We start from the raw sequence: 288,358 nt of genomic DNA, 5'->3' as shown, positions 1-288,358 counted from the left end.
CTAACTCCATATTCCCTGCATATGAATGCACCTTCAGAGATGGAACCATAGTCATGCTTGCCACCCACTGAAATAGCTGGCACTCAGATCATCCAATGAAGCTGAATGTTGGACCAGCAAAAGGAAGTACTTTTTCACATAGTTGCAGAACTAAACTATGGAACTGACTACCACAAGATGTGGTGATTGTTGCTAATGTGAAGGGCTTTTAGACGTATTCAAAAAATTCATGGTGGATAAGATTATCAATAGCTAGTAGCTGTGATCACTATGTTCTACCTCCACTATGTGAGGCTGTATGTTTGTGAATACTACTTGCTAGGGATTGCAGGTGGGGAGAGGTCTGTGGCTTTCAGTTCCTGCTCGTGGGCTTTTCAGAAGCATCTAGTTACCTACTGTGAGAACAGAATGCTGGGCTAAATAGGCCCTTTGTCTAAGATGGCTGGGCTCCAGCCCTCATCAGCTGTAGCCAGCATGACCAAAACCAAGAAGGATGGGAGTTATAGTCCAACAGCCCCTGGAAGCTCACAGGTTCTTCACCTCAGTTATAATATGAAAGGTGCTCAAGCAGACTTTCCTTCTCCCTCCCACCTTTCCTCTTCCAGTTGATGCTCAACATTAAGAACATGGGAAGAGCCGGGTGGATGAGGCCAAGTTCCCATCAATTCCAGCATCCTGTTATTACAGGTGCCACCCAGGTGGCTGTGGGAAATCTGCAGCCAGAACCTGAGCACAAGAGCACCTGGTATTCTGAAGCATTAGTGCCTCCAACCATGGAGGCAGAGAACAGCCATCATGGATAGAAGCCATTGATAGGCCTTCTCCTCCACAAATTTGTCCATTTCTCCTCTAAAGCCATCCAAGCTGGTTGCCATCATTCCCTCCTGTAACTCAGTGACTACTGAGCATGCTCAGTTCTCATGCGGCTTTTGTTTTGCCTCATTAGGCATTTTTATTGTCGTCATATTTCTGCAAATCTTGAAGTTCTCCCAAGCACATCACTTCTTCTTGTTCCCCAGTGATCCCATTCTAATTTAAATCCTCTTGGCACTCACCACCTGAGTTTGCTGTTATGGGAGTGATTATGGCTGTTGGCAAAGAATTATCAAGTAGCATGAGCAGAAAAGTCCTCATCTAGGAAGGTATTCTAATAGTGTTACATGTCTGGATGATGTGTATGGGGGGGTTGTTTTTGTTTTTAAGAAGCAAAGGTGTAAACACAGGTGAACAAATTAAAACATGTTGTATAACTGAAATGTACTTATTTGATGGTGTGTTTTTTGGCACTGTGTTTTGTTACTGATTTTTATTTTTCCCCTTTGCCTATGTCTTTCATCCAAAAGCTCCTTTATCTTTATATCATCTAGAAATTAGCATGTTAAAAGTTTTTCTTACTCTGTCTACAAGCTGAGGTGCATCACTCAGGCATGACAATGACATCTAGACGACTCAGGCTGCAATCCTAACACTACTTATGTGGGAGTAAACCTTGCTGAACTCAGTAGGCCTCCTTCTGAGTAGACATGGTCAGGATTGCGATGTAAAAAAAATCGTACTGTCTGCTGAATCTAGGCTCTCAAGGTCAGAATCTGGGGGCATCCATGAGTGTCTTACTGCACACTCTTACAATGACTACTCTGAAGTAACTTTCACTGAGTTCAATGGGGCTTACTCCCAAGTAAGTGGGCATTGAACTGCAGACAGGCAGAGCAATTTTACTGATGGATCAAGGGAACATGATCTGAATCTTACAAAGTCTGGTCAGGCATGTTACAGCTGGGTGCACTCACCATACCATTTTCTGCAGATTTTCCCCATATCAGGGTGGGGTGAATGTTGGGGTTTGGTTTCCTTTGGAAACAGTCTGTGGAGGCTTGTTAGCTTTTTGAAATACTTGCGTTTATTTACAAACATACATGGGCAGAGGCCCTGCTTCAACACCCCAACAGCCAAAAACCCACCGACCTGAAACCAGATCTGCAGAGAGAATGGCAGCTCCCCAAATTGCTGCATACCCTCCAACATTTATCTGATGAAAATAAGGACATCCCATTCCATAATGATAATTTTACTATTTATACCCCACACGTCTTATTGGGTTGCCCCAGCACTCTGGGAAGCTTCTAACATATACAAAAGCATAATAAAACAATACACATTTTAAAAACTTCTCTATACAGGATTGCCTTCAACTGGCTTGGGGATTGGATAACTCCATACCCTCCAACATTTCTCCAATGAAAATAGGGACATTCTGGGATCAAATTAGAAACTGAAACAGCTTCTCTAAATTAGGGCCATCCCTGGAAAATAGGGACACTTGGAGGGTCTGCTGCTGTCAGCTTATAGAGATCAAATTATTCTCTCTTCACATCTCTCCCTAGAATGGCAGCTTTGTCCTTTCTTTCACACGCGTCTAGTTTGCTCCTTCCTGATAATGGGGATGGCAGCGGCTGTGAGATCTCTTCCACATCTCCTCCAACCATCAGTGAGCGCTCTGGCCATCTTTGCTTCAAGAGAGAGACAAGTCACCAGAATATTATGGGCTAGCAACACCCTTTCATCAGCTCTGAGAAGAGGCTGGCCAACTGGTGCCGTAGGACAACTTACACTGATAGAAAATGGAAATCAAAAAGGAAACCACCAGCAATGTTTTTGAAGAAATAATGCTGTGCTTTTTCCTCAATAAAAAATGACAGATTTGATTTACAGTAAGCTGGTGGCTGCCTGCTGAACATTTAGAACACACCCTTTTTTATCTGCCTACCTGGCATGCATATCTTGGAGCTTGCCCAGACATAACACAAATTATTGTTTGTAGTGTTAATGACACACTTGTGGTCCTTTTAAATAATCTTCCACTTTAGTCTCAGTGTTCCATGGAGTTGCAGAAGTGGATGGGGTTGCCTTGAGGTACACCTTGTGCAACCCATGTCAAGGTAACCCAGGTTAGGTGGCACCATTAATAATTATTTTGAGTGCTGGAGTCAGTAAACAACTGTAGCTTCTCAGGATGCCATTCTCAGTCAGGATGGGTTGATGAAAACCTATTGCGAGTTTTATAGAAACCAGCATGACCTGACCACACTGTTGCCAGGATGACCTGGGTCAGCCCAACCTAGGGTGAACAAGGTTTTTATATGTTATAATGCCTTTGGTGCTTTCTAGTGGGTGTGGCAGAATTCCAAGCATTCTAGCCAATGACAAAGCTGCTTTTAATTGTACAAGCTTTCCATTAAATTGTCATTTGCCAGTTTCTGCTTTTCCACACATTCCAGTGTGGCAATCAATTTGAGGGCTAGTGATTTCAGGCTTGTGACTATTTTTGCTCAAAATACGTAGACCAAAAAATCCTCACCGAGGCTGCTGCTTCTGCCTCTTGCTTGGATTGGTTTATGGGTGATCTCACCCGATCAGAAACCATCTACAGTGGTGCCTCGCAAGACGAAATTAATTCGTTCCGTGAGTTTTTTCGTCTAGCGAATTTTTCGTCTTGCGAAGCACGGTGTCGGAAAAGTTTTGGAAAAGCTTCAAAAATCACCAAAAACCTCAAAAAAGGCTACCACACTCCTCGAAGTCAAGTCGCAACTGTATTAACGGTGTTAAGAAAAAGGAAACAAACTTGCAAGACGTTTTCGTCTTGCAAAGCAAGCCCACAGGGAAATTCGTCTTGCGAAGCAGCTCAAAAACCACAAAACCCTTTCGTCTAGCGAGTTTTTTGTCTTGTGAGGCATTCGTCTTGCGGGGCACCACTGTATTACGTACTGCTCAAATGACACAGCTGCATTCACTGAATGAGTGGAGGGGAACTGGTATAGTGTTTGCTGGCCTCCCTCTGCATACTCATACGTATAGAGAGTTGTTAATTGAATCAGAAGGCCAATTAAAACTGAAAGAATTTAATGAAGTTAGAGAGAATGTAACAAACTGGTTGCAATATTTTCAGTTAAATGAAGTATTTAAGAAGGATAAAAAGATAGGATTACCATATGAAATTTCAACTTTTCCGAGAGAAATAATAGAAAATGATACGGAATTAATATAAAAAATGTACAATCTGTTGTTAGAATAGGAAACGAAAGATGAAGAGGTTAAATCAGTTATGATTAAATGGGCACAAGATGTGGGACACAATATCCAGATGGAGGAATGGGGAAAACTATGGAAAAAATGAGATAAAATTTGCAGCATGTGTGGCGATTAAAGAAAACTATATGAAAATGATGTATAGATAGTATCTAAAAGTAAAGGTAAAGGTAAAGGGACCACTGAACATTAGGTCCATTCGTGACTGACTCTGGGGTTGCGGCACTCATCTCGCTTTATTGGCCGAGGGAGCCGGGGTACAGCTTCCGGGTCATGTGGCCAGCATGACTAAGCCGCTTCTGGCGAACCAGAGCAGTGCATGGAAACGCCGTTTATCTACTTGCACTTTGACGTGCTTTTGAACTGCTAGGTTGGCAGGAGCAGGGACCGAGCAACGGTCAGGGGGATTCGAACCCCCAACCTTCTGATCAGCACGTCCTAGGCTCTGTGGTTTAACCCACAGCGCCACCCACGTCCCTAGATGGTATCTAACGCCAGTTAAATTAGCAAAAGCATAAAAATAAAATAAATAGCAAAAATGTACAAAACTAAGGAAAGCAAGTGTTGGAAATGTAAAACAATAGAAGGGACATTTTTCCATGTGTGGTGGGATTGCAAAATCATAAAGAAATATTGGAAAATGATTTATAATGAATTGAAGAAGATGTTTAAAATAACCTTTGTTAAAGAACCAGAAGCTTACCTACAGGAGTGGACTTACCAAAATCACAAAAGAACTTATTTATGTATGCAACTACAGCTGCAAGGACATTATTAGCACAATACTGGAAAGAAGAAGGTGTCCCAACTAAAGAAGATTGGCAAGTTAAATTAATGGAACATGCTGAAATGGCAAAATTGACAATGAAGCTAAGAGGAAGAGACGACAACAAATTTAAGGAAGAATGGAAGATGTTTATTGCATATATACAGAAGCATTGTACACAGGTTAATACATTAGCAGGGTTTTAGGATTACTTGTAATTTTGTATGAATGGATAATAAGTAATTTAAATGGTTCTCAAATTTTACAATGGACATGTGGTACGTTGATTAACAATGGAACCAAGGAAGGGACTAGGGGGAAGTCAATTTATTTTGTTTTTATTTTGTATTGTTTCTTAATTTTATTTTTGTTATATTTGGAAAATTAATAAAATGTTTTTAAAAAGGAGTTTCAGTTCAGCCTAACTCAAGAGAAAAAGGTATCAAAAATAGTAAATAAGGGGTGCAATGTACAGAATAGAGAGGGTTTCTGACTTAAATCTAAACATTCCCCTCTTTTATCCATCCAATGTGTTTTTAACACATGAAATGCAAGATTCCCAAAATTCACAAGGCAGCTAAATAGCCTGACACACAAATGACTAAGTCAGGCAGTATCTGCCTACAAGTTCTTGTTTGCTTTCTCTGCTGCTCTGAGAGCGCTGGGCATGTCTGAGGTACTGAACATTTTCCTTATGCAAAAGTCATAAAACCAGAGAGGAGAATAGCAAAAGATGAGAAGGTATTTGTAGGCATTCTTGCCTGGAGTGTATAAACCACATGGGCGCTCTGCTAATAATGCGTGTAAAACATCACAAAGCACGGGAGAGAGATCTGACACGGAAAGAAATTCCATGGCATTGAGAGCCATCTTCAGCTTAAGGATGTATTCTTCGCCATAATCTTGCTTCACATCAGGCATGAGATTCTCAAGAAGGGTGCGTTCTTCCTTATTCCAGATCTCCGGAGTTCCCTGGATACCTGGAAGACAGAACAAAACACTGCTGAACATCTAGGCTTCATAATAGGACATCAGGTGTTCTGATGAAAATAAAATAACTAGAAAAAGAAGAATATGGGGGTTCCTAAAGGAACTACCCCAGGTGACAGATTGGAACATATGCATGCTAGATTAGGGATGTAATCTGAATCCTGGTACCAGTTTGTTCCATGGACTCAGTGCCCATACCATTTTGCTTCAGTTCTCATTTTGCTATTTTTAATCATTCCCAAGCTGGTCCTTTAGCCTTTTGAAAATAATATTATTGCTTACATTTTTTTATGATGACAACTCAATGAGCTGGCAGTTGCCCACTGAAGTATATATCTTGCCTCAGGGTTACTGTCTGTTCAAGTGACAATGAGGAGGTGACGGACACACACATAAAAAATGGAGTTACCGCCCTTTTGTCATTTTTGAATGCATATTATATTTTTGCATGTATTAATAAGCATAAACTGGATGGTAGGAAAAATGACCATTTATTATAATGTCATAATGATCAATGTTCTTATAAAAAATATCTGCATACATCTCACATTTTGATGCACACAAAATACAAATAAAGCTCATTTTTTGGTTACAGTAATAAATTCCACATTAAGATGTAGGACAATGACAGCCCTTTTTGTGTGTGTTTGGCAAAGTCATGGTGGACAGAAAGGTGAGAGGAATGTTAACAATAAAACAATGGATGTTAATGGCTAAGCTAATTGCCTCAACAGTAAATCAATGAGGCCCAAACTGAAGCAAATACACATTTCAGCAGTGCCCAGTTAGCAGACAGTGAAGATGATGAGAGTAGCTGACTAAATCATATAGGAACAAATGTCCTATTCTAAAAATTCTTAAGAAACACAAACACCAGTATTGGTGAAATCTGCAGAAAGTCACTGCGATTAAGGTTCTTCATGGAATGCCCTTTTAAATGTGTTGTGGGAGGGGAAGGAGTATTGGTTTTCTTTTGTACTTATTTTTATTATGTATAAATGAGTATATCTATATAATGATTTCTATATATTGTACTTGTATGTTGTGAACCACCCCATCTGTGGATAAAGGGCAGTATACTACTACTGCTGCTGCTGCTGCTGCTGCTGCTACTGCTTTGCAAAGAGAGAAGACAAGTGTGCTATGGGCCAGTTTGATGCTCTGTCTGCCTAGAGTGAATTCCACCACTTTTCCTATTCTAGTTCTAATCTCTGAGCGAAACAGATACTGTCCAATCTCCCCCTTGAGATTAGGAAAGCCAGCTCATACAGAGCAAGACTTATTTGTGATATGGACAGATATTCAGCCATTCACAAGCCACCAAGGAACAAATGAACCAACTGAAAAAGGCCACAATGACACAAAAATCCATGGGGACTGTCCTTCAGAAATGAATGAACATCTTTTCAATCCATATTATTCTGCGTGTGTGTGTGGTCTCAGGAGTTCCCTGGATAGTTGAAGACTAGTTCACTTATTTATAAATGCTATTATAAAAAATTTGTCTGGGAAAGTGATGGCATTATTGGACTTGATGTGTGCTGGTTTAATTATCCTCTGAGTCATGCACACAGGTTCCAATTAGCCACCTCAAGACAAATGCTTCAAAAACATAATGTGGAATGAAAAGATCTATTTCAGGCAGGACGCCATGATAGATCATCTGGCTAACCACATTTCCTTTTGCACATTTTAGTTCACAAGCTATTCAAAGACATCATACCTTGGCAATAAACCTTCTCAAACAAATTACTGTATTTTTCACTCTATAAGACGCACTTTCCCCCCTCTTAAAAAGTAAGGGGAAATGTGTGTGCGTCTTATGGAGCGAATGCAGACTGCACGGCTATCCCAGAAGCCAGAACAGCTAGAGGGAGCGCTCCCTCTAGCTGTTCTAGCTTCTGGCTTAGCCGCGCGAAGCCTCCACAGGGCACGGGGCCCTTCATGTATGCATCCCAGGCTCTGGTCAGCTCTCCTTTTAAAGAGCTGCATGGAGCGTGTGTGCGGCTCTTGGGGGCTTTTCCACAAGGGAGAAAGGCAGCCCATCAGTGACGGGCTGCCCTTCTCCCTCCTTGGGGAAAAGCCTGCAAGCACCGCACACACGCTCCTCGCGGTTCATGAATGGGACAGCTGACCAGAGCGTGGGATGCATACAGGCTCTGCTCAGCGCTCCCTTTAAAGATTTTTTTTCCCTTGCATTCCCCCTCTAAAAACTAGGTGTGTCTTATGGAGCGAAAAATACGATAGTTGCCTGGTTAGAATCTAATAAGCCCAATTTGTTTTGGGGTGTTTTCCCTTGACCTCTAGGAAACTGGCATTTATACAAGAAGACAACCCTTTGAGGCCAGCCACCTCTGTGGAAGGGGAAATAAAAGTCTGCCCTTTTTGAGGATGATTGATGAACTCCTAGAAGTGTTGCCCTATGCAACCTATCACTAAGACTCCACCTGGGACCCTAAATAGCGAAGTACAGGCTTTGCACATTCCTGTGGGTGACACTGGTGTTTCTGTGCCATTCATGGTTTTGGCTGACTCCAAGGAGGTCCCCCCCCCATCGTGAGCTAGATAACCAGGTGAAGTACCAGCAACTTACATGTCTTGAAGGCTGATGGATGAAGCACAGATACTTTAATGCCCCATTTGGAGAGCTCTTGCCTCATGACTCCAGAAAACATGGATAGGGCTGCTTTGGATGCACCGTAGGCAGCAAAGCCTGGCATGGGGATACCTCCTATGGGAGCAATAAAAACAGTCTCCTGAGACTGAAGGATTATCGCATAGCTCAACGTTAGTTATAGCCTGCATGGAAATTCATATTCATTTTCGTGTACATTGCTCCTAATATACACATTTCTGTACCCAATTTTGCCCAACATATGCATAATTTACAAGCAATTTCACACTAAAATAATATGTTGCTAACATTTTTAAATACACATCCTTTGGTTGGACTGCTGCAGGGCAAAATTTAGGGGTTGTAAAGGCTAGATGGTCTTCACTTTGTCTCTTGGTTTGGGAGATGTGAAAAGAGGGTGGTGAACTTGATAAGCCTTTGGTCGGCTCCAGCAGTTATTTCTTTGGAATGGAGAATGTCTCCAAATTTTAATTCAGAAAGCTGTACCTTTGATTGTTGAAGCTCTGAATGTACTTGTTTGAATGCACACCAGGAGGAAGGCAATAACTCTTCTCTAATTACCTGATTGAAAATTTTCCAAAGAAGCAAGATAGATGGAACAATAAGCGTTTCTGCTTTATTAGCAGCCTATCTCGGTTTTTGTTCTCAGGAGATACGTGCTAAATCCAAGTTATCTCCCTTTAACTTGCTTAGCTACGGTAATTCCAATACTGAGGTCAGATTGACTTCATTAAACCTCATTGCTATGTACTCTGGTGAGCAGGGACTGCGTGTAATAGAACAAAAGGGTAGTGACAAGAATGCACAGAAGGGTAAAGTAAAGCCCTGTTTCTCCTGCAACAGTGACTGTTGTTGCAATTGACACAGATGGAATTGGTGTTGTACAATGGCTATGACCCAATCTATGGTATGGGGAGATGCATGGTCACTGCCAATCCAACCCACGTGTCCCCAGCAATACGTAGTTGACGTGAAACCATTGCATTAAGATTTTCCCTAGGGATGGGTTTGCTCTGTTCCCTTCAATTTATTGTTCTAGTGTTCACTCTGTTCTGCATCACACTCCACCCAAATTCTGGTTTAACTGGGAGAAAGTCTTCACACTAATTCCTAGACCAGAACAGGCAATCTGTCACACATCTGAAGATGCTCATATTAATGAAAATAAGATTAAGATGCATTATGTTATGGGAAATCACAAAAATGTGTACATTTTGCAAAATTGCATACAAACGTATGTGTATTATGAGAAATTTGCCCTAACTGTAATGAGTGTGGGATTGCTCGTGCGTAAGTTACCGCCACTCCTGGCTGTGTTGCCTTGTTAAACCTTTCTGTCTGGACAGCCCTTCACTTCGTGGCTGCCTCAGTCGCTAGCAGAATCCGTCAGTGGGCGTTTCTTAAACCTTTTCCAACATAAAGTTGTTTGACGCCAAGTCTCCTCCTACTCTCCCTGCGCGGAAGTCTTCTGCGCAGGGAGGGCATGGGTAGCGGAGGACCTGTGCTCTCCCCGCTGGTGTCCGGTGAAGAGTCCTGGAGCCCTCTCTCCGATTCCCCCATCTGCCCCTCTTTATCCCTGGTGTTGCGCTGATTTGCTTCCCCATCTGCTGAGCTGCTTCTCTCCCTGCTGGGCCCTTCTCCAGCATCATTTGAGAGCTTTCCCTCCGCCTCTAGCTCCGATGTCAGTTCCCTGACACTAACATATTGATGAATTTTCATGGGGGCTTTTTAAAATGATGTGATCTGTTATGGAAATGTGGAGAACTGATTTTAAGGCTGGAAAAATCAGAAGCTGAAAGAGACCTACAGTGGCATATTCATTCATGTCTAATGAAAACTTACACTAATAAAACACTGCAAAAAGGCCAATCTCAGTGTGACTCAATCAACATTCTTTTTTCTTTGTGTTTTAAGGTTATAGCCCTTGTGCACTGATAGATCACCAATCTTGATAAGGGCTTTTTTTTTTTCCAGCCGGCACTCACCAGAACTCTGTTCCAGCTCCTCTCAGGTGGGCGCCATTGCCATTATAAGAGAGCAAGGGAGGCGTGCATGGTAAGTTCCGGCACCAATTTTTCTAGAAATATAACACTGATCTGGATGCATCAGTACAAACAGTTTGCTTGTTGCTGCAGCAATAACAATTAATACACATAACTTTTGTATTCAATTTTGCCTGATATTCACATTTTTTTGCAAGCCGTTTCTCCACATATAAACACATCTTTGTATGTTATTTCCACTAAATTATGCATTCCCCCCGATTTTCTCTAATATGCCTTTGATGGCAAAATTTGGAGAAGCACAATTTTCAAGGATAGCTGTATTTCTGTTGATGTATTCTTCTGGAAATACATCTTCTGGAAAAATGAGGCAGGTTCCCATTATAATGCAAACCCAACTACATTTTTCATGATTTCTACAAGTACACACATACAACAGGAAGTTAGTCAGTGAGTTTGTGGATATTTTGGTTGCATATTTATCAGCTTGTTGTTCCAAATGCTCTTCAGTTGGCTGTTTTCTCATTTTGCAAAACCGAAAGTGATGCTGACACTTTTGACAAACCAGATTTTTTCACCTGCTGAAATTGATGAATACATACGCCATTTGGCTCAGCAATTGGACTCCTGCCATTGCTGGAGATGGAGCCTAAAGCAACAGACAGGAGGCGAAGGAACATTTTTAACAAGTTTCCAATTGCCTCGCTTTACCCTGTCTTCATCAATCCCGACTGTCAGGAAGGAAACCTTGTAGTCTGAAGAGATTCCAACACAAATTTCCTTGGCTCGTGGACAACAGTGCCTCGAGCAAGTCATGTTTCCATTATTTCAAATGTTTAACAGGCCCCCAAAGAGAAGTGAGATTTCTAAAAGATGCATAATGCGCTGTTCCCTATTCTGTAGGAACACATCTCATAATGTTATCTTCTTATGGCTCTGAAACAGGGTCCACTTTTAAGTAATATGTTTGGAAAAATTGCTACATTATCTTTATTGGAACTGTCAAAAAATTAAAGCTAAGGACAATTAATGTCTTTAACAGTATGTATCAGGGGTACGGAAGCTCTGACCTGTGCAAAGGTAGATCTAGGGGACAGTGGCGTAGCGTGGGGGGTGCCAGGGGTGCCAGCCGCACCGGGCGCAACATTGGGGGGGGCGCGTTTGGCCGGCCCTTCGCAAGACGAAAGTCTATAGGGAAATCTCCGGGACAGCGGGGAAGCGCACCGCCAGCCTTCGGAAGGCTGCTCCGAAGCCTGGCGGCGGGAGGAGGTCTCTCCGCCCCACCGCCAGCCTTCGGAAGGCTCCTCTGAAGCCTGGCGGTGGGGCGGAGAGACCTCCTCCCGCCGCCAGGCTTCGGAAGGCTGCTCCGAAGCCTGGCGGTGGGGTGGAGAGACCTTCTCCCCACGCCAGCCTTCGGATGGCTGTCCTGAAGACTTGTGGTGGGAGCAGTGGCGTAGCATGGGGGTGCAGGGGGGGCCTGCCGCACCTGGCACAACATCTGGGGGGGGGGCGCGGAAGAGACTCGAGTGCTAAAATCCACGGGTTAGGGGGCGCAAATTACTTGCCTTGCCCCGGGTGCTGAGAACCCATGCTACGCCACTGCTAGGGGAGCACGAATGGTGCAATTGTACCAGGTGCAGAGCTTATGGGGCACCGCAGGGGATGCAGGAACTATGACATCCAACAGAAGGCGAGAGGCTTACATATAAAAATAGGAACTGCCGAAAACATAGAAAAAACTATCATTTTTTAAAAAAATGTTGTTAGACCTAAACCTATATACAGTGGTACCTCAGGTTAAGTACTTAATTCGTTCTGGAGGTCCGTACTTAACCTGAAACAGTTCCTAACCTGAAGCACCACTTTAGCTAATGGGGCCTCCTGCTGCCACCACGCCGCCGGAGCACAATTTCTGTTCTCATCCTGAAGCAAAGTTCTTAACCTGAAGCACTATTTCTGGGTTAGCGGAGTCTTTAACCTGAAGCGTATGCAACCTGAAGCATATGTAACCTGAGGTACCACTGTACATATACAAACTCTATTAAAACCACACAAATAATTCCAATAAAAATAGCCTGGCACCAGCCCTTTCATGATAGGCAGTCAGTTCCCCAAAGCCTGTTGGAACAAAAAAAAATTAGCTGGAACAAGAAGAGAGCCAGTCGAGCTTCTCTCAGGAGGGAGTGCCAAAATCTGCGAGCAGTAAAACAATCACACTATTAATATTAATCATCATCATCACACTAGTCATATGAAAGAAGATGTAAGTTAGATGAATTGGCCTTTGCTGCTGCCTTTGTGTGGTAGAACATTATGTTGCCCGATCACAGCTATGCTAGAACCTCAGATTTCTCAGTTGTTTTTCTATGGGGAGTGGGGAACCCATCTTTCTCCTCTTGGGGAAAGAAAGGAAGTTGAGCCCTGTGATTGAGTCTAACCATGAAGGCTGTGGTCTCCATCCCAGCAACCACCACTTCCAGACTAGACAGTTATATGGAAGCCTGCTCTAGTGTGCTCTGTCCTAACTCCCATCCATTCAATCTTGACTTGCACATTGTTACTGTTTTTGCAGGAGTAGAGTTTTCAACTGGGAATCCTCCCACACTGGGCATCTGCAACAGGAATAAAGACACCAGGATGGTGAGCAGAGAACAGCCAGCCTAGAATAGCAAGTCTGTAACTATATGAATGGCATGAACATATTTTGTTTGACTCACCTGCCATGCTTGAAATGTTAATAAGCCTTCCTTTGGACTTGCGGAGCAATGGCAAGAAAGCTTTTGACAGTTCAACGGGACCGAAGAAATTGACATCCATGCACTGCTTGTAAGATTGCATAGGGAGCAGTTCCCCATCTCCCGGGAGACCCAGGACCCCAGCATTGTTGATGACACCCCAGAGATCTGGCAAGGAAGAAGGAAACAAGGCTATACAAATCTGACAATTTCAGCTGCTCTCACTTTCTCATTTTTTCCATTCTCCGGTTCAGCACCTTTGTTCGAGATTTTTCTAAAAAAAAAGTCACCATGAGAATTCATCAGGATTTTAATTCAAATTTCTCATAATATACAAATTTTTGCACACATTTCTGCCTAATATATACATTTTTTTGAAACACAATTTCCAGTAATGCAATGCATTTTTTTGCAAGGAGGTTTAACTAATACATGACTTTTATGCCTAGTGTACCCTACTGTATGCATTATTATATACATTAGTTGGCTTACATGGCTGGAGACCTACATTGAAAAATAGAAAAATGCAAATTTCAAAATATGGCTGTGGTAACATTTGCATGTTGGTTTGGAAAGTGCCAAGCAACTAATGTCTATAAAATACATTAGTGGAAAGTCTCCATAAAACACAAAAATTAATGAGAATACCATACAAGAATCCAGGGATATTTTTTTTTCAGCCTGAGCTCACTGGAGCTCAGCTCTGGCAACTCTTAGGTGGGTGCCATTGCCATTCTAAGAGAACAAGGGAAAAGTTCATGGTGAGCTCTGGTAACTCTTTTTTCTAGAAAAACAGCACTGATTACAGGGATATGGCTTTGCAAACATGTGTATATCAGGCAGAATTGCATACAAGGATGTGTATATAGTGAACAATTTGCAATATAATGCTTGTAAATTTTCATGAAGACTTAAAAAAAAAACCCTCAGAGAAACCAAAATGGACTGATCAATCCATCCCTCACGCTGAATTGTCTCCAAATATGCAGCAGATATATGTGCTAATTAACAGCAGCCTTTGACCCAAAGATGTTGAAGTGTCAATATCTGAGAACATCTTGACATATCTATTTGATAGTTGATTTGACAACATCTGACTGCAGATGGGAGGAAGCAACAGGCAGCTGGTATCATTATTTAATTTCTATGCCGCTCAATGCTAAAATAGGTTTTTGCATGGTTTATGCTGAAATAGACTTCTGTGCAGTTTACAACGTATAACAACCCCTTGCACAGACTTTAAAATACAAGCATCCATTATTAAAGTACAGTGGTACCTCGGGTTAAGAGCTTAATTCATTCTGGAGGTCCATTCTTAACGTGAAACTGTTCTTAACCTGAGATACCGCTTTAGCTAATGGGGCCTCCCGCTGCCGCCGCACAATTTCTGTTCTCATCCTGAAGCAAAGTTCTTAACCCGAGGTACTATTTCTGGGTTAGCGGAGTCTGTAACCTGAAGCGTCTGTAACCCGAGGCACCACTGTATTACTAATTACTGTGTTGCTTTTATAGGATTCTTTTATTGTTAATTTTAATTGAGGACACTTTTTATGTTTTAGTGGGACTGTTTCATGGTGCATTCTAATAATGGATGCTTGTATCTTAAAGTCTGTGCAAGGGGCTTTTATGTATTTCATATAATACGCAATGCATTTGTGTGTGTAATTTTCATGAATCTATGTATTTTTATGGACACTTTAGCCCAGCACGTGCTTTTTTGTGTGTGTATTACATGGCTGCAGAAATACAGTACACTGCAAAGTGCAGAAGAAAGGTAAATTTCAAAGGCTAGCTGTGCTTTGGTTACATATTGTGAATTATGTTGGCTCAGCTTTCAGATAATAAGAAGAGCCTACTGGACCAAGTCAATGGCCTACATAGTCCAGCATCCGTTTCTCACAGTGGCCAACCAGATATGCCTCTGGGAAAGGAGAAAGCAGGACATGAGCACAAGAGCAGCCCCCTCCCCTCCTGCCGTTTCCAGCAATTGGTATTCAGAACCATTGCAGAAAACAGCCATCGCTGATAGCCATCAAGAGCGCTCTTCTCCATGAATTTGTTGAATTCTCTCTTAAAGCCATCTAGGTTGGTGGCCCTCACTGCCTCCTGTGCTGAAAAAGTACCGTATTTTTCGCTCTATAACATGCACCTGACCATAACACGCACATAGTTTTTAGAGGAGGAAAACAAGAAAAAAAAATCTGAATAAAACAGTGGATGTATCATTTTTGGGCTTCATGCTGTGGCCACAGACATGTGATTTGACAGTGAGTTTGGGGTAGCCCAATGCAAAAATCCTGAGAATCCATGTGGATCTGTGCTTTATAACCACGTTTTTGCACCATTGTGGCCCCAGGCAACAGTGGGAGCGTGATTTTTTTGGTGCAGGCTGTAGCCATGGACATGCTGTGTGATCTGTTAGTGAATTTGGGGTGACCCAATGCAAAGATCCTGAGGATCCATGTTGATCGTTGCCAGTCTGGCTGCCAGTCGGCTCCAGGGACCACACATTCACTCAATAACACGCACAGACATTTCCCCTTACTTTTTAGGAGGAAAAAAGTGAGTGTTATGGTGCAAAAAATACGGTACTTTCGTTTATCTGCCATCAATCTTCCAACATTCAGCTTCATTGTATGCTCACGTATTCCAAATGCAAGCAGGATCTAATTTCTGCACCAAGTGGCACGTCAGGTTTTGATACTGAAATAGGAGTGTTGGGATCCTGAGGCCTAGATCAACCAAGACAACATTTGAAACTTTGCAAAACATCATTTCAGATCACAAGCAACACCCACGAGGATTGTGTACACTCCCTTCACAGCACATACCTGCACCTTGCAACTTCCTTCTTACTTCAAGGTACGCTTCTTTAATCTGCACCGAATTAGTGATGTCTAGTTGCAGAACGGAAAGTCTATCTGAGCAGGACTGCCTCAGTTTTTCTGCACCAGGCCCTCTCTCATTCAAAACGGTGGCAAACACGGTGAATCCTAAACTGTCAAGGTACTTCGCCAATGCATGTCCAATGCCACTATCGCTTCCTGTAAAAGATTACTTCTTCTATTTATTTATGCTACTCATGGCCTTGACTTATAACCATCACAATTCTCAAAGCAGGATGCAATTATTAAAATAAACACAATCAATAAAGGAACAAAACTGCAAACTAAGCCACAAGCTAAATATTTGAGCTGGCAATAGTACAGCACTCATTTATGTTTCCAACACAGCAGACAGCGAGGCTGTATTTGTGTGTGAGAGTGAGTAAGAGAGCAAGCAAGCAAGCAAGCAAGCAAGCAAGCAAGCAAGCAAGCGCAGTGGAGGTATAAGAAACCTTTTTCATGCCAAGACCTGCTTTCTGTCATGGGGAATGCCCTAGGAGATGCATGCCAAAGGTAGGTGGGGCTAGGGGGAAAATAAGATTGCATTCCAGCCATGCAAAAGCCAATGGTTTCTACACACACAACTCCACACTCATTTCTCCATCCTTCATCCATTCAACACACAGAAAAGAAAGTACCTTCATGCAGTGCATGATTAAACAATGGAACTCACTCCTGCAGGAGGCAGTGAAAGCTGCCAACTGGGATGTCACTAGAAGGCTATTAGACAAACTCAGGGAGGATAAGGCTATCAAAAACTCATAGCCACAATGGCTACATTCTACCTCCACTATGAGGAGATCACAGATGGGCAGAGTGCTCTTACACTCATGTCCTGCTTGAGGGCATCATTACACTTCAAATACAGACTTTTTCCCATTCAGGGCTATGCTATGCTAACATTACTATTGCTTAGCATTTTTTTAACACAGCACTTTCTGCATTTCTTCACCATTGCTTATGCATCCCCGTGTGACTTGTTTTCAGATTGCTCTGGCCACCAAAGAAGGTACACTGTGCTCAGATGGTATCTAGGAGTCATTCTTTGCATACAGAAAAGGAACAATAAGGTGTAGCTGAGAGCTGATATCTCTAAAATTATGGGAATGTTGATTTGAGCGGTACAGGGAGTTGTGTGCTGGTGAACACCCATATTGTTCTGACTTATAGTAATACTGTTGTTCTGCACTTAAGTGAATGTTCAGTCAGGAAACTGGTTAGTCTCTTCTGATTCCTGGATCCAGCAAGGGTTAAAATCTAATTGAGGAACCCATTCTTGAATTAGCCAGGCAAGGGCCACAAACTCTAAGGGGTTCTAGGTGCTTATCGCATATTTGGTTGCCCTGGAATGAGGAACATTGGAGACTAGAATTGCCATCTTTGGCTGGGCAAAATATGGGACAGGTTGGTCAAAATAATAGGGGTGGGGGTGGGGGGCACATATACTTTCAAGGACACCAAATCTTCCCACCTTTTGTGGAGGGGGGTTCCCTGCATTCGGCCTCTGGCGCTGCTATTCCCCTTGACTCATGTAGACGGGCAGGGGGCAGGGGTAGATGGCTGGCTTCCATGGGTGATGAGCCACAGCTCCAGCTCCTTGCCCAGAGGAAAAGGGGGAAGGAGTAGTTGTCAGGTCAGGGCGGTGGAAGGGGCCAAGCGGCGGTGGACCTGCACAATGCTAGACCGGCGGGAGGCAGCTGAGGAGTAGCACCAGTGAAAGGGAACGAAGGAGGGGACATGGGAGGGACAGGAAGTCATTCCCTCCCCCTGATGCAGTCTTGAATAAAATCCTTCCACTGAGCTTGGAATTAGCTTTAGGGGGGGAAATTCCCTGCTGGTCTCAGTGAGAGATTTCCTCCCAAATGCAAACTACAGCTTCAGAAAGAGATGTTCCTGAAGGCTGCAACAGGGGAAGAAAATGGTTAAATCTACCCTCTATGCTCAGGTGGGAGATTTTAAATTCGCAAAGTGGTGTTGGTGGGGGGAGGATGTGGGCCTGAAGTTATTTTGGGGGTGGGGTGGGGGTCAGGAACTCAATGTAAATGACAAATGAATGAGGCACTTTAATAATGATGGGGGGGGGAGGTTAAGACGAATAAAAATGTGCAGATATCATCTTGTAAAGCATGAGTAATCTAGAGGGTGGCTTAGATCAGTTTTTAAGCCTATGTCTTCTGAATAAACCACTTGTTCTCATTCTCGCTGCTTGTCCCTTCTTGTATTGCATCTGCTTCAACACAGAACAGAACTTGGCTGGGACAATTACGATGGGAACACAGACTGCAGATGTGATTCTATCACTTGTTTGCCTAATTTGGTACACTTAGACTGAGGAGCGTCTCTGTGGACCTCTCCAACAATCTGGTTTACAGTTGTTAGTGACTCAGTGCCAACCTTTTAAATGAAGAAACAGAAAGATTTTTTTCCTGCACCTAACACTCCAAGATGAGCCAGGTGTTGCTGAAACACAGTGTGCCTCAACCTTCCAGCATAATGCAGAAAACAGGCACGCAAGAGCTCATAAGTGAACATTGTGTTCTGTCTGCTGGTGTTCCTTGTGAATGACCCTTATTTATTTATTTTAGAAACCATTGATGGATTTTCCTTCTCTTTCCTCTCCCTCCCACCTCACTGGGACCAATGAATAGCAGTGTCCTTTCCTTAACAAGACACCCCACCGGCAAATAAATAATCTGCATCTGGGTGCATAGTGTTTTGTCATTGGAGGCAGTTTTGCCACAATCCATCAAGTCTGATGCACCATTTAAAGATCTGTGTCAAAAATGAAATTGTGCTTTCCCCCACTCTAAGGCTTTGCTTTATCCAAATTTGCAAAAAGTAAACCTAGGTTCTCTGTTAGCTACAGAACCACCAGCTCATTTTGAATAAAAAGCCCAAGTAGAAATTCCCCAACTCCGCCATCGTAACACAATTCATAGTTCAGACCTCCAGTAATTCTCATGCTGTCTTGATGAATGCTTACTTAAGGAGTGAGAACATACACAGTTCTGTGCTGCTAAGAAGGTAGAAATTTCATATGGCTCCTGATTGGAGCAAACGGCCTGATATTTCTGCACCTGAAAGGCCCCCTGCCTGGAAAAGGATGGAGCAGAGAAATGGATGCTAATAAATAAAAGGGTGCAAGCCTTGGGGATGAAAGAGAGTCAGAACTGTGCTAATTCAGAGACAACTGAGTAATGTAAAAGATTCTCTCAAGAGCTAATGAAAACCAAAGTTCTTCCTTCTCCTTACCTGTGATGAGTACTGCTTTGTGGTCCACAGGGAGCAGGGCTTGATCAGATGTGTAAATGCAGAAGAGGAAGCACATCAGTGAGAACAAACTCAAGCCCAGGTAACTTCTCAGCGTGGCGAAACACAGGACTCCTGAAGCAAGGAGCAAGAGGAGACCCCAGGAAAAGGGGGTTGCCTTCTCCACACAGTTCTTTTTGGCTCGGTAAAGGATCGTCCCTCCATAGAGCACCACTGCACCCATGTAGATCAACAGGGAGCTGTCAGCTTCAGAGTGGTGCATGGCAGCGGTCGCAGGCAGAAGACAGACAGGACTGCAACATCCAGGCACAGCAGAATAGGACAAAAAGAAAACGACCCCCTAGCAGTCTTCAGAATGCATGCATTGCTATAAGGGGCTGTATCTTCTGTGCGAAGAGGATGAAGGGAGGAGGGGTCAGCTGCAGATGGGGTTGCGAAAGATCTTTAGGGACTTCAAGCAAGGAAGTTGCAAGAGCAACTGTCTCCTGAATGAATGTATGTATGTATGTACATACATACATACAGATAAGCGTGGGGTGGCTTATCTGAGCTGCTTGCCAAATAGGGCAAAACCCTATGACATTTCCTCTCACCTTTCTTTTTTCTTTGTAATCTTATTCCAAGAAGACTCCACCTTCTAAGGGACACACAGCTTGGGTAATGATTGACAGAGGCAGGAGGATAAGAGTGAACATGAAGCAGCACACCCCAAGGCATTTGACAGCTCTTACATCATTTGCAGGCTTACAGGTGTCACTCTTAAGAGGAAAAGTGGGGGTGGGGAGTGATGGGTGGATGTGCATCATTAGTTTGGAGAGTTTCTGTGCTGTCCTTAGATGCTCACCTCTCAACTCTCCTTATTTCACAAATGCAAGAAAGGATGGATTTCACAAATGCAAGAAAGGATGGATCTGTCCATATCAGTTTCTCATTTTTCCAGTCTCCACATTTTTTTGCAGCAATTTTGAATTATTTTTGTTAACCCTCATGAAAAAAATGTCATTGGTTTGGTGTGCCTTTCTCCCCAACATGCACATTTCTGAATGCATGTTATCCACACTTTTGCAAGAATTTTCTCTAACGTAATACACTTCTGTAAGTTGTTTTTTCCTTTAATGTATGCAATCTTATGTACATTTCCCCCTAATGTTGGCATTCTGGTACACACTGGCTGGCTGGAGAACTGTACTGCAAAATTTGGTGTAGGGTGAATTTTGAAGGAGAAAGATTTTGCATATTGCATATTTCAAAGCAAGAGTGTTGTTCCTGCAGTCTTCCAGTTGTTGGCCAATGGTCAGGGGATGGTGGGAATTGTAGTAATACAACAGGTAAGTGGTCTCAGGTTCCTGATACCAGGCTATACTTACTGGCAGTGGCTCTCTGGGGAAGGAATTGTGAAACTTTGACATTCCGGGTGCTGCTGAACTATAACTCCCATCAGCCGTAGTAAGCATGGCCAACAATCAGGAGTGATGGGAGTTCTTGTTCAGGAACATCTGATGGGCCAACATTTTCCCATACCTGCTCTCAGGTTTTACACAAGATTACCGTATTTTTCGCCCTATAGGACGCACTTTTTCCCCTCCAAAAATGAAGCGGAAACGTGTGTGCGTCCTATGGGGCGAATGCAGGCTTTCGCTGAAGCCTGGAGAGCGAGAGGCGTTGGTGCGCACCGACCCCTCTTGTTCTCCAGGCTTCAAGAAGCTATCCGCAAGCCTCACGCGTCCGGCGGGAGGCCCCGCCGATCGCGCAAGGCTTGCAGGCGGCAGCCTGCAGCCCGAAGCATGGAGTGAGCTGCGGAGCCCACCCCCTGCTTGGGGGAGATGCCGGCAAGCCTTGTGCGCAAGGCTTGGGGTGGCAGTCTGCATCCCGAAGCAGGGGGTGAGCTGCGGAGCCCGCCCCCTGCTTTGGGGAGATGTCGGCAAGCCTCGCATGCCTGGTGGGAGGTCCCGCTTAGCGCGCAAGGCTTGGGGTGGCAGCCTGTTCTGGGAGCTGGGGTCGGGGGAAGCTTGGGCTTCCCCCGCGCCTGCCCCGCGCCTGGGGGGGAGGGGGAAATAATGTTTTTCTCTTTATTTCCCCCTCAAAAAACTAGGTGCGTCCTATGGGGCGGTGCGTCCTATGGGGCAAAAAATACGGTATTTCCCAGTCCTACCTGGAGATGTTGGGACCATGGCGGCTGGAGCTCATACAAGTTGCAGTCCAAAACATCTGGAGAGCACCACGTTGGCTATCCCTGCATTAATATAGGATATATGAATATTACATTGTAGCAGTCAAAAATTAGTGTGCAAGCTAAACCTGCCCTTGCTCCCCGCCTGTGGATTTAAATTTTAATTATTAGATTTGTATCCCACCTTTTCCATTAAGGAGCTCAAAGTGGCATACGCTGTTCTCTCCCACTCCCAACATCTCTTCTTGGTTAAGGCCAAGAAACAGTGACTAGCCCAGTGTCAGCCAGTGAATTTCATGGCTGAGTGAGGATTTGAACCTGGGTCTCCCAGGTCCTAGTCTAGTACTCTGGCCATTACACCACACTGGATCTCAGTGATCCCAAGACTATCAGGATCACTGATGGTCTGACTTCCCCTAAGCCTGCCCTATGGAATAAATTCAAACCTGTGGGTGTTTGCTGATAATTGGGAGTGAGATCTGGAGGTCTGGCTCTACTCCCAAACATCCACACACTGATCATGGGCTTATAAGAAACGCCTGCAATGGAGCAGTAGTGGAGAAAAAAGACAGAGAGACACCTTCTCCTGTTCTATCATATTACTGGAATCCAATGGAGCCATTCAATAAAGCTGAATGGGGGGAAATTCAAGACAGACAAAATGAAGTATCTCTTCACAGAGGCCATACTTACACCATACATTTAAACAGTCTTGGCTCCCCACAAACAATTCTGGGAACTGCAGTTTTTAAGGGTTCTGAGTTATTAGGAGGCCTCTATTCCCCTCCCAGAACTACAGTTCCCAGAGTTCACTGGGAAGGGGGATTGGTTGTTGAAACCACTCTGAGAACCAGTTGTCTGTCTTCTTATTTACAACCAGTCAGGTGGTGGGTCTGCCTGGCATTGGTTCTGGCGCCATCTGCCTGCCTTGTGCCCTACCAGTCTCAGTGTTCACCAGCCAACACTGAATACACGATTTTGTTCACTTGCAGCTGCAGTACTCTGGGGTTTCTTATAGATATATTTCCCAGTCTTACCTGAAGATGCCAAGGATGAAACCTGGGATGGTCTGCATCCTCCAGCCCTAAAGATCCAGAGGCTTCTCTCCTTCTGGAAAGCAGATCCCCAGGTAAGCACAGTTACAGAGACTTCAGATGACACAAATAAAGCTCTCACAGCTTTGTTCTGGTGGCAGAGAAGAGGAGACAAAGGGCACTTTCCTATGTCTTTGGTCTTTGACTGTGAACATCTTTGTTCTGTTTCTGTGCGTCAGCATTCGGTTTACCTATTTAAATGACACAGGCGAATTTACAAGAAAGCAACAGTCCGTTCAGGGAACAATGAAGACAAAAGCTCTTGACGTCTCCATTTCTCAAGCTTTTGAAATGGGAAGTAACTGTAGCAGAGAAATAGCTGGAATAATACCTCCAGAGCACAGTTCCTGCTTTTCTGGGGCTATAAAAAGAGAACAAACTTTGGGACTGTGGTAGAAACTCCTCCAAAAGCTCAGGCAGAAACTAGCAGCCTTGGAATCAGTCCAAAGGCGTCACCAATAGCTCTAATTATCAACTATAACCTGAAAATATGGCATAGGGGTGGAAATGCAGAGCCATATTGATACACAAGGTTGAGTATTAGTGAGCTCAGGAACAGAATGGATGCGTCTTGGCCAATTTCGATATCTCTCAATTTCTTCCATTCCTCGGCATTTTAGTGGACATTTCACCATATCTATCTATCATCTATCTAGCTATCTATGCAAGCAGTTTACCCTAATATAATATTTTTGTTTACTATTTTCACAAATGTATGCCTCTTTTGAAGACAGAAGTGCCTGGCGTGTTCTGGTCCATGGGGTCACGAAGAGTCGGACATGACTAAACGACTAAACAACAACAACAATGACTCTTTTATATACACTTTCCACAAGATACAAATTTTTGTTTTGGTTTTTTTGCTTGTAGACAACCATTATGGAATTTAGAGAAATGTCTATTTTGAAGGATAACTGTAGGTTGGTTGTTTCAGTAAATTCAGTTTCGGTTTCAGTTCATAAGTTTATTGTTCTATCTGAAGGCTGTGACATACTTGTAGCAATAGTATTAATAAAACAATACAGAACATGCATCCATTATTTAAGCCACCACCCATGATGTAACAGTGAGGAGATGCCTGAGACACCAACAAGCTTAAACCTAACTTGATTTCAAATTAAACCTCCAAATAACCACAACTTACTGCGGATTTACCTATGTCCTTTTTCCTGACTCCCCCCATCCCGTGCTTTTTGCAGCCAGTGCATAGAGGACCACTCTCTGTGTTACAATGCTATTATTGTCAAAGAAACCAAACCACCTCTGTGTACCTGTTTGCTTGTGAGAACATAGGTTTCAGAAAGCCATCTCTTGGGTCTCTATATAAGGGGCAGGGTAACAGATATGAGTGATGCCTTCCACCTGAGGTTGACCACAAATACAAAGTCAGTCTGTGTATGGGCACTTGATCCAGCAGGCATCTGACACTGCTCAGAAAGTATGGAGTGGCATTCTTTAATTATCTTGTCCACAAGGCTAGAAGTGGACTGGCATAACAGGATCATAATATCTGATCTCCGGCCCCACCCCACCCCAATGAAGAGAAAAGGATGGAAATTAGGCAAATGTTAACACAAATGATTTAAGACATGCAAACTGACAAAACGTAAAGTTGGAAAGATCCCCATATAATATAAATGAAAAAATCCACTTGGCAATCAGAAGTGTTTTGGGTCCAAAAAGTTCCTTGTAACTTTTGTACCACCAGTGCATATAAAGCTTCTTTTTCCACTCTAACAAACTTGACTAACTTTGAGATTGTTGAACTGGCTCTCCAGCAAATCCACTAGACAGAATGTCTCTTGTAAGATTATTGCTTGTCATTTGCAGTTTAATTATACTGTCTATAAAATAATACGCTGCCTAAAACATGCTTTTAACTGATGAGCTTTGTAGCTTAGTGGTTATGGGGAACCCTAAAAGTGCTCTGTAACCATGATAAGTCTGTATTATAGGTACAATAGGCCATACTGGAGCTCCTGAAGGCCCCCGTACGTTCTGAAGCAAAATTTTGGCAGAGGCCTTTCCTTGGGACACAATGTATAGCAGAACTGGCTCTTGGCTCAGTTTTCTTCCTGCCGTACTGTGAGAAATGACATCTTTTTCCTAGTTTGCACCAAGTGCATCTAATTCCACCTGCCAACTATTGGGAGGTATGATCTTATTCTCTGCCAAAATTAGGGCAGAAGCAGCCTTGGGGCCTACAATACCGAGTTATTTGACAGTGAAACATTTTCTACTCCATTCTAGCGCTGCATGAAGGGTTGTTTAGCAATTCCTCCTGGGCTTGCGTCAGGCTGGCTCAGAAAATAGCACAAGCTGTTTCTGAGCTTTGGAAATGGCTCGGCTAATTTCACGCACTTATTTGACTTCAGAAGTAACCTACTGTCACCCTTTGGCAAACCGCTCCCCCCCCCCCGGTCTCTCCCTGTCCCCCACCTCTTTGAATTAGCTTTCCAGGCTAATTTTTCCATCCATGGATGGTGGGGGCCGCAGTGAAACTCTAGAGGTCTTCCAGGTTATTTTATATATATATATAATATATATAATATATATATATTAAAAAAAAAAGATTGGTGGTCACCCATTGAGGTTCTCTGGCATGTTACATCAGCCTCGTATTTTGAAGGTCGTGAGTTTGAGATTCACACAGGGCAAGCAAGGTTTTTGGGAAGAGCCATAGCTCATGGTCTAGAGCATCTGCTTTGTATTCAGGAGATCCCAGGTCCAATCCCTGGCATCTCCAGGTAGATCTAGAAGAGAGCGCTGACTGAAATCCTGGAGAGTCCCTGCCAGCCAGTATTGACAAAACTGAGTAAGATGGACCAGTGCTCCAACTTAGGATAAGACATTCAATCTGTTCATCATTCAAGGAGCTCAGAGTGGCAGAAAAGGCTCTCCATCCCATCAGGTTATCCTCACAACCACTTTGTGAGGTGGGTTAAGCTGAGAGGAGGAGAGAGGGAGCAGCTGAAGGTCCAACCTAGTGATACAGGAAATTTGAACTTGGGTCTGTCCCCACTCCTGCTCTGACATTCTAACCATGGGGCTCCCTTTCTATCCTCCTCATCATAATCCTCCTCCTCCTCCTCCTCATTAAAAGATTATATACAGCCCTTCATACAAAGATCACAGGGCAGTTTACAGTGGAAAGTTGTTGGATGCCCAGCTCCCATCAGGCTTTTATCCTTTCCCTGGGGAGCTTTCTCTTGCATTTGTTAGCCAGGTGATTTCTTTCCTTTTTTGATCTCTCACAAAATCCTCTTTGAGAGAGGCCTCCAAAGAAATGAAGAAAACTCTTTCATGTTTCAAAGGGAGGATCTTTACTCCACAGATTAATAGATTGCATTTCCTTCATATGACCGTGGGCAGGTGTTCTGGATTCATTTAGCAAGATTCATTTAGCAACAATCGCTATCTGCCTGAAATATGGACGAAGGGAGGAGAAGGGGAAGTAAGGATGAGAGCGATATTGATAATTGGAGCTGAGGCTGGCCAGAACATCTTCCGTTTTGTTCCCGTTTTCCAGTCAATGCAAAAATAAGTGTAGGGACCTTCATACGTGTTACTAGTGAAACCAAACTCCTTAATTTGCCTCTATAGGAAAGTGGGTTGTGACCAGATATGGCTGGAGGCTGAAAACTGTTTGGAAAATACACCGGCAGAAAGCCAGTGAATGAATCTTATTTGGATGAAGTATAGGTTAATTTCACAACAGATCATGTATCCTGTATGTACTTACTTTGATTCTTATTTTTGCTTTGTTGCACGTGTGTGTCCATGTGCTAGGTCTGATTGCCCAAAGAGCAATAAACTATTTTAGATGGTAGTCTGAAAGATGATGCATGGATCATGCAATCCTGAAAACATTAGGAAGAACTTTCTGGTGGTAAGAGCTGTTTGACAGCAGAATGGACTGTCTTGGAAGATGGAGGACTCTTCTTCGCTTGATTTTTTAAACAGAGGTTGGATGGCCATCTGTCATGTATGATCTAGTTGAGATTCCTGCATTTCAGGGGGTGGAGTAGATGATCCTTCGGGTACCTTCCAACTTTACAGTTCTCTGACTAGCCATCTTTTGGCAAACCTCTGCAGCAACACTCCAGGCAGCAGGGTGAAGCTTCACAACCCTCCTGCGCTACCAGCCACCTATAGGTGTTGTGTTTAATAGGTGCTGGCCCCCTATTAGACACAACAATGATCTTTAATAACTATATTGTTGTTGTTGTTATTAAATATCCTTGCAAAGCATGTGTGAAAGTCTCATGTGACTGAAAGTTCTTGAATAAATTAATTTAATGAATACATTTGTAGACTGGAACCAATGCCTTCCTTGCTGTACATCTCCATTGAACTGGAAGCTGCAGTTAGCGCAGAACAAGGCCGTCTTTACCCGGGGGTGCAAGGGGTGTGGTGCCAAATTCTGGGGGGCACCAAGCGCCCACCGCTGAAGCCACCTAAGCTCTTAACTACCTAACTGTTTTGAAATAATAAATAATTTTGATCAAGGTTGAAAAACAAAATACATATATACCTAGGTATTACTGAAATGTATACCTACTGTTTCACTAAAGGACTTTCGACTTTGTGCGCTCATTTACCAAAGATGCACCGCGCCAGTGGAGGCGCTTGTCATTCACAATGGCAGAGCTTGTCAGACTCAGTGACGGCGCTTGTCATTCACAACGGCGCCTTGCACGAGAAATTAACTCTTACAGCAAAATATTGTGTTACATATTGTATTGAGCTGCTATGCGGCAGCAGGGTCAGCGGCACTTTTGACATGACTAATGCTTCTCCTACGTAGGTGCCTAAACAATACTTATAAGTTTAAGTGTGGTGGTGGTGTATACTTAAGTATAAGTGTATTATAAATAAATGAGCAAATAAAAAAGTTAGTTTCTTTTTCCTCCCTTCTTTTGTAAACAAGAGATAAGGCGTAAGCGTGGTGTTTGACATAAGCATAATAAAAGTTAATTTGGGAGCTAAACTAAATTTGGGGGAGCTGGGCGGATCTTTGCACCCCGGCAGCGCATATGCTAAAGACTGTGCTGGCACAGAATGTCTGCGCTGGTTGCCAATCTGTTACCAGGCCAAGCTCAAGGTGTTACTATTAGTATTTAAAGTCCTTAACAACTTGGGACCCCTTTACCTTGGTCTTACCCCATCCATATGCGCACTCAACTGCTTTGACTGGCAGAATTGCCACTATTACAGGTGCCACATAATACTTGCGCTGCATCTGTAAGAAATTGATCGTTCAATGTGGCAGCACCAACACTTTTGCAACTCCCTGCCTATTGATATGAGGCAGGTGCCTTCACTATATTTCTTTTGGTGCCTGCTGAAGATGTTTAGAAAGTTTGTAGGAGTTTTAATATGTTTTAGTCTATTTTATTGCTGTTTTAACCTTCTATGTGTTTTCAATTATGGTTGTAACATTTTTAATGACGTTGTTTGTTTGTTTGTTTGTTGGATCTTTTTTGTAAACTGCTTTGTTGGTTTATTCTACAATCCAGTGGTATATAAATTTTATTGAATAAACAAACAAACAAACATGGGCAAAGTGTCTCTAATTGCTGCTCTCTTTGTTCCACTGTCCATCAGTTCCTCTTTCCAAATTCCCACTCCAGCCTTACTGCAAGCCTAACCACAATTTTCTGTTCTGGCACAGTCAGCATCTCACTGTTAAGTGTATAATACTGCTGCCCCAATCTCCGAGTGGTGAGAGATCCAGGATTTCTAGGCTCTTACCCAGGTTTACTTTCCTTGGAATGATCAGTGGAGACTATATTGTCTTTAGGATATATGGTTTTATGTACATTTATACAACCTAAGCATAGGATGTAGGGCCTCACAGCATTAACACCCCGACAGATCTTGCTTCTCCTTTAGTCACAACTTTAGATCCAGCATAGAACAAACATGTCTATGTGTCTCCAGCTTCCAGCTGCTTCCAGCTCAGTTCTCACACACTCTGGTTATTGTTTACCTAACTAGCAATCAGTTAAGGGGAAGACCCACCCATTTGTTCTGTGGTACAGAGAAACTTCTTTGGTTATGCTGATGGTGGTGCTTAACTAAACAGCCAAAACTGATGCTTAGATAAAGGGACTGGTTTGGCAAGCTTGCTCTTATACATTCTACCCCTGCAGATACAGGATCCCAAGAATTGGAAGGGACTCAGGGCATCATCCAGATTAACACCACCACCCCATCCCACAATACAAATTTGACAGAAGCCCCAGTGTCATGCAAGAGAAAAGAAAAGGACATAATTTGTGAGTCTAAAGTTCTCCGACACTGGATATCTCTCTGGTCCAGTCTAGCCAGGCTCTTCTTGTGTTCTGACCCACAAAGAGTTAAACATTGCTCAATGTATAGATCAAAGACATTTATCAGCCTTAACAAATTCTTTCCATATGGAGTGGAGACTATGCATACAGGAACCTGGCAGGGTAACAATCAAGATAAATGATAATAATAATCCATCCTTAAGCGATCAAAGAAGTTTATCTTTGACCAAAGGATTCCTGCCAGGATGACATGATGCATTTCCCAAAAGCTGAGCAGAGAGGAAAGTGGGAATATCTATCAGATAGGAGACCTATTAGCTGCTTTTCATGCAAGCTTATGCATGTCCACTCAGAGGAAACAGCCATTGAACTGAATGGGACTTACTCCTAGGTAAAAGTGATTATATGATTGTAGCCTTAGTGGCTTTATTAATTTTTACTTGCACATGGGAAGAGAGGAAGAAGGAATTACTGTACTTCATGGCCTTCTGTTCTGTAGCTCATCGCAGCTGGATATACATCAACCACAACATTAATCCAACATTAATCCTGTCTTTGCCTGCCTGGTCCTGGCTAAATCACAAGACTGCCTTACCCCACACATATCTCCTTGACCACTCAGCTCTGCAAAACTGGCACTGTTACATGTGCCACATAATACTTGTGCCATTGTAAGAAATAGAATTTTAGTGTGGCAGCACCCACACTTTGGAACTATTGATATCAGGCAGGCACCTTCACAGTACCTTTTTCAGCACCTGATAAAAAATATTTTTGTTTAGGCAAGCCTATCCAGAAATGTGGAATGTTGCCATGTGCTTTGATTAGGTTTTAAATCTTACATTTGATTTAATTATTATTTTTGAAAGTTTTAAATAGGTTTTTAAAGACGCTTTTTGGCAGATAATTTTGTTGTTTTGTTCTTTTTTTGGTGAAAAGCTTTGAGGTTGTTTTTTTTAAAAGCTAGGCTTAGTTTGGTCAGAATCGAGTATACACTTGCAGAGTTAACACTAAATCCATTACTTCTGGTAAATGAGCCACCATAGCCATTTGGGTCCTGGGCTTTTTAAACCCATCTTACCCATGTACTATCAGAAGCCAAAGGGGCACATTGGCTGCCAGATGTGAAATATATTGGCATTATTTTCAGCTCTCCTTCCCTACTAAAATTCATGGAGGGCAAGACTATCAAAGGCTACTAGTCATAATGGCTATGCTCTACTTCCACTGTCCAAAGCATTATGTCTCTGAGTACAAATTGGTGGGAATCAATAATACAAGTGTTATTGCTCTCATGTCCAGTGTTATGTACTGAGTTGAATAGGATCCAAAATGCAGCAGTCTGACTGGTCCTAGAACAATAGGATTCAGAATGCAGCAGTCTAATTGGTCCTAGAACAATAGGATCCAGGAATGCAGCAGTCTGATTGGTCCACAAGAGTGCCCAATCCAGCTCCAGGTGGAAGTGAATCCGCAACCTGATTGGCCTACAGGAGAATTCCGGAATTAGCCAATCACGTGGGGCCCATTGTTTAAATAATGTATATAAAGCAGACATTCGGGGGGAACTTCCATTCCTTCTCACCACTATGAGCTGAATAAAGAGCATGAAATCCACTCTCGACTCCGAGTATATTTCACTCGACTCTGAGTATATTTCATCCAGCTTGCAGGCTTCCCACAGGCATCTGGTTGGCCACAGTGAGAACAGGATGCAAGACTAGATGGGCCACTGGTCTGATTCAACAGGCTCATCTTCAGTTCTTAAGTCAATTTATTTAAACCAGACTACTCTAAGTATGACTTTAAGTCCATTGGGGTGGGTGGGGACCCATGTTCCTCCAGACATTGTTGGACTACAACTCTCATCAGACCCAGCCAGAATGGTCAATGGTCAGGGATGATGGGAGCTGGAGTCGAACAACACCCATTATTTAGCCATGTGGATTTAGAACTATGTATGTGGAAGCTGCCCCTTCATGGATCACTGTCTTGTCGTGGCAAAGGGGCTTGAATAACTCAGAGAAGCTATGAACTATGCTGAGCAGGGCACCCAAGATGGACAGGTCATAGTGGAGAGTTTTGACTAAACGTGATCCACCTGGAGCAGGAACCGGCAAGCCACTCCGGTATCCCTGCCAATAAAACTCCATGGACAAAGACAACAGGCATATAAAAGTTATGACGCTGGAAGATGAGCCCCTCAGGTCGGAAGGCGTCCAACATGCTACTGAGGAAGAGTGGAGGACAAGTACAAGTAGATTCAGAGCTGATGAAGCGGCTGGGCAAAAGCCGAAAGGTTGCTCAGTTGCAGATATGCCTGGAAGCAAAAGGAAACTCCGATGCTGTAAAGAAAAATATTGCATAGGAACCTGAAATGTAAGAACCATGAACCTGGGTAAGTTGGATGTGGTCAAAAATGAGATGGCAAGAATATTGACATCCTGGGCATCAGTGAACTAAAATGGACGGAAATGGGCGAATTCAGTTCGAATGACCAACATATCTACTACTGTGGGCAAGAATCCCGTAAAAGAAATGGAGTGGCCCTCATAGTCAACAAAAGAGTGGCGAAAGCTGTACTGGGATGCAATCTCAAAAATGATAGAATGATCTTGATACAAATCCAAGGCAGACCTTTTAACATCACAGTAATCCAAGTTTATGCCCTGAGTGCGCACTGGAAGGACAGATCCTGAAGCTGAGGCTCCAATACTTTGGCCACCTCATGAGAAGAAAAGACTCCCTGGAAAATACCCTGATGTTGGGAAAGATGGAGGGCACAAGGAGAAGGGGACAACAGAGGACAAGATGGTTGGATAATGTTCTCGAAGCTACCAGCATGAGTTTGACCAAACTGCGGGAGGCAGTGGAAGACAGAAGTGCCTGGCGTGCTCTGGTCCATGGGGTCACGAAGAGTCGGACACGACTAAATGACTAAACAACAACAACAACAACAAAGGCTAGATAGTCTTCACTTTGTCTCTTGGTTTGGGAGGTGTGAAAAGAGGATGCTGAACTTGATAAGCCTTTGGTCGGCTCCAGCAGTTATTTTTTTGGAATGGAGAATGTCTCCAAATTTTAATTCAGAAAGCTGTACCTTTACCGTATTTTTCACTCTATAACACGCACCCGACCATAGCACGCACGTAGTTTTTAGAGGAGGAAAATCCGTAGGCATGCCACCCGTAGGCATCCCCTCCATAACACGCACAGACATTTCCCCTTACTTTCTAGGAGGAAAAAAGTGTTATGGTGCAAAAAATACGGTAATTGTTGAAGCTCTGAATGTACTTGTTTGAATGCACATCAGCAGGAAAGCAATAACTCTTCTCTTATTACCTGATTGAAAGTTTTCCAAAGAAGCAAGATAGATGGAACGATAAGCGTTTCTGCTTTATTAACAGCCTATCTTGGTTTTTGTTCTCAGGAGATACGTGCTAAATCCAAGTTATCTCCCTTGGAGAAGGGGAAGACAGAGGACGAGATGGTTGGATAGTGTTCTCGAAGCTACCAGCATGAGTTTGACCAAACTGCGGGAGGCAGTGGAAGACAGGAGTGCCTGGTGTGCTCTGGTCCATGGAGTCATGAAGAGTCGGACACGACTAAACAACAGCAACATGTGGAAGCTGTACGCCTGCTCCCTCGGCCAGTAAAGCGAGATGAGCGCCGCAACCCCAGAGTCGGTCACAACTAGACCTAATGGTCAGGGGTCTCATTACCTTTACCTATGTGGATTTTTCTTTTTCGTATTCATTTCTTTTCAGATATTCTTTCCAACCTTTCCAACTTTGGGAGCACCTTCATTCCACAGTCTCACCTCCCAAGTGCCCTCATTGTCCACACACCTGAGCCAAGTAGGTCTGTTTGGTGATTCCAACATTATTCCAGACCCGAACTCGAATCTATTCCATTTCTTTCATTTATTGGGCTGTTTGTTCCCCCCCCCCATGTAGTTTTGGATCTGAGAAGCGTAAAGGCAGCAGCTGCAGAGAATAATCATTATTTCAGCTTACTGGTGCAATAGCACCACCTGTTGCGTTCCAGAGTAAAGGCTGTTTGGCACCCATTCAAGGTTTTTCCATGGCTTAAAAAAGCAAAAAATGTCAACTGGGGTTGTTTCCACAGTGTGGAAACAGAGCAAGGAAAAAACCTGCCGCAGTTGGATATCTGTCTATGAAGCAGATGCTGAAAGCACAGGAACTCTGCTGGGGATGGGGGAGCAGGAAGATGGCAATCCCGGTGAATACTGTTTGCCATGGGCAGAATCCAAAACTATCTTCATCATCATCATTAGTATTTATATCCCACCTCTTCCTCCAAGATGATCAAGATGGTACACATTTCATTCTTCCTCAGTAACCAGGATAAAGGTAAAGGGACCCCTGACCATTAGGACCAGTTGTGGCCGACTCTGGGGTTGCGGCGCTCATCTCGCTTTATTGGCCGAGGGAGCCGGCGTACAGCTTCCGGGTCATGTGGCCACATGACTAAGCCGCTTCTGGCAAACCAGATCAGCAAACTGAAACGCCGTTTACCTTCCCGCCGGAGCGCTACCTATTTATCTACTTACACTTTGACGTGCTTTCAAACTGCTAGGTTGGCAGGAGCAGGGATCGAGCAATGGGAGCTCACCCCATCGCGGGGATTCGAACTGCCGACCTTCTGATTGGCAAGTCCTAGGCTCTGTGGTTTAACCCACAGTGCCACCCACGTCCCATAGTACCCAGAATAAATGTAGTAAATTAGAGAATGGTCCATTGGTGCCTGCAACTTTTCTGTGTGACAAGATTCCAGATATTGAGGATCCCTCTGTCACATCCTCTGCCCAACCTTGGGGAAGAAGCCAAAGAAACCTAATCTTTGGCCCTGTGAACCAAATCTTGGTTCGGCCACTGTTGATGAGCTGCTTCTTTTTCTCAGACTCAGTTATGCTCCTTTACAACCTGTTGATAATAATACTGATTTACAGCATATAGGCTTGCTGTAAGGATTAGTGAGCACCCTAAAAGCACCGTTAAAAATGTGTAGTAAATTCTAAGAAATGTGGGCTGCAATACAGCTGTGATTCGTGCATTGCAGGGGGTCGGACTAGATGACCCTTGGGTCCCTTCCAACTCTATAATTCTAAGGCATGTCTACTCAGAAGTAACCCCCAAATAATTCAATAGTGATTGCTGTCCTTTCATGATTGCAACCTTAGCTGATTAATCCGTTAGATCACAGATGTGGAACCCTGTGGCCACATGTTGGTAGACTCCAGCTCCCATCATTCCTGAACATTGGATATTCTCGCTGGGGCTGATGGTAAAATGCCTTAAAGGTCTGCATGTTATTTTTGTTATTTACATTATTGTTATTTTGCAGGACCCTCAAAGCAGTTTTCATAACAATAAACAAACTAGAATATTATTATTATTTAATTTGTTGGTCTTAAGCACTTGGCAGTCTTTAGCTGACTTATAATCCAGATTCCTCCCCCTTTTTATTGTTTTATCTTTTTCCATGCTTATTACATACCACAAAAACCCCCAACAACCTGAAAAGGGGTACAACTTAAGAGGGGAGGGAAAAGGAAAGAAAATTAAATTTACACAATCTGTTAATAAGATAAAAATTATGACAAATTGCAATTTCATGTTACAATAAAAATAACAATCTCGTTATCTTTTATACCTGACCTCCCATTTATTCCTTAACTCTTTTTACATAAATTTACTGCCATGTTTATATTTATATAAGTAATTAATAAAAACTGCTGGGATCACTCAAAAGCTGCCACAGATTTTAATATGGTATAATTTTGTTTAAAGATATGTTCTGAAGGCCTCCCATTTTGATACAAATTCAATTCTCAGTTTATTTTTTATTTTTTCAGATAGGCTATCTAATTCAACATATTCAGTAAATTTTTGTATCCACTCTTGTCTAGAAGGAATTATTTTATTATTTTAACCTATTTTAAACTTTCAAAAATAATAATTAAATCTGACTTATAATCAGATGTTAAAACATACTAAATTGGTTTAATAAAAGAGTATTGGGAAATGATCCATAATGAATTGAAAAAAATGTTTAAAAGTACTTTCCTCCAAAAACCAGATAATTCAGATTGAAATTCCCAGGTGTCAAAAAACGTTATTTATGTACGATACTACTGGGGCCCATGTTTTGTTAGCCCAAAAATGGAAAATGAGAGAGGTCCCAGCCAAAGAACGGCAACTTAAATTGACAGAATATGCGTAGCTTGCAGACTTAACATATAGAATAAGAGAACAATAACATATGTTACATATGTTTAGAGAAGATTGGAAAATGTTTATTGAATATATGGGAAATAACTGTGCACAGCTGAAAACGCTGGCAGCATTAAGATAAATTCAACAGTGTAAATAAGTTTTGATGGATGTAATAATGGAATACTGAATGGTATAGTTTTTGTAAAATATAAAGGGATTTATGATATGTAAAAAGAACCATGGAAAGATAAGGGAAGTCATTGATATCATAAGGATGTAAAAATGAGTACATTAAATTGTAAACAGAAAATTGAATAATATATAAACTGATTTAAAAATGACAATAAAAACTAAAGAAGCTACAGCAAGTAATAACAGTAGCAGAAGAAATAACTAATAAAATAATACAATAGCATCAGAAACAAAGAGCAACAACAATAAAAAGAGAAGCAACAGCAAATAATAATAGGAGGAGGCATAATAATAATAATAGCATGAACAAAAGCAGCTATCATCTTATTGTACGACATTATCCCGAGTAAAGAGCACCGTTTTGCTGTACGAAAGCCCGGTCCTCGGGTTCAGACATCTTGCTGTACGGAAAATAGCCGCTATGGAGGGCGCCATGTTGGCGCTACTGAAACCAGCGAGGTGCCGGCTGGTTTCAGACTGCAGAGATAAAAGCGTGAGAAGTTTTGGTGTCGTGCTTTGGCGCGGCTGCTTTGTTTTAAAGGGTCCGGCCGGCACGGAGTGGGGATAGGCAGATCTTCCTTTCCCTGCGTGCCTCGATGCGAGGGGAAGGTGCATAATTCTGCAGGGGGTGGTTTCGTAACGCGCCCTCCCTATAGGGAGGAGCCGGCATATAGGGTGATGGGGCGGGAAAGACGGCTCATCGCACACTGCGAAGAGGAGAAAGTCAGAAACTTTGTTTGGTAAGGGAGTAGGGGAGATCAGACCCTGTGTGGGGCGGAGGGGGAATAACCCTGCTGCTTTAGAGCGGGGCGAGGGGAGGAATCCAGTGAACTGGCTCTTTTAATTGCCCCAGTCTTCAGCGCGGTCCGTTTCGTTCATAGCTCCTCCCCACAAATCCAAGCTCGTATTGCACAGATTGTAACGAGGGCTAAATTACTGAGAAGGGGTTATGCAGGCTCCTCGGAATTGGGGAGTGGGCTTGCATTGGGAAGTTCCTCGTTCAGGCTTGCCTGTGGCTGCTTTGCAGAAGGTGGCGTTATGGTGCTCCCTCTTGCCTATTTGGAGCAAGCCTGTAGAGAAGTACTGTACAGAACTGTAGTTTCCGAAGTGGGCGGCTCCGCCTTCTGCGAGGCTTTGGGCATGGGGGGCGCCAAGAGGCAAGGGAGATGCAGGGAAAGCTGCCATCACTAGATCAAGTCCATCCATTCCGTGGAATTAATAAAATAGTTTTACTTGGGTAGTGACTAAATGTGCAATTAACTGTTACTGTTTTGAATTCTATTGTGTTAATCATCTTCAATAGTGGGCTGTGCAAACCAGTACAGTGGTACCTCCGATTAAGAACTTAATTTGTTCCGGAGGTCCATTCTTAACCTGAAACTGTTCTTAACCTGAAACACCACTTTAACTAATGGGGCTTCCCGCTGCCGCCTCACAATTTCTGTTCTCATCCTGAAGCAACGTTCTTCTTTTTTAAAAAAAATTATTTTTATTCATTTTGCAATACAAAAATATAAAAACACATAACACAATTTTTCACAGATACATTTTTTTGGACTTCCCTCAGCTCTTCTGCAAATCCTCCGTTTTAATCCTTCTTCCGCATTTCTTAATCTAATATTGCCTTTTATTAAAAACCTCCTCCCTCTTATTCCCCCTTTTACAATATTTCTAATATTATTTTCACAGAGCCTCTTGCAAACCTACAAACGTTAATTGTTCATCGCAAATACTTTTCAAATAGTCTACAAATTTATTCCAGTCTTCAGTGAATCTGTGGTCTCCTGAAGCAACGTTCTTAACCCGAGGCACTATTTCTGGGTTAGCGGAGTCTGTAACCTGAAGTGTCTGTAACCTGAAGCGTCCGTAACCCGAGGTACCACTGTATCCTAAACAAATACTTTCCATAGGATGGGGACCACTGGAGATGTGTTCATGGAACCAAGGGGGTGGTGTTACAAAAGGTTAGGATTCCACTGCAGGGGGTGGGGTGAAGAGACGATTGGGAATTACTACGGAGCTTGAATTTGGCACCAGTGCTAAAAAAATTTTTTCATGGCATGGCTCTACAAAGCCATGAACTATAATAATTGTGAAGGGAGCTTGGATTTGGCCCTAGGATTTGTTTTCGATGCCAGGGCTCAGCTCTCCCTTGAATTGATACTGTGCAGAGTACCTCAATTATGGCCTTAAGTGCAACTGTCCTCTTAATAAACACCTGATACTAAACGGTCAGTGAGTGGGTAGAAAAAGTGTGGTTTTAGAAATGTATCTCCATCAGTCCTGTTCAGATGATGCAGTTAAGTGTAATCCTATTGTATTAATTGGACTGATCCACTACAATTCCCACCCAGAGGTCTTACACGCTACAGAAGAAGAAGTTCTGCTTCCCTCCTCTTTCAGAGTGTTATGATACTGCTTTAAAGGGTCGTTGTGAGGCTAAATAGAGATGAAGAGAACTTTGTATGGCACATTGAGTTCCTTGGAGGGCAGGTGGGATATAAATGTAAAAATAAATAAAGAAAGAAAAAGAAAGAAAACAACCTGAACTTGCTGGTGTTTGACCGTAGTCCACCCTAAGATAGCAACAGTCTAGCAGTGACCGTAGACTCCAATCATCAACCTTGCTTCATGTTCAAGGACCTCATGATATGCCTGATAAACCACCAGTTCTCATCTATATCTAAAGTTTTCCATTTATGGCTGGAGTGCTATTGCAATTCATGGCTTATCCTGGATTCTTCAAATATCAGATTGATAATGATGGACAAAGGTCCTTTGGTATGATAGTGATGGGTGAAATGTTAGGGCTTTGAGATTTAGCACTTTAGTGCTAAGCAGAGAAGTGGTAGACCCAATTTGACCAATATTGCATTCCCTCCCCCACCTACGGTAATTTTATCTTGTGAGGTCCACTAGGCTGAGTGATAGCAACTGATCTGTTTTTTGCAAGATGTCTTTTTAAAACATTGGGAGAGATAGCACAATACGTACTCTTTACTGCTGATTTCTGGGCAAAACTTTTGTGTCCAGATTTTCACTTTTTGAAATATGGCAACCCTATATTATTAAATTGTTGTTATTTTTTATTGTGAACTCCCCTGGAAATAGTATAAAGGGACACCTAACTAATAAACACAATTTTAGCTATTTATGAGATGTGGTATCTAATGGTGGATATCTGATAAGTACTATTGTTCCCATTTTACAGATGTTGAGGGGGGGGGAACTGAAGCCAAGAGAATAGTATTTTGTCTAAGGCTGCCCACAACCCAATTCTATTCATGTTCACTTGACTGCATTTTTTATGGATAGTAATGGGAGCCACTGCCAAATAAGCATGCAGAGGATTGCAGACCTAGTGCAGACCTGAATCTCAAATGACCTATTTGACAATCCGCTCAAATCATTTAGCCTTTGTGCAGGGGTGGCAACTTCTGTGTGGCTAAGCAGTATACTCCTGAGCACTGGTTGCTGGGAAAAGATAGCTGTGCTGGTTATGCAACATAATCTTTCAGTGTGGAAGGCTCCTGTTTGAGGCACCAGAGAGCAACACCCTTTTCCAGAACATGCCATTTCATTTCCTCCTCCCCCATTTTTCACCCCAGTAGATGCTCAGCACCCTGTGCCCACAGAGCATGCTAAGTCCTCATTTCCTCCCTATATTTTAAGAATGCTTCTTCCAACCTCTTCTGCAAGGCTGGTTCCATTTTGGCAACCTATAGAGTGCCACTCAGCTCCAGAACGTTCGAGGAAATTTCGATTGCCTCACAGGTGCTGGCAATCTCCCTTCATACTCTGTTTGCACCTGGCTAGCTGCCTCTGGTTATAAAATGGGCTAAGTGCACTTTGCACCAAAGCAGCAAGTCAGTTGTGATATACCGTATTTTTCCGTGTATAAGACGATGCTTTTTGCTAAAAAGAATTAGGCAAAAATTGGGTGTCATCTTATACATGGATAGTGAATGTAGAGGGGGGACGTGCGATTAATGGCAGCAGCAAGCAGGAGATGGCAGCAGCGATTGGGCGAGTGATTGGTGGCTGCGGCAATTAGGCAGGCGATTGGCGGCTGCGGCAAGGCCTGCTGGTGATTGGCTGTGGCTGTGGCAAGTGGGGGGTGGGCTGTTGGTGGCGGCGAGCTGGCAGACAATTGGCGGCTGCGGCGAGGTGTGCTATCGGCAGTGGCTGTGGCAAGTGATTGGCAGCGGCAGGCAGGAGGGTGAGTGATTGGCAGAAGTGACCTCCCCCACCCCCCAAAAAAGCTAAACAACTTAATTTCTTAATTTTGGGTTCAAAAAAATAGGGGTCGTCTTATACATGGGGGCATCTTATACATGGAAAAATATGGTCGGGGGGGCACAAATATATATATGCACACATCTAAAATGGCATTGGGGAAATCTGGAGGGAGCAATCGCTCGGAACAAAATCCTGTAATGTGCAGGTTTTGCAATTCACGAGCTATTAAGAGCCACGGCATCTTTTTATTTTTTGTATTATTAGAATAACAGCTATGATGTGTTATCTTTATCTATTTATAGAGAATGACTGGAAGTAGCAGCAAAAAGCACAGCATGGATGCAGAAAACACCGTCAAGGAAACAGTCCTTATTACAGGAGGAGGTGGTTATTTTGGTTTCCGGTTAGTATACTTTTATTTTAGGACACATGGAGCAATCATATTTAGCAATGAAGCAATATGTTTGTTTTAAATAATTTATTGTTTTAATTTCTTTCTCCCCTCACCAACACACACACACACACACACACACACACACACACTTCTTTGTACACACATACACTATACAGCTATGGGGAAAGGCCGTAGCTCAGTGCTAAATGCATGCAGAAGGTCCCACTTCAATCTTCAAAATCTAGCTCTGTATTGTCTGCCCTGACTGACAGCAACTCTCCAGGGCTTCAGGCAGGAGCCTCTCCCAGCCCTACCTGTAGGGTTTGAACTCTGGGACCTTCTGCATGTAAAGCAGATGTGCTACCTAGTAACTGCATAATTTTGATTCCCACCAGTTCAATCAATGGAGGCTTAGGTTGGGTTGGTCTACTGATGAAAGTCTGCAGACCACGTAGTTATTATCAGTAAAACCGAGAAAAGCCCCTTTGAGTGAAAACGGGGGGGGGGGGGTGTTAGGTAGATTTCTGTTTCATTATTATTATTTGCTGATGTTTTGAGAGTTCCTTTGATTGCGCAATAATATATTCTAACTGGTATTGAATATTACCTTATTTGATGTAAGGTGTTTGTTTCGAAGTCACATATTTTATTATTTGGATTGGATTGCCTGTCACATTCCAGCCTAGGTGGTGCCCTTTCCAAGAAGGGAGTAGATGTCATCCTCTTTGATGTCACCGAGCCCATCCAACCAATGCCACAAGGAGTGAAATTTGTGCAGGGTGATATCCGTGGGGTCTCTGAAGTGGAAAGGGCACTCCGAGGTGCAACCTGCGTCTTCCATATTGCTTCCTATGGGATGTCTGGCCGGGAGCAGCTGAACCGAAAACTGATAGAAGACGTCAACCTCAAGGGGACAGAAAACATAATTGAAGCTTGCAAGAAAGTGGGCGTCTCAAGGCTGGTTTACACGAGCACCTACAATGTGGTGTTTGGGGGCCAAGCGATCGAAAACGGGGATGAGTCTCTGCCTTATTTCCCTCTTCATCTCCACCCTGACCATTACTCGAGGACCAAAGCCTTAGCTGAGATGAAGGTTCTGGAAGCAAATGGAAGCTCCCTTGAGGGAGGGCGAGGGTTGCTGAGGACCTGTGCCTTGAGACCTGCCGCCATCTATGGGCCTGGAGAGCAGAGACATCTGCCGAGGATCCTTGGCTACCTCGAACAGGGCTTGTTTCAGTTCCTGTTTGGAGATCCCAGAGACCTAATGGACTTTGTACATGTGGACAACTTGGTGGAAGCTCACATCTTAGCTTCCGAAGCTCTGGGAGATAGTAAGGGTCACAGGTCAGCTGGTCAAGCTTACTTCATTTCAGATGGCAGACCAATCAACAACTTTGATTTTTTCCGGCCTTTTGTAGAAGGCTTAGGCTACCCCTTTCCGACTTACCGCCTCCCTCTGTCAGTTGTTTACTACTTCGCATTTCTCACTGAGATGGTACATTCTGTGGTTGGGCGCTTATATAACTTCCAGCCCTTCCTCACTCGCACAGAAGTTTACAAAAGTGGTGTCTCTAATTATTTCAGCCTGGAAAAGGCCAAGAGGGAGCTGGGGTACGCACCATGTCCACACAGCATTAAAGAATCAGTCGAGTGGTTTAAATCTCATGGCTATGTCCATAAGTCCAGGAGGTACACTGCAAAACATTTATTTAGGGACATGGCACTTGTCCTCCTGTTTGCAGTGGTGATCCTTTCCTGGTTCCCCAGAGTCTTCTGATGGGAGATACTAGCAAGGAGACAAGCTTCTTTGTACAGTGGTACCTCAGGTTAAGTACTTAATTCGTTCCGGAGGTCCGTACTTAACCTGAAACTGTTCTTAACCTGAAGCACCACTTTAGCTAATGGGACCTCCTGCTGCTGCCGTGCCGCCAGAGCACAATTTCTGTTCTCATCCTGAAGCAAAGTTCTTAACCTGAAGCACTATTTCTGGGTTAGCGGAGTCTGTAACCTGAAGCGTATGTAACCTGAGGTACCACTGTACTTCTTTTAACACTGGTAAAATAACGTGTTGGGAATAAACCCTTCTTTGCTAACCCGGATGTAGGAACATCTTAAGGCAGATCCACACATACATTTAAAGCACATGACCCCCCCCCACAAGAATCCTGGGAACCGTAGTTTGTAGTTCTGTGGAAGGGAGACTTCAGTTCCCAGGATTCTTTGGGATTGTTGCCCTCTACCCAGGCAAGCGGGATGTGGGAGGCGCTGTGGTTAAAACCTCAGCGCGTAGGACTTGCCGATCGCATGGTCGGCAGTTCGAATCCCCGCGGCAGGGTGCGCTCCCATCGTTCGGTCCCAGCGCCTGCCAACCTAGCAGTTCGAAAGCACCCCCGGGTGCAAGTAGATAAATAGGGACCGCTTACCAGCGGGAAGGTAAACGGCGTTTCCGTGTGCTGCGCTGGCTCGCCAGATGCAGCTTGTCACGCTGGCCACGTGACCCGGAAGTGTCTCCGGACAGCGCTGGCCCCCGGCCTCTTGAGTGAGATGAGCGCACAACCCTAGAGTCTGTCAAGACTGGCCCGTACGGGCAGGGGTACCTTTACCTTTACCTTTACCCAGGCAAGCAAATATGCGTTCCAGCCAAGCAAAACCACTTGAGGTGGAGGCAGAGCAGGCACAGAAGTACGGCCCCAGGAAAGTCCTGAGGGTCGAATAGAGAGGTTTTGGAAGGCCACGTTCAGACCCTGGGCCTGAGATTCCCCACGCCTGGTGCAGACAGTGCTGAGCTAGATGGCCCAATGATCTGATCCCTGTTCCTACATCATGTTTTATTATAGAATTGTAGAGTTGGAAGGGACCTTAAGCCATCCCTGGGTGGCTCGAACCACATTTAAACACATTGCACCACCCTTTCTCCTCCATGGACCACCTGAAAACTGCTGTGGGTTTTAGAGCAGCACTTAGAGTAGCAATTGTATTGGGCTGTGCAGGACACTGTATGATATTTTAATTTCTTTTTTTACCCATCACATTTAATTGAATTAAGGTTTGAATTCCAAACAATGCAACTTGTCTCAAAATAAAATGATGTATCAGAAATAGACGATAAAGTACAATTAAACATCAGTACGAATGCGGTGATTGTTTCCTCTCCCATCCTTGATTGTAAATTCACAGACAACCTGAAGCTCGCTGTCCATCATTTGGGAACCCCTTTTTCTGTTATGTCTGTAATATTTTGCCTCTTGGAGTACTTGTAAAAGGTGTTATATCTAATAACTGCCGGAGCCTCACACTTGGCAAAACTTGAGGTTTACGGGTTTGTTGCTGATGTTTAATTATAAACACACCTGTTTGCTGGCTGATGCCTACAGGGGGTATTCTAATCGCTCTTCCAGCAAACTCACAGCTTCAAAGTTTCTTCCTAGCGCCCTTGTTGTAAATACTTCTCCTTTTATGCTTGTTTCATGTTCCCTTGCTTGCAATGTTCTTTCTGGAAACAGAAAAAATAAATAAATAAAAGCCTTAACTTAAACCGTGTAAGCCAAAAGGGACTTCGGTCGAACACGGAGATGAATGATGTTGGAACGGCAGTTACAAGGCTGCTGGTTTCCGTCTTCTGCCTGTTATAGCACCAAGTGGAAATATCAAGCAGACTTTAAATTTATAATCTAGGGAGCTGCCATTTTTACATTTGGAGTGAGCCTCCGTATTGATAACGTTAAATCCCAGGCTTGCAGCCTCTTAAATTACTTCTGCGTTTCGGAATCTGGAGCCGGCTGAAAACTCTGCTTGTTTCTCGCTAAGCCCCAAAAGTTTTTAATGGGGGATTATATTTCAGATGGGAGGTAAATGGGTATTTCTATTTTTGATTTTTTAAAGCAAATTGGTTGGCAAAGGCATTCATCCCCTTCGGCTTTTCATAGGATCAGTGTGTGGTGCAGTTTTTGGCAACAGCTCTGTTGAGGCATTTGGTAATGTGTGACTGTAATGTGAGACATTGGGGGGGGGGGAGTCATGTGACCTACCCCACTGTTGGACCGCACACCAGTACGTAAATATGGGTGACCCCACTTTCTTGCCTTACCCAGTTACAGTCAACGTGTTCCTAAATGCCCAATCAGGGCTCATGTCGGGCAAAAGATGGTTACCCACCTGAGGGCTGCATTTAGATGCTTATCGTAGTACAGTGGTTCCCCAGCTGGGCGGTATTGCCCCCTGGGTGCAATGGGATAACTAGGCAGGTGCAGAGAGGCAATGGGACAGCAGGTGGACTATGAAAGTGTAACTGACTACCACACTTTGAAAAGCTGATATCACTGGATCAAGTTTGTCACCTTTATTGAATTAATTAAACTTAAATCGTTTTAACTCAACCTTGAATAAATGTGCAAATCACTGTTATTGTTTTGAGTTTTATTCCATGGTTATCTTCAGCGGGTTGCGCAAACCATAGTGGGTTTTATAGGGTGGGAAGCACTGGGGATGAGTTTATGGAACCAAGGGTGCAGTAGCTCAAAATGGTTTGGGAATCATCGTTGTAGCACTTTCCTTTTAGCAGAGGAGGGGGGAATCACAGATACCGGGCAGGTTTAAGCTGATGCTCTTTTAGCCTTTGTTGTCTTTTTCTGTCTGATCAGGCATAGATAATGCCAGCAATTATTTGAACCAAAGCACTATGTCATAATGTTTCTAAAATTTAGCGTGCCATTTAGTGCTAAATATAGATTATCTGAAGCATGGCTTAAAAGATTGGGGGGGTTATTTTTTAAAAAAGGTGGGAGGGGTAGAGTGTGTGTGTGCTGTTGAAATCAGTGCACAGCTGCAAGTAGAAATGGATAAAACTGGAAATGTTGGCATTTGAAGTGTATTCTTTCTTTCCCCAAACACCTTGAAAGCCACAGAGAGTAGGCTTTGATATTTTTAAACCTTAAACAAGGAAAGTGATTTATCTAGAATTGTAGGCAGCTGTTTAATCAGGCACAGAATCAGGAACTCCAATGAAATCAGAGTTTCTTGGCTCCCCTCTTACACACACACTTGTTTTTCATGTGCATGTGCATAATCATTTAAAAAACAGTGGAAATAATACTCGGTTTGCTGCATCACAAAAAATGAAGGCCCTTGATGGCAGCCCTACAAGCTTCAAAATGCTTTCCCGTGGTTTTCACTAGAGTTACTCAATCAGATCACATGAGAGTCCACAGTTGGATGCATTTACAGAATATAGCCTGAAGCAAACAGAAGCAGAAATCACAAATCACACTAAAGTTGGAGAATAAAAAGAACTTGCCCAGTCATCTGAACAGCACATATCATAAGTCTGTGCATAGTCAATGGGACTTGTTCCCAGGCACAGGAGTACAGGCTAACAGTTCAGTCCTACATGTGTTGACTCGAAAGCAAGCCCAGTGTAGGTCAATGAGACTAACAGCCACATAAGGAAGTATAGCATTTCAGCCTAAGTTTAGGCACCTTCCAAACCTGCCAATGACCTGATATGCCATAGGTGGAACAAAATCATTGCCATTTCCCCTTCTATGGCTGCCCCCTACGTAGCCTCGAGGCTGCCACACACTTTACTTGACAGAAAGAAAAATTACGTTTGTTTCTTTGGAGCAGGATGAGAACCTTTGACCCTCTGGTGTGGTTGGACTACAACTCTCATCATCCCTCAATGTTGACTGGGTCAACTGGGGCTGATAGAACTTGGAGCCCAACAACAACAGTTGGAGAAACACGGGTTCCTCATCTGTGACCTAGGGATAAGGGGCATGCTCCCTTTTTTTCTTTCCCAACAACAAAAAATGACCCACCACCTTGGCATTGGGTGGTGTCTAGATGGTCATTGGCCAAGTTGGCAGGAGCTGATGAGAGTTGGAGCCCTTGAGGGCCACCTGCTCTCCGCCGCTGGTATAAAGGGCCTCCCATCGCATGTACACACACTTCCCACCACAGCATTTAGTTGAAAATAAACACTTCTTGAAGTCTTGTCTCTTCCCCTTGGTCATTTCACCCTAATAGTAGCAAATAGTGAGGGGGGCGGGGAATCACATTGTTTCCCACTTGACAGTAGACGTTGTGCACCAAAGAGAACCGTTTCTTTACTGAGAGAAAGAGAGAAACTATGAGGTAGCGCTGTATCTTGTTTGTTTGTTTTTGCTTTAAGAGCTATTTACACACAACATACCTGTGTGCACCCCTTCTTTCCTTCAAATGGATACGGAACACTTTGAATGTATGCTACGCCTTTATATCTTCCAATCCCTTGAAGTTCAAAGCTGGGTGTTTGTGTTTTTTTTTTTTTTTTTAAAAAAAATCAAGAGTATTATCAATGTATGCATGAAACACAACGACAATTTGTTATTTGCACCTGTAAAGGCTCGATTTGCATCAAAGCCATATTCACAGATCTGTTTTTACTGTTCTTTAAATTGTCTTAAAAAAAGAAAAGAGCCCCAAACTTTATTCATGAAATAGGGCCTTTTAGAAAAGTTTGGGAGCTATTGCTGTCCCTCCAGCACCCTGCTTCTTCTTGGCAGCCATCTTGGAGAGAGAGAAAAAAATGGTTTCCAAGGGTAGCATCCTTCTGAACCCATGAAGCTGCCTTATTCGGAGTCAGATCCTTGGTCTACCCAGCTCAGGTTTGTCTGCACTGACTGGTAGCAACTCCCCAGATATGGCAGCCCTACCTGGAGATGCCAGGGACTGAACCATCTGCAGGCAGAGCATATGCTCTCCCACTGAGCCCTCTTCGCCCCTTATCCAGCAGGACTTTTCTTACTGCCCAAAGCTTCTTCTCATCTGCTTTGGCTCTCATTACACATCCACTTCTGAATTTGTTGTTTGCTTCTATGTTTTTATATTGTTGTAAACGACTGTGATAGATAGATGATAGATAGATAGATAGATAGATAGATAGATAGATAGACAGACAGACAGACAGACAGACACATTGGTATAGAAATTCTTTTATAAATAAACAGAATAAATGTCAGCCCTGTCCCCTCCCTCTTCGTCCTCTGTATACATACTGCTATGGTGAAACCCTGGCTCCCTTTCAATTTGTCAGATCCTGTATCAGTGAGGCTGCAATAGAATAGATAAGAGGAAGACAGTGAACAGGTCACGCTAGTTCCTTGGCCAGGGTAATGACCTTGGCTGATTGCCTCATCACCTGCCATCTGCATCAAGAGAGAGAGAGAGAGAGAGCAAATGAGTGAACCTTTCACCCATGCTCCTCACCCGGCTGGTAGGTAGATAAGAAATGGTCATTGTTGTTGTGTATGTGTGAGCAAAAATGCTGAAAGCTGGAGAGAGAGATGGCTTGCTCTGTGCCGATCCTAAACTGGACTTTGGGGATTCTCTGGAAATCGAATGGAGAAGCAATATCTATGGGTGGGCTAATGTGGCAAGCCCCTCTGTCCTATGCCCAGGATGTATATATGTGTAGAGGTGCAACTTTCTGACTGTAGGAGCTGTTTGATAGCAGAATGGACTACCTCAGATTTTGAATTTTCCTTCATTGGAGGTTTTTAAACAGGTTGCTTGACCATCTGTCAGGGATTCTTTAGCTGTGATTTCTGCATTGCAGGAGATTGGACTAGATGACTCTTGGTACCTTCTGTGAATCTATTAAATAAAGCCGTCTATCCTAAAGATACCACTGACCTTCATGGCAAAGAAACCAAACTCTGGGTAAAGCACAGGCACCCCTGGAGTCTCACTGCTTGGTGATTGGGGTAGCACCTAACAGAAATACTTTTTACATTCCAGCTTTTGCACACACGGCTCATGTCAGCCTCTTCCCTGCAAGCCCCAGTAATTCCTCAGGAAACTTATGCTATTTTTAATGACGTCTCCCTTGATGAACAGCAGCTGAGAACAATAACATCTCACATGTACATTTGATGCCAAAAGCCCCCATTGTACAATTTGCAAAGGATAAAATGATTCCTTGGAGGAGCGAGGGATTTCCATAAAAGATGGACGGCAAAAACAGCTTATATTTTTCCTTCTCATTCAGTTTCAGCTCCCTTTTGCCGCCTTGTCGCTGTTTCCCTTTTCACAACTATGAATGTTTATAGAAGTTCTTAATAAAACCTTTCACGTTCAAAGTGAGGCTGTACATTTTTGAGGGGTGAGGAAGAAGAATAAATAAAGCATTTTGTATGATATCTCCAGCTCGGGATCCCTCGTGCTGAGTTTGGCAATGATATCTCGAGGGGCGGCTGAAAGCATGTCAAAGAAGTGCGAACCCATGCCAAAGTTTTGAGCCTACCCATGCCTACCGGTTTGAGCAAAAATGGCACGAGTGCCACCCCACCGCCAGTTCAGAGACCCTCGTGCAACACTATCTCAAGACGTGTCTGAACTGCTAGAGAACAAACAAACAGGCAGAGAAAGACAATATATATGGTGGATAGCTCAACCATAAGAGAGCACACAGGCATCTAGGTTTGACTCACCTTCCTTTGCCCTGAACTGAGTTGCTTTGGATTTATTATTTTGCATGCCTCCAGTGGCAGCTGGTAGTCATTTCGGCTGGTAGGGCTGAAGACAGGGAGCCCAACAGTAGGTGGAGCAAAAGAGCCAATGACAGACAGAGACAAGTCACTCTCGCTTTGTCTCCATCCTCCTGCCTGCTGAGTTCTACAAGAGGGCAGACTGAGACAAAGGAAGAGGAAGCTGGGAGAAGAAACCTGGCAGACTGAGACAAAGGAAGAGGAAGCTGGGAGAAGAAACAATGGAGGAGGACTGGAAAAAAATTTAAGGACTATTTACAAAAATATTATAAGCTATATGAATTTGCATGATTTGGAAAATCTAGCTTCAGCAATAAGATCTGGTGATATGGGAAACTAAGTTATAACTATGAAAGGACTAAAGTTTAAAGCAACACTATATCTAATTCAGGGTAAAAGTAAACTGATAATAAGTACCTTAAACTTAATATATATTGTTCTGAAAGTACAAAAGAATGCACGAAACAAGGTAACAATTTGCTGATATTTTTATTGTAAAGAATGCAGGGTGTGGGAGATGTGGGGAAGTCCGGTTGGTGATGAAAAAATGTTTTTTGAAAGATGGATTTCTTTTTCTTTTTCTCTTTCTCTTTCTTTTTCTGTTGTTTCCTTTTTTATATCTGACTTTATATCTGTACCTGGAAAACAATAAAAATATTTTTTTAAAAAAGGAAGAGGAAGCTGACAGGCGGTGCCACCCCCCTCGACTAGCTGTGAGTAAGTAGGTAAGCAGGTGGGAACTGACTGGGAGCAGACTGAGGCTGGTGCCCTAATGCACAAGTCTCCACTGGTTGGCTGGCGTTTTACTCTTTGGGTTAATTGTAATTTTTATTTTTTTAATTTTTTTTTAGAAGAGTAGTTTTAAAGCAGCTGGCCTGAGGAGCCTAAACAGTTATCCACCCCTGTCTTAATGCTGGGGGTGCAGCCAGCCGCACCCCATAAGCTGAAGGGCTGGGCCAGAGGCACAGTCCCATTGGAGGCAGGATTTTTGTGTGAAGGCGGCTGCTGTGAATTGCAGCTTCTCTGGAAAAGGTCACCTCTCGGCTTGGTAGTCGTACAATACATTTTACACTCCTCTGGGGCTTGGCAAGAGGCAAGCAAAGAGGGGTCAGGAGCAGTACAGCAGGTCACAGGCACAATCAATAAATCCAACTTTTAAAAGCAGATAAAAGTTGAGCAAGGATGTGCCAGCCTCTCAGGAAGTAGCATCGAAGAGGCTCAGCGTTGAAAGGTCTTAGGGTGCCACCTTCTGGCTCAAGGCTGGCATTAAGTCTTTGGATGTTTTCATCATCTTTCATTACAAATTGCCCTTTCCAGAGCAGAATTTCCCTCTGGATTTATGTTAAAGGTTGTTGAGTTTTATCTATTAGAAATGTAAAATAGGCTTGCACACATGCACACACTGAAAAATCACTCTCATCTAATGTCAACAATTTTGATTATTTTGATTCTTTAATTGCTACACTGCTTGCTATCTTAAAAATATCTCTAAGCAGTGTATGTGGAAACTGAAGCAACAACAGATAACTTAAAGTATTGCACATCAAAGTTACTAATATATTTATAAATAAGTATCAATTTCTTTTTCTTCTGCCACAGGCTTTCTCTCAGCCTCCGGGGTTTCACCCAGGGTCCAACAAACTCTCAGAGGTGGCAGACTTTGGGCTCTCTAATTTCAGCGGCTCCTCGTTTGATTCTAAAATTTGGCTCCCCCCACCGCTCACACTCCATTCAACAGCATAGTTTGGGCACTCCCAGCAGCATAGTGCCCAGAGCGACTGCACTGGTTGTGCTACTCTAATACTGCCTCTGCTCTCAGCTCACTCACAAAAGGCCCACAACCAAAAGAGTTCACAGGAACAGTGGACTCCAGTCCTTCACTGTAGACTTGATTTTCATGGGCAGGCCCAAGGTGGATGGTACTTCCTCAGGCTTCCTACTGCTATGTCCCTTTCAGCTGCACTCTCCAGATCCAGTTCCAGGCACAGCAGGTTAGTTGAGTTTCCTGGGGAGGGGAGGGTCCGAAGGTGGGATGAGGTCCCCTCTCCACTCACAGCTCTTTCTTCACCCTCTGTCCTCTCCAACCCTCCAACTGCAAGTGGAGCAAGTTCACTGAGAGATCTGCCACCATTTTCCTATACCTAGCTCAGTAGCAGAACCCACACATTTCACGAAGAAGGTCCTTCCTATCTCTGGTTAAATGAACTCACCTTCTGCAGCTTTGCTGTCTGTTGACTGTCCATCAGAGTAGTCAATAGTGAGCAAGATGGACCAGTGGTGGGACTCAAAGCAGTTTCATATGTGCACATTTTACATCTGCGCTGAGGAAATTGCAGCTGGTATAATAGTAATAGGAGTAGGAGTAGTATACCCCACACACTCTGTGTGTGGGGGGTATATATTAATATATATATATATATATATATATATATATATATATATATATATATGCAGGTTTTGGTGTCTTCGGGTGTCTTCCCGTGTAAGAGTCGGGGTGTCTGTGCGACGTTTCGACGAGGTCTCACTCGTCATCTTCAGGCTGGTGCTTTCGGCTTCTTGTTACTGGAACAGAGCAGAGTCTGGTGTTTGAGTTCCTATAAATACTGTTGAGGGGTGTGGTGTATAGCCTCCAACGTTCTGGGCAGAGAGGAAGTTCCTAGATTAGTGTGCCTTTTCTTCTTTTGTTCCTTAATTACTTGAGGGATATCTTGGGTGATTTCATGAGTGATATTCTGAATACCACTGGGTGGGTCATTAAGTGTAGATTAGTTGCTAAAGCTTTCGTGTCTTGACCTCTTGAGCTTGTGAAGAGTTTTTCTGAGAAGATGGCTGTGCTGCATTTAGTTGTGCTCTGGCTTGGCTTCGTGTATAGGGGCGAGCTATGGTTTTGTGCCTTGTGCCAGCCAGATCTGTGTAGGGATTGCAGGGGGGTGCAGCATCCGGAGGTGCCACTATAGTTTGGCTACTGGATGGAGTCTGTAATATGTCTGTGGAGAGGGTCTGGGTTTGGGTCTGGTGTGGTTGATTGGTGACGGCGTTCTGTGTGCCTCTGGTTCTGGTGTCGGTTTTTGTGGGGAGGGCTAATTTCCAGATGTCTGGCAGGCGGGACGTGTCGTCACGCTTGTTCATGTTGTGAGGGTGTTTCTCTATCTCGATGGCTTCCATGATTATTCTCTTGTGGTGATGTTCCATGTTAAAGAGCAATTTGGAATCTGCAAAATTAATTTCGTGTCCTGTTTCTTTCATGTGTTGGAAAAGAGAGGAAGTTTTTTCTTCTTTTTTGACGGCATTCTTGTGTTCTGCGATACGTGCATTTATTCGTCTGTTTGTTTGTCCAATGTACGTGGCTGGGCAGACTTTGCAGGGTATTTCATAGACCCCTTGGTTTTCCAGCTGGATTTTGTCTTTTGGGTTTCTGAGGATATTGGCTATTTTTTGGTTGGTGCAGAAGGCTGTTTTGATATTGTGTTTATGGAGGATTTTGCTGATTTTGTCTGTAGTGCCCTTGATATAAGGAAGGAGGGCCATGCCATTGTTTTCTTCTGTGTCTTGGTTTTTGGGGGGTGTTTCTTTTTGGATTAGCTTCGTAACCCTGTTTTTCTGGTATCCATTGGCGATTAACACATTTGAGAGATTCTGTAACTCAGTTGTCAAGTGGTCTTTGTCAGCCAGGCGTTTGGTTCTGGAGATGAGAGTCTTGGCTACGGAGTTTATTTGTGCAGGGTGGTGGTGTGATTGTGCATGTAAGTAGCGGTTGGTGTGTGTTTTTTTCCGGTAGATAGTGTGTCCTAGGGAGCCATCAGGTTTTTTGTAGATTAGGACGTCAAGAAAGGGGAGTTGGTTGTTGTCTTCTATTTCCATAGTGAATTGTATTTTGGGGTGTAGGCTGTTGAGATGTGTGAGGAAGCTATCTAGTTTTTCTTTCCCGTGTGGCCAAATTACAAAGGTGTCGTCAACATATCTGAGCCAAAGTTTGGGTTTGTGTTCTGACTTGTCTAAAGCATTGGTTTCAAAGTGTTCCATGTACAAATTTGCGATGACCGGTGAGAGGGGTGATCCCATAGGTGCTCCTTCTATCTGTTTGTATCTTTGTCCATTGTGGATGAAGTACGTGTTGGTTAGGCAGTGGTTGGTCAGGTCCAGGATGTATTTGGGGGGGTTGTATTTGTTTTGAATGGCTGTCAAGGCTTCATTAATGGGCAGTAGCCAAACTATAGTGGCCAAACTATAGTGGCACCTCCGGATGCTGCACCCCCCTGCAATCCCTACACAGATCTGGCTGGCACAAGGCACAAAACCATAGCTCGCCCCTATACACGAAGCCAAGCCAGAGCACAACTAAATGCAGCACAGCCATCTTCTCAGAAAAACTCTTCACAAGCTCAAGAGGTCAAGACACGAAAGCTTTAGCAACTAATCTACACTTAATGACCCACCCAGTGGTATTCAGAATATCACTCATGAAATCACCCAAGATATCCCTCAAGTAATTAAGGAACAAAAGAAGAAAAGGCACACTAATCTAGGAACTTCCTCTCTGCCCAGAACGTTGGAGGCTATACACCACACCCCTCAACAGTATTTATAGGAACTCAAACACCAGACTCTGCTCTGTTCCAGTAACAAGAAGCCGAAAGCACCAGCCTGAAGATGACGAGTGAGACCTCGTCGAAACGTCGCACAGACACCCCGACTCTTACACGGGAAGACACCCGAAGACACCAAAACCTGCATTCCTGTACCCGTGAAAATCTACGAAAGCATATATATATATATATATATAATATATATATTAATATATATTAATGATGATGATGATGATAAAGCAATAAAACATCAAATATTAAAAACATTCCCTAAACAGGGCTGCCTTCAGATGTCTTCTAAAAGTCAGATAGTTGCTTATTTCCTGGACATCTGGTGGGAGGGTGTTCCACAGGGTGAACGCCACTACCGAGAAGGCCCTCTGCCTGGTATTCAGAGGCATAATGCCTCAAACTCTGGAGCAGAACATAGCCATCATGGCTACCAGCCTTGCCCTGCACAAACTTGTCCAGTCCTTTTTTAAAGCCATTGCTGCCTCCAGCGGGGGTGAGTTCCATAGTTCAACTATCTTCCATCAGTCAGCCTCATGTGATGTCCACAAATTCTAGTGTTTTGAGATGGGGAGAATTAACTTTTCTCTATCAGCTTTCTCTGCGCCATACAGAATTTTAACAAGCCCCCTTTTTTCTAAACTCAAAAGTCCCAAACCCTACAATCTTTCCTTATAACGGAGTTGTTCCATCTCCCTGATCACCTAGGTTGCCATTTTCTTTCCTGGGTCTTCCATAAATGGGTCTTCAGGCGTTGGGTGTAGGTGAGAGCTATGGTGTGCGTCAAAAATAATGTGCATCCTCACAGCCTCACTTTGTCACTCCACCCAGGAAACCAATTTGGAATCTGATGGAGAGAACACACAACATACATCAATTCTCCGAGGGGAGAGCTGTATTTGACTCCTGTGCAATTCTTACCGTGATATATGGAAGGGAGCGGGGTTCAAACTCATAGCAAGGGAGGAACGGCAGTAGCAGCAGCAACAGCAACAAATTGCAAGGAAGATTTACAAAGTCCCAGGATAGCCTGGAGAAATTTATGCTTGGACACGAGGAAAGGAAGGACTTGAAGGAAAAGCAAGTGAGAAACAGCTTCAAATTATCAAAGCAGCAGGGAAGAGGAGACAGAAGAGAGGAAAACAAATGAAGGATTAGCTTTTGGAGGACACTGGCTACATTCACACAACTGTTTATTCCATTTCTCTGACGTTTCCCTAACTGTTCATTTCCACATTGTGTTTGAGCTTTCACACAGTGTAAAAGCTGCTTCCAGAAAAGTCATGTTTAGTGCTCATTTCCTTTTTATTTTTAATAAATACATCTTTATTGGTTTAAAATACAATCTTATAATAAAGGTATGGAATGGAAGGTCAACTCCTCTGGGCTGATTTGACTTCCAACGACACTGAAGAGACCTCCCCAATTGACCATTATAACACATTAATCCGAAAACTCCAACCGTTATTGTCAAGACCCAGAAGATCTAACCAAAATGACTTCCCTACCAACAAAAAATGGTTTGACCACGAATGCACTCAGGCAAAACTTATACTCAGGGAATGCTTTAAGGTCTTCCAGCAAAATCCTAACCCTATCACTAAATTAGAGTTACAACTTAAAAAAAAGAACTACAAAGAGCTATTAAAAACCAAAAAAAGAACTGCAGACTCTCTCATTTGGCAGGCCCTCATAAAAGCGTCAATAGAAAAAGATAATTCCAACTTCTGGAAAATTATCTCCAGTCAAACCAAAGCTCCTAATGAGGGCACAATAATTCCTGCAAATTCATGGGAAGAGCACTATAAAGGGCTGTTTAGGGAACATCGTCCTTCTGCGCCGCTTAACATCCCCTTAGATAATGCTACACCATGGCCCCCAACATCAGAAACTGAAATCACTTCGCTAATCCTACAAATGAAATCTGGCAAAGCTCCAGGAAGTGATTTCATTGTCGCTGAACTTTTGAAAGCGCAAATAAACTGGTGGGCCCCGGTCCTTGCAAATCTATTTTCATATATAGATAAGACGACTGAAATCCCTAAAGATTGGGGACTAGCTATAATTGTTCCCATATTTAAAAAGGGCAACCCCTCTGATCCATCCAATTATAGACCAATTAGTCTCCTGAATGTGATCTGTAAACTTTATACAAAACACCTATGCCTAAAACTATGTGAATGGTTAGATCATAACAACTTGCTAGAAATTGAACAAGCAGGGTTTACATCCGGACGTTCCACCATTGATCACTGCTTAGTGCTTGATTACTTTGTCTATAAGTATGCGAAACATTGGAAAAAGTCATCATATGCGGCCTTTGTGGACCTAAAGGCAGCATTTGATTCTGTATCCAGGAGTAGGCTCTGGGCCAAATTGGCCAATATGGGTATCAACAGAAGGTTATTACTTCTGATGATTAAGCTTCATGAGAACAATACCCTCCAGATAAGACTTGCACAGGACGGCAGACTCTCCAGAGAAATCCCAGTCCAAAGAGGAGTTAGACAAGGATGCCTATTAGCCCCACTCCTATTTAACATCTATGTTAACTCCCTGGCCACATGCTGCCGTGAAATTGAAACCCACCCCCCTGTGCTCTCTAACGGCAGAAAAGTACCAGTCTTAATGTATGCGGATGATGCTGTTCTTCTCTCTCAAACCAAAGTGGGTCTGAAACGTGCCCTAGGAAAGTTTAGCGACCAATGTAACACTGAACTGTTAACAATCAACTTTGCCAAAACCAAAATTGTACATTTTAACCGCTCCTTCCAATACTTAGGCATTACTTTCTCTTATAATGCCAAATTGTCAACACACCTGACCACATCAGCTATATCAGCAGAAAGAAGTGCAAATGCTATCCTTAGATTATTCAGAAGGAAAGGTGCGGGCTTCCTCCCGATGGCCCTAACAGTCTTCCAAGCAAAATCTTTAGCCCAACTTCTATATGGCTCTCAAATTAACCCTTCTGCCAACCTTAAGACCCTTGAAACAGTACAATCTAAATTCTTAAGATCATTATTTGCTACTCCTAAGTGTACACCTAATGCAGTCTTGAGGCAAGAGGCAGGACTGCCCAGAGTGGAATTAAAAGTCTGGGTACAAGCAATATCCCTCTGGCTGAAAATCCACTACAATCCTAAGGGTCTATTACCTTGTTTCCTGGCTGCAGTTCCCTATCCTCCTTGGCTTATGCAAATAACTAACAAGATCAAACAAATTGGTCTAAACCCTGAAAATCTTTTTATTGGAACTCTGAACAAGGCAAAAGCTATTGTCACTCGGAGACTTTATGATATCGAATTACAACAAGAAGGCGCCCTACTCCCGGAGACGTATAGATGTTTAAAAGCTTGGCCTAATTTTGCAGCTGCCCCTTACTTAACCAACATCACTAACGAAGCCTATAGATGGGCTTTCTCTAGAGCCCGCTTTGAGACAATGCCCTCAGCAGTGCTGTACGGCAAATTCACGCGGGTTCCAATGCATGCGCGTCTCTGCCCTTGTATGTCTAATAAGGTAGAATCTGTCACACACACTCTTCTATTCTGCGAATTTTATAGTGAAGAACGAGTTCAACTTATTTTACCGCTTCTATCAAAATTTATACCCCTTCAATATTATTTGGAATCCTGCCCTGAAATTCTCCGAAAATACCTCCTGGAAGATTCCTCAAGTTCAATATCATATGAGGTGGCTAAATTTTGCACTTTAGTAATTAGGAAGCGTAAATCTCTTCTGTTGAATGGCACACTGCGAAGTTCCCTTGCGTAACCATTTTCCTTTTCTGAGGTTGTTGTTGATTTCTTCTTGTCTGATCTTGTGGGGTTTAGTGTCACTGGCTTTGGCCGCAATAAAACTTGAAACTTGAAAAGGACAGCATGGTTTTCATGAAGCAGAACTCTGTCCTGATACCAGTACCAAATTATTTTAGTTTCTTTTCGATTTTTATAGTTCTTTAGATATACCCTCTGTTTTAATACTGTTTAACTTTCCAAAATGTTTTATAGATTCTAAATGATTGTGCTCCACCCTACTTATGCTGGTCTATGACCGTAATAAAGATTTGATTTGATAAAGGTAAGTACAACAAAGTTAAGCACAGAAAAGAAAAAGAAAAAAGAACAGAGGGGGGAAAAATAATTCTCCACATCATAAAGTACAAAAAGTTTAAAAGTAACAAGAAAAAAACAACAATTAAAAGTACCAGATATTTATACAACATCATGTCTTATCCAATAAAGTCTTCTGTGAAAAGCTTCCAATCATTCTCATTATAGAAGTAGATAGGTAGCCGTGTTGGTCTGCCATAGTCAAAATAAAAAAATTCCTTCCAGTAGCACCTTAAAGACCAACTAAGTTAGTTCTTGGTATGAGCTTTCGTGTGCATGCACACTTCTTCAGATACACTTCTGAAGAAGTGTGCATGCACACGAAAGCTCATACCAAGAACTAACTTAGTTGGTCTTTAAGGTGCTACTGGAAGGAATTTTTTTATTTATTCTCATTATACTTTTTCTATTGTCTTGATTTTATCACACAGTTTGTTTTATATCTTTTTCCATATATTCCTCTAAGATGTTTATTCCATTTATTTATTATACACTAATATCATTCAATTCTGCTAGGATGGTATCATTTTTACAATATAGTCTTATATATTCTCCCTTCATGTTTTTCCTTTTAACTGCTATTGCTTCCACTGGAGATATCCACAAAGGTATCTTTGGTTCCAAAATTCCTCTATATTTACTCCATATCTTATAAAGTGATCTCCTTATTACATGGCTTAAGAAACCTTTGTGGACCTTCACCTTTTCATATGTTAGATAGGTGTGCCACCCAAACCGGTTGTCGTGCCCCTCAAGATCCAACATGTCTGTGTCTTTTAATGTAATCCATTTTTTTAGTGCTCATTTCCATGTGATTTGATTCACAGCCCCTTTAACCTGGAAAATCCCAAGAGTTAAGTGGAGATATTTGGTGCAAAATACTGGCATGCACCTACCGTATTTTTCGCCCTATAGGATGCACTTTTCCCCCTCCAAAAATGAAGAGGAAATGTGTGTGCGTCCTATGGGGCGAATGCAGGCTTTCGCTGAAGCCTGGAGAGCGAGAGGGGTCGGTGCGCACCGACCCCTCTCGCTCTCCAGGCTTCAGGAAGCTATCCGCAAGTCTTGCAAGCCCAGCGGGATGTCCCGCGGGCTCGTAAGGCTTGCCGGCAGCAGCCGGCAGCCCAAAAGCTGGGGGACAGCGGGGAGGCGCAGCGCCACCACCCCGCTATTCCCCGACCTGATCTGGAGGCTGGGGGGGGGGAGAAGCAAGTTTGCTTCTCCCCCCGCCAGCCCCACAAACTCGGGGGACAGCGGGGCAAGCTGTCCCTGAAGGCAGAAGAGGGAGACAGAGCTCTCCGTCTCCCTCTTCTAGCTTGGGGATGGCTGCGCAAACCTGGGGGGGGGAAATTTCCCCTTGATTCCCCCCCCAAAAAAAACTAGGTGCGTCCTATGGGCCGGTGCGTCCTATAGGGCAAAAAATACGGTATTTCGTGCTGTTTAGGGGAACAGAAGCTGGCGTGTGTGGAAAGGGTGACTGGGTTAGTAACAATGTTCAATGATGTTCGTCGTCGTGTCACATCATGCCTACTTATGTGAATGAAATTTAGCTCACCATTCTGGTATAACAGATTCAGGAGAAGGATCCATTAGGAAGTGAGTGGGAGCCCAACATTTTTCTGGTGCAGGGTTATTTCAGGGGTCATCAATCTTTCAGGGTCCATGAAGTTTGGAGAGAATGTAATGGGCACCTTGAACCTTGCAGCCAAGTGTACCCCCATACATAGCCCTTTCTGTTTGGTGCACTAGTATACTTCTTTCAAGCGTAGTTTCAGTGGGCATGGGAGATGAGAAGGCCAATGTGGGTGTGTGGGTGCCGTGGTGGTGAACCCTGGATCATAATATACAAGCAGCACTTTAAGAATAATAGATTTGACTGACCTCTAGGCTGCATGTAGGAAACCTTTGGCCCTCCAGATATTGCTGACCTACAACTTCCAGCATCTCTGAACGTTGGCGTGGTTTGCAAGAGTAGGGTTCTCTCCCAGTCCCACGGATAGCTGCTAGGGATCATTCCTGGGATCTGCTGCATGCAAGACAGATGCAATCCCCCCCCCCCAGTCCCTCTCCTGCAAAAAATCCTGACAATCTGGAGCTATCAGGTGTAACTTCTAAGGTAGATTTATGTCCATCTTGCACCAGAATGATGTTGCGTTTGAGGACACAGGCTGCTCATTGCCCAATGGAGTGAGGAACTCCTGCACTCTGTTTTTCTGATAAGTGGGAGAAATGCAAGTCGGAGAAAGAAGAAAAATATGCCCCTGAAAAATTGAGGAACAGCTTGCATACGTCTGCTGATATTTAGCCGCTAGATGGCAGCAGAGACAGAGGATTGAGAAATTGTGTGTTACACCTCCAAGGCAGCCACAGAGGGGCAGCAGAGACACAGGAAGCTGCCTTATTAAACTATTGGTCCGTTTAGCTCAGTTCTGTTTACACTGACAGGCAGCAACTCTCCAGGGTTTTTCTTTTAGGCAGGAAACATTTCTAGCCCTACCTCAACAGCTCTAGGCAGGCTTGGGGGAGCACCTTGTTTGAAATCCCAGTAAGTGTTTCCCTGTCAGTGTAGTCAATGCTGACCATGAGAGGTGTATGATGTGACTTGTATAAAACAGCTTCTTCTCTTTTATTTTTTTAAAATAATATATTTATTAACTTTTCAAAGGTTATACAAAAAACAAAAATACAAAAATAAAAACACATAAAATTTCATTCACTTATTTTCTTTTAACTTACTTCTCAGACCTCCTCAGACCTCCCCTTTTTGTATTCCAATTCAAATTATTCATTCAGCAAATCCTTGCCATTGATTTTCACTTAATTTTCCACCTTTCTTTCTCCCCCCCCCAATTATCTATCATTACAGCTGATAACCACTTAAATTCTAACCAACATCATTCTAACATTCACTAATTTTGTAATATTTCCCAAGATAGTCCTTGAATTTCTTCCAATCTTCGCAGCTTCTTCTCTTTTAAAGGCTTGTTGCTACCCACCCTACAAAACTGGCGAGAGCAGCGTTGTGACTTCTCTCTAGAATTATAGAAAAGAATCACATCTCAAATCCCAAGCAATTTTCTTCTTAATTAGTTTTTTTCTTGCTGGGGTTGGGTACATTGTCTGCTGGAACAAGAAGCAAATTGACCTGAAGAATTTGAAAAATGCATCGTTTGGGTTCTCAGCATTGAAGTGCAGCCCTGGAGCTTGCCTGGTGTGCCCTGGGTCCTGGCTTGGGCACCTGGAGACAATTGTTTAAATCATTCTTCCACGTTTGACGCGGTAAGATCTAAGTGCACCTGTGCCCACCAAGAGCCAAATCTAATCTATTCATCAGATATTCCAAGAAGCGTTTTCTGTGGGTGTCGGTATGAATGAACCATATCAAGCAACAATTACCCATGACATTTTTGTTCATTTTACCATTTCCCCTGACGGATTTTGCAAGCCGCCCTGCCAATATCGCCAGCCACCTTGAAGAAACAATCTGCCAGCTCTTGCAACTAGATAAAAATGATGGCCAAATACAAAGGAATTTAACTTTTTGCTAGGAACTAATGCTTGCCCTGAAGAAACATGGTTGTATCCAAGAAAGTTGTCCTCACAGCAGACCCATTTAAATCAATGGACCTAAGTATGCCCAGTCCATGAATTTATGTTGGCTGCATCCTTCTCCTACTGCAAGAGAACTAAATACGCAATTAGTATTAGGTGCACAACCAGAGGTTTCAGTATAAGACAGGAACTGCACTGATGCAGGATGGCACTACCAGCTTTTATGCCTCGTTAGCTGTCAGGGCACATTTGCAGCCAATGCCCTCTCAGCCTGCGAGGCACAACCCCAGGAGAGGCCAACTGATTGGCCAATTTGGGATGCAGCAGCCGTTGGGCACTTGAGCCAGCTACCCAGGCAGCCAGGAGGAATTCCCCTAAGGGATGCCTTGCCATGTGTGCTCCATTCTCACTGCCCAGGAGAACGGCTCCCCTTTTTGGGACAGGGGGACCGCATTGTGGGCAGCGACCTGGGACCTCCCAGTGACCTGGCTGTGGGTGGAGTGATGCTGCCTACGTCATTAGGACTCCCATCCGCCGTGTCACTCCCCCCGGCTGACCAATCGGGTTAGCCAGGGGCGTGGCCACGTGGTGTTTAAACTGCAATGCGGCTGGGGATAGCAGCCTCCATTCATCTCCTCTGTCGGATCACCCAGCTCACCCATCCTCTTTTCTTGCATTGCATGACTATGACCTTGCTATGACTAATGTCGGTCGCCTGGTTGTCGGGGCCGGGTAGGAATTTTTCCACTTGGCAAATTGACACTAGCCATTTGGTTTTCGCCTGCCTACTAGCAATCGTCACAACTTTGTAAGGTAAGCCTTGTCATGTGAGGGGCAGTTGTTGCCTCTGGCCTGCCCCTCCACATTAAGGCTGTCCTGTTAAAGGGATCCGGGTGTGTGGTTCCTGTCCGAAACCTGGGTGTGGGCTAGGGCCATGCCATGGCCCCATCGGTGACCCTGGGAGTGCTCTTAATTGATGTATATCATAGGGCTCCTCCTATCAGTGGTTGACCCTTACGGGACCCCTGCAGATGGGCAGGAGTCAGGATATAGTCTTGCTTCACCCAATTGCCTAAGCCAAACCACTCATATCTGTACCAATAAAGTTGTGGCCTAATTTATCCCATTAACCCAACATATTCATGTCTATGTGTTTATTTCTAAGGGAACTACGGGGCCTGGGGCCTCGCCACGCAATGGCGGCTTAAGCATGAGGGGCCACAACAGGCATCCATTTTCTCCCACAGATATAGGGAGTACAGTAGTGCCTCGGGTTACATACGCTTCAGGTTACATACGCTTCAGGTTACAGACTCCGCTAACCTAGAAATAGTGCTTCAGGTTTACAAGCAGGACAGGAAAATTGGCTTTCAGGTGGAGAAAACAAAATTAGAAACAGAACTGTTAGAACCCGATACTAAGAATTTGTCAAGAATGTACAACTTGTTGCTGAAATGGAACACGCAAGATGAAACAGTTAAATCAGCTATGATTAAGTAGGCACAAGACATTGGTCACAACATCATGTTTGCTGACTGGGAACAGTTGTGGACCACCGGTATAAAAGTTACGGCATGTAATGCCTTAAGAGAGAATACTATGAAAATGATTTACAGGTGGTACATGACTCCAGTCAAGCTTGCAAAGATCTACCATTTGCCCGATAATAAATGTTGGAAATGTAAAGAAACTGAAGGTACTTTCTCTTGGGCATTGTCGGCCAATTGGTGTCAAAGAGGGATAGAACATTTTTTATGTATGCTACAACAGCAGCAAGAATACTCATAGCAAAGTATTGGAAGACACAAGATCTACCCACCTTGGAAGAGTGGCAGAGGAAGGTGATTGACTACATGGGACTGGCTGAAATGACTGACAGAATCCGAGACCAGGGGAAAGAGACGGCGGAAGAAGATTGGGAGAAATTTAAAATTTATCTTAAGAAATATTGTAAAATTAATGAATGTTAAAATGTTGTGGTTATATAAAGTAAGGGAGTACAGCTGTTAAAGATTAAGTAAAAGAAAAGAAAAGGGAAAAATCGGATAAAATTAAGGGAAAGGATTTGCTGAAATAATTTTGGGAATTGGAATGCAGAAAGGGGAGGTATGGGGAAGTCAAAGTAAGTTTAAGGAAAAAAGGAGTTGAAATTATATGTCTTTGTTTGTTATTGTATGTGTATCTTTGTATTGTGTGTATTGTATGTGTTTTTAAATTTTGAAAACTTAATAAATATTTAACAAAAAAAATAGAAATAGTGCTTCAGGTTAAGAACTTTGCTTCAGGATGAGAACAGAAATCGTGCTCCGGCGGCATGGCAGCAGTAGGAGGCCCCATTAGCTAAAGTGGTGCTTCAGGTTAAGAACAGTTTCAGGTTAAGAACGGACCTGAGGGAATACAGCTAAATTAGCACCTGGGGCCACCCTGTGACCAACAATCTTGGTGATACAGTGGTGCCCCGCAAGACGAATGCCTCGCAAGTCGGAAAACCCGCTAGACGAAAGGGTTTTCCGTTTTGGAGGTGCTTCGCAAAATGAATTTCCTATGGTCTTGCTTCGCAAGACAAAAATGTCTTGCGAGTTCCTGCGGGTTTTTTTCCTTCCCCCCCCTTTCCCCAAGCCGCTAAGCCGCTTATCAGCTGATCCTAAGCCGCTAAGCCGCTTAACAGCTGATCCGCTAAGCCGCTTAACAGCTGATCCACTAAGCCCGCTAAGCCGCTAATAGCGCTAAGCCGCTAAGCCGCTAATGGGCTTGCTTCGCAAGACGAAAAAACCGCAAGACGAAGAGACTCGCGGAACGGATTCTTTTCATCTTGCGAGGCACCACTGTAACAATAACAAATATGTATATTATGAGTTGCCTTGGATGAATGGCCGAAGAGTTGTTGCCTTGATTATCTCACAAAGACTGATAGCTAAGCTCCTTTTCTTTTGGCGTGGGGGTGGGGGCTGCTATTGTCCTTCCATTTCCAGGAACAGAAAGGGAACAACAGGGTTCTGTTCTAGCCATAATCAAGGCATTTACAAACAATGCTAGCAGACATCAGCTTGCTATGATATGAACTCTTTCTCCCCGACACAGTCTGACATTTGCCGGCCTTTTTGGTATCTTAAAATGTAACCCTTTCCCTGTTGACTTTTGTGTTGTTTTCTTAAAATACCAAGCACTTGGTTTTCATTATTATTATGGTACGAGGTTATGGAAAGGCCTGCACCTCCAGGCAGTCTAAGGGTTCATTAATCGGATTGCATTTGTCTGATCAATATTATTTTGTCTAAATCTGCAGAGGCTGCTGTTGTAAGAAGTGAGTTGTGGTCACGGAAGCTGAAGGCCGGTGGGTAATTATTATCTGACTTTTCCTCAACCATACATTGTTGTAGACTGTTTTCACCACCAGTTATATTCATAATTTTTGTTTGGTCTAAATTGTAAGACTGAATGGGCAATATGTTGGGGGATGGGGATGGAGCACTTAAGAAAGGGATTTACAAAAATGTTTCTATATCATAATACATTTCCTTTTTCAACAATACCTTCTAAGTGGGTATTTTTTTTTTTATCCCAGTTGGTCCCTGGACTTCTTTCAAATTCTTTTAAGTATGCAACTGCTTGTTTTTAAATAAATGCCACTGTTTACCATTTCTATATATGTAATTGATTTAGTTGTTTTTATACGTGCAATTGTTTAAACCCCTTTGAGACATAGAATTGTTTTGGAGATATTTTTCATTGCATTGTGAAATCACTATGAGGTGGTCCATGGGAGACAATTCATAAATAAAATAAATCAATAATAATAACGAGGCTTGCAAAGGTATCATTTCTTCATTTGAAAAGGGTCAACCATGAAGTATTCTGCTGCATGGTTTTCTGTGCTTTTAGCTTTCTGAATTACTGCCCTTGGTCACATGGAAGGGATGGAGGATCAATAAGGGATGCATGATCTATCCGATATCTAGGAATTCTAATAGGAGCTCACTAGGGTTGTGCATTTCAGTGTATCTGAGATTTGTCCAGGCCAAGCTGAGACAGCCATAGTAATAGTAACAACAAAAACAATTTATTTACACCCCCACCCATCTGGCTGGGTTTCCCCAGCCACTCTGGGCAGCTTCCAACAAAAGATTAAAATACAATAATTCATCAAATATTAAAAACTTCCCTAAACAGGGCTGCCTTCAGATGTCTTCTAAAAATCAAATAGTTGTTTATTTCTATGACATCTGATGAGAGGGTGCTCCACAGGGTGGGTGCCACTACCAAGAAGACCCTCTGCCTGGTTCCCCGTAACTTCACTTCTTGCAATGAGGAAACCACCAGAAGGCCCTCGGAGCTGGACCTCAGTATCTAGGCTGAACGATGGGAGTGGAGATGCTCCTTCAGGTATACTTGGCCGAAGCTGTTTAGGGCTTTAAAGGTCAGCACCAACACTTTGAATTGTGCTCGGAAACATACTGGGATCTCCCCAAATCTCCCCAAATCGGGTTGACCAACCTCCTGGTTCAGCCTCTGACAAGACTGTCAAAAGTCAGGGTGGTTGGGGCTAGGGACTGAGGATACACACAGCCCTAGAACTCATTCTGCATCTCTCAGATAAATGTAAGGACTGGAACGTAGCCATCTGCACTCCTCTAAATGGGCACATTGGTGTTGAATCCACATGGGCTCGACGTCCAGGGCAACTGGGGCTTTATTAGATCCTTAGCTGTGACAGGGGGAAAAACACACAAAGGGAATTAGCCTTTTGAGGAGTTCTGCTTTGGAGGGAGTGCAATGGCAAGAGCCACCCCTTTAACAACTGGAGACTAAGGTTGTGTTTGCTTGTTTTGTTGCTGCTGCTTTTCCTTTCTTCTTATACGGATGCTGTTTGCCCAAGTATAAGTTTGGGCCAGACAGTTAGCAGGGCCCACTCATCAGACAAGGTGAGGCGACTGCCTCGGGTGGCAAGATCCATAGAGACAGCATATCCAGGCTCCATAGAATGCACCACCCACTGCTGCTTGGATCTGTTGCCTCATCATCAGCCTAATGCCACCTCCCCAGTAGTCTCTCATCCAATAGGAGAAGCTGCTGGTCTCCTCCCAGGAGGAAATGGTGGGGCTGCTCTCTGGGGAATCCTGGGGTCTGCTCCTGCCTAGTATGATTCAGAGTGGGGCCCTTTCCCTCCTGCAACAGCTTTTGAATCTCACTTCAGCCATCAGGTGAAGTGGATTTGATTTCCCCTCTTGCTCCTGATGTAGATCTTCACTTACCTCCTCTTCCCTGGCAGAGGGTGCCATTTTGTGGTTTGCCTCAGGTGTCAAAATGTATTGGGCCAGCTCTGACAATTAGTGACCATGCCATGTGCCAGAACCCTCTCCAGCCTGAGGAATAGTAGTTGCCCTTTCTGCAATCCATCTCTTGGTGTTTGTTTCAGCTTTGCATTAAATCACTCCAATCACTGTGTGAACAAACACTTTAGATCTGGCTTCTTCCATGCCTTTCTTTTTTTTGGGGGGGGGGGTCCAATCAAGCTGATGGTTTCTCAAAGAAGAGGGAAATTGCTGATCTTAAAGTAATCAGCAGTTCCCGTTTAATAGCACAAAGGTTTTTCAGGCGGCCTGTGTTGAAATATTGCCAGTGTTGGCTAACAAGTGGCCGACATTTAAGAAAAGTCGATAGTTGTCAACAGTTACTACAGAGTTTTGACATTTTAATGATCACTGCTGGAGCGTTTGTTTTAAATGTGCCATTTAAAAGCCCCTCTAGCAAATTATAGGCAGTTCAGAGGGTTTCTTTTTCTTTTCAAAAAAGTGTTAGTCTTCTCAGTTAGAAAAAGGGCTACTTTTCAGGCGTGATGCTTGCTGAACTCTTTAAAAAAGGTTCCAGTGGCACACTGTCAACACACATTATATTAAGTGCTTTTTTCTGAGGGTACGCAGGGGTACGCGTACCCCTAAACATTTTGTGAATCTAAGTTTGTCCTCATTGAGGGGCAGTATTTCAATATGTGTAGGAAAATGAGAGTACCCCTAAAATTTTTTTTAAAGAAACCCCCCCCACACTGATTAGATTTATTAAACATAACAGTCTAGAGGATCTGCAAACCAAATAAGAATTAGCCAAATATACTCTGGGCAGGAAGTTCCCTAGCCAGCATGGTATAGTGGTTAAGAGCGGTAGATTCGTAATCTGGGGAACCGGGTTCGCGTCTCCGCTCCTCCACATGCAGCTGCTTGGTGACCTTGGGCTAGTTACACTTCTCTAAAGTCTCTCAGCCTCACTCACCTCACAGAGTGTTTGCTGTGGGGGAGGAAGGGAAAGGAGAATGTTAGCCGCTTTGAGACTCCTTAAGGGGAGTGATAGGCAGGATATCAAGCCCAAACTCTTCTTCTTCTAGGACAGGGGGAACCAGGGTGCTCCTCTCTCCTGGGCATGTTTACAGGGACATCTGTGGTCTTGGAACAAAGGACTGCAAGGAATACTTCCTCCTTGAACCAAAAAACCTTGGGCATGTTACTTGACAAGAGTGCAATAGCCCCACTGGCTTGGCCCTTTAGGTGAACACCAGCTCCCATCAGTCTCAACCAGCATAGTGCATGATGAGAGATTATGGCAATTGTCCCTGATCTTGCTTAGAAACTCCCCCAGTTCATGCTTATACCTGGCTCTTGTGCATGGATTAGTGCTATTCTGAAAATGTATACCACTTCCCCCAAACCACCCTCCATCAATTAACAAGAAAACGAAATTGCAGTTGAAAACTCTTAAATGGGGGAGAAAATTTCAGAGAAATTCTAACTGGTGGGTGCAGGGTATTTGCCACTCTTGCTTCACTTTTGAGGTGGCCAAAGGGTGTTTGTGAGTGTCCTTTTTATCATTCTGCAAATCATCTCACCAGTGTTCTGCAAAGTGCAAAGTTATTGGGTACCAACATTTCAATTGCAGCCCAGGAGAAGACCTCATGACGTCATTCCTATCCTAGAGCTTTCTCAGATTAGGAAGCATGGGCAGAAGAAGAGGTTGAAAAGGGCTGGAGGAAAGTTCTGTGTGGGTGGGGGGGATACACACACCAGCCTCAGTCACCTTGTGTCAAGAAGGTAAGCACAAAACCTCAAACCTACCCAAATTCTCAAGTGGCTTGAGAATAAGGCAGAAAAAAACCCCATGAAGCTTCTTTTGCAGAAGAAGAAAAGTACTGAGGAAATGGAGGACATATTTTGAAACGGCACTAATGCACATGAAATAAGTTAAGAACATAAGAAAAGCTAGCAGGATTGATCAGGTGAATGACTCATCTAGCATCCTGTTCACATAGTGGCTAACAACCCACCTGCCCCCCAAATCTCTGCACCTCTATTGATGAAATCTTTTCTTTGATCATTTATTTCCTCATAAATTGATGGAGTACAGCTGGGGGGGGGAAATGCAGAAGTATACACACACACACACACACACACACACACACACACACACACACACACACACTGGTAGAGCTTCCTTCACTTGGAAACTCATTTGTGTCTGAACTCAAAGGTGGCATTTGGTTGGTGCCAGTCGAGAAAGCAAAGGACAAGCAGATTTTGGACTGTGTCTCCTGCCTCTGAACAGAAGCTTAACAGTCTAATTAGAAAATAAAAGCAATTTCCTCTTGTGCCCTTGAGGTAGGAGTAGTAAGCACATTGATAATGTGATTAGGTTGAGGTTTCTTACCCCCACAACCCCCCCCCCCATGTTCCTTTTCACCTTAAGGGTAAAACACCAACAGACTGTGACAGAAAAGGAAAGAAGATGTAGTTGAGTGGTCATGGATGCACTCCAAGGCAATGCTCACATGGAGCCCTCCACCCACTGAAATAGAGTGCCTGGGGTTGGCTAGGCAGCTGCAGAAGCCACAGTTCCCCACCTTTGCTGTGTCCCATCATTGCACTCTTCAGGTGCTTGCACATTCAGTGGGCACCGGAAAGTGTTCTCTTTGTGTACACAGGTAGGGTTCTTCCATGTGAGGAGAACTTTACTCAATCAGGATACTGCTCCCTCTCTTAAGCTGCATTCACATGGCAGTTTATTGCATTTCCCCAACGTTTCTTAACCAGAGGCTTCACAATAAATTTTGAAATTGGAAGGCAGAAAGGGGAGGTATGAGGAGGTCGGTGAAGTAAGTTGTAAGAAAAAAAGGATTCGACATTATACATGTATGTTTTTGTGTGTGTATGTTTGTATTGTGTATTGTGTGTGTTTATATAATTTGTGAAAAACCAATAAATATTTTATAAAAAAGAAAACAAAACCACTTTTCCGTAACACAACAGGTGCTTAAGTGTGACAGGGACATTAGAAAACAGGACAGAAACACTAGCATTATAATCAGGAAAACTAATATATCATTTCCCACCTCAAATTCACCCTTAGACTCTAAGACCAGGAGTATACAATATGGGGTCCCTTTGATGCTGTAGACTGCAACTCCCATTACTCGTGACTGGTGATCATGACTGGGGCTGATGGGAGTTGGAGTCCAACATCACAGTGGTGCGAGTAGGAGTCTCCTAACTATTCTCAACACCCTTAACAAAATACACGTCCCAGGATTCTTGGGTGGAAGCCATGACTGCTAAAATGGAATAACAGTGCTTTGAATGTATGGTGCAGATGTTGCTGAAGTCTTAGCCAAACTTATCTCTCTCTCTTTCCATTTTATTGCATTAGTGATGAAGTTGTATCAGTAAATTGAAGCTAATCCAATTCCCCGTCTATGCAGTGTTTCAGGGATGTGGTGTGTTTCCAAATGGAGAGAATCGAGCTATAAACACAGAACAAACTGGCCACCAGTAAGCCTTATTTGCACACAATTTGATTAGCTTCTTTTCAGCAATGCTCCCTGACGGAGAATCTGAGACCTGCAGGCTTCTTCAGTAGTTTTTGGTTTTTCCGTGAAAAAGTTTAGGGGAATTGGAATTAGGAGTGAGACATGACCTGAGATGACCTGCGGTTGGCAAATCGAGATTTCTGAGCTTTGAACGTCAGTTATTCCTGCTTCCTAGAAGACCATGCCTGCCAAGTCCATAAATTTACAGACAGCTGTAGTGAGAAGTTTTTAGGCACATCACAAGAGGTCATAAGGCTGACTCAGGCTTTGTGGGCCATAAAATACCGTACACAGATGGTTTGGCAAAGCACTGATATGAAACAGGAAGGGAAGAGTATCCTGGTTTAAGCTTTAATTCAGGACTGAAACATGGAATAGTCATCCATCCATCCATGGCCCCATCTGCATTATACATTTCCTTTTAAACACTCATGGCTTTCCCAAAAGAATCCTGGGAACTGGAGTTTGTTAAGGATGCTGAAAGCTGTTAGGAGACCCCTACCCATTCCCCTCAGAGATCTACAACTTCCAGAATTTCCTAGGAAGAGGGATTGATTGTTAAACCACTCTGGGAATTTCAGTCTCCTTTGGGTTAGGTCCAGGCTAAGTTAGTTGAATTTAGTTCCCAATGAAATCCACAGGACTTCACTTAATTGTAACTCACAGTCAAAATAAATTAAAAAATTAAAAAAATTGTCCAGTAGCACCTTAAAGGTAAAGGTAAAGGTCCAGTCATGACCAGCTCTGGGGTTGCGGCACTCATCTCGCTTTATTGGCCAAGGGAGCCGGCGTACAGCTTCCAGGTCATGTGGCCAGCATGACTAAGCCACTTCTGGCGAACCAGAGCAGCACACGGAAATGCTGTTTACCTTCCCGCCGGAGTGGTACCAATTTATCTACTTGCACTTTGATGTGCTTTTGAACTGCTAGGTTGGCAGGAGCAGGGACTGAGCAACGGGCGCTCACCCCGTCGTGGGGATTCGAACCGCCAACCTTCTGATCGGCAAGTCCTAGGCTCTGTGGTTTAACCCACAGTGCCACCCGTGTCCCTAGTAGCACCTTAGAGACCAACTAAGTTTGATACCCAGAACAAACTTAGTTGGTTTCTAAGGTGCTACTGGACAATTTTTTATTTATTTTTATTTGTTTTGACTGTGTCAGACCAACACGGCTACCTACCTGAATCATAACTCATAGATTTCAATGAGACCTAAATTCACCCAACTTATCCCATGTTCCTAATTGCTTCAGAGAGAGTATAATCAAGTGTAACAGGCCAGGGCCCAACCACCCATGAGGCAAGGTGAGGCAGTTGCCTCAGGGCATCATGCTCAAGAGAGCTTCCACCTCCTTAATCTTGTCTCATGGATTAGCAGTGGGCCCTCAGCAGGGATGTGGGCCATGCCAAGTTCCCACAAGGCACCATCTTTGTTCAGCTTTGGAGCTGAGCAGTGATTTGAACCCTGGCTTCCTTATCCAAACCTCTCCATGTTCCTCACAACACCACACAGAGATCAATAAATAGAGATAGAGAGACAGAGATATATAAATTGGGTGTTGATCAGCTCTGTCAGTCTTGTTGCAATTGCTCATAAATTAAGAGCTGACCGGTCTAATTGCGTTAAGAGGAACTGTTTCACTGAAAAGCCAAACCAAGCATTAGTTATGCTCTTTCCCAGCTATCTGGCATTGTACAACTTCATGGGCTCTTTGTAAATCTTATAACATCCTTTTATTACATCTGCGGATATCGTATTATGATCCTGGCTTTTAAAATTAGGCTCACAATTAGATTTGGGTGGGGTTGTGGCATATCTCCCTTTCTTCTGCCTGAGACTAAAAAGTTTATAAAGGACACCTTGTGGATATACTGACCAAGAAGAATGATGTGGGTTACTGGAGAGCTGGAAAGGTTTTTAGCTGAACTCTTCAAGAGACTGGGATGTGGGCTGGAAGTTGGTGCCAGCTTGGTCAAGACCAAGTGCTGGAGCCAAGACTGCTTTCTGGCAGGTTCCTGATCTAGGCATTCATTGGTCCTGGGCTGTTTGGCTATTGAAGTTGGACAGAAAGAAGCTCCAGAAAGGCCAAAGGTGGCTGAGCCACTTCCTTCTCAACCATGGGCCCCCAGGTGTTCTTAAACTACAACACCCATCATCCCTGACCACTGGCCATGCTGGCTAGGAATGATGGGAGTTACAGTCCAATAACAGCTAGGAACCCAAGGTTGACAAAGGCTGAGGTAAAGCACCCAAGACCCCATATACACCCCAACCTGGTAAGTGACCAAAACTAATCAACCTATTTATCCAGGTCTCACCATTAGCTGCTCCTGACTACAGGATGAAGTAGCTGAGACAATCCTGCCCCCATCAGGCAATCACAAAGGACCAAACAATTCCAACTTGGCTCCAACTATGGCAACCAAATAATCTCACACTGCCTAACAGGAGAGCAGGCTGTAATTTTGCAGAAGAAGGGGATTATGGCTGGCTGGCTGGCTGCAAGGAGTACCCACTGGTGGAAGAAGGTGGGGGCAGGGGGAGTGGCTCAATCCGGGTACCATCCCAGGTGGGGTGCCATTGTTCCCACCCCCCTGGGCATGCCATGCACCCCCCAGCGCCGGGCACCACACCCCTGCAGGCGGTGCACCATGCCCCCAGGATGCGCGCCACGCCCCTGGGACAAGCACCAGCCCCGCCCCACCTGTTCTCCATTCCTGGTGCCAGAGCATGCAGCTCCGCCACTGGGAGTACCATGAGTATTTGCAGGAGCAGTGAGGAGCTGCAGAACCAGGCCCTAGCTGTGTTTGTCTTGGGAGAGTTGGGTGCAGCCTGGCAGGTGTGGACAGATCAGGAGATGTACAGCACCTGGAGACAAGCCCCAAAGGGGTTTCGTCAGCATTTTGCCTTGCTTCTTTGTCACAGCGAAATGGTTTATACCCTACTGTTGCCAGTGCCTGTTTTTGCTCCTGATCCAATTCCTGGTCCTGTTTCAGCACTCCTGTCCTTGCTCCAGTTCCTGATCCTGTTCCAGTTTCTGTTCCTGCATTCCAGCCTCCTCGAGTTTCCGTCCTCCATTGAACTGCTACCATTGTTACCATCCATACCCTGGTCCTGGCGTGTCAGGTCTGGACTGCTGCTACCTACGACCCAGACCATGACAATGGCTAGCTTTCTGTATCCTTTGCCCCTATGGTGGCACATGCCCAGGAGAGTGCCGGAAATGGCTTCATGCCCTTCTTCCTGTTCCCCTTGCAAATGCCCGGACCCCTTTAGAAGCTGGGCAAGGGAGTGATATTAGCTAGATGGGTCTTGCTCCGTATAAGGCAGCTTTCTATAGTCCTAAATATTGGCATACGGATGATGCCATTATGTCTACATAAGGATTCACATGGAAAATGAGTTCACTATTACTTTATATCAGGAGTGACTCTCCAGATGTTATCTGACTACAACTCCCATCTTCCCTGATTATTGGCCCTGTTGACTGGGACAGATAGGAATTGGGGTCCTGTTGATCTGGGGTGGGGGGCACTGGTTCCCCAGCCCTGGTACTGGTGATTAAAATCCCAAACATTTACAGGAGTGTTCTGGACCTAAGAATTTACAGGAACCTGGGTAGTAAGTCACCATTAATCATTGTGATCTCTGAGATTTCTGGGTGGTGCCGATGGACAAATATCTGCTGGTGGGTTAGTACTATTATGGAGTTGGTACATGTTAGTACATCTGCATAATGGATTCACCAGCAGGAAGGCACCGATAAGACGAAAGAATACTCTTCATGTGTAAACAGCCAGCTTAGTGATCCATAGTGCTGGCAAAAACACACACACCACTGAGAGTGGAAAAGTTGGAAAGGTTTTGGGTTAGTAAAACAGTCTGCATTTAAAAACGTATCTGCTGGTCTGCATGAGCCTTTCACAAGCAAGTGAGCGTCATTGTGCCAACCCTTTGAATGCTGACAGATTTATTCATTGTATGCTACCCAGCAATGAGGATGCACAGAAACAATTTGTACTCAGAACCACCTGAGTTGGTCCTACTACTTAGTCTGAAGACAGCTGGTTATTGACTGAAACCCTGCTGTTCAGCTCAGTTGTGGAAGATAAGCTTATCGGACCCACAAGGGCTCAGCTAAAACTCAACAAAGCAAATTTGCCACTGTTAAGTTGTGTGGAGTTTACAATAGGCCTGGAGAATGCCCCATGGCAAATTTGTTCCCGGCGTTAAGTAACAAGGCTTCTCAAAGAGACAGATTAATGGGGACTTGGATTTTCACCATCTCACACCCTCTTATGTGCTTGTCTCCTTGGCTGCCTTTGCTTCAATGACAGCTGCCATTCTCTTTGTGTGTAAGTGACTGGGTCTCGATGGCGAATGGGAGTGATCCGTTTGTATGCAAACACATCATGCATGTCATTTGCAAGTTAAGGATTCTGCCCAAACTTGGCATTATTATTATTTTTAAAATCAATTTCATCTTGTTTCCATATAGCTAAGTCACGCAACCTTTCCCTCTGCCTCCCTTCAAATCACTCCTCCCGCTCTTACCAGTTGAATTAGGTCTGTAGTTCTGTGTTGTTTGCAGAAGGTCCCAGGTTCAATCCATAGCATCTCTGGATAAAGCTTGGAAAGAATCCTATCTGAGACCTTGGAGGACTGTCGCCAGGCAGTGTGGACCAGGGATGAGAAACCACTAGCTTTCTGGTTGTTGTTGCCTTCCAACTCCCATTGGTCCCAACCAGCATGGCAAATAATCTGGGATTACCATAATCCAGCAGCAGGGGGAGCACATCAGGTTCTTCATCTATGGTGGATCAGATCAAGCCTCTGTATGGGGGACCTTTTGTGGCCAGTGGGCTAGATCCTAATCTCTCGGACTTCTCACCCACCTATACATCAACTGGCATTTTAGTTCTGAATTTAGGGGCAAGGAAGCAAGGATTAAAATATGGTTAAAAACAGTGGAGTCTTGCAAGGTTCAGTCTGCCACCTTGATTTGAAATGGTTTCTGGTTGCATCCAAACACAGATGGAAATCTGTTCCTTGGTGTTAGGAACCATTGTGTGAAATTTGGTTACAATAGTGTCCAAAAGCATAGAGAGAAGACAGGTGAACCACTTTCCAAAGTATATAGTAGATTATCATTAACGAGCAAATGGCTATCATTATGATTGGAGAAACTGTTATCAGAAAGGAACCTGTGTGCAGTGTTGCAAGTTTCTCAAGTGTTCTTGTCCAAGTTTAGTTGGAACATTAGACATTTTATTGCAGTCCCATAGTCTTATTTTAGACTATGCTATCACACATAATTAATGGAGTAAGATAGGAAAATGCTAAATATAGTGACCTCTGTGCCTTAAGTCCACATGAAGCATAATGTGTAAATAAATATGAATTTGGTTTTATTTTTAAGAGAGAAGAATTCCTGAGAAACCACTCTTTTTTCTTTTCTGTTTTACTAATCTTGGATACAATCCATGGCAAAACTCTCCTAGCATGTTAAAAATAAATTGGTACAAGTCTGAATCAAACAACCTATCTATTATTCATTTTGGGTTAAGGATATATGAACCCCCTTTGATGCAGTTTATTAGTGTCATCAACATTCTCTTAGCTTCCCTTGAAATACTTACCAGTACTTTGAAATACCTTTGGTTGAAACATCTCCAGGTAGGGCTTCCTGCCTGAAATTCTGGAGAGCTGCTGCCAGCCAGTGTGGCCAATACTGAGCTAGATGGATCCATGCTCTTTCCGAGTTTAAGGCTGATTCTCATGTTCCAAAAACTCTCTGTGTGAGCTCCTGTCAGTAGAGTACTGAACCCCCTTATTCAAAGAGCTGTGCTTCTCACAATATTGACCATTGTTTTCATTCTAACTGCCAAGGTACATTGGAAAACGTTCAAGTCAATGGCTATTCTCAGCAAAGGTGCCCTTTGAGGATTCATTTTTATAGAGCCTTAAAATATTCAAATTTGATTAGATTGCAGGGTTTTCTTTGACAATGGTAGCTTTTAGCTCGGGAACCAAGCGGATTAACATCTTGCCAATTAGATTAGTGCCAGTATTGTCCGAATGAGTTTGTGATACAAGCTGGCTCTCTGAACACTCCTTTTCTCCCCCTGAATTGGATTAAGTTCTCCCAAAGCCACAACAATTATGCTGAGGTTTGCGGTCGCTTTGCAGACTTTTATTGTTTAACCAAATTTGAAAGAATTTTCTGAGCTTGACCTTTTTTCACATCCGATAACGACAATTGGCGGTGAGGGGTGGGGCGGGGAGCCTAGAGGAAAGCGAGTGGATGGGGGAAATATCAAAATGCCAGGTCTTCTCATGTCACCTGTAAAGACAAATTATATTCAAATTCCAGAAGGCCTTAACACGAGGTTGTATTATGTTTGGGGAAGGCCAGTAGCTTAGTAGTAGAACATCTGATTTTCAGGCAGAAGGTCCCAAATTCAATCCTCAGCATCTCCAGGTAGGACTGAGAATGCCCCCTATTGGAAGCCCTAGAGAATAAAAAGAGTTTGGATTTATATCCCGCTTTATCACCACCCTAAGGAGTTTCAAAGCGGCTAACAATCTCCTTTCCCTTCCTCCCCCACAACAAACACTCTGCGAGGTGAGTGAGGCTGAAAGACTTCAGACAAGTGTGACTAGCCCAAGGTCACCCAGCAGCTGCATGTGGAGGAGCAGGGATGCGAACCCAGTTCACCAGATTACGAGACTACTGCTCTTAACCATTACACCACACTGGCTGTCTGAGCTTCTGCCAGGCAGCATAGAAAATACTGAGCTGGTAGGACCACTGTTTGACTCTGTATAAGGCTGTTTCCTTTATTCTATGTTTTTGTGATCATAGAATCATAGAATCATAGAGTTGGAATAGACCACAAGGGCCATTGAGTCCAACCCCCTGCCAAGCAGGAAACACCATCAGAGCACTCCTGACATGGTTGTCAAGCCTCTGCTTAAAGACCTCCAAAGAAGGAGACTCCACCACACTCCTTGGCCGCAAATTCCACTGTCGAACAGCTCTTACTGTCAGGAAGTTCTTCCTAATGTTTAGATGGAATCTTCTTTCTTGTAGTTTGGATCCATTGCTCCGTGTCTGCTTCTCTGGAGCAGCAGAAAACAACCTTTCTCCCTCCTCTATATGACATCCTTTAATATATTTGAACATGGCTATCATATCACTCCTTAACCTCCTCTTTGTCCAGGCTAAACATGCCCAGCTCCCTTAGCCGTTCCTCATAAGGCATCGTTTCCAGGCCTTTGACCATTTTGGTTGCCCTCCTCTGGACACGTTCCAGTTTGTCAGTGTCCTTCTTGAACTGTGGTGATAACACTAAGCAGTGAAGAAGACCTCCTTTTACTTTAAAGTGCAGAAGAACACTATTCCCATACAAAAGAATCTTCTCAATAATGCAGCCCGGCCCAATCTATTTGGACAAAGATGACATGTCCCCCAGTGGTGGCTGACCCATTAGGGCAAACAGGGCACTGCTCCACGAACAAAATTAGCTGGCTCTGCCATTCATTGCCTCTGGCGCTACCTACTGATAGCCTCCCCAACTTTTGCTCTGATGGGCACCAGCCACCTCTGAAGGCATATGAAATCAATACAAAGCAACTCAGTCCTGAACAAAGGAAGGCAGGTCAAATCAAGATGCCTGGACTGGTTTACAGTTTAGCTGTTGTTCAATAAATAGATCGAAGCAGCCATTTAATAAAGGATAGGACAATGAAACAATTCAAGGAATTAGCAGTCATTTCAAGAAGTACATTTAATTATTTGTTCTAGACTTCCATTTATTCCACAGCAGAAAATAGGAGGGTATATCAAACCTCTATTCATTTAGCCAAGGGAAGTGGGATTCTGAGTAGAATAACATTGTGTAATGCCACATAATATTAGCAGTCATAGGGAGTCCTAAGGAATAAGGTTGCCAGCTGACCAGAACAACTAGCTTAGCTCACTCCTAGCAGCATGATCCATTGAAAAAGCAAGTGAAGCTTTTTGTGGCAAGATAAGAAGGATTTATCACTTGCCAGTCAAGCTGGTGAAATGTTGGTCTCCCTAGCAAATAACTATGGAGGCTGCTGAAATCTTGATACCTTAACATCTTATTCAGCTGCTAGTCTTCTCAGATTTCACTAGGCATTACCCACACATCCTAGCCCCTGTCTTCACAGCCATATGGTATATACATTTGGGCATTTGCTTTATAATGTGAGCTGAGGTTTTCAGGAAGTTGAATCCTCTACTCCAGAGATGGGGAACATGTGGCCCTCCAGATGTTGTTGGACTCCAGCTCCTATCAGTTCTAATCAATTCTCATGAATGATGGGAGTTGTAGTCCAGCAACGTCTGGAGGGCCATACTAAACACAATATTCAGTGGCTTTTCCTCTGTGCTTGCGCAGAATTAGGGGATAAACACCTCCATGAACAATGCTTCATTGTTCCTACCTAGGTTGTGTTTCTGACGAATGAAGGACTGAGATGGGGTATGGACTTCGGATCCCAAAATGTAACCACAATGACAAGGCCCATCCTTTTTCTCACAGTGGCCAATGAAATGCCTGTCAGAAGTCTATAAGCATGTTGTCAAAGCAGTCAAACACATTATCCTTCCATCTTGGAAACTCTCACTCCCACTGCTAGCTGAAACCTGGACAGAAGATCTGTTCACCATGGGGGAGGGGGAATGCACGTGAGAACAGAATGCTTGAGCAGATGGGCCACTGGGCTGACCCAGCAGGCTCTTATGCTCATTTCTATTCATCTGTGTGTGGCTGGAGTGTGTGCTTTGGGAGGGATGGTATATATTGGAAGTGGTGGGAACAGGAGGTTAGCCATTCCTAGTTGCTTCAAACTCAAAAAACTTTTAACATCGTGGTGAGATTAAGAGACCTGTAAGCAATGTTGGGATTTCTTTTTAAAAGCCAGGTTTTTGGTAAGTGGATGTGAAGAGTGATGGAGAGGGAGAGATCAGTCTTGGCAAATGTGAAGCTTCAGCTGTGTGAGAAGAGATGTTTTTTAAAGAGTGATAAGCAGTGAGCAATGGGCACTTTATCTTACAAGGGCAGTCAGTGGCGCTCTGTTGTTTTCCCCCACCTCCCCCTGGTGCTCAGCTGCTGTAGGCCTCTCTAAAGGTAATGCCAACGTGTGTTTTCTTTGCATTCGTTGTTATTATTAAAGCTTGTCTGACATTCACCCCAACCCCTTTTTGAATAGGCCAAATAATAAAATCAACATTTACATTGTATCCATAAAGCCTGTTTAAATAAGAGAAAATACACTGGGGGCAGAAAAGGTTGTACATTTTGTAGGAACTGCCGGGTGAAATTTACTGGCCTTTTCAAGGGTATAAGGTTGCAATGCAATAGACCCCTAATTCCACACATTCATTATTTTTAAACACACACACACACACACAGAGAGAGAGAGAGAGAGAGAGAGAGAGAGGCTCATGACTAGTGATAAGAAGCACCACACAGCACACTGAGAGCACCAGATTTGTAGAAGGCTGTCTATTATGACCCCAGAATCCAGCAGTGATCAAGACACAGAGTCAGAGGTTGCAGAGTCACCATTTAAATAGCCAGACCAGGTTCACACCTGTGAATCTGCTACTGGAGTCTACTGAGCCTAAGGTTGACAGACAGGAGCCCTTGGAGCCATCTCCCATAGCAACAGGGCCTGTACAGCCAGAGCCAATACCCTCATGGTCATCCTTCCATGAGCCTAAGGAATCAAATGCTTCCCACAATATGTTATTGGTCCAGTGCCACAGGGAGCCCACCAGACGGAAGACCATGGAATGTAGGAGTGCCCAGAGCCTAGGAAATGTGGCTTGGGGGCAGAGGCTTTGAAAAAGCTCAAGTGGCTTACTCAGAGTTCTCCGTGGTGCTGAAACTCCTGGCCTATCTTGCCACATTGTCTTCTAGCCTTTTTCACCAGACTAGAACAGAACACACTGGCCTTGGGACAGGGAGCAATGTTTTGGGATTGCATGACAACTGCTTGGGTCCTGATTGAATCTATTGTGTTCCAACTGACTGTCTCTATAAAAGTGCATGTAGCGTCCCAATTCATTACAAGAATTACTGTCCCATATTTGCTGAAGGTCCTCCTCTGCACTCTGCATTCATTCAAACTTAAACAAGCTGTCCTCCATTGCCAGTAACAAACAAAAGCCAAGAGGTAGAGCCGCCTTTCTAAACTGGTGCCCAACTGATGTTTTGAAGTACAGCACCCATCATCTCTAACCACTGGCCATTTATACTGGAGCTGCTGGAAGTTGGACTGAAAAACATTTTTGAGATCACCAGCTTAGAGACAACCGATCAATATCTTCTGGGGAGTGGTGGGCAACCCTCTGCTAGAAATTGGTTTTTGACAAATTTTGGACTGCATTTGCATTGCTTTTCTGTCTTGCTGTTTTAATATCCCATTGTGTGTTTTGAGTAGTGAGTCATTTAATCGTTCAATCATCTTCTGTGCAGCCCTAAAAAACAATTGTATTATTTGTAGCCAAAAAAATAAAAAAATAAAAAATCCGCAGCAAAATTTCCAAGGGCCACATTGTATCTTCTCTAAGTGCATGTTGCCAGCAGTGACAGAACATTCTGGACATCAATGAGATCCATCTGGCACTTCGATGAGAAAAGGATGGACAGATGTTCTGAATGGAGAGTTTATGTTGCAGCTTGTAGAGCATCTTACCATTGACTTGCAGCCAGCTATCATCTCCGCAACCCAAAGTTGAGGTCGCTTTTGCACATCTGCTTGCAATTACTGGCTGTAGTGTGCAAGGATTTTACAAGCTGCAATTTTCCACATAAAACCTACAACTTGAAAGGAAGTTGCAACTTAGCACATGAAATGGGGAATGCCTAGGGGACACTTCATTAATCTGAAGAGGTGGTGATAAGAAACGCTTCGTGCAACTCTTTCCTCACTACAAAGGGTCACTTGTGCCTTTTGAGGATTTAAAATTTTTATTTGGATAGGGCGGGTTTAGTTGACAAGAGCCATGTGGCCTCTATCTACCCACCCGGCACTTGGTTTTCTCACTAGACATAATGATAGCAAAACCAGGTTCAAAGCCTGGTACCAACAATATAGGAACAGTCTCCGGTAAAAAAGGACAGCAGAACTAGCAAAGCCCCCCCCCCATTTTTAAATGATTTTTGTGTGCTTTTGGGGGTGCTTGGTGGGTTGTTGCCTGCTTTAAAACAAATCTGCATTGTTTGTTTTGGTGGATTTAAGAGTTTTGCCTGTTTGGAGTCAGGTTCTAAGCACCACAAGTTCACTTCTGTGAAATAAGTATCATATGGTTTTCAGATGTTCCCCTGGGCTCAGAAGTATGGGGATCTCTACATTAAAGGACGCGGGTGGCACTGTGGGTTAAACCACAGAGCCTAGGGCTTGCTATTCAGAAGGTTGGCGGTTTGAATCCCCGCAACGGGGTGAGCCCCCATTGCTCGGTCCTTGCTCCTGCCAACCTAGCAGTTCGAAAGCACGTCAAAGTGCAAGTAGATAAATAGGTACCGCTCTGGCGGGAAGGTAAACAGCGTTTCTGTGGGCTGTTTTGGTTCACCCAGAAGCTGTACACCAGCTCCCTCAGCCAGTAAAGCAAGATGAGCGCCGCAACCCCAGTTGTCCACGACTGGACTTAACTGTCAGGGGTCCTTTACCTTTACATTAAAGTTATGGAATCAGTGCAATCCAATGGCATGCCAGTGGAATCTAGTGCCAGAGGCAATCTGGGAATCACAAGTGGGGAGCATTGGCATTGCAGCCAGGCTCTGCTTGTGGGCATCTGGTTGGCCAGATGAGAACAGGATGCTGGATTAGAAGGGTACTTGCTCTGATCCTGTGAAACTCTTCTTACGTTGCCAACCTCCCTGGCTCCAGGCCAAACCTGGCTATCTACAGAACACTACCCAAACATGCTATCTGAATTTGGGTGTGTGGATGGGTCATAGGTCCTCTCACTAGATTTATGTTCAGCTAGGATCGTATGAGCCAGTACAGCAGGGGGGAGGAAAGGTTTTCCACCTGGGAGCCATACTTTCTCATAGGCTATCTGCTGACCACATGCCAGTCGTGGGAAGGGACCAATAAGAAACTGGGCACAGCCATGTGTAACAGCACTCAGAGCAATGGATGGGACTCTTACCCTTTGCATAGAATGCTACATTCCAGTGTGGTGCAGCGGTTCAAATATTGAGCCTATGAGGCCAGGGTTCAAGTTTCCATTCCACCAGGAAGTTCATTGGGTGGCCTTGGGCTACTTACTGCCTCTCAGCCTAACCTACTTCACAGGGCTGTTGTGGGGATTAAATGGGGAGTGGCATGACCATTTAGGCCACATGTCTGCCCTCCATACAGGCAAGCAAGAGGCCTTATCACAGTTCCAGGGCACATTCTAGCCTAGTAAAATTCTAGCCTAGTAAAGGCACCTAAGGAGGACCTGCATCAGGAATGGTAAGGGGAGAAGAGCCTGCTGGTTCATGCCAATGGCCCATCTATTCCAGCCAACCAGATGCCTGTAGGAATATGGTACCTCAAGTATTTTTGGCTTAAGAACAAAACCCCAGCTTCTGTGCACAATTAAAAGGCATTTCAAATCCAAGGCTATGTTTCAAGCTGAATTGGTTAGAAGCCAATGCATCTATCTGCAGAGCAGCTTCCCAGCTTCCTTTGGTTCAACCTAAAGTCTGTAAGATTGTTCACCTTGCAGCTAGCTCACTCCAAACCTGGGGGGAAATTGGCTTGAGGTTAGAGAAACTGGCTGTCTTTTCACTCTTTCAGTAGCAATCTTCAAATGGGCTGGAGCCACATTGTTCTGGGGCTGTGAAACTACAATAGGCCAGGGAAGATGGAATGGTGTGGAGATTTCAGTATCTGAAGTTACCCACCCCTGCAGTACAGTTAAGTTCCGAAGTCTTTTCTTTGAGCTTCTTCCTGAAGTCTTCCTTCTGCAATGCAGAGCACAGCTGGCCTTATTGCAAGGTATTAATGGCTTCACACAAATCTCTCTCTCCTACCCAAACTTCATTTTCCTTGTGTGCTTTGACATTCACCTCATACTCTAATTTAGTGCCCAGATGCCCAAGAATGGCTTGGCATTAGCTCAGCTACACACAAACATGCCTTATTCTTAGTGCTCCAGCCAAGTGAAAACCAACCCCATTTTCCCTGTGAGTTAGAAAAATAATTAGGTGAGACTGAGCACAGGGCTGGAGAGCAGCAAAGTGTGTGTGTGTGTGTGTGTGCGCGCGCACACGCACGCGCGCTGCTCTGAAATGTCTTCATGCTTGTGTTTGAGCTCAAAACTTCATCTGTTGCCCTGTGTAGTGCTGTGTGCAAATCTGTCTTCCGATTTCTCAAAGGGTTTCTTCCTCTGTGAAAGAGGCTTCATTTTTATGCTTCATTCTCAGGCCCTTTGAGAATTTCTTAAGTATTATTATATACTTTGGGGAGGTGTTGGGGTTTGAGCTAACTTTATCATGGCATAAGAACATAAGAAGAGCCAACTGGACCAGGCAAATGGCTCATTTAGTCCAGCATCCTGTTCTCACAGTGTCCACCTAGATGCTTGTGGGAATCCCGCAAGCAGGATCTGAACACAAGAACACTCTCCCCTCCTGTGGTTTCCAGCAACTGGTATTCAGAAGGATACTGCCTCCAAATATGGAGGCAGAACATAGCCATAATGACTAGTACCCATTGATACTTCTGCTCCATGAGTGGCCAAGAGTGGCATGTGTGTTTCCTTCCCAGTAAGCACCCTGGCACCCTGCAGCCTCCCTAGCTGCCCACATTTACTGATCTGAAAAAGCCCCAGGATATCTTTCACTGAGCTTTAATTGAAATGTGGGCACCCAAGAATCCTGCAGAGCACAGGCTACTGGTGAGGTGATTTGTTGATTGAAAGGCAGGACACCCACAAGTACCCTAGCCCACCTTGAAAGTAAGCTAAGTACGACAAAAGCCCTGTACCAGACCCTTGATAATTTCACTGAGATTTTATCTTCCATAATAATGATTATGTTCAAATGCAATTCCCTTTCCTCATTAATTGATGGAGAATGGTGGGGAAAAGAAGGAAGTGCTGGAGAAAATTTTGACAATAGTCCTGTGTTCTTTATTGGACCATGGTTCTATACAGCCATAGAAAACTGTAGGCAGGGGAAGGCATTGCCATGTGATAGCCCTCTTCACTCACAGGAAGGACGGTCAATGGAATGAATGGGAAGCAGAGTTCTGTGGCTGCCCCCTGGACATCCATGCATTGGCACAAACATCTCCAGGTAAGAAGGCTATGAGCGAGCAACTCCTACCACCACTCTTTGCTCAGACTCTTCTTTTGCAAAACCTTTAGCAATTTTTTTAAATGAAGAGCTTTCCCTTGCATTCATGAGGATCAGTAGCTTGCTAAGCATAACCAATGGCCATCACTTAAACTCAAGCTTTCATGATGGGTTGTGCAAAATCACAGCTGTGCAACTGATTGTGCTTTTTCTTTCCATTGTGATTTGCTAGCATAGCTGGACCATTTAAAGCCATTTCTTGTTCCTTTTGGTTAATTTCCTCCCTTCAATATAATTCACTGTCATCGGATCAGATGTTTGGAATTAATCCATAGTTATTGTGGCGACAGTGGTACTCGCCATATTTTCGTCGTCATCCTCCATGAACCAGAACATTTATTTCATTCTGCTCTCATTCTCTCCAGTTCTTAAGGAGAGCAATTAAAGACATTAAAAGCTATACTTGAAGTGTAATGAGTCTTAAGCATCTTTGCCCAGAAATAAATCCTTCTGACCCCAGTGGAATTTACTGCCAAATAAATGTGCTTTGGATTGTGCTGCCTTAGTCTCTCTAAAGTGAAGACTAATGGTGTGTGCACATAAGATCCAAAGACTCATGCAAGTTTGTTTCCTTTGGTCACACTACACCAGTTATAGCCCTCCAGCTGTTTGGGGACTACAACACCCATCATCCCTAGCTAACAGGACCAGTGGTCAAGGATGATGGAAATTGTAGTCCCAAAACAGCTGGAGGGCCAAGTTTGGCCATCACTGCACTACACAATACACTTGCAGCACCCTTATACCCCTTTAACAGTTGAGGTTTCCTTCAAAGAATCCTGGGAACTGTAGTTGGTCAAGGGTGCTGGGAATTGTAGGTCTGTGAGGGGGTCTGCTAACAACTCTAAGTACCCTTAAAAAACTACAGTTCCCAGGATTATTGGGGGGGGGAAGGCATGACTGTTGCACTGCTATAAAAGTGCTTTAAATGTATGGCGTGGGTGTAAGCATTATCCGATGTAAAACTATGTAGATGATCAGGCAGTAGCTTGGCTTATTCTAAAATACTGTGTGTTAAACTGGTTGGACCCCAGAGCAAGGGTCTATAATACAGTCTGGTTCCACTGACTCCATGAACCTCCAAAACCTGTTTGCTCACTTCTGAGCTGGCCACACTCATGTTCACTTACTCCAAAGGTGCTAATTCTGTTGAAGCTCCAGTGGAAGAAAGCCTGGCACTGGCAATGCAGTGGACTTCACACCAGGATGCCTGGGAAATTTAGCTTTCCCAGCAACCCAGACACATTTTGGGAGCACTGCGGAAATTGCACTCACCCAGTTCTCCTGTGCCTGGAGTGCTGCTGTAGTAGCGTTGGAGATGGGAGTGGGCAGAGAGGCATACCCACTTGCTTTTTAACCCCACCCCAGTCAGAATCACTTTAAGCAGGTTGTTGGGAAGGGGAGTGTGTGCTGGTGATTCAGAAGCAGAGGGTGGGAAGTTGGAGTACAGGTAAGCAATTGTGCAAGGAATTCCTCTCTGGTTTGGATTAAAGCCCAAGTCGGAGATGAACTTGCAGGGAGTTACAATGCTCACCCTGTATTCCGACCTGGGACTTCTGATTAACATGGCAACTGGTCAGGCAGCTGGCTCTGGAGCTCTACAGATAGTGCAATTTTAATTGAGTTTTAATGGGTTTTAATTTCTTTTAAACCACCCTGTATTCCAAGTGAGCTTTCTGGGTAACTGAGGTTCATATTCCCAGCCAATGAATTATGAAGCTTGAGTCTGATTTGTGCCCAAATACTGCTTTTGGATACGGAATTCTGGGTATGTCCAGGAAATTCCAGGTGCATAGCAACCCTATCAGGCAAAGCTAAATTAAATGATCCTGAGTATGTCCTCTTAAGAGCACAGGAATTGCCTTTGAAAGAGCATTAGAAGAACTCTGCTGGTTCTGACTAAAGACCTACCTCAGGGGTAGCCAACTTGGCGCCCTCAGGATGTTCTGGATGACAGTTACCATCAACCCACAATATAAAAACACAAAATACATAATCAAGATTTTAAAAAAACCCAAATCCTCCCCCAGCACATTTTGAAAGGGCATTGGATGTCAAACAACCAAAGGCCTGGTTAAAAAAGGAATGTTTTTGCCTGGCGCCTGAAGGTGTTTAATGAAGGCACCCAGCAAACCTCCCTGGGGTCAGCATTCCACAAATGGGGAGTCACTGCAGAAAAGGCTTGTTCTTGTGTTGCCACCCTCTGGACCTCTCATGGAGGAGGCACACGAAGAAGGGCCCCAGAAGATGATCTCAGGTTCTGGGTAGGTTCATATGGAAAGAAGTGGTCCTTGAGGTATTGTGGTCCTGAGCCATTTAAGGCTTTATAGGTCAAAACCAGCACTTTGAATTGGGCCCAGAAACTAATTGATAGCCAGGACAGTTTGACCAGGATAGGTGTAATATGTTCAAACCGTCTTGCCCCGGTGAGCAACCTGGCTGTTGAATTCTGCACTAGCTGAAGTTTCTGAACCATCTTCAGAGGCAATCCTACGTATAACGCATTGCAGTAATCTAACCTCACTGATGCCTTCAAGAACATCACAACCACTATTTTGTAAAATACAACACCTTGCAAAACAGTTTTATTGGTACAGAAGATACTCTTTATTGTATATACTTCATTTTAGTGCATATTTCTATGTCAACTTAAATAAGACTTTGTAACACAATATTTGAAGAATCCCCTAACATTTACAGTGCACAGCTTTTTTTAAAAAAAAACAAAAAAACAAAAACACTGACTCTTATTTACAGTGACCCATAGGAGGACATTAAAAAGAGGACAAATATTTCACACTCAACAACTTGACCCACATCTTGAATATAGTCAACCAGTGCATACATCACACTTAAGTCCATAATTATAGGGGACGTGGCTATTCCAGGTTCCATACCAAGGGATGCAGCTTTGTCCCTACTCTCATGGGGGACGGGTAGTGGGAAGGGAATAGAATAAGATGAGCTTTTCAGTTGCCTAAAGTAATAACAGGGCTGTGTTAAAAGGAAACTGTTGCTGACTGCACCTACAGAGGGCTGAAGCCAATGGAAAGAGCTGTACATCTTCCAGGACTTGCCTGGGCAGTTGTACACACCTTCTTGTGATATCAAGTACTCTGTCGAGATTGACGCCTTTGGGGATGAGTGAGCTCTCATTCACCTTTAATTAATGTATCAGAAGAATCCAAAGATGTCCCTGGAGATTTTTCAGGTTCCACAGAGTCTCAATAACAAACTGGCCCCAATCCAGTGATGGATGAATCTGTTACTCAGATTTGTCTTCCACCACTTCTCCAAAGGGTTTGTGGGACGCTTTAGATGTCGGTGTGTGTGTGTGGGGGGGGGTCACCTTTTATTTTCACAACAACCCTGTGGCCTGAGAGACAAGAGTCATGCCCAAGGCCACCAAGTTTGCTTTGAGAAGAGATCTGGACCTTAGTCATTGCAGCTCCAAGCCCTGTGCTCTGTCCATTATAGTAGTGAAGCGGGTGCTTTTTAATGAATACATAAGATTACCTAGAATGGCTCCCCCCCCTCATTTCCATTAAAGGAGATGATCTATAAGGATGCACATGCATTTTGGGGCACTGGCGGCTCAGTTAATGGGAACCTGAGCCTAAGTGTTTTGTGGGTGCAGATTATACATGGAAAGCTAGATCAAAGCGATGGGTTGGGTTTTCCATCCTCACTTCCAATTTTGGTTACATATAGGTTTTTTCCCAATAAACACACACAAAAATACTCTCTGGTTTCTGGAGAATATAGACTACAAATACACATGACTTCCTCTATCAGATTAAGGCATCTTTGGAGAATATTGCACTGCAGATCACAACACTGTGGATGCCAATGCTTTATTCTCCTTCTATCACGTTACACTGTGAATCAAAAAAGGCGAACCCATCCTGCTAGCCCAGATCTAACTAGATTGGCTAATCAGATTGGGTTTGATGGGAGCTTCCCACATAAAAAGCATAAAACATTTCATTTTACAATATACATTTGTTTTCATTTTATGAAAAAATAATAAAAAACTGATAAAAATATTGATATACACAGAGGTACCCTTATTGAACCTTTTGCTATAAAAAGGCATTACAAATTAAGCAAAAGGAGAGGGGGAAAGCAACCAAGTAAATGCTAACTATAAAGCTCTTCTCAGTAAGGCAAACTTGAAAAGACTATATGGTGTAAGATACTTGCGCAATATTTGGGAAAAGGTTCCTGCTTTAATAGAATGAAGTGCATGATTGAGAAAAGATCATAGGAGCCAGGATCCAAAGGGTGACACAATTAGGTATGCACATTCAAGGGGCTTTTTTTTTTTTTTACTTCTCTTCACCTCTGTTAATCCATGTCCATTTCTGATCTATGTATCTATGTATCTATGTATCTAATGTTCGTTCTACTCAGTTTAGACACATTGAAATTAACATACAGGACTAACATAGGTCTATCAGTCTCAATGGATTTACTCTGAGCAGAATTTAGTTGGATATAATTCATGAGTATGGATGTTTGCTAGTGCTGAGCTAAAACAAGTTGGGAACTCTTTTCGTGAATGTATGTGTGTGTGTATTGCTATGTGTGTGCTGCTACACCTCTTTGCAAGTCAACCAGCTGCCAACCAGCATGAAGAAGAAAAAAAATACAGAATACTGCAAGTTGCAGAAGGTGACCCTCTCCATCTCACCCTGAGATGACAACTTTCACAGTGAAAAATTACCCTTATGAAAATTTGATGTGAAACTCATTCCTGCTATTCAAAGTAAAGTGAGTCAAAAATCCCACCGGGCCTGACTAAAACAACCCTTTGGATCCCGGCTATCAGGTACATTGTGCCCATATATGGAAGCAGATCATTTATAATTTTGAAAGGCTGATCCACAGGTACATAAAAAACTGGCAGCAGGTGAGTCTCAACAACAGCCAGGCTCCCCTCACCAGCATTGCACACTCTTCCAGAGATTCATTTGGGTATGACACCAAGATCTGTGAAGATGATTTGAGGTAACACAAAGGCATAATCCTCTGCTACGGTTTTCAAATGCTATTTCAGATACTCCTTCAATGAATTAAATATTGAGTCCAAAAGGGGAAGTTGTTGACTTTGTGTAGACTCGTGTTGACTTCAATTTGTGATCACAGAGTCATAAAGTTATTGGTCTTCTGCCTGCTGAAACACTCAGAATTAAATTATTGCCAAGAATCCATCTTAAAGATGGAAAACAAAACAGAACAGGTGGGTCTTGGAAGGTGTTCCCTGTCAAAAGTGCCTCTACTTCTTCCATTCAAATGACTATCGGTCCAACACTGGGATTTGCACATGGCTTTGGAAAGACCCAAACTGAGCATATTTGGGTTTTCTCTACCATAAGCTTCTGTTCCATGTCCTCAACAGTGTAGCTGGTCTCCCACCCTCCCCAGTGTTGCTAGAGGGAGACACAACGTTGGCACTTGGGCATGTGGACGAGGTTTGTTTAATACTAAGCTGGGTGACTTGGTATTCTTAGGTTCAGTCCAGTTCCAAATTGCCCTTCATGCATAGCACTAATATAACAACTGTGTATTGAAACAATCATTTAGAAGGTTTGATGGTTCCTCAGATCTAAAGCACTTACTCTCAAGGGGATGTTAGATGAAAAGAGAGGACAATGAAAACAATGTATAGAAAAGTGAAGAATTGAGATTTGTATTGTCTGGGTTACATAATAAATCATCTACACTCAAAGTGTTTGAGGTGCATTAATTGCACAACAGTCTGATTTGGTGTGGATGTCATGCTAATGCTAAACAGCACATCATGATGTTAAGGCACACTGGGGTCAGATGGACTTCTTGCTATTGGACTTCTTGAAATGAAATCAATGTGCTGGGCAGATGTGTAGAAGAGTATGCAGTGGAGCAAAAACTGCTCCCAGAGCCCCACATAAGGGCAACATTTTCCCCTCCTCTGTGGCAAATAACTTCTGAAAGCCTGGCTTCACTTATTATGGGTGGTGGAGGAGAAAATGAGTGTGTACACACCCTACTTGAAATGAGGCTGGAGAGGTGGAGGAGAAGGAACTTTCTGAGGTAGAATGCTGATAGTTAAGATCTGTTGTTGGTAGCAAGGAGGGGAAAGAGGGAGAAAGTGGGGGTCAGGAAGTGGTCATAGGCAGGAAGGCTTGAGAGAGGCTCTGTTGGTTGGAACTTCAAAGCTACTGGACTTTCCCCGGGCACTGTCCTTCTATACTCTCTTCTCCCCAAGCTACATTTACCCTGCTCCATATCTCCCTTGGCTGGAATGTGTCCCTGACGCCTTTTGCCTTCCTGGATGGAGAAATGTGTGTTGTGAGGGGCTGCCTGCCTTTCTGAAAATAATATATACGTAGCTTGACTGTAGCCTACTGTGTTAAAGGTAAGAGCCAGTTGCATTGCTCCACTCATTCTATCCTCGGGTTGCTGCCTGCCCGTGGGATGTGGTTCCTGGAAGGCTGTCCATGGGAGAATATAGTTCTTGGGCTGAAAAAGGTTGATAAGCACCTTGTTTAGAAATTTGGCTGGGGGTGGTATGGTGGAACATTACATCATGTCAACCCCCAAACAAAAGCCTAAATTGGTAGAGCCCATGCACAGCTTTACCAACTCAGCCAATGATTTGTCCAAATTACCTTGGGATTACCTTGTTCATCAAACCCAACATTCTAGCCACCAGGTTTTGGGGGGCTCCCTATGCGACATGCACTAAAACCCCTAAAAGCTATTGAATTTATCAATTTTTAAAAACTGGTGTTTTAGATTATCACCCCTCCCCAAAAAATTACTAACCAAATTTTGTCTTTCTAGCTTCTGCAGAAGATCATTAGAATTTAGATAGATCATGGTATATCAGCAAGGAGCGCCTATATGTTTCAGTTATAAAGGACTGCCAAGATGGTTTGTGGAATAGGAATAGGTCAACCCATTCAGAGGAGCCACCATATCCACATCTGATATGCAGCCAGCTGGTGGTGCCTTTTATTTTATGTGTGTGAGAGCATAATGAATTTGGGGTGTGTGTGTGTGTGTGTGTGTGTGTTTAAAGCACAAAGTATAAACAAATCATAGCAAGAGTATTTGACTACTTCTCTCTCTCTCTCTCTCTCTCTCTCTCTCTCTCTCTGGTCCTCCACTTCCACTTGTGTAGAAAACACAGGAACTACTAGGGAATGATTTTGCCCAGTGAGAGACACACACACACACACACACACACACACACACACACACACACACACAAAGATTCTCTGCAATTTGGCCTCAAGAGCTTGGAACCTAATTCCAACTCTGGCCACTTTCCAGGAAAGGCAGATATGTGCAACTAAGACAACCACCTTTGTTTAGAAAAGTATCGCACCATAAATGACAAGGGAGTGTTCCAAAGTACTACCTAAGCAAGTCACCCACTTGACTGAACATGGGAGGGGGAGACATCTTGATGCTAAGAGCAATTTGACAGTGGGACTGGGGTCTATGATTTCACAATCAAATGTTGATTTGCAGATGGACATACCTGTTTCAGAGACTAGAATTTTGTCTAGTCAGACCAATGCCAGACATACTTTAGAGGGAGAAGGCTGTGTCTCAGGGGCAGAGCCCCTGTTTTGCATGCAAAGGTCCCAGGTTCAATCCATGGAGTCTCCAGGTAGGGTTGGGAATATCTCCTAACTGAAACCCTATTGAGTTAGATGGATCAATGATCTGACTTGGTATAAGGCACCTCCCTATTTTTCTCCCTTTGAAACAAGCATTTGAAATATGTTGTTGACATTTCTGCCCCCAGATAAGACAACCTTTAGCTGAACACTGATTTTTATCTCCCTCCCCCTCCCCAATTTTTGCTTCAGTCATTAGCAAAGATGACTCCTTTGGTCAGGATCAAGATCAGCACACTGAGAACTTATATGTTAATCCCCACCCACCCTGTAAACCTTAAACAAAAACCAATGAATGGTCTGGGAAGTTCATTTGACAAACTGAATGACTGTGTGACAGGGTGTGAATGATGAATCTTTGCCCAAAGAAAGCTGGAGATACTCTTCGGAGTGTGCCAGCCTGCCAGGACCAAGCATGATTGAGAGCTTTGTCACTGACTTCACAGGTATTCCCAATTTCTCTTTATAAGGTACTGGCTTTCCTTTTCTTAATCATCATATAGATAGCCAATGCTGGAACTGCAAGGGGAAAAAGAAGAAGAAAAGATTTGTCTGAATACTATGGTGATGTTGTTAATTGTATTGCTAAATTCTAGCAAAAACAATAAGGAAGACCTCCCTCCCCTGCCCACTTCACGGGGCTAAAACCTGAAGAGAAGGCTAATGAGCAATAAATATAAAATCAGTAAGTACAGCCTCTGAACTACAAATTTCTTGGGGTTTGGAAAGCTTCTCAGCAAAAAGGTCCAAACTGCCCTTTGCAAGAATGACACAGATCCCACTATATCAGGATGTCCAAATGTTGTGGGACACCTACTCCCACCAGTCCCAGGAAGCATGGCCTATGATAGGGATGATGGGAGTTGTAGTCCTCCAACAGCTGGAAGCGACCACATTGGCTACCCTGCTCTACATAAATCCAAGGGGCTTTCTTTCTAATAAAACTTTTATACAATGGCTCAGAATCAAAATATCAGTTTGGCGTGTGTATATATATTCTTAAACCCATCTGTCTACCTGTACACATATACACGTTTGTGATTCATATATTCCTGTTTGATGTACATTATTACCCTGTACAGTGATACCTCAGGTTAAGTACTTAATTCGTTCTGGAGGTCCGTTCTTAGCCTGAAACTGTTCTTAACCTGAAGCACCACTTTAGCTAACGGGGCCTCCTTCTGCTGCCGCACCGCTGGAGCCCGATTTCTGTTCTTATCCTGAAGCACTATTTCTGGGTTAGTGGAGTGTGTAACCTGAAGCGTATGTAACCTGAAGAGTATGTAACCCAAGGTACCACTCTACATCTTTTCAAGGAATGGACATTTATAAATAAATAAATGAATAAAGTTCAGAGAAGAATACAAACCTTATACTGCCGCACATTCCCTTCTGCTACAAGATGGTGTTCATTCTCAGGTGTGATGCAATATGCTAGTCTCTACAAAGGAGCACAGGCAGAGGAGAAGAATCACTTTAAGGAAAATGATACTTGCATATTGATGACGGAATAAAGCTCTTCTATTTTTTATTTTTAGCAATAAAAACACACTTTAGTTAGTGCGGGAATAAACACATCACAAGTTACACAGACATCTTTGGCTGCATGTGAGGATTCTGTGACACCACAGCACCTTAAACAAAAGGCAGGAGTGGGACACAGAAAGCTTAGTGGCAAATAACATAACCTGCTTTGAACCAGCTTTGCAATAGAAGATGCTGGGAAGTGAAAAGCAAGAGAGGGAAAATTGTGTCTTCATGCTTTCTTACTGAAAGGCTGAAGCGCATCTAAAGTGAACATGACAGCACTGAGAAGGCTTTCCCATGGCAGTGACAGGAAAATTAATATGATCACAAAACTTAATTCTGCACAGTTTAGGGATTGTAATTGGGAAGCGAGCACAGTGCAATTGCAATGCAGAATAATGGGAGACATTTTTTCACCATAGAAACCAAGGCTCTCTTTTTGAAAGTATAGTTAAACCAAATATGATAAATTTTGGGTTCTGTATCCTTATACCAGTGCTGGTTAACCTGTGCCGCCCCCCAATGTTGTTGGACTGCAACTCTCATCAGACTTTGCCAGCATGGTCAGGTCAGGGCGATGGGAGTTGTAGTCCAACAATGTCAGGAGAGCCACAGGTTAGGAACATAGAAAGCTGCTTTATACTGAGTCAGACAGTTGGTCCATCTAGCTCAGAATTGTCAACACTGACTGCCAGTGGCCCTGCAGAGTTTCAGATAGGGCTTCCCTCCATCCTTACCTGAAGATGATGGGGATTGAACCTGGAGGGGCCTGCATGCAGGGCAGATGCTCTACCACTCAACTAGAACCCTTTGTCATCACTGGTCTACAGAGAGAGTTTTGAAATAGCAGTTGGGATTTAAATTTGGAAAAGGAGTGTCACTGTCACCGCGTCTGTCCCAGCCTTGACCTCTGTCTTGACCTCTTTTGCTCAAGCCACATTCCCATTACTTTGCAAGTGATTCGCCTCCATTAACAACTTAAGTGTGAAAAAACTGCAGAGAAGGGTTTCCCCCATTTATTTTCACATCTGGTTTGTGGAAGAATTTCCTCTAACTCATTTCCTGTAATAGAATTTATTTTCACATCCAAGGCAAGGAAGTGTATCTTAAAAGCTTTCCCATTATATTTTGCTTCTATACATTATTATCATGTTTTATTCACTGATATACCACTTAATGCCAAAACAGATACTCAGGGATGCACTTGGGGGTGGGTGGGGTGGGTGTTAATGGTTCTCCCCAACACTTTTTTTTCTGATGGAAATCACATCCCTCCCAGTCTGAAGCTTCTATTAGTCCCGGCACATTCAAGGAGCAAATTTCAAATCATAGAAATAGCATAAAAGAAATGTTCAACCAATTCCACTCCTTAATCTAATCTCTGCAGATGTTTTGAAGTTAAGAACAAGTTGCTAGCAGAGCCAACAGGGTGCCCTCTAGACTACAACTCACATCATCCTTGACTATTGGCTACATTGACTGGGGCTGATGGGAAATGGAGTCCAACAGCACCTGCAGGGCACCAATTGGCTATCATCGTGCTAGAAAACGAGATGATGGCTCTCATGCCTAGTTTGTCCTTTAATAGGTCAGGTCCTGGGGTGCTTTAGCTTCCAAACTTCCAGAACAGGAAGTAGAAAAAGAGTCTTAAATCCCTTCTTGAAATGGCAAATTACTTAAAAGCTGCTTCCGAAAGGTCACCTATCTGCAAAAGTGTTTGTGGAATTAAAGAAAGCAAACTCTTAGCTTAATACTGGCGATTTTCATTTCACAAAGAACATTTCCATGACATTTCACTGCTTGGCCACTCACTTGTTTAAAGGTCCCTCGCGCCTTCAATAATTTATAGAGGGCATACGCAGGCACAAGGATCATTGATGACAATGCTATTCCCCATCCGACAGAGTTGGCCCAGGGTGGGAAGACATATTCATCGTAGGTCAGAGGTTTAAAAGTGACAATGCTGGCTATTACCACAAACTGTGGGAAATAAGAGGAGAAAGTTATAATCAATTTCCTTTGAACCATATGTTTATTCCAAGATGAAACAAAGGAGACTCTTCAGGTGTCTCCTCAGAATAACAACAACAACAACAACAACAACAACAACAACAACAACAACAAGCCACTCTTGATCCTAAGGTCCCAGGGCAGCTTACAACAATTAAATCACAACATTAAAAACATTTTAGAACAATTTGCAATCACAGAAATAAAGTGGGTCCTAAGATATTTATCTCTCAAGTATCAAAAGCCAGGCTAAAGTGGTGTATCTTCAGTATACGATGAAAGCTGTGTAATTAAGGTGTCAGACACACCTCTGTGGGGAGGAAGTCCAACAACCTAAGGGCTTCCACAGAGAATGCCCTCTTCCAGGCCGCTGCCACCCATGCTTCTGAGGGCAATGGAACAACCAAGAGGGCCTTCTCTGCCATTCTCAACACCCAGGAGCGTCTGCAGGGAAAGAGGTGGTCTTTATGGTTACCTCCATCCTCCGGATCTTTCCCCAACCTTGGATTCCCAGATCTTATTGGATGACAACTCCTGTCCTCACTTGTCCATTGGCCTTGCTGGGTGAAGAGGATGAGAGTTGTCATCCAAGAAGATCTGTGGACACAAAGTTAGCAAAACTCTGAAGCTTATTTTGTAATTTGAAGATGACTGGTTTAGCGTAAAATAAACATACAATATTTATCTGCAATCATATTAGTGACCACACAATAATTCTCGGCACTTACGTTAGTCACCAAACGGCTTATCAAACTTCCTATAAATGCTTCCACTTGAAAAGTAATATGATAGAATCACCTTAGAGAATTGGCTTTACAATTGACTCACAGCTGGGCTTTACCTCGTCTACAGAGGAACAGCATATACACATGCTCAATTTTAAGGACGGGAAAGTGAAATATGTAAGAAAAGACCAGTGTCAAACCCAGTGAAGGGGAGGAGTGGAACAAAGTTGCTGGAAAGGGAGGGTGGACAAAGGGGTGTACAGATCTTTATTTTATAAATTTAATACATCCATATACCTCCCCCCACCAGCACTCAAGGTGGTGTACTGTAAATGGTTCTCTTCCCCATTTTATCCTCACAACCACTCTGTGTGGTAGATTAGGCTGAGAGGAGGCAGTGACTGGCCCAAGGGGACCCAGTGAACTTCATGGCTGAGCAGAGATTTGAACCCTGGTCCCCAAGCTGTTGGTCTGACACTCTAACCACTACACCATATTGATGTGCGAAGGTGCCTACCCATTGACTTGTCCCAAACAGTCTTCTACCTGAGAAGGAAGAGCTTTGAATGTCCCCTGGCCTAGGCACACCAATTTTGTAGTGGGAGACTATTTGTCTGTATCACAATCCAAAAACTCAGTGTCTTCTCTCATCCCAAAATTCCAATTGCTTCTGCTGTCTAGCCTCACCATGCGCTTGTCGATTGTGGCATTCTCAGCTATCAAACTTAACAGCATGAGTGCAAATGGCAACCTCAGAAAGGGGACAAGACCCGATGCACCTCATTGTTTAATATTGAGTGTCAAGTTAAATCTTGTCACAGAAGAAAAGCCCGAAAGGGTTTTGATTTGCCTATAATGTTCGCTATTAGGTTTGTCACTCAAACATCAAGTTAAAGGCATTAGATGTCAGAGAAGAGGCTTCAGCGTGAGTTTATAGTCTTTGCTGGTAGCATGCCATCTTTGGAACGGAAAACAAGCAAGCAAACAAAAACACCACTGCCACAACCCAGTAAAAGCTGGATGCTGAACAATAGAATCATAAAGTTGGAAGGTATCCTCACCTAGTCCAACACACTGCAAAGCAGAAGTCACAGCTAAAGAGTCCCTGACAGATGGCCATCCAACCTCTGTTTAAAAACCTCCAGTGACACCACTTTCGGAGGTGGTCCATTCCACTGTTGAACAGCTTTTACCACCAGATAGTTCTTCCTAATGTTTAGCTGGAATCTTCTTTCTTTGAACCCATTGGTTCAGGTTCTTGTCATGATTCTGCTCCATATTGATCCAGAGCAGACTCCAACGTATAGTTAGCAGAGTAAAAAATTAAGCACGGTGCAGGGTTCCCAAAAAATAAACCATAGGCAATCAACTTCATCCAGCAGAGTTTTTACTACTGAAGGCAAATGAGCATAACGGTCACAAATCCAAGTCTTCAAGATTATCACAGTCCATAAGAAATCAGGTTGCAGCAGACTTAAAATAAGACTAAAACCTTAACACTATATACAGACCACCACACCAGAAGGAGAGACAGAAAGTGAAACCTAGGCTCCTTCTGGCCTATTATTATAGTCAGCATGACCTGGACAGAAATAGATAACAAAACCAGCTTGAACCAGCTGTTCAGCTTCTCTGAAGGAATTACCCAAACATCAGGAACCTTCTGCTTGTTTCCATACAGGATAGAAGCTTGATTATTAGCTAGAAACTTCCAGCTTGCACCAGCTTGTCTCATACAGAGAAGCTTCTAGAACCTTCTTGAATTCATTAGAATAGGAAAGATCTCTACACTTTAAACCAATACTTCCTGTACCAATAAATGCAAACCTGACAGTCCTACCCTCTGGAGCAGCAGAAAACAAGCTTGTTCCATCTTTCATGTGACAGCCCTTCAGATATTTGAAGATGGTTTTCATATTACCTCTCAGGCTTCTCTTCTCCAGCCTAAACTTACCCAACTCCATCTTTACACTAAAGCAAGAGATTTGCTTCCAGGAAGCTACTATGGACTAGAAATAGACAAATTTCTCAATTTCAGTTTCCCTCATTTTTCCAGTCTCCCTCCCCCACCCCTTTTTCACATCAGGTTGCTATTCTCCCACCACTAGCATTTGAAAGCACATTTATCCTTAATATATATATTTACTACATTCACACTCACTTCACTTGACATCTGGAATAAAAAAATTAAAGAAGTTTTGGGTTGATCTGCTCTTTTTTTTGTTTCCAATTAAAAAGAAAAAAGAAACCATCTGCTGCTCATCACTGCAATTAGATAGTATGTGTGTTTTCATCTTCTTCAAATCTTCTGAGAGCAAAGAGCCCAAAAAGGTAGGACACATCTGTTATTTATTTATATTTCATTTGAAAAAGATGCACTTAATGGTCTTACAGAGTCCCATGATTAGAAGTAGTGGAGTGGGGGATCTTCAGATTTTGAGTGGGAAATTAAAAAGGGAAATGTTAACAAAAGTGGGTTGTGAGTGTTCCAAGCAGAAACATCTTCCATGTGTTAAAAATTTTAAATGACGCCAAACGGCTTACTGTTTTTCCCCCTTTTAAAAGTAATAAACAAATATCTCATTTTCAGATTCTATTTCCCACCACCAGCACCTTTGCAGCAGCTGAAGATTGAAAATAAAACAACAAAACCAGACCCACAAACAAAACTGTGAAACTTCCATTCAATAACAGTCCAGTTACTGATCACTCTTTCCCATTAATCTTCATGTTCCTGCACCTATGGAACAATCTATTTCTTGTACAAAATCCATTAACACGTGCTGTTCTGAAGCCCCACTCCTTTCAGTAGAACTGTGCAGAGCAATTTCAAGTTGAAGGTGTCCAAGGTCAAGGGAGATTCAAACGCAGAAGAAGTTTTTGGCTGTTGCAGATGGCTGGCGGGTGCAGGCAACCGACAGCATGTGACCCCCCTCTCTGCTAAAACATCTGCACTGTCTGTTTGATGCTACCAAGGAAGGATCAGAGCTCTTTTATTACTATACAAAGCCCTAAACAGCTTGGGTCCAGGATGCCTGAGCTCTTACATCCCAGCCTGATCACTGAGATCATCCAGAGGAGCACAGTTAGCTGTCTCCAATATTACAGAGCCCATACTAGCTTCAATGAGAAGTTGGGCTTTTAGTATCGCTGGTCCCTTGCTTTGAAATAATATTGCAGCAGAGATGCAGCAGGCATCTTGCTTTTGACTTTCAGGCATCTTTTGAACACTATTTTTTATGCTGTCTGGCCTTTGCAGCTGCTTAAACTTTCTTAATTAGCCAGTTATTAGCTGTGATTCCTGTATCACAGAGGGTTGCTCTAGATGACTCTTGGTGTGCCTTCCAACTTTACAATTCTATGATTAATATTAATGCTTATTTTATATTTTTTCTATGGTGCTTTACGCTTATACATGGAAAATATGGTATTTTCTAGGGTACTACACCACACAGGAAGTCTGTATGAACAGAAAAGGCTCCCCATTTTATATGGTCACCCTTCAGTTCATGGAAGGCACTGAGGCTGAGCTAGCATGCTCATCCCCACTCTACCTGATTGTAGGTTTCTTATACATGAACATGTCTGGGCCAAGACCCACATCTTTGATCTATACCAGAAGAGGCAAGGGAGCAAACCATGTCACAGGAGTAGTCAATGTGGTTCCCTTCATATGTTGCTATTGGACTATAGCTTCTGTCACCACTGGTCATGTCAGATAAGGCTGATGGGAGTTGAAGCCCAACATCATGTGGAAAGGCACCGCTTTGGCTATGCCTGCCATAGATTCACATGCTCTATAATTCCTATTAAAACATCTGAAAGGCTTACCAATAAAAAAGCAGGGCTCACGAATTTCCAACAAAGTCTCCAGTAGAGGCCTGGTTTGAAGCCCATCATTTGCTGGATGTCTTCACTGAATCTGTCCACACCTGAAGATCAACCACAAATATAAGACAGAAGCAGACAGTGCATGGATACATTTGACAACAACAGCCGCTGCAATGCTTGATGTTCACACTACTTGCTTGCTATCCCACTTAAAGCTGATAAGCTGTTCAAATATGACTCATGTTCTGTGGGATCATCAAAAGGATGGTGCTCTATGAAATGATGGCCAAATGACTGCCATCTTGAAGTCACTGAATCCAATGAGATTTAAGCAATTTGCTGCAGTTCCTGTCTGTGCTTTTTTGGGAGTAAGTCCCAGGAACTGGGGGGGGGGGGGACTAAGCTCTGGTAAGGTTTCATACATTTGGAATGCTGTCAAGTAGCAAATCACAGCGAAGGTTTGTCCTCTCTAAAACCCTAATTCAGCTCAATTGTTGTAAGCAAAGTCCCTTAATTCTACAAAACCTTTCCCAACATCTGTTAGTATGAGGGTTTTTAAAAACAAAGTACCATTATTTACAATGTTAATTAGAAAATCTAGTTAGGGTTCTGCTGAAATGGGCACATTTTTCCATTTTGCAATGACAAAAAAGTCACTTCCTTTTATGATTTTCGAGGAGTTCTCCAAAAAGAGAAAGGCATCATGCAGCAACATCTGCAATGCGGCACCATAACAGCACCAAGTTCCTAATGTTAGAATCATAGAATTGGAGAGTTGGAAGGGACCCCCAGGGTCATCTAGTCTAACCACTAAAGTTGTCCATGGTATCTGGGTTCTCCCATGTGCCTCTTTTTCAGGAGGAAGCCAGCCCAGGAAAATGGAACTAAAGCAGGGAAGAGGGAAAATAATGCCAGAGAACTAGAAGGAAACTAGAAGGAAACATGTGCACATTTTGCCCCTCCTTAAAATCCCTTTGTTGCCCAAAATGACAGTCAAACATATAAAAATATCCACTCAATTTGTAAACACCACAGTTTATCCATGTAATAACAAATTCTTATTTGGAATCATTCTTTGTAAAAACTCTTACATGCAGTCATTCCTTCCCCACATAAACTGACACAGATATAGCTTAAGCTGCCATCAAAACATTTCAGAAAAACCTCCTTTGGCTGGTGCTAAAATGTCAAGTGCGCCTTTCAGCTAAACAGAGTTTTCTGCTGGTCAATAAGGCAACTGGGCATTGAAAGAAGGGGATGGCTGGTGTGTGTGTGTGTGTGTGTGTGTGTGTGTGTGTGAGAGAGAGAGAGAGAGAGAGAGATCAACTCTGAAGATAGTAGGTTGGCAGAGCCATGCCAGATTTAACCAATGATCAATTTTAACATTCCCTACAGCCATAATAAATTATGTTTTACAGAGCAATGTGTCAACAACAAAAATCATCTCTTAGCTTCCTGAAACAGTTGACTTGAATGTCTCCCCTCATACTGATCCACAGGGGGGAATCAGCCTTCTACCTTCTATAGCTGATCATATATCTGTCTACATTGACTGGTAGTAACTCTGCAGAGTTTTAGGCAGCAGACCTACCTGGAAATTGAACTCTGCAGGCATAGAAGATGCTCCACCACTGAGTCATGACCCTGGTCTAATGTAAGGAGCTGCCTTCTACCCAGCCAGACCACTGGTCTATTCTACTAGACATCTTTTAAACTCTATTGAACACAGGAACATAGGAAGATGTCTTATTCACTGAGTCATACAGCTGGTCCATTTAGATCAGTGTATTGTCTATATGATAGGGATGTGGGTGGTGCTGTGGGTTAAACCACAGAGCCTAGGACTTGCCAATCAGAAGGCTGGTAGTTCGAATCTCCGCAACGGGGTGAGCTCCCGTTGCTTAGTCCCTGCTCCTGTCAACCTAGCAGTTCGAAAGCACATCAAAGTGCAAGTAGATAAATAGGTACCGCTCCGGTGGGAAGGTAAATAGTGTTTCTGAGCGCTGTTCTGGTTTGCCAGAAGTGGCTTAGTCAGAAGCTTGGCAGGGGGTTGGACTCGATGGCCCTTGTGGTCTATTCCAACTCTATGATTCTATGATTCTATGATGGCCACATGACCCAGAAGCTGTACTTATTGGCTCCCTTGGCCAATAAAGCGAGATGAGTTCCGCAACCCCAGAGTCGGCCATGGCTGGACCTAATGGTCAGGGGTCCCTTTACCTTTATTGTCTATATGATAAGGAGTGGCCTTTCAGGATTTTAGGCAGGGGTCTCTCCCAGCGCTATCTGGCGATACCGGGGCTTGAACCTGAGACCTTTAGAATACAAAATGTGTGCTCTACCACTGAGCTATGTGCAGCAGTAAATTTGAATAGGAGCATAGGAAGCTGCCTATACTGAGTCAAACCATTGGTCCATCAATCTCAGCACTGGAGAACTGGCAGGCAGCAGTTCTCCAAGGTTTCAGGCATGAGGTTTTCCTAGTCTGACCTGGATACAACAGGAATTGAACCTGGGGCCCTTTGTGTGTAGAACTTCCAAAGGGAAGGGGATATGAGCAAGAGAAGGAAGAATGGTAGTAATTAGGAAAGAAATAGTTCTAAGAAATAAACATAGTCTGGCTAATTGCAGAGAGTCAATGACATGAACCGCAACCAAAAGGAAGCTATTCCAAAAGGCCAGTAAATCCGAGTTCAGGAGGAGTAAATAACTTCTGAGTCCAAAGAAGATAGGGATGTTGTTAATGTCATATTCTTTGATCAGCAAACTCCAACAGATATGCCGTAACCTCAGTCACATCACAGCCTTTAAACTTATGCAGGGAGAGTAGAGGCCCGTTTATAAGCAGCAAAGCAGAAGGCATAGGATGAATTTCACACAACAAATGTTGACCTTGTTTCAACTTTGAGAGGACTGAAGCTATGTTGTCTATTATACTGAAGAGGAGACAGCTGAATCAAAGAGGAAAGAATCTGGAGGGTTAACAAGTGAGTCAAAGAGATGAAGAAGAAATGCAATCTCTATGGAAGGTGTTGATTAACGTCGAGCTTTTTATAGGGACAGTTTGAAATGATATGGTGCATGAAGAATTACTTCCATGAACCTGGTTACAGGCCTTTTAATGCAGATGGGGAAAGGGGTGAGGGAGCATGCAACAACCCGCATCATCTTGTTTGGATGATTGTGTCCTCATTGCGCTTTTGGAGTTGCCAAAGCACTTAGGAGGTCTTTGGCAGAAGAACTGAAAGATGAGAATGTGTGTGACAAAGGAGAGGCGTTTGATGAGGGAAAGGAATGGTAAGAACAAAGGGAGGAAAGTTCATAAGAAAACCATTTAAGAAGACACCTGGCTATGACCAGAGAAAAAAGGAAGGGTGGTGGTGTGGGGGTGGACTTCATTCCGTGACGGCAATAATGTGGAGCGTTCTCAGTTCCGGACCTCCTGTTTCAACAGAATGGGAGATAATTTTGAGGAGAGCAATGAAGAGAAGAAATTTAGCAAAAAGGCGTGGAAGGGTCTTGTGGCTCAGACTAGGCTACGGAGCACCTTCACTGATGCAAACCTTTTAAAACAGGGATAGGGAGAGGCAATCCTCCAGGTGTTGTTGGATCTTTGCTCCCATGAATTGCAGGAGGTGGGACAAGATGATCCTCAGGCTCCCTTCAGACTCTCTGATTCTATAACTTTCTATCTCTGACCATTGGGACTGAAGGGAATTGTCATGCAACAACTTGTCGATGGTACTAGGTTCCCTACTCGAAAGAAAGAAAGAAAGAAAGAAAGAAAGAAAGAAAGAAAGAGGGAGCCAGTCTTAGGCACATTACATTCAAAACACTATGATTCCACTTTAACAGCCATGGCTTCCTCCAAATATGCCTAGGGGCCATAGTTTGTTAAGGGTGCTGAGAGTTGTCAGGAGAGCCCTACTCTGCTTGCAGCTTGCTACAATCCCCAGAGATTCTTGGGAAGAGGGACTGACTGTGGTTTAACTATCCAACCCTCTCCCCAAGGAACACTGTCCTAGCAGAGCTTGAGCTGCCCTGCAATCACATGCATTTATACAACATGATGGGAACAGTGTAATTGAGGGCATAATTAACGCTGTGCTCCCAGCCTTCAAGGTAGTAGTCAGTCAGAAGCTTCCTCGCTCTTACCTCTTGGCAGGCGCATGTGTGATTAAAAAGCCATTTCCCCCCAGGTTGCCCTGCTGTGTTTAGTAAACTCTCTAAAGAGCTGTTATAATAAATACAGCTTCAGCAAGCTTTTCAAGCCCAGGTTATCTAAACGCATTCATTTTCATTTGCAGGAGAAGGAGGAGAGACATCTGGCTGGCTGGCAGTGTTATGATCGTCTACACAGTGGGAAAGAGGGGGGAAATTAATCTCTCTGTGTCTCCTTTACTCCACTGGTCTGTGTTTATGTCCTTTGGCTATTTGACATACAGAAAGCATCAGAGGGCAAAGCTCTGTTCTCTGATGTTGAATTGCAACTAATCTCAAAAAGCTGAGCTGAGTGTGTAAATAAAGGGAGTCTTTGACCTGATGTTTTGGTCTCTGTCTGATAGACAGCAGATGAAGATGTCAAAGAAAAAAGAAACACCTCCGTTTGGACTGGACTTTTGCATAAGGCTGATGGGAGGCTCACAATATTATATTGATTTGTATATAACATAAAATGCATATGAAAGAACAGCCTATTGAAAACTAGATGTCAAGGAGAAAGGCCATAACATGCCTTTCATGTGCATATTCTAGTATATGGGAATGGAGACTTTTGCTCAATAGGCAATCACACTGATCCCATGAGCTGCAGCCTGATGTCATACATTCCAGAGCTAGGGATGGAGGAGAAATTCAATTCAGCTTGCATTTAATAGTGAACCTCCTTAATATGCACTTTTCAAAACTGTATGAGAACTGAAACACAGCTGTCTCTCGAAATTTGCACTTCTTAGAATTTCTCAGTTTAGTTTTCCAATCAAACAGCGTTTACCAAAATGCATATGTCAGAGGTGAAATGTGCATAAAAATCAGCAACTGAAAACAACATACAGAAATGCATTATGTTAGGGAAAACAGCTGGCAAAATATGCACATTAGTCAAAACTGCACACAAAAAGTATGATGATCAGGAGAAATCTTCACTAAATTTCTGGCGAATTTTCATGAGATGTGTTTTGAATTAGGATGTAGATTCCCCCCCCCCCCGTTATACTGGAACCTGAGCCATTCAATGAAGCTGAATGGTGGGATATTCAGGACAGGCAAAAGGAAGGACTTCTTCACACAGCACATACCTGCTGAGGTTCATCTGCAGGAGACGGCTACAGCATTCATGCCCTGATTTGGGCTTCTCATAGGAATTTGGTTGGCCCCAGTGGAAAAAGAATGCTGGTCTAGATAGCCCCTTTGTCTCTTCTTCTTTGATTCTTGTTCATCCACATTCCCTTTCTCTAAACTACTATGATGTTACTGTAGCAATTACTTTGGGGGGAAACACTGCAGTTTACTCTGACTGGTTGCAGTCATAAACAATTGGAACAATCCTCCCCCACCGCTGGCTCACCATAAAACCAGGAGACACCAATGGCTTCTATTAAAACAGCAAACAAGATGGACGTCCCAGCAGCAAATGTGTCCAACAGAGTCAGTATGTAGATTCCACCCTAAGTAACAAGAAGAAAGCATCCAATAAAACAAGCAGCCCAGAAATAATCGAACACACAAAGCTCTGATTGGATGGGATCTAATTTGCTTGACAACCCATGTAACCAATCTATTTCAGTCGTAGGAGAGTCTGACTCAATACATACCAGTTTTTTCCCCCTAACCTGGTGTCTGTGATAGACAGACCATTGGGTTATCATCCTGGAGGCTGTTGGCCAATCATGCAGAGTAAAAGTAGGAAGAGACAGATTTAAAAGAAACAGTTCTGGCATGGGGAATGATAAGTAAAGAACATCAACTTGAACTCCAGGAGTGGGGGAGAGGGGATATAAATGCAATAAATACATTACTAATTTTTAATTCTGTAATTTGAATCTATCACTGGAGCATAAGACAACAGGATTTTCTCTATCATCTATGTATTGGGTCGACAGCAGTTTCTGGCCATTGTGCCAAATTGTTATCTCTCTGACACAAAATTTGACGGAAGGATTGGCAGCTATCCGCTTGGTAGTCACTTGAGTTGTTGCCCAAGAATAGGCACAGACTTCCCAAAGGAACACTTACATTTGTTATGCAAAAGAGAGCAACAAGGAAGGTGCCAAAGGAGACCCCAAATGTGAAAAGCTTTCTATGTCTTTTTAGGATGTGGAAATCATCTGCTAAGCCAGTGATGACAGCTTCCATGCCACCCATCTGAAAAGAAAAAGAAAATTAAAAAAGAAAATTGCAGGTTAGCAAAAATGCTTTATCATTTAACCTTCTCCCATTTTTTTTTAAAAAACTGGTATAAATTAATTACTCCAAGGGTGGCATCCAATGCAGAGTAGACCTAGAAGTAAATGGACATGGCTAACTTAGGATCATTTATTTCAGTGGCTCTACTCTGAGTAAGATTCCCAGAGTTCTCTGTCAAAAGGAATTGATAAACCATTCTGAAATTGTAGCTCTGGCAGGGGAATGGGGTCACCTAACAACTATTGGCACCCTTAAGAAACTACAGCTCCAAGAATCCTGGAGAGTCACTGTGAATCAGTATAGACAATACTGAAGTAGATAGATTAATGACCTGACTCAGTATAAGGCAGCTTTCCATGACCCAAGATCCACCAAATCTGGCTTCTGGAGCCACCTTGAGAGTCGAATTGGCCAAGGGAAACTCATCAGATGAGGAAAATGGGAGATGGCTATTTTCTGCTGTTTGCCACAAACATCTGGTAACCAAAGATATCTTGTATCCAGACATGAGAGGTTCCATATGACATCTAATGACAATGGACAGACCAATCCTTCATGAATTTAACTAATTCTCGCTAAGAAAACCTATTAAGTATATGACCAAATGCCACATCCTGTGTGATTGAATTTCGCAAGTCAATTATCTGTTGTGCAAGTTTTTCCTTTTTTCCTTTTTTTGGGGGGGAGGGGGCCTGTCTTGAACCTATTACCAATTAGTTTCATCATGATCCAAGAGCTAGTAAAATGAGAGGGAACAACAGCAACCACTCTCTATAGCCAACATCTCCTCATAGGAATGATTTCGGACATGTAAACGAAACTACTTCTCCATGCAGCACTAATAATAATAATAATAATAATAATAATAATAATAATAATAATAATTTATACATACAGTAATTAAACTATGGCACTCCCTCCCATGGGGAGGGGCACTGTGATAGCAACCAACTTGAATGCCTTTAAAATAGGTTGGACAAATTCATGAAGGAGAAGGCTAGCCACAATGGCTATGCTCTACTTCAGGCACAGGCAAGCTTGGCCCTCCAGATGTTTTGGGACTACAACTCCCATGATCCCTAGCTAACAGGACCAGTGGTCAGGGATGATGGGAACTGTAGGTCCCAAAACATCTGGAGAGCCAAGTTTGCCTATGCCTGCTCTACTTCTACAGTCAGATGCGGTAATGCTTCTGATTACTAGTTGCTGGAAACCTCATGAGGGGAGCACAGGTGCCAACTATAGGGGGCCTTGGGGGCCCAGACATCCACAATTTTTTTTTGGGGGGTGCACAGCACCCACAGCACAGACTCCAACACAACTTCCAGTTTCTACCTTATGCTGACATACATTGGGTCTCTTGCTTCCTCCTGATAAATGACTGGTGTCTTTCAAGCTTTTATTCCTCTTGAAGGTGATGGAACGGCAACAGCCCCCCTGAGCATCACAGTCTGTCAGTTAGTCACCCTCCTGTAGTTTGAAGGCTCTGTTTGTTTTTCCCAGAAGTGAACTCACTCTTGATTTAAATATAGAAATCTTGATGCCACTCCAGCATCAAGAACAAGAAGAACTGAGTGCAGTTAGAGTGCTCTGAATGTATGGGGCAAGTCTGAAGTTTCAGCAAACCACTTTATCCCAGTTAAAGAAAGTAAAGACAGACACTTATGAAAGTTCCCCCATGCCACTGATTCCCCTTCTCTAAAGCTCTCTTAATACGTTAACAGAGGTTGAGGAACCTGATTGTGAAATTACATTTAGGTCACTGAAATCCATGATGAAATGACTGAGATTCATTTAACTATTATTGTTCAAGCACCAGCCATAAACACAGGCTGAATCCAGACAGAAATGAAATCCTAGTAAAACTTTACTGAGGCAGCTAAACAAAAACAGTGTGTGATTTGAGAAAAAAACATAGGGCTTTTGTCTTTCTTATTTCAGGCCTTGTACATAGCAGAGAGAGATTCAACTAACCACAAGAGTAAAGCTCCCCCAGAACTACATAATCAACCAGAGAGTGTGCTAACTCAGCAACTTCATGCTGCTCTGCTTGCTGGCTAAGCAACCGCCTCCACCACCACCATCTTGGTTGGCCTGGCTTACTGATAACAGAAATAACCCTTAAATTAAAAACTGAATGATCTCTGCTGTGCGACCTCTTACATAAATGGAGCAGCAGCGTGGGAGTGACATTCATATATGTGTGTGAATAAAGAATGTTGCAAATGAAAAATAACATATACTTACAGAACTGTCAATACCCAGTGAAAGCAGCATTATGAAAAACACTATTGCCCAAAAAGTTGATCCTTTAAGGGTTGAAATAGCTTCTGGATAAATGATGAAAACTAATCCAGCTCCTGAGGAAGAAAGAAAGAAAAATAGTTTCCTAATTGCACAACTTTAAGGCAAGATTTTATATTTATATTTAATATTGGTTGGTTATGCCTTGGTTAGAGAGCCTTCTTTAATATCGCCTCTAATTCAGTTGCTTCCCTTCTCTCCCCCCCCCTCCAACCCTTGGCTGAAAAGTTATATATGCTGCATTGTAATGCTTGTAATATGTCAGCAGGTGTCACTATAGTGCTGCTTGCACAGCTTGCAACATAATGTATGTGGCCTAATCCTGCATGGAAAGGCTTCTGCTTTGGGCCCAAAATGTGTTAAGAAAAGATTGGCTGTTTACATGTTTGTTATAGGTAGCAACACTGTCACCTGGCATAAGAACATCAAGTGATACAGTAAAATATTATTCCCTATAAAATGAATTAGGAAACAAGCCTTGAAAATAACCAGTCTTTTCTTAAAACATTTCTGAGACAGAGAAACCTTTCCAGTTCTGCAGGATTAGACCAAACTCATTTTGCAGCATGCAACTCAGAAGACTGAGAGAGGCACATAGGCCAGAAGTGAAAATCTAGAGGAGAAAAAGGAGAAAAGTACTGCTTCAAGGTGGTGCAGAAGTGGTTTTGTCAACAGCACAGATAGACATTGCATATAGACCAGGGAAATAAATCCCACACAAACATTAGCCAGAAATTGTACTTTGGAGCCTAGATATGTGCTTCTTGTTGGGAGCGAAGCATCATTGTTACCGGAACCAGTTTTTTGGGGTAGAATAAACAGAAAGGCAAGATGGAATTGATGAGGGAAGAATAAGTTGCCTACAAGTAACTATCTGTAGATCAGGCTTTGCTTCCTTCTTCCTCCTCCTCCACTTATTTGGTGTTAGGCCTTCTTTTCTGCGAACCACATGCCTCCATGATGGCCACATGCAATCTTGTACTCAGAATGGCTTTCTTTGCCTGCAGTAATAAACCTTACAATACTTTATTCTTTCAACCAGCAGGCTTACCAGACTATACATACTGTATAACAGCATACCATTGCTATATTTTCCGGGTAGGTGGGTCACTGTCACTTACCAAGAGAGAGAGGAGGAGGAGTGAGGTGGCAGTGTGGTCAATGTGGTGTAAACACAGTAATGGACCCAATATGATATTGCTGGTAGCGCATTTAAAAACACAGGAAGAGCCTGCTATTTGAAGCCAATGGCCCATCTAGTCCAGCTTCTGGTTCTCAATGTGGCCACCCAAATTCCTGTGGGAAACTCGCAAGCAAAACCAAAGCACAAGTAGCACTATCCCATCCTGTGGTCTCCAGAAACTATTATTCAGTAACACTGCTGCCTCCAGCCATGGAGGTAGAGCATATCCGTGATGGCTAGCAGCCATTGATAGCCTTCTTTTCCATGTATAATCCTAATTCTAAAGCCATTCAAGTTGGTGGCCATCACTGCCTTCTGTGGGAGTGAGTTCCATAGATTAACCATGCACTGTGTAAAGAAGGGCTTTCTTTGGTAGAATCTACACACATATTAAAAATGCTTTTTTTTAAAAAAACCTTTTGAATAATACATTGAATTTTGCATAGCCCACTGTTGCCATCTAGTGTCACGCTTGTATATTGCACTTTACAACACATTTCAAACTGTGTAGATGAGTCATTTATCTGTCCTGAATTCTGCAACATTCAGATTCATTGGCTGTATCCTATCATGTGGCATTTTCAACTAAAAAGGAGAGGTGCATAGGTTTATGTAGTTTGAAACGAGGAAAGTGTGCAGATGCATTCTTACCTTCGGTGGCCACATCTTGAATTTTGACTTTGTATACATGTGCCATGTAGCCCAGTATAGAAAAAATGGCAAATCCAGAGATGAAGCTAGTGACACAATTGATCGTACTGGTCATCAGCGCATCCCTAGGAGAAATCAGGAGATGATGAAAAGGCAGCAAGCAGATCCCAGTGCCAAACCCAGTTAAGAACCTCATGCAATGTCATTTAGTAGAGCTAAACACAAATTTGAAGTACTGTATACAATTTGACTACTGTTTTTTAATGCCACCACCCAGCATCAATTTACACCAAGATCATCAAATTCTGCTGACCAAAGCATCTGTTTTGAGGTGACAACTTGTGGTAGACTGCAATTTTGAGTGAAGTGGTGTCAGTGTGTTAATACTCCGAGTGTCAGGAACAGAAGGCTCAGGTAGAGTCAATGGGCCTTGTCCGAGTGAAAAGAAATCTCAAGAGATCTCCACACCACTTTGGCATAGTGGTTAAAGTGTTAAGACGATGAGCCAGGTGACATGTGTTCAAATTCCTACTCAGCCTCAAAAATCACTCAGTAGTGCTGTACTGAAAATGTACGGATACTTTAGTGAAAAGCTCATGGGTAGAGTGCTTTCCTCACTTTCAAGGAGGCCACTGGAGATGATAGATAGATAGATAGAGAGAGAGAGAGAGAGAGAGAGAGCGAGAGAGAGAGAGAGAGAGAGAGATAGATAGAGATATATATCCCAGACTTGTAGAGTTTAATGATTCTAAAGGAATTTTGAAATGCCCTGCAGATGAAGCAGAAAGAAACAGAAGGCGCTTTCATGAGGGAAGAAAATTTTTGGGAAATCGCAGGGCAGGTTTTCACCTCCATTGGGTGACTGTGGGACAACCAGTCCCCATCAGTTTATTCTACCACACAAGGTTGTTGTGAGGGGGATAAATGAAGTGGAAAGAGCAGGGACATCTCAATACATTTGGTTAGCTGAGGCAAAGGGCAAAATGGTTCCACCTTCCAATTCCAGAAGCAGAAGGTGGTGAGAATGGCAATAGGCCAAGATCCTACAGCAGCACCCGAGGAGAGGGCAGAGGGCAGGCCATACAGCCAACACAACTGTCTCCTCAGGCTCCTTGTCATTACTGCCTTACCCCCAGAGTAATATAAATTGAAATGGTCTCAGGACCAAACATTGTTTGAGAGCAGAGGTGGCAAACCTGTGGCCCACCAGATGTTGTTGGACCACAACTCCCATCACCCTTGACCATTGCCTATTGTGGCTGGGGCTGATGGAAGTTGGAGTCCATCTGGGGACCACTTTCCCTGCATCAATTCTAAAGGCTATATATATGGAAGAGAGTGAATGACACGAGCCATAGAGAGGAAGACAGGATTATTAATCTTTGAAGAATTTAATGCAATACTGAATATCGCCTCAAGCAGTTTTTATCCAGGGTGGGGTGGCATCCCCACTCTGTTTTAGATGTTTCATGGCAAATTTACTCAGATTACAGGATAAAAGCAATTATGCAGGAAACGGTTCTCTCTCTCTCTCATTTTAAAGGCATGCTTCCTAGTGATTGGTTAATGGTAATCTAATTGCAAAAAAAAAAGGCAGATGGTTGTCATTTGGATAACTGCATGTGATTGCAGGTGTTGCTTCTGCTGCAAGATGATGCCCATTCATTGTCACAGTGGAATATCTTACTTGGAAATCTAAAGCCCAGTTCAAATCTGAAACCAACAAAATAGCAGACTGCCAAAGCCACTATTTGCTTCATTGTGGCATTGTGAATTTTGCGGAACATGAAGAGTCTGGTGGATCAGGCCAGGGATGCGGACTTATAAAAAATATTGGGGGGGCCCGGGAAAGCTCATAAATAATAAATAAGCTCACGAATATGCAAATAAAGTGGCGCCGCCTCCTCGTGAGTGAATAGGGGAGAGCGTGCTGCGCCTATTAATCAGCTCCGAAGGAAATTGGGTGGAACTTTTGCTCGGGAGGGAGGGCAGGAGGCATGCAGCCCGACCCTGTGCATTTTGGGCTGGGGGAGGGGCGGCGATGGCGCTCTGCTGGAGGGCTGCCGGAGATTATTGGGGGGGCGGAGTCCCCCCAAACGAATTTTTGAGGGGGCTCGGGCCCCCTCAAGCCCCATGGAGTCGGTGCCTATGGATCAGGCCAATGGCCCATCTAGTCCAGCATCCTGTTCTCAGTCACCAACCAGATGCCTGTGGGAAATGCACAAGCAGGACCCGGGCACAAGAGCCCTCTCCTGTCCTGCGGTTTCCAGCAACTGCTATTCAGAAGCGTAACTGCCTCCAATTGTGTGTAGCCATTGTGGCTTACCAGAGGCAGGTACCATGACTTCAGTGGAACAGACACACTGGTCCAAATCTCTTGCACTGACACCAGTTTGGAGGATGCATGAAAATATGAATGGTTCTGTGGAGGGAGGGAACTACACATAGCCACTCTGGGGCAGTTATCCATCCTAAATGACCATCAACCATAGGTTTGGGAAACCAATGGCTCTCCAGATGTTTTTTGCCTCAGCCAATATAGCAATGGTCAGGGGTGATGGGAGTTGTGGTCCAGCAACTGCCATGTATTCATGTGCAGTTTCTAGGAGCATCATCTGAATCCTTCACCAGGTACCACTGCCATAAGAGTTTAGGCTAGTGGTGAATGGGGAGAAAGCCCCAGAGGTGGAATGTTTTTCCACCAGAGGCTCATCTGCTGCCAAATTTAATTACTTTTGCCCAGGCAGCTGCGTTATGTGACCCATGAGAGCGACAAAATAACCAGACTGTACAACGGTGATGGGATAAAATCAGGCCAAATCTTTATTGGCAGCAGCAGGCTGGGCAAGGGTTGGCATGGCATTGGGTCCCAGGATCAGTTCATCATTCCACAAGCCCCATGTTGATGGAATGGATCCACAGGTTTTGGATCGCTCCAAACCTGTACAACAGGAGTCAGCCAGTGTTGAACCTTGCCATGGTGCAAGCAAGCAAGGTCTCACTGGGGGACCAGGGTACATATTCCAACCAGGCAGATACCAAACTCTTGTTTGGGTTTGCCGTGGTCAATCCTCCCCTCAGGCCCCTTATGGGGGAGCCCTATACTATGTTGATCCTGACCAATGCCATTTCTGCCCTCATACAAACAATGTTCTTCTGCTTAACAAAAGAAAGCCGTAATTTCACTGAGGGAAAGGTGAAAAACCCCCGAAACAAGTGCCAATCAGGTTGAGAGAAAAGAAAATAATTTCTGGCCCTGTCAACCAATGACCCAAATTTGCTCAGTGAAGGCTCTAACCCGAGGGTGGGCGAGATGCTGTCAAAGCAAAATGGCTATGACATCCAGGGGAAGCAGCCTAATATAGGCTTTCCCCTCCCCTCTGCAGCAAAGGCTCATGGGCCAGCTTTTTCCCATGAGCCCCTCACACAGATAAGAAACCTTGCCCAGTATTTTGCTGCAAATCTAGGGGCCACAGTGACGCTGGGCAAAGGCAACATGTGCTTATTGGTAATGGAACGGGGGCTTAGATGCCGCACAAAGATCTTGATATTTACTCAACCCTGCTAATCTTTTAACAGGTTTCCTGTCTCTAAGTGATGTGATACCTTCCAGAATGAGAAACTGCATGCCCCTGCAAAGCCAGTCACTAGGGAAGAACATTAGGAGAAAGTGGTTGCTCTTTTGGACTTTGCATAGGCTTTTTATTGGCTGGTGTGGGAAACGAGATATTGGACTCGCTGGGTCCAGTAAGGTTCTTAAGTTCAGTAACCTCAGGAATGAATACCTTCTTTCCAGAACAATGACAGCACTGTACAGACATGCATGCAAACATAGGAAGCTGACTAATACTGAGTCAGACCATTGGTCCATCTAGCTTAGCATTGTCATCACTGACTGGTGTGGCTCACCAGGGTTTCGAGCAGAGGTCTCTCCCAGCCCTACCTGGAGATGCCAGGCTTGACCCTTAGAGCTTCTGCGGGCAAAGCAGGCATTCTACCACTGAGCCACATAACTCTAGGAAGCTCACAAGCCAAGGCCTTGTTTTGACCTTTCCCTGCTGATTTCCCCAGTTTGTGGAATGTAAAGGTAGACTGGCTCTGTACATTATTATTAAGAACATAAACACTTAAATGAAAATAAAATTGTCAAACAGTCAAAAATATGTTTTCCTCATCTATTTAAACAAATAAAATTGATTACAGGGACATGAGTAGGTTTACAGCATTGTGGCTTACCTGTAGCAGTTGTTGTCAAATCTATTGTAGCTGGCAAAGGCAATTAAGACCCCAAACCCAGCCCCTAAGGAGTAAAATATTTGTGTGGCTGCATCAATCCATACCTGCATAAGGAGAACAGAGGAAGGTAGTTTGTGGATTATAGCAAAATTGAACAACAACAACAACAACAACAACAACAACAACAACAACTGTATTTTCAATTATATAATTTGTTTGGGGAGGGGGGCGGAATCCATTTCATGGATTTAAAACTAAGAAATAGGGGAAAGCTCTGCTGAAATCCAGAAAGCATAGGTGAGCAAGAATTTGAGCCCAGGTGCCCTACTTTAGTATTTTAAGGACAGGTAACATGCACATCTGTGGCATGAAGCAGAGGAAGAAAACTGGGCTCCTGAGGGCAGACTGATAGGCAAATCTGTCACTCTCAGTTCTTCTCCATTTCTCATTTTTCCAGTGTTCACTTCCGAATCACTTTGCTAATGATTATGATTTTTTTAAAAAAAGAAGTCCTCATGAAAATTCATTGGCATTTTGGTGCAAATTTCTTCTAATATGCATATGCTTGTATGCATTTTCCTAAATTACAAACGAGGTGATTTTTGCCACTAACAGATGCATTTTTGTGAACACTTTGCCCCCAACATATGCATTTTGTATGCATTACTTGACTGGACAACTGCATTACAAAATTCGGAGAAGCATGTTATTTAAAATAGCAGCTGTGTTCAGGTTTGTGTATTGCATTGGAAAGTGCACCCTTAAGGTTTAGACATGTTTGAGTGGGGGAGAAGATGGTCCTTAATGCATCTTTGTACTAGGAGAGACTGTGCCCTCCAGACAATTTGGATGAAAACTCCCCCGTGCTGGCTGGGGCTGATGGGAGCTGGCATAGAAAACATCTGGAGGGCACCATGTCAGTGAAGGCTACTCTAGGCCATTAATGGATAGGAAAGTTGGCACCAGCACTCAAAAACTGAACCTGGAAACAAACAGGTAACCAATAAAAATGCTATAGGACTGGGGATATGTGACACAGAATTCAAGCAGAGGATCGCTGGACTCAGGCAATGAGTAATACAAAACAATCACAACACGAGAAGTCATGGACATCCAATGAAGCTGAATGTTGATCGATAGATGAAATAACTTCTTCACACAGCACACAGTTATGGGACAATGGAACTCCCTCCCACAGGAGGCAGTGAGGGCCAGTGAGGATTAGACAATTCATTGAGGAAAGGGCTATCAATGGCTACTAGCTTTGCCTCCAGGCAGCAAATACCTTTCAATATCAAATACTAGAAACCGTAAGAGGGGAGAATGCTCTTGTGCCCAGGTCCTGCTTGTGGGCGAGAATAGGATGCTGGTATGATTATATGGTTAGATGGACCTTTGGCCTGATCCAGCAGGCTCTTCTTATGCTCTTATTTTTACTGGTTGACACCAAGTGTGATGTACCTAGCAATTACTGTGCCCTAGGTGAGGGGTAAGGAAACTGTATCTCTCCAGAGGTTGCTTGACTACAGCTCCCATCTTCCCTTATCATTAGCCATGGTGGCTGGAGCTGATGTGAGCTGGAGTCCAACAACATTCAGAGGCCCACAGGCATGCCAACCTAGGGCCCATGTTATATGTACATGTCAGTCTGTACTTTTTAAAAAAGTCATTCCAATGGGCAGATATTACATCTGATTCAACCTTAAAGGTAAAGGTAAAGGCACCCCTGACCATTAGGTCCAGTCGTGACCGACTCTGGGGTTGCGGCGCTCATCTCGCTTTATTGGCTGAGGGAGCCGGCGTACAGCTTCCGAGTCATGTGGCCAGCATGACTAAGCCGCTTCTGGCGAACCAGAGCAGCGCACGGAAATGCCGTTTACCTTCCTGCTGGAGTGGCACCTATTTATCTACTTGCACTTTGACGTGCTTTCGAACTGCTAGGTTGGCAGGAGCAGGGACAGAACAATGGGAGCTCACCCCATCACGGAGATTCGAACCGCCAACCTTCTGATCAGCAAGTCCTAGGCTCTGTGGTTTAACCCACAGTGCCACCCACATCCCGATTCAACCTTAAACCACATCTAATTCAGATAATTTGTTCCACCATAACCGTTCCCTGACCTTCCATTCCCCCCACACCAATAAATTTACTTCCTGCATGGTTTAAGCTTAAAACTCTTTTATTTCTCACCTCTGACACATGCCATATGCATTTAAAAATAAATCCATCTGTTGTTTTTGCTTTAATTCCAAGTACACCACAGCTGCAGGCTGCAATCTACATTTGTGCTATATGTTGACTTCAACAGCACTAGTACTACACAGAGCTGTTTACCCAAAACTACTTCAAGTTTCCTAAATATTTTCCCAAGAGGTGCCAGCCAGTCTCTTCTTCTAAGCTTCAGCATTGCGTCATTGCAAGCATTACTACGCCATTGTGGTAATGCATGATTCTTGCTGGCAAACAATCATAGGCAGATTTATAGCCTGAGGAAGAGAAAAACAACCAGGGCACCCACAAACACTAAAGTATTTGCAGGAAGCTCTTCGCAGAGAACAATGAGGAAGGGAGACACACTCTTCCTGGCATCTCAGATTTCACTGGGTAGCTACTGCTGCTCCTTTTGTGAAAGAGACACTAGATGTCTGCAGGACAGCAATTCATTCATTGCTGGGGAGCCAATGAGGTTACTACTTCCTGCCATAGGCATTCCAGACGCAGGGATTCATTGTTCAGTATCAGGTACCTTTGAGAAGATATGGGATAACCCCAGAGAATAGCAAATATGAAGCAGCTTGAATTGGGCCTGGAAATGAACAGCAATCAGACAAAGCTGTGACTTAGGTCCACCAAGCCACCCAGTTCTAAAAGGCAGAGGTTCATCTTGAATTACCTAAATAACACATCTGCTAAGTACATGCATCTCTAAGCATGAGTGCACATGGAAAGCTCTTAATACAACATGGTTTACTATATTTTGTTGTTGTTAATTAAGAAGATAAGAAGAGCCTGCTGGGTCAGGCTGATGACTCATCTAGTTCAGCATCCTCTTCTCACACTGGCCACCTGGATGCCTCTGAGAAACTGACCAGCAGATCCCAAGCACAAGAGAACTCTCCCCACCTGTGATTTCCAGCAACTGGTGTACAGAAGCATTACTATCTTGGACCATCACCATAATGGCTGCTAGCCACTGATATCTTTATCCATGAACTTGTCCAATCCTCTTTTAAATCCACCCAAGATGGTGGTCATCACTGCCTCCTGTGTGTGTGTGTGGGGGGTGAGTTCCATTGCTTAACCATGCAATATATGAAGAGGTGCTTTATTTAACCAGACCTCCATCTGTCAACATTCAGCCTCGTTGGATGTCCAAGTGTTCTATTATTATGAAAGAGGCATAAAACATCTCTCTAGCCAATGATAAATCAACTGCATGTGAATGAACAAACTTGATTTGTTACTGTAATCTCCTTTTCAATGTTAAATGCAAAGGTTGAAACCAAGCACTCACTGTGGCTTCTTTTAATCTTCTAAAGTCAATGTTGAGGTATGCTTTGATTCCATCATACGCACCAGGCAATGTCAGTCCATGGATTAACAGTACGGATAAAACAACGTAAGGCAATGTGGCTGTTATCCATACAACCTATTAAGTTAAGACAAGCAACAAAAACAATTGATCTATCTCTTGAGTGGCAAAGACAGCATTACTACTGCAATAATAATAATAATAATAATAATAATAATAATAATAATAATAATTTATTACTTATACACCACCCATCTGGCCAGGCCTCCCCAGCCACTCTGGGTGGCTCCCAACAGAATACTAAAAGCACAATAAAACATCAAACATTAAAAACTTCCCTAAACATGGCTGCCTTCAGATGTTTTCTAAAAGTTAGATAGTTGTTTATTTCCTTGACATCTAATGGGAGGGCGTTCCAAGGGATGGATGCCACTACCGAGAAGGCCCTCTGTCTGGTTCCCTGTAACCTCACTTCTCGCAGTGAGGGAACAGCCAGAAGGCCCTTGGGAGCTGGACCTCATTGTCCGGGCTGAATGATGGGGGTGGAGACGCTCCTCTCTCTTTGACTACCTTTTTCTTTGTTAAAAAAGAAATGCAACCAACCATTTGAACAGCATCTTTCCATTCAGTATAGTGGGGTAGGAGAGCTGGGAGGAAAATTCACATCTGGCAACCAATGTGCCCCTTTGGTTTCAGATAATACATGGGTAGATGAGTCTTAAAAGCTCGAGGCACAAATTTTCATGGCCCTCTAGTGGCTATGGTGGCTCACGTAGCAGTATTTAGCACCAACTCTGGGAGTGTATATTTGATCTGGTCAAACTAAACCTCCTAGAGCAAAATAAACATCAGGACAAGGTTGTCTTGCTCCCCATTTTTTTCTCCCTTCTGCTTTTCATGTATAAAGAAAGACTGAACTAAGCAGAATTTGCCTTTAAGTCTAAATGCAGGAAATTGTGGCTTGATCTAACTGTGGTTACATAAAACAAACCTCAATCAAACCATGTTCAGTCTCTGGCACCTAATCAAGGGAGGCTATGGAAGTCTGAACAGGTATCTGGATATAGCCTGGGTAATTTGGAATGGATGATGGGGACAAAGAAGCTGAAACTTAATTGTGACAATACAAAAGTGTGGTGAGTGGGGTAAGGTCAGTCTTAGATGGGTTGAGGCTGTCAGGAGCTAGAGTCAAATGTAGGTCAGCAATCAACCTAGAGTCAGTGAAGTTAACTCTTTATTCCAGAAGCCATAACAGCAACTCTTTCCAGTAGGTTTTGTTCTAACAAGGCAAATGCAGGGACTGATTGATGGTCCCTGCCTTCCCTAAGGCTCCTCCTCCCAAGCAGTTGCAAACTGTGCTCCACTCTCTTCATTTTTCTCTGTGTTCTAGGAGACCCAAGGGGAAGGGAAGCTGGCCACAGCAGGAGGGGGAGACTCCCTGGCTTCTTCAACAGTCTGCCTCTCTGTCTTCTGGCTCCACTCTCCTCCAGCCTCCGCTTCTGCCTCAGAGTCTGAGCTGCCCTCTGCCATAACCTCTTCCTGCTCACCAACCCTGTTACCTTTTTGGCTTCTGACCTTGGGGGTTCCCCAGCTGGTGCCTCCCACCACAACGCTGCATCCAGCCAGTTCATGACAGGCTCACAGTTTAGGGGGTACTCCACTGCTTGGCATAGCATCAGAGAAGGTAAAGAGAAGGTGGAAGCTGCATGAACCACTGTGTGCCTATATGTCTGGAATACAAAGCATGGCTTGAAAGTAGACAGTGTTCTGTGCAAACCATGGTTTGATGTTACATCTGAACCACCAAAACCCTAATAGAAAAGCCCTTTTTAAAGAAAAAATGTATGTATTAGGAAAATATTTGCCAACCTTTCCTGAAGTCTTCACACCTTTCCACAGGCTGAAGAAAACAGTGATCACCACAACCACGAGACACAGTGTGAGCTGCCATTGGGGCAAGCCGATATCATGAATCCCCCGACTTAGGTGAAGCTGTAGAACTCTCCGCCTAAGCAAAAAGAGACAGAAGAGGGATTGAATTAGATCCTTTTGTATGGAAAAACAATCACTAACTGGCTCCACACTTATTTGAAGTGGTGTGACTTGGTTTCAGCAAAGCGCATCCTCCCTAAAAGAGGGCACAAGTTGCAGTGAGACCTGGACACTGTGGGTGGGTTAATTGGACAGCCACAACACCTGACTGGTAGGTCCCTCGTTGCTGGGCTTAATCTGGCCAATGGGGTGCAGTCTAAACAGATCAAGGGACCTATATATACCTATGCATGTGACCCAGAGCTTCCTCTTTCGGCTCATGCATTGGAACACCCACCCACCTCTCCCTATATTTAGGGTATTTTGTGATTGACCTTGCTATGCCATCGTGCGTCGTCTGTCGTTGGGACAGGGGCACGGCAGGAATTTTCCCCACTTGGCTGATTGGCTGTTGCCATTTGGGTTTCGTTTGCCACATAGCAAATCGTCACAACTTGTAAGGTTGCAGATAGGCACTGGTTCAGGTGATAGGGATGGGAGAACAGTCTTCGCCATCCCTATGTGAAGGGTATTCTGTTAAAGGAATCCAGGGACTCAACTTGGTTTGGTCAACCCCCGAGAGGAGGTTGTGCCCATGCCTGAGTCCAGGGGAGCATCTGGGGAGTGGACATAGTCTGTTCCTAGGCTTTCCACCTACCTCAGGTGTCCACCCTTGGCTGACCTATGATAGAGCTCTGGGTCAGCGCTACCTGCAAGGGTGCAGGGAACTAGTCAAACCAGAGATTATGCAACCACTCACTTTTTGTAATCAATAAAGTTGTGGCCAACTTTCAGCCAAAAACCAAAACTAAAATTTGAGTCAAATGTGTGTTTATTTAGGGGGGAGGTCTCTAGGTCTGAACACACAAACAGTGAACTGTTTGTCAAGATCAGGTCTCATCAAGGGGTCTGAAAAACATAGAAGTAAAAACAAAGAGAAAGTAATACACAGCTTGATGTCAGGACTGGACATCTAGGTTTCCTAGATTGGAGGGGGAGCTCTCCTGCACCCCTCAGGCATATTTTGTCATTCCTCTTAAGCAACGATGTAGGCCATGTTCAGCGGTGAGCTAGTAATCAATTTCTGGCAGTTTACTCAGGGATTGTTGCAAAGGACGCTGGACTAGGTGGATTTCTTTTTGCCCCATCAAGACATTTCTTGTGTCCTTAAGCAAAAATACATACTCAAGTGGGTCACTTTACACAGGTTTTGCCTTAGCTGTGAAAATACCCCGGATATACACTCTTGCTTTAGAGTTGGGGTGTGGAACCTCTGGCCCAGAAGGGTAAATTCATCCCTCCAAGCCCAAGACCCTAAAATGAGCCTCTTGGATCAGGCCCATGACCCATCTAGTCCAGCATCCTTTTCTCGTAGTGGAGAGAACTTTTAAAAAAATGAAAGCTAAGAGTTCATCCCCCCCCCCGCCGTGGTGTTGCAAATGCTCCCATGAATTTGTTGCCCTGGGCAAAGTGCATCGTTTGTTCTCCCATAAATACATCTCGTGGGTCGCGAGTGGCGCTGTGGGTTAAACCAAAGAGCCTAGGACTTGCCGATCAGAAGGTCGGCGGTTCGAATCCCCGCGACGGGGTGAGCTTCCGTTGCTTGGTCCCTGCTCCTGCCAACCTAGCAGTTCAAAAGCACCTCAAAGTGCAAGTAGATAAATAGGTACTGCTCCAGCGGGAAGGTAAACGGTGTTTCTGTGCACTGCTCTGGTTTGCCAGAAGCGGCTTAGTCATGCTGGCCACATGACCCGGAAGCTGTACGCCAGCTCCCTTGGCCAATAAAGCGAGATGAGTGCCGCAACCCTAGAGTCGGTCACGACTGGACCTAATGGTCAGGGGTCCCTTTACCTTTAAATACATCTCATTTCCCCTCCTAGAGCTACAATACTAGAGTGATTTAAACAGTCAATCCCTCTTGCCAGGGGACTCTGGAAATGGTAGCTTGGTGAGGCAAACAGAGGGTTAGGATTGTAGTTTGTAGTGCTCTGGGGGGAAATAGGGGTCTCATTACAACTCTCAGCAGCCTTAGCAAATTACATTTCCCAGGACTCGGGGGGTGGGCATGGCTGTTTAATGGAGTATGATACAGCTTTATATACATGGTATAGATGAAGCCTTAGAGACCTCTGACAAAAAAAAAAAAAAAGATTATGGTCATTAGGGATACAAACTAAACCCAAGACCCTTAGATTGCCCTCTATTGTGGATTCAATTTTTCCTTTGTGAGTTGTATTGAAAGTCCACGCTTTATGTCGTCGTTAAAAGGACATGAAGCCTAAACAGGAAACAGAATTTAAAAGAATGTGAAATGCCTTGATGAGATGTGCCCACTTTGTTTTTCAATCTTGGTCTTTAAGATGGAGCCAGAAAAAACAAACACCCTACTCTTAAACACATGACGTAGAAACTATATCTCTATAGATATTGTTCAGAGATTTTCTCCTCTCCTGGGGGAAAACTCAGTAAAATAATTTCCCAGTTTTCACCACCCACAAATTTGCATGTGGAAAATAATAGGTTCAAACCCTCTTTTGCAGCTGTTTCAAGCTTAAGATATGGCTGAAGGGAATTGCTTTCAGAGTAATGAAGCTGAGGCATGCTGGGACAGAGAGGCAATGGGGACACATTTTTCAAAAATAGATCCCAGAAGTTATCTCAAAACTGTCTCTATAGAACAGTGATTAGGGACATAGCTCAGTGGAAGAACATCTGATTGGATGCAGAAGGTGCATCTCCAGGTAGAGATGGGAGAGACACCTGGAGAAACCCTGGAGAGCCGCTGCCAATGGACTGACCAGGTATAATGATGCCTCCTATGTTTTCATGGACCAATTGCATGTGAGCTTTGGTATGCACAGCTGTATGAAGGCTTCCACTTCAAAGTCATTTCTGTCAGCACATGGATTCAGGGGCACAGCCTAACAGCTGTGAATCAGACTATAAAAGTGTCCCTCCAAACTTCTGATTTAATTTTTTTTTATTTTTATTAAATTTTATCCATATAACCCAAATAACAAAACAGAACTTCATGAGACAAACACATAAAAACCAAACCAAACCAAACCAAACCAAACCAAGGTTAATGTGGGATGTTACATTTGCAAGAAGAAAATGATAAAGCTGTTCTTGGTTGTTTTTATCTACAGCACAGCCTTCCCCATTTCCCCCATGCCCTAGATCCTGCCTTCATTCCTTTTCATATCTTTAGGCACAAGGCAAAAACATTCCACTTCCCCAAGGCATTCAGCTAATTAAACAATCTATGGCCTTTTAAACTGTGTGAAGGCTATTGTGTGTTACTATAGTATGTATGGGAGAAAGGCGATGGCAAACCAAGACAGCATCTTAAAAAACAGAGACATCACCTTGCCAACAAAGGTCTGTATAGTTAAAACCATGGTTTTCCCAGTAGTGATGTATGGAAGTGAGAGCTGGACCATAAAGAAGGTGGATCGCCGAAGAATTGATGCTTTTGAATTATGGTGCTGGAGGTATCTGAAGAAGTGTGCATGCACACGAAAGCTCATACCAAGAACTAACTTAGTTGGTCTTTAAGGTGCTACTGGAAGGAATTTTTTTATTATGGTGCTGGAGGAGACTCTTGAGAGTCCCATGGACTGCATGAAGATCAAACGTATCCATTCTTAAGGAAATCAGCCCTGAGTGCTCACTGGAAGGACAGATCGTGAAGCTGAGGCTCCAATACTTTGGCCACCTCATGAGAAGACACCCTGGAAAAGACCCTGATGTTGGGAAAGATGGAGGGCACAAGGAGAAGGGGACGACAGAGGTTGAGATGGTTGGACAGTGTCTGACCAAACTGCGGGAGGCAGTGGAAGACAGGAGTGCCTGGCGTGCTCTGGTCCATGTGGTCACGAAGAGTCAGACACAACTAAACGACTAAACAACATAGTATGTATTGTTGTGTTGTTATATTGTAAACCTCCCTGTGATCCTCAGATGAAGGGCAGTATATAAATTTAATTAATAACAATAATAACTAATGGCAAAACCATTATGAACATTCATTAGACCTCTGACCCTCCAGATGTCGTCAGACACCAACTCCCATCAGCTCCAGCCAGCATGGCCAACGGTCAGGGAAGATGGAAGTTGTAGTCCAGTAACATCTGAAAGGTGCTAGATTAGAGACGGTAGGAGAAAATAGCTGCTTTTATTTTTATTATTTGTTTTTAGTATTATGTGGCATTTGATTATGCCTGTTGAAGCTTATCAAAATAATGAGGGGAAATGGTTAAAGATTTAAAGGTAATAAATGACCCCATGGTTCTAAAACTGGTCAATGTATTTGTTTGTCTTCTAAAAAGAAAACACATTAATACTACAATGTGAAACAGATTGTTAAACAAATAAACTTTGCTGAGAGGAAAATTGCTCCATCCCTGTGTTGTGAGGCCAACTTGAGTAAGGAGCACCACTTTCCGGACTCCTCTCTTGCATTATCTTTTTGATACAACTATAGAGGAAATAATAGAAAACACTACACGTCTATTTCCACTTCCACTGCCATAATTACTGCCTAGATCAAATAATAGAGACCTATGGGTGTGTGTGTGTGTTGCAATAGACAGCCACTTAGTATTTTACATTGTGCCTTGGGTAGTAACAATCATGAATTCTGTGCCATTTAATAACACAGACCGAAAGGGGCTCAAAGATAATGAAACTGAAGCATCCACTAGGTACCACAGATGTGTCAGCAGCAATCCACAAACAGTGGTATCAATGGCTACAAGAGGATCTGAATCGTCAATTGCTCCATCCTGAATACAGCATTCAGACTCAGGAAACTTATTTCCATTGTTGAGTGGGTTCAGGGGAACAAAGGGACACAGGAAGCTGACTCATACTCAGTCAAACTATTGGTTCTTCTAGCTCAGTATTGACTGGCAGCAGGTCTCAAAGTCTGCAGATAAGGTTCTCTTCCAGCCCTTCCAGGAGATATCAGGGGTTTAACTTGCCCCCTGGTTACTTTTTTCTCCCCTGAAAAGTAGATCGAGGAGACGGAGGATGGAAGAAGGTTACTCTTTCCCACTTCTACTTTCATCTCCATGTGCTTTTCAAGGTTCAGGTTAATTCTATTAGATAGAACTTTTATCCAGATCTCTTGAAAGCAAAGTTTGTGTACAGGTGCAATCATGCTTCTTGTCCCCAGGAAAAGCGGCTGATCTGGGGCAGAGGAAAAATAAGTGGATAGAGGCAGTGGTGTCCACAATACTCACTCAAAAATACGCAAGTGCCCCCATGCCAAAAAATGATTGGTGGGGCATGACTTAGGCTCCCTTCAGATTAGTGGAGAGGTTGGCAACAAGTCATTGATGCAATAAGAGTACATTTAGTGGTAGAGTAATGCTGGACGTGGGTGGCACTATGGTGTAAACCACTGAGCCTAGGGCTTGCCGATCGGAAGGTCGGCAGTTTGAATCCCCGCAACAGGGTGAGCTCCCGTTGTTCGGTCCCAGCTCCTGCCAACCTAGCAGTTCGAAAGCACGTCAAAATGCAAGTAGATAAATAGGCGGGAAGGTAAACAGTGTTTCTGTGCACTGCTCTGATTTCACCAGAAGCGGCTTAGTCATGCTGGCCACATGACCCAGAAAAACTGTCTGTGGACAAACACTGGTTTCTCAGCCAGTAAAGCGAGATGAGCGCTACAACCCCAGAGTTGTTCGCGACTGGACTTAACTGTCAGGGGTCCTTTACTTTTTTAAAAAATGCTGGATTGCCCACATATCAATCAGCTTTATTAGTCTTCCTGTGATGTTTCCCGAATGTTACAACGTTATTGTTGCCTTGAGCTACAAAAGTGGGGAAAATGCACAAACCCAGGACAACTGTGGTATAAAAAGTTGCAGGGTTTGAGCAGGAAGCTACAGGGCATGCACCAATTGTAAAAGAAGCAGCTTGGCCATCCCAAATTTTAGCAGGTTCAAATGATAATGAAAGTGAGATTGTGTAAAAAAAGGGAGATTGTGTATAACTATTGTGATGACCAGTGCTCCCCCCCTCCAGGGTACTCAAGGGTACGCAGTACCGGCATCTTTTTTTTTTTTTTGGGGGGGGGTTGTCGTTAAAAAGTCTGACACTTACTGTAACAACTTCATGCTGAATACTGGCACCTATTTCTCTAGAAAAAAGCACTGGTGACAACCATCATGAGCACAAATCATCATGAATGCATATTTAAAGGGATGTCAGAAGAGGCCCTTAAATACATCCCAGAGAAACTGCAAACTGTTTTCCAAAAGTGAAAGCCACAAGGAGCCCCAAACTTACTCATAAAATTCAGCTGCAGGAGTTATCTTGTACTTGGAATAAGTGGTTCCAGCGGCAAATGTTGAGGCATTGATGAGTTTGGGGTCTATGCAGTTGGGGCTGTTCCAGGGGTTGCCACACTTCGTCCAGGGAAGCTCCTCCAGTGTGAAGGATGCAAACAGATAATACAGAGACCAAGCTATGATAACGTTGTAGTAGAAACCCACGTATAGAGCTATGAGTATCACAGCATAGCCTACACCTGAAGACAAAGGAAAACCAGATTACACATGAAGCTGTAAATCACATTAGGTTCATCTTCCTAGTGAGGGCTAGAGGAGAGTGGTATTGCTCATCATCCCAACCAACTATTTGCCAAATATTATTAACAATAATAATTTCACACCAAGGCGTTTGCTTGGTGCTGGGAAGCAAGATCGGCTTTCATTCAGGGTGGGGTACATAGGCTGGTCAATCAAGGCACAGCCTTTGTGTTTCCCTGCTTTGTTGTATTTCTGACCATATGGATGCCAAATTTAATTTAAAAATTGAGTTGGAAGGGATCTTGAAAGTAATCAACTCCAGCCCTCTGCTCAAAGCAGGATCTGCAATGCAGGGTGCAACTGTAGAATCCCTGAGAGATTACTTGTCCAGTCTCTGCTTAAATACCTACAGCAGAAAACCGAGAGCCTTTTACTTGAAAGGTAGGGGAGAAATCACCATAATTAAAACAAGCAACCCAAATACTTATGCTAATTACCAAAAAAGCTAACATATTGTGAAAACATGTAAATTAACTTTTTAAGGAAAGTGCAGTGAATTATTGTAAACTGTAAATGCAAATAATTCATAGCATAGTTCTTCTCTTGGGTTTTTACAGCAGGGTCATGTTTTGCACTTATTATTATTATTATTATTATTATTATTATTATTATTATTATTCCTGCATTTCCTCCCAAAGGTGCCCAGCTACTGAAATATACAAAAATTCCAATAGTAGAAAGTAATAGCAACATTTGAATGGCTCTTGCAAAGGTAACCTGTGACTTGTATGTTGGAATATTTGACAGCATTTAACAGTAGTGAAACAAACAGGCGTAAACTGATGATCTGACCGGTTAATTGATTGGCTTGTTAATCCTAGCAAAAATGTGTACAAAAGTAGTGTAAACCCAAACTGAAAATCCAGAATAGCACCCGTGGGGTATATTATTCTAGCATGTCATTAGAGTAAATTTGAGAAGCAAATCTGGACACAGCCTGCTATTTACAACAGCTGGGTGACACCCAAGTGGTTGAAGGCAGCCTTCTTATCCCAACATTTGAATGAATACTTCCACAGTGATTGCAGGGTACGCTCCTGGTGCCAAACACGGCGGGCTCACATCATTACCACCAAGTCCCAGATTTTACAGCACTGCCATTTATAGCTAATATTAGCCTGTTCTGTTTAATGTCTGTTTGCTTTCTGGTCTAAAGGGTCTTTCCAGGTGCAGCAAACTAAAATTAGCCAACTTCTCTCTCTCCCTCCCCCTCCCCATTAGAAGTGTTTTTAACTAATTAGGAAGAAACTGTTGGCTTATCATCACTACTAAAGATTCAAATTCATGAAAAACCATGAAAATGAGAGCTCTGGAGCAGTTTGCAGTCCATGACACCCAAAGCTAGAGCTTTGAACTGGGCTCTGTCCAAGGCTTTCCCGCTACCAGCATTTCATCAACAGCTACATTTTTACTCTGGGTCCAAATGTACTAGAGTTTAAATGGCAACACACAGAGATCCACCATGGCTGTTCCTATTGTTCAGGTGAGGCAGGCAACACCAGACTGCTAACTTGGGCGTGTTGTGAAAGAAAACCAGAAAACTGAGAGTGAGTCAGTGAGACAAAATTCTCATGGGGGAAGTTCTAGATTAAAAATGAGGCAGGCGGGAAAAGATGGCAGAAAGAGGAGTGACCCTGATTCCCTACCCTTTCAGGTAGATAAACAACTACCTGACATTTAGAAGACATCTGAAGGCAGTCCTGTTCAGGGAAGTTTTTAATGTGTGACATTTTAATGTATTTTTAATCTTTGTTGGAAGCCACCCAGAGTGGCTAAGGAAACCCAGCCAGATGGGCGGGGTACAAATAAATAAATATAATCATCATTATCATCATCATCATCATCATCATCAGAGGCAGTTTTAGGGCAGCCCGGCCAATTCCCCTGCACTGGGTACTGAGTAGATAGAAGCACTTGCCCGGCTATGGGAAAGAAGCTTGAGGTCTCTGGCAGGGGCCTAGAGTCCTCTCACCTCCTTCACCAAGCTTAGTTACCACTTTCCCAGCTTTGGGAAGGAGGAGGGAAGCCTCTAGGATTCTGCCAGAACCTCCCACCTCCTTCCCAAAGCCTGGCACTGCATGAGGGCTGCAGGGGTGGTGCACCAAATTTTGGCCTAGCTCAGGGTGAGGTTGCACCAGACTCCACCCCTGTTGTTTTCACTTTTGCTAGCAGTTTTGCAACGGTGGCAGCAAAAGAACAGAGGAGCCTCCTGGGTGAAACCAATGTGCCGTCTAATCCAGCATCCTTATAATAATTCACTACAGTTTTATTAAAGACTGTTTTGGGGATTCGTGCAGACCTGTTGATGAGCACGGCATCTTTTTGTTGTTAATAAGGTGAATGCTTTTGGGCAGGGATAGTTCATCAGCATTTGCCCAGATATTTTTAGACTTGTCAAATAGCTAACACTTTCCCTGGAGGAACCTTTTCTATAAATCTCCTCTACATTTTCATGCAAAATGGTGTCTGTCTTCCTGCTATATCTGCTTTCACCAACGTGGTGCCCTCCAGATGTTTGGGAATACATCTGCTGGCAGCCTCAGCCAGTGCACCATTGCTGGCTGAGGCTGATGGAAGTTGTAGTGCAAAAACATCTGGAAGGCACCAAGTTACTGAAGGCTGCCCTAAAGTCTATTTTTTTGCTGATGAGCAATAAAGGCATTAGTGACAAGTGACTCTCAAAATACAGATGTTAGCTGTTCTGGCCTTGCCAAAAACTTTCAATGCAAGCCTCAGAGATGCGTTCAATATCAAGAAACTCCAGAAGATATTGCAAATATATTAAGCAGAAAGCCTGGGATTTACCTTTAAAAAGTGGACAGATTTTCCATACAGTGGCAGCCCCTTCTCTGTTATACTGGCCCAAAGCTAGTTCCATGTAGAACAAGGGCATTCCAGCAATAACGAGGAAGAGTATGTAAGGTATAAGGAAGGCACCTGGAAACAGAAGCACCAAGACAGAGATCAACCAAGCTCCAACTCTACAATTCTATGCTTCTAATTATGCAACCCATTTTAACCCAGTCAGGCAATGCTTCCTGGGCTGAATCTAGACATATATAAAAAAGCACTGTGAAAATGCTCTTTTAAAACAAAGTTTTGAAATATATGTTGAATTTCCCATTAGCTCACCATCGCCATCTAGTGACTCATTTGTATAATAATGCACTTAAAACACACTTAAAATGTTGTTTGCAGCTGTATAGCTGAGTCCCTGGATTCCCTTCCTGCATCCCACACCATTTTCCACTGCAGACACAGAACCTCGCATTATCTCTCTCCCCCCCCCCAACTTTTCAACTGCCCATTTGCTAAGCTTTGTGTGGCTGGACAGTGTTCAATGCACTGAGCAACATTCCAGATGTGTGATATAATTTAATGTTTTAATGTGTGTGTGTGTGTGTGTGTGTGTGTGTGTGTGTACAGCAATAGCTACAACACTTGGCTGAGTAAATCCATCTCCCCAATACAGTCTCTCTGGGAAAGCAAATGCATTCTCTCATCAGGACACGGCTAATTTAAATATCAAAGTGTAACAAGCGTTAATGGGGGATGTTCAAGATCAAATAAAATAAGAATCAGGCAGATTGCATGCATCCATTTGGGGAGTTGACAGACACTGCGGTACAAAACAAAGAAGCCCAACAACAACAACCCCCACCCCAAGGCCCCTCTGAGATACTGGTAACCAGAGGATTGGTATTTCAAAAGAGCATCTTCCAAAAATCTTTTCTGTCACACTATAAGCTCAAAACAATACCATGCCTGGCAACCCTGAAATCACTGGTTAAGAGTTTTGCTTTTAACTGCTTTTATAATGTTTAATATATATTGCTATTATTGCTATTATTATTATTGATAGGTTTGGTGGCCTGGTAACCTTCTGGAGCAAGGGTGGGGCATAGCTGTTTTAAATTGCTTTTATGTAGTGTTTTAATGCTGTAAACCCACCCTGAGACTTTAGGGCGAAGAAAGGTAATCAGTAAATTAATGATAGACTGAATAAATAAATCAGTGTAAAGAATACACCCACTTAAGAGATTTTTAACATATTAAAGCTGTCAAGCAATGCTTTTAAACAAATAAATTAAAATATGCAAGACATGATCTGATGTGAACAAAGATCAGTCATTTTGGATTCAACCAAATTTCGCATATAAATCCCTTTAAGACTGGATTGCTACTTTAAAGTGTCCAACACTTCAGCTGTAGCAACTGCCGGAGAGAGGCAGCATCAAGTGTTGGATTTGCAAAGGCCTTTCTTTCTTTCTTTCTTTCTTTCTTTCTTTCTTGAAGTCAGATCTTCAAAATGCTTTAATACTTTCTTTTTTTAGCTCACTCCTCCTTGATTGTCAGAGTGAAAAAAACCCAAATAAGCAAACAAGCTTCCAGACAACCATTCTGAAAGGAGCACATTCTGGAGAGGAAAGAGAAAATAGCTTCTTAGAAAAGGGTCAAGAGGGGCAGAGAGGAGAAGGATCACTGAGAGCCACTGCACACTAAGGTGAAGAAAAGTGCTTTAAAACATCTGAAATAAGCTACGTGTGTCTTTCAAGAGGATTAATGCAGAAGCCAATAGGAGGTAGATGATTGAAAATTCTGCCCAGAGCAGGATCAAACAAAAAACACGAGCGTCTCAAGATTACACTTAAGGCTCTTATCACTGTGCCACAATCAACTGTGTTTTAATTCACAAGTGGTGTTTCTGCAGTTAAGCAACTGAAGCAGAAAGTGCCTCTACATTCCAAGGTTGTAGCAGGAGAAGGGTTGTCACACAGCTCAATGGTAGAGAATCTGCTTTTCATGCAGAAGCTCTCAAGATCGATCACGGGCATCTTCAGGTTGGACTGGGGGGGTGGGGGGAGACTTGGCCTGAAACCCTGGACAGCCCCTGCTCTAGTTAGCATTGACATCATAGAAGCAGAAGACTCAATAGTGTGGCTCAGTACAGGATGACTTCCTATGTTCCCTGTGGCTAAGGCAAGGTTACCAGATGTCCCCGTTTCCTGGGGACAGTCTCCGGATTTACAAATCACTCCCCATACAAAATCCATTGAAGTTGAAAAGTGTCCCTGGATTCATTGAAAAAAATCTGGTAACCTTAGGCTAAGGGCAGTACCTTTTTTCAGCCGGAACACACTGGAGCGCAGTCCCGGCACCTTTTCTCTCTCCCCCCCACCCCCACAAAAAAGAAGTGCACTATATATACATATGTAAAAAAATCTATCTCTGCCTGTCCCTTCAGCAGCCGCTGGGTCAGCCTTTCCAAGAGATTTAAGCGCCGCTGCCACTGCTGTCTGAGTTTTCCACCCACCGCCTCATTCTGCTTTACTGCCACCTCCCTCCCTCCTTATTTACAGTGGTGCCTCGCAAGACGAAATTAATTCGTTCCGCAAGTTTTTTCTTCTTGCGAGTTTTTCGTCTTGCAATGCATGGTTTCCCATAGGAATGCATTGAAAATCAATTCATGCGTTCCTATGGAAATCGCCTTCAGACCAGGTCCGGGGACAGTCTGTCTCCCGACCTCTTCTGAAGGCTGGGGGGGGACAAGGGCTTTTCTTCCCACCCCCAGCATTTTAAAAAACCCCGGGACAGCGGAGGACTTCTCCGCTGTCCGGGGCGATGTAAAAGCCCCTGGGAAGGCAGGCAGGGGGGACAAAGACTTTTGCCCCCCGCCCGCCTTCAGAAGAGGTCCCTCTTCTGAAGGCGGGCGGGGGGCGAAAGTCTTTGCTCCCCCCCGCCTGCCTTCAAAAGCCGTCCGCGATAGCGGGAAGCGCTTCCCTGCTATCCCGGACTGCTTTTAAAATGCTGGCGGTGGGGAGCAAAGCCTTTCGGCCCCCGCCGGCCTTCCTGGACCTCTTCTGAAGGCCGGAGGGGGGGGGGAAAGGCTTTGCTCCCCACCACCAGCATTTAAAAGAGGTCCCCGGAGATTTCCCTATGGGCTTTCTTCTTGCGAAGCAAGCCCATAGGGAAATTCGTCTTGCGAAGCACCTCCAAAAGAGAAAACCCTTTCGTCTTGCGGGTTTTACGTCTTGCGAGGCATTCGTCTTGCGGGGTACCACTGTATTATGGTTTGGTTTTCTACCCAAGAGGTACTTGTGAGATTTTTCTGCTCTAGGTTAAATCATCCCCTTAAATCATCCTCTCCACCCCCCCCCACTTCCCCTGCTTTCTCTATCTCCCCCTCACTCCCAACTCCCCTTCTCTCCCCCCCCCCGGAGGCTGGTTGGGTCTGACTTGGCGGCCCCTGCCCACTCCCTCTGCCTGCTTCTCCTCCCATCAAGAAACCTGCTGCCACCACCACGATCAGATATTGATCACTGTGACCACAGCAGCAGCCAGCCATGGTAGGGGCTAAGAGCAGGGAGCAAGGCAGGGGAGAGCCTTTTTTCCTATAAAAGAGCACTGGCACTTCACCAAGCAATATGTGAAGTACTACCTTAGTCCATTGTCAGTCTGCGAATTCCCCAATCGGTTTCTAACTAGAGAAAAATAAAAACTTCCATGTCATGCGCAATTTCATACACCTCTATCACGCCCCACCCTTTCCCCCTCAGTTATAAATGCCCCAAATGCTGCAGCCCTTTCTCAGAGGACCATTTTCCCACTCCTGTCAATGACAAAGTGAGTGCTTGCATCATAGCACAGATAAAGAGCCTGTGGCCCTCCAGAATCATGTTGATGTTGCTTCAGCAAGCACCAGCCTTAGACTAAGCCTTACGCAGAGGCAGCAGGTCTTAGAGGACTCTGAGCAAGAAAAGCATTTGCATGGAATGCAGGCCCTAGAATACATTGGCAAGATGAGCCCATGGTACCAGTGCCCCTCTGGAACAAGGATGCCACGTTGCTGCCCCTCAAATGCATCTCCTAGTGGTACAACAATAAAACTGCTAGTGCATTTGCAGCGTCTGGAATGGTTTCAAACTGGACGGGAGCCATTGCAGAAGCCTCGGTTCAAGTCTCCCTGACACTGTCTAAGTAAGTGATAGCTGAAACAGGATGCATCCCTTAAACTGAAGAGTCACAACATACACATTTTTGTAAAGCCATCCCCCCTAATAGAATGCATTTTTGTATGTTCACTTACATATGCATTTGTATGCAGACTTTACCCTACTTTATCCGTTTTCTGAACACATGACTTGACTAGAGAAATGCATTGCCATATTCCGAAAACTGAATTTCAAAAGATAACTGTCTTTCATTACTGTATGCGTATTGTCATGGAAAGTGCAAAATAGGGAGGTCCACCTTTAAAGGCAAACTAAATCAAATTTCTCCCATATTCTTGACCTGAGAAATCACTTTACCCTATATATCTCCACTCAGCCACTTCCACATTTCTAAAAACACCATATGGCAGCATCCACACCCCGAAACTCATTGTACTCTTTTCTGCACCTGCTAAACCATTTTTGTTTAGGCAAGTCTCTCCAGACATGTGAAACTCTAGCAGACACGCACTTTAGTCTGGTTTTTAGCTTATCGTTGATTTCAATCTTTTTGGAATGGTTAAAGTCATTTTTAACTCTCTCTTTTTTTAGTGATGTTTGTTTTGTTTTATTATTTCTGTAAAACACTTTTAGGTTGTTGTTTTCTTTCATTCAAGCAGTATACAGATTTTGTGAAATAAGCAACCCATGAAGCTGTAGCAGATACACAACCAGAGATCATAATGGATCTCAAGTACAGATAAAGTTCAAAGGTGGGGGCTTCAAGGTGTCCCTCAGCTTTGATCTGTGGCAACAGTAAACCTCTTTGGACACCCACCTTAAGGTGCTCATAGGAAGGTTTACACAGCCGTGCAACTAATGATCTCAGTGTAATATTTCAGTTCCTTCAGCCACGGCTGACCTCTCCACCCCCAGGAAGAGCTGTGATTCCCAATGTTGGCAAAAAAAGTCCTGCAGAGATGCAAATCACATCCAGCTGCTCCCTTTTGATCCTGCAATCTCTTCCGAATGCTTTGACAGAGCACTTCCTACCCTTGTTATTCCAAACCACGTGACTGTTATTTGACATCAAAGTGTTCATTTACAAGTCTTATCCTGAAAAGCTCAAGTGTGCAAGATGAGACACTGTAAGGGAGAAATTATACCCCACCACCGCCACCCTGCACACACACTTTCACATCTTGTAACAGTGCTCATAAACCTCAGGTTTTTGTTTTTGTTTAAATAGTCTGTTTCTCTTCCAAATTAAACATACATAGTGCCCTGTAAAGGTGGAAATTCTGCTTTCCAGATTTCACAGCCTTTTAAGAAATAGTTCTCGCTCTGCAATTTCATCCAGAGGGGAGCGGGTGCTTGTTACAACAATATGTAAAGTATAAAATGATACAACAGAAAATGAACTTTAACTGAATCTGTTCTTCTCTGCATACAAAGCAGGTATCCATTCTCTGAATGATACAAAAATTGTTCACTGGATAAAAGAAGCATCCATGTTGCTTATGAAAACAAAGCATTCTGCATAGCTCCAAACTTCGCAAGTATTTACTTCAGCAGAAGCTACTCCAAATAAAACAACAACAAAAACAAACACCAGGTCAGATCTGCTGTCCTTTACGTCTGGAGGAGCAGCCACAGGTCTAGTGACTCAGTTTAGCTCTGTGTTGGTTGAAGAAGAGCTTTCTTTTATCCGTCCTGAATCTTCCAACATTCAGCTTCATTGCATGGTCATAGCTCTAGTGCTATGAGAGAGGAACTTTTCTCTATCCAGTTTTACCACAATACATCTACCGTATCATCTCTTCTTGTCTTTTCTCTAAACTAAAAAGTCTCAAATGTTGCAACCTTTTTAAACCTGGGTCTCTCTGGGCCCCTCTCTGAAAGGGCTAGAGTCACACTTGTTGCTCTGCCTACGTATTACTTCTGGTCCTGCCCACCTTTGGGCTCCAGCCCCACCTATCATTGGCATTCAGTCCTCAGAAAGTTACGGTACTTCTGAGGGAAAGGGAAAAGGCTCCACATCCCTGTTTTTACTCTGAAAGTAATACAGAACCAAAAGCTGAAGAGAACTCCAATCTCAAGTTTGCTAATTGGATCGTGTTTATTCACAAATCCACATTTCTTCTATCATGGCTTTCCCAAGTAGCCTCAGACACAGAGCAAGACCTGCTTAGCTTCAGCACAGGACCTGCATCATTTGCCTTGAACCGAAGGCTGAAATTCAGCTGTACGGGATCAGGGAGATTTCATTCTGTGGTACACGTGAAGATCTGACCAGCTAAATATGATGTACAGATGATTTAATCTAGATGGCTGGTGTTTAAAACTGGTGCTCAGCAGATTTGTCCTTTTCCCAGCTGTAAAGTACATGCTTACGATTCCAGAGAGGACTTTCTCAGACTGGTGCCTTCCAGATGATTGGGGCTTCAACCCTTCAGCTAGCACCACTGAGTAGTCCAAATATTTAGAAGGTGCCAGGTTGGGAAAACGTGTACCAAAGATTTCGTACTACGAAAAATAAAAATAAAGAAATACTCCTGAAAATATCTACTTGACTTCTTCAGGAGCTGGTAATATGTAGCATATACATTTATATACGTTGTAGTTAATTATTATTTTAAAGTTACATGGCTCCACCTTGTGGCCTGAAGAAAATAATATATATATTTGAGGCTCCCCCAAATGAAAGGGATTTAACACATAACAGAAGAGTGAATCCTCCCACACTGCTAATGATTGCCTCCTCCCCTCCCCCCTTCTTAAGCAGCATTTTCTTCATTCTATAGAAAACCATCAGGGAAGCTTTGATCAAAGCTCTGTGAGCAAGAGGAGAGCCCCACTCGAAGAAGCATCTCAGGCCCTAATCCACAAGCCAAGGAAACACGTGAGTTGGGCAGCTGTGTGAGTTCAGTGCACCAGTGAGATAAGGCCAGGACAGACTATCCTCACCTCACCATTTCATGACCCAGGCACCAAATAAAATTATCTCAATAAACAGCAATAACTGGTATGCTGGTAAATTGCCGGATGTATTGTGCAGAATGTCCCTGATGGATAGAGTTTGTGGGCATGTGCTTAGTGAAACAAAGGAAGCTGCCTTATACTGAGTCATACCATTGGCCACCTAGCTCAGTATTGTCTACAACGACAGGCTGTGGCTCTCCAAGCTTTCATTCAGGTAAGCTTTGTCCTAGCCCCACCTGGATATAAGAACATAAGACGAGTCCTGCTGGATTGGGCCAATGGCCCATCTAGTCCATTATCCTGTTCTCTCAGTGGTCAACCAGGTGCTTGAGGAGAAATATGCAAGCAGGACCTGAACACAAGAGTACTCTCCCCTGTGGTTTTCAATAACTGGTATTCAGAAGCACATGGAGATACAGCAAGCTGGTCCAATGTGCGGCCCCCAAGGCCTTTTTGGTGGCCCTTGGCAACATTTGACAACCCCAGCCGAGTCCTCAAGCAGAGCCGTCTTTCCCATTGGTCTTAGTGGTTCGTTGCGCCAAGGCGCCGGCCTCTCAGTGGGGGAGCTGTGCAGCTTTGCCAGCAGCCTCCCTGTTCCCTTCACACCCGCCAGCTGCGCCCCACCAACTGGTGGGCTGGTGGGCATGCAGCTTCCTCCCCAAGCCTCTGCAGGAGGACAGCGATCCCCACAGAGGCTTAGGATCCCAAGCCTCTGAATCTGCTAAAGACAGCCCTGCTCCCGGTCATTGTCCTCCTTCTGCTTTCTGGCAAAAGGCGGTGTGCAGCCTTCCTGGGCTGCCTTCTCGCGTGCCCTGACGCCAGAGAGCATGTCCTCCAGCACGTTTTCCTGCTTGATCACAGCCACCACGATCGGGGCGGTGGGGGAGGCAGAGGACATTTTCCACCGCCCCCTCTCTTGTTTTGGAGGGGCGCTGGAGGGATCTTCGCACCATGGCACCGGCTATGCTTAAGATGGCCCTGCCCTCAAGCATGTTGCTGGGCTTTGGGAAAGAGACACGAGGCTGTAGCAGGGTTCAAGAGTCCTCCTGCCTCCTTCCCAAAGCCTAGTTAGTGCTTTCCCAGCTTTGGGAAGGCAGTGCAAGGGCTGGGGAAAGTGTTCGTTAACACACACACCCCGGTCCAATAAGGCAGTGTGCACCTGTGAGTTTTGTGTCAAAGTATTCTTGTGGCCCAATTGGTATGAAAAGTTGGGCCATCCTGAGACAGAGCTTAGCCATCATGGCTGGTAGCCATGACACTGGTGTCAGGAAAAGATGCCTGGATCTGGTAGGTGCTGGAGAGCATTTTGGGACAAGCCAGGACTATACAAAGAAGAAGGGCTCTGTGTGAACCAGAATGGAAACAGATTGTTGGACATGACAGCCGAAATTCTGGCAGAGCAACTTTCAGAAAGCTGACAGTAGATGAGGAGTCTCCAGTTCAGGGTAAATCATCCTCAAGGGATGAGGGTTAAATTGTTTAGGATGGTGCAAATGGGAGTGGTGTAGAACTAGGGAATCAGTGTGCACAAGGGGGACATGACAGCAATTCGAGTACAAAGCACCATAGAACAAGTGAACATGCCAAAGACTTTTGGAGAAAGACACTGTAAATACTGAAAGCATTTATATGCTAATGCTAGAAGCCTCCAAACCAAGATGGGTAAGATGGAGTTCTTGGTTTCAAATGAGAGCATATATATTATAGGCAGAAAGCAAGAATGGAGAACCTACAACTTGCAGGTCAAATTTGTCCCATGAGGCTGCAGTTTTTCCCAATCCTTGCACTTCCCAAGCACTAGGAATATGGTTTGCAAAACACCTTGCACTGCACTTTCCAAGTGCCCAGCAACCAGCTGGCAGTTGAGCACTTATCAAATACTGAGCAAAGGACTTCAACAGGTGGGCAGGATAATGCACCAGTCATCTGATGTCATAACTATGTCAAATGATTGACAGGCGAGCTGTCGGACCTCCCTTCCAAAGTTCCAAGGAAGCAGAAAGTCAGAATAAATATACAGAGTTGTTGTTACTTTTGTTTTACAATGAAGGGATGTAAAAACCCCCCAAGAATCACTTCTGGAACCTGTGTTTTGTAACTTTTTCATAAATGCCCTGGAGTTAGGGGCAAGTAGCAAAACAGCCAAGTTTCCTGGTGGCACCAAATTGGTCAGGGTGGTCTGAGGAAAAATGAGATTATGAGGAGCTCCAAAAGGAGCTCTCCAAACTGCTCTTTCCCCCAGTAGTTTGCCGTTCGACTAGCGTGCAACATGCGGTTTCTACAGGAAGCGGTTCAAGACACAGCAGGCATAGATTGGGCTCTTATTTCCATCAGCTAAGAATAGCTCTCCAGTAGCAAAAAAGATTCCCCGTATTACACACATGCCAGCAGAGCAGAGTACCAACCAACGAACAATAGAATGATCGTGGAACAATAGGAAGGCTTTTGACACATGTCAGGTGAATGGCTTTGTGATTTGCCAGAGTGCTTTGCACACACACACACACACACACACACACACACACACACACATCCAAAAGTGTGTGCCTGGGTGAGCAATTCATGTCACCCCCATCCCAAGAATGGGGAACCCTTTTCATCCCAAAGGCCATATTCATTTCTGGGCAAACTTCGAGCTCCATATCTCAGAGATCGGCAGAGCCAGAGGCAAGTGGACAGAGCAACAAATGTAAATTCTAACCTTTGTACAGGAGGCTAGTTTCTACACACACTCACTGCTATAACCTCCATCCAAGGAAGCAGGAGGTGTTATCAGAGTCCAAGGACACGCTGACATGTGGCCCCTGGAAGGTTGCCCAGGAGGGAATGTGACCCTCAGGTTGACCTTTTACCCCACCCCTAATTGGCGATACTGTAATCTTCTATATCACATTATTACATGGAGTGCATTGAAACATGTAGTTCCCCATTTGCAATTCAACCTGGGACAGTCTAGCAAGAGCTGCACCATCCAGCGCCACTGACCATGTGTCTCAGCTTAAAATCTTGTGGAGCAGGAGCATCCTTATTAAGATTTGCATGCATTTTGGAACATGAAAGATTCACAGTTGCTCAAAGACCATCTAGTGCACCATTAGCATTAAATTATTCCCAGTCTAGGCAGAGAGGCAACTCAGTATTTGCTCCATATTTTGGGGTTCCTTGAGCAAATAATAATAATAATAATAAATTGCTTGCACTCTCCACACTACAACCCAAGAGAGAGCAAAATTAAGTGGAGCCTCCTCCTCCTCCTCGAACTTCTTACAACTCACAAACTTGCAAAGAGCAAGGATAAAGATGAGAAAGTGAGGCTGTAGGGATCTCAGAGAATTCAGATGAAAATAGAAAAGGGAGTGAAAACTGCTGATGCTCACGATATGCTATTCTATAGGTAGTATGCAACACTAGTCCTACTCAGAGTAGACCTTATGAAATCCCCATATTTACACGAATCTTATGTGCCATTGAATCTAATGCACACCTCTCTTTTTAAAACCTTGAAACCACAAAAGTACCATATTTGCCAAGTCAGAGGGTGTTTTTCAAGCTTGCAATCAAATCTAATGCACCATCAAATCTAATGCACACCCTAATCTCCGTGACATAATTTGGCCAAAAGAGGTGCGCATTACATTTGAGCAGTACTTTTTTCTGGGGGGGACGTAGGGGTATGCATACCCCTAAACATTTCATGAATCTAAACATTGGCCTAATTGAGGGGCAGTATTTCAATATGAGTAGGAAAATGAGAGTACCCCTAAACATATTTTTTTTTTTAAAAAAAAAGCACTGCATTTGAGTAAATACGGCAATCATAATGTTCATTAACTTCAGTGGGTATGCTCTGTGCCACCCTAACATTGAATGCTACCCCATGCCCGGAACTAATATCAAACACGTGAATGCAATTTACATTTGCCATTGTTGTTGCTTTCAGTTTGCAAAATCATATGTAATTGATTACATTCCTCCCTTTGCGTTGTGTTTCCTTTTGCCCTGAAATGAACAGGGTGGAACAATGTCACGAATTACATAAAGTACATAAGTTGCACAATTTTTCTGCAGCAGACACTGATATGAAAAAGGTTGGCTTTGGTGGAAGATGAACTGCAGCAGAATGGAAACCACGCTGCATGCAATGAATACAGGGCAGAGCAGAAAAAAATGTGTTTTGATATCCTTAGTCAGCAGCACGACTGCTTCTGGTGCGAAGGCCCTGACAGGTTCCCAGCAGTGCCAGCTCCCAACACTGGCCCTGCATAGCCCAGACAACCCATAATGTCTTCCCTTTACAAAGAAAATGGACTTTTACATTCACCTTTGTCATGCTTTGGGGAGAATTACTGCAAGAGCTAGTAGAGATAAGCCGTCTGCACAAAGGACGCACTGTGCCAGAACTCTCATCCATGACCTTCCCAAGGCAAATGATAAATAAATAAATCACCAGAGAACAAAGCCCCAGAATGCAGGAAATGATTTGTGTGTGTGTGCGTTTAAATATCCTTATGCTACTACTTGGGGAATCGGGCCAAATCTTTTAAGCCCAGGTGATTGAAGTTAAAGCATCCGGCGTTTGTGCATGAAAATGAAAGACCCAAATTCATGGGCTGGCTGGTAGAGAGCTTTAATCTGATATATCTCCAACTTCAAAATGACAATGGGCCCAGGGCTTGCTTAGGTGTGGGGTTGTCAGAGCAAGTCACCAGAGGACTTGTAGGGATATCCACAGCTATCTAGATGAGGGAATAATCATTCTAATGCCTACGACTGGTTTGGATGTCCATGCATATTACTTAACTTGGGAAAGATATTTATTTATTGGCTTGTTGACACATGTCACACTGAATACAGGTACATGCTGACCCTACACACACATTTGTGTGGAAGAGTGTACACTTGCTGATTTGTACAGCTCAACTACTGTGTATAAAGGTATAGAAATTGTACACCAGTTGCACATTGCATGTGAATAACTGTACGAGTATACAGATCAACTATTTTGTGCAGAGGTACACAGACTGCTCATGCATTGAGTGTAATATGTGGACAAGATTATAGCCTGAGGGTTCTGGTGACCCACATATAACTGGTTCAGATATGGGTGTCCATCACCTGTCAATGGTTACATAAAGTTACGTGGTACATGTGTGTGAGAAAGAAAGAAAGAAAGAAAGAAAGAAAGAAAGAAAGAAAGAAAGAAATTGAAAGTTCCTATCACCCCATGATCTCAAACACAAAGCTTTTCAGCCAAGTCAGTTCACAAGTTCAGCCATCAGATATCAAATGCACAGGAATCATACGCAGGGCAAGCAAGTGATGTCCTCCTTGTGTGAATGGCACATGACAAATTTGCCAAACACTCTTCAGTTTCAGAATGTGAACATTATGTTGCATTTGTAACCAGAAACATAAGCAAGTGTAAGTAAACTTGAACAAAGCAAGTTTTCTGACTGGAAACTGTTTTCTGGGCCCTAAAACATAAGCTCTAGGAGGCTAGTTCCATCCCTTGCAATTCTAATTTATACCTATCAAAACTCACTGTAAAAAACATTATTGTAAAGGTTTGCAGAAGCAGGCCCATTTAGTTCATTGACTCATCTAGCTCAATTAGGTCCATCTAGCATTTCCAAGCCCTACTCAGAGATACTGGGGATTGAACCTGGGACCTTCTGCATATTGATGCCATTACTGAATACTGACCACAATCCAGAGAAGAGCTATATGACAAAGCCAGAGGTATTCATTATCCCAACAGGCCGGAGCTCCTAAATGTCTATTGGGTGAGTATTCTTCTCCTGTTCTTCCATCCAAAGCTTGTGGTTTCTGCAGCCATCAACTATGCAAAGCAGATGCTCTCCCACCAAGCTATGGGGAATGCACATTCACCTATCCCCTTTGAGTTCTATTTTCCACTGCAACTTTCAATGAGTCAGCTTACATTGTGGAGGGCATATCTATAACGTCTACCTTCTGCTTGAGAACTTCCGCTTATATTGGTCCACTCTGAATCACCGCACACGGCTACAGATATTCTGTGCTATGAAGTTTTGCAATACCACTCCAAATCCTGTTGCAGACATTCCTATAACGTACTTTGCCTATATTAAAGGTAAAGGGACTACTGACCAATAGGTCCAGTCGTGACTGACTCTGGGGTTTCGGCACTCATCTCGCTTTATTGGCCGAGGGAGCCGGTGTACAGCTTCCGGGTCATGTGGCCAGCATGACTGAGCTGCTTCTGGTGAACCAGAGCAGTGCACAGAAACGCCGTTTACCTTCCCGCCAGAGCGGTACCTATTTATCTACTTGCACTTTGACGTGCTTTTGAACGGAGCAACGGGAGCTCACCCCGTCACGGGGATTTGAACCACCGACCTTCTGATCAGCAAGTCCTAGGCTCTGTGGTTTAACCCACAGCGCCACCTGTGTCCCTATATTGCCTATATTGCTCTGTGTTTATTGCATGTTGACTAAAACTCAATGAAAATCATTTATTGAAAAGCAAGAAGTATGTTTAGCTACTGTTGTATAATCTGGCAACCAAGTGGTCCAGGCTTTATAGCATAGCTGTGTCTTCTGTTGCTGGTTCCCTTGTAGCCAAACGTCTACCCCAGTCTTGCCAAGAGTTCTCCATCTGTTTGCCATGCTCTCTGTTCCTCCAGCATGGAACTGGCAGATTCCCAAAGATGGAGTTACTCCAGCAAGCATGCAGAAGGCATCTTGCTGTCAAAAGCAAGTCCAATTAGACAGACTCTAGAAGGACTGGGCCTCCTGTGTGTACACAGCCTTATATAAACCAGTCCCTTGAACTATCTTGCTGAGCATCACCTACTCTGACTGGCAGCAGTTCTCTGGGGCTTCAGACAAGGCACATACCCAGCCCTACCTGGAAATGTTGTGGACTGAACCTGGGACCTTTGGAATACAAGGCAGAAGCTGTACCACTCAGCAACACCTCCTCTCCTTAAGGAGAAGCACCTTTATCCAGTGCCAGATTTACGTATAAGCTAAACAAGCTATAGCTTAGGGCCCCACTCTCTTGGGGGCCCCAAAAAATTTTTAAGGAAAAAACACCTGGATCTACATTTCCAAAATATAAGACAAAAAAGAAATAAAATAAAACCTACAAACCGCAACAGTGTTTTGTGTTGTGTAGGCTCCTATGATGTAAGTAATGGGCCCCGCCTGCTAGCCTGCTCCCTAAAATATCCCTGGTTTGCTCATTATGAGTCTTTGTAAACTGTGTTTCTAAAGGAACTTTTGTTATTGCCAAATGCCAATGTGTTTGCATTATTAAGTTTGTTATGAATAAAAAAATCATTTTACGTTAGAGCTTAATAATTATTTCACTATTGATATACTTCTTCTTAATTGTATTTCGGTTCAACAATTACTTTGATAAAATACATATTTTGTTATGTGCAAATGGCTTCAGATACCTATTAGGTCCATAAATTACCATATAGCATATATTCAACACACACACAAAAAAACAGCGACAATTTGTTGTTGACAAAGGACAGCTGGACATATAAAGGGCCCCATTACCTTCAGTAGCTTAGGGCCTCATGAAACCTAAATCCGGCCCTGCCTTTATCCCTTTTATCTGTTGACCAGATGAAATCTGAACTGTCCTAGTTCATTGCTCTGCACCTGGTTGCACTGTGACAAATTTACACAGCTGTCAAATCATGCAACTCTGCACAACTGCCTAGTCCTCATGGTTCCCTGCAGTTTCTGCAATGAAGGGGAGTTCTTGTTCAAGTGGAATGGCAGCAAGGGAGCGCATGTCCCTGACATAGACTGCACACACACAACACATTTAAAGCGCCCCACAAGAAAAAGTCACCAAAAAACCCCACGAGAACTATGGATTCTTAAGGGTGCTGTGAAGTGTAGCTCTGTGAGGGACAAACTACAGTTTCCAGGATTATTAGCCAGGAGGCTGGCAGATGTGTTTTCCATGTATGGTGTGTATACAGCCACAGATACAAAGCCATGGAAATGGAATCTTAAATTAATCTTAAATCCAGCAGTGGGTGCATGAGCTGTTGGGTGAGCCACAACTATTAACCCTGATGGCTAATTGGAATTAAGAGGCAGCATCTACTGAACACCAGTTGCTGAGAGGGCCCAGCAGGGGACTGACGTGGGAAGGAGGAGGGTGGGCTAGATGGGTCCTTGATGTGATCTAGCAAACCCCTTTGCATGTCAGAGAAGCTTGGAAATCACAAGAACTTCATCCAACTTTAAATACAGCAAGGCAGAAAAGTTTGGATAGGCCAAACTTCCCAAATCTGCACATACACACATCAGACCACCTGCAAATTGTCGAGGGTCTTGGCAGACCACTTGGAATATATATATATGTATGTGTGTGTGTGTGTGTGTGTGTGTGTGTGTATATATATATATATATATGCTTTCGTAGATTTTCACGGGTACAGGAATGCAGGTTTTGGTGTCTTCGGGTGTCTTCCCGTGTAAGAGTCGGGGTGTCTGTGCGACGTTTCGACGAGGTCTCACTCGTCATCTTCAGGCTGGTGCTTTCGGCTTCTTGTTACTGGAACAGAGAGTTCCAGTAACAAGAAGCCGAAAGCACCAGCCTGAAGATGACGAGTGAGACCTCATCGAAACGTCGCACAGACACCCCGACTCTTACACGGGAAGACACCCGAAGACACCAAAACCTGCATATATATATATATATATATATATATATATATATATATATATATATATATATATATATTCTACCTGTTGTAGCAATTGCAATGCCCTGCATTAGATTTTAATTTGCATTTTTATTCCCTGTTTATCTTCTATGTAGTATTGGATTGCATTGCAATCCAAATCCAATAGAATTCTATAGAATTCAAATAGCGATTGTTTTTTAGAGACACACCACAGGCCACATGCATGAAGCTTGTGCACCACTGGTGATTGGAAGACCACAGTTTAGAAGTCCCTGAGGTAGTAATTTCATAGGGACGGGGGGTTCTGTACACAGCCCTACACTGATCACTGGGCGACTGGATTTGATCCACTCTCAAAATAAGTCAAGCTTCTCTGGGACAGCCACGGTGGGTGGATTGCTGCACATCTATTTCACAAAAAACAAAGTTCTGATTTAGCAGCCTTTCTGTACAGTATTTTCTTTAGGACAGATCTACCACATCAATCACTAGAGGATTGTTGCACCCCAAGTGATGGCTATGCAAAAGTAGTGGATCTGGGTTCAAATCCTACTTAAGATACTGAAAAATAGGATTCCAGGTGGAAAAATCGAAACTTGAGACAGAGTTGTTAGAACCAAAGACCAAGGTAATATCGAGAATGTACAACTTGCTGCTTAAATGGAACACTCAGGATGAGACAGTTAAATCAGCCATGATAAAATGGGCTCAAGACATTGGTTACAATATTATGTCTGAGGACTGGGAAAGGTTATGGACCACCGGTATGAAGTTTACGGCATGTAATGCCTTGAAAGAAAACATTATGAAAATGGTATACAGGTGGTACATGACCCCAGTCAAGCTCGCTAAGATATACCATTTGTCTGATAATAAATGTTGGAAATGCAAGGAGGCTGAAGGGACATTCTTTCACCTCTGGTGGACTTGTCCAAGATTGAAGGCCTTTTGGGAAATGATCTATAACGAGTTAAAAAAGGTGTTTAAGTACACCTTTCCCAAGAAACCAGAGGCCTTCCTTCTGGGCATTGTCGGCCAGAAGGTGTTAAAAAAGGATAGAACTTTTTTTATGTATGCTACAACTGCAGCAAGAATTCTTATCGCCAAGCATTGGAAGACCCAAGATTTGCCCACACTGGAGGAGTGGCAGACGCAATTGATGAACTACATGGAACTGGCCGAGATGACTGCAAGAATCCGAGACCTGGGAGAAGAGGCAATGGAGGAGGACTGGAAAAAATTTAAAGACTATTTGCAAAAGTATTATAAGCTGTATGAAACATAAGACGTCGTATGATTTGGAACGTTAGCCCCAGCAATGAAATTTAATTATCTATGAAATTGCTAACATTTGTGAAAGAATCAAAGTTTAAATGGGTAAAAATGATATTTTTAGAGTAAATGGAGAATAAGAGATCTAAACTTAAATTGCAACTGAAAATATAAAGAAACACACGAAATAAGGGTATAATTTGCTGATGACTTTATTATCAAGAATGCATTATGCGGGAGATGTGGGGAAGTCCAATGGAAATTTGAAATAAGCTATTGAAATGGATGTGATTTTCTGTTCTTTTTTCTTTTTTTTCTTCTATTCTGCTTTTTCTTTCTGTTCTTTCTGTAATTTGGAAAAATGTAATAAAAACTATTATAAAAAAAAACAAATCCTACTTAAGATACTGGTTGAGCTTGGGCTGATCACTCACTCAGCCTAACCCGCCTCACAGGGTGGTTGTGTGAACAAAAGAAGGGGTGGAGAAGAGACCTCTCTACACTGTATTGAGTTCCTTGGAGGAAGAAAGGGATAAAAATGTAATCATTAATATAACAATAATCAAAACAATCTGAGTATTTGTTTCATGGCCCAAAAGACACAATTCACAGCAGATCACCCATTCAGAGTCACCAGGAAATGAGACACTGACTAGAGTGCAGGGAATGAATCAGCCCCAAGATGCTGGGAAATTTTGAAGTCCTGGATCTGTATAGAAATGTTCATCATAGTCAGTTTGTAACTCAGCTCTCTCCCTCTTTCATAGTCGAGGAAAACAGAAGTGCTTAAAACAGCTTGCCCTTTCCACCAACTGCTCCCACTACACTCCCCTTTAGTCTGCAAAGAGTTTCATACTGCAATCCTAAACACAAGCTGTAGTCCTTAACACACTTATCAGTGGGGTAAGACTCAGTGGGAATCACTACTATGTTGCTCAGCTTCATCAAACTTAGCGGGTCTCACTTCTGAGTAAACATGCATAGGATGACACTTTCAAGCCGTAACCCCTTGCACCTTTCAAGTAAAACGTGCATCAGCTGGGACTGTCAAGGTTAGATCCTATAATAAATAATAATAATTTTTTATTTATACCCCACCCTCCCCGGCCAAGACCGGGCTCAAGGCAGCTAACACTGACTATAAATACAGTAAAAACATTAAAACACACACACAAAAACAGTTGATTAAAGTATAAGTTAGAATACAGTTTAAAATGCACAGTTAGCAGTAGTACAAGGAGCATGATGTGCTGGATTCAAATTTCTACTCATCCAGTGAAGTTCTAGGAGATCCCAAGCCAACCCTGTCACTCAATATAATTTTTTTAAAAAAAGAGAAGGTGGTGGTGTTTACTTCCTTGACACTGTTTGGAAGAAGGGAAAGGAAGAGGTGTGAAGGATAAGCAAATAAATGAACTCTAAGTAAGCAACCGTGTTTCAGATCAGGGTGCCCCCGTGTTCTTTACTACGGCCACCCTCATAACAACCCTAGGAGGTAGATCCCTGCTATTTCCCTTCTCCTGGTAGGAACTGAGGGTGGGAGCATGCGATTTGCTAAGGGCCTTCGTGTGCATCGAGGGATGGCACAGTGGGACAAGAACCTGCCTTCCACTCCCTGGCTTCCAAACCTTCTCCTAACCATTCGCGTAAAACTTCCACAGGCTAGTCTGATCGGTTATGCTATGGATAAACACAAAGATGCAGAAGAGAAGATCGTATGTGTACAAGAGAGAGATTGAGAGAGAGAGAGGAGAGACTTCTCTTACCTCCTCCGTTTTTATAGCAGAGATAGGGAAATCTCCACACGTTGGCCAGATCCACCGAGAACCCGATGACCGAGAGGAGGAAGTCGATCTTCTTGCCCCACGTCTCCCGCTCTGGCTCCGCGGCGGTGGGACTGTAGCGCGGGCTGCGGGTCTCCAGAAGGTTGCTGCTGGTGTACTGTACGCCGTTCTGCTCTTTCACCAGGAGAAGCTCCACGTCCTTCTTTTGGAGCGGCGGGTCAGAGCAGTCCCGCAAGGGCGCCACCGCCGAGTCCCTCTGCTCGGGCTGGCTCAGGGACTTGGTCATTGTCGCCTTGAGACGTCCAAGAGGAGAGAGAAAGAGGGAGGGGGAAAGACACACACACCGAGAGAGAAAGAGAAGCTCAGCGTGGGAGAGCGGAGGGGCGAAGCGCGAGTGGGAGGCGAGGCAGACTGGCGAGAAGTGGGAGCGAACGGAAGCGCCCCCTTCGTCTTCTCCCCCGGAGCGCGCAAGGGCGCTCTTGGCGAGGGCTCTCCAAGAGCGCAGCGCAAAAACGCGCCTCGGAGAAAGGAGGCGGTGAGGGAGGAGGGCATGCAAATGAGGCGGGTGTGTGAGGAGAAATGGAAAAAGGAGCGATTCTCTTTCCTGACACCCTTCCCCAGTTTTTTATTATTATTAATAATAATAAAAAGCAAAACCCTAGCTCGCCTCCTCCACCTCGGGGGCCAAACTAAACCGGCCCCTGATTCCAGGCTCCGCCGCCGTGCACCGTCTGCGCCTTCTTCTTCTCGCCAGCGGAGCGGACCCTCCTCGTCGCCCATCCCTGCTCCGCACCAAGCAGGTGGCCACGGAAGGGCACAAGGCAACGGTACTCCTGGGATTCAGAGTAACTCTCCCGCCTCTGTTAGCTTCCCACCCTCAATTGGGGACTCACCGCTTTACCCAAGGCGCACAGTCGCACGTCGAGGCGGAGGGGGGAGGGAAGGAATGTTGCTCATATCGCTCACCTAAGCTAAGTGCCAGAGAGAGAGAGAGATTCTTTAGGCACACAGATAGAATGTTCAGCTTGGATTCTAGAATCGTGGACATCGATTAATAGACAAAATTCGGACTGCCTACTCTTGCCTTCAGACGAGATCCCCCCCGTTGCTCAGGGATATCTCGTTGCCTCCCAGTCCCAGCCCACACACTTCTGCACACTTCTTCAAGATCAGGGATGGGGCACCTGCAGGCCTCCAGCTGTGGTTGGACTCCAACTCCCATCAGCCCCAGCCAGCATGGTCAATGGTCAGGATAGTAGTTGACATTCAGCAACACTTGGAAGCAGGAGTGCCAACTTTGCCCTGTGACCATGGGTGCCCAGGGCTGTGGGTGCCATGGTCCTGGCCCCCAAATTTGTGGGTGCTTGGCCCCTTCATGGGGAATTTTGTAGGTGCTTGGGCACCCAGGGCCCCAGGGAGTTGGCACCTATGCCTGAAAGGCCACAGGTTTCCACCACTGTTGCAGAAGAACTAGGGATGGATTATTCTCCCCAAGGAAACCCACCTGTCACCTTCATTACCTGTCCTTGGGTGCTTCTTTTTTGCCAGGTCTTTGGTTTTAAATTACCTGTGGCCTCCTTCAGGGAGTGGGATGTTTTGTCCTGCCTTTTCATAAATTTGAAAGTTTCTTTAGCTTTTACTTTGTTTTAGTTTTATGGTATGTGCTATTTTAATAAGTTGCTTTTGAGTTACTTTTTAAAAAGTGACCAATAAAATCAATAAATAATTATGGTAATTACTATTTCAGAATCACTGCTCCATTTGGAGCAAATGCTCTATCCTCAAGTAACGGCACTGTTAGGAAATTGTGGAAGAAGGGAGGCATCTCTATGGAGAGAAATCAGCATTACTGTTCCCAAGAATCACAGTTATAATGCAACACTGCCAGACTTGACATAGGGCCATCCTTGTGTGTTTATTTGTTTGCCTGTAGTTACTTTAAAAATGTTTATGCTGCCCTTCAATTGCAGAAATAAAAAGAAAAATATTCTCAGGGCAGCTTACACACACACAAAGCAAACATAGTAACCTTTGTTGGCATCTGTCTGTCTTGAGAGACAATGGAGTGCACCTCTGTGGATTAAGTCAAACCGCTGCATTAGCAGCACTTAAATGACTCCCGTCAGGGGTAGGCAACCTAAGGCCCATGGGCCACAAGTGGCCCACGGGAGTCATTTAAGTGGCCCACGAGCCATCCCCGAACCAAGCCGCCCGCTCGGCGAGTCCTTGCACACTGCACTAAACTGGTGCGGCTCAGCGCGGTAACTCACTTCCACGGTGCTGGAAATTGCGCCTGCGCAGATGCTGGAAATCATTGGCACGCTTGCTCACAAATGCGCACAATCTGGCCCGCAGAGGGATCTCTGCTGGAGTGAACTGGCCCTTGCGAGGTAAACCTTGCCGACCCCTGACTTAAGTGAACTACCCAGGGGGCAAGCATGGGCAGTGAGTATGGAGGTCCTGGGCTGCTCAGACGACAATACCTGGCTCTCTGCCTCACTGATGTGGTCCAAAGGAAAGCAGAGCAATACATTTGGCACCAGCTTGGCTGCAGGGGTTGCTGGACAGAGGCATACAAGGTGCCATCCAACAGTCTTAAGGATTCCACTCTGGATTTGTGTAGGGTTTACTCCTTAGCATTTTCTTCTCCTGAAGATATCCCACAAGGCAGCGGAGGTTTAGGATCAGAGTTTCCCTTCTCCTAGATGGGCTACCTTCCTAGATTAATGAGCCTCATGTGCCCCTCACTTCCCTCTACAGCACATTCAGAAACTGTCTTCTTGACCACTGAACCCATTATTGGTCTCATCCACTCAACCCACCAGAGCCTGTCTTTGCATGCAGGGGAAGTCCCTGGCTCGCCAAGTGTTTTGAGACCAATTGGCTACCTTCACCTGATTTTGCCAGCTAGTCAAAACCAATCTTGGGGTGTGGCCACTCTCCCATGCTGACAGCTTTTAGGAGGCACAGGTGAGAGCAGAATGCAATGCAGCGACCAAAGTTGGACAAACTACCCCAGAAGGAGCACAACATGTCCTCCACCAGAAGTACTACCCCTCCCCAAACAACAAAATCCAAACATAGTCCAGAGGGTGACTTTAATTCCTTCTGGAATAGTTATGTCATGTCAGTATGAATGGGCAAATATGTTGATTTCAGTTTCTCTTAGTGTCTCATTTTTCAAACCTTCAGTTCAGTTCTCCACATTTTCACATCAATTTGCAGTAAAAAAACAAAAACAAAAAGTCCTAATGAAAACCCATCAGCAGTTTAGTTCAACTTTCTCCTACTATATACATTTTTTTTTATTGCAATCTTGCCTAATGGAATATTTGGCAAGTAATTTCCCCTAGTATGATGCATCTTCATGTGTTATTTTCAGCAATATGTGCATTTTTACACACTCTTTCCCCCAGTACATGCATTTTCAAATCTCCTCCCAAAATATGGCGAAGAGTGAAGTCTAAAAGAAAGCTGCATTTTGGTGTGCATATTGCTTTCAGAAGTTATCTACATCTTTAAATGAGACCTGAAGTGAATTCCTCTCCCTGCTCCATCCCTTCATAGTCTTCATCCAACATAGTTCTTGAGCTATTCCCGTGTTTTTAGCAGACATCTGTCTGTCTGTCTCTCTTTCACACACACACATTCTCAAGCTCAAACCGCAATCCAATAGTGGTCCAATTTGCGCTATAAAATGTTTGCCCTTGTTCCACTTAATTTGAGTGAAGGGTAAAGAATAAAAACAAGCCAAATTCAGCTTTGAATCAGAGAGTAGGAAACAACAAAGGGTAGGGAAATCAGTGTCAATAATGCATTTAAAAAATAACACCTGCCTAACCAATCTGTGCGCCTTCAAGGCAGTGGGCAACAGTGACACATCTCATGCCCTGGGGCAATCTAGCCCAAATCAAGAGTTTTTGGAGTGTGGTTTTTTTTACTTCACTGATTTCAGCATAAGAAGAATGTTAAGTACATGTTTTTCCCTCTCATGAAAATCAATGGGATTTCAAACTTGAAGTTCGGCAACATCTGGAGGACCAAAGATTCCCCACTCCCATTCTGCATAGTTCCTAGAATGCATATGCATGAAATGGGAGATAAATGTGGGTTCTCAGGATTTACCTACAATTACAGTGTAAACAGAACCAGGGTTAGCCAAAGCTATTGCAGAGGAACTGTTCACACTAACATGCCTCCACACAGACACACAAGAGAGAAACCCAAACACAACCAGCTATGCACTGTCTTACACAACTGTACTTCAGATATACACTGTTAAGGTTTTGCCAGGCCCATTGTTGAGACAAATTTCACACCTTGTACATGGAAGAATTATATTTGTGCACAGGCAGTGCAGCAGACTGGCACACAGTCTGCCATGATGATGCTATGCACATCGGGACACACATCTGCACACTGTAGATGGAGATGGAGCAGAAATTCAGTTCAGTTCACATTTAAAGGCACATCTAATTGGTGCTTTCCAAAACAGTATGAGAACCAAAAACGCAGGCAGAGTTTGAAATATGCACTTATCTGAATTTTGCAATGCAGTTCTCCATCCACGTAATGTGTACAAAATGTATATATTAGGGTAAAGTGTGCAAAAGAGAGAGTGAGAGCATATATTAATGACAATAACATACAAAAATGCATCACAGCCGGGAACATTGTTTTGCAAAAGTATTTGGCAAAAATGGCATACACAAAATGGGAGAAATTAGCAGGTAAATTTTCATGAAGACATAAAAAAAAACCACCCCACAACCTTATGTAGCAATGTGGATAACTGAATTTCAGCTTGGAAAAATGAGAAAGAAAGAGAAACTGAAAACACCAGACCCACTCCTCCCTACTGCATAAAATAGACAATATTGTCGTGTATAGAGACAGAGGTCACACCTTGCTTCTTCAAAACCCCACAAAACTTAAGCCACCCAACCCCCACAAAACCAACCCCTGCTTTAACAGAGGTCTTATGAAAACTCACCAGCAGACAGGTTAATTCTCTTAGCAGAAGACGACACTCAACCAAGATAGATGTCCCATGCCCCAAAGGTTGCCGAGCTTGGTGGGTGAGACATATACCGGACCAGCAGGGCAGGATGAGTGTCGCAGACCCGGCTCTCCTTTGGGACCAGAGGAAAAGCTGTAGGCAAGGCACTAGAGAGCTTTTTAAACCTCTGTGTCTCTCTTCTTTCCACGTGATTGAATTACTGTATTAATAAAAACCTCCCAGATGTTTTGCCCTGGAGCATCCTGATCGCTTTCCCTTACTGGAGAAAGTAGGTTTAGCCTGGAGCAGCTGGAAGGATTCTTTTCTCTCCTGAAGGCTCAAGACTTTGGAGTGGGGAGCGGGTTTGATCTTCAGTGCATTAAGGAGGGGGTGCCCCAGAAACCCCTTCTCCCCCCCAATAGGTGTTTCCCCTGAAGAATTTGATCCTCTCTCTCCCCCTCTCCCTCTCTCTCTTTCTGCGGAGCTTCTGGGTGGAAAAGTGTGGGCAGCCTTAGTTAATGTAATATCAGCCGCCCCCTCAAGGTAAGAAAAGTCCTCAATTGGATTTCACCAAAAAAGGGCTTAATCTTGAATCAGTCTGGACCACGTTGTGCCTAATGGGGCTTGACAGCACTTGAAGCAGTTGCAGGCAAGGGAGAAAGGGGATATAGAAAACAATCTGGCTGTGTTTGCTTTTGCTTGGGTGGGGTGGGGGTGAGGAGTCGGTAAGGCGAATCTGGTGCCTTCAGTTGGTGGCATTGATCACCCCGAGACCTGAGGTGCTTTAAACTTTGAAGAGAGGCTGGATCAGACCAGAGGAAAGACAATTCTTTTCGGGTGGTGAAATCTAAACATCTCCTGCTTTCTTTCTGACCTCCAGTAGTGCTGCTACTTAAAAGACTCGACGGCAGGGCACAGGCACATTGCACCAATTTGCAAAATATTTGTATATGGATATAAATGGCTTTGGGCAAATTAAGGTGGCAAATGTCTGGGGTCCCACCAGCACTCAGTTCTTCAACGCATTCAGCCACCCTATAAGTGAAGAGCCCCTCCACACCTCCTTTCCGTTGTGTGGGGATTGTTTGGTTTTATTGCATAATTATTGATATTTTCAATATACTGCTTATGACTGCTTTAGTTATATATATATGTTTTCTAGTTATGTAACTCTTACCATGCTGCAAGCCACCTTGAACATTGTTTTAACTATGAAAAGGTAGCGTATAAATAGACATTGGTGTTGTTTAGTACTTAACCATGTTAGCCTACCTTCGCTTTGCTTATTGGGTAGTTTTCTCTCTCGAGAGGGTGGGGAGCTTTATTTATTTGGCATACAGAAAACAGGCAGATAGCACCCCAGGAGATGGTGTCATCGTTCCTGCTGTGAAACAAGTGGTTGTGTTTCATCCCTGCCTTTCCCTGCCTCACTGCACCACTAGAGAAAGTAGGACATTTTTGTAATGCTTGCTACATTTACAAATGCAAAAGCAGATAGGGAGAGACACAGCAGGCACTCTTAAAGGAGGTGGACCATGGGTGGAGAGAGAAGTGGTGTTCACACATTGCATCCAACCGGTGTACAGTCTGAGTATATGTGTGTGCGAATAGTTGAGTTGGCCAAATCAACAAATCCCTTTCACACAAACACTTATACATGTGCAGAGACATGTTTCACCTGCATTCAATGTAACACATGAGCAGCCTCTAGAGAACATAAGGAGAGCCTGCTGGATGAGAACATATGAATATAGGAACATGAGAAGACTCTGCTGGATCAGGCCAATGGCCCATCTAGTCCAACATCTGGTTCTCACAATGGCCAACCAGGTGTCCATGAGAAGCCTGTAAGCAGGACTTGAGAACAGGAGCAGTTCCTTCCCCTGCAGTTTCCAGAAGCTCATATTCAGAAGAATTACTACATCTGATTGTGGAGGCAGAACATAGCCATCATGGCTAGCAGTCATTGACTGCCTCCATGAATTTGTCTAATCTTTTAAAACCACCATTGGTTATCGATGCCTTCCATCGTTTAATAATGTGCTCCCATAGTTAACTCCCATCAACCCCAGCCAGTATGGCCAGTGCTCAGGACTGATGGGAGATGTAGCCCAGCAGTACCTGCCAACGTTTCCCACCCAGCTCTAACTAAGTCTCTGCACACATTGGCAGCTTGAAATGCTGTGAGATTGTTTACCCTCCAACTGTGTTTCAAGTCACAATCTTACCTTGCTGTACATACCGGAGATGGGCAGGGATGTCTTCACCTGAAGCCCATTACCTGATTTGTTTCCTTGCCCTGAACTCCAGTTCACTGAAGCTGTCGCTTGTGCATGTGCTATTATCTGAGCATGTGCCATTGGTGCCTGGAACGCACACACATCAGCTTCCATTTTCAGATCAAATGGAAACTGGTTGGAGGGGAAAGGGCATCCAGTAGAAGTGTTTCTCAAGAAGCTATATAGGACATCTTTGAATTGTGGCAAAACCCTTGGTTACTTGGCTTCCAGCACCAGTGGTGGAAGTGAACTAGAGACAGAGTAAGTAGGAATGTGTACACAGCCCAAGGATATCTTCACCAAGGGTGCATGCACTCCTGGGAAATAATCACATTTGTTTCCCTGGTTGCAATGTATGTCCTTCTGTCCTGTTTTCTAACATTTCTTTCATACTCCAGTGCTTGTTGTTTTACAGAACTGGAGCATTTTGACCAATATGCCACATGTTGTGCTATATTTCATTTGCACCAGTGGGCGTTGTGTGACACAACAGTGAACATCATTAGACAACATCGCTGTTCCCCCACCCTTTCATAGATGTGTACTCCTGTTCCCCCAGGATCCCCCCCATGAAAATAGCAGGAATGAATGGTCTGCCAATATATTGGTCCAAATTCTGTCACTATCCCCCTTGTTTTTCAGGTTAAGGGAGCTGCACACAGGGTTTTTCCTGGAATCAAATAACACAGGAATGAGTCTTCAGCATTGGCTTCCCAGAAGTGGCTTTTATGTCCTGTGAAAGCTCAAAAATACTATAGAAATTAACAGCTAGGGAAATGTCGGGGAAGTGGACCAAACAGCTGTGTGAAGGCAGCCCAAATGACAATGCCCAGGATTCTTTGGGAGAAGGCATGGCAAGTAGTGGAGAGAGAAAGAAAAAATGGAATGAATTTTAGTATGAGCCTAATTTTCTGCAAATCACACCTTTTGCCTTGTAAGGATTAACAACCTCCTTTGCTCCACAGCCATGATGGAAGGTGCCCAAACCATTTCAAAGCCTTCAGCGGCGATGTTTTCAAGCTGAAATATGAAGTGAAAAATCACAGCAGAGAATGAGGCCCAGAAACTATTGCAGTCTAGGAAGACCTGGTGTACTGCTTTGCAAACATTAGCTGACATGGGCGATAAATTCAACGAGCTCTTGGCTGGAAAGGCAGCAGCTGTTTAAACACAGAAGCTATGGGTTGAAAGAAGCCTTAAAACTCGTGCATAGATAGGTTAGCTTTTCTTTTCTTTCTTTTACAGAGGCACAGCCTAAGGATAGGTGTTGCCTTTGGGCGGGATCAATGAGGGGCGGAAAATGTGCAGAAGGCAGGGAGCCCAAGCAAGAGGTGGAGCTAATCATTCCAGTCTTGTCCTCCTCCTCATTGCTGCTAACTTTTATGAGGTTACGCTGAGACTATGGAGGGAGGAAGCTGCCAGCCCAGGGCCATTTGTCATGAAGAAGGCAGGCAGGTGAAGGCTGGCTGAGGGCAGATTCAGGTTGGGGGGGGCAGTGCCCCACTTGCCCTAACAGATCAGCCTCCACTGGGTACCTTGGGTTTCAAAACAAGCAAGCTTATACTCTGCCTTTTCATCAGATCCTATAAAACCTTTGCCCCCCACCCCTTTAGAAAACAAAACAAAACCAGCAGCAGATTTGCAATTACACAGCACTCTTCATTTTTGCTCTTGTCTAGTTTGAAAGCCTGCAAAGAGAGCCTGATGGGCAGGGGAGAGAGAGAGAGAGAGAGAGAGAGAGAGAGAGAGAGAGAGAGAGAGAGCTCTGCCCACTCTCACTGGCCCTTAGTATCTATTGGGTATGCCAACTGGGGTTGATGGATGTTGGGAGTCCAACAGCATATAGAGGGTACTGACTTGGTTACTCCCAGCATACCCAAGTTGCAGAGGTTCTCCAAGGCCTGTGCAATCATTCCCTGTTCCATACTCTACAGTGATTTACAGACAAATAGAGGAGCATGCTTGCAGACTCTTGATTGTGGCAGGACAGACATTTGGGGTGGATGTCCAGGACCTCATTCAGCAGAATGTGCACAAGGACTCCCAAATGCAGCAGGGATGCTTTACTAATATTAGCCCAAACCAATCACAACCATCTCAGGCCCTGTGCTTGGCTGGGGATCCCTTTTTGGTGCTTTTGCCTCCAGCTGCCGCCCAATTGGCATTGACCCATAATAGGGCATTCTTGGTGGTGGCTCCCTGTTTGTGGAATACTCTTCCTGGTGAGGTGCATCTGCCTCACTCATTACTGACTTTCAGGAGAAAATAAAAAACATAATACTGGACATGAAAACTGTGCAATCAACAGCTCTGAGGGTATGTGATTTTAATTGGGGGGGGATTCAATTGTCTTAATTGAAATCTAGGACCTGTTGCATGCAAAGCAGATATTCTGCCAAAGAGCCATGGCCTTACTCCAAGCACTACTAACCTACCGTAATCTCTACCCCTAGTATCTCCAAGTGAGAGCTTGCCCATACCATTTCAGCTTGTGTCAAAATTTCTATTTTTTTTTAAAGCATTTATAGACTCTGAATTCTGCATATCCCACTCACTCTCAAAAGCAGTTGTATAGATCAAATTATTCACAAAAGAATCCAGATTCTTCTTCTTCTTCTGAATGTTAGAAGAAACTTTTGGTGGATGAGTGGAAACTTTTATTGTTGCAGAAGTTCTGACTAGGGAGGTTTGGGTTGCGGAGAAAGCCAATTTTGGCTGCTGTGGCATAATGTGAAAATTTAAGATTGGGAACATCTGTCATTTTAGGCTCTCCAACTTTGAGAGAATCATTTTTTTTAAAGCATTTAGGTCATCCTGTAGAAGGATTTCTATAATAGAAAACATATCTGCATGCTGATGAGGCTCACATTATATATCCTTTACTGTCACTCAGTGTTTAAGGAATGGTTGTTTTACCTGTTTTTATATGAGTAATATTTTAAAATTGTTTTTATAGCTGCAGTTTTTATACATGCATCATCATCATCATCATCATCATCATCATCATCCCACCCTTGGGGTGGGTCGGTCCAGTTTAAAATACTGCACCAGAAGAGTTTGGAAGAAGAGTTTGGATTTGATATCCCGCTTTATCACTACCCAAAGGAGTCTCAAAGCGGCTAACATTCTCCTTTCCCTTCCTCCCCCACAACAAACACTCTGTGAGGTGAGTGGGGCTGAGAGACTTCAAAGAAGTGTGACTAGCCCAAGGTCACCCAGCAGCTGCATGTGGAGGAGCGGAGATGCGAACCCGGTTCTCCAGATTACGAGACTACCGCTCTTAACCACTACACCACACTGGCTCTTTAAAAGCAATGGCAGTTTAAAAACAAATTATGTACTTTTAAAAGCATTGACTATGCAATGCTAAGATATATTCATGGAGGAGAGGGCTACCAATGGCCACTAGCCATAATGGCGATGCTCTGCCACAACAGTTAAAGGCAACAATGCTTCTGAATACCAGTAGCTGGAAACTGCAGGAAGGGAGAGGCCTCTTGTGCTTGGGGGTCCTGCTTGCCAGAGGGATCTGGTTGGTCCCTGTGAGAACAGGATGCTTGGCTAGATGGGCCTTTGGCCTGACCCAGCAGGCTCTTCTTAAGTTCTTACAAATCTTTCTCTAAGGGTACATGAAGTGATGTTTCACTGACTGGCCCCAGGGGAACCTCCAGTTGCCCCCCCAAGGGTGTGGCCTCCTGTCATGTGCATTGCTTGGAAGCCCTCCTTCTTGAGCTGATGGCTTCAAAATGAAAGAAGCTGGAAACTCCGCCCTCGAGAGTTATGACAAGTTATTTGGCAGCTCTTGCGAGGGCCTATATTTTAATATGAGCTATTGGATTATTTCTAAAGAGGCTCCTTGTCCATAAAAGAGTTACGTTAATTGCCTGGGCTGTGGTAAAAAAAAAAAGAGAAGAAGAAGATCCAATTGAATTAAAGGCTTGAGATTGTTTATAGGAGTCAGTCGGACAACTTTGCCCCAGGGGCTGACAAGTAACAGAGATATTAAGCTTTAGAAATTACATAGGGGAGGAGGTATAATTGATCCAAAGAAGCCTTAGTAGTTTATATTAGATAAAGTTGAACTGATAAGCAAAAAGGTTAGAAGAGAGGAGCTTAATTGAAGCACATTTGGTCTGGGAAATGAGACGCTGCAGCAGAATGAGGTAGGAGAAAACTTCTGGCCTGCTGTGTCCTTCCTGTGGGTAAAGAAGGACAAATCCATGCATTTCAGCTTCTGGTGTGGCCCATCTTCAGTTTGCCACATGCGTGCACCAGCTTGTGATTTTTTTCTACAGCCATCATGAAAATTCACGTAGCCGCAATGAGACACATCCCATTTGGATTCCTGTAATGTGCTCTACATGGGGTTCCCTTTGAAAATCAGAAACTGCAACTGGCTCAAAGAGCTGCAGCCAGACTGTTGATCAGGGCTGGTTACAGGGAGTATATGACCAATGAAGGACTTTTGGTTTTTCAAATTTCAGCAGTGCCCTGTGCAATGCTAACCATTTGACGTGCCCCCCCCAGCCTCTCACACTCGGTTCTACAGCATTGTTTTGGCGCCCCCTGCAGCTCACCAGTCATGCCACTCTAAAACAGCCTTTGACACGACTCACTTGTTATAGCAGCTGCACTGGCAACTGGTCTGTCTCCAGGCCCAATTCAGACTGCCCTACCACTTCAGTGAGATGGCAGGCAGCATTGGGATGAGATGTGGCAGGGAGCATCAGTCTCGGGATGAGAAAAGGAAGGAGTGTGAAAATCAGCATCATTGGGAGTGGGGCTAGGCATTCGGGGGTGGGCAAGGCTCCACAAGTGCCTGCAGATCATCACAATAGGAAAGGACGGGGTGAGGCCCCATGAGTGCTTCTCCTAGAGGAAAAGTGCTTGCAGGGCATCACTATTGGAAGGGGGCTTCCCTGGGCCACCTCCAGGCATCAGAGGAGGAGGTGTGGCAGTGGGGTTGGTGTCATGGTGGAGCAGGAGGGGGTGGCAATCATCTGACAGCAGCCTGGCAGTGCCAAGTGTCAGCTGCCTGGTGGTGTCACCCTCAGGAGCCTGCTGCCTCACCTTGCCTCGTGGACAGGCTGGTTCTGCCTATGAAGCCTTGTACAACTTAGGCTGTAAATTTGTGTGAGCCTTTATCTTGTTGGGCATAAGCAACCTTGCATGCCTCCAGCCAGTAGGAGGCAGGGACAGGACTAAGAGGTAGTCAGGGAATATGGAATGTGTGGCTTCCCACTGAACACCTAACCTCTGCCCCTTCCTCCTGCTCTCTCTCTCTTTCTGTTCCCTCTTTCCTCATACAGTGGTACCTCTGGTTGAGAACAGGATCTGTTCTGGAACCCTGTTCACAACCTGAAAGGAACGTGACCTGTGTCTGCACGTCTGCACACACACAGGTCACAATTTGCCACTTCTGTGCATGCTCATGACATCATTTTGTGCATCTGTGCATGCGCGAGCGTCAAATCCCGGAATTAACCCTTCCGGTACTTCTGGGTCGCTGCAGGACACAACCTGAAAAGATGTAACCTGAACCAAACGTAACAAGAGGTATGACTGTACAAGGATGCCATGAAAGTAACTCCAGCCCATTTAACTTGCATGATTTCAACCATACACCATACAGGACGGGTATGGATTCTCTTGTGAGATCACACAGGAACTGAGATTGTCCCATGGCATCTCACAAGAGAATCCCTAGTAGTACTCCAAGAGTCCGCATGCCTTGCCCCCAAAAGCAAGGCAGAGAGCTTAAAAACACTCTTTATGATGGGTAATCCCAAGCAAACCTGCTGCACGCCAGCTCTGGGACTAGAGGGGGTGCTCTCTCTTCACCCCAGACTGGCTAGCTGTGGGATGGCGCCAAGGGTAGCACAATTTTGACTATGCATGACTTTCACATACACACATTAGCAGTATGGAACCCAGCTCTACTGCATGAGATGTGGGCACACTATAAGGCAACCAGTTTTTAGTTTTTCAAAGTCACAATTCCTTTCATCCAGGCAAGCAAGAGGCATGATCCATGTTCAATGGCTCATAAACGAAAGAGATGTGGAAAAAGTGGGCACAGATCTCATTGGGACCTTAGCAGCATTTGGGGTGGGGTGCTTCAGATATTGGCCTTCCAGTGCCAAAGGCTCATCTACATGTTACCCAGGAAAAGAGGGAGGTGCAATGACTGAAGGGAAGATGTTTAAATACCACACCAGCCAATCAGATCAAATGTTTACTGTCATATAACTGGCCCACAAAACAACCAGAATGAATGCTTGGGTATAATCCAACCTCTGTGTAAAAAAATTAGCATGAATCCTCAAAGATGGGTTGCATGTCTTCTCACTGTGGGGCATGTATTATGCAATATAAGCCGTGGACCGCAAGAGGGCACCCTTTCTCTACTTCCCTTGCCAGCTTTCAGGATAACACCAGTACCCAGAACCTGGCAACCTGTAAGATAAGAATTAAAAGAGTATCTCTGATTGCCCTTCTCTCATCACCAAGCACATCTCAGCTGGCTCTCACACAGCTGGGATCAAGTGATCCTGACTCACAGGGTGAACATCTCTCAGATTCCATAGTTGTGACAAAACCATAATCTGATGAGGGTGGCTTTGCTGTCCCCAAAGCGTGAGTGGGGAGTCGCGGCCCCAGGAATCTACATGTACAGCAAGAACATCTGAAGAGAAGGAGCCTAAAGTTTCAATAAAAATTTATATGGGGGTGGGGTGGGGGTGGAATGAAGATAAGGAGCCTTCATTCTTTGTTTAATGATTTCAGCAGCCTGATTCATGTGCTATAAGACCTCATCTGCACTGTTAAAGCAGTAGCACACCACTTTATAGGGTCATGATTTCCCCCAAAGAATCCCAGAAACTGTGTGGTAAGGTGTTGTTAGGAGACCATTATTCTCCTCCAAGAGCTACAATTCCCTAAATTCCTTGGGAAGAGGGATTGACTGTTGACGTATTCTGTGAATTGTAGCTCTGAGAGAGGGAATAGGGGTCTCTTAACAACCTTGAATTTCAGGTAAAAAAATGAGTAACCTAGCTAAGTAGAATTGACAGATTCATCCATCCTCTACAAACTGGGTGTGTGTATCAACCACCAAGCCTCTTTGGGCTTGCAGATCAGAAGGTCAGCGGTGTGAATCCGTGCAATGGTGGTGAGCTCCCGTTGCTCTGTCCCTGCTCCTGCCAACCTAGCAGTTCAAAAGCACACCAGTGCAAGTAGGTAAATACCGTATTTTTCGGACTATTGGACGCACCGGTCCATAGGACGCACCTAGATTTGGGGGGGGGGAAATAAAGGCAAAAAATTTTTATCCCCCCCCCCCGCCAGGCACGGGGCTGGGGCGGGGAAGCCCGAGCTTCCCCCTCCCCCAGAACGGGACCCAGAGCCATGCCGAAGCTGCGCGCAGCTTTGGCATCGCTCTGGGAACTTGCGGGGCTGGGGGAGGAGGAAGCCTTCCGCCAGCCTCCAAACCATGTCGGGAGACAGCGGGATGGCGCGCTGCGCCTCTCCCGCTGTCCCCCGAGTTTGCAGGGCTGGCGACGGGGAGGAGCAGGCTTCTTCCCCCACCAGCCTTCTAGACAAGTCGGGGTACAGCGGCAAAGGAGCACTGCGCCTCTCCCGCTGTCCCCCGAGTTTGCGGGGCTGGCGATGGGGAGGAGCAGGCTTCTCCCCCCGCCAGTCTTCTAGACAAGTCGGGGGACAGCGGCAAAGGCGCGCTGCGCCTCTCCCGCTGTCCCCCGAGTTTGCGGGGCTGGCGATGGGGAGGAGCAGGCTTCTCCCCCCGCCAGCCATCTAGACAAGTCGGGGGACAGCGGGAAGGGCGCGCTGCGCCTCTCCCGCTGTCCCCCGAGCTTGTGGGGCTGGCGGTGGGGCTCTCCTGAAGCCTGGAGGCTCCCCCCCCAGCCTCCAGATCAGGTCGGGGAATAGCGGGATGGCGGAGCGCCGCCATCCCGCTTTTCCCCGACCTGATCTGGAGGTTGTGGGGATGGTGGGGGGGAGAAGCAGGCTTGCTTCTCCCCCCCCAGCCTCCAGATCAGGTCGGGGAATAGCGGGATGGCGGAGCGCCGCCATCCCGCTTTTCCCCGACCTGATCTGGAGGTTGTGGGGATGGTGGGGGGGAGAAGCAGGCTTGCTTCTCCCTCCCCCAGCCTCCAGATCAGGTCGGGGAATAGCGGGATGGCGGAGCGCCGCCATCCCGCTTTTCCCCGACCTGATCTGGAGGTTGTGGGGATGGTGGGGGGGGGAGAAGCAGGCTTGCTTCGCCCTCCCCCAGCCTCCAGATCAGGTCGGGGAATAGCGGGATGGCGGAGCGCCGCCATCCCGCTTTTCCCCGACCTGATCTGGAGGTTGTGTGGATGGTGGGGGGGAGAAGCAGGCTTGCTTCTCCCTCCCCCAGCCTCCAGATCAGGTCGGGGAATAGCGGGATGGCGGAGCGCCGCCATCCCGCTTTCCCCCGACCTGATCTGGAGGTTGTGGGGATGGGGGGGGGAGAAGCAGGCTTGCTTCTCCCCCCGCCAGCCTCCAGATCAGGTCGGGGAATAGCAGGGTGGCGGCTCTGCGCCTCCCCGCTGTCCCCAGCTTTTGGGTGCAGGCTGCTGCCCGCAAGCCTTGCGAGCCCGCGGGACATCCTGCCGGGCTTGCAAGACTTGGGATAGCTTCCTGAAGCCTGGAGAGCGAGAGGGGTCGGTGCGCACGGACCCCTCTCGCTCTCCAAGCTTCAGCAAAAGCCTGCATTCGCACCATAGGACGCACACACATTTCCCCTTCATTTTTGGAGGGGAAAAAGTGCGTCCTATAGTGCGAAAAATATGGTAGGTACCACTGTGGCGAGAAGGTAAACAGCATTTCCATGAGCTCTGGTACTTGCCACAATGTCCTGTTGCACCAGAAGCACTTGTTGTTGTTGTTCTAATTTATATACCACCCTATACTTGGAGGTCTCAGAGCAGTTCACAGAATAAAATCAAAATAGAAAACCACAAAATACATAATAAAAAAACAACCCAATAACCCTCCCCCCAAAAAAACACATTTTAAAAGGGCATAGGATCCTCACAACATTTAAAGTAAGACAATCAACAAACCTAGACAGGAGCCACTCATTGGAAAGGCCATGATCTCAGAAATATTTGCAGCAATATTTATTGGCAACCAAATTGGCCGGTGCTTTTCTGATACAAAGACAAAAATAGCTTTGAAATAAGAGTGGGAGGGGAAAATTAGCTTTGGCTGTTGAGCAGATGTCATGCTGGCAACATGACCCGGAAAGCTGTCTGTGGACAAATGCTGGCTCCCTTGGCCTGAAAAGCGAGATGAGCGCCACACCCCATATTCGCCTTTGACTGGACTTAACCATTCAGGGGTCCTTTACCTTTAACTTACTGACTGCTGTCTGTTTATCATGTAAAAATATTTCTGTCTGCAGGTTCTTTTGTATCTCAAGAAACAAGAAACAATTAAAGCCCCCCCGCTGCAGGCTCTCCCCCCCCCCCATGAAATATGCAGTTGAAGGACCAAGTCATAGTGAACTCAGTAAGGCTTGCTTCCGAGTAAACATATGCAGGACCAGGCTTCAAAGCATACCGGCTGCCTTTTGATCAAATTAAATGTCTGTGTTTGCATTTTGGCTTAATGAAATGTCAGGTTAACTTCCCTCCTAATGAAATGTCCACATTTTCAAGCAGATGGCAAACACACCTCCTTAATGTCACAAGAGGTTTGGCTTCTGACTTCCTGCAAATAGTAATCGAGGGTGAGACTCTTAAGCGCTCACAGCCTGCTACAGTGCGACCCGAGAGGGAGAATTTCTTTAGAATTATTATTATTATTATTATTTTACAACTTGGGCTTTTTCACTTTGGCTTTAAAAGTAATGGATGAAATGGATGAAAAAAGATCATTGAAACGAAATAGCTCTTCTATTGGCAGGGCAGCTGACCATCAGGCAAAATTTGGTTAGGATATCTTACACGTTTTTTTTCAAACCTTAGCTGGCTGGAGAACTGCATTGCAAAATTCTGGTACGTGCAAATTTCAATGGCTAGTTGTGTTTCGGTTCACAGATTGTCCTGGAAAGTGAATTTGACAGATTCGCCCTTAAATGCATACCAAATTGAATTTCCCTTCCCTGGCTGTTGAGCATGTTCTTGGAAGCATGACCCCTCTTTGGTATGCTAAGTGTGCAGCGGACAGCCAGTGAACCTGGCTAGAGAATAGACTTTACCTGTTGCAACCACACACAGAGAGAGATACTTGAAAGTAATAAAAAATAACAAAATAATTGCTGGAAGTGCGTAACTTGGATAGTTCTAACCTAGCTAATCTTGCTCCTTTGCTCTTCGAGGGTAGTTCCAAGGCCACCTCTCATCTTGAGGTCCGAGAGAGAAGTGTGAGAAGGAGGAGGAGGTTGTAAACAGGATGCAACCTAAGACATATCAGTCTAACATCAAAGACACAGGGAGGTCAGCTGAGAGGTTAAAGGCACAGGGACGGTCTGGGAATCTGGAGGTCCCTCACTCTGTCTTTGGTTCCCAAATACAGAGGAACACCTCATTTCAACAATTACAAAAAATGATTCAGAAACCATTTGGAGTTTTTCATCTATGGAGACACTGCATCATTTAGATGTTTATTTAAAAAGCACATAAAACCCATAAGCTTTGAAGAGGAAACACGATACATAAAGAGGAAATCATAAAGCACATGGAAACAATATAGCAACCTTATTTGTTAATTTGAAAGGCAGTATCCTACCTATGGCTTATATATTGCATTTTACTGTTTAGAACTTGGGTGTTTTCCCCTGATATTTGTTGTTTAGGACCCAGCAACTCAGATATTCTCTGCAAGAGTTCTGTTCAAATGAACCCCTATGTTTTCCCACCCACCTTCTCCCAACAGAGCTTCTTTAAACTCATGTGCAATTCTAGAAATGTAAGTAGCTTCACTTCTGCAATTATAGACATAACTCTAGCAAAAGTACATCTCCTCCTTCACTGAATTCTTGCTTGCTTTGCACACATGTAGCAAGCAGTCCTATTTCCTTGCACTTAGCATTGGACTACAGTCCAACACAAGATTAACCCTGGAAGCTGGTCCATTAGGTCACTGCCCTACCAGCCACAGTGTGCCCTCAGCCAGCCCCCACCTGCCTGCCTTCTTGCAGTTAGTCCAGAAGGTGGCACTGACCACCAGCTTCCTCCTCCTTAGTCTCAGTGTTGCTTCTTGTAGAACTCATCAGGGAGGTGGATGGAAACAACACTAGACTTATCTAGCTCTAGTTGTCATTGGCTCTGGCTCCATAGTGGCAGCAGCCACTATGTTTAAATCCAAAGGGGATGTCTTGCTCAATGGATGCTGCACAACATGGACCCAAACTTTTGAAAAGGATACCATTTTCTGTCTACAAAAAGCTATACTCTAGAGTAGGGATGGGAGGATATGTCAGTTTTAATTTTCTAAGTTTATTAGAAATTCAGTTCTCCACATTTCGCAGCAATTTGCGACTCACTCAAAAAAATCCTAATACAAATTCATCACTCTTTTGGAGCTAATTTATCCTCATAAACGCTTTTTGTTTTTTGGCACGCAACTTTTACTAATATTTACATTTTTGCAAGCACTTTCACATGGTAAAATGCACTTTGGTATGTTATTTTCTCCAGCATGTCCTTTTCTATCCACACTTTCCCGAAATATATGTATTTTTTTAAAAAAGAAATTGGCTGGAGAACTGCATTGCAAAATTCAGGTAAGAGTGGCATTTGAAGGAAAGCTGTGTTTTGGTTTGGATATTGTTTCGGAGGGTGAAAGAGGAGAGGGCAAAATATGGTCTGAAGCTCAACATAAAAAAAACGAAGATCATGGCCACTGGGCCCATCACCTCCTGGCAAATAGAAAGGGAAGAAATGGAGGCAGTGAAAGATTTTACTTTCTTGGGCTCCATGATCACTGCAGATGGTGACAGTAGTCACGAAATTAAAAGACGCCTGCTCCTTGGGAGAAAGGCGATGGCAAACCTAGACAGCGTCTTAAAAAGCAGAGACATCACCTTGCCAACAAAGGTCCATATAGTTAAAGCCATGGTTTTCCCAGTAGTGATGTATGGAAGTGAGAGCTGGACCATCAAGAAGGCTATCACCCAAGAATGGATGCTTTTGAATTCTGGTGCTGGAGGAGACTCTTGAGAGTCCCATGGACTGCAAGAAGATCAAACGTATCCATTCTTAAGGAAATCAGACCTGAGTGCTCACTGGAAGGACAGATTGTGAAGCTGAGGCTCCAATACTCTGGCCACCTCACAAGAAGAGAAGACTCCCTGGAAAAGACCCTGATGTTGGGAAAGATGGAGGGCACAAGAAGAAGGGGACGACAGAGGACGAGATGGTTAGACAGTGTTCTCGAAGCTACAAACATCAAACATGAGTCTGACCAAACTGAGGGAAGCAGTGGAAGACAGGAGTGCCTGGCGTGCTCTGGTCCATGAGGTCACGAAGAGTTGGACACGACTAAACAACAACAATTGTTTCGGAAAGTGCAAAATTGATCAAATTTTCTTATGTGCATTGAATTGAATTTCTCCTTTATCTCTACTCTAGAGCACTTAGTTTTTGTATTTGATGCCTTTTTATTCCTCTTTTCCACCTTGGAGCAGCATCCACAGATTTAAAATAAAGTAGCCAGGCCCTAATTAGCTCCAGAAATTGCACCAATCCATATACCTTCAGTCCACTTTCTTTCCTGAGCATCTTGAGGAGATTTCACCCCTCCCATATCCAAGAATCTCCTGAGGAGTCTGCTGATTCTCCAGAGAGGAGGAGGCGTGTTCTGCTCTCTACTTATTCTGCTCCAGCACCACATCAAAGAGTCAGTCAGTGTCGGAGAGAGAGAGAGAGACTGAGTGTTAGAGATCGCGTGTAAAGATAAGGTTGCTGCTAAGAGCAGCTGCAGACACTCAGTGCGGTTCAGCATTCATTTATGCTTAGACCTATTTAGCTCTGTATATAGTTGTATTATAGTTGTAGTTATAGAGTAAAGAAGATATTCTACAGAGCTGCTCTCCGAGTTGTTTATATACTCTGCTAGACTCTGCTGTACTCTGCTGTGCGACGACTGTCTTCTTGTGGGAGTGAATCCGGTGCTCACAACTCTAAGCTGTGAGTCCACAGCACTTTGACCTGTTCCTGTGCAGAAGGTGGTCTCTGGAAGTGCTACCCAGCTCGCCTAGCCCAGTCGGGGCTGAAGTGGATGAGTCCAGTTGGTGGCACTGGCTCAAGGGCGATGCTGACACATCTAAGGAGTAAACATTCATTACACAGTTGTTGAATCTACAGCTCTAATTTTTAAAACACTGAACTAGTACCACGAAAGCCTATAGCAGCAGATCCAACTCTTATTTTAAGCACAAAGCCAACCATATACACCATCATGTGCAAATAAACCATAAAATATTAATTTATTTCCTTTAATATTCACATAGTTTCCACTCCAGAAGACCACTTCCAACCAAGGTGGCCAGATAAGGACAAGACAGGCATTTGTTAGGTTAAGATAGACAACACTAGGCAATATTTTGTAGAGTGCAAAAATATTGTAAAATGGCTTTTCGGTATAGTTACAAGGCCAAAATCCCCTGAGTGAGCACGTTCCCCTTTCTGAACACACACACATTTATTCTATAGACAAATGTACTCTGCTGAAGAACCTTCAAAGATAGTTGGCTGGTAAAATAGCCTGTGAGGATACTATCAGACCAGCTAGTGTGACATGGTGATTAGATCTCCTGAATTAAAGAAATAAATAAAGACAAATGCAGCTCCTTGAGGATGGGGTTACAGATCTGTATCAGTGTTTGGAAGATTTTTCTCTTCTCAATCTATACACCCTCCTTTTCTATCCTACCATCTCCCCAGTTGAAGTTAACACCAGGGCAAAGGCCAAGAAAGGTATCAGAAGAGCTACATGCCCGCCTGGTTTTTCAGTAGGTACAATGCAGAGATAGTCAATTGGGAAATGACCCTCAAGAGGGCCACAAATGGAATAACAGTGAGGAGCAAAATTATGACTATTTTGGGGACTGATACAGTCCTTGTACAGCTGTCCCAGAATGTTGAGGGTGTCATCTGATCAGTCAACACATCAAATGTCCAATTGGAAGACTTAGCGCTGGTTTTGGCATGGGAGTGAGGTGGTTCCCAAGCAAGGACCTTCTCTTACCTTCTTCCTGCTTAAGTGAGGGATAAAAGAGTACAGTCCACCAGATTTCTCCCATATTACAGCCATGATGTGCTTTCTTTTTTCCAAAGAAAGGGGGGGCGGGGGAGTCAATCAAGGTGGTCATCCAACAGACCAATCAGTACACAGAACTGAAATCAGATACTAATTCAGAGAAGGGAAGAGGAAGGTGGAGGAAGGCATAGACTCTGGGGGTAGAATGAAGGGGTAGACAAGGACAACTATAAAAAAGGAGACAGCATAATCTTCCTTCTGATACATAGGTCACCCCAAATGCAAGGTCCAACCCTATTAATTTATGATCTTACATTTCCACTTCTGCTCCAAAAGGCCAAGTTAGCTTAGCACAACCTGTTTGCTAGTCCAGAAATAGTTCTTAACTGTTTGGAAACATTTGCCACAAAGGCGGGGGTGGCGAATCAATGGCATTCTTTCCAAGAAAGTAACCATCGTATTGCATTTTGCCTCAGTGCAAGCAGCCCAATGAAACAGGGGTGCAATTAATGCAGCCCAAGTGATAAAAATAAAAATAATAAATAGAATAATTGACTCATTAAAACTAGTTAGATAATTTTTTAAGCAATTAATTTTTTTATCGTTGTCTTCTCTGATAAAAATTTAAAAATGGCTTTTTTTTAAAAAAAGATAAAAATCCGTATGTTCTTTATATTAAAAATAAAATACAAAACATCAACACATACACAAATATATTCGGCCTTTTAGATTCAGTCTTCTTTTTTATCAGAGACACTGACAATGGAATGGTCATCATCACTGGCCTGAGGACAAACTTTATTCCTTGGCACCGAGGCAATTTCTGAAACTGGGGTTTTCACAGTCGGCGTGCTGCAAGTAAATTCTGTCTCTGGAAATATTTGGCAACGTTGTAGCTCGAGGTATGTTGTGAACAGTTTGGCGTATTCGGGATGTTTCAGAGCAAAATCCTTGAACTCTTCTGAAAATTGAGAAACACAAGAAGTTATTTCTAACACTAGGGGAGTTTGGGCATTGTGTTAAACCAAAGCTTTAGAATGAGCTTCTGCTTTTGCTGAAGTGGACCTCATCATGTCGTCTGGACTGATAACCTGTGGTTTGACTGAGACTAGCCAACTTCAAAACATGTACTGGGAAATTGGATTGTTTAAGCAAACCACGGTTAATATTAAACCACAGCGTTAGGTTCAGACAAAAGGCTACTGTCCCTGTTTCCATGTCAGGGTAAACTGGCTCCATTCAGGAGCTCAAGTTAGGAGCTTCTGAGTGAAACCCATCTGATTGGCCCTTCCTTTTGGCACTAAATTCAAAAGCTGCTGAATGCAAGCTCTACTTGCTAAGGAACAATTGAGATTGCACTTGAAGTCTTCCAATTGTTCCTTTTCAGCCGCAGCTTTACCTCCCTGACACCTGACTCCCCATGACATCAGATGTGGGGCAGCTAGGCTTGGCTGTGGGAAAAGCAGCCTCGCAGGTCCAATAAATACCTCTGAGAACCCTAATTTAGCTCGGAGGTTCCTCCCCCCTGCACTAAACTATGATTAAGGGTACGTCTAGATAGACCATTTACTGCACATTCAATCTGATTTGTTTGCAAGGAGATTAGACGCCACTGGCTCTTTAAAGAGCCTTCATTCTCATTTGCTTGCAGGGAGGTTAGATGACGTTGCAGATGTCGTCCCACACTTTCCAGAGCATTTCCCCACCACTTTCCATGTCACAAAAAGTTGAATCTTTTGCAAAAGGGAGTTGGTTGCTCAATACCACCAAAACCATTCTAAATGTACAACTTGAATCCCACCTGAAAAGAGCAACAGACTGGAAGCGCTGGAACCGTGATATCCGAAGATAATTACAACTTTTAGGGGGCACCATACTTACAACAATAAATGCTTAGAGGGTTACACTACATCGTAGTGTACACTACAGATGTAAAAGGAGGTCCACCTTGTTGAGCTATCATTGGTTTCTGCACAAAACCACTGGGACTGTAGGCAAAACCTAAGGATTCACCCAGTCAACTCGGCATTCTGAGGTCCAGACAACAATTCCCAAGGAAGCCATGACAGTTTAGTTTGGCTTGGCGACACTTACCATAGGAGAGCTTTTTAGAGTTGTCAGCGTCTATTTCCTTGAACAGATTAGAAACATCAAGGCTAGGAAGCCCAAGCGCTGAACGCATAATTAAGCTAAATTCGTCTTCGTTTATGATGCCATCTTCATCGACGTCAAAGAGCTGTAGAAAAGAGGCACGTGCTGATGTTTCGCAATGGGAACTGTTGTTACATTGGGAACAGCCAAAAGGGCTTTACTGTTAAATAAGTCAAGGGAATTATAGAGGAACCCTTAATAGATGGAGGGTGGTGGCATCAAGGGAGGGTTAGGAATTTGAGCAAATCATACATCACTGTGTAAAGTAATGTGAGATGGGCACTCTTGATAAGGCTGCAGTTTAGATAAAGAGACTAGATCAACAGACTAGATAAATATAAGCATTTGCTAATTCATTTAATGCATGAGCTTTCTTGAAATGAGTCATTTAATCAATAAGATAAATATTTTACAAAAGAAATTAAAGAAAAACAATGCCATATGAAGGCATTAGGCATTTTCTATTTCACCAGGAAACTCTGGCTGTATCTACACGCTTCTGTGCAATAATTTATATTTTAAAAACTCCCCCTCCCCCATTTTGCAGCAATCTATCTGTTATGTACTGAGTTGAATAGGATCCAAAAGGCAGCAGTCTGATTGGTCCTAGAACAATAGGATTCAGAATGCAGCTGAATAAAGAGCATGAAATCCACTCTCAACTCCGAGTATATTTCACTATCTTTTAAAAAATATTAAACCCATTGACAATAATGGTCATGACTACTCTACTAAGTCCATTGATTTCAATGGGTATACTCTGAGCAGTACTTTGTTAGAGCCCCCCCCCCATGGATTTTGAAAGTTTATATGTCTAGTGGAACTCTTTTTTTGGAGTTAAGATGCTAAGCTTGATGACTTACCTGAAATGCCATTTGAATGGTCTGTTCTGTGTTGGCAGGGTTGCAAACCACGGACAAACCAATAACGTACTCCCTGAAGTCTATGGTACCATCTCCATTCTGTAAGAAATGCAGGGCAACATTCAAAGGGTATGTGCTGCTCTCCCCTCCCTGACATTGTTGGGCCACATTCACTGCATACATTTAAAGCACTATGATGCCACTCTAATCAGCCATGGTTTTCCCATAAGGATTATGGAAGCAGTAGTTTGTTGAGGGTGCTGAGAGTTGTTAGGGGACCCCTATTCCCCTCAGAGAGCTACAGTTCCAAAAAAATGATCAACCATCAATTCATCTTCACAGCGAATTCTACTTGTCACATCACACCCTACAGAACATCACAATGCAGTGACACAAAAATGGGTGTTTTCTGCTGTTGCCCCTCTTCTGTGGAATGCCCTCCCCTCTGTTATATACATAAAACGGCAACCACCAGCTGCTTAGACATCTTGTGATGATTTATCTTTTCATCCAGGCTTTCCCTGACCCATAAGATTGGACTGCTTAATATGTTTTGGGTCTTATACATTTCTTAGGGTGGCCATATTTCAAGGGATAAAAAATCTGGACACAAAAAGTTGTTGAGCTTTTTTAGGGCAATTGTGCCCATGCCAAAGACTGAACCAGAGCTATTGGTGCACACGCACACAACCCAAATCCTAGACATTTGCTTTAAAATGTAAAATTCCCTCCGGATCGGATGTGCATGAAGGACTCCCAAAAGAGGACATGTCTGGGAATTCCCGAATGTATGGCAACCCTAACATTTCTGCTTATTTTGCTTTAATATGCATTTGTTTGTTTGTTTGTTTGTTCTTCTTATAAAATATATCCTTTATGTAAACATTTATATGTGGTGTGTGTGTATGTGTGTATGTACTTACACACAATATTCTAGTGCAAGAAGCAGGCTCCATTTCAATCCACTGGCTATACACATCATCTGAAAGAGGCTGGCATACCAGCCCTCAGGAGACTGGCCAGTTTCCAGACTCTAAGGCAGAGGAAGGGATGGGCTGTGCCTTAAAAGAATGGAATGTGTGCAAACTGGAATTAGCACATTTAACTGCCTCCCCACCCCCACCCCCATCTGCATCCCCAGTAAGAGGAGAAAAAAATATTTCTACTCTTGGGGGGGGGGAGAACAGGCTTGCAAAGACAAACAAAAGTTATTTTATTTGTTAATGTAGCAAAGATCACAAGCTTAGATTAGTATTTCCTCTTCCTTTCTGTCTCCTGTACTAAAAATAAAGGATGGATTTGTAGCATACTGGTACTAGTGTATTGGGTTGGCATCAAAAGTTGATGTCGATAGATACCTGCCAAACCCCTTTTGCTATTACCATCATGGAAGAATTAGTCAATTTTAGTTTCTCCTATTTCCAGTCTTAAAGTGAAATTCTCCGCACCACTGCAGCAATCTGCAAATTTCCTTTTCAAAAACCTTCTAGAAATTCACCAGCATTTAGTGTGAATTTCTCCTGCTAAACATGTAGTTTTGACTAATATACACATTTCTGACAGGCAATGGAATAATAAAATGAAGTTTTGTGTGTTATCTTCAATAATGCTTGCATTTTTATGTCCTCATGGATGCAAATATGAAAGTTGCAGGGAAAGTATGCAGAAAATGCCCAGTGAAGTTTCATAAGCTAAAGAGAGGTTAACTGTCAAAACTGAAAACACAATGAACCTTCATTCCTCCTATATGCATATAAATGTAAGGCAACTGTCATGCTGCAGTTCACCTGCCTGCCAACAGGTGGCAGGCAGGTGAGCAAGCAAGCTGTGTGGGTAGGAGGAGGCCCAAGTGGGCATTTAACAGAAAGGGGGACACACTTCAAAGAGTGATATGGCAAACTGCTCTCTGAATCTTGCCCCTCTCCTTTAAAAAGTGGGGTTGCAGCAAGTGGTCGGGGGAAGGCCTGGAGTGAGGTATTAGGGGATAGGCAAGGGGTGGGTGATGTGTAAATGGAAGTGAGTTGACAAAGAGCTTGGTGGGCAGGCAGGGTTAGCAATTGGAGTGAGAAGTAATCATAATTAAAATGATTTTGAGTGTTGTTGCTTTTAGCAACTTTGATAGAGCAAACATACATTTGGAACTTTCTAGAGATGGAGCACCTGTTGCAAAGACAGCTAAGTCAGTGATTATCTCCTCACTCCACCATCACCTACTTTTCTAGTTCCAAATGCCCCCCTCCTAAAACAGCTTCTTTTTATGAAAAGAAAAGAAAAATAGCCAGCAAGGATTGGCTGCGCACAGCACACAATGTTTACAGAGGCCCTCCCAGGCCAGCTGCAGCTATTCAAATGACACCATTCCAAAAACTGATATGAAGAACAACGGACACAGCAGGGCGTTTCCACTTTGGGTGGGGAGATGAGCCATGCCAAAAATAGGTGTCTGGGTTTCTTAATTTGAGAAAGGACTTTCCAAGAAAATATGAATCATCTCTGCACACTCCGTTTACTAAACACGCAAACACCTGGGTTTAGGTCTGAAAAAGAGAAAGAGGGGAGCCAGGATTCAACATAAAGTCAGAACTGGTAACATGGTGGAAACATGAAGAGGTGGTTTTAGAAGAGGTGTAAACCTGGGGCATGTACAAGAAAGGGAGAAGACAAGTTGCAATGTGGAGTTCAGTGCTCTCTCTGTGTGTGTGTGTTCTCTCTGTCTGTGCACCTCTTTTCCTTCTCCCTCATCCTCAAAGGTAGAAGGTCAAATATGTAGACAGGCGATGTCTCTGCATACTGCAATGCCAGTGGGGTGCCATGGAGAAAGGACTTGGTTTGGTATAAGGCACCTGGCTTCCTTTGTTCATATATGGACAGGGCTATAGTTCAGTGGCAGAGCATCTCTGCATGCAGAAGGTGAAAGATGCAATGCCCAGCATCTCACATTGACCTACTGCAAGTCACTCTGCATGAAGCTGCCCTTGAAGGCAATTTGGAAACTTTGACGGGTTCACAATGCAGCGACCAGGTTACCAGCCGAGGTCTCATTGATGGCTCCTGTTTCAAAAACAGCTGCAAGAGGCATGATCACAGGTCAAGGGCAGATTTCTGTCAGGTGTAAAACAACAGAGGAGGGTGCAAAGCAGAGCTGGGGAAGGGTGAGAGTCCCGAGGGCCAAAAAGAATAGTCTGGGGGCCACGTGCACTTCCCAGGGCCAAAGGTTCCCCAGCTCTGGTTTAAAGTAAGAAAGCATTAAGAATAAATGAGGTATCACCCAGGGATCTGAAGCCCTGGGCTCTATTCCACTATAAACATCAATGAGGTTATTGCATTGCTGAGTGCAAAAATAAGTTTCTCTCACCCCACCCCCGGGTCATACCAAGCTGCAACATGATCAAATAAATGGCAGAAACCTCTTTCTTTGTTGTTATGATCCAAGTTTATTCGCCCTTATTTTTACCCCTTCATGGCTATGAATTAGCCGAATATCTACTTTGTCAGTGCTTGCTTGGGATTCAGATGTGCCCTTGGGCAAAATGACACAAAACACTGACCAAAAAGCTACAGACTACAACTCTGCTCAGCTTGCAACTCGCTCTCCCCCCAGTACCCATTCCTGTGTCTAAGTTTACAGCATTCCAGCTAACAGTGGACTTGAGTGGCCGAGTGCCAGTCACGTTTCAGAAGAGGAACAGCACCACCCAAAAACAAGCTAGCAAATATAGTATGATGAGGTGTCTGTTGGTGGGGGGGGGGAATGAAAATGGGAGGTGGCATGGGAATGGGAACTGGTCTCCACAAGCCCCTGATGGTGTACAGTAAACATCTGCAGAGGGGAAAGATTTGAGGAGGATTTTTTGGAAGGGAGCAGGGGTTCTGCCCTGCACCATACAGCGATGCATTTTCCTGCAGTATAACTATATATCAGAGACACCCCACACCCTTCAACACATGATTGCTGCCTGTGAAAGCAACAGTCTTCTCTGCCCAATTTAGACACTTTTTAAAATACACAGTTTTGGTCCTAGACACGAGTACAACTTACACAAGCAAAGTGTATGCATGCTCCCAAAATGATAAACAATGCATTTCTAAAACACACCAGCCATTCTCATTATTTAAACAAAAGCACTTAAAGGAAAACGGTGCAAATCATAGACAACAAAGCTAAAATGAGCACCTTGAGTAAAGCCAGATGTAAGTGTACAACCTCCCCTACCTTGCCTATCTCCCCGGCAAGCCTAAAACGTAGCGATGGCACGAGAGAGTCAGCCTCGTTTCCAGAAAGGAACAGAGTCCAGTTATGTAACTAAAAAGTAGCGCTTGCAGCCTGAAGCTGGGAATGAGTGCCGGATTCTCCTCCCTGCCCCCTGGGTTGCTTTCAAGAGTACATGGTCAACTGCAGCCAGTCCTGGATGTTCATCTGGACTTTGCCATCGCCAGCCCTGTCCAGGGACTTGAAGGCTCGGAACATGCCATCCAGGCGCACCAGGCAGCTGATGAAGTTGTTGAAATCCATGCTGCCGTCTTCGTCGGCGTACCGGCGGATGATCAGCGCATAGATCTGCTCGTGCAGGTGGAAGCCGGCAGCCTTGAAGGCGTCAGGCAGCCGGGCCATTTCAATGGTCCCTGCCGGGCCCATGTGCTGCTTGAAGACGCCCTGCCACTTCTTGATGTTGTTCCACAGGTATCTGAACTGGTAGAAGTCCAGCTTGCCCGTGGTGTCGCTGTCCATGACGGACACCATGCTCCGGCAGGTGTCCAGGCTGAAGCCTCCGCCTTTCAGGTCCTGGTGCCTGGCCATCACCTTGTTGAGGATTTCCATCAGCTCCGTGGGGCACACCTCCATGTCGTCGCCAGCCAGCTGGGCAAAGAGGCGGCGGAACTGGCGCATCTCCTCGCTCTCGTTGGCTTCCACGTTTGCAAAATGGCTGCGGGGGGTCGGTGGCGGCTCGGGAGTGTACTGAGCTGCCGCCTCGCTGATGAGGTTGACGATTCCCCCGACGATCCCCACAATGTTCCCTGCTTTGCCTCCGCCACCTCCTCCTCCTCCTCCTGCCAAGAGCCCCCCAAGGCCTCTCACCAGGGCTCCCCCAGCACCGCCTCCACCTCCAAGGCCTTTCATGAGGGCTCCACCAGCACCACCGCCACCTCCTCCTGCAATGCTTCTCAGTAGGGCTCCGCCAGCACCACCACCTCCTCCTCCTCCTGCAATACTTCTCAGAAGGGCTCCTCCAGCGCTACCACCACCACCACCGCCGCCACTGGTAGCGGTGTCCAACAAAGCCTGAACGAGGAACATGGCGAAGACTCAGAGAGACCCAAGCACCTTCCAAAAAGCTCCGAGGGTGTCTGAGGAGAGCACAGTTGGGTGTGCGCTACAAGAGCAACTGATCTGTCAAAGCAATTACCGCCTGCCATGCCCATACATGTCGTCTTTCACAGCTGGAATCCATGGGCGTTGCAGGACTCCGCCCTCTGCTGCACACGAACAAAGGCAGCTGCTTCTCGCTGTGCATTGGGAGTTGCAAACCCTTTCCCTGGAGACACCAGACTCTTTTTAACCTCATTCCCTGTGTCTCCTTCCTTGCACTGATTCTATGCTGTCCCCCTGCTCACCCAGCAAAGCATCATCTCTCCTCCTTATGGTAAATTTGGATTCTTTTTATTAAAAAAGAAGACTGCATGAGGATTGAATTACAAGCACAGCTTCTGCAGGAAGGATTATGGGGGGAGTGGGGGAACATGCTTACCCTGTCAAATAGGGCAAACAGCTGTTCGAGAGCATCTGAGACGGGCAGCTTCAGGTAGTTGGCAAACTCCTCAATTCCAATCCTGCCCCCTTTGGAGGTGCTGGCGATCGTAGCAAACTGGTCCAACTGCTCTCTGACGCTGTCCCATTTTAGACTATTGAAAGGGAAGAAAGAGTCCAGAGGCCCCACTTGCCATTAGTAAAGGCCACTGAGAGCTCAAAAGTAAAAGAAAAGTAGCTAAGTAGCGTGCTCCTGTTCACGGCTCCAGCCAGCCAGCCAGATCCATTCCATGCTCCATTCCATTCCCCCTTCACCTTATGGTTCTGTCTCCCCCTTCCTATAGTCAGCCAGCATCCCATGGCCATTAAACACACTCAATCCTGCTTGAGCTATTTTGGATTACCCCCCTGCCCCATTATTTCCCTTGTACATCTGCAAACCCTGGAGTTCTTTATTGTGCCTGGATGGATTAGCTACCCAAGGAACCACATTCGAGTTTGCTATCCATATGCAGCAGGGACAGGGAGACCTGTGGCCTTCCAGATGTTGGATACAAGCAGAGCATCTTTCAAGTCAAGCATTCAACAGCCCACAAATCTTTCCTCTGAATCAAGCAAAAGCAAAGCACTTACTTCAGTTTCTTGCTGATTTTGGTGAATTCCACCAATCCTGCCTCCATGGGCAAGGTCAGCTGTCCGGCCGAGATCATCAGGCGGCAGTCTTCGTATGTGTGGTCCGTAGTGGCCACATCCAAAGCCCTGAAATTAAACATATGTATGATACCACTTTTAGAAGGTAAGCTCATCTTCTTGTTCTAGGCAAAGTAAAAGCACTGACTGTATAAATTAGCGCTATGCTGAAAGATTTCACCATATTTTGGTTGGTTGTTTGCCATTAGTTAATGAGAAACAAAACTGCACTGAGAAATTATCAAAGAGAGTGAAAATTTTGGTGACCTTCTCTTGAGTGTGATGCAGGGCCTTTGATGTGCTCATGCTTCCTTTCAAGGTGGCTGAGGAATGTTTGATACACCATACATTTAAAGCACCGTACCACGTAAAACAGTTGTGGCTTCCCCCAAGAATTCTGGGAGCTGTAGTTTGTTAAGGGTGCTGGCAGTTAGGAGACCTCTCTGTGAGTGACCCAGAGAGAAGGGATTTGGCTTAGGAAGAGTCCTGAGGGTTGGATAGAGAGGGTTGAAGAGTCTGGGGTTCTCCACCAATTATGTAATGGCACTCACACAGGCTGGAAGGATTCAAGCCTGATATAATTTTACACCAGTCACCTGCCATCTTAAGGTAACCTTGCAAAAGGATTCCCACGTCACCTTGCCATTTTGTTACGGACTCCACTGGCAAAAAGGACTGGATCCTTCTTTTCTTCCTCGGAGGGAATGTAGACAGGAAGAAACTGAAATAATAATAAAAATGCAGTTACACAAGCCTGTAGAGTCTTAATAACCTAGGTAGATTATATTTCAGGACTACTAAAATAAATGGATTTGATTTTGAATCCATTTATTTCAACAGGTCTAATGTATGTCAATTGCTGGCTATTACCTGTATATCTATTTATGTATGCATATATCAAATCTATCAATGGGTCTATATCATGTCACTTTAAGCAGTCATAGCTTCCCCTGAAGCATCCTGGAAGCTGTAGTTTGCTAATCCGCACAGAGCTACGATTCCCAGAGTGGTAAAACAATCAACCCCTCCCCCCCTCCAGGAGCTCTGGGAATTGTAGCTCTGGGGTCCCCTAGCAACTCTGAACACCCTTAACAAACAACACCTCCTAGGATTTTTTTGAGGAAGCCATGGCTGTTTCGGGTGGTATGATGCTGCTTCAAAAGTATAGTGCATATTGGGCCTCTTTGTGTATATATCCATGCAATATACAAACTTGATGAAATCTGCTGGGGAAGATAAGCAGGTCTGCCAGTAGATGGCAGCACATCCATATATATTAAAAAAGCAAAATGCTCAATGGCAAAAATTAGCTGCACTAAAAACCTCTGTAACCAGTGCTCCCCCCCCCAAAAAAAAAATGTTTAGGGGTACTCTCATTTTCCTACTCATATTGAAATACTGCCCCTCAATGAGGCCAAACTTAGATTCACAAAATGTTTAGGGGTATGCGTACCCCTGGGACGCGGGTGGCGCTGTGGGTTAAACCACAGGTCCTAGGACTTGCCGATCAGAAGGTTGGCGATTAAAATCCCCGCAACGGGATGAGCTACCATTGCTTGGTCCCTGCTCCTGCCAACCAGCAGTTTGAAAGTACGTCAAAGTGCAAGTAGATAAATAGGTACCGCTCCGGCGGGAAGGTAAACGGCGTTTCTGTGCACTGCTCTGGTTCGCCAGAAACGGCTTGGTCATGCTGGCCACATGACCCGGAAGCTGTACGCCGGCTCCCTCGGCCAATAAAGTGAAATGAGCTCCGCAACCCCAGAGTTGGCCATGACTGGACCTAATGGTCAGCGGTCCCTTTACCTTTACTTTACCCCCAGAAAAAAGCACTGTCTGTAACTATAACTCTTTAAATTAACTATAACTCTTTAAATTGTTGCATTTCTTCTTTTTTGAGAGTGCACACACACAACGAATGGGATGGCTACTTTGACACAGTCGTGGCACAAGCCATTTTGGGAAGTTAGCATTGATTTCAATGTGTGGGCTGGGAGCAGGGTTAGGCTTCCCCTTTCCCCATACAGCTATACTGGACATGGGGATATCAGGAGTGAGGACTAGGGCAGAGGATGTGCAACACTGAGGGCAGGCTAGCTAGCAAGGCGCTGACTCCAGCGTGTGTCCATGTCAAGACATGATCTACTATTTGAAGGTGACTGCAGAGTATCTCTTATCAATAAGCAAGGCCTGGATTCACAAAATGGATATACATTTTCTTCCTATATACATAAAAAGGTAAGGCTGTTGTTGCAGCTTGCAATGGAAGATTATTAGTCCGTCAACAGAATTCCGATTTGCATGAAGCCACAGTAGGGGAAGGGAACAAAAGACGAGGTTGGTTTTAAAATAGTGATTTTAAACAACATCAGTGGGTTGAATAAAGCAGGAGTGAAGGGACACAGCAGAGCTGTGAGGCTGTAGGTGGAGCTTGAAGAAGCTGTGGGGATGTGAGGGGGTTGGGTTAGGTATAAAGAGAGGGGGCTATGTCTTGGGAGGAGGTGGGATTTTGGTGCAGGGTTAGCTGTGTTGGTGAGCAATGCAAGTAGGGATGGTGGCCCCAAGCACTACAATAAAAATGGTTTTAAAAAAGGAATACAGTTTGTTCCTTTTTCTGCAAAAGGGAAGGAGGAAGGGGGGATACTGAAGTTTTAATCGATTTCAGCATTTCTCACATCTTAACATGCTAAGCATCAACTTTTAATTTTATTCATATTTTTCAGTGTTACATTTTTCAAAATCACATTCACATTAAAATAAGCATTTTCCCATCCATATCTTTCTATAAAATAAACCAATCGTTTACGACTTCCCTTCTTCACCTTCCCTGGTTCCTTTAATTTTCTCACCTGATCAATGTATCTTTCTCAAACCAAATATTTCCAATTATTTTGGCAAAGGCCAAGGGTTAAACAACAACATGTGCTTTTTAAAAAGAAGAGCATGAGAGATTATTTAAAGCACAGGATGGGGGAGAGGGGCAAACCCTCTAGGACCAATTTAGCAGGGAAGAAGAGAAAGGAAGCTTTTCTATCATTGCTCAATGTCAGTTCTCAAACATTTGCAAACTAATTGCTTGCAAACTAATCAACACGTTCAGGTTTAAAATAGCAGCATTTCTCTGGTTCTCACCTCCACTTCAACTTTTGTAAACAGCTGGCACAAAGTCAAGACTAATGCCTCCTTGCTGGAAAAGAATTGAAATAAAACAAAGGTTGCAAACCATTTTCAAATCAATCCATTTAAATGTGACATTTAAACAGCTACATTTTCAAATGGACATCACAAATAAAGCAGATCTAAAAAAAATTAGAAGGCGCTTGTAATGATAATGACAATTAGGCTTTGCAATGAAGTGTTTCACATCCTTGCTAGTACTCCTTGCTACAGCCTTGAGATGATAGGCTATTTAATACATTTTAACAATTTATGCAATTTATGCAGTGCCTTTCCAGAGTGGCTGACCATCTAGACGCTGTAAGCAAAACAGCATTATTATGGATGAAGGTGAAAGGAAAGGGGCTTGTTTAAGACCCCAACCCTCATGGGTTCAAGTTATAGGTAAGGTTCTCACAGTGGCCAACCAGATGCTTGAGGGAAACCTGCAAGCCGGACAGAAGCATCTCTCCCCTAAGATTTCCAGCAACTGGTATTTGGAAGCATAGTGCCTCCAATCATGCAGTCAGAGTGTAGCCACCACAGGTAGTAACCATTGTTAGCCGTATCCAGCCTACAACCCATCAACAGTCCTGCTTGCAACCTCATTGAGTGCTTTTGCCTGTCCTTGAACTTGGATAATGTTTCTGGCTTACTTGGATGGAGGACAGAGAGGGAGGACAGGAAGGGATGAGTGACTGAGGTAATGTTCTTTAGGGAAGTTTTTAATGTTTAATGCTGTATTGTTTTTAATATTCAGTTGGAAGCCGTCCATAGTAGCTGGGGAAACCCAGCCAGATGGGCGGGGTATAAATAATAAATTATTTATTATTATTATTATTTATTATTATTATTATTATTATTATTATTATTATTATTATTATTATTATGTGTTGCTCCACCAACTTTCGCTTCTTGCCTTGCTCACTACCAGCATGTGCCCCACCCCCACCCCAAAGGTTGCTCAGAAGGGAACACAGCCCTTGGGATGAGAATGCTTCCCCACCGCTGCCCCATTAGTATACAATTGCTGCGATATAAACCTTCTGAACCTTCTGAACATGGCACCCATATCTAAAGATCTGTATATGCACCACATGCAAAGATGCTGCAACTACTATTGTCAACAGCCGCCGGCGATAAGAACGTTTGTCATTAGGGTGGTGCCACTTACAAATTGTAGCCCTGCCAAGTCCACGTCACGGTATCCTAGAGGCAAGCAAATAAAATAAATGAATAGTTATAAACAGCTCGTTGGACGAATGGAAAGCAAAGCACAGCCGAGGCCAGGACGTGGGCGTGATTCGCTAGCAAGTCTTTAGCAGGAAACTTGTGTTTTTCCGGAGGCTGTGGACCAAGTCTCACCATCCCTGACCACTGGTCACACTAGCCAGGGTTGATGAGACTTGGAATCTAGCAACACCTGGAGGGCCACAACCTCCCCCCCACCTTATCAGATGGAAGAGAAGAGAAGACACAGGACTCACTCCAACAGCTCCATCAGGCCTCCTCTCCCTCAACAGTCACATGGGGACAGGAATATCACTAGGCTGCCTCAGTGGGAGAGGTGGCCAGCAGGACTCACTCACTCCACCAGCTTTGCCACAAGGCCACCATCATCAGGCACCTCCTGCCCCTGAACTATGCCAACTATTTAAGAACTGGTGCCAGAAGTTGACCTCCCCATCCATCATCTCCTCCCCGTGCCTTTCTCCTTCTACAGTATGTGGTGTTTTTTCTAGGTTCTAAGCCTGTGGGCTGTCTTGTTTTAACTGTTTGTATATAAGTCAGTCTGGGAGCCCTTTTGGCTGAAGAGTAGGGGTTCAAAGGCTGTAAATAAACAAACAGCAAGAGCAGAAATTGGATTGTGGCTCCTGACAAGGGATGGGGGAGAAAATGTGATTCTGTTTGCACCTAAAGCAAAATTTATCACATTTGCACTGTCCAAAACAACACAAGGACCAAAATGCAGGCGTCTTTCAAAATTCGCACTCATCTGAATTTTGCGGTGCCTGTCAATGTTTGCAAGAATGCATGTGTGGGAGGGGAAATGTGTGCACTAAAATGTGTTAGTGCAAATGACATCCAAAAAAGGTGTTATGTTAAGAGAAATTGCTGGTGAGATGTGTACATTCATCAAAACCACATTATAAAAGTGTGTTCACGCAGAGAAATTCACACTATCACTTTGAAGAATTTTCACGCAGAATTTTTTTTTTAAGAAAACATAAATTGGTGCAGAAATGTAGAAAACCTACGGTACTTCAAGAATGGAAAAATGAGAAGCCGAGAGGGCTGGATCTGGCACAGCCTCCCATCCCTACTGTGAACTAACAGACAAGGTACAGAGCGCCAGACCCCAAATTTCCAAACCATAACATACAGTATGAGTGCTGAGACTCTGGTCCAGGGAGGCAAATGCAGTCCCCTGAGTCTCTCCATCTGGCTCCTGCTTTGAACCCTCCTTGAATCTTTCTGTGGGGTTGGAATATGTCCTTGAACTCTGAAAAATCTGTTTGCCTGCCTGCCTGAACAATAGGGGGTGGGGTTACCATTCGCACCCACTGCTCTGCTCACTTTTGTCTCTGACCCTGCAGAAGGAACACAGCCCCCAGGCTGAAAATGGTTCCTCAGCCCTAACACGATATGAGGCAAGAACACACAGGTCTGTCATGTTCCCTCACAGGAGCAAATAACTGTCGTTTACTTAGATGTGGCAATGCCAAGAGGTTTAACTTGCAGAAACCACTGGTGGAAAAGCTTAACCAGTTTCCTTCCCTTGGTGATGGTGGTGTCTGTGGTGAGAGGATGGTAGAGTGTGCTCTCAGCTGTATTTCAGGTGGAGTTTTCTTAGTCAGCAGGCAGCATGACAAAATGCATAGAGGGCGCCTATCGTGGGATAGTTCGCACACCCAAATGGTGGTCTGCATGTATGAATGGGCCATCGCAGACTCAGAACCACAGACTGAACATTCAGATCACCTCAGGCAAACAATGCTTTTAGGGGCCTTGTCTACACTATACATTTAAAGCAGTATCGTGCCATCTGCCAAAGAATCATGGGAATTGCAGTTTGTTAAGGGTGCAGAGAGTTGTTAGGAGACCCCTATTCCCCTCACAGAGCTGTAATTTCCAGAATGGCTTAATAATCACTCTTCACAGGAGACTCTAAGAATTGTAGTTATGTGAGGGAAAGGTAAAGGTAAAGGTAAAGGTACCCCTGCCCGAACGGGCCAGTCTTGACAGACTCTGGGGTTTGTGCGCCCATCTCACATCTATTGGCCGGGGGCCAGCGCTGTCCGAAGACACTTCCGGGTCACGTGGCCAGCGTGACAACGCTGCTCTGGCGAGCCAGAGCCGCACACGGAACGCCGTTTACCTTCCCGCTGGTAAGCGGTACCTATTTATCTACTTGCCCCCGGGGGTGCTTTCGAACTGCTAGGTGGGCAGGCGCTGGGACCGAGCAGCGGGAGCGCACCCCGCCGCGGGGATTCGAACCGCCGACCTTTCGATCGGCAAGCCCTAGGCGCTGAGGCTTTAGCCCACAGCGCCACCCGCGTCCCTATGTGAGGGAAAAGGGGTCTCCTAATTACACTCAGCACTCTTTACATACACTTTCTGGAGTTTTTTTTTTTTTGGGGGGGGGAAACCACAGCTGTTAAAAGCAGAACAAACCAGAACTTTAAATGTACGTATAGTGCAGATGTGGCCATAGTTTGCATCAGGGAAATGGATCATTATCAGAGTTCAAGGACTCATTCCAGCCAGGTAGAAACACTCAAGAGGGATGTAAAGCATGGGCAATGAGGGATGTGGCCTGTGAAGACTTCTTTGGGCCAGATAATGAGTTCAGAGGGGCCACATTTGGCCCCCAGGTCTGAGGTTCCTCACCCAACTTATTCTATCAATAAAATAATTGGGAGGGAACTTACCAATTTATTTGGATACCGAAGGAGCACTGGTTGAACAGGAACACCAGGAATAAAGGCCCCTGGAAATGGAAGCCAGACAAGAAAAATCACTATGGGGATAAATTATGTGGACTATAGTTTGTGCCTAGATAACAAACCATACTCAGGATTAAGAATCAATGGACACCACCAACAAGAACCATTCAGTTTAACATGTTGAGTTAAGGGCTTTCCATGTTCACTCAGACTCCCAAATCCCAGTAAATCACAGCTGTTAGGGGCCACATCCTTAACAGACTTGTTACTGAGATCCACATGTTGGTGGAACTACTACTGGACCAGTTTCCTGATCAAAGGCAGATCACAACTGAAGCGCTAACACCAAATATGTGGTCAAAAATGAATTGGGTCTCCTAAAGCATGTCATGGTTAAAAGGTGCATCCCAGGTTGAAGAATGAAGACCACCAACCTAGGCAAATCTGATAGTATGGGATCCTGTCCCAGGGCCAGTTTCAGTTTCACCACTACCTTGGATCTGGGTGGCTGTCAGCAGGAGAGTAGAGGGATTCAATTTTCACTGGAATAGACAGCTGAAGTCTGCGGAACTGAAGCCTGGGCTTTAAAGTAGGAGTCAGGAACTGTTGGTCATCCAGATGTTGCTGAACTCCCAGCACCTCTGGCTATTGGGCCAAGTTTTCTGGGGCTGATGGGAAGTGTAGATTGGCAACATCTGGGGAACCAAAGGTTCCCCATTCCTATTTTAAAGATTGCAATGGGGGGAATGAAATTCATCAGATAAAGCATACATAGCTATACAGTTGCCACCTAAATCCCCTTTCTGTTTTGTTCTAAAGGCCCTATAACAACAGAGTGCAGATCGGTTCCAACTCCCTAGGCAGAAAAGCACACCAACTCTTTTGGTTGTCTACTGTCTTTTCGAACTCTATTGTGTTGGTGAGATCTAGGCTCATTTCTGAACTGTACTGCTTCAGACCACAAGGGGGAAGCTCTCCATATAAAGAAACATTCCTCACATACAGAAGACAGAATGTTGCCTTAAACCAAGTAAGATTATATCTATTCCAGAAAAGGGCACATTCCAGTATTGTTATTTAGCTTTCTACAAGAACCCCAAAGGATCTACCAACCAGAGCCAGGTGTAAAAGATATACAGTTGGGATTAATGGGGCACATTTGAGCTCAATAATACATTTTTTTCAGTTCTAGAACATCACTACCTTGCATAAAAAGTTCACTCCTGGTAAGGAAGGAATTGAACTCATATTCCAAAGCAGACTCTCCTGATTTGATCCAGGCAGATCATGTGTTCACCGCTGTTCCTATTCAGAGTAGACTTGGAATACTTCCATTGATTTCAATAGGTGTACTCTGAGTAGGGCCAGCTAGCAGGTGGTGCTGTGGTCTAAACCACTGAGCCTCTTGGGCTTGCTCATTTGAAGGTCGACGGCTTGAATCTGCACAATGGGGTGAGCTCCTGTTGCTCCCAGCTTCTCCCAACCTAGCAGTTCAAAAGCACACCGGTGCGAGTAGATAAATAGGTATCACTGCAACGGAAAGGTAAACGGTGTTTCCGTGCACTCTGGCACTCATCAAGGCACCCTTGCACCAGTAGCAGTTTCGTCATGCTGGCCACATGACCCAGAAAGCTGTCTGTGGACAAACGGCAGCTCCCTCAGCCTGAAAAGTGAGATGAGCGCCGCAACCCCATAGTCGCTTTTGACTGGACTTAACCGTCCTGGAGTCCTTTACCTTTTACCTTTACCTTGCAACCCCAGAACTCTGATTCATGGGTCCATTTCAGAATCTGTAGCCTGGAGGATTGCTTTGCAATGCATTAGAGGGTTATGCACCTCCGCCATTCCTCTGAAAAGGTTCATGCTTTAAATCTGTTTTTCAAAGTTACACACTCTCCCACCCACCTCTAGCTTTTCAGCAACAATGCATCTGACACAGCCTTCCTCACCTTGTTTAAAAGTGATCAGACATGAACGGTTTGTACATGTACCTTCTGGGAAAATCAATACCTGGGATCAAAAAAAAGAGGAGAAGACATGAATATTCCATTAATTTAAACTGTCCCACAAATTCAGCAATTCTTGTTCAAGACCCATTTGCCAATGGTTCCTTCAGACAGCAATGGGGGGGGGGAGGCGCACATCTTTCTGAACCTTTTTTTCTTAATCTGTGGGCCATAAGATATTGTTGGACTCAAAGTCCCATCATCCTTGATCACTGGCCACAATGGCTGGGACTGATGGGAGAGGTCAGATGCTGAGGAAGGCTGTTTGGAACAGTGGCCGGGGAAGACCCTACAATAACAGAACCTGTAGTGACACTCCAGGAATGCTGTCCTGTTTCTTGCAATACATACGCTCCAAAATCTGATGGAAGAAAAACAGGAACACCTTTATAACACCCCAGTTCTCAAACCATGGATCACTGTCAGAGCTTTCTGCCTCCATAACCCTGATCTAATTCTGCCTCTGTTGTTCCATTCCACTTTCCATATGCTATATATGCCACATATTTTGGAAATGTGTTTGTTTGCTATAGATTTGGACACCACTTAAGATGCCATAACCAAAAGTTGCATGATGGCTCCTGAGATAGCAGAGCAGGTTTCTCCCTATGTCTGGATATCATGGGGTACCATTTTGAATCAAGATGGCTGGCTGAACCTTTCAAACCTGCACTTGTTGTTTTTTTAAATCACTTTATTTGCTTGGGTGCGGAAACCACCCAATATACATTATCATAAACATGTAAGGAGCATATAGCTAAGAGCATTGATTGAATTTTTGTTGTGCTGTAAAATATTTTTGCCTCTTTACTTACAACCAAAATTACTTTTGTTTATTAGTGTCATCTTACACAGTTGTTCCACAAGTCTGCATGTGGATGCCGGTTATGTATTTTTGTGCTACTTGTTTGATAAGGAGATAGCATATCGTTTGGAACTTCTTTTCTGTCTTTTTTTTGAAATTCTTCCTGTCGTTCACCTTTGGTGTCAGTTTTCAATGCAATTTTCCGAATTTGCTGGTACCATTCAGACAGAAAGTTGTCTCCTGAAACTTACCAACTTCTACCTATTGTCAAGCGTGTCATGGATAGTAAGAATTGTAATGAGCCCTTGTTTGTAATGTTTTGACTTTCTTCATCAAATATAGATAACAATGCCACCCTGGGAAGTACATCCATGATAAGTCTCACTTCATAATATATATCTATATTTTTTCCTGTATCTTTTCACAAGATCACCACTTACCGGTATGAAAATAGGCACCTGATTCTCCTTAGGCTCTCCTGCATAGTGGGCTATTAGTACTTGAATACAGGGAATCAGGTACCATCTGAATAATTTTGAATGAGTTACCATTCAAACCACAATACTATCAGTGGTTTAATAGGAAATAGGGGGTCTCCTAACGACTCTCAGCACCCTCAAAAAACTACAGTTTCCAGGATTCTTTGGGAGAAGCCATTACTGTTTACATTTGCATGAAACTGCTTAAAATGTATAATGCAGATGGAGTTAGGTCAACTGTTTACCTGGACCCCTACAGGGCAACAGGGCTCTCTCGTTTATTCTTACAACATCCTCCATTTATCTCAGATGACTGCTTAGAGCTGGCATCATTCATTTCTCAACATTTGTCACCAAGAGCCTGGAGGAGCAATTTGCACAAATATTTTTCAGCAGCTAAACCATCTTAAAAATCTTACCTGGGGCCATTGCTCCCCTGAAGTTGCTCGACGGGTTATTTCTTTGATAGTGTTCCTCCGAGAATCAGGATCGACACGGGACACCACAACAGGCTGGAGAGCACTGAGGATCCCTGTTTGATAGCAAGAAGGAAGGAAGGAAGGAAGGAAGGAAGGAAGGAAGGAAAGAAAGAAAGAAAGAAAGAAAGAAAGAAAGAAAGAAAGATTCCTATCATTTCCGAGGCACATCCACCCCCCCCATCTAAGAATTATTTATTGAGCCTAAGAACCAGTCAAAATTGGTTTATTTATTAAGAACATTTCTAGACTACCTCCCATATCATGTGTGGAGGAGATGGTATAACAATATTAAAATACCTAACCAGAACTTTAGAATACAGAGAGGACCTAAGGACAACAGCACTCGCCTCACTTGTGATTCCCAGAAACTGGTATTCAGAGGCATACTGCCACCAACCATAGAGGCAGTGAACAGCTGTCAAAGATAAGAGCCAATGATAGCCTTATCTTCCATGATATTGCCCAATCCTCTTTTAAAGCCATCCAAGTTGGGAGCAAGTTCCATAGTTTAATTTTGTCCTAAACCTCCAACATTCCAAAGTTGGAGTTCTAGAGTTAAGGGGGGGGGAACTGTCCTCTATCCACTTCCTCTATGCCATCTGTATTTTTACAAAGTTAAATGATGACACCCCTTACTCACATTTTCTCTAAACTAAAAACTCCCAGATGTCACAAGCTTTCCTCACAGAGGAGTTGTTCCATCCCCTTGATCATTTTGGCTGGCTGCTCTTTTCTGAACCTTTTCCAGCTTTACAGTATCCTTGCTGAGGTGAGGTGAGCAAAACTGTACACAGTACAGTATTCCAAATGTGGTTGCACCATAGATTTGTATACAGTGGTACCTTGGTTTAAGAACAGCTTAGTTTATGAACAACTTGGATTAAGAATGCTGCAAACCCAGAAGTAGGTGCTTTGGTTTGTGAACTTTGCCTTGGAAGCAGAACAAGTTCCGCTTCCTGTTGAGTGTGTTCCATTTGTAAAGTGAGTCCCCCACCGCTATGGGAAAGCACGCCTTGGTTTAAGAACGGATTTCCGGAACACATTAAGTTCGTAAACCAAGGTATCACTGTAATGGCATAGTGCTGTCTGAAGTTTTATTTTCAACTCCTTTCCTGGAGGTCCCTAGCATGGAATTCACCTATTTCACAGCTGCCACACACTGGCAGGCAGGCCAGATCCTGAGCTCCCACTCGTGCCATTTTAATAGATGGCTAAGGGCTGCCCTCCTGTCAATCAGATGATGTCACATGACTTTATGTGAAAGGAAAGAATCTGGAGCGCAGTCCTGAGTTTACCCATGCATGGGTGACAAGCTGGCATGTCAAAACCAATGGCCACACTGTATGCAGTTGATGGGAGTTGGGAGTCCAACAACGTCAGGAGGACCAGAGGATTCTCCATCTCTTTTCAGAATGCTGCATCATTCTGGATTTTGTTCTGTGATCCAAGACCTCATTCACCTGTGTGTGTGTGTGTGTGTGTGTGTGTGTGTGCGCGCACACACAGACACACAAGACCAGACTTAAACTGAGCAAAACCAGCCAACGTTCCCTCAAGCCTCATAACAACACTTACTCCCAAGAATGGGCACAGAGAGATTCTCTTGCCTAGACACTGTCGACGGCAAGCCTGCCAGAACACAGACGATCCCGTCGAAGAAGCTCGAGTGCGGTGCTGCAGTAAGGATCGGTGCCTCCTCAGGACTAGCTACTTCCCCCTTCACTTTGACTCGGAAGCCCATCACAAAAAATAAGGCACGGCCTAAGAGCGTGAGGCTGGCATAGCACACTCTCCTAAGGGAAAAAAGAAAAGAAAATTGGGAACCTCGTTACTTCACTCATCACCAAGATCACTACCCCTAACCCTGGAGAGCAACTACAGGACCAGACAAAGAAGCTCGGAGGGCCGCAATTGTCTCCCCGGGTCTGCAGCTCCCAACACATGCTTTGTGGTGTTATGTACACTGAGAGCACCATATAAACAAATATATATGACATTTTTTAAAATTCAAAAAGAGCTTAGGTTGCATTAAGAACATTAGAATAGGTTGCTGGATCAGGCCAATGGCCCATCTAAACCAGCATCCTGTTCTCACAGTGGCCAACTAGATGCCTCATCTGGGAAACCCACAAGCAGGACTTGAGCACAAGAGCACTCTGCTCTCCTGTGGTTTCCAGCTATTCAAAAGCATTTACTCCTGAAGGAAGAGGCAGAGGCAGAGCAGAGCCATCATGGCTAGTCGTCACTGATAGCCTTGTCATCCATGAATTTGGTGACCTCTCTTTGAAAGCCACTGAGGTTGGTGGCCATCATTGCTTCCTGTGGGAGTGGGCTCCATAGCTTAACTGTTCACTGTGTGAACAGTCCTTTATTTTATCTGTCTCAAATCTTTCAACAAACATAATATTGTTGCAGCCCCCTCTCAGGTACATCAGTGTTATTATTATTTTATTATGAGGACGATTACATTGGTAGGCAGCAATTCCATACACAAAATTGGATGAAAAACTGGTAATATTCAGAAATGCACATGCCCCACAAAAAAAACTACAGGGAAAATGGCTGCACACGTTCAAAAACAAATAAAACATATTAAAACCCCCATCAAAAGAGGCACGCCAAAAAGCCTTTCTTGTTATTTTCAACTGGGAAGGACACAGGACCTCGTTGTGTGCCAAGGGGCAGATCTGATGGTGCCATAGGAATATGCTACAAAGTTAAGGTTCTTGCAAATCCCAGTGCTCCAAAAAGACAAGGACATCCTAAGTGATGGTTCTCCCACATTAAGTTCTACATCACAGAGGCAGTAAAAACACTGGGCTGCCTTGCAAAATGTGCTGGCCTACACAACGCAATCCTCAGTTCAATGTAAGTTACTTCCCTAGGCAATGTTTTGTAGGACTGCAACCTTGGGTGCCATGTAACCACTCTTATTTCCTGGAAGTCCATGGAGAGATGCTGTACCCATGATTGTGGAGGTTGTTTCATTCCAGGATGAGGACAAAGAGGTCCTTGCAAATAATGTGCAAAGCGGTTACAAGGACAAGTCCTGCTGTATTCAGCAAGCCTTCCCTATTAAGAGGTCCCTACCAGCCATGTTACCTTTGCCATCCCAGAAGAGGCTTAGTCCCCTTCTCAGGGGTGCAGGAAGTTGCCAGGACTGCAAACGGCCAAGCCACCAGCAAAATGAAGAGCATGCATAGGACACGGAGAGGAACCAGAATCAGCCCGAACAAGAAAGCCTGGAAAATAAAGAGACAGAGTTAACCAGTCAGCTAGGCCACAAGTGATGTTTCAATTCACTTGTTTGTTTCCAAAGGACACATGCCAGAGGTACAGCGGTGATCTACCAACTCAGTAACAAACCACTGATAACCTAGCTGAGCTAGCATGGTATAATGCAGGGGTCTGCAACCTTTAAGACAAAAAGAGCCACTTGGACCCGTTTCCGAAGAAAAAACAACAACTGGGAGCCGCAAAACCATTGCAACATTTAAAACAAATATATCTCCGGAGCCACGATCTGACAGCGGGCGGGAAGGTGACGTCGGCACGGTGCGTGACTAACGCACGCACCGCCCCCATGCGACGTCACAGCCAGTACGGCGCCCGCCACAGTGAGGAGTGTCGGGGTGCACAATGCGCCTCCTCCCCTCGCTAGTATCCGCCCCGGAGCCGCAGCAAAGATGTAAAAGAGCCACATGCGGCTCCGGAGCCGCGGGTTGCAGACCCCTGGTATAATGGCTGGGAGATCAGGATTTAAATCCCCAATCAGCCATGAAGCTCACTGGATGATCCTGGGCCATTCACATTATCTGTCTCAACCTGACATGAATGAGGCCCAGATCCCTTGAAATGGGCCTGATTCCTCCCAGGGTAGCCTTGTTTCATCACGTATTTTAATCATGCATGCCTATTCCACACACACCCCCACCCCGGTAATTGGATTTATACCTGTAAATGGCTTAGAAGATTCTTTGGCAACTAAGAAGTATATAAATCAATAACACAATAACCTCAACATGCTGTGGTTTCCAATAGAGGCTGCCTAGTCATCAAAGGCCAAGTAACCCAGTAACATACAGACATACAAGGAATGTAGCGGGCAAAAGTCCCAAGCTATTGAGTCCTGGTTTATTTAGGCATTGCAGAAGATTGCTGGGGACAGTTCAATGGTAGAGCATGTGGTTTTCATACAGAAGGTCCCAGGTTCAATCCCTGGCATCTCCAAGTAGGACTGGGAAAGACTTCTGCCTGAAATCCTGGACAGCTGCTGCCAGCCAGTGTTGGCAGTATTGAGCTAGATGCTCTGCCTGGGTTGCTATAAGGCTCCCTACACCCTTAGAATTCTCAGTTAGTCTTTTGGTCACGTCCCAGGCAGAGATGTCTCTGGAAATAACTTGCTGGTTACCTAATCATTGACCAATTGCCAAAATACACAGAAAGCAACTTCCTGATTAGCATTATTTGACTAAGTATCGGCTCTAACATGGAACGGGATTGTTGTTTTTCCTTTTTGGTTTAAAGAAAGTGATAACTCAAAGCAAATTTAATGTAAATATTTGAAGACAAACTGACACAGCATTATGCATTGTTGTATACTTGGATTCCTGGTCACAGATGGCACACACGAACTGAAATAGGGTTCAAGAGCATTGACATATGTAAACTGATGTGAAGCCCCCTCCCCCAAAAAAGAGGTTCTGCAATGCACAGGTGTTTCATTGGCAGACACTCCGATTCATGGTGCATGAGGCTGGACATTAAGAGCATGAGACTCTTAATTCCAGGGTCACGGGTTTGAGCTCCACGTTGGGTGAAAGACCCTAGTGGATCCTTCCAACTCTACGATTCTGTTTCTCCTTGCATTTTGATCTCGCCTTTCCTCCAAGGAGCTCAAAGCGGTGTAAATCGTTATCCTACCCCAAACTCCATTTGATCCTCATAACAACCCTGTTAGGTTGAAAGGTGATGACTGCTTCATGGGTCACATAGGGATTTGAACCCTGGTCTCCAAGGTTCTAGCCCGGCACTCTAACCACTGCACCACCACCAGTGCACGCTTCCACACAAACATATGTACACGGGTAGAGCTACTTTGTACTTGTGCTCAGTGTAACATCTGAACAAGCCTCAAGTCATAACCCTTGCCAAACTTCCTATTTCTAACGAGCCAATTTCCCTCTCTCATATTTCGCAGCAACTAGGTCTGCAAGGACAAAGGCAGAATAGGATTAGTTAGAAGCCCAGCAGATCACAATACACCAAAGTTACTTAACTAACTCAGGAACACAGAAAGCAACCTCACACTGAATGAGATACTTGAAAGACAGAAGCAATTTTTTCTCCAAATTAAAACAAGTGCGAAGGGGCAAGTTTGCACAGGAGCAAGACAAGTAAAAGCATTTTCTTTATGCCAAATAAGATAATGGGCCAATTAGTATCCCTGACAAGTGTAACAATTATTATTATTACTATTATTAACTTGCGGCTAAACCAGTAGCATTTCACCTTCAAAGACTATGTGTCTCGTCATCTGATGTTTATAGGAGGAACAGCAGAACGAAGTTCTGAGGAAGTTGTGAAATTCTTTTCCTGTGAGGTATTCAATAAAAGTTTACAGATTCACAGAGAAGCTTTGGATTTTGGGTGCAAATGGCTGGGGCTGATGATCTAATGGATGAAGCCAAAACAAGGGGGTGGCTGCCCCCTGATTTGAGGTCAGCTTACAGAAAAATAATCACCATTTCCTATCAGTACAAAACATTTGTAGCGTCTTCTTATGAAGGTCAAGAAAGGTTAGCCATGCAGTTTTGGAACACCAGGTTCATTTCCTGTTTTCGAGTTATTTCATCAGTGTTCTTTGAGGAAGTTTGGGTGGCCCATGCCTACCTCCACTTCTGAACACCAGGTGCTGGAGAGGGCTCCTGTGCTCTGCTCCGTTCTTGAGGGCTTCCCACAGGCATCTGGGTGGCCACTGTGAGAACAGGATGCTGGCCTAGATGAGCCACTGGCCTGACCCAGCAGACCTCTTCTTATGTTCAAAAACAATGGCATCCTAAGGTTGTGTCTGAGGTAAAAAATGTCATGCACATCAGGGGTGGAGAACCTGTGGCCCACCAGATTGTGATGGGCTCCAAATCCCCTCAGCCCCAGCCAGCATGGTCAGGGATGGTGTGATCTGGGAGTCCACCAGCACTTAGAAGGCCACAGACTCCCTCCCCCAATTCCCTGATGTGAATTCACACCCTGGATGTGCATGATGATGCTTCGGCCTCCCTGACTGAGGAGGAGAATCAGCATTCTCTGGCTGCATTCACACAGCAGCTCGCTCTGCCTTCCCCACTTTGCCCTAACTGTTAATTTCCGCATTATATTTCAGCTTTCACACAAAGTAAAAGCCACTTTCAGAAATATAGTGGAATATAGAGCAGGTTTAGCTCTTATTTCCGTGTTATTTGCAAATGGATTTATTCTGGAAGCCGGTAACACTGAAATGAACGCTAAAAGTGTGCTATATTCCACTATATTTCCTGAAGTGGCTTTTATGTAGTATGAAAGTTGAACTATCATGTGGAAGTTAACAGTCAGGGGGACATCAGGAATACAGAATAAATTGCAATGCAACTTCAGATTACCTCCATGACAAAACAGACGACTGAAATTGTGAAATCCACAAGACCTCCATTCTGTAAAATGGGACTTTAAAACATGCACACAGGAGATTCAATGCCCAAAATAAGAACAACAACCTAAGAAGAGCCCTGCTGGGTTAAGCCAGAAGCCCAGCAAATCCAGCACCCTGTTCTCACAGTGCCAACCAGATGCCACTGGAAAGCATGCAGCCAAGTGCAACAGCCTTCTCCAGCAAATGGGTGGCACAGAGCAAGCCACATGTGTGAAGCCACAAATGCGGATCACTTCTGCCATTCATCACACTCAAGCTTGGAGAAATGGCATATTCAGGCGCTTATCAATTCTAGCAGAATGTGAGCTGTATTTATTAATGAAGCTGCCCAGGCCAAAGAGTCTGCCAATTTCAACACACTACAGAGAAGGACTTGACTGTCTTCATGGAGAAGATTTGTATATCCCTGTAAAAAGGACACATGCATGAATTTGCCTCTCTTCAGATCCCTGAAGGCAACTTTCAGCCAAATCTGCTGAAAAATGGAGCAAGAAGCTATTGGCTTACTTTTGCTGTTAAAAAAAAAATTAAATAAATCAAAAATTATGGTTTTGGTCTCTCAAGCAAGTTTTTTTTTCTTTTTCTTTTTAAAAGGCTCTAGCAAACATTTTTTACAGAGCTTTTAAAGGAATTGCTTTACTCTAAATATGGTACTGAAAATGAAGAGAATTACAGTCCTTGCAGGCTTTTGGAGCAACAAGTAATGCAAAACTGTCTTAGAGCATTAATGAACGTTTACAACACTTCCTCAGAATGTCAGGTTATACCTGCTCTTTGAGGAAACATGCTGGTCCTGCAGCCATATGAAAAACCTGTGATCTTTGGTGGTAAATAGGTAAATAACATTTTACCTTGAACAGTATCAGGGAGTATGACCTCTGTAACCAACAGCTATCACCAGCTGCAGCAACAATGGCTCCATTTACATACATAGAGCAAGGGGAAGAACAACCTTCCCTGTGCATAGGAAAAACTTAGCATTCTGCATTGAAGAGGTGGGGAACCTTTTTCAAGCCATGAAGCATTCTGGGGGCTGAAGACCAGTGGTGGGTGGGCCAGAGGCAACCGTGGGTGGAACAATTGACACTTTTAAAATATTTGTACAAGAGGCTCTGTTCTAGCCACAGGAAAGTCAGAGGTTTACACCTTTCCATCCTCCATCCTGGCAGGGAATAGGCACTATCGCCTTCAAGGACACATACTAGCCAGCCAAAAACTCTCAGTGAGGGGGCACAGCAGGCTGGTGAGGGGTGTGTCCTGGGCAGAGTCCCAAGGTCCACCTCTGATATATTAGGAGAGTACTCAAAATATAAACACCCTCAATCTGCATTTTGGAAGTGGCTTGGTCCTGAAGGGACCATCCCACATGGTTTCTTGAACATTCAAATCTGCTGATAGGTCCTCCCAAAAAAACATAATGCCACCTGCTGCTGCACTCAATTCATTTGCCCTGAGAACATTCCTTCTGCAGGTCATGGTGAAAAAGTAGAAGATCTGCGGGGTGGAAGCAGGGCAGAGAACAGGCTCTGGTCTGGTTTGATAGCCTGGGTTTGAAAATGTGCAGTCTCTCTCTTTGCCACCAAGGCAGATATGATCTGGGTACTTCCCCATAGCAGCTTATTGTGGAGTCTCAATGTCACATCATCCTTACCAAACTGTCACCCCATATTATGTTTCCATTTAATCTGGATGGATTAAAAAAACCCAAAACCCTGCAAAAACAGTAAATCTGGATTAAACTGGTTAAAAATACATTGAAATCACTTAAACGCATTAAGAGCATCTAAAAAACAGTCAGATGCCCTGGAAGATAGCAATTTCAGGAAGCAGGAAAGAAGTATCTCCCAGTCATCAGATACTGGGCATGTGGAAGGGCCTCCAAGGTGACTGGAAGGGAAGTGGTTTATCTTAGCTTTGAAATTACAAGATAGAAGAGAAGCACTACACTTCTCAACGAAACAGAAGGTGGGTCCGGAGTGGAGAAGTTTCACAGGGCTGGCTGGGAGTCAGCCCTCTTTTCCGGCCGCATAAAGGAAACACACAAAGTTTCATAAGCTTCCTCTTTGCTCGTCTAGTTCTGTTGGCTGGGTTTGCATGCCCTGCGCCTCCACTACTCAGTTAGACTGCAATGCAACACATACATAGGATCATAAAATTGTAGAGCTGGAAGGAACACGATGGGGCATCCATTCCAACTGCCAGCAATGCAGGAATCACAGCTAAAGAATGCCTGACAGGTGAAGTCCCACTGAAGTCAGTGGCACTTACTTCCATGTAGACCTGTAAAGCACTGATCTGCTCAGACATGCTGCAGAAAACATTCCACGGGCATGATTTAGGTGCTCTGGATCAACCTGTCATCTTCCTAGGATTAAAATGACCTCAGAAAATGTTGGCAGGGTGCCTTTCTTCAGGGTGTAGTTCAGAGGTCCACGGCAAACTAGCAACATGGGAACAACCTTAGAAAGCCACTAAGGCAGAGGTGGAGACTCTGTGACACTGTGTGTGTGTCCCCCATAATTTTAGGCAGGGTTATTCCCTACCCCACTTAAAGAATTTGGCAAAGGAACACAGGACTTCCTGTGTGCAGAGTTTGTGGTCATCCACTATGCTACAATGCTAAAAACAACACAGGTTACATCCAGATGGCCTTCTTGCTGAGTGTTCTACACAATTTGCTTGTGCAAAGTTTGCAGTAAGGTTAGAAGAAGAAGAAGAGTTTGGATTTGATATCCCGCCTTTCACTCCCCTTCAGGAGTCTCAAAGCGGCTAACAATCTCCTTTCCCTTCCTCCCCCACAACAAACACTCTGTGAGGTGAGTGGGGCTGAGAGACTTCAAAGAAGTGTGACTGGCCCAAGGTCACCCAGCAGCTGCATGTGGAGGAGCGGAGACGCGAACCCGGTTACCCAGATTACGTGACTACCCCTCTTAACCACTACACCACACTGGCACTACACCACACATGACATCAGATGTTAAAAAGATAAGAAGAGCCTGCTGGATCAGGCCAATGGCCCATTTAGTCCAGCATCCAGTTTTAACAGTGGCCAGCCAGATGCCTATGGGCAGGGCTTTTTTCCTTCTGGAACTGAGTCCCTGCACCTCTTTGTTGTGTTGTGGAGCCAGAGTACAGCCATCATGGCCAGAGCCAGTGTGGATTAGTGGTTAAGAGCAGTGGACTCATAATCTGGTGAACTGGAATTGATTCCCTGCTCCTCCACATGCAGCTGCTGGGTGACCTTGGGCTAGTCACACTCCTCTGAAGTCTCTCAGCTCCACTCACCTCACAGAGTGTTTGTTGTGGGGGAGGAAGGGAAAGGAGAATGTTAGCCACTTTGAGACTCCTTTGGGTAGTGATAAAGCAGGATATCAAATTCAAACTCTTCTTCTTCTTCTTTCCTCTGTGAATCTGTCTAATCTTTTAAAACCATCTAGGTTGGTGGCCATTACTGCCCTCTGTGGGAGCAAGTTCCTGCATGAAAATATCCTTTCTTTTACCTGCCCTGAATCTTCCAATATAAGTAGCGTCTGCTGGCTGACTCCAACAAGTGGTAGAACATAGTCTTGTCCTTTCAACAAATCTGAATGAATGTTCCATCTTTATGAAGCATTCATTCTGATTACAAGCGCTTGCCTACACCAGAGTTTAATGTGTGCTTGCAGCTATCAGTGGTAAATGCCACTTCAGTGGCACTTTTCTTGTGGTTAACATTTCACAAAAAACTTCTTTTACTTCTTCCTCTAAAAGAAAATTACAATACGGAAATCCTGGAAACATTTACTGGAGGGGGGGGCGGAGAATTTGCTGAGAAGTGAGAAAGCAGAAGTTTGAACCAGACACTGACAACTCTTGGCTTGAAACAGAAGTCAGGAAAGTATTAGAATGTCTGCATAAAGCAAAAATCTTATATTTATGATCAAAGCCCACCACAATGCAGGATTCAACATACCACTTTATTAAGAATGTTGAACAAAGCAACTGCTAATCTGAAATCTGTGCAATGGGGAGAGGGGGGCATCAAGTTGCCAGGATTGCTAGTTTGTACAGTGGTACCTTGGGTTAAGAACTTAATTCATTCTGGAGGTCCGTTCTTAACCTGAAACTGTTCTTAACCTGAAGCACCACTTTAGCTAATGGGGCCTCCTGCTGCCACCGCACCACCGGAGCACAATTTCTGTTCTCATCCTGAAGCAAATTTTTTTAACCCGAGGTACTATTTCTGGGTTAGCGGAGTCTGTAACCTGAAGCATCTGTAAGTATCTATAACCCGAGGTATGTACCACTGTGTGTGTGTGCATCCCTCACATCTAATCTATGGCAGTATTAGAATAACAATACTCTGTACTGGAATACAACCATTTGCAGAGGTTGGAGTTTGAAGTATATCTGGAATTCCAGAAACACCTTAAGGTGAGATGAGATGGAGATTCCATGTCTAAATCTGATCCCATTAGCTATAAAGTTAAGTTCACCAGAAGCAGTCTCCTACCAGGTCAGACAATTTTTTCATCTGTCCCAGAACCGCCTACTTCATGGGTGGGAAATCTCCATATGTTCAGCTGGAAGGCCATATTCCCTGAATATTCCAGGCTGGGCCGGGGGGGGGGTTGTAGGGGAGTTTGCATGCCAGTAGTTGGTGTGGCCAGAGGCAAAAGTGGATGGAGAAACAGCTGCCACCCTTACCTTTGGACCATCAGCAATATATTCTGGTCATACTGAGCTATGCTGTTCCCAATACATTGTGGAAGGGAGTGGGGAGAAAACAGGACAGTACCCACTGATAATATATTTCTGGGCAATCTGCCTTAGATCAGCAAAACTTTCCAAATGTTTAAAAATAGTAACAACAATATAGTTTTCCCACTTCTAAATTAGGCCACAGGAATGCAGAAAGCAAACCAGATATGAACTTATTTTGTGTTTAAAGGGCTGCAAGCTCAATTCACATTCTTGCATTGAAAACAAAATTTGGAGCTCAGAACATGCTCAAAGGCTCATTCTTTAATTCTAACAGTATGCTTTCTGTTGGTACTTCTTAGGTTTCTTTCTTTTCTTTTAGGAGATCCAGCAGGCTTGAAGTCTGCATGCCACCATCAAAGCATGGACTCAGTTTCTCATCTTTAAAATGGAAAGAACAGTGGCTTATCTAACAGCAGCAGTGTAAAAGCAAAAGGAAGCAAATTAACTTATTGCACATAGAAAATAAGAATGGCAACAATTTCCTGCCACGCCTGTGTGGACATAGGAACCTGCCTTATATCAAGTCAGAACATAACCAGGCCTCTATAATCAGGCCTTTGGCTGTTTAAACTATCTCTGGCCTTTTGAATTTGTTGGTGGGGGTTGTTTTCGGTTCTTGGTTATTAATTTTGTGCTCTCATTTTGAATTTTTATGTTGTATACCACCCTGTGATCTTCGGATGAAGGACAGTATATACATTCAATTGATAAATAAACAAAACATACATTGGTATATCAAGCTCAATATTGTTTACACTGACTGACAGAGGCTCTTCGGGGCTTCAGGCAGGAGTATCTCCCACTCCAGGCGTTGGGGACTTAACTCGGGTCTTTCTGCCTGCAAAGCAGATGCTCTACCAATGAGCTACAACCCTTGCCCTTAAACAGAAGGAACATAGAAAGCTGCTTTCTACTGCATTCTTCCATCTAGCTCAGTACTGTCTACATGGACTGGCAGCATCTCTCTAGGTTTTCAGGTAGGGGACCTGTCCAGCCCCTACCTGGAGATGCCAGGAATTGAACTGGATACTTTCTGTGTGCAAAATGGATTATCTACAGCACTTCCCCTATAAATAAATAAATATAGCCAGTTATAACCTAACCACAGCATCCAAGCAAAACAGGATGCTCAATAAGCATCCCATCTGGAGAAGCCCAACATGTATAAGAAGGGGCCACAGAAGCAGAGCACAGGCTTCGCAACCAGAAGGGTCCAATGCTGACATTTCCAGCTTGGCTAAAGGGCCTCCACTGAGGACCCCATATATTGTCCACCAATCAAAGTTCCAAACACACTGTCTGACTATAGTCAAGTTTACATATTCATATCTCTGACCAGGAAAATAGATTTTGTTAGTTTAAGCACATGTGGGGTTCAACTATTAAAAGACACTAGAACCAATGCTAACTAGAAGATTTGTATAAACTATCCCCACTCATGTATTTTATTTGCCTCGCTTATAAACGATGCCTTATCCCCATTTCACGGATCAATCAGCTGAGGCCCTGGCTGAGATCGGGGCAAACTCTCTCCACCCCCCAAAAAAACCAAAGAACCCTCACATGATCCATACAAAAAATGAGAGAGAAAGGATGCAAACGGTTTGCATCCAGCTGCCAACTGAAGGATGAAGCTGCCTCTTTCGCTTGCAGGGAGTTGACCCGGGAGCGCCAGGCAGGTGGGGCTCTGAGGAATTCTAACAGAACGCATTCTTCGCCTGCTTATGTAATAAGGAGGACAGACTCTTTTCAGCCAGAACCGCCGCCGCCCCCTTCTCTGTCGGCGGGCACCAAACGGAGACCCAGAAATAACTCCAACAGATTTCATTTCTGCAATCTTCAGCATGGCTTTTTGCTTTAAAAACGCCTGTCAATGTTTGCAAAGCGCAGCGTCGTGCGCGCGCTTTGTTATTATTATCATCATCATTGAAGAGGCATTTGCAAAGGGCCCCTTTAACCCCCTCCCTAGCGAGCTAGCAGGCTGCCCCCGTGCCGTTCACCCCGGCTGCCCCCGGCCATCCTCCTTCCCCACCCCCGGGGTCTGTTTACAGCGGCTGTCAATCCCCTGTACCCGGGATTTATCCTTTGCATCCAGGCGCGTCTCTTGCACGAAGGGGTTGATCACCAGCGGCGAGGCGAGCGACTGCTGCCTGGGCAAGGTGAAGACCGCCCTCGGTTGCAGCGCTGGCTCCGACATGCTGCCGCCTCCCGCCTGGGCTGCAGATCCGCCTCCCAGCGCCGCCACGGCCGCTTCTGTGCACAGAGTCATCGCGGCCAGGCGAAAGGAGAACCGGGAGATGCTGCGAAAGGCGCTCGCTCCTCCTTGTCTCCAGGGCGCCTGCGCACAATCCATCAACCTGGGAGCTGGGAGGGGGGATTTGTCAACGTTTCCACCTGTCCCTGCTCCTCTGCCTTTTAACAGCAGCTTTCTCGGCGGCGATGGCTATTTTAGGTCGGTTAGCTGTGCTGGAAGACCTGTATTAGGACTCTAAATTGCGGTTGTTTGGGACAGTTGCCAACTTATTGACCGGAACCTGCTCCTCCTCTGCCTTTTAAGAGCAGCTTCCTCTGCGGACTTTAGCAGGTGATAATTTCCAAAGTGTAGGTGCTGCCACGCTGAAAGATCAGTTTCTGACAAATGCAGAATAGGTTTTATGTGGCACCTGCAACAGGTGCCAGTTCTGCAGATCGGAGCGGTCCAGGGAGCTTTTATGGAGTAAGGCAATCTAGCACGTAAACTGAAGGATGACTGTGTTTCAGTTCTCATTTTTGAAAAGTGTAACTTAGGTAACTCTGCCTTTAAATGCAAACTGAATCAAATCCTCCCCCCCGGGGGGGGGGGGGCTGGGGCTGATGGGCATTGTAATCCAATACATCTTTAGGGCGCCAGGATAGCAAAATCTCTTATATACATATACAGATGTCATTTGCTGTAATCGTGGTGGTGAAGGAAAGTATTTCCCTTTTTGGCCAAACCCATCCCTGGCTCCTGGGACCCTTTTTCATTGCCTCTTCATACAATGACCTGATGTTAGAATTGAGCTGTCAACCACAACCCCCAGATCTCTTTCCTGAGGAGTTACTCATAGCAGGTTCTGCCCCCGTATATGGGTTCATGTGACAAAAGAGCTGTGCCATTCTTCCCCCCCCCCCCCATATGAGAAGCCAAGAGCAAAATAAAACAGGAAGAATGAAAAGGAAACACAAAGCTTTAGAAAGAGGAAATATTTAAGCAGGTTATTTCCTGTTCACCTGCTTTTTAAAAAAGGGAAGCCTTTTTTAAAAAAAACACACCAAACAAACAAATACCGGTAAATAAAATAAAGTTTAATCATATGAAAACATCCACTTAGCAACGGCCATCAGGAAATGCTTATCTGGGGAAGTGTATTGGTAATAAATCTTTTCTGAAGAAGTGGCAGTTGTATTACACCTCTTGGACTGGCCACATAACTCAGAAAGAGGTCTTTGCATAAATCACATAAGAGCCTCCTGGATCAGGCCAAGGGCCCATCAAGTCCAGCATCTTGTTCTCACAGTGGCCAATCAGATGCCCCAAAGGAAAACCCACAAGCAGGATTTGAGTACAAGAGCACTCTTCCCTCCTGTGGTTTCCAGCAAGTTTTCCAGAAGGTTTTTCAGCTAGGGCAAGATACTAGACTTCGGACCTTTGCTCCTGCAGTGAACTGTGTGGAATATACAGTATCCTATAATAGGATACTATAATAGGATCCTATAATGGGACACGGGTGGCGTTGTGGGTTAAACCACAGAGCCTAGGACTTGCCAATCAGAAGGTTGGCGGTTCAAATCCCCACGACGGGGTGAGCTCCCATTGTTCGGTCCCTGCTCCTGCCAACCTAGCAGTTTGAAAGCACGTCAAAGTAGACAAGAGGGGTAAAAGGTCAATCAGTTAAATTTTGAAGCAAGAATTTGCTGGAAGAAATTTGAAAACAGGGATGCAGAAAGGGAAGGTATGGGGAAGTCGGAGAAACAGGGTTTATGAAAAGAAGGTTTTGAAATTTTACATGTCTATGTGTTTGTTTGTCATTGTATTGTGTTTTGTATGTGTTAATTATGTGTTAAAAAACCAATAAAAAATTAAAAAAGAAAAAAAAAGAAAGCACGTCAAAGTGCAAGTAGATAAATAGGTACCACTCCAGTGGGAAGGTAACCGGCGTTTCCGTGTGCTGCTCTGGTTCGCCAGAAGCGGCTTAGTCATGCTGGCCACATGACCCAGAAGCTGTACGGCGGCTCCCTCAGCCAATAAAGCGAGATGAGCTCCGCAAACCCAGAGTCGGCCACGACTGGACCTAATGGTCAGGGGTCCCTTTACTTTCATAATAGGCTGTAACTGGGCAGATTGCTGCTGTCATGAAATAAACAATATAGGAATTGTGTCTTTCCAATCCATGAACATAAGATTCCAGAAAGTAGTGTAGTGGTTAGAGTAAGACTGAGAACATCAGACCCAGGGGCTGAAGGAGACCTCTCCATCTGGAAATCACATCAATGAACATCATTGGACAATGTCACTACTCCCCCAACCTTTCCGCACATGTGCACCTCTGTTCCCCCATGATACCCCCATGGAAACATCAGGAAAGAACTGCATGCTGGTTTGTTGTTGTTTAGTCGTTTAGCCATGTCCGACTCTTCATGACCCCATGGACCAGAGCACTCCAGGCACTCCTGTCTTCCACTGCCGCCCGCAGTTTGGTCAAACTCATGCTAGTAGCTTTGAGAACACTGTCCAACCATCTTGTCCTCTGTCGTCCCCTTCTCCTTGTGCCCTCAATCTTTCCCAACATCAAAGTCTTTTCCAGGGAGTCTTCTCTTCTCATGAGGTGGCCAAAGTATTGGAGCCTCAGCTTCAGGATCTGTACTTCTCAGTGAGACAGATGAGGTGATCAGGCACTCCCATTTCTTTAAGAACCTGCCATAGTTTGCTGTGTTTGACACAGTCAAAGACTTTTGCATAGTCAATGAAGCAGAAGTAGATGCCTTTCTGGAACTCTCTAGCTTTCTCCATAATCCAGTGCATGTTTGCAATTTGGTCTCTGGTTCCTCTGCCCCTTCGAAATCCAGCTTGCACTTCTGGGAGTTCTCGGTCCACATACTGCTTAAGCCTGCCTTGTGGAATTTTAAGCATAACCTTGTTAGCATGTGAAATAAGTGCAATTGTGCGGTAGTTGGAGCATTCTTTGGCACTGCCCTTCTTTGGGATTGGGATGTAGACTGATCTTCTCCAATCCTCTAGCCACTGCTGAGTTTTCCAAACTTGCTGGCATATTGAGTGTAGCACCTTAACAGCATCATCTTTTAATTTTTTTAATAGTTCAGCTGGAATATCATCACTTCCACTGGCCTTGTTATGAGCAGTGCTTTCTAAGGCCCATTTGACTTCACTCTCCAGGATGTCTGGCTCAAGGTCAGCAACCACACTACCTGGGGTGTACAAGACATCCATATCTTTCTGGTATAATTCCTCTGTGTATTCTTGCCACCTCTTCTTGATGTCTTCTGCTTCTGTTAGGTCCTTACCACTTTTGTCCTTTATGATGGTAATCTTTGTATGAAATGTTCCTTTCATATCTCCAATTTTCTTGAACAGATCTCTGGTTTTCCTCATTCTATTGTTTTCCTCCATTTCTTTGCATTGCTCATTTAAGAAGGCCTTCTTGTCTCTCCTTGCTATTTTTTTGGAAATCTGCATTCAATTTCCTGTATTTTTCACTATCTCCCTTGCATTTTGCTTGCCTTCTCTCCCCCGCTAATTGTAAGGCCTCGTTGGACAGCCACTTTGCTTTCTTGCATTTCCTTTTCATTGGGGTGGTTTTCGTTTCTGCCTCCTGTATAATGTTACAAGCCTCCATCCATAGTTCTTCAGGCACTCTGCCCACCAAATCTAAATCCTTAAACCTGTTCCTCACTTCCACTGGGTATTCATAAGGGATTTTATTTAGATTGCATCTTACCGGCCCAGTGGTTTTTCCTACTTTCTTCAATTTAAGCTTGAATTTTGCTATAAGAAGCTGATGATCTGAGCGACAGTCAGCTCAAGGTCTTGTTTTTGCTGACTGTATAGAGCTTCTCCATCTTTGGCTGCAGAGAATATAATCAGTCTAATTTCGATGCTGCCCATCTGGTGATGTCCATGTGTAGAGTCGTCTCTTGTGTTGTTGGAAAAGCGTGTTTGTGATGACCAGCTTGTTCTCTTGACAGAACTCTATTAGCCTTTGCCCTGCTTCGTTTTGAATTCCAAGGCCAAACTTGCCAGTTGTTCTTTTTATCTCTTGATTCCCTACTTTAGCATCCCAATCCCCTATAATGAGAAGAACATCCTTTTCTATAAGGTCTTGTAAGTCTTCATAGAATTGGTCAATTTCAGTTTCTTCAGCACCAGTAGTTGGTGCATAAACTTGGATTACTGTGATGTTAAAAGGTCTGCCTTGGATTCATATCGAGATCGTTCTATCATTTTTGAGATTGCATCCCAGTACAGCTTTCACCACTCTTTTGTTTACTATGAGGGCCACTCCATTTCTTTTACAGGATTCTTGCCCACAGTAGTAGATATGATGGTCATCCGAACTGAATTCACCCATTCCCATCCATTTTAGTTCACTTGTGCCCAGGATGTCAATATTTATTCTTGCCATCTCATTTATGACCACATCCAACTTACCCAGGTTCATGGTTCTTACATTCCAGGTTTCTATGCAATATTTTTCTTTACAGCATTGGACTTTCCTTTCGCTTCCAGGCATATCCGCAACTGAGCGTCCTTTCGGCTTTGGCCCAGCTGCTTCATCAGCTCTGAATCTACTTGTACTTGTCCTCCGCTCTTCCCCAGTAGCATGTTGGACACCTTCCGACCTGAGGGGCTCATCTTCCAGCGTCATAACTTTTATATGCCTGTTGTCTTTGTCCATGGAGTTTTCTTGGCAGGGATACTGGAGTGGCTTGCCGGTTCCTCCTCCAGGTGGATCACGTTTGGTCAAAACTCTCCACTATGACCTGTCCATCTTGGGTGCCCTGCTCAGCATAGTTCATAGCTTCTCTAAGTTATTCAAGCCCCTTCGCCACGGCAAGGCAGTGATCCATGAAGGGGCATGCTGTATAGCACCCCAAATTTTGTCACTCTGCTCCCATGATTCTCCACATTAAGGTGAATGCAGACAGAGTTTTTCTGGATCAAATACAGTGGTACCTCGTGTTACAAACGCTCCAGGTTACATACGCTTCAGGTTACAGACTCCACTAACCCAGAAATAGTACCTCAGGTTAAGGACTTTGCTTCAGGGTGAGAACAGAAATCATGCTCCAGCGGCGCAAAGGCAGCTGGAGGCCCCGTTAGCTAAAGTGGTGCTTCAGGTTAAGAACAGTTTCAGGTTAAGAACGGACCTCCGGAACGAATTAAGTTCTTAACCAGAGGTACCACTATAACACAGAAATGAGAACTAAACATGTGTTATATTCCATTAGGTTTTTTTGGAAATGGATTTCACATTTTGTGAAACCTCAAATATAATGAGGAAATGAACCGTTAGGGGAAAGTTGGGAAATGGAATGAATTGCAGTGTGAATGTGTGAATGGCGATAATGCTTGTCTGAGTTGAAGAGATCTGTGGTTGTGTGGGTGTAGCAACCTCTGGTCTTTGTGTGACTGGTATGTAAGCCACTCTGCAAAGGTAAGAATCAGATTTGTTGCTCCACCTACTTTTGCCTCTTGTCCCCCACCCACTGTGAAATGCATCCCCCAGAGAGGAGGGGGAATGTGACCCTAAAGCTGAGGAAGATTCCCCATTCCTGAGTTAGAGGGTTGGATAAGACCTTGAGAGACTCAGGTTGAAATCTCTAATTGGCTGCAAAGCTTCTTGGAAGAGAAATAGTATGCCAGTCACACAGTGGCTGCACCAGAAAAAAAAATGGAGGGAAGGGCACAGAAGAGGCAAAGTACTGTACTTTTCCTTGTATCAAATGAGGGTGTTTTTTTTAATTAAAAAATTATGTTAAAAATTGGGGGTCGTCATACATGGATAGTGCATGGGGGGACGCGGGATTGGTGGTCAGTGGCTATTGGTTGTGCTATTGGTGCCTGCAGCAAGGGCTGGTGTTGATTGGCTGTCACTGCAGCAAGTGGGCAGGCGATTGGCAGCTTCTGCCGGTGAAGGGACAGATGATAGTTTGCTGTTGCAATGCATATGAGTGGCAGAGTATGACAGGCAGGTGAGTGTTTTTCATAAATCCCTCCCCCAAAGCTCGGCAGCTCTGGGCAATCTCTCTCTCCCCCCCCCCCATTTTCTAAATTTGGAGTCCCCAAAATAGGGGGCATCTTATACACGGGGGCATGTTATACACAGGAAAATATGGTATATTTTTATGGGAATGAGAAAGAAAAATAACAGGATGTGTTAATGTCAGGAGCTTGGAAAAGGGAGGACGGACATGTGGGGCAAACTCCTTGTTTAGGGGAGATGCTTGCCCGCCCCAGTGTTGCCTTTGGGATTATAACAACATGGGGTAGATATTCTACTTAAAGTTGAAAAGTGGAGTTTGTACCTGGAATATTTAATCTGGAGCATTTGAAGTCAAATAATGCCTGATTTCGAGCAGCATGAAGAACCACAGTTTTATTTTGGCCATACACTATTAGTCTGCATTCCTGGTTTGGGTTACCATCTCATTCCATAACAGACATGGCACCTTGGTCCCCGTGAGCTGACATTTGTGCACCTTTGCCTCTTTCAGCTAAAACTACCCCTGATATGTAGAATACTTAGCACCTACTTTGAAAATGGGCCCCCATCTGCTGGCCATAGTGAAGTAGTGCAGCTATAATCAGTGAGGATTATTTTATCTATCTCTTAATCTTCCATGATTCTCAGTAAGCAAGTGGCTCCCAGGAAGCTGTTACACTTCACTGTGGCCAAGAGTGTAAGCAGAAAGTAGAAATGATGTGAGAGAGCTTTGAACAAGATTTTCTGCAGTCTCTCAGAATGTTAATAGCAGTGGGGTGTGATAGGAACATGTGTAGTCTGTATCCATGGGGCCACTTTTAAAGGACTCACCCTGTATATAGCTTATACATGAATAAATTGGTACTGAGTCCACAACCTTCTGAGGGAGTCTGTTCCACTGTCAAACAGCTCTTATCACCAGAAAGTTCTTCCTGATGTTTAGTCAGAATCTCCTTTTTGAATTGATTGGTTCATGTCCCACCCTCCAAAGTTTTTGTGTTTTTGTTTTTTTAAATCAAGGAAAGCTTTTCAGCTTATTTCACAGTGACTGTGGGATTATTGTTTCTTTCTGTGAGGATGTTTATTCTTTCATCTTCATCTTCATTGTACTTTGAAACCTATGGATGGGTGTGTTTAACTTCTGTGGCTGTCAGACATTTCACCACAATAATAGTAATAATAATAGTAATTTATTATTTGTACCCAACCTATCTGGATGGGCTTCCCCAGCCACCATGGGCGGCTTCCAACAAAGATTAAAAATACATTAAAATGTCACACATTAAAAACTTCCCTGAACAATGATGGTTGAACTCTGAGTCACCAATGACTCCTCACTTTGGAATGCCTTTCCTAGAGAGGCTAGACTGGATCCATCATTTTTGTCCTTTATTACATTGTTTTAATGCAATAGGTAGCTCAGTAACTTTAAAACTATAGCCTATCTGTTTTTAGTGTTTTATTTGTATTTGTTTCAGTTTGTGTGAGCCACCTTGAGTCTCATTTCTGGGAGAAAGGTGAGATACAAACAAACAAAAACAAACAATAGTTTCATATACGTTTTTGTTGAGTTGTGAGATCGCCTTGAGGTGCTTCATAGGAAACCATTAATAAATGAAATGCATAAAAATAGTCTCTCTCAAGTGATACTGTGCCCAAATTCCCTCCCACTTTTTTTAGAAGAGTCCATCCTTTTGTTCTGCAAAGCATCTCACCAGTGGCCTGCACTCTTCACTCTTCCTGGGTGTCCACACTTAAACCAAAGTCCAGGGGCAGGTGTGGTGATGTAACACCTCGCATGGGGCTTTTTCAGATCAGGATGTGTGGGCAGCTGGGGAGGCTGCAGAGTGATGAAGAAACATTTAACTTGCGCTCAACACACTACACCCACTGAAATCCTAAAGAAATTCAAAATTGCCCTAAGAAAGAGTCAGAATAATAGAATGCTCTTTTGTGAAGATAGACAACTTTTAAGAAGAAAAGTCTGTATTGGCTATTAGTAGCAGTAGCAGCATGGCTACAGAGATACAACAGACAACGGATGACATTTAACTATGTTTTACTCAGAGGAGACCCCTTGAAATTAATGAGCATGACGAAGTTAGGTCCATTAATTTCAGTGGGTCTGCTCTGAATAAAGCTTAGATGGAAGCCACCCCTGTTTTTTTGCTACGGTAGCAGAGGAAAGAATCCAAACAGGAAACTTGTACAAAAGTCAGATTCTTACAATGAATTGACACATGTATCCCGGGAACTGTGCAGTCTTTTATCTGGCCTCCAGATGTCAGTGTTTGCCCATTTTATTGAGCAGTATCAGTTAGTTTGTTCCTAACTGTAAACTCTAAAAAGATCCATTTCTCCCAGTTTCAGGATATATTCATAAGACAGTGTAACTGAAATGAAAGCACAGGAGAAACAATATATTTAATTTCTAAACTGTAATAGTCCCCTTTTAATTTAGATATATAATTTGTTATATAAAGAAGGCTCAGGGTAGCATTAGTAGTAGTAGTACTGCACCTTTTTCCCTAGTGGGACTCAAGGTGGCTTACAAATAAAAACAAGAATTGCTAGAAACATAGAAAAAACAATTATTAAAAAACAATTAAAATCCATCTAATTAATACTATATATATATATATATATATATATATATATATATATATATATATATATAGGTTTTGGTGTCTTCGGGTGTCTTCCCGTGTAAGAGTCGGGGTGTCTGGGCGACGTTTCGACGAGGTCTCACTCGTCATCTTCAGGCTGGTGCTTTCGGCTTCTTGTTACTGGAACACGGGAAGACACCCGAAGACACCAAAACCTACATTCCTGTACCCGTGAAAATCTACGAAAGCATATATATATATATATGCTTTCGTAGATTTTCACGGGTACAGGAATGCAGGTTTTGGTGTCTTCGGGTGTCTTCCCGTGTAAGAGTCGGGGTGTCTGTGCGACGTTTCGACGAGGTCTCACTCGTCATCTTCAGGCTGGTGCTTTCGGCTTCTTGTTACTGGAACAGAGCAGAATCTGGTGTTTGAGTTCCTATAAATACTGTTGAGGGGTGTGGTGTATAGCCTCCAACGTTCTGGGCAGAGAGGAAGTTCCTAGATTAGTGTGCCTTTTCTTCTTTTGTTCCTTAATTACTTGAGGGATATCTTGAGTGATTTCATGAGTGATATTCTGAATACCACTGGGTGGGTCATTAAGAGTAGATTAGTTGCTAAAGCTTTCGTGTCTTGACCTCTTGAGCTTGTGAAGAGTTTTTCTGAGAAGATGGCTGTGCTGCATTTAGTTGTGCTCTGGCTTGGCTTCGTGTATAGGGGCGAGCTGTGGTTTTGTGCTTTGTGCCAGCCAGATCTGTGTAGGGATTGCAGGGGGGTGCAGCATCCGGAGGTGCCACTATAGTTTGGCTACTGGATGGAGTCTGTAATATGTCTGTGGAGAGGGTCTGGGTTTGGGTCTGGTGTGGTTGATTGGTGACGGCGTTCTGTGTGCCTCTGGTTCTGGTGTCGGTTTTTGTGGGGAGGGCTAATTTCCAGATGTCTGGCAGGCGGGACGTGTCGTCGCGCTTGTTCATGTTGTGAGGGTGTTTCTCTATCTCGATGGCTTCCATGATTATTCTCTTGTGGTGATGTTCCATGTTAAAGAGCAATTTGGAATCTGCAAAATTAATTTCGTGTCCTGTTTCTTTCATGTGTTGGAAAAGAGAGGAAGTTTTTTCTTCTTTTTTGACGGCATTCTTGTGTTCTGCGATACGTGCATTTATTCGTCTGTTTGTTTGTCCAATGTACGTGGCTGGGCAGACTTTGCAGGGTATTTCATAGACCCCTTGGTTTTCCAGCTGGATTTTGTCTTTTGGGTTTCTGAGGATATTGGCTATTTTTTGGTTGGTGCAGAAGGCTGTTTTGATATTGTGTTTATGGAGGATTTTGCTGATTTTGTCTGTAGTGCCCTTGATATAAGGAAGGAGGGCCATGCCATTGTTTTCTTCTGTGTCTTGGTTTTTGGGGGGTGTTTCTTTTTGGATTAGCTTCGTAACCCTGTTTTTCTGGTTTTTCTCTGCCAAGCCAGAGCACAACTAAATGCAGCACAGCCATCTTCTCAGAAAAACTCTTCACAAGCTCAAGAGGTCAAGACACGAAAGCTTTAGCAACTAATCTACTCTTAATGACCCACCCAGTGGTATTCAGAATATCACTCATGAAATCACTCAAGATATCCCTCAAGTAATTAAGGAACAAAAGAAGAAAAGGCACACTAATCTAGGAACTTCCTCTCTGCCCAGAACGTTGGAGGCTATACACCACACCCCTCAACAGTATTTATAGGAACTCAAACACCAGATTCTGCTCTGTTCCAGTAACAAGAAGCCGAAAGCACCAGCCTGAAGATGACGAGTGAGACCTCGTCGAAACGTCGCACAGACACCCCGACTCTTACACGGGAAGACACCCGAAGACACCAAAACCTGCATATATATATATATATATATATATGTTTAAAATATACAAATAATTACAATAAAACAAGTGCAGCACCAGTCCTTTCATTAAAAACAGTCAGTTCCCAAAAGCCTGCTGGAAAAGAATGTCTTCACCTTGTTGTGGAAGGACAACAAGGAGGGAGCCTGACAAGCATCTCCAGGGAGGGACTTCCAGAGTCTGGGAGCAGCCACCGAGAAGGACCTTTTCCGTGTCCCCACCAAGTGTTCCTGTGAGGGCAGTGGGACTGAGAGAAGAGTCTCCTTTGAACACTTGAAAATCCAGGCAGGTTCATGTGAGGGAATATGATCTTTCAGGTAGCTTGGACCTAAGCTGTCTATCCATAACTTATTAAGCTTCTGATTCATCCTATCTTACAGATGTGTAGTGTAGGCTGAGGCTCAAGAGGAAGAGGTTGGTCCAAGTCAGTCCAATGAGATCACAACAGAGTTGGGGTTGAAAACTCAAGCCTAACTCTATAACCAGAGCTTTCCAAACTTTTATGTTAGGGACAACCTCTTTCCAGCCCTAGGAGAAGCACGGAGAGCATTCATGTGACACACCTACACACTGCAGCCAACACACTAACATGTCATGATACACAGTTTGGAAAGCTCTGCTATAAATGTTAAGAAGACTGCAGTAGCCTCAGCAAGAGATGGCTAGTATGTTGACTAGAATTTCTGTTCCAGAAGCAATCAGGTTTATTTTTTGCCCCAAATCATTCTGTACCGGAGTAGTCAGGGACTGGGAAATAATCAGCATCAACATTCTGGGAGGAGAAATGGTTTTGGAGAAGGTCTGTTCCAGCTCCATCCTTCAGAGGGCCAGACTTGCTTGATTTCTCTTCTTAGGTGAATATGATCTGCAATGCACACACAACATAGCAAATCTGCTGTAGGCCCATCCAGTTGATGGATTCATGCTTCTTTCAGTGGCTCTCAGGGCTGGCCACCTCCACTTCCCTTGCCTTTTGCTCACGGGTGAAGCTGTCTCTCAGCTCTCAGCTCTCAGCTCTAGAATGTGGAAAACTAAAGCCCTGGCCCACAAAGCTGATCCCAGGGGTTTGAAATGCTTGCTTTGCAAAAGAAGCAGACCTCCTTCATTAGAACAACTGCTTTGTCACATTACCAAATTCCGGGCCAATGTATGCTCAGATTAATCTTTTAAAGTTGGGGTTTGTTTTGGCTCCACTGACAGAGCCCTCATGGCCAAACAAGTTAGTCACTGTCTGGAACAAGTCTGTTTCCTCCCTTCAGAGATGTCCCTGAGGCATTTGCATGGGACAACTATGAGCTGTTAAGAGATTTCCTGAAAGTTTGGTTGTGTTTTATGGGATTGCTGCTCTTTGTAAATTGGGTTTTAGGAAGGTGATGCCATTGTTCTTCTCTGTACTACTATCTTTGCATCCTTCAAGGTGGCTGGCATTGAGAGCAAACAAGGAATGATCTGGTCAGCAGAGGGTTGTTTATTTGTTGTTGTTTTTTTACCAAGGACTGGCGCTGCGTACACATTACCAGTTTTAGATGCAGCTGTGCCATTCTTTTTTCTCTGTTCGGAGCTGGTTTGTGGGAACACACATCTAAATGCAGTATTCCATAAGAAACAACAAGGCTAGATACAGATTGTGGCTATTGGTTTGTTGTATATGGCTCTCCAAACCAGTAGTGGGAGCATGCTAGTTGCAGAGTAAATGAGAGTGTGTACATAGTCTGGAAAAGCTATGCTACATACAATTTTTTCCACAACATTGTGTAAAATGTAAAGGTAAAGGGACCCCTGACCGTTAGGTCCAGTCATGACTGACTGGGGTTGCAGCGCCCATCTCACTTTATTGGCCAAGGGAGCCGGCGTACAGCTTCCGGGGCATGTGGCCAGCATGACTAAGCCGCTTCTGGCAAACCAGAGCAGCGCACGGAAATGCCGTTTTCCTTCCCGCCGGAGCGGTACCTATTTATCTACTTGCACTTTGATGTGCTTACAAACTGCTAGGTTGGCAGGAGCAGGGACCAAGCAATGGGAGCGCAGCCCATCACAGGGATTCGAACCACCAACCTTCTGATCGGCAAGTCCTAGGCTCTGTGGTTTAACCCACAGCACCACTCGCGTAGTCTTAAGAAAAATTCCCTAACCCGTGGAGGTGGGAAACCTGTGTCTATGTTACTGGACTACAACTCCCATAATTCTCTGACCATTAGTCACGAAATGATGTCCGGGGCTGATGAGAGATGAATTCCAACATTTGGAGAGCCCCAGGTTTCTCACCCCACCCCATTCATAAACGAGAGCAGTTAAACTCACTAGACATCCATTGCATCTTGACTAATGCCATTTCAAAGATGTGTGACCTTAGAAAGGCTTCCCTGAATTTCCTGCCATTCAGAGGTAGCTGGCAAGTGTCTATCAAGTCAGAATAAACCAGAGGCAAGTCCAACAGAGCAGAGGAAGTGCACCCCTGGCCCTCCGGATATCGCTGGACAACAAATTCCACCATTTCCAGCCATTGGCCAGGCAGAGGGCATAGCTTCCTCATCCTTGCAATAGCTCTTCCAGGTAAAAAGGAAAGTGAGGGCAAAAAGGAAACTAAGCAGTTCCTTGATCTCCAGATTATTAGGTGGAATCATGCCTATATAGTTACCTTTGTACATACATTTATGCCAGACCATAGGGCAGCATGCTGGGACTAAGCACAGGCAAGGAGCAGTGGTAGAAACAGAGGCCTACCTAGGGGTTAGCAAAATCGGTCCCTGCCAGGGGTGTAGGTCTGGGTGCAGGTGTGCAAAAATCACCGCAGAAATCTGTCTCCAGTTATCTGCGTAAAGGCCATGAGTTTAAACAAGAGCTGGCAGCTAAGCTGTAGGAGAAATGGAAAAGCAGTATGAAGACTACAGTGCGTGTTTGTGTGGCAATGCACAGCTGCTGTCATGGTGGGATCATGCCCAAGAGAAAGGCTTGTGATTTTTTTATCACCTTTCCTCCTTGCCTCACCCTCGCTCCAGACACTTTGTGAGTACTTGAGTCGGGTAAAATGTAGTAATTTCTAATGTTGCTTTTGCAGTAAAGTGACTTTTTCAGGGTGTGTGTGTGTGTTACAGCTCCTTGCCAAGGGTGTAAGAGATGCCTCTGCATAGGGTACATGCTTGGAATGTTCCCTGGGTCTCCAGCTCTGCTTTACGAAGTGATGCTGGAAACAGCTGAATGCTCACAACCAACATTTCACAGTGATTTAGCACCAGAGACCTCCCCCTTAGTTAACTTTCCAATTTGTTCTCTGCCCCCCATCCACACTCTCTCTCTCCTGTTGGCTACACTCCTCATTTCTAATATCCTTTTGGCTGTGTCTTCCATCCCATCTCTTAAAGGAGCCTTACCCTCACACCGGGTTCAATTCCTGGCGCCTCTCCAGTTAAAAGACTTGGTGATGCAAGAGACCTCTACCTGAGATTCTGGAGGGCTGCTGCCAGCCTATGTAGACACTTTTGATGCTTAAAGGGTGACTATAGTACAGTGGTACCTTGGGTTACAGACACTTCAGATTACAGACGCTTTAGGTTACAGACTCCGCTTACCCAGAAATAGTACCTCGGGTTAAGAACTTTGCTTCAGGATGAGAACAGAAATTGTGCAGCGGCAGCAAGGCAGGCCCCATTAGCTAAAGTGTTACCTCAGGTTAAGAACAGTTTCAGGTTAAGAACGGACCTCCGGAACGAATTAAGTTCTTAACTTGAGGTACCACTGTATAACCTGATGCAGTTAGGGGCCACCAGGGGGCGCATTGGAAGATGGCCGACAATAACATCTCTCTGACCCACACGAGGTAATTAAGAGGCTGTGATGGGAGTAAGCAGCCTCCCCTGCCCCCCCAAGCAGATGGGGGGGGGACCTGCCTTGCCAGCTGTGTCCATAATTCACCCCCGGATTCGAAAGAAGGGGGTGTGGACACTTGGCACGAAGCCCTTGAGTGAGATCGGCTCTTCCTGACACTGTCTCCAATCAGCGCACTGGTTTGCATTAGCTCGAAATATATAATTGGAAATAAATAATTGGAAAGAAGCTAATGCACATACATCAAGTGAAGATCGGGAGTAAAGACTGCTGATTAATGGGATCTCTGGGAGCGGAGCGATGGGCTGGATAAATAAATCAAGTGAAGAATCATCATTAAAAGACTGGTATGTCGGAGTGAAACGGAAAGGAGGGGAGGAAAAAACTTTTCTTTTTTTGCCTTATGTGAGTACCAATAACCCTCCCCTCCAGAAAGAAGAATCGTTGTGATTATTAATAACAAGCAGGAGACTAAGAACTGTGTGGGAATGGATTACTGATTAAAGAGAGAACTGGTGGAAACAGCGGGGAATGGAAGGAAAGTTTTATGACGCAGCTAAAAATGGAACTTCGTGAAGACAGGCTTGCCTAAGGAGGACGAGGGGGAGGAGGACCAGGGTCATTGGAATGTGAATGTATGGTTATCGGAATGTGATCTTGACCTGGCAGGTCCCCCTGAGATATAGATTGGCAAGCCTGTAAATCAACGGACGGACTGTGGGAATGTTTTTAACGGAGGTGTGGAAATGGCGTCTGTCCTTTATGTGATATGATTTTTGGAGAGTGTAAAACCCACACAGGAGATGTTTGTCTTTCACCCGCTTGTGAAGATTATCAGAGATCACAAAGAAAGGAATATATGATAACAACAAGAAGGTGAAGAAAATAACAAAAAACTATCTGGACAGAACTGGATAGAACTGTTTAATCAAAGAAGCAGCAAGAGTGATGTTTGGACCCCTTTCGGAGCTTGAAGTATGGGTACCCCCAACAAAAATTTTAAAAATTTGGCTGTATAATTTGGAATTAATGTGATTTGGAATTAATGTGATTTGATTGGCCTGTTAATAAAAATTATTAAAAAAAACCAATAACCTGATGCAGTTAGTCACAGTTTCAGTGTCTGACATGGCACAGCCCAGGCAGAGGCAGAGCTAGCTGCTCTGGCAAGCGGTGAGCGTCCCAGTGGGGCAGGGCAGTGATGTCACCCACCCTCAGGGATGACCCGTGGGCTGGGGTGCACCCACCGCATCCCCTTCCTCTGCCAGTGAGCCCAGGCACAGTTTTACCACCTTCATGAGAATTGGGCAAGTTAATAAGCTATCCAGATTCCCCCAAAATACAAATCAGTCAGAAATTGACCACACGTGAGCTGGAACTGTTATTTTCTTTTATTTATTTATACCACTGACATTTCATGTATGCAGACTTACTTTCCCTTTTTTAAAAAAAATCTTTCTGTATGAACATAAAATATTCCATCAGGTTGTACAGTGAACACTTGGCATCACCCAATGCTTTAAATCTAACAAGGAAGGAGCAGGGGAGAGATGGAGGCTGCATTCACACAATAATTTATTCCACTTTTCCTTACTGTTAATTTCTGCATTATAGTTAAGCCTTCACATAACATAAATGCTACTTCTGGAAATACAGCAAAATATTGTGCAACTTTCTGTGTTATTTGCAAACATTTTGTTTTCCTTGAAGCAAATTGCTAAACTTGAACTATATATCACTATATTTCTTTAGGTGGCTTTCTGTGTCATGTGAAAGCCGAAATATAATGTGGAAATTAACAGCTGGGGAAATGGAATGGACTGCTGTGTGAATGAAGCCAAAGAGAAGAGGAATCACCTTGATATAACCGTATAAAAAGAAACGGGGGGGGGGGGAGGTTGTAATAGGAAAGAAAGTGCAAGAAGCAGTTTGCTAATTTAAGGTAAAGGTATTCCAGTAAAAAGCACTTTAAAGCAATACATTTCATACTAGTTTGTCCCTGTTGATCCCATCCTGTTCCAACCAATTCCTAGGCATCCCGTGCCCCTTTGGTCAGTCTTTCCACTTTGGTGTGTGAAAAAATGCGAATGTAAAGAAAGAATGACATTTTCCAGGGAATGACAAGAATGGAAATATTCACAGATAGTGAGCATAATTTGGATGCAACATTAGTCCTAACCCAGAGTTGACCTGTTGAAATTAATGGTCATGACTAACTTAGGTACATCTATTTTAATGGGTCAACTCTGAGTAGAAAGTATATTGCATACAACCCTTTGGCAAACTTGAACCGAAGCTGGGTTTAAAAACAAAACAGAAAACACGCATTAAAGCTCAGAAAGGACACATGTCAACATTTTAATTCTGAAATCCAAATTACAGATTTGAGGGCCCCTCTTGGTGGATATTTGGGCACTGATATGTTTTAAATGGCAAACAACCATTTCAAGTACTTGAGTGTTTTGAGTATTTTCTTTTGGGGGGATGGAGCTGGATTTTGAAAGACAGAACAATTTTACTTTGGCTCCAGTAGTGGACATTACTATGGCCTCACCAAGACCTGTTGAAATCCATTGACTATCAAGTGACTAAGAACTAAGTTACATAATCAGCAGTTCCATGTGAAGTATCTGTTGCTAGATGGCAACACTTCAGACTGTAGCTGTGGGATCAAGCGCTTGAATGTTCTTGGAAAGCTAACATGTCAGGAAGAATGTTTGACCCTGGCTGCTTTCTCCTTGCAATGCTAGCTTTCAATGTACAGCGGGATTTATTTATTTATATGCAGGCACATTCAAACATCTGATCTCTGCTCAGGTGAGAATTCCTTCAGAGTTTGCTGTTCTGTCCTTAGCACCAATCTGCACACACAGAAAAATGTAGCAAGTGTCAGGCTACATAAGTAAACATAACTTGCTGCATGCCAAAAAGTTGCAAAAGTCTTAAATTAATGAATGAAGAGAGGAAGAAACAAAGACCTACTGTGCCCCGATTCTATATGCATCTACTTAAAAGGAAATTCCATGCATTTTATGGAACTTGCTTCTAAGTACATATGCTTAAACAGAATGATTTAATAATAATAAAACAAAGTTCTGTCAAATAGTGGTACTTAGTGACTTGGTGCCAGTACCAGACTGGCCCATGAATTAGCATACAGATCTATCTCTAATTGCAGGTAAGACATAAGACTTTTACAAAACAAAAACAAAAAAGTGTAGATTTTGCTGTAGTTGACATTATTAAGACGACACGATGCTTAGCAACCCAGCCAATCAGATTTCACATTGCCAACTTTAACAATCTTTAGACTCTGGTCTTCCATTTTGAGATAATACCAGTCCTTGAAGAAATAGCTGTGGCCTGTAAAGAAGAAGTAAGTGTTTTCAATTCATTGTCATGTAAAACAAACTTATGGGACTCACAAAAACCACAGCGAAACATGGAAAATGGTTCAACTCAGTGATTCTGAAGTTGGCTGGAGACTTTTGAACTTTGTTCAGTCTAGAACAACTATTATGACTAGTTAACCCTGGGGCTTTCAAGCTATGTGATATCCAGTTACACCAGTGATTTCCAAAATGAGTGGTACTGTCCCCTGGGGAGCAGTGAGATTGCCTAGGAGACTGCTAAGAGGCAAGGGGGTGGCTGGGGTGGGGCAACGGAGGTGTAAAGGACTATCAGACTTTGAAAAGCTGGTGTTGCTGGATCACATTCATCTATTTTGTTGAATGAATTAAGCTAAATAGCTTTAACTGGATTTTGAACAAACATGCAATTAATTGTTACTGTACTGAAATTTTTTGTGTTATTATCTTCCTTAGGGGGCCATGCAAACTGAATAATGCTTTTTATAGGGTAGGGAGCACATGATATGAGTTTACAGAACCAATGGGATGGTGCCCCCAAAATGTTTGGGAACCACTGAGTTACACCTTGTGGTGTTAGGAAACCCCCTCCCCCAACAACAATAATTAAGAAAAATAATTATTAAGATGCTTCAGAAGTACAAACATAAGTCACATTAAATATGCTTTATAGGAACTGTGATTCTATGGAGACGCTGAGAATTTCTATTTGAGTATTTACTTGCGGCAATACACACACACACACACACACACACACACACACACAGGTTTTAAGTTACCATTTTATTTTATTTTATTATATTATTTTAAAGGAGAAAATTGATATAAATTGAACCAGAGTCTAATCTTTCTTTCCTCCCACCCCCATGAAAGGTCTTTAGTTATTCAGGAGATTCAGTTCAAGGGGAGTCTTGGTTGCCGGCACAGCAATGAATGCAGCAGTTCTTAACCACAATCTGTGCTGCATTAAAAGTGGTTTTGATTACTCTGCTGGAGATGAGTTATTTAGACAGCCCGGAAAAGTTCAGGAAAGGTCAGGCTTCCTAAATTTCCTTGCAGCAGTGGGACGTTTTAATTGAAGAGAAAAGCTGTTCTGCGGCTGCAGGCGGCACGCCAAGCCATCAGCCGATTTGGTGACCACCTCCAAAGGGAATGTCTCTGAGGATTCATGCAGCAGACTGGAGCAATCGACCTCAGAAGCAACAACAGCAGCAGCAACAGCAACTGACACTAGGAACAAGATGGCAACTTACCACTTCCGCTCACGTCAAACACAGCATCTAGGTTGTCTGGAACACCATTCCAAGCATCTGCAATTAATTTAGGGAAGCCAGGGTCCATTTTCTTCTTTACTTCATTGTACCTGTGAAATATTAAATATTAGCAGAGTTTTGCAGTAGTCATACCAAATACCTAATGCCACAAGCTGCTGTCTTCCACGAAGCCCATCTGTATCACCGCTGCTCAGAAGAGACTATAATGGCCTAGATCAGGGGTAGCCCAATAGGTGCCTTGGGATGCGGGTGGGGCTGTGGGTTAAACCACAGAGCCTAGGACTTGCTGATCAGAAGGTCCGCGGTTCGAATCCCCGTGAGGGGGTGAGCTCCCGTTGCTCGGTCCCTGCTCCTGCCAACCTTGCAGTTCGAAAGCATGTCAAAGTGCAAGTAGATAAATAGGTACTGCTCAAGCGGGAAGGTAAGCGGTGTTTCTGTGCACTGCTCTGGTTCACCAGAAGTGGCTTAGTCATGCTGGCCACATGACCCGGAAGCTGTACGCCGGCTCCCTCGGCCAATAAAGCAAGATGAGCCCCGCAACCCCAGAGCCGGTCACGACTGGACCTAATGGTCAAGGGTCCCTTTACCTTTACCTAGAAGTTGTTGAATTAGAGTTCCCTTCCCTGGGTACTGGCCATGCTGGTCAAGGCTGATGGGAGCTGGAGTCCAGCAACAGGTAGCACATACCACATCAGCTATCCCCTAGCTAGATGATGCAGTGGTCTGTCCCACTAGAAGGCAGCTTCATATTAGCCTGTAGTAACACTGAAGAAAGCTTGGGAAAATGTTTCTGCCTGAGAAAAAGCTTGAGGACTGCAATCTTAGGGGGCAGCTCATTAATTTTAATAGAATACATATCCGGGTTCCATGCCATTTGGGGTTGGGTTGGGGAGAAGGAAATAAAAGTGTTTCATTTTCCTCCATATGGTTTAGTTTATATTTATTTATCTTTTCTCTAAGCCACTGTCAACAGAGAGCTATGGATCAGCCTAAATCCCCACCTTGTCGTGTGTATCACAGGAACTCAGTTTTGCTCTGTTGAGGCACAGATCCCCAACTTCTACATGTGATTCGGGATTCATTCAAAGCAACTGTATATCCCTAATCTAAACTGCTTTTGACTCTCCTGCAACTGAGATGCTCTGGTCTCCATCAAAGCAAAAGCAAAATGCCTTGAAATCTGAATCTTAGCAGGGAATAAGTGCCCAGCATTGTATTGTCCAGCCACTGGTTGCCTGCTGAAAAGGTATTACCTCCAAAATTTGTCCCCTGCAAAAATGTAGGTCTTCTTGTTTTTGCTCCAACTAAAAGCTGCATTGACACGTTGCACATCAGGAGGTAAACCCAGACTGGTGAGTCTCTTTGGATAACCTCTTTCCAAGTTGTAGCCTGAATAAACCCAGTATTCATTTCCTGTGAAAACAAAAGCATCAAGTTTAATAATGATCTCACTTACAAATGAGGTTAGCGGGAAGGGAAAAGGGTTACCTCGATCCGAGCTTCTCAGATTTCCTCACAGTTTAGCTAAAGGGGGAATGGGTAGAGAGGAGCCAAAAGTTCATTTCAGAACTTTTCCAGCTCAAAAGTTGGGGCTCGGGGGTGCTTCTGTTTTGTGAATGGGATACACAGTTGCATCCTGGCAAATTCAGGTTGTGCAACTGAAGTGGATTTGGCATTTTGATGCAGCTAACCTGCTTCCAGAAAAGCTGAACTTTGACCGGTAAGGAAAACAATGGGGGATATTCACTGGAAAGTATGGGGTAACAATTGCTTAACATAATGCCATATAACTTCCCTTCAAACTTTGTGCAAAGGAAGCAAGATGAATTCTCGACAGAACACTCACCTGGAAGCAACCATAGTTTGTATACCAGAGAGACAAATTAACAGAGCAACTCATTTTCTTTTTAAAAAAATATCCAATGTAATTTTCATCAGATTAAGTTGTCCCTATCCCAAACTCTTTTCAGTTGGAATTTCACTTACACTACCCTTTTTGCTGGCTAATATCCATTGGGCTGCTAGCTAATAGGACCAAGCTGAAAGGGGTTTGGAATAGATGTCTCTCCTTGCTCTGTCCTGTCCCTGCCATGCTGCTGCCACACCCCTGGAATGGCACCTTGGGGGGATTTACACTGGTGTAAATTCTGCTGGCTGAAGTTGAGCCAGGTGAGGGATTTGCACCAGCATATCTCCGGCTCAGCTGGGCTAAGGGAATTACTTAGTAAAGGCAGATTCGGGGCAGCGCTACAGGTTCTGCCACACTGGGCACCAAGCCTAAGGGGCGCTGCGGGGCGTCACAACTATGATGTAATGAATTGAGCAGAATGGAAGGCGAGAGGCATGGGGAGGGCACTGAATTCTGGCCTGCTGAAATCTGAAAGACCCAAGTCTGCCCCTGTGCCAGTATAGCTTTGGCTGAGCTGGGAAAGCTCAAGACTAGCCAAATCCAAACCCTCTCAGCCTGGTGGATCTCAAGTTTGAGTAGTGCTGTTAGCGTAGTCCTCTCCTTGAGAGTGAGCCACATTGACTCTGACCTTTTGTCACCCTCCAGGAAGAGATAGAGAGGCTTTTGTACTATACGTGACGGTGACCTAGTGAGCAACAGGGAAAAAGAGTTTCTTTAGAAAAGTTGGAACTGAGCATGCTTGAGGCCTGCACTTTTAGGAGTGGTTCAGAGATGGATGCCACACTGCAGATGGTATAAACAGAAATCAAGAACTCAAACCCATTATTGTTTCATCTTACTGGTATAGCCTACATACTTTATAGCTTCCATGTGCCCAAGCAACCAGAACATTTATGCATGCACATTCTTTTTAAAGAAAAAGAAGTCATCTTATTAGTTTTAGGTTAGCCTGTACATTATTTTAAATCGGGCAAAGGCCCACCACATGACTCTTACTCACTTGAGATGGGAACTAGGGGTGTTTTTGTTTGATAACATTTGGAACGCACAGATTTGCTTGCTGACCTCTTAGCAATTTGCCAGTTTGCATTGTTTTGGATTTTTCCATATAGTGAGCTAACTTCAGTAAATTTCTTCAACAAACAGTATTTAAAACCCTACTTCACCCTACAGTCCCACAGGGGGAGTGGGGATGTAATGCTTGGACACAGACAAATGAGGTGTTTTGGCTACATCCAGTTTATCATGGAATCCATACGCAGCGGCCCTTCAGCCATGTGGAATTCATTATCAGACTTTCCCCTTCCCTTTAAAGAAATTGTTGAGCAGCATCTAGCCATAGGTTTTCCCTCTCTTTTTTCCCTTTAGCATGCCTGGAGATGTTTAGTCATGTTGCAATGGATAACAACACACTTTTCTTTTTTGCTGGCTCAGTTATTCAAAACATTGACAACAACCTCCCAGCTCCACTAGGTCAGCCAGCACAACTGCAGCTGATATCAATACGCACACACATAAATGGTCAACAGGAAATGCAATCTCTCCCTCGCTTTCATTGCCCCATGAGGCCACATTCACTCCATATAGTTAAAAGCACTATAACACCACTTTAAAAAGTCATAGCTTCCCTCAGAGAATCCTGGGAGCTGAGATTTCTTAATGGTGCTGAGCATCTCCCAGAGCTACAGTTCCTGGTGGTTTATTTTATTCATTTCTTAAAATTTATGCACTGTTTGATATTTTTTTTAAAGGAAAACCTTCAAAGCGGTTTGCAAAAAGATAAAATAATATAATCAAGAAAAAATTACAATACTTTGAAACAAACAAACCCGAAACCAAATGAAAAACAAAAACAGAACACAATAGGTTTAATAGTCAATTCCTCTTCACAGGAAGTGGCCTGTTGGTCTGTCCCAGAACTCTGGGGTCCTTTTCCCATTATCCTAACAGCAAGCCGGGAATTGCTGCTGCAAAATATGAAAAGCCCAAGTCACAGGTCCAGCCCTACCATTAGGTAGAAGGAAGTTGCTGCCACAACCAGCTGATTTATGAGTCACAAAAGGGCATGCAGTGCTTTTATATTTAATTTATTATCGCTGTATATTTTGGTTTCAGATAGAAGCACTTTGCTATAGAAGAAGAAGAAGAAGAAGAAGAAGAAGAAGAAGAAGAAGAAGAAGAAGTAGTAGTAGTAAACAACCAGCAGGCATAGCAAGGGACAGAGGAAGTTCCAGCACAGGACTATAATGGGTTAAACGGTTAAAGCCCCCTTTCCCACCAACAGGATTCTAACCTGTTATTAATTTTTTAAAGGTCTTTCATGCATTTCTTGATGGCATGAATTGTGTTTCATCATGACTTTCCCCCTCTAAGTCAGGGTTAGCCCTCCAGATGTTGCCTAACTGCATCTCCCATCAGCCCCAGCCTGCTTGGCCACTGGCCAGGGATGATGGGAGCTGCAGTCTAACAACAACTGGAGGGCCCTGAGCTAGCCATCCAGAGTTTATCATTTAAGAAGGTGGTCTACAGAATAAAAGGATACAGAATGCCATACTTCTGCAAACTGTGCTTACTGTACACCTTCCAGCCAAGCCTACCTGAAAAAAAGACTGATTTCTCTTCTTGAGGGGCCTCGTAGACAGCGTCAATTTTTTCTGGGAGCTCTGGCCAGAACGTAGCAATCAGCAAAGGACCACTTGGCCTGTTTCGTTGGTTTGCCGTCCTCCAGATGAATCTAGGCCGAAAAATCACAGTGAGTTTACAAAGGGCTGATTCATTGGCACATCTGTTTCTCATCACTGCTGGCAAAGGTGCGTGTGTGTATTTAAGTGCATGTGTGTGTGTGTGTGTGTGTGTGTGTGTGTGTGTGTATGCACACACACACACACAATCCATCAGCAACGCAAACATAATTATTAGGATTTTTAAAAAACAAAATTGCATCAAAGGTTGGTGAGCCTTCCTTTCTTTGGGAGGCATTTTTGTCCCATAGACACCTTAATGCGCCGCACACAGCCGTTGATGGTTTATAACAAGTTCTCTAGCACTTACATTAATTCTTACCGCAGAACAGAAAAAAAGAATGTATTTGGTGCTTCAATTATCCCAGCAAATAAACCCATTTACAAGGCACTTAAACCCTTTCAACCATCCCCGCCGCTGCACATTGAACAGATGGATACGCATTTGGCAAATGCCAACATTTGTATTGGGTGCATTACTCTGGATGATTATGATTGTAGCAACCAAAAAGATCAAATCTAATGATCATCTATCAAACAGCTTGGCTGTAAATGAAGCCTGGAGCATTAAAACCGCTCATCAGAGGAATAAAGCGGGTAATTTAGGAGCTGTTTTATGTATAAGGCAGTGCCTCCTTCCGATTTATGAGCATTAAAAAACTGCAGTTTGATTTCAGCGGCGGCGGTTGATTGTGTGTGTGGAAAGGGAGTGGAGAAGCACAAGATGTTAACAAAAGCACCATTGTGATTCTCTCTCTCTCTGCCCCCCTCCCCACTTTGTTTGATAAGCAGTTCATTTTATTCAAAGGACACACACACACAAAATGGCCTTGTACCAGCTGGCCATTTTAGTAGGCAACAAGTTTGCTGAACCTTTCCCAAAAAGATGCGGCTGCAATTTGCTGAACGTCAAGAAAATTCCTTGCTTGTATTAGAACCTTGTTTACCAGCATTATCCAGCTTTGCATTTTGTGGAATGGAGGCTGGATTTCAGCAGGAGTGAAAAAGAACAGTCATGATTTGTAACTGGAACTTGGGCTTAGGTGGCCTTCCCAGCACAATTTATGTGCAAAATGTGGTCTTCTTTGCACAATTATTATTACAGCCACATGGGCAGAAGTAATCACACAGGACCTTTCCACAGTTTGTCATTTGGACAGAACAGAAGCTGTTGAACATCCTGTGCCAATAGACCCACCTAGACCATCCTGGTACTCATGAGCATACCAAAATGCATGAGATACTATCATAGGTCAGTGGTCACATGTCATCACAGGGGAAGCAAATTTTGGGTTGTACCAAATCTTCTCCGTTCACTACTGCAAGGGCTTTTGTGCTAGTGGATGGGTTAATTTTAATGTTCAACAGTAGATGAAACCAAGACAACAGCTGCACTGGCAGAAACTCATTGCACAAGAGATTGTGCCATCTGTTGTGCAACAAAGTTACCAGCAATCTGCTCATGCATTCTCTTGCACTGCAAGGCATTTCACCAGTACAACAAGTATACCATGAAGTGAATTTAACCTTGAACTGCATTGAATACAGCTCTATAAGTTTTCCCATTGACAGAGCAGAAAAGTTACCTTAGATATTATTCCATCTAAGGTTCCATATTTTGTTCAAAGGGAGGGGGGAAGCTGACACCAGTGAGCTAATCTCACAAGCAACTAATTTACTGAATGCCTTGTATTAAGAGGAGATGGCAATTTGTTACCCTCAATATATTGCTGGACTCCAGCTCCAAACAACCCCTGTTAGCATGACCAATGGTCAGGGAGGATGGGAGCTGCAGTTCATAAACTTCTGCTGGGCCACAGGATCCCAATCCCTGATCTCAGGTATGGAACCATTCTGTAGTAGAGGGAGGGATGAGACAAGATAACAGGGCCTTTCTTTTTCAAGCCAGAGTTAGCAAGTTAGAAAGGGCCATTTTAGTACTTCAGGAAAATCCAAGAGAATTCCAGCTGAAAAATTCAACAGGGGAGAGATTTCTGGGCATGCAGCCAGCACCAACAACTATTAAGTGGCTTGGATTTTGAAAGCTCCTTTTCCTGAGCATGCCTGGATTGGTTATTTGGTTTAAGTCAAAGCATCCAAGCCTCTCATGTTTCTGCGCCGCACATAACTGGGTCAGCTTCCAAAACTGTTGGAACAAATCTGGTCATTTTAAAAATGTACACAGTTCTTGTATGTCTGGAACAATGCAATATCCACTGACATTTTCGTCCTTGCCAGTTTTGTAACATTGGAACTGGGGTTTTCCTTCTCTTGGCAGTACTGCTGACAATACTTTTAACATGTTTATTGCCATAGCAAAACAAGAGCTAGTCTAAGTAGAGAATTAAAGGGAGAGACAGGAAGTCCCAGATACGGCAAACATGCCAACTTCAGTTTATCTCCAAGAGTCCCTTCTTTCAAAGAATGTAGCTCATCAGATGCTGCTCCTCTTTTGCATTTATTTATCTATGCCACTTGACTCAAGGCATCATCCAGACTGACCCCGCAGAAGCCAACAACATGAATAACACTTGATCATAGGCCCTCGGCTTCTGCTTTCGCTTCGGTACAAGATAACTTGAGTAAAACAGGCTATTTCCTCCCACCTACCGGTCTTTGAAGTAGAAGATTTCCCCTCTGAGTTGAGCAACAGCATCAAATACAATGTCTTGGTTGCATAGTTCAGGGGTGACTGGCCCAAGTGTTGGACTTGGGCCTGGACCAACATCAGTAGAGCCCCCTGCAAATAAAGGGAAGGTTGATAATGGAATGAGGTCTTAATGTGATTATTCCTTTTTTAAAAAGGAGATGTCAACAAGAGGACAACAACACAATTTCATTTCCAAATTTATTTCTGGTGAAAGTAAAATGTAGTGCCTGAGGATCAGGGCAACAAATAGAGGTGGATGGAAAGGGTTGACCATTTGAATCATGAGACAAAGGACAAATGACTACTCCCTTGCTCCATAGACAGAAGCTGACCAGACTGGCAGATGTATCTTATGTTAGCATTGGAAATGGGGCAGCATGATCCAGTGGTAAAAAGAAGGGCTGCAGCTTAGTGACAGAGCATCTTCTTTGCATTCAGAAAGCTCCAGGTTCCACTCCCAGCACCTCTAGGTAGGGCTTGGATTGTCCCCTGTCTGAAACCCTGGAGACTCTGTATTAGATGGACCAAAGGTATGACTCAGTATAAGGCAACTGCTTGTGTCCCTGGGTTCATATGCCCATTGCAACTGAGAGCCTATGGGCCCCAGGGCAGAATGAAAGGCACACAGAACTGTCCTCTAGCACCTTGTCGCTGCTTCTTGCCCCTCAGCATTCTCTGCCCAAGGAGTCTGCCTCACTCAGCCTAATGGTAGGGCCAACCCTGTGGCAAGGGATATTCAATCTTATTTAAACACTATCTGTAGCAGCCTGGCTGGTAGAATACCTGAGATGTCTCGGGGGTTTTGTATCAGCTAAGCTTCTTTGGACAGTATGTGTTCTGCTATAGGCCAAAATGTAGTACAAGTGGAAACATTACCATAAAGTTCCTGGATTCCCGTGATGTCATCCTGGGAAAGCCGAAAGTTCTTGGTGTAGGTATAGATGGGGGCCATGAGTGCTCCAGGATCTTCAGAATGCTCTAGTCCCATGGCATGACCAAATTCATGAGCAGCAACCAGGAAAAGGCTGTAGCCTGAAAGAAAAACAAACTGGTTTTGGGGCAGCTTGAACATAATGCTATCTACCGGTATATATTTAATTGCAGAGCCAATTTGACTATTCCTTAAAAGCTCTGCTACTAGGGGCTGGAAGAGATCCGGCTTCTGTGTACTGCAATCAGACATAGCCTAGCTGTGCTAGCAAAGCTTCTGAGGTGCTATGGAGTGTTTTAAAATATTCCAGGTGTTCAGCAAAGAAAGCCCGGGGACAGGTGACACTGCACTGTTGGCTCAAAGGAAAAGAGGTGCCATTGCAGTTACAGTATCATTAAACCGTTATAGCTTCTTTTCAGAAATCTTTGAATGAGTGTGGAAAGCAGAGTGGGATCTTGTGTTGTGCCCTGGCCTCTGACATACACAAACAATTTAGGCCTTAAATATCCAAAGGACCACCTCCTTCCCTACATACGCTTTTGGTAGTGGCCCCTAAACTGTGGAATTCCCTCCCCATGGTTGTGCATCTGGCACCTTCATTGTGTACTCTGTGTCAGATGTTGAATATAATCTCTTTACCATGGCCTTTGAGAAATGTATATTTTAGGACCCACCCTATTTCCTTGACTGAAATTGGTTTTAACTGTCTTTAACATTGTATGTTGTAATTTTGCAAGGAATAATGAAGAAGAATGAGAACAGCAGCAGGAGCAGCAGCAACAACAACAACAAGAAACATGTATAGGTTCACTCCACATTATCAGAATTACCAAAAAAGCAGGGTTCGATTTAATACAGTGGTGCCTCGCAAGACGAAATTAATTCGTTCTGCAAGTTTTTTCTTCTTGCGAGTTTTTCGTCTTGCGATGCACGGTTTCCCATAGGAATGCATTGAAAATCAATTAATGCGTTCCTATGGAAACCACCTTCAGACCAGGTCCGGGGACAGTCTGTCCCCCGACCTCTTCTGAAGGCTGGGGGGACAAGGGCTTTTCTTCCCACCCCCAGCATTTTAAAATCGCCCGGGATAGCGGAGGACTTCTCCGCTGTCCGGGGCGATGTAAAAGCCCCTGGGAAGACAAGCAGGGGGGACAAAGACTTTCGCCCCCCACCCGCCTTCAGAAGAGGTCCTGGACCTCTTCTGAAGGCGGGCGGGGGGCAAAAGTCTTTGCCCCCCCCGCCTGCCTTCAAAAGCTCTCCCGGGAAGGCAGGCAGGGGGGAGCAAAGACTTTCGCCCCCCGCCCGCCTTCAGAAGGGGTCCTGGACCTCTTCTGAAGGCGGGCGGGGGGCGAAAGTCTTTCCCCCCCGCCTGCCTTCAAAAGCTCTCCCGGGAAGGCAGGCAGGGGGGAGCAAAGACTTTCGCCCCCCCACCCGCCTTCAGAAGAGGTCCTGGACCTCTTCTGAAGGCGGGCGGGGGGCGAAAGTCTTTGCCCCCCCGCCTGCCTTCAAAAGCTCTCCCGGGAAGGCAGGCAGGGGGGAGCAAAGACTTTCGCCCCCCGCCCGCCTTCAGAAGAGGTCCTGGACCTCTTCTGAAGGCGGGCGGGGGGCGAAAGTCTTTGCCCCCCCGCCTGCCTTCAAAAGCTCTCCCGGGAAGGCAGGCAGGGGGGAGCAAAGACTTTCGCCCCCCGCCCGCCTTCAGAAGAGGTCCTGGACCTCTTCTGAAGGCGGGCGGGGGGCGAAAGTCTTTGCCCCCCCGCCTGCCTTCAAAAGCTCTCCCGGGAAGGCAGGCAGGGGGGAGCAAAGACTTTCGCCCCCCGCCCGCCTTCAGAAGAGGTCCTGGACCTCTTCTGAAGGCGGGCGGGGGGCGAAAGTCTTTGCTCCCCCCCGCCTCCCTTCAAAAGCCGTCCTTGATAGCGGGAAGCTCTTCCCTGCTATCCTGGACTGCTTTTAAAATGCTGGCGGTGGGGAGCAAAGCCTTTCGGCCCCCGCCGGCCTTCCTGGACCTCTTCTGAAGGCCGGAGGGGGGGAAAGGCTTTGCTCCCCACCACCAGCATTTAAAAGAGGTCCCCGGAGATTTCCCTATGGGCTTTAATCTTGCGAAGCAAGCCCATAGGGAAATTCGTCTTGCGAAGCACCTCCAAAACAGAAAACCCTTTCGTCTTGTGGGTTTTCCGTCTTGCGAGGCATTCGTCTTGCGGGGTACCACTGTATGGATATAACCACATGTGACCACAGTTGTGCTTGTAAACTTTATTCTGGCCTTCAGTTAAATGCTTCCTATGTTCCTGTCTTCAAAGGTCATCACTTAGGAAATTTCATGAGACAACTCTTCTTCCTGTTGTGAAGGCGACTCATTTGTTTTATGTTTTGCTGTTTTGCAATCTATTCTACATAGTATTCTAGGTTGTATTTCTGAGAAGTGCCTAAGTGAGATGTTTTGATTCACCAAGGACAAACGTAACCACAATCTGGACCTTCAGTCTGTTTTCAACATGTTTAAGAGGAGAGAGGGTTGTGTGCACAGCAAAATGGCTGCACCCAGCCATAAAGCATGAGGGTTGTATGTACAATAAAAGAGAAGAAAATAGTGCACAGTCACTTCCTGCACTGTTTTTGAAATAATTTTTATCTGTCGTTGTTGAGGTGCCACATTCAGAAGCTGCTCCAAGCAGCTATACGCTGTTAAAAGCAAGACTAAGAAGAAGAGGGAATGCAAAACAACTCTCAGTATACTTCATAAGTACGCCTCAATTTGCTTTTTTGCTCAGGTGACTGTTTTAAGATGCATATTTTTTTAGGATATCCATGGAACCCTGGAATCATCCTAACCAAATTCACACAGAGACATAGTGGAATGTCCACAAGCAGGGCTGGCTGAAGACATTTTGGCACCTGAGGTGAATCACAAAATGCCCCCCCCCGAATCATGCCAAGCATGTGTAGAGCCTAGGAGACCCCAGAGGGCAGCCCTGTTATTTCCTTATTATGGGTAGGAGGAGACCAGCAGTTTTGTTTCTCATTTTGAAACTTTTAAGTTCAGTTCTCCATATTTCCACCTCAGTTTCCACCACCATTTTATTCCAAATGTTTCCTAACACACACATTTGTGTGCAATTTTGCCTAATATATAAACATATCTTTGCAAAGTAATTTCCCCTAATATATTTTTGTATGTTATTTTCACAAAGATATGCATATGTATGCACACTTTACCCCCTGCATTGGCATTTTTGTATACATTACATGAGGGGAGAACCACAATGCAAAATTCAGAGAAGTGCAAATATTGAAGGATGACATTGATTCAATTTCTATATTGTTTGAGAAAGGTCAAGATATGTAGGTTCACCTTTAAATGCTAACTGTGTCGAATTTATCCCTATCCATGTTGGAACTAGAGTGATTGTGCACCCCCAATTCCTACTTTAGAGAACTGGAGCTAGTATGCATATATGACAGCCAGTGTGGTGTAGTGGTTAGGGAGTTAGACTAGAATCTGGAAGACCCGGGTTCAAATCCCCACTTGGCCACAAAGCTCTCTGGGTGACCTTGGGCCAGTCACAAATTCTCAGCTTAATCTACCTCACAGGGTTATTGTGGGGATAATATGAAGAGAGGGAGATCCATGTGTGCCACTGGGAGCTCCTTGGAGAAAAAGCGGGATGTAAATCAAATAATAAATACGAGGAAAAGAGCTACCTTGATCTGGACAAAATCCCCACTTGCGGTCTTCGTCATAGTTGCTAGTTGAGGAACACCACATCTTCCCATCCTGACGCCCAGAGCTGGTACAGGACTCATACTTATTCCCAAGGAATATGAAAGGAAAAACACAGGGTGCTCCTTCAGAGTTTCCACCAACTGTTGACATTGCTGCAGAAAAGAAGAAGCAAAAATAAGAGCTGATGTCTCCCTTTCTCATTCAGTCTCTTCATTATTTTGTGGATTCACTCTGCCATTCTGTCTGTGCTCCTGGAATTCTAGTTTGTTTCAGCTTTTGGTTCCTTCAGTTTATCCACATCTTATTTTTTGCAGTGTTGCCCCTGCAGAACTCAGCAGGGAGCAAGATGACTCTGGTTATGCCCGTCATTGGCTCTAGCGCCACCTACTAGTGGTCCCTGGGCCTTCTACCCCACCAGTCCCAAAGGCCACCTGCCACCACTACCATACATCATCATCTGGCATGAAAAAGTAACAACTGCTTCTTTCCATCTTCCCATCCTTAGGAGATTAAGAAACCTGAAAAGGTCCTCTCTCCAAAAAGAAGAGTAACGATTTAAGAAACATTAACACACAGCCACCAATGTCACAGGGTAGAGGTTGCTTTCATTGACATAAATCTATCCATGCAATAGCAAAGCGACTCTACCTGTCTCTGGACAAAATCCAAATTTCTTATCTCGGTCATAATCTTCAGTGGTCCCACACCATCTGTATCCATCTGTTCTTCCTTCCGTGGTACAGCTATCATAGGTGCTGCCTTGAAATTTGAAGGGGAACTTGCACGGCTGCCCATCACCATTTCCACCCATTGTGAATAGCACTGCAGAAGAAGGAGGGAGACATTTCAAACTTTTGGAAGATATCATTTGTGCTTTAATCCACTGCACATGTGGCTACGTGGCCAGAGGTATAGTGGTCTGGAATCAGTGATGAGGCCAAGACCTATTACTACTTCTGCAGTAGGGTCCCCATCTCCTAGAGCTGCCCAATCAGCATGAAAGGGGAGCATTGCAGCCACTGAGAAGAAGTATTCTCACTCTTTGTTCTGATTGGAGCCAATCAGAGTGAAAGGAGGTAAATCAGCTACTGAGGATTGGCTCCTGGGGTCACCACAGGGTTATTCTGTCTGCTCCAAAGCTAAACATTTAAGAACACTGAAAACACAAGGTGCTTCTGTTTCACAAGGACAGTGCACAAGTTCATGTAACTTCAAGAAAAACACAACTCAAGTCACCCCAAAGATGATATTGGAGCACTCAAAAACATTTGCCCATGTACATGCACAGAAAATAGTAGATCTAGCTGAAAGGCAACACATGGGGATCTGCATTGATGGTTGCAACGCACCCCTTACTGTTATATAATTGTAAGGTTATTCTATCATCTTAGAAAGCTGTATAATCCAGCCTGCAACAATGATGAAGGGATCCTGCACTTCTGGATTTGCCGCTATATAACTTGATGCAAGCTCAATGGTAGAGTGTGTGCCTTGTGTGCAGAAAGTCCCAGGCTTAGTCTCTGGTATCTCCAGGTACTGCTGGCAAAGACTTTTGCCTGAAACCCTGGAAAGCTGCTACCATTGCACAGTTGACATTGACTGAGAGTGGTTGTCCAGGATTGGACCTGCAACCTTCTAGGAGTGAGGAACCTGCAGCCCATGAATCATTCTTGGTCTGCCAGGAAGTCCAGTTAAACACTGTAGACCAGAGGATGTCAACCTTTTTTGTTCAATGTAGGCACATTTGGATTTTGGAGTGAATGCTGTGGGCAGCATGTCCTTTGATCATTTCTCTCCCTCAGATCAACTCCCTTCCAAGAGACAGAAAGAGAGAAAGTGTGTGTGTGCGTGCGCGCGTGTGTGCACGCACAGATTCTCCCAAGAGATCTGGGCAAAAGTAAGATCCAAGGCTCTTCTGAGCTTTGAAACACACACAGAACTGAAAGGGAAAGTGGGAAAGAGAGTCACTCTCTCAACTTTCTTTTTCAGCTCAATGACCAATGGGGCAGAGAGGGGAGAGTGAGCACCAAGGGAAGACCTCAAATGCACCACAGGAGGGAATCCTCTGCTCACAAGTCGGCCACTTTTGGCCCCTGGGTCTGAGGTTCCCCACTTTTCCTGATCTAGGGCAAAGCAGTTCCAGGAGAAGAAATGCTATCCAAAGGCCTGTGTATGAATTCCTTTTCTGCAAAGTATCTTTGCTGGAGCAAACAAAAAAAGATGAGTGAGCTAAGATGAGTCACTCGCTTTCCACTTAAGCTCCTTCCAGCTGTACGCCTCCACATTTTCAAATGCACATTTTATTAGCCATGTACAAGTTGCAAAAAAACAAACCCAAATCCATCACAAACATATGGAAACTGAGTACAATGTTGCTTCATCCTGGAGTGACTGTAGGCTCCTGGCTGACACAGGAAGACACAGGGAAAAGTCAAACAGTCCTTTGTCTTTCTGCCATTTTCTTTAGCCTTCTTTGCTGTGTGAACAGCAGAGAAGTCTTTAATGATATGACAACCATAAAGAAAGAAGTCACTCTGTCCCGGTCAGGATGCAAGCTGGAAGGTGCTCATTTGAAACATAAGGGCCATGGGGTTTAGTATTTAAAAAGAGGTAGGAACCTCAGGCCTGAGAACCAGATGTGGCTCCACAGGGCTTTCTATCTTGTCCCTAGGCCTCCTCTGACCATGCCTCTCTTCCAAGACCACACACTCACCAACCCTGCTCTGCATCCTCTCAGGTGCTTTTGCCTGCCTGAATGTGTACCTGAACTGTGATAATGCCACTGGTTTGCCTCCATGGAAGATGGAGGAAGGCTATCAAGATGAGCAGAAAGATTTAAGTGAGCAAGCTACTTCTTTGCTTCTGAAATTCTCTCCACCTCACCTCATCCACAAGCCTCATTTGGAGGTGTCAGCCATTTTTCAGGTGGTGTGAGCTATCATTAAGAATCAAGCAGGAGTATGCCAAAGAAGGATAGAACTTTCTTTATGTATGCCACAACAGCAGCAAGAATACTTATCGCAAAGTATTGGAAGACACAAGATCTTGGAAGAATGGCAGATGGTGATGGACTACATGGAATTGGCAGAAATGACTGGCAGAATCCAGGGAGAAGAGTCGGTGGAAGAAGATTGGAAAAAGTTTAAAGACCATTTACAGAAATATTGTAAAATTAATGAATGTTAGAATGATGTTGGATAGAAACTAAGTGGTCTCTAGCTGTAATGTTATAAGGGAATATGAGAAAATGGACTATTAATAGGTAAAAATCTAATGTTACAATATTTTAAGACTGAAGACTAGGATGAACAAAGAGAGGAGGGATTTGCTGAACTAACAAACTGAACTGGAATATAGAAAAGGGAGGCGTGAGGAGGTCCGGGAAATAAGCAAATGAAAGATAAGTGATTGAAAGACTGAATTGTTTTTAACTATTTTTATTTTGTATTTTTCTTTTTTCTTTTTTATTTTGTAATATTTTGAAAACCTTAATAAATATCTTTTTTAAAAAAAGAATCAAGCAGGAGTAATAGTTTGCATTCTCTTTCAAACTCTCTCTGTATTGTTTGTGCTGAGTTATTTCCTGGTAGCTTAGTAGGTGGTACATTGGTACAAGGCATGGTCCAACCTTCTGTGCTCCTCATGTACCACTAGGCTGCACCTTTTCTCACAGTCTCCACCCCCAATTCTGCCAAACATCACCTTTTAGCTCCAAAGCTGCACCTCCCAAGTGTCAGGTTCGACATTTAAGGGATCTGGCAATGCTGCTAGTGTATAAGAAATAGAAGGACATTATGCTGGAAGAGAACAGGGACATCATTTCCTACTACAGGACCAGCCAGAGAGATATTTTATTAGGAGGAGCAAAGTGTGTTGGCAGAGAGAAAGTAGATACATATATATTTAGCATCTAACTTTCCTCCTTCCTAAAAATTGTCTCCACATTTGACATCCTGGCTTGAGAACAACAGACCGCACCAATTTTACAATCTGTGAACAAGTTTTTCCCCTTTAAGAATTCCTTCCAAATTTCAAAGAGAGAAATTGTCTGTAAATCTTGGCTTTCTATATCCACAGCTAGCAAGAGCAAGGAACCAAATAGAAGCTCAGCTTGCCAGATTCCACAGAACCTTCCCCTCAGTGTTTGAATGTGCGGTTTCTCAAAGTATAGAGCGTCACTTTTTCTCTGCTTAAAAACTGGGCAGCTTGAAGAGCTTTGTAAGAAGAAGAAAAGCCCCAAGATATTTGCTGAGCTTAAAAATCATTTTCTGCCTCTGAAAGCTTCAAGGTTTCCCGTACAACAAAATGTGGCAGAATGAAGATAACTGGGATCTAATGGTCTCATCTCACTTTTCCTATCTTTGGCAACATACAGTTATATCTCTCTGAGAGACCGATAAGAGCTCTATAATTCTTGTCTTACAATATGGAAGTGGACACATGCAACTCATCAAAGCGCATCTCATATTTTTCTACTGTACTTACAATGAGTAGGGTCTATTTCCTGGTACCTGCCCAAGATAAAGCATTGCTCTTATTTTGCAGAGATTTTATTAGTGTGATGTGCTAGCACCACTATTCTTCAGGTTCCAGACCCACTTCCCCTAGCAGAGAGTGGCAGAATGCATGCTTTGAATACAAGTGGTTCAAATTCCACCCATTCTAGTTTAAAAAAGAATTAAAGAGCAAGCCAAGAGTAATCTCTCTCTCTCTCTCTTTCTCTCCATAATACTAGAAATTCAGGTTATCCAGTGAAGTTCAATGGTGAGCGATTCAGACCAGACAAATTTAAGCATTGCACACAGTGCATACTTAAACAAGGGAATACACTGCCACAAGATGGCCACCAACTTGGAAAGCTTTAAAAAGAGAGTAGAAAAATTCACAGGGGATAAAACTATCCATGAGTACATAGCCATCATGGCTACTAGCAACACCACTGCCGAAAGAGTTTTGCCTCAGAAAACCAGTTGTGGGGATTCACAAGTCCAAATTATATGTTGTTGGCATAATGCTCCAGTAAACCAGAAGTGGCCCATGAGGGTCGTTTAACCTACCCATGAGCCAATCCCAAACCGAGATGCCCGTTCGGCGAGTCCTTGCGTGCTGCACTAAAGTGGCATGGGGACTCTCTTCCACGGCTCTGGAAATCAGTTCTGCGCATGCCCAGACCCCGGAAATTGCATCTGTGCATGTCTGCAGCACCAGAAATCGCTTCTGTGCAGGCGTGATTTTTGGCGTCTGGGCATGCGCAGAAGCGATTTGCAGTGTAGCGCTGCACTGGTCCGGCCCACGGAGGATCTCCACGGGAATGATCCAGCCCATGCCCGGTAAGCCTTGCCAACTGCTGAGTAAGAGCCTGTCTCTAATTTTTTGGCTTCTTGGAGTACACCAGGGGACATCCCACCTAGGGTGGGAATCCCCTTCTGTGGCAAGCTTATGGGGAAACATAGCCTTGGAAAAACAACACCAAACAAACAAAACAAGATTAAATACGTCATTTTTCTAGTTTTGCTAAATATCTGGGATGGAGGGGGCAAAAATCTTAAAAGCAAAAAGCTGATTGGTTTCATGTTGATAGTGGTGAGATTTCAGTCACATTTGTACCTTCTATTTAAAGCACTATGATACCACAAGTGCACCCCAAAACTATCATGTCCAGACCAGCACTCTGATGTCTCCAAAGGGATTTTGCATGGGAGGGACCTGGCCAGCTTACACAATTGGAGGCACACTGATACAACCACTGACCCCATATTTCCAATGAGAAACTAAAGACATCATACATGTCATCTGGGAAAGGCCACAATATGCTTCCAAATTAAAACAAAGCGCAGCTCTCTGCTTCTGTCAGTCAACTTACATTCATGGGGACAGAATCCGTATTTGCCATCCGCATCAAAGTTGTATGTTGTCGAACACCAAAGGAATCCATCACTCCGACCTGCATCGGTGCAGCTGTTATATTCTTTGTCATTGAACAGGAATGGGAATTTGCAGAATTCCCCATCTGCATTGCCGTATTTCACTCTAACAACTTGAAAGGGAAAGAACAGAGACTCTGTCAGGAGGGGTCAAAATATAAATGTGAGTTTCTCAGCAGAATTTCTAGAGTGCGGTGTCAAAGAACACTGTAGCTAAAAGCAGAACTTCCTTAGACATTGATCTACAGGAGAGTCACCTGGAAATACATTAAACAGTAGAAGATGTTTAATGTAAACTAATCTGTGAAGACCTTATGTGACCCACTAATTTATTTATTTTTATTGTTTATCTGATGCCTTCCTGACATTGGCCATTGCTCAGTGGCAGTGCTGGCTTCAGCCCTTCAAGACTGGCAGGGCAGAAGGAAGGAGTCAATTAGGTGAGTTACTCCTGCCTTCAGATGCCTTGAAGTTGCCCATCAACATTTATTGCCTGGACAGCAAAGTGAGCTGGTGCTCACCATCCACCTGGTTCTAATCTTCCCCACTCTGGTGTGAGATGCGTTTAAATTATAGTATTTTGCATAAGTTCCTAAATATTAGCATATGAAAATGTTGCTGGACTCCAATGCCTATCATCCTGAGCCAACATTGCCAATGGTCACCTGAAGGTAATTCTGAGGTATCAGCCCTAAATCTACACCAGCCTTCCCAAACCTGGTGTCCTCTGTGTATTTTAGACTCCAATTCCCATCAGCCTCAGTTAGCATAGTCAGTGGTCAGGGATGGTGGGGGCTGGACTCCAACAACATCTAGATAGTATTGGGTTGGGGAAGGCTGATCTACACTGTTTTGCTGTCCAGTCTTTCTGGTAACAGTCGACATTCAGTGATGTTTTGAATCCATCAGCAGCTGCCATACCTTGTCCTTCACCCAAAGTCCAAAGCTCATCATCGTCAAAATGGGAGTCCCCACCAACCCCAGGCCCAGGGGCAAAGGCATGAGCCAGGAGACCATCCTTGCCATCAAAAGGATACCCATCACCATGCTCTGCAGAAGAAAGAAGAAATCAAGTGGCATTAAATACAGGAAAACACATATCTAAAATGGTTGAATAATCATGCCCTCTTTAAAATAGCTAGGTTGTTTTTTCTACAATTTTTATGGGCTGATGAATCATTTAATGCTTCCCTTTCTGTTTTACTTTGTGTGCGTTTGAGTTAAGGAATTCTTTTTATTATATTTTATTTTTAATCTCTTGTGCTGATTTACATTTTATTGATGAAAAATCTTCTCTGGGACCTATTGGCAGTAGCGGGAAAACACACCTCTGAAATATATAAATAAACACTGCATTTTCCTTTTTTGCCTTTTTTATTGTGGTCTCCCCACCAAGATAGGAAACTGGCTTATACTAAGATGCCAGAAACTGAACCTGGAACCTTATGCATACAAAGCAGATGTTCTACCTTGAAGCTATTCAGGGTCTCTCTCTCTCTCTCTCTCTCTCTCTCTCTCTCTCTCTCTCTCTCTCCCCTCCCTCCCTCCCTCCCCTTGGGTGTCTATGAATAAAGCTGTGTGTATTTTCTGCACCAAGTCATTTCAAGTCTCTCCTTCCTCCTCGGGTGAAGGCCGAGTTCTTGGCTTCTCCCGTTATTTCACCGAAAGCTTTACTTGGAAAAGCAACCTCCTGGCAAGGGCATAACCCTGTTATTCATCAGTTTCTCACCAGCAGCCTGGCCAATGACACTGCCTGCGGTGACCACTTTTGCATCACTGAGGACTTTCTGGGTTTGATCCCTTGCCATTGGAAACAAATGTCAGATGCTCCCAGCCAAACCCTGAGTTCTCAGCTATGTGTACCTTAGGTTAGAGTAAGGCCAGCCGGAGACACACTGGCAGAGCATAGCTGAGAAGTGAAACTCTTTCCTAGGGATAGAAGGGCAGAATCCCAGAAGAATGGAGCAGACTTAATGACATAGGAAGAGCCCTGCTGGTTCAGGCCAAAAGCCCATCTAGCCCAACATCCTTTTCTCACAGTGGACAACCAGATCCCTTCCAAATAATCAATTCTATGATGCCAATTAAATGGACCAAACAAACAAAATGGGCCTGGTTAGGTGAGTATGTCTGCATGTGCCCAAGTGCCCACGTTGAGGTCAGTTGAAATAAAGGCCCTTCCAGATATCCTTTTTCATTGTTCCTTCATGAGGATTTGTGGTCAGGATGGCATCAGGGCAGCTTTAGGCAATCTCACTTTCAGTCTTGTTTGAGCATGCAGGTGTTTCAAGGCAGAGATACTGCTTCATTTCCAATTGCTACATGTCCTGTTAGCTTCGTCCTGAAATCCTGTAACTTTTTATACCCCAAATGTTCCAGGGTAGTGGTGGTGGTATTATCCTGCTTTTGTTGCACTATGGTCCTCCTCCAAATGGCAACAATGGATGGACACCAGAGAAGCAATCCAGAACAATGAATAGAGTGGAATGACACCCAGTATAAATCCACCACTGATGCCTTATGATTGCATCAAAGACATGTTGCAGAAGACACCCACAAAAAATGCCCCACCTGTCTGGAGGGCCTCAAAGACAGGAGTGGCTGTCTCTCTCCCACCAATCATGATGGTGGTTTTGAACTGGTCATGGCCTCTAAACCTTCCCCCAATTGTTCTGAACAGCCCTCAGAGCCACCCCAAACCACTCTTGGCCCTACTCTTTTCTCCTTTCCCCTTGAGAGAATTCCTAGTTCTGCTATGCAAAGCTGGATAGCTCAGTTGGCTAGAGCGTGGTGCTGATAATACCAAGGTTGCAGGTTTGATCCCCGTAAGGGAGAGCTGCGTATTCCTGCATTGCAGGGGGTTGCACTAGATGATCCTAAGGGTCCCTTCCAACTCTATGAATCTATATCTATCTATATCTACCTGATGTTCTGTCAGCTTCAGCAATTCAAGCACAATAGTATTGTTGACCTCCCTCATAGGGTTCTAACTGAGATAATGACTGTACCAGGTGAATTTGAACAGTTCTGAAGTGCACTATATATATGCTATTGGACTGGTCCAGTCAAGTGCTCTGTGGGTGGGTGGTCTACATACCTAGATCTCCTGAATGTATTGCTGTTCATGCATTGGAAGAGAGCTGGTGGGAAAGGGTAAAGTACCAGGTAATAAATCCCCTGTGCAGACCAACATAGATACAGAAGGGAGAAGGCAGAAATGGACAGAGAGCTGTATTCTCCCTCAGGTTTTCTTATCCTTGATGCTCTATGGAGATATTTACCCCATCGTCCAAAATTGATCATGATATCTGCTTCACCATCATGAATTCGGGAAAACTCCAGTGGTGTGACATCACTCCAGACTTTAAAGGCTCGGGCAAAAGCATCATCCACAGTCTCTGAGTCCAGATCTGGGGTGTAGCCTAAAATCCTTCATAATAAAAGTAGGGTGGGGTGGGGTGAGAAAACAGAGAAGGGTATGGATCAGTTGGAGAAAATCCCCCAAGGGATAGCAGTCACTTTAAGTCTCTTGCAGCAAAAGTAATACAAAGAGCCCTATAGCTAACTAATCAGTCTTTTAACATAAGACTCATCATTTTTTTGGGGGGGGTAGGTGTGTGAAGGATTAATGTCTGTTCTAATTCCTTGTTGCACAGTGTTCTTGTAATGCTGCTGCTGGTGATGGTGGTGGTTATATTACTAGAGCTGTGAACCAGCTACTGTATAGCCAAATCCCAAAGCAAATTGGGCAGATTGGGGTTAACCTGGGATTTGGCCTGAACAGGTTGTGCCAGATTGGGTCCACCTGGAGAGATCCAGGACTAGTTTATATGTGCAAATTAAGATAGTGGGGTACCTTGGATCTCACTGGCATGGCAATTTGCACCATGAGTAACAACCCCTTTAAACAATTTCTTTTAGAGTGTTTAAAGGAAGAGAAGCTCAGGGGATCTGGGGCTTAATAGGAAAGACCCAAAGCTTGGATCAATGTCCCTGGAATGCTCCTGAAAGAAAGCATAAAGCAACCTTTCAAACCAGGGATAGAGAACATCCATATGTTATTTGACTCCAACTCCCAGCAAGCCCAAATTCAGAGATGACAGAAGCTGTAGCCAAACAACATCTAGAGGACCACAGATGTTCCCCATCCTTGCTTTAAGCCAAAGTTCCTACGAAATGTACAGCCTGATCCTTTGGGGGTTTTTTTTAAGTGAGTTCCACAGTGTTCAATGGGGCTTATTCCCAAATAAGTGTGAACAGAATTGCAGCCCCCTCCCTCTCTCTCTCTCTCACACACACACACAACCTTGCTTGTGTGCCATTATTAATTTCTGGCCAGCAACACTGTCTGTTCGAGGCACTGGAAAAAGATGCACACACCAAAAAGCTGAGCCACAGGACTTCAATAGATATGGAAATCATTAAAAGAGCCCTGCTGTACTTCCTCTGCCTAAGACTTATCCCTCCAGACTTTAATGGACGATGAAGTGCTTGTTAAACTATTTGCTGTCCAGATCGCAGTGTAATTTTGGTTCAGCTTTCTTTCTGCAGGCATAACATGGATGTGGGGTTAATATCTCCAGCTCAAAGTGCCAGATTTAAAAAACAACTACATTTGTTTTATTTTATTTTTTAAGAAGCAGAAGGAGAGAGAGGCAGACAAAGTGGAGCCTGTGGTGTTTTGTTCTGTGGAGTTGTATGGAACAGCAGCATTTGAAAGAAAAGGATAGCCATTATTCTCCCAGAAGAACTCATGGTGTTCTGGAATAATAGCCAAAGATGCTCCCCCTCTTTTTAATGATGAATATTGAGGGTTCGGATTGCTCCAGCTGTGTAAAGAGTAGGACATCTCTTAATGTTGAGATTTCAATTCTGGGAAAGCTACATTGCACCCCAGGCTTGCTTTGTCCTGTACAATACTGGCGTCTCAGAGGTACACCATTCATGCTTTGCTTTTCCTCCTATACATTTGAAGCAAAGGGGAGGAGATGTTTTGAAACTACTCTTACAAATCTACTTCCATTTTTTGATCTCTCTCTGCCTCTTATCATCATCAAAATTTGTATACTGCCCTTCATCTGAAGATCACAGGGCAGTTCACAACATAAAAATACAAAATGAGAACAGAAAATACATAATAAGAACAAGAACAAATCAATATAATGCTATCATTACAAGCATACTGGCTGCTGGTTTGCTAACCAAGCTAGCTTTAAGACATTCATGTGGACTTGTAAGCTTAGGACCACTGAATCTGATAGATAGATCTCCTTCTCCCCTCCAAAGTTAGCTGGTAAGAAGGCCTTCAACTGCTAGAAGTTATAAAATGGCTTCCTTCTTAGGAAAACCAAGGTATGATGCCTGTCTACTCAATGGGACTTGCTCCCAGATAAGTGAGGTTAAGATTGCACCCTAACATAGAATGTTTTGCCTGATAGTATGCATGCATACCTGTATGTGACGAGATTTTTCTCCCATTTTGGTTTTCTCGGGAAGAAATTATAATTGGCCACATCCGGATTGCCGCAACGGGGTTTCTTCATTGTATCTATGGTGTTTTGGTCCAGTTCTCCAGTTTCAGGAAGCCCAAAGAATTTCTGCATTTTCTTCAAGGTATCTTTCAGCACCATGAGGTTGCAGTTGTCTTGCGGGCACCCATAATACTTGTTGAGGTATTGCTTCAACCAAAAAGAAAAAAAACAACAGCACAATCAGTCACAACAGGATTTCGATGAAGTTTGGATGACTCACCAGTGGTGAGAAGGAATTATTTCAAGGTGACCAGTGAGGGCAGCTTTTGTAGATGGGAATTGTTAAGCTGTTACACACATAAAAGGTAAAGGTAAAGGTACCCCTGCCCGAGCGGGCCAGTCTTGACAGACTCTGGGGTTTGTGCGCCCATCTCACATCTATAGGCCGGGGGCCAGCGCTGTCCGGAGACACTTCCGGGTCACGTGGCCAGCGTGACAAAGCTGCATCTGGCGAGCCAGCGCAGCACACGGAACGCCGTTTACCTTCCCGCTGGTAAGCGGTACCTATTTATCTACTTGCACCCGGGGGTGCTTTCGAACTGCTAGGTTGGCAGGCGCTGGGACCGAGCAGCGGGAGCGCACCCCGCCGCGGGGATTCGAACCGCCGACCTTTCGATCGGCAAGCCCTAGGCGCTGAGGCTTTTACCCACAGCGCCACCCGCGTCCCTTACACACATACACACATACACACACACAAAAAGAAAATGTGTGAATAGGTGAGCTGGTAAATATTTCTAAAGGAACAATGAATTGTGGACATGTTTGCAAGGGTTTTGGACACAATGGACACTTTCAGTTGTACTTGTCACTAGCAAAGCAGTTAAATGAATGTAACTAACATTCAAGGTCTAAGTACAGGTGATGGTAGGTGAAAAGTGTGGTGGCGAGGGGAGTAGTTAACAGTAGTTCCAAATACTTTAAGCTGCAACCCAATACACACTTATGTGAGAGTAAGCCCACTCAGTACAGCTGAAGATAGGAGCAAATAATGCTGCCTTATACTGAGGTAGAATCTAGACACATACAGTGGTACCTCGTACTTAATTCGTTCCTGTGGTCCGTTCTTAACTTGAAACTGTACTTAACCTGAAGCACCACTTTAGCTAATGAGGCCTCCTGCTGCCACTGTGCTGCCACTGCACGATTTCTGTTCTCATCCTGAAACAAAGTTCTTAACCCGAGGTACTATTTCTGGGTTAGCGGAGTCTGTAACCTGAAGCGTATGTAACCTGAAGCGTCTGTAACCCGAGGTACCACTTTATTAAAAAACATTTTGAAAACATTTTGAAAAATATATTGAATTTGTCATAGCTCAGCACTGCCATCTAGTGTCACATTTATATAAAGCACTTTACAACACACTTAAAACATTTTATTTGCAGCTGTATAGCTGAGTCTTGAGTCAGACCATTGGTCAGTCCAGCTCAGTATTGTCTACATGGAGTAGCATCAGCTCCCCAGAGTTCCAGGCAGGCAGTCTCTCCTATCCCTGCCTGGAGATGCCAGAGACTGAACTGGAGACTTTCTGCATGCAGAGCAGATGCTCTGCCACTGAGTTACAGCCCTTCCCCATACTCAGATGTCCTTCTGAGTAGACCTGCATAGGATTGTGCTGTTAGCCTCTCCAAGTACAGAAGGTGTCCCATCCCTCTGAGCATTTTGTCTGTCCTTTTCTGCACCTTAATCGAGTCACTGATAATATCAGGGCAACAGCCTGCTAATCACAGTGTGGGTGGGATTAGAGTTGCCATGCCAATTCACCAGGGGAAGGAGGGGGGAAGCTTGCCTGGCAGGATTCTTCTGTTTTTCAAACAGTTGCCAGAATAACAGTGTTACTCCCTGCCCACCTCCCAGTAATGTTTTTCTTGGCTTTATAACATAAGCCAGAAGCAATCGACGTGGTCCCCTCCAGATGCTCCCTTCCTTAAACAAATAGACAGCTACTTGCTATGGGATTCGCATTCCAGACTTGTCCAAAAAAAACTCTGTTGTGTTGCACTACCAAAGCCACCTCCCAAACACTAAGCTAAGTTTTGTGCTTTCCACCAGGCTTCTCCACCTTGATGCCTTGCAAATTGCCTCGCAAATGTTTTGGACTGCAACTCCCAGCAACTCCAGCCAACGTTGACTTATGTAGGGTTCATCCAGATACACTTTGGTCATCACCATGATGATTGGTGCTTATGAAGGCCTTGGGGTAATTATACATGGTCCTGCTCTCAATATCATTTGTGTCTGCAAAAGTTTTGGCATGGACATGCTGCTTCACAGCATATCCTATATTATTTATTTATTTATTTATTATTATTTATTAAATTTGTATACCGCCCTTTATCAGTGAATCTCAGGGGGATTCACAACATAAAAATACAAGAAAACCCCCTAGAAGATATATAATACAAATAAGAACAAGTAGAAAACAAACCAATAAACCCCATCTCTCCCCGACCCTATAACTTCCTACTGAAATCCTGTTACTAGGGTTGTTGTGGTTTCATCCCAATTTAGTTGCACTAGCATGCAAGTGTGTCCCACCAAATGGCAACAGTGGGGAAGCATTGCAGAACAACAAATAAAGCAAAATGATGTCTGTGGGCTACCTAGTATAAATCCCCCACTGATGCACTTTTATTGTGTCAATGACATATTGTAGAATACATCTGCGAAAAACAACCACCCCCAGTCTGGATGGGCCCATAGCTCAACAACAGTACTTCCCTACCCAAAGAAAGCATTTCTTCACTCAGTGAAGAACTATGGAACTCACTTTCACAGGAGACAGTGTTGGCTACCAACTCCAGGGCTCTCCTTAAGCTGTATCCTCTCCCAAAGCCAGTGGTAGCACCTCCCATTTCACATCCTGAGGAGAAATGGGAAGGTGCTGCCCTGTGCGCACACTTCTCACCCCTGCTTGCCATCCCTGCCAAAGCCTCACTTACCAGGGCTGTGAGGTTGCAGGTTCCAGGAAGATCACAAGAGAGCCACACAAGATCTTCCATAGGCTTCCACACAATTTTGTGGGGCCCTGGAAGTGACAAGGGGTGGGTGCCTGCAGGTTCTATGTCCTGGGGTATCTTCCTCAAGGTTGGGACAGCCATGCCCAAAGCCACACCCCTCAACAGCAGTGCTCTTTAGTCTCCTCCAGTGCTTTAGCCTGGCTTGAATTGTATGATCATGCCTGGATGGAGAGGTGATGTGGGTGGGTGTAGCAAACACTGACTTTTGCATGACTGGAATGTACCTAGCTGTATGCAGGTAAGAGTCACATTGATTGTACTACTCACTTTTGCCCCTGGTCTTCCTTGACCCTGGCATATGGCTCCTGGAAGGCTGCCCACAAGGGAATGTGCTGTGCACCAGATTTAGCCAATGCCTGAATCCCAAACAAACTCAAGCCAATTTGTGTGGTGATGGTGTCTGGGCTTGGGCTCAGGCAGCCCAAATCGACCCAGCATTTTGAGGAGTCTGAAGAAGAGCCAGGAAATCGGAGCCAAAGGATTCACAGAAACACACCAGGGTGAAGACAGCCAGTTGCTCGGACAAAGTCCCAGCCTGAACAGGAAGCCCTTATGCTGACCTTTCCTTAGCACAGCTCAGTTACCAGCCTGGCTGGGTGGGGCCAATCTAGAGCCTGAAAATATTTGACTCTTTAAAGTTGTAGGACAGTTATTTAAATGTATGGTACAGATGGGGCCCAATACCCATCAGCCCTAGCCAGCATGGTCAATAGTGAAAGATGAGGTGGGAGATCAGCAACATCTGGATGGCACCACATTGGCTATTCCTGCCCTAACTGCACAGACCTTTGGATGCTGTCTCAGGAGGAAGTCCCATTACACTCAATGGGGCTTACACCCTTGTAAAGATGGGTTGATTGCATTTCTATTCCATCTTTTCTCCAAGGAGCTCCATAGTTCTTTCTCCCAACAACAACCCTATGAGATAGGTTAGGCTGAGAGGCAGAAACTGCCCCAGTGAGCTTCATGACCAAGTGCGGATTTGAACCCTGGTTTCCCAGGTCCTATTTCGACATTCTAACCACTGCGCCCCTCTGACTTGCAGCCTAAGATACATTTAGTACTAGGGTGTAAGCCCCACTGAGATCAATGGGATTCCTTCCATGTAAACATCCATAGGGTTACCCTGATAGGCTGTGATACTATATCTACTTGTGAGTAAGCCCCATGGAGCACAATTCAGTTAAATGCATCAGATTGCATTGCACATGTCATGGTTCCCTTTTTCCTAAAATCTTCATTTCTATAAGGTTGGTTTTTAGGACAGATCAAATAAATACAGACAAAATAAATCTGTAACTAGCTATAATGTCTAAGAGCAGACATCCTCCCAAACTTTTTTAGTGCAGCTTCAGAAATGGTGATAGAACATAGTTTGAGAATAGCTTCAAGGGGCAGTTACTGCTTCAAGCAGATCTTGGTCGAGACTAGTCATTATATCTGCTAAAAAACAAAGCCACCTGTGTACAGTAATTGTCTTTCAGGCTATACTTAAGCTATGCTTCATAAACATTTTTTTAAAAAAACAAAACAAAACAAAACACCTCTGTTTACTTTCTATACAATTCTGCCCCCCTTGCCCTGTTAAATCTTCAGCAATTTGATGATATTTGCTTGCAGAGGCAGAGGGCAGCCATTCAAAAATACAGACTTCTGGCCTGACTTTAAAAGTTTTATGAGGGGAAACAGAGCTTGCTTCAACATTTTGAAAGCTGATAATTTTGCCAGCTCCTATTCCCCACCCAGGAACCTCAGAGATGGAAAGCAGCAGCTATTGGGTTACAGAGAATCAGAGAATTAGAAAGACAGACATTGCAAAATATTATTCAAAGGGAAATAAGTGGGGTGGGACAAACAAACAAACAATACATACTTACCAATGCCAGTTCTTTGTCAGTTTTTGGAGAAATGTCCCCTGGAAACTTTATGATGGGTGATGGGATCAGTTCTCTGCCTGGTACGTCTTCTGAAAGCCTCAAAGTTGGTGGTGGTGGGGCTGAGGCTGGGTGAAAAATGGAGATGTGGAGCAACAGGATTTTAAGCATGCAACCAGCAAAGCTGAAGGAGATGTGCATCTTCATTTTGCTTTGATTCGTATTATTTCCCTGAAGCCCTGTCTTCGTAAAGAGCTTGGCACTGTCAGTGTCTTGAGTTGCAAGGTCCCATCAGCTGCTTATCAACACATCTTAACTTTCCTCAGGGCTCTCTCTGCTTTTGCTTGCTCCAGCAATTCCTTTGTATGTTTAAGAAATCCAGATGCGCAGTCTCCAAATCACCGCAAGAGGAAGTCTGAAAAACCAGTGGAAACATGAAGGGGGGGGAGAGAAGAGAAGGGGCAGTTACCAGATGTGTGTTTTGCTAAGATTTTAAGGTAGTAACAGACAGATCCCTCTTTGAACAGTGAAAAGAAGAAGAGACAAGAGTTGACGGACCAGTTTATGCCTTTCCATACTACAACTTGGGTAAAGTTTCAGCTCAGATACATTGCTGAAGGAATCATATGCTTGTTTATGAGATGAATACAGAGGGGGGCTTAAGCAGCATTTCTGAGACTGGGTAACAAGTCTGGCTGGGCCCAGCCACACTGGTAAAATGTCCCTTGAGTTGTGGCTTCCGATTGAAGGAGAGTCATACCAAGGATATGAACTTTGCTCCCTTCCTTGAGTCGGAGCTGGACAAAGGATACCAACGATCCACAGGGAGTAGGATAAGTGTGTTCAGGATGTCCTTAAATTTCTGAATGCCTTAGAGCAGAACTTAAGACCAGGGACGGGTGGCTTACTGGATAATTTGCCATGATTGGGGTTCTGAAATTCATGGAGGCTAAGACTCTCAATGGCTGCTTGTCATCATGGCTGTATATTACTTCCAGTACTGGAGACAACATGTCTCTGAATGCCAGATGCAGGGGATCATAAGTGGAAGATGCTGTGCCCATAGCCTCCTTGTGCCTCTCACGGGCATCTGGTAATCCTGCCTCTCACAGGCATCTGGTAATCACTGGGAGAAGAGAATTCTGGACTAGATGGAGTCATTAAGTTCTTATGCTGGTCCTAGATGCTAAGTGCCAGTTAAAGGATCTTGTGCAGCAGCTGTATGGCACTCATCTATTCCTAAGACCCGTAGATCTAGTGGCAGCTGAGTTAGATTGACCATTGGGTGACCAGGGATGCTATTCTCACAGGGCCAGCCAGATACCTATGGCCTAAAAACAGAACCTAAGCACCAGGGCCAGATTTAGATGAAGAGAGGCCTTAGGCTACTCCACTTGTGAGGCACCTCCCCCTCCCCCACCCTCACAACTAAAAGAAAATGGAAGAATGTTATAAACAAAATTGAGTGAAGCCAAGGATGATGGGGATTTAAAATTCTGCAATTCACAATTTCTCTTCTAAAGGACATTTTGTGGAATAAGCATTATTTCTTAGGAAAATGAACTTGTAATGTTATACTTAAATTAAGGCCCGGGCCTTAACCTCTGCCTAAGTGGAGGGATGCTTTAACTGCCTTGGCCACAAACCTAGCTCTAACTCATGCACTCACCCATAAAGGGAATCACTTCCATTGTTGTCTTCACCGCAGGCCTCTTATATACCTGCTGGGATTGACAAGGCATTTGACCCTCATCTGAATCTCATAGCTCTCCTAACGAGTGCTTTGGTCTGCCCACCAGATACCAGGCACTCTACTATTGAAATTAGGCTCCAGTGTTTTTGTTACAATCTCCTTCTCAATTAAGTAATCAGTTTTAATCTAGAATACTCAAAACTTTATTATTTGTTAATTCAAGCAAGTAAACTACTGCTCTCACTTCATTACAAACAGTATTTCTACCTGCAACACACTTGAGGAAATTTGCTCCTCTTCCTTTCACAGATATTTTGCTGCCATTTGCAACTGTAGCTGCCTCTGATTTGTTACCATTTAACTCTTGGGGAAAATAATTAGCATTACATGTCATGTCCATGGAAGTTGCCGAACCAGTTAACCAACTAGAAGGATTACTGCTAATAACACCAGTTTTCCTATAACTTGATATTGCTGGATAGTTTTGATTAACTGCAAAAGCATTTTTAGAGCTTTCTCCATTATCTGCACAGCAGGGGGTGCTCAGTCAACAGTGCAAAGGCTGAGCTGAAGCATTTCCTGCTGGTTACCTGCTTTCAGCAATAGGGGTCACTGTTTGGCAGTACCCGATTGGTTAGTTGTCAGATTCTAGAGCTCCCTCTTGGTGGCTCTTAGGTAATTCCAAAAATACAGAGTCCATTAATAAATCACAGTGTTCATCCATAATGCAGTAACATAAATCTCCATTGCTACGTATTGGGTGTGTATTTCAGTGGTTGAATGTACAGGTTTATGGCCATGCTGTAATGTAGTGCTTATGCGACTGTGAATAAAAGGTGGCTGGGTTCATCGTCCCTGGGGTTTGGGGGGGGGGAGAGAGATGACAGAACTGATTTCCAATAAGTACCCCCCTTTATTTCCCTAACAAGTCCTTGAATAGTACTCTGAATAGTGACACCAGGGAACTAGAAGGTACAGGGCTTGTCCAGTCTGAGCAGGGCTGACCTTAATGCAATTGGAGCAATTTGGCCAAATTGGGCCCCGCGTGCCGCTCCTAAGGGCCCCCCCCCGCACTAGAACAATCTAGATGGATTTTATTTATATCTCTAAGATTTTGCAGACTTTGGCTGTGAACTGGCACCCTACAAAAAAACAAAAACAAAACTAAAGTTAGGCCCCACTGGCTAGCATAAGTTGCCCTGCCCTTGCATGAAGTCTTGGGTTTGCAATTTTGGGAGGGGGAGGTTGCCTGCTGGGAAGCGGGCAGGCTGGCAAGGCCCCCTAGATTCAGAGGCCCTAGGCTTCATCCTACTTAGCCTATACATAAATCTGGCACTGCTGAGCACTCTTGTGCTCTCCCCACTTGCCACTCCCAGCAGTGAAACTCCAAATGTGGTCTTATTTGACTTTCCTGCTTCCACAGATTCATTCTGCAAAGATGCATATGGATTACAGAACTGGGGAGGGAATTTGATTCAGTTCACAATTAATGGAGGACCTGCCTAATTCATCTGAATACTTGTCCAATAGCTGAAGGATTTTCTCACCCCAATATATCCTGTTCGTATATTTAAGCTGTTCTCATTTTTATCTGTAAGCTGCTTTGAGTCCCTGTCAGCGGAAAAGGTGGAGTATAAATAAATATATTAAAATGATCCACCACTCTGCTCTGCTGCTGAGGGCCTCTTGCATCTTATCAGGAGGTCTGCTCCACACAGTGTAGGAATTAGGTCTGTAGCACTGCGGCACCTTTGGAATGCCTTCTACTGAATATTAGACAGGCACCATCACTGTTGTCTGTTTAGTACCTACTGAAGACAAGCCTTTTAAGTCAAGAACTTTCCCAGTTAAAAATATTTTTTTAAAAAAAGATGTTTTAATTGTTTGTTGTTTGCTGCCTTGGGCTCCTTTGATAGGAAGAGTGGGTAACAACAACAGCAACAATTTCCAGCTACCGAATCAATATTAGAATGGAAAACACATCACTTCTCGGCCTTTTGGCTAAGATCAAGTGTAGTATCTGTTGTCAGTTTAATAGGATGGAAAACACAAAATTCGTGCTTCTCTGAATTTTGCAACATAGTTTTCCAGCCGCGGCCCTCCCAAGAAAGTATATATTAGGGTAAAATGCATATGTTGATGAATACAACTTATTAAAATGTATTTTTTTAGAGGAAATTGTTTTGTAAAAAAAAGCTGTACATAGGGAGAAATCCCCAATAAAATGCTGGTGAATTTTCATGAGGACTTTAAAAATTGCAAATTGATATGGAAATATGGAGAACTGAAGACTGGTGGAAAAATGAAAAACTGAGGGAAACCCAAATACTCAGGTGAGCCCATCCCTGTCATGGATTGACCCATTTCCAAAGAGGTGCTCCATACAGGCAGATGCCATTCCCAGACTGAACGAATCCCCCTTGCAGGTCTGCCCATATTCACAGGAGATGTGCCTCCTCTCCCAAACAGAAAGCCCAATGCCAAGGATGTCAGAATAATAGTTCTGCTTGGGTAGTTCTAGCTGCCATCTCCCCCACTGCATGTTGATAGACTGTGTGTTTATCCCCACCCCACTTGTCATTATAATGTTAGCACAAAGACACCAAGGGGGCTGTAATTAATGGCTTTGAGGATCTGCTCTTTTATAATTCATGGCAGTGCTTTAATTAAAATCAAATGGATAGCAGTGGAAATGGCAAAGGATTTAAGAGTGTTCTGCCTTAGATGGGAAACCAATTCCCTCTGACCAGTGGTGTTACAGACAGCATGCAAATTACTCTTCATCAGAGCCAGTGGGGAGGAATGAATCTGCTTTTCATCTGGCAAGCAGTTCCCCTATTGTCTTGGAGTCACAAGGTGCAAATATGACCAAAATGACCTCTGTCATCTCCCGCTCTACCCTTATCTTTCAGGAGTCCTCCAGTAGGTGAAAAATCTAATTAGGAACACCAAGACCAATACATGGTCCATGTCTATTCGATACACTGGAATGGGCAATGTTGTTCTCTCACTACCAGCTCCCCATGGTTCACTCTGGGACCATCTGTTAAGATGGAGAGTAGAAACAGACCGAACTGATGTAACAAATTCTAAAGTATTGGCAAACTTACTTAATGTTTGATTGCATTAGTTGCCTTGTACATGCATAGAACATATCTGGGTGTGGGTGTATGTGGGGATGTTATAGGTATTTTTTGAAACTAAAGAATAAAATTAAGAAGTAAAATGAATTATTATTTTGCAACTGTTTTGCAGGGAAATGGGAGAATTGACATTCAGTGGTACCTAGGGTTAAGTACTTAATTCGTTACGGAGGTCTGTTCTTAACCTGAAACTGTTCTTAACCTGAGGTACCACTTTAGCTAATGGGGCCTTCCGCTGCTGCCGCGCCACCACCGCACGATTTCTGTTCTCATCCTGAAGCAAAGTTCTTAATCCGAGGTGCTATTTCTGGGTTAGCGGAGTCTGTAACCTGAAGCATCTGTAACCTGAAGCGTCTGTAACCTGAGGTACCACTGTTTCTATAATAAAACATTTCCTTGTTTTGGCTGTGGGGAGGGGGAGAATCTAATCCAAGAGAAATTGGCGTACAGTGGTTTAGCACTGGAATATTGAGAGTCAGAGGACATTCATACAATCATATATATTACTTATTAGTAATACATTTGGGTATATTCCTTTAATACCCAATCAATCACTGCACTCTAATAAGATACCTTATCAGGATGCCCAATCAGTACAGTGGTACCTCAGGTTACGAACTTAATTTGTTCTGGAGGTCCGTTCTTAACCTGAAACTGCTCTTAACCTGAGGTAGCACTTTCCATTAGCTTGTCTTCTGTGTCTGCAACACAATAATAGTGACTGAGTGCTGAATATATTCTGCTTTACTTCATTCTGCAATGCTTCTCTGATGCTGCCACATTATTGCTGCCCCAGGAGCTAGAGCACAACAGAAGCAGAATGAAAGTGAACCAGAACATCTGTGGTTTCAGAAGTTACAGTATTTCAGAAGGAAGTTCTGGGACATGCACTGATTGTGAAGGATGGAGTGTGCCTGCTCTGAAACTATTGCAGATGCAAATAGTTTTGAAAGCGGGCTCACATAGGACTGCCCCAACAGCACTGTGAACACAAATAATCATGAATGCACAATAAGAAGGATGTCTGGAGGGGCCCTTCCTGCCTCTCTTTCCCCTGCCACCACTTTTCTTATTTTGCTTTTGCTAAACATTCAGCACATGGAAGAGTTTTGGAGACCCCATGAAGGCTTCCTTGCTATTTCCTCGCATTTTAATTGGCCTTAATCACGGTATTACTCCAATGCGACTTTGGAGCATTTGATGAAAGGGACATTTCTGCTGTTTGGGGGCATCTGACGAAAGCTTTTGGTTGTGATGGTGCTGGAAGTATAAGTATTAAAAGAATTGCATGTTCTTTGTCCCCGAAGCAATCAAAACAGCAAGGCTAATAGCTTGTGATGAAAAGACGCAGTGCTAAATGGAAAAGGAGAAATTGTCCCCAGCTGTGTATATAAAAGGCAGACACAAAAGTGCTTATGAAATGAGCAGATGCTCCATAGCTTGGGGGTGAGTCACACTGGTCAGTGCCAAGAACAACACCAAAGGGTTTTTCCAGGAGTCCCCTGGCATAGCTAAGATATTAAGGTAAAATCATGAGATTCACCTCAGCCAGCTGCAAAGTTTTTTCTTTTTTCTTCTCCATTGAGGCTGGATTAAACTCCATGTTTATTTAACTGAATTAAACTGCATCCAGGTTAGATTGGGGAGCACAGAATCCATCTCGCAGGGAGGCTACATTTCCTAGAGGGCCTTACCAAAATGATCTGGCAGTTCAATTTTGCTTACTGATCTTCAAGATAAGAAAACAAATATAAAGAAAAAAGAAAACATATAACCAAACTTATCCCCCGCACCACTGGCGCATATCAAGCCTCATTTATTTGTAGTCTTAGGCAGCTGGTTAAGCACCTTTTCCAGCAGGCATTTGTAGGCGATGGAAGGGCATGGCAGAGGTGAGGTTGGCATGGTGCAAACAAACTGACAGATCCAATCCTACACTTCTGCCAGTGTGTTTGCACCATGCTGACCTCACTGCCACTGGGTCTCTCCCTTTTTCATTCTGGTATGCTGCAGTGACTCAACCAGACAGAGGTTCTCCAAACTAAAAAGTCTCAAGGGCTGCAAATATTCTTCACAGAGGAGGAGAGTTAGGGCATCTGGTCCTTGCACAATATGAGTTGCAACAGTCCCCTTCTTTTGCTCCCTGACCACAACTGCTGTACAAGTCACTGTTGTAGTGGGATGCCACCAAACAGAATTCCCTGACCACCCTGTGACAACAGCAATTAGTGCAGCCACAAAAGGAGAAAAGGAGCCACCAAAAAAGGACATAGATTTGCATAGCATTTGCATGCATGCATGAGAAATTGTTACTTGAACTTAAATAGACATGCTGTGCTGCTTACCATAGTGGGGAGGGCTGTGCACCTTCCCGTGCAGTTTCCTTCTGATGGTTCTTTACTATTTAACTGGATTTGTAGCAGACAGCCCTGCAATTCAAATGGGGGACTTCTTCAAACCCAGGAGATAGGAAATCCATGCCTTCTAAACTATTATTAAAAAAGTAAGCAGATCTAGAGTGGAATCACGTTTCCATTTTTAATTGAGAAAAGTGTGTCCTTCGGTGACCAGGTCTGAGAAACCTGCAACTCCCATCCTACTTATTGCAGATCCCATTGTACTACTTGAACAGCTAGTGGAGCCTGGTTTTCTGAGACCAGTAAGGCACTGCCCCACCGACCTCAGTCCACCCTCAGTCAGCCCCCACCTGCCTGCCCGTCTTCTTACTTACAACCAGCCAAGGGGGTGGCACTGTCTGTCAGGTTTCTCCTACTTAGTCTCAGTGCTGTTCCTTGTAGAACTCAGCAGAGAGAAGGATGGGTGCAAAACCAGAATTGGCTCTACCTGTCTCTGGTGCCACCTACTGTTGGGCTCCCTGGCTACCATCCTACCAGTTGCAACAGGCACCAGTCTGCAGTGCTCCGTGCTCCATACAGGTCCTTATTTTAATCTAATGTGTAATGGTGACATCTTAACTTTGGTGAGAGAATAACTTGCCCCCTCATCTTTTATGGAATGCATGGCCTTAGGTTTTAAATTTTTAATTCCAATACGTCTTATTAAACATGAAGAGACACAGAGAATCACAAGCAAAGCCATCGTTATTATATGCATGGAAAGCTATCTTCTGTCTTCTTGCCCTCATCATTCATTAATGATGCACAGAGCTTTGTCGATTGTCGCTCTGATTCTTTTGACTTTGCTTTATTGCTTGATGAGTTATGGCACTCAGAAGACTTAGATTGCAAGTGTTCCTCTGGCTCAGATATTATATACCAAGTGAGGTCAAACTTCAGGAGGCCATCTTGGCTGTGATGCATGCCTGTGTCATAGCAGCAGTCAGCATCGAAGAAGATGGAGGGAGAGGACAGAGGGTGAAGAAAGAGCTGTGAGTGGAGGGGGAGCCCTTTCCACATCCTTTGGACCTCTGGGAAATCTGTTAACCTGCTGTACCTGGAACTGGGTGTGGAAAGTGCAGCTGAATAAGACGAAGTTGTGGGCAGCCTGAGGAAGTACCATACACCTTGGCCCTGCACATAAAAAGCCAATCTAGAGTGAGAGGCTAGGGTGATATAAATTATTTCCAGTAGCTCTTTTCATTATGAGACTTTGTATGAGGTCTGATAGACCCTGAGTGAAAACTCGGAGGCTGAGAGGGCCTGTCAGAAAGAAAATAAGTGTGTGTGTGTGTGTGTGTGTGTGTGTGTGTGTAACATTTTTATATGTAAGTGTATTTTTCTAATATTTTGTTTAAGTGGTCTGTTCTTGCTTCAGTTTTCTGTGCACAGCTTAGAGCTATTTTCAGCGGTACCTTGGGTTTAAGTTCTTAACCTGAGGTACTATTTCTGGGTTAGCGGAGTCTGTAACCTGAAGCGTATGTAACCTGAAGAGTATGTAACCCGAGGTACCACTGTGTGTATATATCTCCCCTGTATTTTTCGCTCCATAAGACGCAGCTAGTTTTTAGAGGAGGAAAACAAGGAAAAAAATATTCTGAACGAAACAGTGGTTGTATGATTTTTGTGGTTCATGCTGTGGCCACAGACATGATATGCGATTTGACAGTGAGTTTGGGGTAGCTCAATGCAAAAGTCCTGAGAATCCATGTGGATCTGTGCTTTGTAACCACGTTTTTGCACCATTGCGGCCCCATGAAACAATGGAAGTGTGATTTGTTTGGTGCAGGCTGTAGCCATGGACATGCTATGTTTTCTCATGTGGAAAAATCCTGAGGATCAATGTGGATCCATGCCTTGTAACCACGCTTTTGCACCATTGTGGCCTCATGAAACAGTGGATGTGTTGTTGTTGTTGTTGTTGGTGCAGGCTGTAGCCATGGACATGCTTTGTGATCTGATGGTGAATTTGGGGTGACCCAATGCAAAAATGCTGAGGATCCATGTGCTTTTACCTCCCCCCTCCCAGGCAGCCTCCTTTATGTCTAGAGTCCCTTATCTCCCTCCCGATCCCTTGCCAATCAGCTGATCAGCTGCTCAGCGGCTTTGTTTCAATACTCCCTTCCCTCTTGTTTGCCTTAGTGTCTTTTCCTTAGCTGGAGCAGTTTTTTGTTCTTCCTATTCTTCTAATTTCTCTCCTCATTGCTTTAATCTTCCTGTCTCCTCTCCTTGCAAGTTCGCTGTCTTTACAGGCAGCCTCCTTTATCGCTAGAGTCCTTTTCTCCCCTCCCGATCACTTGCTGATCAGTTGCTAAGTGGCTTTTTTTCAATACCAAAATAAAAGCACGGTCTGCTTTTTGCCCCAGGGCAATTTGGCTCCAGGGACCATGCATTCACTCCATAAGACACACAGACATTTCCTCTTACTTTTTAGGAGGAAAAAAGTGTGTCTAATGGAGTGAAAAATACGATATATATATATCTATATATCTATATATAAATATATATAGGTGTGTGTGTGTGTGTGTGTGTGGCTTGCAGAGTCTGCTTTGCATTTTAACTCAGGGATGGACAAATCTGTCAATTTTTTATTTCTCATTCCCACCTGTCCCAATTTTTCAGCGCACCACATTTCTATATCCATTAGCAATCAAAAAGCAAAATCCAAGAGAAAATTAGTTAGCATTTTAATGCTCATTGCACCCAATATACATACAGTGGTACCTCGGTTTAAGAACAGCCCTGTTTACGAACTATTCAGTTTATGAACGCCACAAAACTGGAAGTAGTGTCCTGGTTTGCAAACTTTACCTCAGTCTAAGAATGGAATCTGAATGGTGGAAGGGCACCGGTGATGGGAGGCCTCATTAGGGAAAGTGTGCCTCGGTTTAAGAATGGTTTCAGTTTAAGAACGGACTTCTGGAACAGTTTAAGTTCGTAAACCGAGGTACCACTATATTTTGCGTGCAATTTTGCCGATTGCAAGCAATTTCTCCTAAACTGATACATTTTTAAATGTTGCTGTCAGGGGTTCAGGAGCAGAGGCGAGGGCAAGGGAGGAAACAGAGAGCGAGGGGGAGGAGGCAGAAGAAAGGATGAGTGATGACGACGACCCGAGATCTCCGAGCCTTTCCAGTGAATCAGAAGATTCACAAAAAGGAGCACCAGTGGCCAGGGCAAGGGGGGAGACTAGGGGGACACCCCAGGAAGAAAGAGCCAGAGGGGACTCAGAGGGGAGCAGTTGGAGATCGGGACCAACGTCACCGCCAGAGAGTAGGAAAGAGGAAGAGCGCCAGGGAGCAAGCGCTGGCAGCTCGCAACAGGAGGGAGGGCACGAGTCAGGAGTGGCCACACCTTCATCGGGGAGCGAAGTGACGGTTAGACGGAAAGTGGAAGGTTGGGCGCGCGCGCCAAGTTCAAATGCACAGGAAGGTGGCGCAGTAGGCAGCCCGGAAAGGGAGCCAGGTCCTAAAGCCCGGCGCAAGGAGACAGGAGAGTCAGGGGGGTCAGCGTCAGAAGAATCCCGGAAGGAAGAGACCCAGGGGGGCAGAGGGACCCAGAGGAGAACTGTCAGGCGGAAAAGGTGGAGCAGGGCTAGGATATTAAGTTGGTGCGCAAGGGGCGGAGACTCAGACGGAGCTTCGCCGATCTAAGCATAAGACGTAGGGTTGCACGCAGCAGCTCGAGAATGGAGACTGTAACTCAATAAAGACTTTTATTTAACGATCGCTGGCTAGCGTGATCCTCTGTGAGCTAGGATCTGGAAGTAACCCTGACAGTTGCTTTCACCAAATTATGCATTTTTATATACATCTCTCATTAATGTATGTATTTTTGTGATGCATTTTTAGGGGTGCTGGGGTTGGAGAACTACATTGCAAAATGTGAATGTGAATTTGAGGAGTGTGAATTCTAAAGGATGTGCTTACATTCACATACTGCTTTGGGCAGAAGGAATCCAGTATATTCAAATTAAAAAGGGATCTGAACCAATTTCTTTCACATAGAATCAAAGAATAATAGAAGAGTAGAGTTGGAAGGAATTACAGGTGTCATCTAGTCCAACCTTGAGCAATGCAGGAATTGAAACTAGAGTCCCTGGCAGATGACCATCCAGCTTTTGTTTAAAAACCTCCAGTGATGGAAAGACCATGGCCAAGGTAGTCAGTTCCAGGGTCAAACAACTCTTGCCATTGTAAAGTTATTCCCAATGTTTAGTTGGACGAAGCTGAATAATCCAGCCCAGCCCTGCCTATTCTGATAGGCAGCAGCTCTCCAGGATCTTGGCCCCAAAGTCTTGCCAGCCACCCAAGATTTTATTGTTTCATTTCTTTTTGTTTTTCATTTGGAGAGGGCACAGACTGAACTTGCTGTTTTCTGGCATGCAAAACATGTGCTCTGCCGCTGAGCTACATTCTGTTCAGTGTCAGAATGTGCAGGGGTGGATAGACTGATAGTTTGATTCAAAACAACTCATTTCTTATCTCTCTGGTGGTCAGCCTTCTGGTCTGCTCGACTGTTGGTCTTTGGCCTCATGTGCCCTGAACAGAGGACAGCTTATAGTTCTGTGCAAAATGAGCAGCTTTCAGACATGGGTTTGAGTTGGCTTCCGGGAATGAGTGGCAGAGAGGTAGCAAGGCATTCAGATGGGAAATCCAGATCTGCGGGGGAACTTTTTCCAAAGCTGAAAAGAGTAGCTCCACCCATCTCCGTATTCAATATAACATATAGGTTAATACAGTGGTGCCCTGCAAGACGAATGCCTCGCAAGACGAAAAACTCGCTAGACGAAAGGGTTTTGTGTTTTTTGAGCTGCTTCGCAAGACGAATTTCCCTATGGGCTTGCTTCGCAAGATGAAAACGTCTTGCAAGTTTGTTTCCTTTTTCTTAAAACCGCTAATACCCAGGGTGCATTGCTTGAAGAGGTGCAGTTGCAACTTGACTTCAAGGAGCAACTCATAGCACGTGGTGTGGTAGCCTTTTTTGAGGTTTTTGAAGACTTTGGTGATTTTTGAAGCTTTTCCAAAACTTCTTTTGCAGCCATTTGGTAAGTTAAACTTTTAAAACTTTTTTGGGGGGCTTTGGATTTTGGGTTGGGGTGTTTGGAATTCAAGGACTTGGTGTTGGGGAGAGGTTTGCAAGAATCTGGAAGCTTGTGTGTTTTTTTCTGCATTTTTATGATTTTCTGTGACCATTGGGCCACTCTGCTGTTTTTTTAAAAAAAAAATTCTGGGTTTGAATTTCTGCGTGGTGGGTGGCTGGGTGCTTTTGAATTTTTTGGATGTGAAGCACTGATTTTTTTGGGGGGGGGTTGCGAAGGTAGGAGCTGTGCTGCCATGGGGCCCAAGAAGACTGCTGCTGCAGAGGCCGGCGAGGGGAAGAAGGCGAAGGTTACGCTGGAAATGAAGAAGGAGATCATCCGGAAGCACGACGGTGGAATGCGTGTGACAGACCTCGCCAGGGAGTATGGGAGGAATCCATCGACCATCGGGACCATCCTGAAGATGAGGGAGAAGATCCTTGTGACTGATGCAGCCAAGGGAGTCACCAGGATCATGAAGAACCGCCCAGCTGTTCTGGAGGAGGTGGAGAAGTTGCTGCTCATCTGGTTAGAAGAGAAGCAGCGTGCAGGGGACACAGTGACTGAGGCCGTCATTTGTGAGAAGGCCAAGGCCTTGCACGCAGACCTCATCCGGGAACAGCCAGGAACCTCAGGCGAGCCAGAAGTCTTCAAGGCAAGCAGAGGCTGGTTTGACCGGTTCAAGACAAGATCTGGAATCCACAGCGTGGTCAGGCATGGAGAGGCTGCCAGTTCTGATGTTCCTGTGGCTGAAGACTTTGCAGTGGAGTTCCTGGAGGTTGTGACGACGGAGGGCTACGTTCCACAGCAGGTCTCCAAAGAACTGAGGGACATTTGCCAGAAGTGGAAAGATGTGCAGGCTTTTGCACAGCGGCACCACCCTGACAAGGACCTGACACGTGACCTTGCGAACACTTTTGATACGAGGGTCATGTCGTCTTTCAGGGAGGTGCTGAAAAGGCAGGTGAAGCAGTAGACCATGGACAGGTTCTTCAGCAAGAAGCAAAGAGTGGAAGAGGAACCTTCTTCGAGTTGTCCCCCAGAGTCTTAGAAAATGTACTGTACACTTTGTTGATTTTTAAATGTTTTTCTGTCATGTTTAGAAACTTAATTTATTGTTCCTTCAGTTTTTGAAATGCTCTTTACAGTATGTGTGACTTTAAAGAGCACTTAATAAACTCTTGTTGTACCAAATTTGGCTTTGTTTGGACTTTTTTTGACCATAGGAACGCATTAATTGAATTTCAATGCATTCCTATGGGATTTCGTGCTTCGCAAGACGAAAAATTCGCTAGGCGAAAAAACTCGCGGAACGAATTAATTTCATCTTGCGAGGCACCACTGTATCAAACAACAGGCTCCAACACTCTGTACTTAAAAAACAACAGCAAAGCAAAGCAAAGCAAAGCAAAGCAAAGCAAAGCATGGAAGACGTTATTGTTCTGACAAACTTTTCCAACTGGGTGGAAACTTGGGTTTTTTGTTTTGCTTTTAGGTCTCTGGTTTGGATGTTTATTTGTATTCTTTTAAAATCCATCTTTAGCTGTTGTTGTTTTTAGTTTAGGATTGTAAATTGCCTTGAGAATGGTGATTCATACATTCAACAACAACAACAACAATAATAATGCCATTTATGAATTGCTTCCTATGAAGCATCACCTAGTAATGATAGATAAATATAGAGATGATAGATAGATAGAGAGATAGATAGATAGAGAGAGACATAGACAGACAGACAGACAGACATATCACATGTAAACCAAATTGCACATATAAAAGTAATTAAAACAAATAATATATAAAATCAATTTCAAATACAGTATGTATACTGACTGGGGTAATAATAATAATAATAATAATAATAATAATAATAATAATAGCTAATCCATATGTAGCCAAGACAGAACCATTAATGCAGAAGTTTGGGGAATCTCAAAGTCTGGAGAACTTCAAAACTCCAAATTCTTTCGATATGTGTGTTTGTTGGGTGGGAACTGTTTACGGCAGGCTTCCTCAAACTCGGCCCTCCAGATGTTATTTGGCCTACAACTCCCATGATCCTTAGCTAGCAAGACCAGTGGGATGGTGGGAATTGTAGTCCCAAAACATCTGTAGGGCCAAGTTTGAGGAAGCCTGATTTAGGGGAAGATATCCTACCCAGGTTCCATGAGAACTGAGCATGCTTAGCAGTGGTGGATTGCTGGATGACTGTCAGGAAGAGGACTGGAAACTCAAGGAAAGGAGAAATGGAATGGAGTTTCCTGGAAAAGCGCATGGCTGTCTGGAACTCTGAACAGGAGCACTCCACACTGCAACATTTTGTTGCAGGCTCTGCTTCTCTTTTATAATTTCCTGACAAATCCAGCATAGTATTGATATAAACAGTCAGATGTTTCAAAAACATTGTGTGATACTTATCAATAATTTCCCCCATTCTACATTCACCTTTATATTCTCATTCATTAAAAATCTCCAGTGCTTTCCTGAGAGTAAATATAAGTAAAGATGAATGCAGAAGGCTAAAGGTAAAGCTAAAGGGACCCCTGACCATTAGGTCCAGTCATGGCCGACTCTGGGGTTGTGGCACTCATCTCACTTTATCGGCCAAGGGAGCCAGCATACAGCTTCCGGGTCATGTGGCCAGCAGGACTAAGCCACTTCTGGCGAACCACAGCAGCGTACGGAAACGCCGTATGCCTTCCCGCCAGAGCGGTACTGTGATGGCCTCACTCAGATGCTGAACCTGGCATCAGACCAATACAGAAGGCTATTCCATAGAATCATAGAATTCTAGAGTTGAAAGGGACCCCAAGGGTCATCTAGTCCAATCCTCTGCAAGGCAGAAATAGCAAAGAGTCTGTGACCACCTGGGATTCGGACTCGGATGCTGAACCTGAGGGATCCCAGCCTACACAGGATTCCCTGCCTCCAGAACCAGCTTATCTGGGGCTGGGGCATGAGCCTGAAGGGTCCTCACCTGTGCTGGATCCTCAGGTGCAGGCATCAGCCGAGTCTGCTCTGGCTCCTGAGGTGACGGAGGACCCATTGCCTGCAGGTGCTCCACTCTCAGTCCTGTCAGAGAAAGCTGAGGTTGCCTTTGGGTCCGGTAACCCTCCAACCTCTCCTGAGCTCCAGAGGCTCAGGGCAGAGAGGTGGGGGGAACTAAGTTCCCACAGGAGGAGTGCTTGCCTCCAGGCCAGGAGAGGTGAGTCACCAGAGGATCGGGGCCGCCCTAATGCGTCGGGGCAGATAAAAGTCGGCCAGCCCTAGTCCCAAGTTGCAGGAGCAACATTGTTGGTTGCTAGTTCCTGCCTGAACCCTGTCCTGCTTTTCTGCCTGAGCTCCTGTCTCGCCCCGGCTCCCTGCTTGCATGCCTGTTCCTGACTTCATCCGACTCCCTGCCCTGCACCCAGCTTCATCTACTAAGGACTGCCTCCATGTTGCACCTTTGTCCACAGACTGGACTTGGACCTCGCCTCTCGGGTAACCCATGGGACCAGCACAGGTACCTATTTATCTACTTGCACTTTGACGTGCTTTTGAACTGCTAGGTTGGCAGGAGCAGGGACTGAGCTAGACCCCTACCAAATGTTCCTCTCAGTCTTTTTTCCTTCTTGGCTTCTGTTTGGACACGGCTGCTTTTAATTAACATGTTTCTTAGGAAATATAAATCCTGCACCTCAGCAAAATTGACTTTTACAATGCAGCAGTCAAATCCAAGAGCCTAGATCCCATTTAATCCTGTGTCAGACATAGTTGTTCACTGAGTCAGCCATAAGATTGCATCACATCATTTCAACATTTGAAAAACCCAGTCACTGTGGTCTTTCTGATTTTATTTTTCAAATTTTACATTCAAGAAAGCCTGGTACATTCAGAGATATTAGTCTGAATATCAAGAATGGCTAAAGCTGCTGTGGTGTTAGAGAGCTGGACTAGGACCTGGAAGATCAGAGTTCACATTCCAGTTTAGCCATGAAGAACCAGAACACATCTCATCCTTTTTTAAAGCCATCGAAGTTGGTGGTCATTACTATATCACAAGGTGTAGAGATGGCCACCAAGTTTTTGTTGCTGTTGTTTAGTTGTTTAGTCATGTCCGACTCTTCGTGACCCCATGGACCAGAGCACACCAGGCACTCCTGTCTTCCACTGCCTCCTGCAGTTTGGTCAAACTCATGCAGGTAGCTTCGAGAACACTATCCAACCATCTCATCCTCTGTCATCCCCTTCTCCTTGTGCCCTCAATCTTTCCCAACATCAGGGTCTTTTCCAGGGAGTCCTCTCTTCTCATGAGGTGGCCAAAGTATTGGAGCCTCAGCTTCACGATCTGTCCTTCCAGTGAGCACTCAGGGCTTTGGATAGGTTTGATCTTCTTGCAGTCCATGGGACTCTCAAGAGTCTCCTCCAACACCATAATTCAAAAGCATCAATTCTTCGGCGATCAGCCTTCTTTATGGTCCAGCTCTCACTTCCATACATCACTACTGGGAAAACTATAGCTTTAACTATACGGACTTTTGTTGGCAAGGTGATGTCTCTGCTTTTTAAGATGCTGTCTAGGTTTGTCATTGCTTTTCTTCCAAGAAGCAGGCATCTTTTAATTTCATGACTGCTGTCACCATCTGCAGTGACAGTTAGAGGGCTTTAAAAAAAGATAAGATGAATTGGCTATCAACAGCTACTAGCCCGGATGACTGTGAATTATGCTAACCCCAGTGTGAAAGGTAATGTGCCTCTGAATACCAACTATTGGAGGTCCTAAGCAGGAGAATGATGTTTGTTGGCTTCTCAGAGGCATCCAGTTGGCCACTGTGAGAAAAGAATGCTGGACCAATCATTTGATTTGATCCTGAAGGGCATTACTATTTCTATTACTATGAATGAAGAACAACAAATGATACAGGGGAACACCAGAGCTCAGGAAGACTTTGTTGCTTAAGCAAGGCTCAGCTGGAACAGGGAGCCAACCAACTGTCCTTCCCAGGAGGATCCAATGACCAGGATGGATGGAGCCAGACCAAGGCCTGAGAGTACTTCACCGAGTAGTTTCTGCCTGCAGTTCAGTGGCTCACCACACAGGGAAGCTGTGCATAGATACCAACAGCATCTGACATCGGGCTTTTGTTCTATCATCCCCAACACAATTTTGCACCTGGTTGTGTTTTATGGTCTTGGGGGTTGGGGCAATGGGGGAGGAGCCCCAGCGTTTGAAATCTGCCCACACCTGACTACATCCCGTTCATAATACTTCTGCTGCGGAAAATTCCAAATTCAGAAAGTGTCGGAAAGGAAAACAGTTTTGGCAGGTCGGGGGGGGGGGGAATATATTTGCCCTCTCTGGAGATGAAAGAAATCAAGGTCATCCAAATGAATTCATAGAACGTATTATAACAAAGAGGTGGATCAAAGCATGGCAGAACTTCATCTTCAAGACATTTGTAAAATTCAGTTTTAAAGACATTCAACTTACAGAATAAAAATTGATGAGTGCTCATATCAAGGGCAGTAATTTCTGAAACAAAATCATGAAAACTGAGTTTCCGTCACCTTTGATCAAACATTAACTACACACATTTTCCCATTTTTATTTTTTTTTTAATGAAGGGGAACTTTATAATCCATAAAATACTGTCTGGGGCTTCCGCAATCATGTGTTTTAAATCCCCCAGTACAATAAAGGGTCTCAAGATGACAAATCTGGTCATTCTACTCCTTTAAAAACCTCCATGTAAAATCTTCCAGCATCCTAATTTTACATGTATAGACCACAAGAATAAACAAAAAAAAATCTGTATTCACTCAAGAAGGTGGTGGGAATTATGTTTGTTTTAAAACTCTATGGAAGTGTGGACTGGGATATCTTATAGGAGGAAACGTGTTTTGTTTCATTAAATAAATTCCTTGTTGCTTTTAAATTAGTGGCAAGACCTATTTATATCAGGCAGGCACTTTCATTGTGTTCTTTTCAATGCCTGCAAAAATCCTTTTTTTGTTTTTGTTTCAGCAATCCTAAACCCAGACATGTAATTTTATTGTGCATAGTGGTTCTTTAACTCTGTCGACTTTTTCCTATATTTTTAATAATATATTTTATTCTCTTCTTGTTTTTGGATCCTGTTGATTCTATCCAGATTTTCTTATGGACATTGTATATACTGTTCAATCTATTTATATTATTATTATTAAGGGGGCTATAAGTTTTGTTCAGCAAAATAAAAATAAAATAGAGTTCCAAGTGTGTTCACATGAGGTGGCTTGCAGTAAGTGAAAAGTTCTTTTCTCAGACTTCCTGTGTCCTGTCACATTTTCCAACAGTTTCCTCTTTCTAGATCCCAGGACACTCTGCTTAGTTCTGTTATGCAATGTATACCCTTCAATTGAGCTTTCATGATAAAGTTTTAGTCTGAAACCCACTTCCTTGTGAGACTGAGGTCTAGTCTATGCAAACAGCAAACACTTCTCTATCTGGCCCAGACCATAATCCTCTTCCCAGGCCAGGCATCTTGCTTACCATATTCTGCACCCAGAGTATTTCTGTGTGGCTGGAAGGTGTTCTTGTTTGTCTACATAGGAGATAAAAAGGTACAGTAAAGGGACCCCTGACCATTAGGTCCAGTCGTGGCCGACTCTGGGGTTGTGGTGCTCATCTCGCTTTATTGGCCGAGGGAGCCAGTGTACAGCTTCTGGGTCATATGGCCAGCATGACTAAGCCTCGTCTGGCGTACCAGAGCAGCACATGGAAACACCGTTTACCTTCCCACCAGAGCGGTACCTATTTATCTACTTGCACTTTGACGTGCTTTCAAACTGCTTGGTTGGCAGGAGCAGGGACCAAGCAATGGGAGCTCACCCCGTCACGGGGATTCAAACCGCGACCTTCTGATCCTAGGCTCTGTGGTTTAACCCACAGCACCACCTGCATCCCATACATGGGAGATAGATACTAGTTTACTACACCAATGCAAAATTTCCATTCATTGCTCCACCCATGTTTGCCTTTGGTCTTTCTGTCCCTAACCATGTGGCCCTTGGAAGGTTATCCAGAAGGGAATGTGGCCCTCACGCTGAAAAAATGCTCCTTTTCCCTGGGTTAAAGTATTCTTGTCATATTTCAAATAGTCTAAAAAATGTATAATGGATTTAATGTTATGGAGTAGCAAATCATATATTCTACGTGTTGTCTCTGGTGTTAGTTAATACTCAAAGCAGACTCATTGAAATGAGCAGACATGACAAACTTAGGTGCATTAATTTCAGTCGGTCCCCCCACCCTATATTTTAAACATATTTTTTTACCCAGTAATTTCTGACTTTTTCATAAGCCTGCCAGCTGAAAATCATGCGTCTGTTTTTAAAAGCTTTGGGTGCAAACTTGCCTTGGGTGTCCTTGGCAGAAGTTTAGCTCCCTGTCACAGGGTGCAGAGAGATGTTTAGAGCACCTGGAAGGAGAAAGTGACTACAAATTGATGGTTTGGTTCACACAAGAAGCCTGAGAACTCTTCGTGGCTGCACACATGTAAGTATAGCACCCAGAGAGCCAAACAGGATTTCATATCCAAGAGCTGCCAGTTACAATGCTTTATGGTGTAAGCTGGAAACCAGAAGGCTGTTTCCTTGCAGTATACTGGAGGGCAGTTTCGTCAAGAGAAAAATGAGGTGGTGGCGGTCTCTCACCAAGTCATCCATTTGGAGGGAGAGTCGAAGACAAGTCACCTGGCATTTGCGGTTACTCTCTGTTCCTGTTTGCACCATGGATTCAGCAAGGCTGGAGGAAAAGGAATCAGCTCGTGTCCTATTCCAGAGTGAAAATGCCTCACTCCTTTGTGTCTAACAACTGAACAGCGGGCCTTGGGCCAAGTAACTGAGGTGTTACAAAGTTTCTTGAATAATATGTGCAGAGATATTTATGTTAGCTCTAGCCACCTTTTTTCTTTTTTCTCTGGTGCTTGTTCAATGCACATTAATGTTATTTTAAAATACATATAAAACTCTCGCTGGTCCAAGGTTTTCATAAGGCTGCAGCACCACCCTCAGTGTACATATTATTCCTGGTGCGCTGCCAGCTGAGTGCTTCTTGCTGGAACATTGAAGCCCACAACACATTGGCTTGAGAAGCTGTGCAGCTCAATTTATGGCGCAAACGTCTGCAGTACTATAGCAACATAGGAAACAAGAGAGTTCTGGGTTGCATTAGCATGTGCTAATGAGCATGCTAAAATGACAAAGTGCTGCCTAGTAAAATCATAACAGCACGAGAACAGTCTTGCTGGATCAGGCCAAAGTTCCACCTAGACCAGCATTATGTACTCGCAGGGGCCAGTCAGATGCCTGTGGGAAACCTGTAAGCAGGATCTGAGCAGAAACATACTCTCTGCTCCTGCAATTTCCAGCAACTCATATTCAAAATGACTACTGCCTCTGGCAATGGGGGAAGAAAGTAGACATCTTGGTTAGTAGCCATTGATAGCCTTTTCCTCCATGAATCTGTTCAATTATTTTTTCAAGCTGTCCATATTGGTGGCCATCACTGCCTCCTGCAAGAGATGAGTTCCAAAATTATGCACTGTGTGAATAAGCATTTTATCTGTCTTCACCCTTCCAACATTCAGCTTCAATGGATGTTCCCAATGTATTGTGAAGGAGGGAGAGAGAAAAAAACAAACTTTTAACTACTTACTTGCTCCACACCTTGCACCTCTTACTCACCTCTTCCCAAACTAAAAAGCCACAAATGCTGCAACCTTTGGAGTGAATACCTTCCAGCATTTCCAAGAAGAATCACAATTCCCATTCCTTTACTTTCCTTTAATTTAGTAATATGAAGTGACAACTTAGTATGAAGTGCCCTCTGGTGGCAGCTTGGATTTCTCTTGTTGAATTGCATCATTGTCATCCTCATCATCTAATTCTGTTTAGACTAATGCAACCCAAAGACGACCCCCCCCCACCATACACAAAAGGATCTATATGAGGCCCAGTACTATTTAACATTCATTATAAAAGGTGATGTATAAATGTTTCCAATATATACATAATCTGAAATTGTGTATCACGCAGGTTCTTGTAGGGTGGGTCCACTTGGCTCTAATTAAGAGGCAGCAGACTTCTTTTCACCAGTTGCTTGAGGTGGCAAACAATGGCAAATACCTGAAGGAGCATCTCCACCCCCATCATCCAGCCTGGACACTTAGGTCCAGCACCGAGGGCCTTCTGGTGGTTCCGTCGCTGTGAAAAGTGAGGTTACAGGGAACCAGGCAGAGGGTCTTCTCGGTAGTGGCGCCTGCCCTGTGGAACGCCCTCCCAACAGATGTCAAGGCAATAAACAACTATTTTACTTTTAAAAGACAACTGAAGGTGGCCCTGTTTAGGGAAGTTTTTAATGTCTGACGCTGTGTTGCTTTTAATATTCAGTTGGAAGCCGCCCAGAGAGAGGTGTTGACCTCAAGGACTTTCATAAAACATTGGGGTAGGATGTTGTATTAGGTGGAGGTTTAGTCTGATCTAAACGAGTTCTCCTCCTTTTTATCCTTTTTCATTTTCTAGTATTAAAAAGCAAAGCACATTGAGTACTTGCGTACATTTATGATGCAGTCTTGGCCCTAGTATATTCAATACCCCTCAAGCAAAGGTTTAAGTTTATGTAACTCTGTTTTTGAATCCAGGCTATTACTCACAGATACTTGGTCGAAACTGTTGTTGTTGAAGAGCTTACATTTATTTATTTAAAATGTTATTTTTATTATTAAATATGTCCTTGTAAAAGTCCAAAAGGAAATTGCCAGTGTTACTTAATTCAATTGTACCAGGTTTTCTTCTTGAGCTGGTAAGCTAGGGATTTTTCAAAGGGGAAATGAGCGAAAGAGCATCTGCTGTTTCCATCAACACCACCTGCCAATGACATTTCTGTTGGTATCGCACTTGGATTTGCAATAGGGAAAATGATCTCAAGATTGTGTGGTCCACAAATGGGATACAGCATTGGGATGCCCTTCTCTACAGGAGTACAGCTGACAAGAGCATGGGTAGGCAAACTAAGGCCCAGGGGCCAGATCTGGCCCAATCGCCCTCTAAATCCAGCCCGCAGACGGTCTGGGAATCAGCATGTTTTTACATGAGTAGAATGTGTGCTTTTATTTAAAATGCATCTCTGGGTTATTTGTGGGGCATAGGAATTTGTTCTCCACCCCCCAAAAAAAATAGTCCGCCCCCCCACAAGGTCTGAGGGACAGTGGTGAAAAAGTTTGCTGACCCATGGACAAGAGGATTGAACCTGGGAATTTACACATGCAAAGCAGTTGCCCTGCCACAGAGTCTTTATTTTAGACGCCTGCAAATGCAGCTGATAGATTAGTGAGTTAGATCACCTTTTATTTCATTGGATGATTGCCCTTATTCTCTCACGTGTCAATATACACTCAGCATAAACAGCTTTAGATGTTATGTTTTGCATATAATCATATCTCATGTGATTGGTTTGTTCATAATTTTTTGGGGAACCTTACAGTTTTCAGGAAAACGAATTAAAATTTTGAAAAGCAAAATAGATTGTTCTATTCACACTCAATCTGTCTTTAAAAAGTCTGCAGATTTGAAAGGCAGTCAAAGCAGGAAGTCGGGAGTGCATTCTTATGAAGAGAATGATTTCCTCATGCCATCTAGTGGACACAAAGAATGAAACAGCTGAACTAATGAGCTATGGATTCGTTCACATTTAGGGCTTATCCGCATTTACCTTATGTCCTGCTTGTGGGTTTTTCTTTTTCTTTTTGCCCAGATATTCCCCCACAGAAACCTGCTCATTAAAGCTGAATCGGAGCAAACATCAGTTCAGATTTTCCTCAGATTGACGTTTGCTCCGATTGAGCTTTAAAGAGTGGGTTTTTGCCAGGAAAGCTCTAGTGCGAAAAAAATTAAAAGTACTTGAACAGAGAGCTTTAAATTGTGGACCATGCCTGGAAAGAATATAGGAAAGGTCAGTGTTGATAAGCCCTTACTTTTGCTCCATGCTTTCAAGGGACAGGTCCAGACTTTCCAGGTCTGTTTCCAAACAGGGGTGTGGGTGTGTGGGTGTGTGGGTGTGTGGGTGTGTGGGTGTTTTGTCCTGGCGGCATTTCCCCAAGGAAACCCACATTTTACCACCAAATTGGAGCAAACAGCAACCCAGTGGTAAAACCCAGGTTTCCTGGGGAAAGCACCAGAACAAACAATAACAACAGCAACAGCTCAGACGAGGACCTGGAGAACCTGGAACTGTGCCTAGAAAGGTAAGTGTTAATGAGCGCTGGGTTTAATTTGATCGTTTCAGCCTTTAAAGAATCACATGAATGTATTCTAGGTGAGCACTTGGAAATAACACAGAACCCAAAATCAATGGGGATTCTTTCCGAAGGTCTATTGAGAGAGCCCTTGGTGTTTTTAGAGGGTTCAGAGAGCCAAGGAAAAGGTTGGGTAATGACTGCCTGAGGAGGTGAGATGAAGTGCAATCAATCACCTTGCAAACTTCTTATCGGAAGCCTTGGGGCAAATCTTTATTTTTTTAAAAAACCTTATACTGCCCCCAAGCCCTGATATATGCCCTACACACTTCCATAGCCAAAAAAAAACCCCTGTTGTGCCATTTCCCCTTCCTTACAGTTGGCATTACCCTGCAGATACTCTACCACTGAGCAAAGGCCTCTTCCGTGCATGGAATGAGGAGGCACCATTTTTGGCTGGTCCTGTCTCATGCCCAGTTTGGAGAATTGGATGAATAACCCATCCAGACATGCCAGTTTGATTATATGATGAATACTGTTTTGGTCGACACCATTTTTTTCAGAAAAGTTTAGGTTCCTCTTCCATTTTTAAAATACTTTACTAGCTGCTTTGGATCTCCACTAATGCTTTGTTTGGCCCCTGCTGTTAGCTTTCCTGGATAATGATTTTGCAGAAGCTTCTCTTTCCTGGCTCTGGCAGACCCAAACAATGCCCAGAGTTGCCTGGTAGAGTTCTGGCTAGGAAGGTTTCGTTAGTACCACTTGGAATGGCCCAGAGCCTCAGGTCATGCCTCTGTCTATGTACACGGATGGCAAGAAGCCCATCAGACAAGCATGTCACTGGATTAGCTCTCGCTTGGAGGAATTGTGCTGACAATGGGGAAACTGGATCGGTGTCCCCTCTGGAAGCTGGTGCTTTGGCTGGTGTCCTCCTCGATACTACAAGATGTTCAATGCTCTGGCATGAAAACAACTGAGGCAGGAGGCAGGAGCCATTGATGGAGCTCAAGCACCAGATGTTTGAAAGGGATAAGGGGCGGATAAGGGGTGGATAAAGAACTCTATGGAAAAGGCCCAGAAGACGTCAGCCAGATGGGAACAGGAGGCCTTTGTAGGCCTGTTCTTAAATGTTGGCCTAACCAGGCGTAATGCTTACTATGGCTGATGTTTGGGGTGCTCACTGCATCTTCAGGAGGGCATCACATACTGGGTAGAAATACTGACAAAATTCATTTCTGCCAGATTTTAAGCCAGACTCTGAGGTTCTGTTGTACCAGATAGATTCACTGAAACAGAATTCCAAATGACAGAAACAGTTTGTGTTCTGGAGATATATTTCTTGGATTTTGCAAGCTGGAGGGTGATGGGAATGTGGGGGTGGGGAGCACATTGACCCCATACCAGCTTTATAAACTGGCCTATGGCGCATCTTCCCATAACCAACGAGAAATATCCCATTTTGTCCACAGCTGGCTGGCTTGTCTGGCTGGATATGCGTGATTGTGACCATTCATTCCAGTCCACTCTGTGGCTAATGGCTAGAGCAAACTTTTTCAATCTTGATGCTTAAGCCACCAAGAGCTTGTTCCAAGTTCTGGTTCTGCAGCCCAGATCTTAATTCCTTTATCACTGGTGGTGATCCTTAGCCACTGCCATTGTGCAGATTACAGCTCAGCCCTCAAATTTCTCTCCATTTATGTGTTTGTATGCATTTTGCTTTGATATCCTGCCTGTGTTAATGAAGAACAGGGCACACTGATGGCACACAACTTAACAGCAGTGCTTTGACGAGAAGCCCAGCTTTTAATAAAAACGCATGCACACGGTAAATAAAACCATTCATATTTTGTCAGCTCTTTTGCAAAGTAAGCGTGTGAATGTCATATTTCAGATTAAAGGTATTTCGGAGTTGTTGCTTTTTCCAGGAAAGACCATAATAAGGTGGACATGTGGCTATTTCAGAAAGTGTACCCATTTGGTAAAGAGCTTAGAGGAAAACAGTGTCAAATCCCATATTGAACCCAGCTGTGAGCTCTTACTTTTTTAAAAAAAATATTTTTATTTTTAATTTTTATGTCAGGCTTACTTCCTGCAGATATACATCAAATTAAATTCTGTACTAAACTCACAATGGTGGTCCCCCACCCCCTTCAAGCGGAAAGGCAATGCTCACCTGAATGAAATATTATCTCTCCTTAATGGCTTTCAAGAGCAAAGTCACATTTTGCAGTTTCAAAAGTGGAGGGAAACGGGAGGCAGTGACAGTGGGTATTCTAGGAAGGACAGAAAGAAATGTTTGCTATGGATCTGAATCACTTTGAATTCAGGAAAAAAAAATGCATTGGAGTAACAAAAGAGCCCTAACCAGTTTACCTGCAAGATCATCTTACTCCACATATGCTAACTTAGCTGCTCTCAGTCTGCAAAACTGACACTGTTGCAAGCAGCATGTAATATTCATTCTGCATTTGCAAGAAAGTGATTTGTTGGTGTAGCAGCACCCACACTTTGGAACTCCCTGCTTATTGATATCAGGCAGGCACATTCACTGTACTTTTTAAGGTATCTGCTAAAACACTTTTGTTTAGGCAAGCCTACAAAGACACTTGGCTGTGGTCTAAACCACTGAGCCTAGGGCTTGCAGATCAGAAGGTTGGCAGTTCGAATCCCTGCGACGGGATGAGCTCCCATTGCTCTGCCCCAGCTCCTGCCAACCTAGCAGTTCAAAAGCACGTCAAAGTGCAAGTAGATAAATAGGTACCGCTCCGGCGGGAAGGTAAACGGCATTTCTGTGTGCTGCTCTGGTTTTGTCATGCTGGCCACATGACCCAGAAAAACTGTCTGCGGACAAACGTTGGCTCTCTCGGCCAGTAAAGTGAGATGAGTGGCGCAACCCCAGAGTCGTTCGCGACTGGACTTAACTGTCACGGGTCACCTTTTTTTTTTACAAAGACATGTAGAATGTTGACATGTCTTTTAATCTGGCTCTTAGCTTATCATTTGATTAATACTTTTTTCAGGGTAGGGTTTTAAATTGTGGTTTTTAACTGTTTTTAGTTATAATTTTATTGGGTATTTTTGCTTCAAGGTTTGGTCTTTTTACAAATCAAATACATAAAATTTATCAATCAAATAAATGAAATAAACATGACATATTAGTGGAGGAGGCTTGTTATGGTGCTGATGTGGCTTTACCGCATCTCTGACCCCAACCTGAATGACCAATGGTTGACGATTATGAGAGTTGTGCCATATTGACTATCCCTGCTCTGCTGGGATGCTTCCTGCAGGATACTTGATGGTAAATGATCCAGCAGGAGCAAAGGAAATGGCAGCTAGAGCAGGCTCTGAGCTGTTATTTGTGTCTATATTATTTATACGTACTATCTTATTTATACAATACATGCAGAATATATACCTTTTTAATGGATGTGGTATGTTCTATGGGCGAAAGGGAGATTGTTTTCCACTGATGATTTCCACAATGGTTTTTTTCCATTTTGAAAAGTAAGGATGGGCAAACTGTGAAACCAGATTTACAATTTTGGGCCACACTCTCCTTTATGATACTCTATACAAAGCAACCTCTATTGAAACCAGTCCAAAGCCTTGACTCATCTTGGAAATGTGTGAAAGAAATATCTTTGCCAACACTCCCTGGGAGACACAGTCTAGCAATGACTTAATCCTCTCTAATCCTCAGTTGCAAAATTACACAGATAGTGTAAACTTTGAGGAAAGGCTGTATTTCTTTTTTAAAAATAAGAGATAGAGAGAGAGAGCGCGGGGACACTGCAAAGTGCACTTTTCTGGCCATGTTTTAAAGGGATTGCAATTTTGCTTGCAATTTTTGCTACCTCACATGTGGTGTGGTTCAGGGGACATATAAACTATGCCAAAACAGTCCACAGGCTCTGTTTTCTCTTATTAAATTTGGGGGGAGGGGGATGAAAGGGAAAGATAATGCATTTACATGCTGGCCAGCATAGAGTGAGATTGATTTCAGTCAATGGAGAGTTTCTGAGCTGGATAGAGAGAGAAATGGAAGGGCAGCATGGGGAGACAAAAACAGCATTCAACAAAGATGGCAGGTAGTGAATATAGAATCTGAGAATTGTAGAGTTGGACTGCACCCCAGCATCCTGCAACGCAGGAGCAAAAGGTAAGAACGTGTGTTGCATCAATGGACCACTTCACAATATCTGGTCAGTCACCAACTGAAGGGCTGAGAGATAAAAAGAGAAAAAAGGAAGAAAGGAAGTAAGGATGCAAGGAAGGAGGGAGGGAGGGAGGGAGACAGAGGAACAACTGAAGGGCTGAGGAAACTTTTCTCAGCTCCAAGACCTCATTCCCTCATGAGCAATCTTCTGGGGACTACATGCCAATAGAAGACGGGGGTAGGGCAACTGATGTACTCGGTACCTTTCTTTCAGCTGTGGAAAGTTAGAGTCCTCCATCCCATCAAACAGGAGGCATTACATCAGTTCAAGAACACAATCCAGTCAAATAAAAGTAACCGAGGAAGGCTCCAAAAAGGGCCAGGGAGGGGTGTGTGGCTTGTGGAGAGTCTCAGGGACCAGATAAAAGGGGCCTAGTCAGTCACCTGACCCTGGGGATAAAGAGAGACCTAGTGGGCTGCGTATGGCCTCCAGGCCTGAGACTCCCCACGCTTCCCATAGGAAGTCATTCTGAGTCAGGTTGTTGCTAGGATTTGTCCTGCTTCTTGCCAGACAAGAGAGAAGAAGTTGTGCAGCCACAGCTTATGCACGGAAGCACAAATCCTTTTCCGGATTTGGAGAGCCCTTTGGCATCTTTCACTGTTCATATTTCACATTCCAGTAAGAAAATGAAAGAGAGATTTGTCCTGCAGCTCTAAAATGGGGTCAGGTTTTTGCAGGCATCTGCTTGGAGATGTTGCCCACCATCGTTGCTGTTCCTGCCTGCAAGAACTCCTGTCGCAACAGCTGCCGATGATGTTCAAAGCCCTGGCACACGGTTACGTTTGCAGTCTTGCTGCTTTTGTGATTCCGACTCCATTGTCAGTAATAATAAGGCCTGCAAAAGGGCTGCTGGAGGCAATCCAGGCACTTATTTGGTCTTTAGGCTTTGATGGTCCACTGGCAGCTGGGCGATCTTTTGTCGAATTCCAAAATGCAAAAGCAGAGCTTGTTCCTACGAATCGGATGAGACGACTCTGCCAGATGCTTGACAGAACAGCAGCCACTGAGCCATGACACATCCACATAAATGGAGAGCTTCCCCCCAGCCTGTCCCAATATTATATTGACACAGGCAGTTGGTCCCCGGGCAATTTAATTAAGTTGGGATTCATCCAGGTTATATAAACGTGACATTGTAGGAATCCTTTGGAGAACAGTGTGTGTGTGTGCGCGCGTGTGTGTGTTTCCACAAAGCCCAAAGGAGTCAGAACACACCACCCATAGATTAACTAGTTTGGAAAACTAGACCCATGATATCCCATTCTAATGGCCTTTGGTGGGCTAAGCTCTCAGGAAAACGAATGCTCTTCTGAATACCATGCCAGCCCCTTGGAAAGGCAAGTGGCTGGCTGGTTTCCTTTAACTGTGTCTACTACATTTCTCCCAATGTTTTGTGCTGTCTCTTCACTGAATGGTTCAACGTGGAAGGCTATTCTTTCCAGAGTCAATGACCTTTTTTTGGCTGAATCACTAGAGATGTGCTCTACATTGCACCCAACTACATTATCCTCCAAGTTGACCTATTGAACTAATGAAACCAAGCGAGTTGTGTCCATCACCTTCCACGGGTCTGCTTTTGAGTTGTACTAGCACTGGCTATAACCCTGAGTCTTTATAATGTGCTCCTTTAGAGATGCATAAGCTGGACAAATGTTAGAGAGGCGCAGCAGCAAGCGCACAGGCAGCACCCATTTTGCAGCAGCATCAGGTCACCCTCCGCCAATAGCTACTTAGCTGTAGCAGCACCAATGCTAGTACTAGTTCAAGATTGATGGCTGTTTTCTTTTGCTGGGAATTTGCCTGCTGCTAGCAGATGTCACCATTGAGAACCTACGGAGATTAAGGTGAGGTGAATCAAAGGAGTTAGAAAGCAGCAAGGGAAAATAAATGAACAAATGCAGGATTGATGAAACCCTCCTCACCATCTTTCCTTCTTATAAAAGCGAGGTGTCCACTTCCAAGGTTTCACTAACAAACATCTCCTGGCAGTCAGCAGTTTTTCAGGCCAGCTGTGTGTGTGTGTGGGGGGGACTGCACTCTGAGCACTCTATGGCTGTGTGTGGGTTTTGGAGCCTAGTCTTCATGCAAATGTGTTCCCGATGCAATAGAATGTGCCCAGTATATTAGTCAGTTGATATACAAATGTAAGGCTGTAATTACAGCTACAGAACACTGATCATCAGGGAGCAGAGATTGGACGGGAAAGGCTTCCTTGCCATTTGCCCAGTTGATTTGGAAAGGAAAGACATCAAGGAGATTGCTGCCAATATTTTGATCCTTTGGTCTCTCTACCCCCTAACCCCCCCCCAATAGCTCTATGTGAGTTGCACTGGTCCTTGCCAGCCATCTTTGATCTGGCATCCGCCATTTGTCAGTGCTCCAGTGCTTTGTTGCAAATTGGATATGGGTCATCTTTGCCTTGGCTTTTTAGAGCATTCACACTCTTTCCTGGTGGAGAGATATGCCGGCTTCCTTTTGGTTCCTTGTGCCAAACCTGAGTTGATTTGTAGACCTTGAGGCCCCATGTTTCAATAATATATTCCAAACTCCATCATTGGGGCCCATTTCCAGGTTTGTCTTTTTTAAAATAAATAAATAAAACGTAACAAGCACACACAAAAGTAAGCATATTATTCAACTAAGTTTTATTCAGAATAGCCCCACTGAAATTAACCAAACTTAGGGCTCATTCAGACTTCTGCTTGTGCCGTGCCTAAAAAGCAAGGGTCTGAGTGGCTTCCCCCTTGTTCTGTTCCTTTACAAGGGAAAATAATAGATAGACCAGAACAAATAGTAATCCCGGGGAAACCCAAATTGCTGTTTACTCCAACTGAGCACTAAAGAACAGTTTTCCTTGGGGAAAAGCAGCGGGACAAGAGGAAGTGTGGACAAGCTCTTAGTCACAGTCATTAATTCCAATGCATCTACTCAGAATAAAACTTAGTTGAATGTCACTCATGTATACCAGGATACCAAAGGACTGTCCCATAATATCTCTGCCTGATCACTGAGATCTTTGAGGGAGTCACTGTTTGTGGTCCCCCATGGCTCAGATATCTACATCACATTTGGGATGGGCAATTGTGGGCAATTGAAAGCCTTTTGAGATTTAAAGATTCCCACATTGCAGGGGGTTGGACTAGACAACCCTTTGGGTCCTTTCCAACTCTATGATTCTATGATCCAATGAAGCCAAATGTTGGGAGATTCAGGACATTCAACCGGAGGCAGCAAGTCAGGAATCCTGGGCATCATAGTCCAAAACATGTAGAGAGCACCTGGTTAGAGAGAACAGGGCCAGATCCTTCTGAAGAGCAGCCTTGGTCCTGATTTCAATTTTATTGATTCACTCCATTTTTCAGTCACCCAGTAAGAATAGTTTTCTTGGCTGCCTGCAAAATGAAACTTTTAGCTGGAATCACTCAAAACAATTCTTATGTTCTTAAGGACATCCCAGTTTACAGTGCATTACTGTAATCCTGCCCTTAGGTTACAAAGAGTAGAAATGCCTGCTTAGCTTATCAAACCTTTTTTTTTTCATGTTTGAGAAGTGGAGGTGAGCTTTAGATTTCTTGGTCACCTTTTGGCTGAATGAGGCATGTGTTTAAAAGACAATGGAAACTTGGAGCCAAAAAAAGAGAGAATGTTTCTGCAAGATCAGATTTTCTTTGCTACAGTAGCTCCGTTTATAATCTCCTTGGAAGACAAATCATATTTTCCGTTGCACAAGAAGAGTATATTATTATTATTTTCATATTTGTCTAATTTTTCTTGTCTGACCATCTGCACGGTTATGCCTTAGCAAGATTAATCTTGTGATATTCAAAATCCAGACGGGATGTTTTCAGTTGAAACACATATAAATAACTTGAACTTGTATCAAGCTATAATCCGGAGCATTGGTGCCCATTAGAGCTGTTTAGCCGAATCCCTTCTCTGTTTATGAGAGATGTGTTTTATAACATTCAGGGCTCGCAGAGATGTAAGAGGAGGCAAACAAAATTGGACATTGAGCAAAGGGCACTCCTTCTGCTGTGAACTGTTGTAGAGTCTAACCTTCCTCCCATCCCACCTCCCCAGATCAGAATCCTAAATCATTTAAGAATTGGTGCCTATCCAAAATGCATCTGTTGACCCAGATTCAGCCCTCCGGTAACAAGGATGAAGTGATTATTTTTCCAAGAACCCAATAGATTTTATCCACATTAGCATGTGTGCCAATAAATGCTTGCCATACGCCTTGGAAGGCATCGCAGATCATGAGCAATGAGTTCTGTGCAATACTTCTGCCCCCTTCCCTTTCGCAAACCTGTCACCTGCTTGTGTTTTCTTTTGTTAAGGTCTCCCTGCATTTACTAATGCTGAGCCTACTGCTGCTTTGCCACCTTATTATTACGCTCCCCGATGCTAACACTATTTATTTCATTTCCCAATCACTTCCCATGAAACACATCCAAGTGATGAGTAAGAACATTAAAAAAATCAATAAAAATGTCAAGAACACACACAGACACACACAGAGTGTTTTTCTTCTGGGGGGGATGCAGGGGTATGAATACCCCTAAATATTTTGTGGATCTTTGTACTTTTGTCCATTTACTGTATTTCTTTCCCCCGATTTGAACTATAAAATGGTGAGTCAAAATGAGAGAAAATGAGAGTATCCCTAAACATTTTTTTAAAAAAGAAAAAAAGCACTTTATATATGGCTTGCTGGACATGGAAGGTCTTCAGGAGTCACTGGAAGAACAAGGAAGATTGTGCTTGTCTCATGTGGAATGGGGAGGTGTTTCAAAGAGTAGGTGCTGCCACACCAAAGACCTGGTTCCTACATTGGGTAGGACTCAAACCAATGGAACAAGAAAGGAGATTCCAACTAAATGTTACAAATAGCTTTCTGATGGCTAAGAGCTGTTAGACAGTGGAATACACTCCCTTAGAAGGTGGTGAACCCTACTTTGTTGGGGGGGGGGGTTTAAACAGAGGTTGGATGACCACCTGTCACCTGTGATTCCTGCATTGCGGGGGGGGGGGTTGGACTAGAAGACCCTTGGTACCCCTTCCAATTCTACAATTCTATGATTCTGGAGGTCTTATGGCTCAGATCAAAGTGAAGAGGACCACTTCTGCAGAATGGAGTTATTGGCTGGGTGTATCGTTGGAGCAATCTTTTAGGTATCTGGGCACAGCTACATAGGGCTTTTACACACAGTAACAGCACCTTGAACTTAGTCCAATGGCTAATAATGGTATCATTGAGGAAGCAAATGTGAGGGCAATGCTTCCTCAACAGTCAGCATGGCATGACAACACAATAACTCTAGTGGGGCAAATAGGGTGAACATCATCCCAGCAAGATAGATTTTCCTTTCTTTGTTTAGTGGCTCCAGTGCAATTCTAAATGACATTTGTGGACATGAGGGGGAGAGCATGTATGTGTCTCCATGTAGAAATGTGCCTTTATGTTCTGTGTACAAAGAATGGGCTGTTGCAACATCTTAAACTTGTTCCCTCCTGGAGATACATTTCTAGTCCCTGTAGAAGGAGTAAGCTTGGTATAATGAGAATACCAGATGTTTGCATTTCAGACAGATTTTGCACAATCATGGCTTCCAAGCTGCCAGCAAGGTCTGGGCTCCTGTGGTGGGTTATTTCCGTACTCTGAGCAAAACAAATAGCTGTGGAATTGGGAGAGCTTGTCACATTCTCTGTCCATTCGTTACCTCTATACACTTCTGTGGGACAGAAGCAACAACAATGTGAAGGAGGAGGGCATGCTCCATGTCCTTGCCAGTAAAATCATCCCTGGAAATTGAAGGTCAGGTTACAGGCCAGGGATAGTTTGAAACAGAGCTACTTTTTCTCCCACTCCCCTCCAATAAGAACTCTGCAGGGAGGGGAAATTAGCATTTGCCTGAACAGTCTTCTCACAGATCTTGTTGGTCATGCTGCTCCTTCCTTGGCTGCATCAGGATTTTGGGGTGGTGGTAGTTAAAGCCTCCACACTCCAGAAATTCTGATATACAAAGCATCACTGCGCTCATGCCTCTGGTGAATCAAGACTTTAACCTTTTCACAAACATGGAAGCATCATATTGGCTGTGTTGGAAGCTCTGTGGGGAGATTAAAGTGTGTGTGTGTGTGTGTGTGTGTGTGTGTGTGTGTGTGTGAAAGAGGGAGGGCGATAAGTGGTGTGTGTGTGTGTGTGTGTGTGTGTGTGTGTGTGTGTGTGTGTGGAAGTGCATGCCCGTCAACTGCCACAGAAAAACTGGGACATCCAGCACAGGGCCATTTTAGGTGTCTTGCTCTCGTGCAATTTTGAGCTGAGATCTCACTCAAGAAAAAGTGTTTTTTCTGCATCCGCAATCTTGTGTGGGTCACATGACCTGTGCAGGATTTCTGACCCAGGAGATGGCATCCCAGATTTGGGCCACATTACAATAGAAGGGGTGTGTGTGTGTGAGAGAGAGAGAGAGAGAGAGAGAGAGGGAAAGGGAGAAGAGAGAGAGAGAGAAGGAGGGCAAAAAGAGGAGATATTTGCATGTGTGAGAGGGGGTAAAGTTGTGTGTGTGAAAAAAGAGTGGGCAGGCTGCATGCCTCTCTGTGTAAGAGAGAGATGGATGAAGAGTTGTAACTGGTTTTTAATATTGTAATTTTTTTTGCATTGCTGTGACCCGCCCTGTGATGGGCAGGTAATAAATCAAATCAATGTATAGTGCGGGAGCTTTTTTCAGTAATACATGCATTTTTAGGCACACATTCCCTGTTACATATGCATTTTTATATGCATTTTGGGAGCCGGAGTACTGCATTGAAAATTTGGAGCAGCATATATTTCAAAGGGTAGCTGCATAGGCCCATCACAAAATCTCTCTCCAATCCCTAAAGGTGTCCATCATATGCAAACCTTTTACATAGCCCTCCATCCCTGCTGGAACCCCTCACGCCCACCAGCACATGTGCTTTGGCGTCAGTCTTCTGCAAACGGAAATTGCACGCCTGACATGTTAATCATTGGCAGCATCCAGTGAAGTGGCTCTTCTCCAGGAGATTGGAATTGGGGAAGGTTCGTATGTGCCTTGCTTGCAATTGGACAAATACATTGCAAAAAGGGGAGGGAAGAAAAAATATTGGCCGACTTCTCTTAATAGTTTGCTTAAATTCATTTGGTATGCATTGTCTCACTCATCTCAACATGTTCCTTCTCGTTAAAAGTGGTCGGCAAATTTCCTACTAATATATTCCCCCACAACCTCCCTTTTCTCCCTCAGGCGGTGTCGTTATGGTCTGGAATCTTTATTGTTGTTAAAGAAGAAAGGTTTACAATATTGTAAACCTTTCTTCTTTCACAAACAAAACCCAAATAACATAATGACATTGCCTAAGGGAGTGTGAGCACAGTCAGAATTAAGAGCAGACGTTTCCAAACTTAGGCCACATTCACACTGTACATTTATAGCACCAGGATACCACTTTAAACAGTAAGGACTTTCTCCCAAAGAATTCTGGGAAATGCAGTTTGTTAAGGGTGCACAGAGTTGTGAGAAGACCTGTTCCCATCGCAGAACTACAACTCCCAGACTTACCTGTGAAAGAGGCACTGATTGTTGAACCACGCTGGGAACTGAAGCTCTGGGAGGAGGATAGGAGCACCTCTCAGCACTCTTAACAAACTACATCTCCCAGAATTCTTTGGGGGAAGCCATGACTATTTAAAGTGAGATGATAGTGTGTAGGGTGTGAATGTACCTTTGGTGCTATTTGCAGCTGAGGCGCACACGCACGCACACACGCACACATTTTGCAGGATTCTGTGGAGGAAGCCATGACTGTTTAAAGCTTTAAATGCATAGTGTGGATGGAGCTTCAGTCTCTGTCTCAAGCTGGAGTCACAGCTTGGAAGTAGTTTTATAGTTTTCCTGGCATATGCTATACTGGATACATTTTCAGAAGTTTGCATTTCCCAGTGTGCCCAAGAGTGTTAGTGCAGCATGTTTAGACTACATACGAAACTAAATGGTGAAAAGGGGCTCATGAATTCTAGCTGTTGTTCTGAACCCAGAGAGGTCAGCATGGGGGACACAAGAAAGGACTGTATGTTCCTTTCATCCAGTCTCAAGATTGTCGACAAGTAGTTTCAAATCCCCTCAACCGAGATCGGGCAAAGATTGTGTAATCTCTCCAGCACGCAGATGCTGAACAAAGGAATATTATTATAACATCCTTAATCTAGCCCGCAGTTCCCCCCACCCCTCTTCTTTCCTTTCCTTCCTGATGTGATCCAATTCCTTTTCCCTTGGGAATCAAACATTTGAAATGGAATTTGAGGAGAGAGGTGGAACTTCTGCTCTCTAAGAAGCTCTTTCCCTGCAAAGAGATTATTTGCATGAACAGGGAAATCAACAGCTATTTATAAGATGCCTTCCTGACAATATGGCTGAGACATTAAATAAAATATTTCTGATCACAGCACCTGGGGGCGTATAATTATCAGGCATTTATTCTGTGGTGACTGCAGAGGGAATTAAAGGAAGATCAGCTTGTTCATAATCCCAGTGATGGCTGTATTTTCCCAAAATGTTTGCTGCTTTATTTTATTATTTTATTTTATTTTATTTATTTTATTTTATCAAAGCATCTGGTTATCTTTATTGGTACAAATAACAGCAGGTGCCAGTAAGGCTGCATTCATATGGCAGTTTATTCTATTTCACCGATGTTTCCACAACTGTTAATTTTTGCATTGTATCTGAGCTTTCCCAAGACATAAAAGCCAGTTCCAGAAAGTTAATGGAATATGCAGCCCCCCTAACCTGGGAAATTGTGGGAGTAAAGTGACAAAATTTGGGGCAGTATACTGGCATACAGTCCTGCTGTTTTCATGGGGCCATCATGGGGGAACATAAGCACACACTAGTGAGGGGGGGGGAGAGCGGTGATGTTGTCCAAAGAGCTTCGTTGCTGTGTTGCACAACACCCACTGCTGTGAATTAAACTGAACATGTCGTGCCAGTGTATCAGTCACCATTTCATGAAACAACAGATACTGTAGTGTGAAAGGAACATTAGAAAAGAGAACACAAGTGCTATTATCATAACCAAGAAAACGAACACAATTCCCCATGTCTGAATGCACCATAAGTCTCATATGTCTTGTGTATATTATTGTTTCATAAGACACCCCCCCCAAATAATCCCACTTCGTCCCAAAGGCTCATGGGAAGTCACAGTAATTTCCGACCCGGCTTAATCCAGCCTTTGAATACCCAGTGTTCTCCAGATGGTATGGACCACCAGAAGGAGCTGTGGAAGCATAGGGGACACTCCCCCTGCCCAATTTGAAGTTCATTCCGGCTGGTTTCAAAGCAGAGTTGGGGGTTGTCTTTCCCAGGCGTACCTGGAGTTG

The 288,358-nt window shown here is 44.1% G+C and overlaps 7 protein-coding genes and 1 long non-coding RNA gene across 15 annotated transcripts; 3 read left to right on the top strand and 5 right to left on the bottom strand.

Annotated features, from left to right (window-relative positions):
* Positions 1 to 4,980: 4,980 nt before the first annotated feature.
* On the bottom strand, positions 4,981 to 20,000 carry HSD17B2 (hydroxysteroid 17-beta dehydrogenase 2). 2 transcript variants are annotated; one of them, XM_082232989.1, is made up of 5 exons: positions 19,353 to 19,993; positions 16,047 to 16,259; positions 13,198 to 13,383; positions 8,436 to 8,573; positions 4,981 to 5,832 (listed from the first exon to the last, which is right to left on the bottom strand). In XM_082232989.1, exons 1-5 carry the CDS (start codon positions 19,630 to 19,632, stop codon positions 5,474 to 5,476), a joined length of 1,176 nt encoding a protein of 391 aa, XP_082089115.1. In that variant the 5' UTR covers positions 19,633 to 19,993; the 3' UTR covers positions 4,981 to 5,473. The 2 variants fall into 2 exon arrangements, with proteins under 2 accessions (XP_082089115.1, XP_082089116.1); XM_082232990.1 differs by lacking the exon at positions 16,047 to 16,259 and having other exon boundaries at positions 19,353 to 20,000.
* Positions 20,001 to 22,541: 2,541 nt separating this feature from the next.
* Positions 22,542 to 42,170, top strand: SDR42E1 (short chain dehydrogenase/reductase family 42E, member 1). Of its 7 annotated transcripts, none has more exons than XM_082232982.1 (4): positions 22,542 to 22,669; positions 37,051 to 37,237; positions 39,903 to 40,003; positions 40,676 to 42,170. In XM_082232982.1, the coding sequence occupies exons 3-4, from the start codon at positions 39,906 to 39,908 to the stop codon at positions 41,769 to 41,771; spliced, it is 1,194 nt and encodes a 397-aa protein (XP_082089108.1). In that variant the 5' UTR covers positions 22,542 to 22,669; positions 37,051 to 37,237; positions 39,903 to 39,905; the 3' UTR covers positions 41,772 to 42,170. The 7 variants fall into 7 exon arrangements, with proteins under 7 accessions (XP_082089108.1, XP_082089112.1, XP_082089111.1 ...); XM_082232983.1 differs by lacking the exon at positions 22,542 to 22,669 and adding an exon at positions 35,941 to 36,101 and having other exon boundaries at positions 37,051 to 37,169; XM_082232981.1 differs by lacking the exon at positions 22,542 to 22,669 and adding an exon at positions 35,941 to 36,101.
* A 49,815-nt stretch (positions 42,171 to 91,985) lies between these two features.
* SLC6A2 (solute carrier family 6 member 2) lies at positions 91,986 to 149,388 on the bottom strand. Its single transcript, XM_082232926.1, has 15 exons — positions 149,289 to 149,388; positions 148,378 to 148,687; positions 129,532 to 129,663; positions 126,425 to 126,665; positions 119,966 to 120,104; positions 118,079 to 118,213; positions 114,564 to 114,667; positions 110,328 to 110,452; positions 108,437 to 108,549; positions 106,019 to 106,147; positions 105,351 to 105,450; positions 99,785 to 99,885; positions 95,031 to 95,198; positions 93,061 to 93,132; positions 91,986 to 92,210 (listed from the first exon to the last, which is right to left on the bottom strand). The coding sequence occupies exons 2-15, from the start codon at positions 148,679 to 148,681 to the stop codon at positions 92,187 to 92,189; spliced, it is 1,887 nt and encodes a 628-aa protein (XP_082089052.1). The 5' UTR covers positions 148,682 to 148,687; positions 149,289 to 149,388; the 3' UTR covers positions 91,986 to 92,186.
* A 17,617-nt stretch (positions 149,389 to 167,005) lies between these two features.
* On the top strand, positions 167,006 to 170,557 carry LOC309537881. Its single transcript, XR_014222031.1, has 2 exons — positions 167,006 to 167,498; positions 168,228 to 170,557. It is a non-coding gene; the product is annotated as an uncharacterized lncRNA (long non-coding RNA).
* LPCAT2 (lysophosphatidylcholine acyltransferase 2) lies at positions 169,143 to 203,982 on the bottom strand. Its single transcript, XM_082232928.1, has 14 exons — positions 203,742 to 203,982; positions 193,342 to 193,481; positions 191,815 to 192,032; positions 190,180 to 190,292; positions 188,420 to 188,480; positions 186,456 to 186,514; positions 183,698 to 183,732; positions 182,500 to 182,554; positions 180,009 to 180,091; positions 179,314 to 179,439; positions 178,682 to 178,835; positions 172,935 to 173,033; positions 172,015 to 172,156; positions 169,143 to 170,881 (listed from the first exon to the last, which is right to left on the bottom strand). Exons 1-14 carry the CDS (start codon positions 203,937 to 203,939, stop codon positions 170,652 to 170,654), a joined length of 1,713 nt encoding a protein of 570 aa, XP_082089054.1. The 5' UTR covers positions 203,940 to 203,982; the 3' UTR covers positions 169,143 to 170,651.
* CAPNS2 (calpain small subunit 2) lies at positions 176,345 to 178,595 on the bottom strand. Its single transcript, XM_082233002.1, has one exon. The coding sequence runs from the start codon at positions 178,228 to 178,230 to the stop codon at positions 177,310 to 177,312; it is 921 nt and encodes a 306-aa protein (XP_082089128.1). The 5' UTR covers positions 178,231 to 178,595; the 3' UTR covers positions 176,345 to 177,309.
* Positions 203,983 to 219,595: 15,613 nt separating the features above from the next.
* On the bottom strand, positions 219,596 to 251,568 carry MMP2 (matrix metallopeptidase 2). Its single transcript, XM_082232922.1, has 13 exons — positions 251,166 to 251,568; positions 246,192 to 246,418; positions 244,022 to 244,170; positions 241,662 to 241,790; positions 240,680 to 240,853; positions 235,465 to 235,638; positions 234,795 to 234,968; positions 231,041 to 231,196; positions 230,125 to 230,254; positions 227,371 to 227,507; positions 224,118 to 224,277; positions 222,844 to 222,953; positions 219,596 to 221,585 (listed from the first exon to the last, which is right to left on the bottom strand). Exons 1-13 carry the CDS (start codon positions 251,367 to 251,369, stop codon positions 221,482 to 221,484), a joined length of 2,028 nt encoding a protein of 675 aa, XP_082089048.1. The 5' UTR covers positions 251,370 to 251,568; the 3' UTR covers positions 219,596 to 221,481.
* Positions 251,569 to 263,261: 11,693 nt separating this feature from the next.
* Positions 263,262 to 274,347, top strand: LOC309537592 (putative CENPB DNA-binding domain-containing protein 1; the record flags this gene model as incomplete). The annotated part of the gene is made up of 3 exons (XM_082232488.1): positions 263,262 to 263,441; positions 263,714 to 264,327; positions 274,252 to 274,347. Exons 2-3 carry the CDS (start codon positions 263,731 to 263,733, stop codon positions 274,345 to 274,347), a joined length of 693 nt encoding a protein of 230 aa, XP_082088614.1. The 5' UTR covers positions 263,262 to 263,441; positions 263,714 to 263,730.
* Positions 274,348 to 288,358: the final 14,011 nt, after the last annotated feature.

This window comes from Podarcis vaucheri, assembly GCF_965113315.1.
Source record: "Podarcis vaucheri genome assembly, chromosome: 7".
In the NCBI taxonomy this organism is placed as follows: Eukaryota; Metazoa; Chordata; class Lepidosauria; order Squamata; family Lacertidae; genus Podarcis; species Podarcis vaucheri.
Note: the sequence above shows the minus strand (reverse complement) of the source record. Positions and strands in the feature narration are given on the sequence as shown.

Bases quoted from the DNA above. Each gene is read 5' to 3' on its own strand.
- HSD17B2 (XM_082232989.1), bottom strand. From the start codon at position 19,632: ATGCACCACTCTGAAGCTGACAGCTCCCTGTTGATCTACATGGGTGCA. The intron at 16,260-19,352 runs GTAAGGAGAAGG...AATCTTTTACAG, and splicing joins CAAAGCAGTACTCATCACAG to GAAGCGATAGTGGCATTGGA. The intron at 5,833-8,435 runs GTAAGTTGCTGG...TCTGTCTTCCAG, and splicing joins TCCATCAGCCTTCAAGACAT to GTATCCAGGGAACTCCGGAG.
- SDR42E1 (XM_082232987.1), top strand. From the start codon at position 35,783: ATGGAGGGCGCCATGTTGGCGCTACTGAAACCAGCGAGGTGCCGGCTG. The intron at 35,855-39,902 runs GTGAGAAGTTTT...ATCTATTTATAG, and splicing joins CAGACTGCAGAGATAAAAGC to AGAATGACTGGAAGTAGCAG. The intron at 40,004-40,675 runs GTTAGTATACTT...GTCACATTCCAG, and splicing joins GGTGGTTATTTTGGTTTCCG to CCTAGGTGGTGCCCTTTCCA.
- SLC6A2 (XM_082232926.1), bottom strand. From the start codon at position 148,681: ATGACCAAGTCCCTGAGCCAGCCCGAGCAGAGGGACTCGGCGGTGGCG. The intron at 120,105-126,424 runs GTAAGTTTGGGG...CTTTTTGCTTAG, and splicing joins CCTGCAGCTGAATTTTATGA to GCGGAGAGTTCTACAGCTTC. The intron at 106,148-108,436 runs GTAAGTATATGT...TTTTCTTTTCAG, and splicing joins CACTGGGTATTGACAGTTCT to ATGGGTGGCATGGAAGCTGT.
- CAPNS2 (XM_082233002.1), bottom strand. From the start codon at position 178,230: ATGTTCCTCGTTCAGGCTTTGTTGGACACCGCTACCAGTGGCGGCGGT.
- LPCAT2 (XM_082232928.1), bottom strand. From the start codon at position 203,939: ATGACTCTGTGCACAGAAGCGGCCGTGGCGGCGCTGGGAGGCGGATCT. The intron at 193,482-203,741 runs GTACAGGGGATT...TTTATTTTCCAG, and splicing joins ATGCAAAGGATAAATCCCGG to GCTTTCTTGTTCGGGCTGAT. The intron at 190,293-191,814 runs GTAAGTGTTGTT...GCTATCAAACAG, and splicing joins CTCTGTGCCCATTCTTGGGA to GGATCCTCAGTGCTCTCCAG.
- MMP2 (XM_082232922.1), bottom strand. From the start codon at position 251,369: ATGAAGATGCACATCTCCTTCAGCTTTGCTGGTTGCATGCTTAAAATC. The intron at 234,969-235,464 runs GTAGAGTCGCTT...TCTTTTCTGCAG, and splicing joins TGGATTTTGTCCAGAGACAG to CAATGTCAACAGTTGGTGGA. The intron at 230,255-231,040 runs GTAATGTTTCCA...CTTTATTTGCAG, and splicing joins GGGAATCCAGGAACTTTATG to GGGGCTCTACTGATGTTGGT.